The following is a 288,358-nucleotide window of genomic DNA, read 5'->3' as shown; positions in this document are numbered from 1 at the left end:
GAGACATCGGCGATGTCCCCGGTTGCACCCTGGAAGGATGCGGAGGAGAAGTTGTTGAGGGCAGTGGTGACTTTGACAGCGACAGGTAAGAAGATGGTGCTCGGGCCAGCCAGGAGCAGCTCGGCATGAAAGAGGCTGCAGATGTCCACGACTACATGTCGAGTGACTCTGAGCCTCCGTGTGCACTGCTGCTCAGAGAGGTCCAGGAAGCTGAGCCTCGGTCTGTGGACCCTGTGGCGAGGGTAGTGCCCTCTGCGATGCATCTCTCTCTGCGGTAGCTCTCCCTCCTGCTGTACAGGTGGATGTGTCACAGCACTGTGTTGTGGAGCTCCACGTGTCAGAGGTGGACGGCGTGGATGGCGAGGCTGGTGAGGCTGGTGAGGCTGGTGATGCTGTTCGCCCTCCGAGGAGGTCATGACTGCAGCTACGGCGGCCCCCATCCGCAAGATGTACATCTGAGGGGGTCCGCAAGGTAGGTACATGTCTCTGGACCCCGGGGTAAGTGTGCAGGTTGGTGACTTTGACTGTCAGGAGGAGGGTGGTGGAGGCCAAACTTTGTCCCAAGTGACAGAGTGGCCTCCTGCAATGAGTGAGGGTCTCCCCCCCCCACCTGTCAAATGGACCTTTGCAGCTGCCACAAGCTGACAGCTGCAACACGTCCATTTGACCTGGGAGTGTTTCCCCCAGTGTGGGAAACAGTCCCAGTTTGCTCTAAAATCCCACATAATCCTTTAATCAGGTCAGTTAATGACCTGAAATACCTAAATAAATACCTTCAAGTGGAACCCCGCTGGCTTTAATTGCCTGCGGGATTCCCACCAGCGGGGGCTGCGCGCGCACGCCGGCGCGTCAGCGGGGAACCCGGAAGTGCGCGGGTTCGGGGCGGGCTCCGGTACCGCGCCGGGATTCTCCGATTTTCGGAGCCCCCCCGCCAGGAACGCACCCGATAGCGGGTGCTAAAATGACGCCCATGATGTCTGTGCAATTATCCACATTAAGGTCATGCTAGCTGTGGGGTGGAGAGGGGTAAAGGGGAGGAGAGAGAGAGAGAGATACAGAGAATAAGCTTCAAAGACTAAGGGAGCCCCTAAGGCCTTTGGAGTTAGGAAAGAGAGAAACTTACGAATCCTCTAATAGTTAGGATGCGGAGAGTACTCTAAGCTCTTTGGAGATAGGGTACAGAGCCTCGAAGGTCTGGAGTTGGAGTGATGGGTGGGGGAGAGCAGTGAGTCCCTGGCATTAGAGGGAGAGTTCTGTGGGGTTGGGGAATAGAGAACTCTGAGACCTGTTTGGTTGGAAAGGCACTCCAAAGCTTCCAGACTGTGGGGGAGACCACAGCCAAGCCTAATCCTGTCCTCTGCCAGCACTTTGCAGTAAGGAGGTTAGTGATCGGTGATCAGGACCTGAATTTTCCTTTCCCTAACCCAGAGATAGAGGATAATTACAGCCCCCCAGTGGTTTATCAGTTCCAGTTACTAATTCAGTTTCAAGTCAAACTCACCAACAGCAATAGTCACTGTCCCTTTAAAAATAACACAGATTTGTAAACAAGGGGCGATGCAGCCCCTCACATAGTACTCATTGTTGGCTGCAGCACAATGTGTGTACACACAAGATCCTGCTTTCTGCTGAACAGTTCCCCTATCAGAAGCCAATTGCAATGGGTTTATTATGCACCCTTGGCCAGCTGCATTCCTTGGAGGCTCCTGCAAATGCAGGAGGCTTGTCAGCAAACTGAACAATAAGCTGCTGCTCTCATTGTTTTATACCCAGAAAATGTTCATGTTTTGAGAACTGATCTGTCCTTTCAAGCCTGGGCTGAATCATTGCAACCTTTGTCTGTTCGTCCCAGTTTACCAACACAATACACTCTGAGTAAATGCTGCCAATTCACTCCTGCCTGGTGCTTGCTATGAGGTTAATCCATGTCTCAGCATCAGCTCCTGTACACGTACACAATACTCCAGGTAAAAAGCAATGATTCATTCCCATCCAGTACTATACGGCTCGTGTATGTCTGAAGTTCTGTGAATAGTGCTACAAGGCTAATATAAAGTGAACAGGGTGTTAGCATGTATTGCCAGGACAATTAAACAGAAAACAACACTCTCCTTTCTCTGTATACAGCCTTGATCTGACTACATCCAGAATACTGATTTTCACATGCCCGCAGTAATTGGGCAGGCGGTGGCTGGGGCATGTGCGGTGGGTGGGGCATGTGCGGTGGGTGGGGCATTTGCGGTGGGTGGGGCATTTGCGGTGGGTGGGGCATGTGCGGTGGGCTGTCGGAGGAGTCAGCGTGGGACCTTTGCAATTTTGATGGCTGGACCTCAATATAATGGAGTCAGCAAGCGACCAGGACAGGCGAAGAGATCTGGGGCTTTTCACTTTGAAAAAGAGTAGACTTCAAGGAAATATGATTGAGGTCTTTAAAATAATCAAAGGTCTAGACTTGGTCCAAGTGGATAGGCTATTTGTGCTAGGTAAATTAGGATGGAGCAGAGAACATACATATAAGTTTAAAAAGAACAGAACTCAGTTAGCTGCTACTTCTTTTCGCAGAGAGTCGTTGACCTCTGGAATATGTTGCCAGCACATTCAAGAAGTCCAGATTCGCTGAAAGCATTCAAATGGGAGCTGATAATGGCAAACGTATCTACATGTAGAAGGCAGGTATTCATTGGGGGATGTAGCACTCAGTCACCGTCCATTGGAGGATTTAGCACTCAGTCATCGTCCACTGGGGGATGTAATACTCAGTCATCATCCATTGGGGGACGCAGTACTCAGTCACCATCCATTTGGGGATGTAATACTCAGTCACCGTCCATTGGGGGATGTAATACTCAGTCACCGTCCATTGTGAGATGTAGCACTCAGTCATCGTCCATTGGGGGATGTAATACTCAGTCACCGTCCATTGAGGAATGTAATACTCAGTCACCGTCCATTGGGGGACGTAATACTCAGTCACCGTCCATTGGGGGATGTAATACTCAGTCACCATCCATTGGGGGATGTAATACTCAGTCACCGTCCATTGGGGGATGTAATACTTAGTCACCGTCCATTGGGGAATGTAATACTCAGTCACCGTCCATTGGGGGACGTAGTACTCAGTCACCGTCCATTGGGGGATGTAATACTCAGTCACCGTCCATTGAGGAATGTAATACTCAGTCACCGTCCATTGGGGGACGTAATACTCAGTCACCGTCCATTGGGGGATGTAATACTCAGTCACCATCCATTGGGGGATGTAATACTCAGTCACCGTCCATTGGGGGATGTAATACTTAGTCACCGTCCATTGAGGAATGTAATACTCAGTCACCGTCCATTGGGGGACGTAGTACTCAGTCACCGTCCATTGGGGGATGTAATACTCAGTCACCGTCCATTGGGGGATGTAATACTCAGTCACCATCCATTGGGGGCTGTAATACTCAGTCACCATCCATTGGGGAATGTAATACACAGTCACCGTCCATTGGGGAATGTAATACTCAGTCACCGTCCATTGGGGGATGTAATACTCAGTCACTGTCCATTGGGGGATGTAATACTCAGTCACCGTCCATTGGGGGATGTAATACTCAGTCACTGTCCATTGGGGGATGTAATACTCAGTCACTGTCCATTGGGGGACGTAATACTCAGTCACCGTCCATTGGGGGATGTAATACTCAGTCACCATCCATTGGGGGATGTAATACTCAGTCACCATCCATTGGGGGATGTAATACTCAGTCACCGTGGTCTTCTGGAGCAGTAGCATAAAACGGGTGATAGCAAATGGCATGGTATGAAATGGGCAAGGTGTGAAACGGGCAGGGTGTGAAACGGGCAGGGTGTGAAATGGGCATGGTGTGAAACAGGCAGGGTGTGAAATGGGCATGGTGTGAAACGGGCAGGGTGTGAAATGGGCATGGTGTGAAACAGGCGGGGTGTGAAATGGGCATGGTGTGAAATGGGCAAGGTGTGAAACGGGCAGGTGTGAAACGGACAGGGTGTGAAATGGGAATGGTGTGAAACGAGCAGGGTGTGAAACGGGCAGGGTGTGAAACGGGCAGGGTGTGAAATGGGCATGGTGTGAAACGGGCAGGGTGTGAAATGGGCATGGTGTGAAACGGGCAGGGTGTGAAATGGGCATGGTGTGAAACAGGCAGGGTGTGAAACGGGCATGGTGTGAAACGGGCAGGGTGTGAAATGGGCAGGGTGTGAAACTGGCAGGGTGTGAAATGGGCATGGTGTGAAACGTGCAGGGTGTGAAATGGGCATGGTGTGAAATGGGCATGGTGTGAAACAGGCGGGGTGTGAAACGGGCAGGTGTGAAATGGGCAGGGTGTGAAACGGGCAGGGTGTGAAATGGGCATGATGTGAAACAGGCGGGGTGTGAAATGGGCATGGTGTGAAACGGACAGGGTGTGAAATGGGCAGGTGTGAAACGAGCAGGGTGTGAAACGGGCCGGGTGTGAAATGGGCATGATGTGAAACAGGCGGGGTGTGAAATGGGCATGGTGTGAAACGAGCAGGGTGTGAAACGGGCAGGTGTGAAACGGGCAGGGTGTGAAACGGGCCGGGTGTGAAATGGGCATGATGTGAAACAGGCGGGGTGTGAAATGGGCATGGTGTGAAATGGGCATGGTGTGAAATGGGCATGGTGTGAAACGAGCAGGGTGTGAAACGGGCAGGTGTGAAACAGGCATGGTGTGAAATGGGCATGGTGTGAAACAGGCATGGTGTGAAACGAGCAGGGTGTGAAACGGGCAGGTGTGAAACAGGCGGGGTGTGAAATGGGCATGGTGTGAAATGGGCATGGCGTGAAACGGGCAGGGTGTGAAACGGGCAGGTGTGAAATGGGCAGGGTGTGAAACGGGCTGGGTGTGAAACGGGCAGGGTGTGAAATGGGCCGGGTGTGAAATGGGCATGGTGTGAAACGTGCAGGGTGTGAAATGGGCATGGTGTGAAATGGGCATGGTGTGAAACGGGCGGCACTACCATCCAAGACAACTTTGTAACCCATTAAAACTAAAGTGAAACTTAAAGGGCAAACACATGATAAAAATCGGGCAAACAATTCCAAAAAAAGTCAAGAGGAATATAGGAAGTATAACGGGGAGGTTAATAGGGAGATCAGAATGGCTAAAAGGGAATATGAGAAAAGGCTGGTGAATGATATAAACGGAAATAGTAAGGCATTTTCTAAGCATATAAAAAGAAAAACGAGTATTTAGAGAGGCTAGGACCAATGAAGGATGAAGGGAAAATCCAGCTGTGGAGGATGAAGGCAAGGCAGAAATAGTAAAGAAATACTATGTGGCAATTTGTACAAATGACGGTGGAAATAGACCACAGGTGTACCAGAGGAGGATAAGGAACAATTGTTGAAGATAACTGTAGAAAAGGAATTGGTGTTGAAAACAAATGACGGGACTGAAGATGGATAGGTCATTAGGCCCTGACGGCACCCTAGGCTGTTGAAGGAAGTCAGAGAGGAAACAACAAAGGTTGTCATCATAATTTTTCAATCCTCCTTAGATGTGACAAATGTATCAGGAGACTGTAAGGTAGCCAGTGTAATACCGCTGTTCAAGAAGAGAAAGAAAAATAAACTGGATAACTACACACCATTTAGTTTAAGAACATAAGAACATAAGAAATAGGAGCAGGAGAAGGCCACACAGCCCCTCGAGCCTGCTCCGCCATTCAATCAGATCATGGCTGATCTTCTACCTCAACTCCACTTTCCCGCCCTATCTCCATAGCCCTTCATTCCCTTAGTGTCCAAAAATCTATCGATCTCAACCTTAAACATACTCAACAACTGAGCATCCACAGCCCTCTGGGGTAGAGAATTCCAAAGGTTCACAACCCTCTGCGCGAAGAAATTTTTCCTCATCTCGGTCCGAAATGGCCGACCCCTTATCTTGAGACTATGATGCCTGGTTCTAGACTCTCAGTGTCTACCCTGTAAAGCTCTCTAAGAATTTTATACATTTCAATAAGATCACCTCACATGTAAACTCCAGAGAATATAGGTCCATTCTAGTGAACATTCATTGCACCCCTTCAAAGGTAAGTATATCCTTCCTTAGGTAAGGAGACCAAAACTGTACACAGTGCTCCAGGTATGGTCTCACCAGAGCCCTATATAATTGCAGCAAGACTTCCTTACTCTTATACTCCAAACCCCTTGCAATAAAAGCTAACATACCATTTGTCTTCCTAATTGCTTGCTGTACCTGCATGTTAACTTTCTGTGATTCGTGTACAAGGACACCCAAATCCCTCTGACTACCAACATTTCTTAGTCTCCCACCTTTTAAAAAATATTCTGCTTTTCTATTCTTCCCACCAAAGTGGATAATTTCACATTTCCCCACATTGTACTCCATCTGTCAGCTTCTCGCCCACTCACTTAACCTGTATATATCCCTTTGCAGATTCTTTGGTCCTCCTCACAGCTTACTTTCTTACCTACCTTTGTATCTTCAGCAAACTTAGATACACTACACTTGGTCCCCACATCTAAGTCATTGATACAGATTGTAAACAGCTGAGGCCCAATCACTGATCCTTGCGGCACCCCACTAGTTACAACCTGCCAACCCGAAAATGACCCATTTATTCCTACTCTCTGTTTTCTGCCGTTAACCAATCCTCTATCCATGCTAATATATTACCTGCAATCCCGGGAGCCCTAATCTTGTGTAGCAACATCTTGTGTGGCGCCCTATCAAATGCCTTTTGAAAATCCAAATATGCTACATCCACTGGTTCCCCTTTATCTACCCTGCTGGTTACACCCTCAAAAAACTCTAATAGATTTGTCAATCACGATTTCCCTTTCATAAAACCGTGTTGACTCTGCTTAATCATATTATGATTTTCTAAGTGCCCTGTTACCATTTCCTTAATAATAGATTCTAGCATTTTCCCTACTACTGATGTCAGGCTAACTGGCCTTTAGTTCCCTGTTTTCTCTCTCCCTCCTTTCTTGAATAGCGGGGTTACATTTGCTACCTTCCAATCCACAGGGACCATTCTAGAATCTAGGGAATCCTGGAAGATCAAAACCAATGCATCCACTATCTCTGCAGCCACATCTTTTAAAACCCTTGCATTTGGGCCACTGGGTCCAGCCTATTAATTTCTCCAGTACTTTTTCTTTACTAATCTTAACTACCTTAAGTTCCTCACTCTCATTAGACCCTTGGTTCCCCAATATTTCCGATACATTTTTTGTGTCTTCTACTATGAAGACAGATACAAAATATCTGTTTAATGTATCTGCCATTTCCTTATTCCCCATTATAATTTCTCCTGTCTCTGCTTCTAAGGGACCCATGTTTACATTTGCTAATCTCTTTCTTTTTACATACTTGTAGAAGCTCTTACAATCTGTTTTTATATTTTTATATTTCTTGCTAGTTTACTCTCATATTCAATTTTCTGCCTCTTTATCAATTTCTTGGTCATCCTTTGCTGATTTCTAAAACCCTCTCAATCCTCAGGCTTACCACGCTTTGTGGCAACATTATAAGCCTCTTCTTTTAATCTATACTATTCTTAACTTCTCCAGTTAGCCATGGTTGGATTGCTTCTTTGACAGCACCTCCCAAACCCGCGACCTCTACCACCTAGAAGGACAAGGGCAGCAGGCACATGGGAACACCTGCACGTTCCCCTCCAAGTCACACACCATTCCAACTTGGAAATATATTGCCGTTCCTTCATCTTCGCTGGGTCAAAATCCTGGAACTTCCAACCTAACAGCACTGTTGGAGAACCTTCACCACATGGACTGCAGCGGTTCAAGAAGGCGGCTCACCACCACCTTCTCAAGGGCAATTAGGGATGGGCAATAAATGCTGGCCTCGCCAGTGATGCCCACATCCCATGAATGAATTTTTAAAAAACTTTTTGCATGGAGTTTTTATTCCTCAAGGGAATGTATATTCATTGAGAATTATGAATTATTTCTTGCAATGTTTGCCATTGCTTATCTACTGTCATGTCTTTTAATCTAATTTCCCAATCTACCTGAGCCAACTCACCCCTCATACCTATGTAATTGGCTTTGTTTAAATTTAAGATCCTAGTTTCCGACTTAACTACATCACTCTCAAACTCAATATGAAATTCTATCATATTATGATCACTCTGCCCCAGAGGATCCTTAACTATAAGATTGCTAATTACTCCCACCAGTGTTTTCTGCCCCTTGTTATTTCTTAGCTCCACCCACACTGATTCTACATCCTGATTTTCTGAACTAAGATCCTTTCTCACTATTGTCTTCATCTCATCATTTATTCTCAGGGCTACGCGCCCCCCACCCCCCCTTCCTTTTCCATTTTGTCTGTCTTTTCTAAAAGTCCAGTGACCTGGAATATTTAGTTCCCAATCTTGGTCAACCTGCAACCAGGTCTCAGTAATTGCTACCAGATCAAACCCATTTATCTTTATTTGTGCCATTAACTGATCTATCTTGATACAAATGCTTCATGCATTTAGATATAGCACCTTTAATTTTAACTTTTTACTACTTTTCCCTGATGTGACCTCAGTCACTAATACCCTATTACCTTTGACAAATTCTCTGACCCTTCCTGACACACTCCTCTTGTTTTTATCCAAATCGCTACTCTACTCTACAGCCTTGACTTTTCTCTTTAGACTTATAAATTTATAGAATCATATAATGCTCACAGCACGGAAGGAGGCCATTCAGCCCATCAAGTCCGTGCCTTACCTGAACTCACCTCCCCTCTTATTAGTTTAAAGTCTTATCTACTGCCCTAGTTATTCGATTCGCCAGGACACTGGCCCCAGCCCGGTTTAAGTGGAGCCCGTCCCAATGGAACAGCTCCCTCTTTCCCCAGTACTGGTGCCAGTGCCCATGAATTAAAACCCCTGCTTCTCACACCACTCTTTCAGCCAAGCATTTAACCATCTAATCTGTTTGTCCCTATGCCAATTTGCGCATGGCTCAGGCAGTAATTCAGAGATTATTACCTTTTGAGGTTCTGCTTTTTAATTTGGACCCTAGCTCCTCAAACTCCCTCAGCAGAACCTCATTCTTAGTTCTACCTATGTCATTGGTTTCTATGTGGAGCACGACAACTGGATCCTCCCCTTCCTGCTTCAAGTTCTTCTCCAGCCGTGAGAAGATGTCTTTAACCCTGTCACCGGGCAGGTAACACAGCCTTTGGGACTCCCGGTTGTGGCTGCAGAGAGCAGAATCTATCCCCCTGTCTATACTATCCCCTAACACTACCACATTCCTTTTTGCTCCCCCCACTTGAATGGCCTTCTGTACCACGGTGCCGTGATCAGTTTGGCCATCCTCCCTGCAGTCTTTGTTCTCATCCACACAGATTTCAAGTACCTCGTACCTGTTGGACAAGGGCAAAGGCTGAGGCTCCTCCATCACTGCATCTGTGGTCCCCACACCTGCCTGACTCTCAGTCACATCCTCCTGTCCCTGACCACTGACCAAATCTAAACCACTACCTAATCTAAGGGGTGTGACTGCCTCCTGGCTCAAAGTGTCCAGGTAACTCTCCACCTCACTCATGCATCGCAATGCCTGCACCTCGTACTCCAGCTCAACAACTCTGAGCTGAAGTTCCTCGAGTTGCAGACACTGACTGCAGATGTGGTTGCCTGGGATCACGCTGCTTTCCACAAACTCCCACATGCTGCAATTACGGCACATAACCTGCCCTGCCATCTCTATCTAACCTTGTTTTATTCATTTACTTAATTAAAATTTTTATGTAATTAATTCACTTGGTTTATTTTTAGTTTTTTTTAAAACTAATTAATTTATCTAGTTTAAGTTATGAATTTAATAAAGTATTAGCAAGTTATAGGTTCCCAGTTTAAACCATTCCCCTAGCTCAGAGAGCAAAAAAATGTATTACTCACCAACCAGTCACCAACCTGCTGCCCTCAAATTGGCAAAAATAGCCCTGAGGAGGAGTTCATAGAGTGTATTGGGAACTGTTTCTTAGACCAATACATCGTGGAACCAAACAGGGAACAGGCCATTTTGGATCTATTATTTGGTAACGAAACAGGATTAATTAATGATCTCAAAGTAAAGGATCCCTTGGGAAGCAGTGATCATAACATGATAGAATTTCACATCCAGTTTGAGAGCAAGGATCTTGGGTCTGAAATGACTGTATTAATCTTAAATAAGGGCAATTATAACGGAATGAGGGCGGAATTTGCTAAAGTGGACTGAGTAAACAGATTAGATGGTATGATGGTGGATAAGCAGTGGCAAACAGTTAAAAAGATATTTTATGACTCGCAACAAAAATATAACCTGTGAGGAGGAAGGACTGCACAAAAAGGGTGAACCAACCATGGCTAACTAAGGAAGTCAAGGATGATATCAGGTTAAAAGAAAAAGCATACAACATGGCAAAGATTACTGGTAAGCCCGAAGATTGGTAAAAATTTAAAAACCAGCAAAGGATGACTAAAAGAATAATAAAGAGGGAGAAAATAAATTATGAGAGTAAACTAGCAAGAAATATAAAAACTGACAGTAAAAGTTTCTACAAGTATATAAAAAGGAAGAGGGTAGCTAAAGTAAACATTGGTCCCTTAGAGGATGAGACTGGGGAAATAATAATGGAAAACAAGGAAATGGCAGAGGAATTGAACAGATATTTTGTATTTGTCTTCACAGTAGAAGACACTAATAACATACCAATAATAGTAGATAATCAAGGGGCAAAGGGGAGGAAGGAACTAAAAACAATCACTATCACTAGAGAAAAAGTACTAGGTAAACTAATGGGTCTAAAGGCTGACAAGTCCCTGGACCTGATGGCTTGCATCCGAGGGTCTTAAAGGAAGTTGCTACAGAGATAGTGGATGCATTGGTTGTAATCTTCCAGAATTCACTAGATTCTGGAAAGGTCCCAGCGGATTGGAAAACCGCAAACGTAACACCCCTATTCAAAAAGGGAGTGAGACAGAAAGCAGGTAACTATAGACCAGTTAGCCTAACATCTGTCATTGGGAAAATGCTAGAATCCATTATTAAGGAAGTAATAGCAGGACATTTGGAAACTCATAATACAATCTAGGAGAGTCAACTTGGTTTTATGAAGGGGAAATCATATCTGACAAATTTATTAGAGTTCTTTGAGGAAGTAACGGGCAGGGTGGATAAAGGCGAACCAATGAATGCAGTATATTTGGATTTCCAAAAGGCATTCGATAAGGTGCCACATAAAAGATTACTGCACAAGTTAAGAGCTCATGGTGTTGGGGGTAATATACTGGCATGGATAGAGGATTGGCTAACTAACAGAAAACAAAGAGTCAGGATAAAAGGGTCATTTTTAAAATGGCAATCTGTAACTAGTGGGGTGCCGCAGGGATCAGTGCTGGGGCCTCAACTATTTACAATATATATCAATGACTTGGATGTAGGAACAGAGTGTCTTGTGGCCAAATTTGCTGATAATACAAAGATAGATGGAAAAGCAAGTTGCGATGAGGACACAAAATGTCTTCAAAGGTATATTGACAGGTTAAGCGAATGGGCAAAAATTTGACAGATGGAATATAATGTGGGAAAATGTGAAGTCATCCACTTTGGGAGGAAAAATGAAAAAGCAAAATATTATTTGAATGGAGAAATACTACAAAATGCTGTGAGACAGAGAGATCTGGGTGTCGTCCTACATGAAGCACAAAAATTCAACATACAGGTGCAGCAGGCAATCTGGAACGCAAACGGAATATTGGCCTTTATTTCTACGGGGATGGAGTGTAAAAGCAGGGAAGTCATGCTACAACTGTACAGGGTGCTGGGTGAGACCACACTTGGATTACTGCGTACAGTTCTGGTGCCCTAATTTAAGGAAGGACATACTTGCATTGGAGGCAGTTCAGAGAAGGTTCACTAGGTTGATTCCGGTTATGGAAGGGTTGTCTTATGAGGAAAGATTGAACAGGTTGGGTCTATACTCATTGGAGTTTAGAAGAATGAGAGGAGATCTTATTGAAACATACACGATTCTGAGGGGACTTGACAGGGTAGATGCTGAGAGGATGTTACCCCTCATGGGGGAATCTAAAGCTAGGGGGCATAGTCTCAGAATAAGGGGTCGCCCGTTTAAGATGGAAAAGAGGAGGAATTTCTTCTCCCAGTGGGTCGTGAATCTTTGGAATTCTTTACCCCAAAAAGCTGTGGAAGCTGAGTCATTGAATATATTCAAGGCTGAGTTAGACAAATTTTTGATCAGCAAGGGAGTCAAAGGATATGGGGAAAGGGCGGGAAAGTGGAATTGAGGTAAAAATCAGATCAGCCATGATCTCATTAAGTGGCGGAGCAGGCTCGAGGGGCCGAATGGCCTATTCCTGCTCCTATCTCTTATGGTCTTATGGTCTCTGATGTCACTCTTTCAAATTTCTGCTTGTGTTCAAGTTGGTCTCAGCTTTATAACCCCCCTCTGCTCTCGGTCGCTGCTCCCGCCCTGCTCTCGGTCACTGTTCCCGGTCCTTTTATCCCCCCTCTGCTCTCGGTCGCTGCTCCCGCCCTGCTCTTGGTCACTGTTCCCGGTCCTTTTATCCCCGCTCTGCTCTCGGTCGTTGCTCCCGCCCTGCTCTTGGTCACTACTCCCGGTCCTTTTATCCCCCCTCTGCTCTCGGTCGCTGCTCCCGCCCTGCTCTCGGTCACTACTCCCGGTCCTTTTATCCCCCCTCTGCTCTCGGTCACTGTTCCTGCTCCTTTTATCCCCGCTCTGCTCTCGGTCGTTGCTCCCGCCCTGCTCGTGGTCACTGTTCCCGCTCCTTTTATCCCCGCTCTGCTCTCGGTCGTTGCTCCCGCCCTGCTCTCGGTCACTGTTCCCGCTCCTTTTATCCCCGCTCTGCTCTCGGTCGTTGCTCCCGCCCTGCTCTCGGTCACTGCTCCCGGTCCTTTTATCCCCGCACTGATCTCAGTCATTGCTCCCGCCCTGCTCTCGGTCACTGCTCCCGCCCTGCTCTTGGTCACTGCTCCCGGTCCTTTTATCCCCGCCCTGCTCTCGGTCACTGCTCCCGGTCCTTTTATCCCCGCACTGCTCTCGGTCATTGCTCCCGCCCTGCTCTCGGTCGCTGCTCCCGCCCTGCTCTCGGTCACTGCTCCCGGTCCTTTTATCCCCGCACTGCTCTCGGTCATTGCTCCCGCCCTGCTCTCGGTCGCTGCTCCCGCCCTGCTCTCGGTCACCGTTCCCGGTCCTTTTATCCCCGCTCTGCTCTCTTTCTCTATTGTGGGCAAGTTCTTAATATCCATAACTTGAGATAAAGTTAGTGAGCATTTAAAAATGTATGGGTTAATAGATGGGTTAATAGTGCACGGATTTGTTAAAGGCAATCAATAAGGTGTCTCACAGGAGACTTGTTACAAAAATTCAGGCATATGGCAAAAGGAAATGCAGCAGTTTGGATAGAAAGTTAGTCAATGGACAGGAAACAAAGATTTAGGGTTAATGGGTGTTGAATTGGAAAAGGGTTTGATGTGGTATACCCCATGGGTCCATTTCTTTCTCTTTCTCTCAGAGCACAATATTGAAATTTGTTAATGACATTAAGGTAAGGACTTGGCAAACAGCGAGAAAGACTATAAAAAGACTTTAGGAGCATACAGGCAGTTTAGCAGAATGGACAGATAGGTGGCAGGTGCACTTTAATGTGGAGAAGAGTCAAGGTAATACGTTTTGGAAGAAAAACAAAGAATTGGAGTATACACTTAATGAAAAGCTGCTGACTGGTGTTGGTGAATAGAGGGACCCAGGTGTTCAAACACATAACTCCTTCATAGAATCATAGAAATTTACAGCACAGAAGGAGGCCATTCGGCCCATTGTGTCTGTGCCGGTCAAAAAAGAGCTATCCAGCCTAATCCCACTTTCCAGCTTTTGGTCCATAGCTCTGTAGATTACGGCACTTCAAGTGCACATCCAAGTACTTTTTAAATGTGGTGAGGGTTTCAGCCTCTACCACCCTTTCAGGCAGTGAGTTCCAGATCCCCATCACCCTCTGGGTGAAAAAAATTCTCCTCAGGTCCCCTCTAAACCTTCTACCAATCACTTTAAATCTATGCCCCCTGGTTATTGACCTCTCTACTAAGGGAAATAGGTCCTCCCTATCCACTCTATCTAGGCCCCTCATAATTTTATACACCTCAATTAAATCTCCCCTCAGCCCCCTCTGTTCCAAAGAAAACAACCCCAGCCAATCCAATCTTTCCTTATAGCTAAAATTCTCCAGTCCTGGCAACATCCTTGTAAATCTCCGCTGTATCCTCTCTCGTGCAATCACATTTTTCCTGTAATGTGGTGACCAGAACTGTACGCAGTACTCCAGCTGTAGCTTAACTAGTGTTTTATACAGTTCTAGCATAACCTCCCTGCTCTTATATCCTATGCTTTGGGGAATAAAGGAAAGTATCCCATATGCCTTTTTAACCACCTTATCTACCTGTCCTGCTACCTTCAGGGATCTGTGGACATGCACTCCAAGGTCCCTTTGTTCCTCTACACCTCTCAGTATCCTCCCATTCCCTTGCCTTGTTTGACCTCCGCAGATGTAATACCTCACACTTCTCCGGATTGAATTCCATTTGCCACTTTTCTGCCCACCTGACCAGTCCATTGATATCTTCCTGCAGTCTACAGCTTTCCTCCTCACTATCAATCACATGACCAACTTTTGTATCATCTGCAAACTTCTTAACCATGCCCCTTAAACGTGCATATGCTGGTGGATAAAGCTGGAAAAAAAGGTCAATAGCATTTTGGGTTTTATAAGTAGGGACATGGAGTACAAAGATAAAGAAGTATTGATACATTTGTACAAGCTAATGGTTAGGCTACAGTTAGTGCAGTTTTAGCATCCCATTATTAAAGCATTCCAACTGCCTGCAGTTCAACCCTGCAGTTCAGCACAGATTCACCAGAATGATGCCAGCGAGATACTGGGACTATTTCCACTGGAGCAGAAAAAGCTAAGAGAAGACTTAATAGAGATATTTTAAATTATGAAAGATTTTGATACGGCGAATAGTGCAAGATAATTTCATCTGGGTGGGGAATCAGTGACGAAGGGTCATAAATTCAGATTGTCACAAGGGAGTGAGGAGAGACATGAAATTTCTTTATGCAGAGAGTTGTTTGAGCATGGAATGCTTTACCAAAGGCAGCAGTTGAAGCAGAGACTAATGTGCCTTTTAGGGGGAAAGTGGATAAACATTTGAAGCAGATGAAGTTACAGGGCAATGGGGAAGAGAGCAAGTCAATGGAATTAGTTTTGGATTGCTCTAGCAAAGAGCTGGCACAGACACAATGGGCCAAGCGGGCTCCCTCTGTGTGTTGTAAACCTCGATGGCTCTATTCCTGAACTGGTAATAGCAGTAACCATATCCTGTGCTCAGTTCAGAAAGTGTCCTTTTGAGAAATTACGACTACATCTGTTGCTCAGGCATCCATTTTAGGCTCCCAATTCGAATCCTTGTATTGTGTGGAAAAGTACCAATTAAATCATGCAGGTTGAACATCAGCAGGTGGAGTAAATTTCAGTAGCTCGGTAAGTTACATGCTGAATCTACACGCATAATGATTCATAAGGCAAAGTTCACATTTTAACAGAATTTTTTGCCACTAATCTTCAGCTCTTCCGTCTCATATACAGATATGCTGTATCACAGCAACACACCTAATGATCTTGACACACTCCATTATGGGGGTGAGTGCACCATTTGGAGCACTTTCCCATCAGGACTTACGCTGCAACTCCATATGATTACCTCAGCTTCCCCACCGCCTATATGCGGGTTTCGCCAGTTTCAAGGCACTTTCTGTTGTAATATCAGCTCCGAACCAACATCGATAACATAATTTCCGTTAGAAGTCAAGCCTTATGAATTCAGGAAGAAACCCTTCAGTTGCTCCTTAACAAACCTGTGTTACAAATTCAGGTCTGTCATCGCTACCTTCTTGGGTTCAGTGGTGTCAGTCGCTCCCATAAGCAGTCCGAGCATCTGACTCACACTGTCCTATATCTACTTGTAAGATAGCGTCATTTGGGAGTTTGTAACTATAGTATCCCCTTGTGACCTGAACTGGATATTCGTGTCTGTCACACATATACTTGCACACCTCTCCAATCTTTCTGAAGACACACTGAGAAAACATTAGATGAAATAAGGCTCTATACGAATCAATAAGCTTTATTTCACAATAAGGTGGACATTCAAAACAGAAGTTATGGTTGGACTCAATCCGTACAACTTATCTTCGTATAATATTACAAAATAAAGAACACGGCACACTTCCCCGCATCAGTGGATCGTCTTACTTGACTTAAACAATATGATTTCTAACTGGCCTCCAGAATTTCTAAGCACTCAATCTCCGCGATTGAACTCACAACTTTCCTTTTAAAAACTGACTGACCACATGTGGGTCTTTCCTGTCCTGAGGAAGTTGGGGCTTGGTCCTTGACCCCTCCCTCTATCCAGAGGGATGGTCAGAAGAGCTGATAATCAAACCTGGTACCACACCGTCTCCCTTTGAAACGAGCTTCATGCAAAGCTCAACAGAGTGGGACATTCCAATCCCCCTACAATGTAAATGTTTTCTGGAAATCCTCTGAGGTGAGATAATGACCCCTTATTGTTACTAATCGTCATGGGTAACAGTATCAATTTCTGGCTTTAACACACAATTTCCAAATGGCCTTTCTTTTTAACCTGTGCGAATTGTTAAAAAACTTAAATGTAACAATAGGGTTATAAAAGTTCAGGGTAGTGATGGCCTTCTCCTTAAACAGTAGAGCTATCCATCCCTGTGGTGAGGGTTGTCTGCAGCTCAGATTGCAATTGAAGGTACAACTTTATCACTGCCTCCCTGGCCAACCTCAGCCTGTGAAGACAGTTCCCTTCAGACATTCCCAGGTAGGTATGCCTGGGTCTGTAAACACAGCTGTATGAACTATGGAGGTTGCAGGCAGTCCATCCTTGGGGAAAGCATACCTCCTCTGCATCCTTCCTTTCAGCCTCATCATCCAACTCAAAAGACTCAATCTGTAATTGTACTACCGTTTAAGCAAGTTTCCTTACAGTAACCTAAAATATCTCAGTTCCCGTTTAAGAAGTCACTTCCTGGACCAGGCCTGAATGTTTCTCTAACCTCTGTGCCACGATTTATGGCTGGGCTATGTGCACAGCAAGATCCCACCACAAAGAACAAGGTTTCCCGCCTGACTTCGTTTTACTTGATGAACGTCAAACTGAATATTAAAATGAATATCACTACTCTCACATTCAGTAGGAGAGCAGCTTATGTTGCCCCAAAGGGCTGGCCAGCAACTGTTGTACATTGTGAGTCAAGTGACCATCTGGTGAAAATTTCCCAGCCTGATTTCCTGGCACATTTACACCAACTAAAATTGCTACCCCATATCCAGGCTCACTACAGATGATTGGCAATCACATTCAGCTCAAATTGCAGTAGATCGGTTAGTGTACATCAAGCATCCTCAAACCTCTAGTTTTGGTAAGATGGTCACGTTTTATGGCAATCATGTTGGAGCTGAATTTCCTCTGTTATTTGCCCAGGGGCCGCTCAGTTCCCCAGGCACAGTGAGCAGAGGAAAAATGGGTGGAGACCCACGATGACGGGTCTCTGTCCTCTTTGCGTTGCCCTGGGATTCTTGGAATGTCCTCCGATGGGAAACAGAGAACAGGCACAGACATTCTAATCTGATGCAAATAAGGCGGGAGTGACATAATGGCGCCTCCCACCTCATTTTCCTCTCCCAACACCAGACAGCAGCCAGAAGGCCTCACCGATCGCGGCTGCAAGCCTAAGAGACCTACACTAGTGGGTAGACTTCCACCCCATTTCCAAGCCCAAGACTCTGCCAGGAGGTGCTCAAGGCCTACACTGATGGCCTGAACCCACAAATACGAGCGGGTTCAAATCAGGTCAGGTGGAGCATATTTCAGAGAAAGATTGGACAATGCAGTAAACACCTACTCCTCTCACATACTCACAGACACTGCAAATAATGGGGGCAAAACTCGACTTTGGTAGTCGTGCAAAATGGGCCATCATGAATCAATGGAAAAGAAAATCGGGCAGGGTGTAAAGGGGAGGGGTGTAAATCGGGCGGGGTGTAAAGGGGAGGGGTGTAAATTGGTCAGGGTGTAAATGGGAGGGGTGTAAATCGGGCGGGATGTAAAGTGGGCGGGGTGTAAAGGAGAGGGGTGTAAATTGGGCGGGGTGTAAATCGGGCGGGGTGTAAATTGGGCAGGGTGTAAAGGGGAGGGGTGTAAATCGGGCGGGGTGTAAAGTGGGCAGGGTGTAAAGGGGAGGGGTGTAAAGTGGGCGGGGTGTAAAGTGGGTGGGGTGTAAATCGGGCGGGGTGTAAAGTGGGCGGGGTGTAAATTGGGCAGGGTGTAAATCGGGCGGGGTGTAAATTGGGCAGGGTGTAAATCGGGCGGGGTGTAAATTGGGCAGGGTGTAAAGGGGAGGGGTGTAAATCGGGCGGGGTGTAAAGTGGGCAGGGTGTAAAGGGGAGGGGTGTAAATCGGGCGGGGTGTAAAGTGGGCGGGGTGTAAATCGGGTGGGGTGTAAAGGGGAGGGGTGTAAATCGGGCGGGGTGTAAAGTGGGCGGGGTGTAAAGTGGGCGGGGTGTAAATCGGGTGGGGTGTAAATTGGGCAGGGTGTAAAGGGGAGGGGTGTAAATCGGGCAGGGTGTAAAGTGGGCGGGGTGTAAATCGGGCGGGGTGTAAAGTGGGCGGGGTGTAAATCGGGCGGGGTGTAAAGTGGGCGGGCTGTAAAGTGGGTGGGGTGTAAAGTGGGTGGGGTGTAAATCGGGTGGGGTGTAAAGTGGGCGGGGTGTAAATCGGGTGGGGTGTAAAGTGGGCGGGGTGTAAATCGGGTGGGGTGTAAAGTGGGCGGGGTGTAAATCGGTCGGGGTGTAAAGTGGGCGGGCTGTAAAGTGGGTGGGGTGTAAATCGGGCAGGGTGTAAAGTGGGTGGGGTGTAAATCACGCGGGGTGTAAATCGGGCGGGGTGTAAAGTGGGCGGGGTGTAAATCGGGTGGGGTGTAAAGTGGGCGGGCTGTAAAGTGGGTGGGGTGTAAATCGGGTGGGGTGTAAAGTGGGCGGGGTGTAAATCGGTCGGGGTGTAAAGTGGGCGGGCTGTAAAGTGGGTGGGGTGTAAATCGGGCAGGGTGTAAAGTGGGCGGGCTGTAAATCGGGCAGGGTGTAAAGTGGGCGGGCTGTAAAGTGGGTGGGATGTAAATCGGGCAGGGTGTAAAGTGGGTGGGGTGTAAATCGGGCGGGGTGTAAAGTGGGCGGGCTGTAAATCGGGCAGGGTGTAAAGTGGGCGGGCTGTAAAGTGGGTGGGGTGTAAATCGGGCGGGGTGTAAAGTGGGCGGGGTGTAAATCGGGCAGGGTGTAAAGTGGGCGGGGTGTAAAGTGGGTGGGGTGTAAATCGGGTGGGGTGTAAAGTGGGCGGGGTGTAAAGTGGGCGGGGTGTAAATCGGGCGGGGTGTAAAGTGGGCGGGGTGTAAATCGGGCAGGGTGTAAAGTGGGCGGGGTGTAAATCGGGTGGGGTGTAAATCGGGCGGGGTGTAAAGTGGGCGGGGTGTAAAGTGGGCGGGGTGTAAAGTGGGCGGCCGATTCGCTCCTGCTCGTTTTGTTCTACCGCCAAAGTCAAATTTCACCTCCACCATAAGTAATATTCAAAACAAAAACTAAGATAGGTCATGTACTGTCAAGGATTTTATTTATATATAATGCTGTATGTTGGATGGTATGATTTGCCCAGAATAATAATTAAACATAAAATAAAAACAGAAAGCACAGGAAACAGAAAGAAGGTCAGTCCAGGTCTGAAAAAGAAATCTTAGCTAATGTTTCAGATTTGTAAGAACAATTACCACTTGAAATGTTAACCTGTCTTTCACTTTTCTAATATTGCTCTGTGTTTCCAGTGTCTCTTGTTTTTATTTGATTTCTAGCATTCCCAGATTTTCTTTTGATCTCAGATTGTCTCCAGTTCTGCTTGTTGTGGTGTCGGTGGGAAGCTCTTTGTCTACATAACACAACCACATTCTTTGCTTTTCATTTTTTATCTGTCCTCCCTTCGACAGGGTGAAGAGAATCTATTGACCAGCGAGCTTCCACTCAGATAATAACATATCTTTGAATTTTCAATTACTCCCAATTACTTCATAAGCCAAATAAAGCCTTTTTTGACAACAGTGTGTTATTCCTTGTGCTGAATGTATGAATCCCAGGGTTGTCTGTGTTGTTCAATGATTGATTGGGGTTGGTAATGTGTGGCAGCCAACATGAATACATTAAGGCCTATTTAGACTCTGTCATACACACAAGACAGCTCAGATGACTCTGTTGGGTCCTCAGCTGCCAAAAACAATTATTTATTGATTAAGGTTTGCAAATAAGCTCCCTTATGAGAACTTACACTAAGCAAACGAATGTAGGCCTTTCCCTTTAGTTCTGGAAACATTGCATTAAAATGTACGATGTGGGTTCTTGTGGCCTTAAAGGGACAGGCCACTTAAACAAAGCTCCACCTTAGCAGCAGACAGCTTTCTTCAGGGTGGTCTCTTCTATGGCTGTTAGGAAAGCACCATCGACACTCCCTTCATTATTTTATAATGATACATTGTGCATTACATTACATTAAAAGCAGAATATCCTTTGAGTTACCTGAGCAACAGCAAGGGAGTTCTCTGTTAATTTCATCAAATGTGTGCTGCTATTTTTATTTTGCTCATCATGGAACTGTATTTAATGACATCCCATCTGATGTGAGAACAATAATTGTCAGATAACAGTTTGTAAACAAGCTGCTTCACTCAGTCTATGCTTTCCTCTGTGCAGACGTGAGTAAATGATGTAAGGAAGAGCAGCAGTTAGCACCAATGGATTTTCTCCTGCTATTTTCTCTACTCCCAGTCTTGCTCCCATGTCCGTGAAAGGTAACCCATGAAATTGTTAAGGGACTGTTAAGTCTTTGTTAAAGGATTTTCAATAAAATCCTGTGCAGTTTTGCTTAGGATGAGATAAATATGAATCAACTATAGATGTGAGTTTGTTTTTTGGATGAAGAAAACGATTTTAAAAGTTCACAGTGAATAATTCTACCCAGTTTCCATCTTCACAGCACAGACGCAGCCATTGCTAATTTATTACACAGTGCAGAAGAAGCTAGAGGAGAGAATAGCCCAGGAATGGAGAGACTATAGAGAGCATGCCAGTCACAGAACAAATTACCGCAGGGAGCAGATCTGTCACAACAGATGCAGCAACCTGGATTTCATGAAGATGCCAGATACCGAACAGCAAAGATGCTGTGACTCGCATGCACCTGTACTGTGAGCAGTTCTGGGCACCGCACCTTCGGAAGGACATATTGGCCTTGGAGGGAGTGCAGCGTAGGTTTACTAGAATGATACCCGGACTTCAAGGGTTAAGTTACGAGGAGAGATTACACAAATTGGGGTTGTATTCTCTGGAGTTTCGAAGGTTAAGGGGTGATCTGATCGAAGTTTATAAGATATTAAGGGGAATGGGTAGGGTGGATAGAGAGAAACTATTTCCGCTGGTTGGGGATTCTAGGAGTAGGGGGCACAGTCTAAAAATTAGAGCCAGACCTTTCAGGAGCGAGATTAGAAAACATTTCTACACACAAAAGGTGGTAGAAGTTTGGAACTCTCTTCTGATACTAGCTCAATTGCTAAATTTAAATCTGAGATAGATAGCTTTTTGGCAATCAAAGGTATTAAGGGATATGGGCCAAAGGTAGGTATATGGAGTTAGATCACAGATCAGCCATGATCTTATCAAATGGCGGAGCAAGCACGAGAGGCTGAATGGCCTACTCCTGTTCCTATGTTCCCATGTTTCTATGTACCAGCTGGTCCACAATGACCTGCAGGAACAGTCAACTATCCACACAGCACTAATAATCGCAAGTCAAAGGTCAAAGGTCCAATCGAAGGTCATCACTGCCCTTAACTTTTATCCACAGGGCCCATCCAAGTGCCCACAGGGAACATCACAGGAGTCCGTTGGTATGTCATCCACTGATACATTAAGGTAATCAAAGCCCTGTTACATGCAGTTCAGCAAGGACCACCAGTGACACAGGCCAAACTTTTACCACCTTGCTCATTTTGCCACGGTACAGGACATTATTTACTGTGCAAATGTTGCCATTTCAACAATCATTTGGCATTCTTAAATAGGAAAGGATATTATTCCATCAGCCTGTAAATAGTGTGCCATTTATCTGTTTAATTTTGTCTCAGAACTGCAGGGGTAGAAATTCCAATTGGCGAAGTTTACACACGAACACTTAATGCGCTCACACTACGTGCCCATGTGCATTATTTTTACACACTGGGGGCTCATTGATTTGTAAGGCAGGGCCTCCAGCCATGTATGCAGGGCTATGTGGTGGTACAGAGCTGCCACTGATATTATTGTCACTCAACTGCTGCTATGCAAATGCCTTTGATGCATTGAAGGAGAAGCTCGATAAGTACATGAGGGAGAAAGGAATGGAAGGATATGTTGATAGGGTTAGATGAAGTCAGGTGGCAGGAGGCTCGTGTGGAGCGTGAACACCAGCAGAGAGCAGTTGGGCCGAATGGTTTCTGAGCTGTTAAATTCTATATAATTCCATGCTTCGGCACACATGACTGGCCATCTCCTCATGGAGGCCCAATGGCCTGTCTGAGGACAAAGCAATGCTGACAACAAGAACTTGCTCTTATAGAGCACCTTTTACATAATAAAATGTCCCAAAGCACTTTGTGAAAATAATCAGACACTCAGCAGTGGTAGAAAGGCAAGATCAGAGGTAGGTTCCGAGGAGGTTTTTGAAGGAGGAGAGACAGGCAGCAAGGTGAAGGTGTTTAGGGAGAGTGTTCCAGAGCGTGGGCTGAGGTGGCTGAAGCCACTGTGGGTGAAGGTGGCGGGGAGGGAAGTTGCAAAGAAGAGCAGAGTCAGATGAGCAGAGACCACAAACTCAAACATAGGGCCTAAATAGGTTGCAGAGGTAGGGATGGGTGAGGCCGTGGAGGGACTAGTAAATAAACACACAGATCTTGAAATCGATGTGTTGAACTGCAAGCTCATGAAGGTTGGTGAGGACAGGGGTGATAGAGAAGTGTGACCTAGTGCAGGATTGATTTCGGCCAGCAATTTGTGAAGTTGAAACTCAGGAGGAGGTGTTAGAGCCTCACAGTCACAAAGGCATGAATAAGGGTTTCAGCACCAATTATTGGGGGGGGAGGAAGGGGGAATGAGCTTTGATAGGGCAGGCGATGCTGTGAAGGTGGAAATAGCTCAGCTCAGGATCAAACAGGATATCAAGGTTGCAAATAGACAGGGAGTCGGGCTTTAATCTGCAGAGCCCTAGAAGCCCAGGCAACTCAGTCCTATTTGTATTTATGTTTCTTATTGCTGAGTAGACCTGTTTGAATTTGCTGGTCTGGAGGTTTGGATAAGGCCTGGTTGAATGTTGTTACCCCAATGGTGGATATGCCCTACATTAGAACACCATGATCTGGTAGCATCAACAACTTGACATATATGCAAATTATTGGGAACAGATTTAAACTTCATATGAGGCCCTGAGGCTTCAGGATAAACAGCTGTGTGACCAACGAGGGAAAACAAAGCTTGGGACACCTGGTTTATACCAGTTGACTGGCAAATAAAGTGCTGGAAAACTGTGAAGCAAACATTATTTCAAGTACCACCTAAATAGCTAACCTATATCCATTCATGCTAACCAATTTAGAGTGCGCAATGAAAATAGAAATAAAATGGATTGCTACTGCCCTGTTTCCATTCATTCATTATTTTCTACAAAGTAACCCTTTATTCTTCAAAAGAGCAAAATACACACCTTAGAAACTCAAAATGCCTGGTAGAAAATTAGTTTTTTTTTGCACTGGGTTTTTTTCTTTACCGATTTTCTTCCCTCTTCTTCTGACTGACTTCTGGCTGAGTTGTGTCTCCACAGACAACAGGCACCCTCCTAGCCATTATTGATAATAGATGAGCCTAGACAGCGAGTGTTGACGTGCTATTCACCCACAGTGGGTGCATCAAAGCCAGGCCAAATCCTGTCCTTATCCAACACCATACTTCAGGTGTCACTGGATAGCAATCAGGAACAGGATTTCTGGCTGATTTTTCTCCAACTAGTCCAGGGGCCAATTGCAGTGCCTCAGCTACGACGCTGTTTGAGATCAGCCAAAGTTGCACAGCCTGGGAACTGAAGCGAGACTTACTATACACATGGAGGGGTCGAGTTTCCGCTTGTTCATGCTCATAATATCAGCGCAATCCAGGCAGAATCAGCCGAACCAGCGCAAAAGCTCGGGTAATTTTAAACATAAGTGAGTTACGCCCAAAACCACTTACGTTTGTGTTTTCCGCCAATTTTTACGCTGGTTCATGGTTCAATTCGCCCGGATCAGGACCCACACACAAACCTGGCCACGCCCCCAGGTCGAAATTGTGAGATTCCACCGATTGCGCTGGCTCGGGAAGTCCCTTCAAATTGCACTCGTTTCTTTAGGTGCACAGGCACTAGTCAGCTCATTTTAAAAGATCTTCATTATCAAAAAATTTTAATTTACTACGAAACTGACAAGTGTACACCAATGAAACTATTAAATGGTTCAGTGTAGTACTTTAAAGTCATTTTCAATGATTTTAAATCAGGTTACTCGCAGGCAGAGGACTGGGCACTCTTCTTAAAATTGCTTATTTTTGGTAATAAACCCATTTTCAGCTGTATTAATAAAAGTGCACCAGGTTACCACTCTTAAATACATCAAGGAATACTTTTTAATGGTAAGAAGAAAAAGAAACGATTACGTTCTATTACGCTGACCGATTGCGCTGGTTCATTGAAGATTTTAACTTTGTGATTATGCAAATAAATTTTGGCGGAAGCTTGAACTGTAACCTAACCAATGCAAGTTTGAGCGCATTTAGGGCACAATTTCCCGATTGCGCCTAAAGTGGAAACTCTACCCCGTTGTATTTTGTTTCATAGGCCACAGACAGCTAGGTTTGACTGAAATATTTATCAAAGTGCATCATTACAGGTCACTTAGAAAGCAGTGGAAGAGCTCCCCCTATGGCTTAATTAGTAAATGCGCCACAAAGACCAATATAGTCCCAGGTTTGATCCCTGCTGGTCTGTGCTTGCGTTGGCTGATCTCAACACCCCTCGGCAAGGGAGGGGAAAATCAGCCAGGGTTCCCACTCTTGATCCCCATCTAAAAAGTCCTGCTAGAAAGTGCACTTGTGCGGATTTCATGGGACATATTGGTGTCAACTGTCCAAAACTAGTCAGGTGGTTAGTGTGTATACAGTCTACCCCATTATTGTACTGTACCCCACCCATTTAATCCCCCACAGGAAAGTCTTCATAAATACTCCCTGATCCCCCTCCTGTTATCGATCCTTGGACAATGACAGTCCCCCGCTGCACTGCTACCCATCTTATTCCATGGTCTTCTATCCTTAATACCACACGACAGTTGGATAAAGGCCATCATCAGCCGTACTTTTACCACTAGCCCTCCACGTACTGCTGCTTACTCAGCTAGCAAAGCGTTTACTAGGGTTGGGCTGCTCCAGGTCTGCTCCTGAGCTATTTCAAAATGCTTACGAGTCCTAAGACCTCTATTTAGAGCTGTTTTGGGTCTCTCGGCTTTTTAGGGGCTGTTTTTGCCAGTATTCTAGGTTGGCCTGTCTGAGTGAGATTGCCAATTATTGCCAAATTAGTTTCATGCTGTAGGCCAATTCCCATTAGGAACTGGATTATAAAGGCCAGCCGTATTTTACAAAGGACTCTCACAGCCAGAGGACACTCTGGGGGCAATTTTAACCTAATCCGCCTGTCGGGAAAGTGCCGGGATTGGGTGGAATGTCGGTTTTACACCCCGCCCAATTTTATTCTCCATAGAAGTCAATGGAGAGCAATATTACTCCCTTTCATTCCATCAGACTGAGTCAAATTGAACCCCGACCCCAGAGGTGAAAGGCCCAAAGTCTAACCCAACAGTTCCCTACCGACGGGAACTTGTGAACCAGTGCACCAAAAATAGCACGCTGAGGAACTCCCCCCACCCCACAGGCGGGACAACTTTGAATAACAACTACTCCCCCTGAAACAAAAACAGAAAATCTTGGATATACTCAGTTGGTTCACCAGCAGCTGTGGAGAGAGGACACAATTAGCATATCAGAACTGGAAAAAATTACAGATGAACAACATTTTAAAAAAGGAATGGAACAAAAAGAAGGGGGAGGTGAAAAAAGCACGCGCAGATATGAGAGAAGAAATATGCAGAGAATGACCTGTCAAGTACTTAAAAGGAAAACAGGAGATGGTTAAATGGCCTCACTGTGATTTCAGTGTAACTTCATGTCATTCAGGGCTGATCTTGAGTTGTTAGCATCTTTGTTTTGAAGCTGCTGGTTAGCTGTTGCTAGTTTTCCAGGTTGGCCTATATATTAGTGTAGTATGGTTGTTATGAAGTTACAATTTGAAGTCTATTTTCCGGTATGCAGAGGGAGCTCTGAGTCACATAATGCTTGTGCCAGACTAGACCTTACAGCGCCCGACATGGCCTGAAAGTGGAAAAATATTTCCCTCCTTGGCACATCCATATCTTCCCTTAATGAGCGTGCAGAATTGAAGCAAAGTTCCAGATTAGTGAAACCATTCAGAGGCCCATCGTTAGCAGGTTCTGCTGAAGTCAGTAAGATTTCTGTAGGTGTGAACATTCTGCGGAAAAGAGAGAGTGATTTGAGAAGGTCAAAATTTGGAAACGTGTCCTCATACTTTTGCCCAAGTAGAATATTGCACATCATCCCACTGCTTTGGCAAAAGAGACCTAGTTGGAAAAACAACAGCTGCAGTATGCCATTCATGTCAGCATACAAGACAAAAAAGACCCCGTACAGAGCCTCCTTGTGTCAGAGCAGTATTTGAGCAATCAGCGATTTGACTACATTTCTTAACAGCAAAGCATTCACCTCCAATCCACTGTTACTATTTATTGCCACTGACAGCTAAAACCTCTGATGTTCAACTGCAAGATCTCTAGGGTCAATTAAACCAGGGTCATAACTTCTCGCATTTTTATTTTGTTTCCCCACTTCTCCTTCTGTGAGGCATGTGATGTGATGTGATCTTCTACAGAAGATCAAATTCTATTTGGAACATGATGGTTCCCGAGCTTCTGGGACCATAGAAATGTCATTCCAGAAAGGCAACTGGTCAAGTATGTATGCTGTAAATATAGATTATAGGTGACACAGTTCAGGACTTTTCCCCAACACCTTTCTCATGCTCATGGCTAAACTTGTTTTTATGGGCAGACCAATGAACCAAAAGCTGCATCTTTACTCCTCATCCATGTAAGGGTTAGAAAGTTCAGATCTAACCTTGAAATGCATTAATTCGCTTACTGTATAATATGTAGAATGCCGTCACATTTTCCCATCAATTTAGAAAGCGGAAGAATAAACCACCACAAGACTACTGCATACAGATTAAAATTATTGTCCAGATTTAGTTACAGATAAAAATAATACACCAAAGCAAAAAGATCAGCAATGTACTGACAGTGCGATAATCAAACTTGCACTTTACACAAACTGGCCAGTCTGTTTTAAAAACAAAAACAGCATTTATAATTCTTCTCAGCCAGTGCAGTATTCAGGGAGTTAAGGACTCCATGGCACTATTTGAAGAAGAGCAGGGAATTCCCAACCTAAAACACCAAAAAATATTAACTGGTCATTCATCTTATTGTTTGTGGGATGGTCTGACACAGAATGGCTGCCACACTTGCCTACGTAACAATAGGCACTATACTCCAAAAGTAATTGTATGAACTGCTGTGAGGCAATTTGATGTGACAAGGTGCTATATGAAAGCAAGTATTATTATTTTACTTATTAAAAGCCCCTAATAAAATACCTTGGCTGATACAAAATCATTACAGACCAGGATTTCTGCTGCCACCTTTAATTCTAGCACACTGACTCCCATCGCTATGGTAACAGCTTTGGTATTTTAATCTGTTATCATAATGGTAGTGCCCCCACCCTAACAAGAATGACAAGAGAATAGATTCTCCAATCGGTTACTTCTGATTTACAAACAAAATTAGCTGCCTACATAACAACAGTGACTGCGCTTCAGAGGTAATTTATTGGTTGTGAAGTCCTTTGTGACAGTGTGATCAGGCGCTATATCAATGCAAGTACTTTTTCTTTCTTATCTGAGACAACCGACTCATTTCCAACTCTCCAGAATCTTAGCTCTGTGCTTTCTCGGTCAACACCGTGTCTATCACACTCCCGTGCTCTGTGCTACATGAACAGTCATGACATCCCCTTTAAGAATTTTCTATTCCTACTCATACGAACAAGGCATGTAAGGCCCATCAAAGGCCTTTGTTCTGTTATCTCTCTTTCCTAGGGAAGGGCTTAAGCAAATGTTTAGCAAGTTAGTCATTACCCAAAGTTAATTTTGCTTCGTTGTGTCGTAAACCTATTAACTATCCCAGAATTCTGTACTTTGTATACACAGAGCATTGAAACACCTCATGATGCAACCTATAGGTCGTGGGATAAATGTCAATGAACTTCCAAGCATCAGGCTTCTCACCCCACACACTGCAGCCTAGATTAATGGAGTATTTGCACACAATCACGCAGGACGTCCCCTTCACACGCAAGACATGCAACCATCCCATCAACAACAAATACTATTTCTCTCTCTGGATTGGTTTTCTCAGAGATGATTGGGACAAGTACAATTTAATGAATTAAGAGCAGTGATCTCTCATACCCTCTTAGGAAGCACTGCTTCACTCATTACTTAATGTTTGCTGGACTGAGTCATGTAGCGATGATACACAAAGAGCAGTTGGTACTGAGACTGCAGCTCAGGGCCATGTCCAGCCCACCTCCCCTTCACCTGTGACACTCACATGACATTGCTCCATGTGCTTCTGCTCACACCCTGCCTAGCTGGGATGGGATGCCCCATCCTTACTATTCAGCTAAAAAAAAAGCAAGGGGATGTTATTAGAAGGAAGGATTATTACAGCTTCCACACAGCAAGTTAAAGGGACCTATTAAAGTAAAACTCTTTAATAGAGCTATTTATCCTAGATACAACTTTGGGTTTTCAAAGAACCATTTTCTCTTTCTACAATGTAACAGTAGGTCCCATAAATAGACCCTAACCCCATGATTCAGAAGCTGTACTATTTCCACCCTAGAGAACCGTGGATGCTCAGTCGTTGAGTATGTTCAAGGTTGCGATAGATAGATTTTTGGACTCCAGGGGAAACAAGGGATATGGGCATTGGGCTGGAAGGCAGAGTTGAGGTCGAAGATCAGCCATGATCTTATTGAATGGCTGAGCAGGCTCGAGGGGCCGAATGGCCCACTCCTGCTCCTATTTCTTATGTTCTTATACTCTCTCTTTACAATAATGCATACCTGAGGGATCAACAATTATCCCACCTCCAGTAATCAGGATTCAATGTAGTGTTGTGCAAAGCTACCAAACTCTGATAGGGCAGATATTACCACACAGAGAGAGGTTTACAAATTGAATCGTAGAATCACACTAATATAAAACACAAAATCTGCAATTACTAAAAGCACAATGGGAAGAATTTAATGCCTCCCACCCCCGACGATGGGCGGCAGTGGGTCGGGGGGAGAGTTAAATTGTTAAAAATGTGAAATCCGACCCCAAGCCGCCGTGAACGCACCTATTTCCGGTTTCACCACGGCAGGTTTGGGGATGTCCGAGTAATTCGCTCTGGAGAGGCGGGTCAGTGATTTTAATATTTAAATAAGGTTCCGTACCTCACATTTTGGCAGCCATTTGAATTTACCGGCAGCAGGCCGGGTTTCCCAGGGCTCGGGAAACCTGGCGGTTGAAGGGAGGCAGATCCAGCAGGTAAATGCTTTTCCAGCACTGCTTGTGGGCCAGGAGGAGCAGGAGTGCTTCCCCCCCCAGCCCTTCAAGCAAACCTTCTGCCCCAATGTCGCCACCCCCCCCCACCGCGATCTGCCGACAACCGCCGCGATCTCCCGCCCACACAGCGATCTCTATCCCTCCCCTACTGTGATCTGTATCTCTCACCACCCCCACCCCCGTGATCTCTATCTCTCACCCCCTCCGTGATATGTCCCCCCCCAACCCCGCACCTCCCTCCATGCTGCCGAGGCCCCTCCCCCCACCAACCCCCGATCTTCTCTGGGTGCCTGGTACCGTCCCCAGCGGTCCCCGGCTGCTGCCTTGTACCGCAGGCTTTCCCGCCCTGCAGCCAGTCGGCCTCTCAATCTGGCCGGCTGCCGGGTGGAAAATGGAGTAAAAAGATTCTAACGTAGCCCTGCTGTTAAATTCGGCAGGATCTTCACCTTCCCGGTATTTCCGGGTTTCCTGACTGCTGACACACGCCCCCGCTCCCTCCCCACCTCACCGTAAATATCGGGGCCAATGTATCTAAACGTACATATGATGAGAAACGGGCTGACCACCCTCCATGAGAACACCTTTAGATTGAAAATAAGTTTCTCTGTAGATTTCAGAATCTAAATGCTGTTTTTTTGGCTTTCAGTTTCAACTTCTCATGAAACTTTCTGGCCTAGAAATTGGTTCGCGCAGGCAGGCCAGCACGAATTGGACACAGGACACGATCCCTGCTCCAGAACAGGTAAGCCTGAGGCACACCCAATATTGGGCCTCGGGCCTCATTTACAGGAGGCTGTCACGTTGCAGAAACCTGCTGGGCGTCCCCAAGGAGCTCACCAGCGAAGAGAATTTCAATTTCTGGGCCATTGCTTCGTCAGCAATTAGAAGGAATATTTTTCTCACCAAGTTGTGCTTATGTAAAACATTCTTCCAGTGAAAGCAGTTCCCACTGCATCAATCAAATCCTTTACAATAGATATAGAAACAGCTGTGAAGGTTATGGGGAGGGAGGGGACAGAGAGTGTGATCACTCTAGAGTGCAATATTAAACAGTGCTCAGCTGTTAACTCCATAGAAACGCCATGTTAAGGAAGACAAACAATCAACAATGAATTTTGTGGGACATAAGGTTAAATGGATACTCTGGAATCTTGATCAATTTATCCCTGAGGGCAAGGACAAAACTTTGCAGAGCCTTCTCTCAAGAGAGTATCCAACCCATTATAGAAGAGATTGTACACAATCTCCAGCAGAGGTGCCACCACATACACAACTTTGGGAGAAATATCGGGGCAATTCCAGGAATTGCAGCATGGGGAAGAGAGGGATACAACCATGCCAAAAAAAAAGTTGAGAACGCACATCTTCCCATTTCCCCCTCCCCACTAGTAGTTGCACCTTGGCCTGTGGAAAAAATGTGCTTAATGGGCTGAATGGCATTTGCTCGTTTCATATTCTGTAGTCCTGGAGCAAGAGCACTGGGATGCTCAATTTTTTTTGATGTTACCCTTATGACAAGAGGTACCAGATGTCAAATGGTTGCTGTGTTATTCACATATAGGCCTGGCACCTAGGCACCTCCACAGATCAGTTCAAATTAATTATCATGTCTGGTAAAACAGAAGGCAACCTCAATGCATAATATTATCTCCAGCTATCTGATGAGTGATATCCACAAGCAAATCAACACATTAGATAATGATTTGGATAAATAATATCTCTCCCCCATGCTGGTCAACAGATCAAATGCAAATATAACAGATTGTTATTAAAAATGCACGATGTTAAACACGTAACATACTTTGACGCAAAAAAATTCAAAGCTACAGCTCCCTGCAGAAGATAACGATAACATGAATAAGAATTTATAGGAACAGAAAAAAAATCCTAATGTCGACCGTAAAAACATGAACAAATTTAATGAGAAAAGCCAATTAAAGCTTATCCTGTTTTGACAGATAAATCCTGCCATATCCCTGAGCCCCTTCTCTCTCCAGAAACACTTTCAAATTTTCTTGATCCCATCGGTGCTGCCCACTTCAATGTTCTTATCTGGTAACATATTCCACAGCACTATTAGCCTTTGCCTGACATCCTGATTTTTAATTTGTGTTCTTTGGTGTTTGAAACTGCAGTAAACAATTTGCCTGGATATCACTAAGAGTCTCTGAGGCAGGTAACTCAGCAGGAACAGCACACATTGGGGTTTAAGGGGCTGACCTTGTACCATAATGTGAGGTCAGCTAAGTTAAATATTTTTGTGGTGTTCCTGGTGCTTGATGCATGATTGAGAATTGGGTCATTGGGCACCAGCAGCTATTAAAGGGCTGCTGGCTGCTCTTAAAGTTATGACAGTTTTTGGAGACATAATTACTTGGGGCAGAATGGCTCCATTCATGGATCAGCCTCTGGAGAATATGCAACACGGGGTGCAACAAAAGAATACTAAAGCCATTGCAGAGTAAGAGTGAAAATGACAACGAGGCATGAACTGCCTAGCCCCCAGTGCAGCAAGGAAGGCTAGTGTGTCAGACATAAATCCAAAATATCTTCCAATAAGTGCCAGAGTTGCCCCATTAAACTTAAGCTTGCAATTCACATATGCAAAGTAACCTTCTCCAATTGGACAACTGAAAGTGTTCTATTCACCAGCACTTTTACCTAGATCAGCTCAAAAGTCACAAAAAAAAGAGTTAGCAAAAATGTAACTCTCTTCTGCTACTCTTGTGAGCCCAGCTTTCCTTATTTCCCCATCATTGGACTTGGGAGTCTGCTGCAGCATGAACATTCATAAGAGATGCTCCCACATGCCATTGAGGGTTCTGCTGCAGCTGCCAAAGGAATTGCCATATGGCCCACGGCAGACTGGAGTGTCAACATGTGTTCGTTCATTAGTGCGCAAATCCAGGTAATGGGCTCTTCCATACTCATCCCAAGACCTTAGAGTGTGTTTTGCATGCTGACAAGTGACAAATGTAGATGATCTTACTAAGACAGCAATGTTTGTTTGCTAGCAGCCCGCAGTAACCGAATCCTTAGGTCTGCAGCAGAGCTAATAACTATGCTGGACCTCCTGACAGCAGGTGCCTGGCCCTGAATACCCAACACTATATGCTCCTCCTCACCAGTGGACTATGACTCACTCTGCACTTCATCCTCAGACTCATCCATTTTGGAAGTGAGAGCAATTTATTTTAAAAAGGGGATTTATTAGCTGAAAACCTATTTTTAATGTTGGTTTTCAGTCAACCAAAAGCCAAGGGTTGGTGCCTTTAATTGGTCAAGACTCCTGAAGTGCTGCTTCAAGATTCAAATGGTATATTCCATAATCATGCTGATTGAAGCACGTGCTCTGCTTCTATCCGTGGTTGCCACAAGAACGTCATGAACTATGGCTACAGAAGGTAGCCTTGGTCTCCTAGGAAACATCCTTCCACTCGTCCTTCCCTTTTTAAATAAGAGTATCTGTCACATTTCATGATTTCTGACCATTTGGCCCAGAAGAGGTTTTCGACTAAAGGTATAACATACTTTTGATATAAAGTCAGGTTCACCATTCTAAGGGTTAATTTCCCAAAGGTCCAACATATTTCTTTAACACTTGAGGGAAAAAAAGGCTGGAACACTGGAACAAAGAGTTACTGGGAATATTGATGAGCTTTCCAAAAGGAGATGGGGTTAACCATTAAAACTGCTACCTACATCGGTTTGAGACAATGCACTTCATTACCACATCCCAGAGTGGAAATTCGATGTAATATGTTGGAATGGCTTCATTCATGTGAGGTCAGCAAGGGGTCGCTGTCAGGGAAGCCTTCACCTAAGAGGGCAGTAGCCAATTTGATTGGCAGCTTAACAGGCCATTCGCCAGACAAGAAGAGCTGGGGGAGCATCTAAGGTCAATTCTCTGGTTACCTGTTTAACTGTGACATGCTGAGACAGTCAGGAGCAATCTGGTGTGGAAGTAACAGTGGTTGAGGATCCTTTCTTTACGTTTAGCGCCAACTAGTTTCAGACAGTTGCCAGTCAGAAAACTGAATTTAGCCTAACTAACAAAGATAGGGCGTGCTTTATTATTTTACGAGGAACGTTATGTTATAGAATAAAATTTGATGTAATCGTTATTCTGTTTATTCACATATTACATATAAAATAGCTCAACCTGTTAGTTTATAATTGGCCGCATCTCACTAGAGTGTGTATCTGTCCGCCTTCTGGAAGATAAGAGAAATGTACTTAGGGATATGTGCAAGATTACAGTATCAAGCTCACATAACAAGTGGTTTCGTTGTTACAACCCCCGGGTCACGCTATCATATAACTAGATACTTGACAGTAAAGGTAAACTCCTCATCATAAGGGACATGGGGTTCACTTATGGGAGAGACTGTTGATGCTGATCCCAAGGGAATATCTAGTGTAGATTGAAATTTAATACAGCGGCACAGTGATTGCCTTAAAATGAAAGCATCATATGAGGGAGCACAGAGTAGCAGCTATCGACGGAGTCTGGTTTCGACACAGTCTATAATTGGGAATTTGGTGAGTGAGGGGATTCGGTGCAGTAAGGGGTGAGGTGCATTTGTTTAGACAGCAGAGAGGAGCGTACCGAGAGCGGAGAGGAGCATACCGAGGGCAGAGAGGAGCATACCGAGGGCGGAGAGGAGCGTACCGAGAGCGGAGAGGAGCGTACCGAGAGCGGAGAGGAGCGTACCGAGAGTGGAGACGAGGGCGGAGAGGAGCGTACCGAGAGCGGAGAGGAGCGTACCGAGGGCAGAGAGGAGCATACCGAGGGCGGAGAGGAGCGTACCGAGAGCGGAGAGGAGCGTACCGAGAGCGGAGAGGAGCGTACCGAGGGCGGAGAGGAGCGTACCGAGAGCGGAGAGGAGCGTACCGAGAGCGGAGAGGAGCGTACCGAGAGCGGAGAGGAGCGTACCGAGAGAGGAGAGGAGCGTACCGAGAGCGGAGAGGAGCGTACCGAGAGCGGGTCACAGCAACAACAAAACCAAACTGCAGTGTGACGTTACAGTTAAGGCAGGTAGGTGTTTGGTGGTGAGTATCTCTTCTGTTTTCTTCTTTCTTAAGACTGTGGGCTGAGTAACTTATAGCATAAAACTAAATTTTTTTTTTTTAAAACTAAACTTAATTTAATAAAATAAATAAGGCCAGTACTTGGTTCAACCTAAAAATAATTTGATTGGCATTGTAGTAATCAATTAAATAAATAAAATAGTTATGACAGAGCAGGAGATGTGTTGCAGCTGCAATATGTGGGAGCTACTGGACAGTTTTGTCCAGGGCGACTACATCTGCAGTAAGTGTCTGCAGCTCGAGGAACTCCGGCTCCGAGTTGCAGACATTGCGAGGCATCAGGGAGGGAGAAAGTTACCTGGACACTTTGATCCAGGAGGCAGTCACATCCCTTAGACTAAATACTGTAGAATTGGCACGTGGTCAGGGACAGGAGGGTGAGACTGCGAGTGAGGCAGGTACGGGGATCCAGGAGGTAGCATTGCAGGAGCCTCAGCCTCTGCACTTGTCCAATAGATACGAGGTTCTTGCAGCCCTTGTGGACGAGTGCAGGGACTGCAGGGAGGATGAGCAAACTGGCCACGGCACATGGTTCAGGGGGCCATTCAAGTGGGGGGAGTAAAAAGGAATGTGGTTGTCGTAGGCGACAGTACAGTTAGAGGGATAGATTCTGTTCTCTGCAGCCAAGAGCGAGAGTCCCGAAGGCTGTGTTGCCTACCTGGTGCCAGGGTTAAGGACATCTCCTCAGGGCTAGAGAGGAACTTGGAGTGGGAGGGGGAGGATCCAGTTGTCATGGTCCCCGTAGGTACCAACGACATAGATAGGACTAAGAAAGAGGTTCTGTTGAGGGAGTTTGAGCAGCTAGGGATTAAATTAAAAAGCAGAACCACAAAGGTGATAATCTCCGGATTATTACCTGAGCTACGAGCAAATTGGCATAGGGTAAATCAGATCAGAGAGATGAATGGGTGGCTCAAAGATTGGTGTGGGAGAAGTGGGTTTCGATTCATGGGGCACTGGCACCAGTACTGGGGAAAGAGGGAGCTGTTCCGTTGGGACAGGCTTCACCTGACCCATGCTGGGACCAGTGTTCTGGCAAACCAAATAACTAGGGCGGTAGAGAAGGCTTTAAACTAAACAGAGGGGGGGGAGGGCTCAGGTGGGGCCAAGTTTAGATTGATAAAGAGAAAAGACAAGGAAGTAGTACAGGAAAGTGATGGGGGTAATGAGAAACAGGGTGTGTCAGGAAGGAACGGAGAGTACAAACATAAGAGTGCACTAGCAAATGGGGCCGGGGTAGGAAAGAATGGTAAAAAGACAAAATTAAAGGTTCTTTATCTGAATGCGCGCAGCATTCATAATAAGATAGATGAATTAACGGCACAAATAGGAACAAATGGGTATGATCTCGTGGCCAGTACAGAGACGTGGTTGCAAGGTGACCAAGGTTGGGAGCTAAATATTCAGGGTTATTCAACATTTCAGAAGGATAGCAAAAAATGTAAAGGTGGTGGGGTAGCTCTGTTAATAAAGGATGAAATTGGTATAATCGTGAGAAATGATCTTGGCTCAGAAGATCAAGATGTCGAATCAATTTGGGTGGAGGTAAGAAATAGCAAGGGAAAGAAATCACTGGTGGGAGTAGTGTATAGGCCCCCTAACAGTAGCTACACTGTAGGGCAAAATATAAATCAGGAAATAAGGGGGGCTTGTAAAAAAGGTAATGCAATAATCATGGGCGATTTTAACGTTCACATAGATTGGACAAATCAAATTGGCAAAAATAGCCCTGAGGAGGAGTTCATAGAGTGTATTAGGGACTGTTTCTTAGACCAATACGTCGGGGAACCAAGCAGGGAACAGACCATTTTGGATCTGGTAATGGGTAACGAAACAGGATTAATTAATGATCTCAAAGTAAAGGATCCCTTGGGAAGCAGTGATCGTAACATGATAGAATTTCACATCCAGTTTGAGAGCAAGGATCTTGGGTCTGAAACTACTGTATTAATCTTAAATAAGGGCAATTATAAAGGAATGAGGGCGGAATTTGCTAAAGTGGACTGGGTAAACAGATTAGATGGTATGATGGTGGATAAGCAGTGGCAAACAGTTAAAAAAACAAAAATATATCCCTGTGAGGAGGAAAGACTCCATTAAAAGGGTGAACCAACCATGGCTAACTAAGGAAGTCAAGGATGGTATCAGGTTAAAAGAAAAAGCATACAACATGGCAAAGATTACTGGTAAGCCCGAAGATTGGGAAAACTTTAAAAACCAGCAAAGGATGACTAAAAGAATAATAAAGAGAGAGAAATAAATTATGAGAGTAAACTAGCAAGAAATATAAAAAACCGACAGTAAAAGCTTCTACAAGTATATAAAAAGGAAGAGGGTAGCTAAAGTAAACATTGGTCCCTTAGAGGATGAGACTGGGGAAATAATAATGGAAAACAAGGAAATGGCAGAGGAATTGAACAGATATTTTATATTTGTCTTCACAGTAGAAGACACTAATAACATACCAATAATAGTAGATAATCAAGGGGCAAAGGGGACGGAGGAACTAAAAACAATCACTATCACTAGAGAAAAAGTACTAGGTAAACTAATGGGTCTAAAGGCTGACAAGTCCCTGGACCTGATGGCTTGCATCAGAGGGTCTTAAAGGAAGTGGCTTCAGAGATAGTGGATGCATTGGTTGTAATCTTCCAGAATTCACTAGATTCTGGAAAGGTCCCAGCGGATTGGAAAACTGCAAACGTAACACACCTATTCAAGAAGGGAGTGAGACAGAAATCAGGTGACTATAGACCAGTTAGCCTAACATCTGTCATTGGGAAAATGCTAGAATCCATTATTAAGGAAGTAGTAGCAGGACATTTGAAAACTCATAACACAATCTAGGAGAGTCAACATGGTTTTATGAAGGGGAAATCGTGTCTGACAAATTTATGAGAGTTTTTGAGGAAGTAATGGGCAGGGTGGTTAAATGGGAACCAATGTATGCAGTATATTTGGATTTCCAAAAGGCATTCAATAAGGTGCCACATAAAAGATTACTGCACAAGATAAGAGCTCATGGTGTTGGGGGTAATATACTGGCATGGATAGAGGATTGGCTAACAGAAAACAAAGAGTCGGGATAAAAGGGTCATTTTCAAAATGGCAATCAGTAACTAGTGGGGTGCCACAGGGATCAGTGCTGGGGCCTCAACTATTTACAATATATATCAACGACTTGGATGTAGGAACAGAGCGTCTTGTGGCCAAATTTGCTGATGATACAAAGATAGGTGGAAAAGCAAGTTGCGATGAGGACACAAAGGGCTCGATTTTACCGTCGGGTTTCCTGTGGGTTTCCTGCGGGCGGGCCCCGAAAATCCCGATATCCAGTCACATGACGGGATCCCGCCACGATTCCGCCCACTTCCGGGTTCCCCGATGACATGCGGGGGTGCGTGCGTGGCCCCCGCTGGTGGGAATCCCGCAGGCAATTAAAGCCAGCGGGATGCCACTTGAGGTTATTTATTTCGCTTGTTCAGATCATTAACTGACCTGATTAAGGGACCGTGTGTGATTTTGGGGAAACATGGGACTGTTTCACACACTGGGGGAAACAGTCCTAGTTGAACTGGACGTGTTGCAGCCGTCAGCCTTTGGCAGCTGCAAAGGTCCATTTGACAGGTGGGGGGGGCGGGAAACCCTCACCCATTGCAGGAGGCCGCTCTGTCACTTGGGACAAAGTTTGGCCTCCACCACCCCCCTCCGGAAGGTCAAAGTGACCAACTTGCACACTTACCCCGGGGTCCAGAGACATGTACCTACCTTGCGGACCCCCTCAGATGTACATCTTGAGGATGGGGGCCGCCGTAGCTGCAGCCATGACCCCCTCGGAGGGCGAACAACATCACCAGCCTCGCCATCCACGCCGTCCACCTCTGACACGTGGAGCTCCACAACAGAGTGCTGTGACACATCCACCTGTACAGCAGGAGGGAGGGCAACCGCAGAGAGAGACGCGTCGCAGAGGGCACTACCCTCGCCACAGGGTCCACAGACCGAGGCGCAGCTCCCCGGACCTCTCCGAGCAGCAGTGCACACGGAGGCGCAGATTCACTCGACATGTAGTCGTGGAGATCTGCAGGCTCTTTCATGCCGAGCTGCTCCTGGCTGGCCCGAGCACCATCTGCTTACCTGTCGCTGCCAAAGTCACCACTGCCCTCCACAACTTCTCCTCCGCATCCTTCCAGGGTGCAGCCGGGTACACCGCCGATGTCTCTCAGTCGTCTGCGCGGAAGAGCCCTGCAAATACACCTGCACCTACTCTGCAGTAACACAATGGGTGGCATCAGTGGTGGGTCCTCATAGTGATACCCAGGAGCGGGCATTATTGGACACAACAGACAAGATTCGCGGAGACATGGCAGTGGTGGTGCCAATATAATGTGTGCTGTTTGTTGCTCTGAAATTCAATATAGGTAACACCCATGGCAAACCCTCAGACACCCTTGTGCATCCCCTTCATGCTCACGACACGTTTGCCTTACGCTGCCTACTGCACATATGCGATGCATGCCCTGTGGCTGCAGCACAGGTGGTGGCAGGTTGAGTGAGGCTGGCCGTGAGGGAGATGCACGAGAGGGTGAGTATGGGATAGAGCCATGAGATTGTATGAGGATTGGGTTGCGTGTTAGTGGCAGGGTGAGTACTGGCGAGGTGAGTAGGTGCAGGTCAGATGAGGATGGGGTTTGAGTGGGTATGAGGGGTGATGTGACAGAGTAGTGTTGGCGGTGCCGAAGGAGATGTGGGGTGGGGGCAGTGTTGTGGCAGACGGAGTGTAGGGGAAAGACTACGTGTTCTCACTGTGGCTGACCTACTGCGGTCATTGGAGCGCCTCCTGCACTGTATGCAGGTGGGCGATATGTTGGTGGTGCAGGTGATCCCCTCTGCCACCTCGAGCCAGGCCTTCTTGGTGGCAGAGGCAGGCCGCTTCCTCCCGCCCGCCGGGTGGAAGATCTCTGTCCTCCCCCTCCTCCTCACCCCATCTGATGATACCTGGGGTGAGGCATCATTAAACTGGGAGCAGCCTTCCCCCTGGGCTGCTTCATGCTGTAATTTGTTCCATTGGTTGCAGCATCTGTCAGTGGAGGACTGCCCCTTTAACTAGAGAGCATGACAGATCGTACTGTGCATGCGCAGCCCGCCCGACGCGCAGACCAGCAGCGCGGACCCCGGAGGAGCAGGTACGTGATTCCAATTAGTGGATTGCCTGCTACGATCGCGCGGGCAACCCACTAATTTCACCGGGCGCGGAGGCCACGCACCCGAAACCCAACCCGCCGGAAACCCGCAGGCCTGCTAAAATCAGGCCCAAAGTGCCTGCAAAGGGATATTGACAGGTTAAGCAAATGGGCAAAAATTTGGCAGATGGAATATAATGTGGGAAAATGTGAAGTCATCCACTTTGGGAGGAAAAATAAAAAAGCAAAATATTATTTGAATGGAGAAATACTACAAAATGCTGCGGTACAGAGGGATCTGGGTGTCCTTGTACATGAAACACAAAAAGTCAACATACAGGTGCAGCAGATAATCCAGAAGGCAAACGGAATATTGGCCTTTATTTCTAGGGGGATGGAGTATAAAAGCAGGGAAGTCATGCTACAACTGTACAGGGTGCTGGTGAGACCACACCTGGAGAACTGCGTACAGTTCTGGTGCCCTTATTTAAGGAAGGACATACTTGCATTGGAGGCAGTTCAGAGAAGGTTCACTAGGTTGATTCCGGGTATGGAAGGGTTGTCTTATGAGGAAAGGTTGAACAGGTTGGGTCTATATTCATTGGAGTTTAGAAGAATGAGAGGAGACCTTATTGAAACATACAAGATTCTGAGGGGACTTGACAGGGTAGATGCTGAGAGGATGTTACCCCTCATGGGGAAATCTAAAACTAGGGGGCATAGTCTCAGAATAAGGGGTCGCCCATTTAAGATGGAAATGAGGAGGAATTTCTTCTCCCAGAGGGTCATGAATCTTTGGAATTCTTTACCCCAAAAAGCTGTGGAGGCTGAGTCATTGAATACATTCAAGGCTGAGTTAGACACATTTTTGATCAGCGAGGGAATCAAAGGATATGGGGAAAGGGCAGGAAAGTGGAATTGAGGTAAAAATCAGATCAGCCATGATCTCATTGAATGGTGGAGCAGGCTCGAGGGGCCGAATGGCCTACTCCTGCTCCTATCTCTGATGGTCTTATAGCTCCAGGAAACAGATCTCTATCTGCATTTTTCTGTGTTGATGGTCATGTACTAGCTGCACTTTAATAGAATAAAATACCTTATGGGTTCATATATGTCAGGGGTTTTCGAACCGCAATCCATGGGCAGAATTTTGACTTTGAACCAAGAAGGGAGCAGGGTGGACGATTATCAGCCTGATTGACAGGTTGGCTGACTGTTGGGCAGGAAAGCCTGCTGCAGCAGGGCACAGCCGGGGATCAGAGGGAGGGAGGGAGGGAGGGAGGAATATGGGAAGAGATCAGATGGGCTGGGGAGATCGGAGGAGCGGGGAAAAGATCGGATGGGCCAGGGAGAAGATCGGATGGGCCAGGGAGGAGATCGGATGGGCCGGGGAGGAGATCGGATGGGCCGGGGAGGAGATCGGATGGGCTGGGGAGAAGATCGGATGGGCCAGGGAGAAGATCGGATGGGCCGGGGAGAAGATCGGATGGGCTGGGGAGGAGATCGGATGGGCTGGGGAGGAGATCGGATGGGCCGGGGAGGAGATCGGATGGGCTGGGGAGAAGATCGGATGGGCCGGGGAGGAGATCGGATGGGCCGGGGAGAAGATCGGATGGGCCGGGGAGGAGATCGGATGGGCTGGGGAGAAGATCGGATGGGCTGGGGAGAAGATCGGATGGGCCGGGGAGGAGATCGGATGGGCCGGGGAGGAGATCGGATGGGCTGGGGAGGAGATCCGATGGGCAGGGGAGGAGATCGGATGGGCAGGGGAGGAGATCGGATGGGCCGGGGAGGAGATCGGATGGGCCGGGGAGGAGATCGGATGGGCCGGGGAGGAGATCGGATGGGCCGGGGAGGAGATCGGATGGGCCGGGGAGGAGATCGGATGGGCTGGGGAGGAGATCGGATGGGCCGGGGAGGAGATCGGATGGGCTGGGGAGGAGATCGGATGGGCCGGGGAGAAGATCGGATGGGCCAGGACTTGGAGATCAGAGGCCATTGGAGGTCGGGTGAAGTTTCGGAGGTAGGTGGTAGTCCACCATCAGGAGGGGGTGGGGGTGTCAGCCGCTCGCAGGGATCCTGTCGGCTAGGTGAGCTTGTTGGGCCTGGATGAAGCACTCCTGGTCCTCCGGGCGCACAAACGGTGCAATAAAGACACTAACCTCATGGGTCCGGACCTTCCCGCCTGCTTCCACCTGATGTGAATCAGAAGCGATGGGAAACCCAAACAGGTAAGGTTAAATTCATTTTAATTTTCTAATGCACAAAATATTAAGCACCTCAAGTATTTCAATGAGGTACATTGCCCGTTTGAATATCAGCTCATCTGCATTAAGTGGGGGCAAGACTTTCTGGTGTCTGCTGTGCGCACGCATACAAACCTGCCTGGGTTAAACCCTGTTGTGGGTGAGTTGGAGCCAACTCACCCATTCTTGGGGGTTAAAATTACCTGAGTCACATTCTGACAATCTGCTCAAGCAACTCAGTCCTACTTGTGTTTATATTTTTATTTGCTGGTTTGAATCTTGTGGGATTGGAGGTTTAGAAAGGATTGTTTTTAATCCATTTTGTGCTTGATTGGTGGATAAATCCTAAATCAGAACAGCAAGATCTGTTATTATCAGCAACTTGAGATACGTGCAAATTAAGGGGAACATGAATTTAGACTTTATACTTGGCCCCCAAAGCTCCATGATAAGCACTATGCAGCCCACAAAGACAAAAAGCTTGGACACCCCTGATATGGGGCATTACATTCTACATGGGGGCCCAAATGGCAACATGGGAGCAATTAATTACTCTCAGAAATCTTGAGAAGTCAAATGACCTGCAGAGATATCCTGCCCCATCATGTTGGTGTTGCTGGTCATTATGGAGAAAGTAATGAGGCTGTTCGTCCTGTTGAATATTTCATCTATTACCTTCTTGATACATTTATGGACAACAAACTGGCTAGTAGTGCATGTATCACCAGTGCTAGCCTTTGAGGCACCCAGCACACCAAAATTAAGGGCTGTAATGGCATACGGATATTTGGTCATGTCTGGAGGTCATCACTGAGGAACTGGCACAGTTCCATTACAGTCTCCTTATTTAGCCACCGCTTCCTAAAGCTTTGCTCTTCAGTCATTTGCAGGAAGCCTTTTGTGCCATCTTACATGATGGGCAGCTCTTTCCTGTTCTTGCTCCTTCCCCTCAGCCAATTGCATTGCAAGTGGAGCACGTAATCCACACCTATTGCTGTCAAAATACTCTACACCGTAGCTCTGTTCCTTAGCTCATCCATCAGTACATCCAGCCAGGCTGCAGCTGATTGGAAATGAATTAGGAACGCAGCACACATGCAAAGTTAGAACCTTAAAAATAGTTTGCTCTTGATTTAATCTCCAATTATGTTGGCATTAATTAATTCAACAAGCCCATCACATCTTCAGTGTTACAGCGCTGACAAGCCACTTTCACCCACCAGTAATTCAGCAATGTGCGAGTACAAAGGTTTAAATGAGTGATGTTCCGCATTCCAAAATTACTGGTGCCTAACGTATAAATAATGCAGCCATTAATTTTAATGGCATAACAGCACTTCCAGGCTACATTTTACAGGTATATGGTTTTCATGTGATATTTATCTAGAAATCTGGGAAAATCTAACCAAGGCTTGGGCAGTCTGTGGTGCCATACACTTTGAAACCAACAGCATTGTAACAGCAGAAAGAAAAAGAATCATTGCAGGAAAATCAACCAGCAAATGAGCAATGGACTTGTGATGCAGTGACGATCAATGTCATGCATTGAGCTAAAGAGTCACCCCTACCAGCCCTGCTGACTATAACTCGTTCCTATTTTTGTGTTCAAAGATGTGGCCCATGAGCCAGAAAGAGAAGTAGCGAGACAGAGGGGTGTCTCTGAGGGAATTCCAGAGAAGGCTAAGATGCTGAAGGCTCTGACACCAATGGTAGAGTAGAGGGAGGGGGAATGCACAGAAGGCCAGAGTCAGTTGGAACATAAGGCTGGAGAAGGCTGCAGAGGTAGAGTGGGGAACGGCCGTGGAGTGATTTGTAAGCAAGGACGAGGATTTTGAATTGGGGGACTGGAAGCCAATGGAGGTCAGTGAGGACAGGGTGATGGGCAAGCAGGACTTAAGTTGCAGGATAGGATACAGGGGTTAGAGTTTCGGAAGAGTGCGAGTTGGTGTAGGGAGGAGCTCAGGAAGCTGGTGATGAGGGCATTGCAAAAATCAAGTTTGGAGGTAACGAAGAACAAGGGGACATAGATATAAAATTAAATGTAAGAGATTTAGGACAGAGAGCAGGAGAAACTTTTTCACGTATAGGGTTGAGAGGCTGTGGAATGCATTAGTTATTGGAGCAGAGAAATTAAAAATGGGTTAGATAGGTGATTGAAGGATAGGGGATAAAGGGATATGGGAACAGGGCAGGCACATGAGATTAGGACTACTGCTCATGTGGATGATAAATACCAACAGGGACTGGCTGAGCCAAATGGCCTATCCTCATGTTGTAATTTCAATGTAAAAGCGTGAATGATGGTTTCAGCAGCATTGGGGATCAGGCAAGGGCAGAGGTTGGTGATGTTGCAGAGATGGAAATAATTGGTCCTGGTAATGGATATGGTATAGGCTTTAAACTCAGCTTAGGATCGAACAAAACACAGAGGTTGCACACTGTGTGGTTAAGCCTGGGTGAGCAGTGGGAGGGGATGGAGTCAGGGGCAGGGATACAGGGTTTTTTTGATGGAGGCAAATAAATGGCTTTAGTTTTTCCAATGTCCAATTGGAGAATGTTCTGGCTCATCTATAGCTCAATGTCATGGAAGTAATCTGATAGCTTAGGGTAATCATGGAGTCGAGGAGAGGCAGAGCTGGGTCATGTCAGCATACACGTGGGAAATGGTCCTATGTCCACAAATGATGCTGCCAAGGGGCAACATTTAAATGAGGAAAAGGAGGGGAAGGGGCAAAGATGAAACTTTTAAGGTACACCAGAGGTGACTCTGTGAGAACGAGAGGAGAAGCAATTGCTGGAGATTTCATGCAGCTACACAGCTTCAGTCACAAACTGCATGTTTCAGTTGAATAGGCATAATCCTGCTAGATTCACTTGCAAGCATTCATTATGTATACCCCTTTTGGAATTGTGCACACATGTGGGCAAATGCACTTTCTTTCCCCCACATGTAAATATTCCCGTTCATGCTAAGCATTCATGGCCCCAGTTCTCTACTGTCGGTACTGCATGAGTTAACAACAACAACAACAACAACTTGCATTTATATAGCACCTTTCATGTAGCAAAACGTCCCATGGCGCTTCACAGGAGCGTTATCAACAAAATTTGACACCGAGACACATAAGAAGATGTTAGGACAAGTGACCAAAAGTTTGATCAAAGAGGTAGGTTTTAAAGAACATTGTAAAGGAGGAGAGGTGGAGAGAGGCAGAGAGGTTTAGGAAGGGAATTCCAAAGCTTAGGGCCTAGGCAGCTGAAGGCACGGCCGCCAATGATGGAACAATTAAAAGTGGGGATGAGCAAGGGACAAAAATTGGAGAAGCGCAGAGATCTCAGAGGGTTGTAGGGCTGGAGGAGGTTACAGAGATAGGGAGGAGTGATGCCATGGAGTGATTTGAAAACAAGGATGAGAATTTTAAAATTGAGGCGTTCCCAGACCGGGAGCCAGTGTAGGTCAGCGAGCACAAGGGTGATGGGTGAACGGGACTTTGTGCGAGTTAGGATATGGGCAACAGAGTTTTGGATGAGCTCAAGTTTATGGAGGGTGGAAGATGGGAGGCCAGCCAGGAGAGCATTGGCATAATCAAGTCTAGAGGTAACAAAGGCATGGATGTGGGTTTCGGCAGCAGATGAGCTGAGGCAGGGGCGGAGACAGAGATGTTAATGAGGTGGAGGTGCACAGCCTCGTATTGGTTTGCACGTAGAAGAAGGAGAGAGGTTTCACAGGGCTAACTTCCTTGCATGTCCACCTATGGCAGGTGCTTTTCATGCAGAGTAATAGTGTTGATTTACCACAGAAAATTTCTTGAGGTCTTCCATTTTCTTTCTGACATCCTGTCGGATCCTGCAGGTTCGGGAGACCACATTGACCCGCTCTGAGACGTCCCCCCGTGATCGCTGCACCAGGCTCTTCTGCCTTTGGTGAGGTGGTGGCCATCCATTCCATGTATTCTCTCCTTCCATTGCCGGACTCCTTAAAGCAGGACGTCCAGCACTAGTCATTGACACAGCACATTCTGTATCTCCCAGGCTCTACTGCAAAGGAAAAAAATCACTGAGTAAACAGCTGGCCTGGGTTCCTATGTGCTATTAACAACAGTTTAGTGCTGGTAAAATGTGTTGGGCATGATTACTGATCCTCATATTTAGATAACACCTTATGTAACTGTTGTAACACATGCTGTAACACAAGGAGGTGAAACAAAAAAAATTACAGATTCATGAGCATGCTTAATTATGCTGGAAAAGCTGAAGCAATGCTCAGGTATCATTTAGGACTGCAGAAACAGTAAGTTCTAACCTATTATTAGATCAAAAAAGAGTTTAAGAAAACTAAATGAGAATAGGGAAGAGAAAAAAGGAGTAAATAAGGAAACTGAACACCTGCTTATGTTTTTTTCAAATTTGTATGTAGATTTATGTTTATTTTAGTAGTGTACGATTAATATTACAGTCATAAAGTTATTCCTGATGTTTGGGTAGTTTTATTACTGTCATACGGTCACAGCATGTGAGCTAAAAACAAACAGGATCAGTCTGTCCAGGGAGACAGGAGTTTTGCTGGCAGTTTATGGGTTAAGAAATAATTGTTTAGACTTAGGTTTAAACGGGGTTGTGCAGTGAAGTGCACGAATACAAGTTGCTTTCTCTCAGCCTAAATCAAAAGCCAGCCAGTGGCCCAGTCAAAAAAAGAATGACTAATCTCCCTTCCAACAGAGCTTAAGGCTTCAAGTGGCAGGCAGACCTTGACTCAAACCCACGACCATTGTTGGGAGGGTAGGCAATGTGCTGTTTGTGCAAACGGAGGAAGCTGGCAAGTCCTGCAGTTTCTGTCCGTCGCACAGTATCTTTAGCTGATGTTAGATTAGGGCGAGGCAGAGGAATTCCACTCCAATTAAGTACTCCAGATTTGGCCCATTCCTTCTTCAGCTGAAACTGCCTCCCCTCTCCTGAATGATAAACATAAATAGCAGAGTCCTTCAGATAAAGCTTGGCTCCAGCACCCAGGAAGTGGAGACAAGAATGCTGGCTTCCTGCCAAAAGGTGAAGAGGTCAACAGGAAACAAAATTCAGGGTCTCAAAGATGACTTCACTGTAAATTAGTCAAGTTAAACCAACAAAGCAGGAAAGGAAACAGAACTCCACGATGAACTGAGCCATCCTTCAAAAGTGGAGTTAGCTACACCCTCAGAATATTAAAAGGGCTGAGTCATCAGAATGATCTGACTATTATAGGGGAGATTGTCCTTGGAAGGTTTGGTGATGAATGTGTTCCTTTAATAAACAGTTTGGTAAATCATTTTTTTTTTGAGGAGGGAGGATAGATGTGCATGATGACAACACAGATAAGTGACTCAGTGAGGTGTTTGACACGATTTACATTGTCGTGTCATGCAAAGGGGGTTTACTTATCTCTGTGAGAGATGTCGTGATGGGATGGCAACACTTTTTCCACTTTTGTCACTGAGTTTCAGTGGTGAGCTGAGACAGCTGCAGAGACAAGTTCCTTTCACCCTGCCCTAACAACATGCCTCAAACTCCAGCCTCACACTACTCTACTAGTGTGAATTTTTCCTCTGGCTCTCTAGATGAGATTGTCAATATGCTGCTGAATTAAATGCTGTGGGATGACAACTAATAGGCACCGAGTTGAGAGTGCTCAAACTAATTTTACCTAAGACCTGGACAGCAAGCAGACAGGTGACTTTCACACACATGCCAACCCAGAAAACTAAAGGCTGTTTCACTTCAGACCATCTCCCAAGAATCTTTACTCACTCTTACCACAAAAGGCAATTTCCATAAGCAGGACAGATATATCTCTTATAAACTGAAACACAGCATTACATGTGTAGTGAATGGGATGTAATGTGCCTTGGGGCTAACAAGCGACACTTTTACTACAGGTTATATTGTATAGCATATGAGATACCCGTGTACTCCTCGTCTCTCCAATTGATGCCATACATTTCAGGTAAAGAAAGAAGCACAATTCTTTTTTTTTATTCGTTCACGGGATGTGGGCGTCGCTGGCGAGGCCGGCATTTATTGCCCATCCCTAATTGCCCTTGAGAAGGTGGTGGTGAGCTGCCTTCTTGAACCGCTGCAGTCCGTGTGGTGACGGTTCTTCCACAGTGCTGTTAGGAAGGGAGTTCCAGGATTTTGACCCAGCGACAATGAAGGAACGGCGATATATTTCCAAGTCGGGATGGTGTGTGACTTGGAGGGGAACGTGCAGGTGGTGTTGTTCCCATGTACCTGCTGCTCTTGTCCTTCTAGGTGGTAGAGGTCGCGGGTTTGGGAGGTGCTGTCGAAGAAGCCTTGGCGAGTTGCTGCAGTGCATCCTGTGGATAGTGCACACATGCAGCCACAGTGCGCCGGTGGTGAAGGGAGTGAATGTTTAGGGTGGCGGATGGGGTGCCAATCAAGCGGGCTGCTTTATCTTGGATGGTGTCAAGCTTCTTGAGTGTTGTTGGAGCTGCACTCATCCAGGCAAGTGGAGAGTATTCCATCACACTCCTGACTTGTGCCTTGTAGATGGTGGAAAGGCTTTGGGGAGTCAGGAGGTGAGTCACCCACTGCAGAATACCTTGCCACAGTACCTTGCCACCTGTTCTTGTAGCCACAGTATTTATATGGCTGGTCCAGTTAAGTTTCTGGTCAATGGTGACCCCCAGGATGTTGATGGTGGGGGATTCGGCGATGGTAATGCCGTTGAATGTCAAGGGGAGGTGGTTAGGCTCTCTCTTGTTGGAGATGGTCATTGCCTGGCACTTGTCTGGTGCAAATGTTACTTGCCACTTATGAACCCAAGCCTGGATGTTGTCCAGGTCTTGCTGCATGTGGGCTCGGACTGCTTCATTATTTGAAGGGTTGCGAATGGAACTGAACACTGTGCAATCATCAGCGAACATACCCATTTCTGACCTTATGATGGAGGGAAGGTCATTGATGAAGCAGCTGAAGATGGTAGGGCCTAGGACACTGCCCTGAGGAACTCCTGCAGCAATGCCCTGGGGCTGAGATTATCGGCCTCCAACAACCACTACCATCTTCCTTTGTGCTAGGTATGACTCCAGCCACTGGAGAGTTTTCCCCCTGATTCCCATTGACTTCAATTTTACTAGGGCTCCTCGGTCAAATGCTGCCTTGATGTCAAGGGCAGTCACTCTCACCTCACCTCTGGAATTCAGCTCTTTTGTCCATGTTTGGAGCAAGGCTGTCATGAGGTCTGGAGCCGAGTGGTCCTGGCGGAACTCAAACTGAGCATCGGTGAGCAGGTTATTGGTGAGTAAGTGCTGCTTGATAGCACTGTCGACGACACCTTCCATCACTTTGCTGATGATTGAGAGTAGACTGATGGGGCGGTAATTGGCCGTATTGGATTTGTCCTGCTTTTTGTGGACAGGACATACCTGGGCAATTTTCCACATTGTCGGGTAGATGCCAGTGTTGTAGCTGTACTGGAACAGCTTGGCTAGAGGCGCAGCTAGTTCTGGAGCTAGTTTATCAGATAAAAACATCAATATCATATTTAACTTTCACTAGTACATTAGACTATGTTTTGAGTTCAATATAACAAATCATGTAAGATGTTTTGAGACCTTTCCATCCCTCCCTCTCCCCCCCCCCAACTTCTACCATCCCCCACCCCCCCACGCCCAAGAGTCTCAGGTGAAACAAAAACTCGGGCTCCAAGCACCACAGAATTTCATTTCCCCACAGTGACTTGGGGCTTGTGAACCTAGACTTTCCAGCCCCCTTTGATTGGGGTACATCTCCAGCGGGGAGGGACTTCCAGCCGCCACAGAGATAAGCCATCTCAAACCCCCCACCCCGGACAGGCCTCTGGCATCAGGGTCATTTTAATACAGGGAAGGAAGCTCCGAACTCTGCCGGGTAGTCCCTCCGTAAAGCGGCAGAGACATGGTAAAGCACATTCTTGAGCACCTTGCCCACCTCCGATCCACGGAAAACCCAGGCCTTGATTATCAAGTGAGCTACAGAACTGGATGAAAGTTTTCATATTTATCTCAGCATGAGAGACCCTGGATTCAGAACTGGCGCTCAAGATAAACCAAAGACACAAGGAAACATCTGGAGGCACTTGACAAGTAAATGTTCACACCTCATCCTGGGCTCGCATGCCCAAGAATGCTAAATACTGGAGATGTTGCATCACCTGTCTTATATAATTAATTACCGGATCAACAATCTCCTCTCTCCTCTCTCACAGGCAGTTTGACCCCGTTCTCAGCTGGTGGTCTCATGAGGAAACACACAATTTCCATTTTAACTCTGGTTAGTTGAAATCATTCACATTTCCGTACATATAATTACATTTGTACAAGAACACGTGATCCCACAATTTTATAATTTGTAGCAGGACTGAGCTTAGCTTCTGTAACACTGTCCAATGGAACAAAACTGACAGCTCAAAAACAGCCCACATGACACATGCAGGTGAAGAATTAGACTGAGCTTATCATACTTAAGTTGGTGGAAACTCCCCTGCAATAAAAGTGATCGAATGTTGGGATACACTTGCAGCTTAAGTAATGACAAGCTGCTGCCCCACTGTAGTTTCAGTCTAAAGTACTACAAAGGAGTACACAAACATGCAGTTTGTAGCAGTGTTTTCTTTTAGAAATTACCAAAGGGTAATTGCTGCAAGCATTAGATTTATTTTCGACGCAGGGTGAATGGGGACCTGCACCCAGGGAATCATAACCCAGAATCGATGAGTGGGACCACACATTTTGCACGGTCATCTCCATTTTTGATTGAAAGCATGAGATTGAGGGTGTTTTGTCATGGCATTGTGTCTATGTCAGATTGGCAGTGTCGGAGGTGAGACAGTCACTTTATTTGCTAATATTCTTTCTTTTGTCTTTACTCTCCTCCTTTTCTAAAGGCACCGACACTGGGCACAGTTTCCTCGGGTACCTCCTCCAAGTGGCCATTCTTCATCTGAGTGTAGACCGTGCTGGCCGGCCATTTGGCCGTTGCAGGGGGGCGGGGGGGGCATCGGCACTAAGCCTGATCCTGATCTTGTCCTCAACCAATATCTTAAACACGCCCTCTCCAACCTGGGTCACTGGATACCACCAGGAGCAGCATCTCAATCTACCTCTTCCCCCTCCCTAGACCAGGGCGCTGAGGGCAACTACAGCACCCCACCTGCAATCAGCTAATTCAGCACAGACTAGGTACCAAACCTTGGGCTTTCCTGGTCTATATGGCTCAGTACCTGACCAGTTATTGCATTTACCAAATTTAATAGAGGTTTTTAAAATCACAAAAGGATTTTGATGGAGTGAATAGGGGAAGATTACTTCCTCTGGCTGGGGGAAGTCAGTGATGAGAAGGCAGCAATTTAAAATTGTCCCCGTGAGTTAGGAGAGAGACTGGGAGAAATGTCTTTGGGCATGGAATGCTTTGCCTCATGGTATGGTTGAGGCAGAGACCATTGTGTCTTTTAAGGGAAAAGGGGATAAACAATTGAAGCAGAGGAAGAAACGGGGAGAGCGCGGGCAACGTTTTGGACTGTTCTAGTAAACAGCTGCACGGGTGTAATGTACTGTAAATGTTAATGGTCCTATGGTCAGGGACCTACATCCAACTCCTCTGTAAGGGAGTTAATCGTCTCAGCCTCAGCTGCTTTTGCTGGAAGTCTGTTCCACAAATCCACTGCTGTATAAGGGAGGAAGAAAATTTCTTCTACTCTTGTCGTCTCACTTGAGACTTATTAATTTTAAACCTGTGCCCTCTAGTTCTGCATTCACAGTCGGAGTCAAACAGCCTCTCAGCATTTTAAACCCCTGGAGCATTGTAACAAAAATGAAGTATTTTTTGTCCAGTTTTGGTTTACTGACTGTCTCTTTAAATCTAGTCATAATTGATAAGGCATTTAATTGCCAGTTAAGCCCAATAGACCTGTCCCAATACAATGAAGCATGTGTAATTGGTTAGAGGTTGAACATAAGAATAATTCAAATTTAAACAATGATTAGTTCTCTTTATATACGATTGGTGGATCTGAGTGGCCAGATATTTAAAATCCAAAATGTTCTGATAAGTCTCTTCCAGGATATAAGAGCCCTGTCCAGTTCAAATCATAGAGCTTGTATGAAAATCTGAAAAAAGGAACTGAACAATTTAAATCTCCTGAAAAAGAGAAAAATCAGTTTGAATTAAAGTTCAGATTAATTGGTCTCCCACAGTGGTAAGAAGGTCTAAGAAAAGAAACACTTTCATTCAAAACTTATTCACAAAGAGTTAGCATTCTTCGAACTGTAATTTCTTTTTATTATTTTGTGCATTTGAGAAGTTGAGTGAAAGGATGTTTAATATTTAAAATTATATTCTATGAATTATTAGCTTGTTCATCTTTTGTGAAATAAATTCACTTAATATTTTTAATTTAAAATGAGGTCTGCTGTGATGCTCTATCACTTTGAAAGACTGAAGTGAGATCTTACAGAGGCATTGGATAAGTCCAGTGGCTAACAACAGTTATCAAACAGGGTTTGCTGTTTGTTTCCCAGGCGTGAAACTGAAAGCTTATCTGGATAGCAAGGCAAAGAGAGACATTCTCAAAGGTATAGACAACCGTTTAGAGCCTTCCCGCCATTGTAAACAGAGGGGATGCAATCAGGGGAAAACCCGCCTCGGGCAGAATGTAAAATTCAAATTGCTGTAATGAATCTGTAATGTACCTGTAATGAATCTGTAAGCAATAATCTGTGTTGAGTGTGATGAACTGTAATTATGTACAATGTGTTCACTGAACTGTACTTGATGTAACCTGCAAACTGTATAATCTGTATTGTGTACATTTGGAATGTGATATGACAACTGTATTGTAAACAATTTTACAACACCAAGTTATAGTCCAGCAATTTTATTTTAAATTCACAAGCTTTCGGAGATTTTCTCCTTCCTCAGGCAAATGTTTCAAGATCCTGTATTGTATGTATTGCTGCAAATTTTATGAATAAAGTATATTTTTGGGGAAAAAAATAAAGAGTTTGGACTCGCCCATGAGTCTAATCTATGACACAAGAGCCAAAGTAACCTAGAGTAAGGTTAGGAAAGACCCAGAAATGTAACTGTCACGTCCTCCCACAATCTTCTTTTCTCCGGTTAAACAAGTTGCATTCTGTAGCTTATAGCCCTAAGTTCCAGAATGATCCTTACTGTCCAATACCTCTGAAATGTCATCCTAGTAGGTTGTTGGCTTTGTTGATTAGTCTCACACTGACTGGATCCTTTCAGTCACTGATAAATAATCACCTCGACATCCTTTCCTTTTCCACCTTTATTAACAAACATTGCTTCATCGTGTACAAGTGTTGCTGTGTCCTTTTTCTGTATGTGTTACCTCACATTCATCTACATTTAAATTTATCTGCCTTTCCTTAATCTATATGAATCTCTCAGAATGTTATCTATCTTCATTATATTTGTTACCTGTCCCCATAGCTTGGGGTCATCAGCAAATATTATAATATTACATGAAGTGCTCTCCTCCCTATCATTAATGAATAGTGTGACCAGTGGGGAATCCAGAAAGGACTTCTATATCACTCCAATGGTCACCACAGGTATCCTGAGTCTTTATCTCCCACAAAGGTCTTAATTGGAACTTTATTAAATGCTTTCTGAAAATCCAAGCAAATTACTCTCATCCACTATTATCAGTTACCTGCTCAAAAGAATTCCAGGATTCTACATCCATGTTGACTGTTTATTACAGCCTCAGTGTTCTTTACACAAACACAGATAATATTCATGTAGAGCATTTCTGCTGGGTATACAATGCACAAGCTACAAAGATGTCTGCTACAGAATAAATGCAACCCAGTCACTGCAAAACGGAATTTATATTCTTGTACAACTAAAAAACAACACAATGGAAAGTGTATTCGTGTGCACTTTCCATGAAAGAGCTGGATGCAAAACACTGCAATTAATTATGATGCTCTCAAGAATTTTACCTGTTACAGATGTTGTGTTAACTGGTCTATAAGTTCCGTATCTCATTCCTTATTTTTTTGAATATAAGAATTACGCAGCATCCTCACAATTCAACCCGTAACACCTCACAAGAAATAACTGCTATTCAGTGCACCCAGATTCCAGAACTAAGCAACAACACTCTATTATAGAGACTGTGGGATTAGAAGTGCTCCCAACAACCACTATTCTCTCAGAGAGTCCCAGCGCAGAGTCTCGAGGTAGCTCAAAGCAGAGACGAAGGATTGGCACCTCCAGCTTCACTTCGCGCTGCCTCTAGACCAAGTGCTTCCAAACTGGGGCCCGTGGGCCACACACAACCCTTAAGCCCTTGCAATCGGGACTTCAAAGCTTTGCCCTATTTGCAATTATTTTCTGGTTTGTTGTTTGAATTTTGTGGGCCCGGAGGTACGGGAAGGGCTGATTTTAGCGCTGCTGCCTCATTGTAACCATTTTGTAACCCGTGTGCCCAGGCCGTAAGAAGCTCTCAATGTGGTCATGCCTCACTGTCACCGACTTGAGATACGTGCAAATTAATGGGAATGTGGATTTAAACTTTAGATGTGGCTCCATGGTCCATAATTATACTGCCCACAAAGCGAAATGCTTTGGACTCCCACTTGAATGCAGTGTACTAGATACTGTCTTGTGTGAGGTGGGGGGGGGCGGGGGGGGGAGGGTAGAGGGGCAGGCAGAGGCTTCCCAAGAGCACATAGACTACTTGTTTCTCTCATCTCACCAGCAGTAGAGTGACAGTGGCAGAAAGTGGAAATAGGTCCACCACTCGTCCCAGAGATTTGGAGCAAGTGATGGGGGAGGGGGGAAAAAGCAGGGAAAAAAAACAGAACGCAATGTTAGATAAATTATTTTAAAACATAAAATGAGTAATACATAGCAGGTCAGTCAGTCTCTGAAAAAGAAAGAGCAGGTTAATGCCTCACATGAGACTCTTCATCAGAACATTAAATAAGGTCTGGTTTTGCTTAACAGCTTTTTAAATGTGTTTAATGCTAAGAAAAAGTTGTGGAGAATACAGCTCTAAATTAATGGAGAGAAATAACAGTTTGTATAAGGGTAAACGGATTATGATTACTACCAATAATGCTGCGTTAGTGAGGACTGTCCATATCCTGTGTTGTTATAAAGGTTGGTGGTGCCACCTACTGGTCATGAGGAAACATATCAAGTCATAAAGACCACAGTTGGAATCACGTATTGGGTTTGTCTAAAGTCACAAGGTTTTCAGTATAATTTCCAATATTTTTCCATATAGGAAATCCTAATTTTACCACCAAAGCTATTCAATATTATCCTTATTATTTCCAAAACTCAAAGCAAGGTCTATCTCTAATGAAACAATATTGCCGCAGTTATGAGAGTCTGGGCCATGAAAGCGTCATGTTAAAAGGCACACATAGCATCATAGAATCATACAGCACAGAAGGAGACCATTCAGCCCATTGTGCCTGTGCTGGTTCTTTGAAAGAGCTATCCAATTAGTCCCACTCCCCTGCCCTTTCCCCATGCATTTTTTTCCCCTTCAAGTATTTATCCAATTCCCTTTTGAAAGTTACTATTGAATCTGCTTCCACCACCCTTTCAGGCAGTGCATTCCAGATCATAACAGCTTGCTGCATAAAAAAAATTCTTTTCATCTCACCTCTGGTTCTTTTGCCAATCACTTTAAATCTGTGTCCTCTGGTTACCGACCCTTCTGCCACTGGAAACAGTTTCTCTTTATTTATTCTATCAAAACCCTTCATGATTTTGAACACCTCTATCAAATCTCCTCTGAACCTTCTCTGCTCTAAGAACAACCCCAGCTTCTCTAGTCTCTCCATATAACTGAAGTCCCGCATCCCTGGTACCATTCTAGTAAATCTCCTCTGCACCCTCTCTAAGGCCACAAAGTGTGGTGCCCAGAATTGAACACAATACTCCAGCTGGAGCCTGACCAGTATTTTATGAAGGTTTAGCACAACTTCCTTGCTTTAGTACTCGATGGCTCTATTTATAAAGCCCAAGATCCCATTTGATTTTTTAACAGCCTTCTCAACTTGTCCTGCCACCTTCAAAGATTTGTGTATGTGCACCTCCGGGTATCTCTGTTCCTGCGTGATGAGACAGATGGTTAGAATCTTCCTTGAGCCAGCAATAACGATATTGATTAGGGAAGGGAAATTTCAGCCAAGTTTCTCGTATCTGACTTCTAATCCAGTTACTCATGTTGGAAAGTGCATGCGTATGGACTTTGGGTGAAGACAGGATTGGGCTTGGCTGTGATGCCCTGCGCGGTTTAATAGCCCATCAATACTCACTTTCTGGGCTCATGCATGCAGAATGGCTGCTTGGCTTTGCTAATGAAGGGCATCAGGTAACCTTGGAAATGTACCCCACTGGGAGTCAATGCCTTGAGGAGAAAACTGGAACGAAATGAATCCCGGAGCAGAACTGAATAGATTCCCTCAGCATTATAGATAATAATACGCTCAGCCCAAAGAGAGAGAATTGGGTCCTGCATTCCAATAGCCTACAACAGGATCCGACACACCATTGCCAACATTCTGTTTTAAATCGGATGGTCCAGTTTTTCAGGAGACTGCCCAGAACGCTTAATATGAAAACCAGACGCCAAAAGCCTGATTTTTAAAATATAAATCATTTTTGTTTCCATTTACTTTATGATGTGGAGACATTAAGGTTTCAAAGATTTTCAATGATTTTTCACTATTAGCAAAGGAAAATCAGAATAACAAATGTGATCCCATACCCACCCCACACCTCTCCTGCCCCAGTACCCCTCTCCCCTGCCCTCACAAATCAGGAAAGGATGATAGTCCTAGAGTGGATTAATAGAACTGTATATATATTCCAGGGCTGTAATGTTGAGGGACACTGGTTTACTATGACTGAATAAATCAATTATCCCTTTTTATTATACGGGGCTCTGGGATTTTTATTGGTGCCTTGGGGATCTCATTCCACTAGTTCATCCATTTTCCCATGAAAACCGTAAACCTGTAGCCTTGGCTGTACATGGTCTGTAACCTGCAGTAACACACAAACATGGCCATAAGGTGTCAGCACTATAGATAATAATACACAGAAGTCCCCATTGTTACAGATATTCCCGAGAGTTCCACAAGGAACCGGGAGTAAATGTTTTATGATATTCTCCAGTTACCATCTAGTTCTGCTTATTATTTTAATGAAAAATATATTAAATATTACTACCCCCCCCCCTCCGCCCCATTTCAGGAATAAATGAATGAGCCTGCCAGTGTTGAGATTTTCTTCTGGTCCACGTAGAATCAAGGAGTGTAGTGACAGCAATAATGGAATGGAACATGGTTTTACTGCTTTTGTCACCCAGTGTCAGCCTTAATCGCTCCCAGATCAGGCGCGGCATGGGTAAAGCTGTCTTTACACTTTCGCCTCTAGCAGGCCCAGGTCAGGTCCAGGAAGGGATGGATACAGAGTAAAGATCCCCTACACACAGCCTCAACCCCAAATCGCATTAATTATTCGGCTTGGCTCATTTCACCCTCTTCTTCGGTCATGTGCCCCTAGCTCACACCCTCTGTGTTCATTCCTGTTCTAGTTATACCCAGAGCTGTATATATATATATATATATATATAAGCTCTGTACATGATATAACCATGCATGTTCCACATTTTCCTTTTGTATTTTTCAACACATTGATTTAGGCTTTTCCAGCTTTTCTGCAAATCTTGGGAAACATGGCAAATATGTTAGTCTTAAAATCTTTAGCATGTGTGGATGTCAAGTGAGGAGAGCATCAGGTCAAATAGCCTGCTGACACTCACCCATGAGTAATGGCCACCCGAGCAACGAATTGACTGGTGCCGGTGAACCATATTCCAATGAGCAAGAAAAGGAGGGGAGAGAATAAAAATCAAGGCCCAGAACTGGAGATATTATCCCAATGCTCAACCCAGCAACACAGCACTAGGCTAACACTTTAATGCAATGTTCATTAGAATATTATATCTGGACCTCGTCCAGAATCTGATCGCTGCAGTAGATCTGCCGGACCTTTTCAGAGGACGTAAGCATGTCCTTGAAAATAGAAATGCTTTCTCATCATGGCAACTAGAGAGGGGCTACTTGGGAATGCCGCTCGGGCCCCACCTTCGTTGGATGTCATCAAAAGTGATATTATTTTCTTTGCTGAATTCTCCACCCTGGGGTTCCCTGCACTTCTGTTGCTGTGTACTGAGAAAAAAATTGTGTTCTGTAGTAATGGCACTGTTTCCTTTTGAGTAGCTGACATTGTCCTTGAGTTTCAAGGGCCAATTACGTCAGGCTTGTGCCCTGAACTGAGACTAACTAGGCAGCAATCTTCTGCAGCACTGACCCTGCCATAATCTGAGGAGTGAGCTCATTTAAATATCCATCATTGCTCTGTATCTGCAAACCCTGTATAAAATGGGTGTACTGTGCTGGGGGTGCTTGGGATTTAGAGGGCAGCCTTTAAAAAGCCAAGTCTGGCTGAAGATTGCACCAGCCGGCTGGGGAGGTGTAAGCAAGTAGAGATTTGCTTGGCTCAGTGAGTTGGCTGTCAAGTAACTGCAATTAGATGGCTCATGTGTGATTTTGTGCCACTTTTAAAGAATGTCTAACGTTGGAGGATCTGGCAGAAGCAGCTGAAGGATGGAGAAGGAGGCAGAAAAAAAGAGCAGACAATTTCAATTAGACAGATCTCCAAACCCTCCTTGATAAGATGCAGCAAAGGAGAGATGGGAGACAGCTGCAAAAATGTGTCTTGTGCCATGTGGAGGGAGGTGACACTGGCACTCTCCCACCCCAGAACTACAGCCCCGTGCTGCAAGAAGTTCAGGGCAGGCGGGGTAACGTGCTGTCATTCTCCCTTGTCTTCCTTGCCACCAGCACACTTTTCACTCCCTAAAATTAAGAGCTGCACAACTGCGCACTGGTTGAGAGGAGCACGAACTAAGATTCTTACCGTATGTGTCAGCATCTCTCCTAACAACAAGAGGCCGGGCACCAGAAGGGGCATTCCCAACATCAGGGAGCTCACCTCCAATGGGAAGCAGGCCCTGCGGAGACTGGGAAGGCACTCGGCACTAGCCATGGGAGATGGCAAGGTCGGAGGCACAGTGCCGGAGACAGGCTAGCGGCTGCAAACATACACAGTCACCACAAGCTTCCACGCCCTTCTCTGTCCTTAATCCGAAGGCCGTTATTTTTTTTTATTTGTTCATGGGATGTGGGCGTCGCTGGCGAGGCCAGCATTTATTGCCCATCCCTAATTGCCCTCGAGAAGGTGGTGGTGAGCCGCCTTCTTGAACCGCTGCAGTCCGTGTGGTGACGGTTCTCCCACAGTGCTGTTAGGTAGGGAGTTCCAGGATTTTGACCCAGCGACAATGAAGGAACGGCGATATATTTCCAAGTCGGGATGGTGTGTGACTTGGAGGGGAACGTGCAGGTGGTGTTGTTCCCATGTGCCTGCTGCCCTTGTCCTTCTAGGTGGTAGAGGTCGCGGGTTTGGGAGGTGCTGTCGAAGAAGCCTTGGCAAGTTGCTGCAGTGCATCCTGTGGATGGTACACACTGCAGCCACTGTGCGCCGGTGGTGAAGGGAATGAATGTTTAGGGTGGTGGATGGGGTGCCAATCAAGCGGGCTGATTTGTTCTGGATGGTGTGGAGCTTCTTGAGTGTCGTTGGAGCTGCACTCATCCAGGCAAGTGGAGAGTATTCCATCACACTCCTGACTTTTGCCTTGTAGATGGTGGAAAGGCTTTGGGGAGTCAGGAGGTGAGTCACTCACCACAGAATACCCAGCCTCTGACCTGCTCTTGTAGCCACAGTATTTATATGGCTGGTCCAGTTAAGTTTCTGGTCAATGGTGACCCCCAGGATGTTGATGGTGGAGGATTCGGTGATGGTAATGCCATTGAATGTCAAGGGGAGGTGGTTAGACTCTCTCTTGTTGGAGATGGTCATTGCCTGGCATTTGTCTGGCACGAATGTTACTTGCCACTTATCAGCCCAAGCCTGGATGTTGTCCAGGTCTTGCTGTATACGGGCTCAGACTGCTTCATTATCTGAGGGGTTGCGAATGGAACCGAACACTGTGCAATCATCAGCGAACATCCCCATTTCTGACCTTATGATGGAGGGAAGGTCATTGATGAAGCAGCTGAAGATGGTTGGGCCTAGGACACTGCCCTGTGGAACTCCTGCAGCAATGCCCTGGGGCTGAGATGATTGGCCTCCAACAACCACTACCATCTTCTTTTGTGCTAGGTATGACTCCAGCCACTGGAGAGTTTTCCCCCTGATTCCCATTGACTTCAATTTTACTAGGGCTCCTTGGTGCCACACTCAGTCAAATGCTGCCTTGATGTCAAGGGCAGTCACTCTCACCTCCTGGAATTCAGCTCTTTTGTCCATGTTTGGACCAAGGCTGTAATGAGGTCTGGAGCCGAGTGGTCCTGGCAGAACCCAAACTGAACATCGGTGAGCAGGTTATTGGTGAGTAAGTGCCGCTTGATAGCACTGTCGACGACACCTTCCATCACTTTGCTGATGATTGAGAGTGGACTGGTGGGGCGGTAATTGGCCAGATTGGATCTGTCCTGCTTTTGTTTGTGGACAGGACATACCTGGGCAATTTTCCACTTTGTCGGTAGATGTAGCTGTACCGGAACAGCTTGGCTAGAGGCACAGCTAGTTCTGGAGCACAAGTCTTCAGCACTACAGCCAGGATGTTGTCGGGGCCCATAGCCTTTGCTGTATCCAGTGCACTCAGCCGTTTCTTGATATCACGTGGAGTGAATCGAATTGGCTGAAGGCTGGCTTCTGTGATGGTGGGGATATCGGGAGGAGGCTGAGATGGATTATCCACTCGGCACTTCTGGCTGAAGATGGTTGCAAACACTTCATCCTTGTCTTTTGCACTCACGTGCTGGACTCCGCCATCATTGAGAATGGGGATGTTTGCAGAGCCTCCTCCTCCCGTTAGTTGTTTAATTGTCCACCACCATTCATGACTGGATGTGGCAGGACTGCAGAGCTCTTTGATCTGATCTGTTGGTTGTGGAATCGCTTAGCTCTGTCTATAGCATGTTGCTTCCGCTGTTTAGCATGCATGTAGTCCTGACTTGTAGCTTCACCAGGTTGGCACCTCATTTTTAGTTACACCTGGTGCTGCTCCTGGCCTGCTCTTCTACACTCATTGAACCAGGATTGATCCCCTGGCTCATTGGTAATGGTAGAGTGAGGAATATGCCGGGCCATGAGGTTACAGATTGTGCTGGAATGCAATTGTGCTGGAATGCAATTGTGCAGCTGCTGATGGCCCACAGCGTCTCATGGATGCCCAGTTTTAAGCTGCTAGGTCTGTTCTGAATCTATCGCATTTAGCACGGTGATAGTGCCACACAACACGTTGGATGGTGTCCTCAGTGCGAAGTCGGGACTTCATCTCCACAAGGACTGTGCGGTGGTCACTCCTACCAATACTGTCATGGACAGATGCATTTGCGACAGGTAGATTGGTGAGGACGAGGTCAAGTAAGTTTTTCCCTCGTGTTGGTTCGCTCACCACCTGCCGCAGGCTCAGTCTGGCAGCTGTGTCCTTCTGGACTCGGCCAGCTTGGTCAGTAATTGTGCTACCGAGCCACTCTTGGTGATGGACATTGATGTCCCCCACCCAGAGTACATTCTGTGCCCTTGCTACCCTCAGTGCTTCCTTCAAGTGGTGTTCAACATGGAGGAGGACTGATTCATCAGCTGAGGGAGGACGGTAGGTGGTAATCAGCAGGAGGTTTCTTTGCCCATGTTCGACCTGATGCCATGAGATTTCATGGGTTCCAGAGTCAATGTTGAGGACTCCCAGGGCCACTCCCTCCTGACTGTATATCACTGTACTACCACCTCTGGTGGGTCTGTCCTGCCGGTGGGACAGGACATACCCAGGGATGGTGATGGAAGAGTCTGAGACATTGGCTGAAAGGTATTCTGTGAGTATGGCTATGTCAGGCTGTTACTTGACTCGTCTGTGGGACAGCTCTCCCAATTTTAGCACAAGTCCCCAGATGTTCGCGAGGAGGACTTTGCAGGGTCGACTGGGCTTGGTGTTTTTTTGCCATTGTCGTGTCCGGTGCCTAGTGGTCCGATGCCAGGTGGTCCGTCCGGTTTTATTCTTATTATGACTTTTTTTAAGCGAGATTGTACAACTGAGTGGCTTGCTAGGCCATTTCAGAGGGCAATTAAGAATCAACCATTCTTAGCTTCCTTTCCTGCAGACCCACCCCACAGCAACAGGGGACAGATGAAAAGGAAAAGGGGGAAGATGATGAGGAGGAAGAGCAGGAAAGATAGAAATTCATTCTTGTCAACTATGATGATGGTGATGAGGGAAGGGATGTGATGGCAAAGCCCACCCATGTGTCCCTGGACCATGATCCTGTCTCATGTGCCTCTGCCACAACCTTCTGCAACACCTGCATTTTTACTTGCAAATACAGTCACCCGGGGGAAATTAGATAGTGTAAGTGAGGATGTGGCATCGGATGATTCACAGAGCATGATGGAGCCGGAGGAATGGGAATGGGTGAGGATTTTCCACCTTCCCAGTGGGGGCCAAGGGGAAGGCTGCCCATTGCTTTAGAATCAAGGGACTCAGATCTCATGGGGACTCGCCTGAAAAGAAGGCTCAAAGATCAGTCTCTGAGGCTGTGTAGCAAGTGAAAGCTGTGACTCTGGAGTCTACAGACATCATTTGTGGCAGTACTAGGGAAGCTATTTTTTTGTTGCAAGAATTAATACAGCATGTTACGACTATATTGCAATTACTGTAGCCTTTGACCTCAGAAGTGGCGAGGGACCAGTCGGTATCTCTTCCTTCTCCACGGAATCACAAACTGTAGCTCTGCTGTCAGCCATGGCTCAGGGGTAGCGCTCCTGCCTCTGAGTCAGAAGCAGACTTGAGTATATAATCTAGGCTGACACCCCAGTGCAGTACTGAGGGATTCTAATCTCATCAATAACAACGCAAGTGCACATTCTCCTTTAATATAGCAAACTCTGTTCACTTTAGAATTTGCTATATCAAAGGAGAATGTGCATTTGTGTTCTTATTGATGAGATTAGGATCATACTGACTTAATGATGATCATGTCGGGCCAAAGAGGTCTGATGTGCTGTGATGTTCTACGATGGGCACTAGATTGAAGGATTTGCTATTTATTTGAAGGTGGGGAGCGGAGTTATGGCAGTGATGATAAAAGTAGACTCTTTTAAACAGACTGGGAACTGAATATACCAGGTTATAAGGTCTATAGGAAGGATAGGGAAACTGGTAGAGGGGGAGAATAACCTTAGTGATTAAGGATGAAATTACTTCAATGATAAGAGAGGATATAATGAGAGGTAAGCAGACAATGGAGACTTTTCTATTTCTTAATTCTACCCGTACAGGATTTAAGACTGCAGTGGGAGTTGTGTATGGGCCCCCCGTTAGCAGCTGTGAAGTAGCAAAATGTATAAATGCAGAGATTAGACAAGTATTTTGCAACGGCAGAGTGGTTTTAATGGGAGATTTTAACTTTCATATTGATTGGGATAAGCAGACGAGCTCATGTCAGAAAGGTAGCGAATTTCTTGAGTGTGTTCAGGACGGCTTTCTGTCATGGCTGTGGGATACCACTAGTCACATCCTGCCAATTTGAGTACCTGCCCATTATCCCTACTCTCTGTCTCCTGCCGCTCAGCCAATTTTTGAACCAGATCAATAATTTGCCCTCAATTCCGTGAGCTTCAACTTTAGCCAACAGTCTCTTATGAGGGACCTTACCGAATGCCTTCTGGAAGTCCATGTAAACAACATCCATAGACATTCTCTTGTCCACTACTTTCGTCACTTCTTCCACAGGGATCTGTGTTGGGGCCTCAACTATTCACTGTATTTATTAATGACTTAGATGACAGGATAGAGAGCCACATATCCAGATTTGCTGATGACACAAAGATAGGCAACATTGTAAGCTGTGTAGATGGAAGCATAAAATTACAGAGAGGTATTAACAGATTATGTGAATGGGCAAAATTGTGGCAAATGGATTTCAATGTAGGCAAGTGTGAGGTCATCCATTTTGGACCTAAAAAGGATAGATCAGAGTACTTTCTAAATGGTGAAAAGATCAAAACAGTGGAGAGCCAAAGATACTCAGGGGTCCATGTACATAAATCATTAAAATGTCATGGACAGGTAGAGAAAATAATCAAAAAGGCTAATGGAATGCTGGCCTTTATATTTATATCTAGAGGACTAGAATACAAGGCGGTAGAAGTTATGTTACAGCTATACAAAGCCCTGGTTAGACCACACCTGGAGTATTGTGTTCAGTTCTGGGCACCAGGATATATTGGCCTGGATGGGAGTGCAGTGTAGATTTACTAGAATGATACCTGGACTTCAAGGGTTAAATTACGAGGAGAGATTACACAAACTAGGGTTGTATTCCCTGGAATTTAAAAGATTAAGGGGTGATTTGATCAAAGTTTTCAAGGTATTAAGGGGAACTGATAGGGTAGATAGAGAGAAACTATTTCCGCTGGTTGGGGAGTCTAGGACTAGGGGACATGGCCTAAAAATTAGAGCCTGGACTTTCAGGAGTGAAGTTAGGAAGCACTTCTACACGCAAAGGGTGGTAGAAGATTGGAACTTTCTTTCACTAACAGCAGTTGATGCTAGCTCACTTATTAATTTTAAATCTGAGATTGATAGGTTTTTGTTAACCAAAGGTATTAAGGGATATGGGGCTAAGGCAGGTATATGGAGTTAGGTCACAGATCAGCCACGATCTCATTGAATGGCGGAACAGGCTCGAGGGGCTAAATGGCCTACTCCTGTTCCTACGTCCCTATGAGAACACTTCAATGATCGGGTCTGGTCTAATGCCTCTTGCAGCAGTCACTCAGTTCTCTTGTCAGCTTTTTGGCACCTGTGGCAGTTTTTTTTAAACTGCTGGTCAGCCTTTTCTACTTTTCTAGCTTGGCATGTTTCCGTAATCACCCTGGAGCTTTCACCAGGAGCTTTAATGAATCCGGTTTCCGTGGAGTTTAAAATATTTTTCTGAATTGAAGTATTAGTGATGTGCAGTACCCAAATGAGCCTAACCATGGTATATAATTATTGTCATTTATTCAAAGCTTCAAAGAGGCCTGCTTGATGTTGAATTGCTGATTAGTGGCAGTGTTTGTACAATGCCTTCCATTCTTGCAGACTGGGAATGTGTTGTAACTCTCGTGGTTTGTTGGAAAAGATTTTCTTTGATGTTAGGTGTAGGGCCTAGCCAGTGAGAAACACAGTGCTTTCAATTAGCTCTTGTGCACCATAATTTGGAGCTGTTTTGAGGCTGGTGACTCGCTCGACCTGTCCTCACCTCTTATTAGGCCTCATGTCACTGGCATTCGGCCTGTGGTCCCTGTTGACAGGATCCTGGACATTGGCCACAAGCTCCAGGCCAAGGAACAGGCAGAGTTGAAGGACATCTTAAACAAACAAATTAGCTCAACAAATACCTAGCTTGAAGAAGAAGTTATTACTTTAGAGTTTTCCCTCTTGCCCGTTATACGGGCACGGTAGTGTAGTGGTTACGGTACTGGACACGCAATGCAGAAGTTGTGAGTTCAAATCCCTCCAATGAAGGTTATAAAATTCAATTCAATAAATCTAGTACTGTATGGGCTAGCACCAGGAAAACTGACGCCATCAAAGCCATCAGTTTGTTGTAAAAACTGGTTTACTTCAGGAAAGGGAACCTGCCATCCCTACCCAGTTTGGCCTACACATGACTCCAGTCCTACAATATGTGATTCTCCCAATGGCCTAGCAAGCCACTCAGTTACAAAATAATTGCTACAGAACAGAATCACAAGAGAAATAACACACGGGCCTATCAGCAACAACCCAGGCATCAGATCAGACAATCCCAGCCCAGTTGACCCTGCAAAATCCTCCTCACTAATATCTGGGGACTGGTGAGAGTTGTCCCACAGACTATTCGAGCAATAGTCATCTTCACACAGTCGTATCTTTCAGCCAACATCCCAGACTCCTTCACCATTCCTGTCCCACAGTAGGATAGGCCCACCCAAGGAGAGTGCATAATGATGTACAGTTGGGTGGGCATGGGCCTAGGAATCCTCAACATTGACTACAGACCCCACGAAGTCTCGTGGCTTCAGGACAAACAAAAGAAAAGAAAACCCCTGCCGATTACCATCTACCGGCCCCCTCGCCCAAAATATCAGTACTCTTCCATGTTGAACATTTGGAGGAAGCACTGAGGGAAGTAAAGGCACAGAATATACTCTGGGTGGGGGAATTCAATGGCAGATAATTTGCACACAGCAAGGAAACATAAAATAATCAATAGCTAGCCACTGAAGTATCATCATTTTCAATGCATCAACAACAACATTTGGAAAAGTTGACAACTAAAAAATACCAACATACAACTGAAAAACCGCCCTAAAGAGTTGTGACCAAAGTCATGGTTTCAAGGCACCTAAGTCAAAATCCTTTTTATTACACTGGATTGCAGGAATTTTATTAGTGTGTTTGGTTTTCTGTGAAAACTGAAACCCAAAAATCTCATGTATAACGTATGAAAAGAATTAGTTACAATGGGATTGCAGCAGGACATTAATTTGCCGTAACTTAAGCTGCAGCTATACTCAATATTCCATAAATTGTATTACAGAGAAAAAAAAACAAATCTACACAAAAGTGCAATTTTTGCATTATTGAAGAGGAAATTGAATTCTGATGGTGTAAAATTTATTTCTGGGTCTAGGGATATGCTCTCCCAGGAAATTTTGATTTCTGACACTTTTTTGGTGCCTTTTTCATCAATGCGATTCAGTACTTAGAGCCAAGAAAAAATAATGCTGCGTTGGTTTTATAGATGTGATTAGGGGTGAACATTCAAATCTGTTCAGAATTTAGATTCATGAGAAAATTCAGAACCCAGATCCCAAGTCAAGGAAATGAAGGTGGCCTGTTTATGGTGAGACAGTTTTTACCAGGCTGCAGAGGACACATATTGGCTCAAGACTGCTACTCAATACAGTGGTTGATCCATTACTGCTTCCAATACATTGCCCAGTATCAAGGATCTAGCAATTTGATGTTACCTCCCTTTGAGAAACAGCTCTAAGAGAAGCTCTTCAAGCACTTTAAATGTATAATGAATGCTGATGTATAATTAAAGTGCATTTTTGGATTAAATGGCTTTTAGCACTAACAGCCTTTTTATTTTGTTATACACGCATAGAAAATGCCAAGCAGTTACACAGGAAATCAAATATTCTATTTTTACTCTAAACCATATTCTATATCTTGATTCATCCCCTTTTTGTGTCTGAAAAGGACCATTTGATTTCTGTTTCCAGTTCTGTCTAATGTCTGGACTGGATCACCACAGATTTTAATTTATATTCATACATAGCTGCCAACCCCTCTGCAATGTCAAATCTGGCTGACTCTCTCTCACTCGCCACTCACCTCCTCTGCTAACCTCTGGCTCACCCTCAGTGGTGAATCACTATACTTTACAGTGTGAGAGTCAGCCAGAGCCAGAAATAACTATTTTAGTAGAGGCCACATGAGCAGCACCAATTGGAGGTGCAACAAAGCTGGCCGTCTGCTAAAAAAGCAGACGGTCGACAGATATGATTTTCAAATTTAGAAACACGTCCTCGTCTCCCTCACCGCTCTCATTCCCCTACCCCCTTCCAACTCCGCTTCCTTCTGTGTCCGTACCTGGAAAAAACTCTCCCTAAATCACTTGCAACTGCACTTTCTAAAACATTAGCCCTTGAATTTTCCACAATACTTTTGCAGCTGTCGATTTGCTCAGCACTCCCCCCTCCTCCATCTCTGATGTCCTTGTCCTCAGTAAATCCTTTCAGCTCCCCAATTCTGGCCATTCCCCCTGGCATGGCCCCCATCTTCCCTCCCTCAAGTCCAAGGGGTGCAAACTTGAGCATATCTGCCGCACAACTGGTTTAGCCATCCAGCACCAGATCTCGCTGGACCACATCAAGCACCATCAGGCTGCACTCTCCTCGGCTATAACCACACACTAATTCAGGATCATCCTGAACGGCAAGGATAACCCGACTTCTTTTCTCCACAACCAAACATCTCCTTAAATCCCTCTACCCTGTCCCCTCCATCCTCATCTCCAACAAGTGCAAGGAGCTCATGGACTTCTTTATCACAAAGATCAAGACCACCCACACTGGGTAGGTAGTGTAGTGGTAATGTTGCTGTACTAGTAATCCAGAGGCCTGGACTAATAATCCAGCAGAAATTGAGTTCAAATCCCACCGTAGCAATTTGAGAATTTGACCTCAGTTTAAAAATTCTAGAAATAAAAAGTTGCTATCAGTAAAAGGGACCATGAAGCTGTCCGATTGTCGTAAAAATCCAACTTTAAGGAAGGGAACCTGCCGTCCTTACCCGGTCTGGTCTATATATGATTCCAGACCCAAACCAACATGGTTGACTCTGAAGTGGCCTAGCAAGGCACTCAATTGTCTCAAACTTTCCCAAGGTAACTAGGGATAGGCAATAAATGTTGGCCTTGCCAGCAACACCCACATCCCAAGAATGAATTTTTAAAAATTCATCTGCTTCTGCTGCTTAAACCCCATTCTTCACCAACCCAAAACTCCCGCCTGTCCCCGTTCTGACCCCATCTTCAGTTTCTCTCGTATCTCCTCTCATGCCCTCTCTGAGCTCATGTTTTCCACGAGACCCACCCCCTGCTCCCTTGATCCTATTCCTACTCGCCCAACATCCCTTCCTGGTCATAATGCTAGCTGACACTGTATATGGATCCCTCTCCTCAGGTACTGTCCCCATCCCTTTCATATATGCTGTCATCACCCCCCTCCTAAAAAAAAGCCACCCTCAACCCTTTGTCTTTGCAAACTACTATCCCATTTCCAACCTCTCTTTCCTTTCCAAAGTTGATGAATGAGTTTATCGCACCCCAAATCTATGCCCGTCTTTCCTGCAACTCCATGTTTAAATCTCTCCAATCAAGTTTCCATCCCTGCAACACCACTGAGATGGCCTTAATCAAAGCCACAAATGACGTCCTGTGTGATTGTGGTGCATTATCTCTCCTAGCCCCTCTGCAGCCTTTGACATGGTTGACCACATCATTCTCCTCCAGTATCTCTCCTCCATTGTCCAGCTCAGTGTGTTTGCCCTTGCTTGGTTCCACTCTTACCTATCCAATCGTAGCCAGAGCATCTCCAGCTTCTCTTCCCGCCCTTCACCATTACAGCTGGAATTCCCCAAAAATTTGTTCTTGGTCATCTCTATCTACGTGCTGCTCCTTTGACGACATCATCCACAGGCAGGGGGTCAGCTTCCACATGTGCTCATAAGACACCCAGTTCTACCTCTCCACCAGCTTTCTCGGCCCCTCCACTGCCTCTGTGCTGTCAGACGGCTTGTCCGATATCTAATCTTGGATGAGCCACAATTCCTTCCAGTTAAACACTGAAAAAACCGAAGCCATCATATTTGGCCCCAGCCACAAACTCCATACGCTCGCCACTGATTCCATCCCCTCCCTGGGTCATTGTCTCAAGGTGAAGCAGAACATAAGAACATAAGAAATAGGAGCAGGAGTAGGCCATATGGCCCCTCGAGCCTGCTCCACCATTCAATAAGATCATGGCTGATCTTCTACTTCAACTCTGTACAGGGTGCTGGTGAGACCACACCTGGAGAACTGCGTACAGTTCTGGTGCCCTTATTTAAGGAAGGACATACTTGCATTGGAGGCAGTTCAGAGAAGGTTCACTATGTTGATTCCGGGTATGGAAGGGTTGTCTTATGAGGAAAGATTGAACAGGTTGGGTCTATACTCATTGGAGTTTAGAAGAATGAGAAGAGATCTTATTGAAACATACAAGATTCTGAGTGGACTCGATAGGGTAGATGCTGAGAGGATGTTACCCCTCATGGGGGAATCTAAAACTAGGGGGCATAGTCTCAGAATAAGAGGTCGCCTGTTTAAGACGGAAATTGTAAACAATTTTACAACACCAAGTTATAGTCCAGCAATTTTATTTTAAATTCACAAGCTTTCGGAGGCTTCCCCCTTCGTCAGGTGAACGATGTGAAATGAAATCTTCGAAATGAAATCGCATTTATAAATCACAGAACAATGCTTGGTGAGTACAGCCAGTTTTTTCAACTGCCCGTTGCCAAGGCAATCAGTGTGCAGACAGACAGGTGTTACCTGCCAGGTCTCACAGAATATACAAATCACCAAAAAAAAAACAACAAACAAAAAAAAAACAGAGATAGAGAGGTAGAAACATAGAAAAGACAGCAACTGACCCGTTATATTAAAAACAGATAACATTTGTTCGCTGGTGGGGTAACGTGTAGCGTGACATGAACCCAAGATCCCGGTTGCACACACGACAACGCAAAATCGTCGAGCAGAAATTGATAGCCAAGTTCCGCACCCATGAGGACGGCCTCAACCGGGATCTTGGGTTCATGTCACGCTACACGTTACCCCACCAGCGAACAAATGTTATCTGTTTTTAATATAACGGGTCAGTTGCTGTCTTTTCTATGTTTCTACCTCTCTATCTCTGTTTTTTTTTTGTTTGTTGTTTTTTTTTTTGGTGATTTGTATATTCTGTGAGACCTGGCAGGTAACACCTGTCTGTCTGCACACTGATTGCCTTGGCAACGGGCAGTTGAAAAAACTGTCTGTACTCACCAAGCATTGTTCTGTGAATTATAAATGCGATTTCATTTCGAGGATTTCATTTCACATCGTTCACCTGACGAAGGGGGAAGCCTCCGAAAGCTTGTGAATTTAAAATAAAATTGCTGGACTATAACTTGGTGTTGTAAAATTGTTTACAATTGTCAACCCCAGTCCATCACCGGCATCTCCACATTAAGACGGAAATGAGGAGGAATTTCTTCTCCCAGAGGGTCGTGAATCTTGGAATTCTTTACCCCAAAAAGCTGTGGAGGCTGAGTCATTGAATACATTCAAGGCTGAGTTAGACAAATTTTTGATCAGCAAGGGAGTCAAAGGATATGGGGAAAGGGCGGGAAAGTGGAGTTGAGGTAAAAATCAGATCAGCCATGATCTAATTGAATGGCGGAGCAGGCTCGAGGGGCAGAATGGCCTACTCCTGCTCCTATCTCTTATGGTCTTATGGTCTAACTCCACTTTCCATTCCAATCCAATCCCTATCTCCCTTGATTCCCAAAAATCTATCGCTCTCACTCTTGAATATACTCAACGACTGAGCATCCACAGCCCTTTTGGGGTAGAGAATTTCAAAGATTCACAACCCTCTGAGTGAAGAAATTTTTCTGCATCTCGGTCCTAAATGGCCGACCCCTTATCCTGAGATTATGACCATTAGTTCTAGACTCTCCAGCCAGGGGAAATAACCTCTCAGCATCTACCCTGTCAAGCCCTCTAAGAATGTCATGCGTTTCAATGAAATCACCTCTCCTAAACTCCGGAGAATGTAGGCCCATTTTTCGCAATCTCTCCTCATAAGACAATCCTCTCAGCCCAGGAATCAATCTAGTGAACCTTCAATGCACCCCTTCCAAGGCAAGTTTATCCTTCCTTAGGTAAGGAGACCAAAACTGTACACAGTACTCCAGGTGTGGTCTCACCAGAGTCCTAAATAATTGCAGCAAGACTTCCTTACTCTCATACGCCAACCCACTTGTAAAAAAAGGCTAACATACTATTTGCCTTCCTAATTGCTTGCTGTACCTGCATGTTAACTTTGTGATTCGTGTACAAGGGAACCTCTGACTACCAACATTTCTTAGTCTCTCACCTTTTAAAAATATTCTGCTTTTCTATTCTTCCTACCAAAGTGGATAATTTCATATTTCCCCACATTATAATCCATCTGTCAGCTTCTCACACACTCACTTAACTTGTTTATATCCCTTTGCAGCCTCTTTGCATCCTCCTCACAGCTTACTTTCCCACCTAGCTTTGTATCATCAGTAAACTTGGATATATTACACTCGGTCCCCTCATCTAAGTCATTGATATAGATTGTAAACAGCTGAGGCCCAATCACTGATCCTTGCGATACTCCACTAGTTACAACCTGCCAACTCGAAAATGAACAGTTTATTCCTACTCTCTGTTTACTGTCCGTTAACCAATCCTCAATTCATGCTAATATATTACCCCCAATCTCAGACTGTTTACAATACTATTTGACCCCGAACTGATCTTCCGATGCCAAATATTCTCCAACATAAAGACATCCTACTTCCACCTCCATAAATCCCCCGCCTCCGTCCCTGCCTCAGCCCATCTGCTACTGAATCCCTCTTCCATACCTTTTGTCATCTCCAAACTTGACTATTCTAAAGCTGTCCTGGACAGCCTCCCATTCTCCATCCTCCATAAACTTCAGCCCATCCAAAACTCTGCTGCCTATATCGTATCCCACACCAATTCCCTTTCACCAATCATCACTGTCCTTGCTGACCTACATCGGTACCCAGTCCCCCAACACCTCCTATTTAAAATTCTCATCCTTGTGTTTAAATCACTTTATAGCCTTGCCCCTCCAAAACTCTAACATCTTCCAGCCCTACAACCCCTACCTAAAATCCCTGTTCCTCTAATTCTGGCCTCTTCTCACCTCCCCTCCCTTTGCCCTACTATTGGCAGCCTTACCTTCAGCTATCAACTCTGGAGTTCCCTCCCTAAAACCCTACGTCTTGCCACCTCTCTCTCCTCCTTTAAGGCCCTCTTTAAAACACACCTCTTTGACCAAGCTTTTGGTCACCCCTCTTAATATCTCCTTCTTTGACAGGCTGTGTAATATATACACTACATATCTATCTATATATCTATCTATATAACAATAATTGAGGAGTCAATACGAGGCAGAAGAACAAATGAAATATTCAATATCTTACACACTCACTACCTGTCCACAAAGCTTGCTTCCTATTATCATGATTTTTCATGACACTTTTTTGTCAATAGTTACCATTCTAAATTGCTGTGTCAAAATTTCCCATTCAATTTTGCTATGTCAACTGTCACAATGTAGTTGCAGTCTGTGGCCAATATGTGGCTCTGTGGAGTGAGTTTCTGAAGTCTCTCTCCCATCTTGTATGTAATAAAAATTTATGTTCATCAAGTGACCATTGACAACACCACAGGCGAGTTACTAGTAATGATATATAAGTACCAGTACACAAGCATTTGCAATACTGGGGAAAAACTTGCATTGCAAAACAAGAATAAATTTTGCTCTGACTGTTGTTTTGTGAAAGGGAATTGAATGATTTCACAGTACTCAAAAATATCCTGCCGTCATTTTCAAATGCATGGAATCCCCAGCAATATCCCTTATCAGAAGGAGAAAAGGCATCTTCTTGACCTTCAATCTCTGATGAATTCTGACAGAAGTTATGTTCTCTATTTTGATAGAGGCACTGTCTATCAATGCCCAAACCACAAATTTAAATATTTAGAACTAGAAATCTTTTTGAAGTTTGTATGAAAGAGACTATTATTTAGGAGCAGTTGAAGCTTTGTTCTGCAGTAATGAGTTCTGCCAAAACAACAGCCAAATCCAACAGATAAAAAGAGGGGAACTGAACCTCGCTGAACAAACACGCAGGGATAACTCAGAGACATACATACAGGTCTAGAATTCAACTATAGCAGTGGGAATTCAAGCTTCAGAACTGGAAATCCAAACACGACTGAAAATTCAACTTCAATACGGGAAATCCAAACATAGGACTGGAAACACCAGATTCAACAGTGAGAATTCAGACCCAAAAATTCAAGCTTCAGCATTGGGAATCCTGCTAAATAATTGAGAACTGCAGCATTCTGCATGGGGAAAAAATGGTAAGGAGGGAATCCTTTAACCTGATTATGATAAAGAAAGCTTCAAACAAACTATAGAAAAAAATGAGAAGAGTCAATTTGCATTTAACATTGGGATGGCTAAGAATAGGGGTTTGGGATTCTATGTGTCACCTCTCACAGGCAAGCAGTTTTCCAGTATCCTGGTCTTTCAGAGTTCCTTTCTCTTGCTGTCCCTCTCTCTCCTTCTCTCTCTCTCTCTATTTCTCTCGCTTTCCCCACCCTCCTCTAGTTTCTGCACAGACCTGGCAACTACAGGCCAGTCAGTGGTGGGGAATCTTTTAGAAATGATAATCTGGGACAAAATTAATAGTCACTTGGACAAGTGTGGATTAATATAGGAAAGCCAGCACGGATTTGTTAAAGGCAAATCGTGTTTAACTAACTTGATTGAGTTTTTTGATGAGATAACAGAGCGGGTTGATGAGGGCAAAGCAGTTGATGTTGTGTACATGGACTTTCAAAAGGTGTTTGATAAAGTGCCACATAATAGGCTTGTCAGCAAAATTGACGCCCATGGAATAAAAGGAACAGTGGCAGCCTGGATACGAAATTGGCTAAGTGACAGGAAACAGAGAGTAGTGGTGAACGGTTGTTTTTTGGACTGAAGGGTTGTGTACAGTGGTGTTCCCCAGGGGTCCACTAAGACCACTGCTTTTTTTGATATATATTAATGACTTGGATGCACAGGGCACAATTTCAAAATTTGCAGATGACAGAAAACTTGGAAGTGTAGTAAACAGTGAAGAGGATAGTGATAGACTTCAAGAGGACATCGGCAGGCTAGTGGAATGGGCGGACACATGGCAGATGAAATTTAACGCAGAGAAGTGCGAAGTGGTATATTTTGGCAGGAAAGTTGAGGAGAGGCAATATAAACTAAATGGTACAATTCTAAAGGGGGTGCAGGAACAGAGCTGCCTGGCGATATGTGTGCACAAATCTTTGAAGGTGGTAGGACAGGTTGATAAGTGGTTAAAAAAGCAAAGGGGTTCCTGGGATTTATAAATAGAGGCATAGAGTACAAAAGCAAGGACGTTATGTTGAACCTTTATAAAACACTGGTTCGGCCGTAGCTGGAGTTTTGTGTCCAATTCTGGGCACCGTACTTTAGGAAAGATGTGAAGGCCTTAGAGAGGGTGCAGAAAAGATTTACTAGAATGACTCCAGGGATGAGGGATTTCAGTTACGTGAATAAACTGGAGAAGCTGGGGTTGTTCTCCTTCGAGCAGAAAAGGTTAAGAGGAGATTTGATAGAAATGTTCAAAATCATAAAGGGTTTAGATAAAGTAAATAAAGAAAAACTGTTCCCATTGGTGGAAGGGTCGAGAACCAGAGGACACAGATTTTTAAGGTGATTGGCAAAAGAACCAAAGGCGACATGAGGAAAAACTTTTTTAGCAGCAAGTAGTTATGATCTGGAATGCGCTGCCTGATAGGGTGGTGGAAGCAGATTTAATCGTGGCTTTCAAAAAGGAATTGGATAAATACTTGAAGGGAAAAAATTTGCAGGGCTACAGGGAAAGAGCAGGGGAATGGGACTAACTGGATTGCTGTTACAAAGAGCCGGCATGGGCTCGATGGGCTGAATGGCCTCCTTCTGTGCTGTAACCATTCTATGATTCTAGGCTAATCTTCTCATTTGTTGAGAGTTTATCAGTTTGTCTCAGACCCCTTGGGGTGGGCTGACCCTCTCAGGATCTGCTCTAGCTCAGTCTGTCTTTTCAGATACATAGAGTTGCTGGGACTTGTTGGATCTTCTGATCAGAATTCATGGGTGGCTGTGGGGGTCCCCCTCCCATTCCCCATGCTGAGTGATGGGTGACTTTCATCCCAGTAATTTCATTGTTTGAAGAGTTTGTAGCATCACTGTAAAAATGGTTGACATTCTAATGGGTACATGCTTAGAATTTTTATATCTTATTTTGTCATTCTGTCTGTTATTTGGATCGTGACTTGTTAATTCCATTTTATATCTGTAAAATTTTCACAAATAAATGTTTGTTTTTGAAATGAATGAATAATCCAGGTCAGTGCAATGTAAAAATAAAGAATAAAGTAGTTAGAAATTAACATTTGGGAAATGCTGCAAAATTGCAAGGATTATGGATCAGGGTTTATATTCTTATTTAGGGTTTTTGTGCACAGTATCTAATTTGGCATTTTCAGTTGTCCTACAAAAAAAAACTCAACTAAAAAGTTGCAGCCACAGTTCAGTCACCAGCAGGAACTAAGTAGAGCGCTGGTTAAACATTACCTAACTCTTAGCTCATCGAAAAGCGAGTCTCAATTTGATGCATTAACAACTAATTTTGACACCACACTACATAGTAAAAGAGAATCCAATTGTTCACATAATCATCACAAGCAAAGCAATAACGGTTTTAGAATTATAATAATCCAGCAATAGCTGGGCCCAATCTAACATAGCGTAGCTCAGTATAGAATTACAGTATCACAGCTTCAACTCAGTTAAACTTAATATAGGATAACTGTAACACACACTGCAATCTTTCATGTTATCGGCTCGGCAAAGTATTCCTTTGCAGTTTATATGGCGAAGGAACAGGTAGCCTTCATCCAGTTTCTGTTTAACTCCATATGACGGACAAGAAAAAAACGTACCCTATACTGTACTTTTTGTAAAATTCCCAAGTACATTTTTGCCTCTTGAATTGTAAATGTAAATCGACTCATTGAAAAAGATCCAGCCACAGCTTGGTCTTCGGCAGAAACTAAGTACAGCGCTGGTTAAACACTATTTAACTCTTAGCTCTCAACTAGATATCAAGAACTGAACAGGACTTCATTTGATGTTCCTTGTGCAAACTGCCAGTAACCTCATTGACTTCATTAGCTAGTTTTTGAGTAGTCTTTTTATTAGGGATCATAGCTATTAATAAAAGCAATGCTTTCTTAAAATAGTTAATTCATTGGGCTAATCTGATAAGGTGCACTATGAGCTGTACTATGGAATAGTAAATTATCACTGATCTATCAGTACTTTAACTGTGTGCACATTAGATTTCCACAGTCATTCACCCCCTTTCCTGGGTGAAGCATCATCAATTGAATTATTTATCAGTCTTACAACATCCCTCTCCTGAATTTTCTAACTCTGGCCTCTGCTCACCACTCATAAGAACATAAGAACATAAGAAATAGGGGCAGGAGTAGACCAATCGGCCCCTCGAGCCTGCTCCGCCATTCAATAAGATCATGGCTGATCTGATCCTAACCTCAAATCTAAATTCATGTGCAATTTCCTGCCCGCTCCCCATAACCCCTAATTCCCTTTACTTCTAGGAAACTGTCTATTTCTGTTTTAAATTTATTTCATGATGTAGCTTCCACAGCTTCCTGGGGCAGCAAATTCCACAGACCTACTACCCTCTGAGTGAAGAAGTTTCTCCTCATCTCAGTTTTGAAAGAGCAGCCCCTTATTCTAAGATTATGCCCCCTAGTTCTAGTTTCACCCATCCTTGGGAACATCCTTACCGCATCCACCCGATCAAGCCCCTTCACAATCTTATATGTTTCAATAAGATCGCCTCTCATTCTTCTGAACTCCAACGAGTAGAGTCCCAATCTACTCAACCTCTCTTCATATGTCTGCCCCCTCATCCCCGGGATTAACCGAGTGAACCTTCTTTGTACTGCCTGGAGAGCAAGTATGTCTTTTCTTAAGTATGGACACCAAAACTGTATGCAGTAGTCCAGGTGCGGTCTCACCAATACCTTATATAACTGCAGCAATACCTCCCTGTTTTTATATTCTATCCCCCTAGCAATAAACGCCAACATTTCGTTGGCTTTCTTGATCACCTGCTGCACCTGCATACTAACTTTTTGATTTTCTTGCACTAGGACCCCCAGATCCCTTTGTACTGCAGTACTTTCCAATTTCTCGCCATTAAGATAATAACTTGCTCTCTGATTTTTCCTGCCAAAGTGCATAACCTCACATTTTCCAATATTGTATTGCATCTGCCAAATCTCCGCCCACTCACCCAGCCTGTCTATATCCCCTTGTAGGTTTTTTATGTCCTCCTCACTCTCTACTTTCCCTCCCATCTTTGTATCATCTGCAAACTTTGATATGTTACACTCGGTCCCCTCCTCCAAATCGTTAATATAGATTGTAAAGAGTTGGGGACCCAGCACCGACCCCTGCGGAACACCACTGGCTACTGGTTGCCAGTCCGAGAATGAACCATTTATCCCAATTCTCTGCTTCCTGTTAGATAACCAATCCTCCACCCATGCCAGAATATTACCCCCAATCCAGTGATTCTTTATCTTGAGCAATAATCTTTTATGTGGCACCTTGTTGAATGCCTTCTGGAAGTCTAAATACACTACGTCCACTGGTTCCCCTTTATCCACCCTGTACATTATGTCCTCAAAGAACTCAAGCAAATTTGTCAGACATGACTTCCCCTTCGTAAAGCCATGCTGACTTTGTCCTATTAAATTATGTTTATCCAAATGTTCCGCTACTGTCTCCTTAATAATAGACTCCAAAATTTTACCCACCACAGATGCTAGGCTAACTGGTCTATAATTTCCAGCCTTCTGCCTACTACCCTTTTTAAATAAGGGTGTTACATTAGCAGTTTTCCAATCTGCCGGGACCTTTGCCGAGTCCAGAGAATTTTGGAAAACTATCACCAAAGCATCCACAATCCCTACTGCCACTTCCCTCAAGACCCTAGGATGTAAGCCATCAGGTCCAGGGGATTTATCCGCCTTGAGTCCCATTAATTTACTGAGTACCAATTCCTTAGTGATTTTAATCGTATTTAGCTCCTCCCCTACTAGAGCCCCCTGTTTGTCCAGTGTTGGGATATTCTTAGTGTCCTCTACCGTAAAGACTGAAACAAAATATTTGTTCAGCATTTTTGCCACCTCCATGTTTCCCACCATTAATTTCCCGGTCTCATCCTCTAAGGGACCTACGTTTGCCTTAGCCACCCTTTTTCTTTTTATATAACTATAGAAACTCTTGCTATCTGTTTTTATATTTTGTGCTAATTTATTTTCATAATCTATCTTCCCTTTCTTAATCAATCCTTTAGTTACTTTTTGCTGTCTTTTGAAGACTTCCCAATCTTCCATCCTCCCACTAAGTTTGGCTACTTATATGTCCTTGTTTTTAGTCGGATACTATCCTTAATTTCTTTACTTAGCCACGGATGGCTGTAATTTCTTTTACACCCTTTTTTCCTCAGTGGAATATTTTTTTTTTGAAAGTTGTAAAATAACTCCTTAAATGAACACCACTGCTCATGTACCGTCTCACCCTTTAAACTATTTTCCCAGTCCACTTTAATCAATTCCGCTCTCATACCATCATAGTCTCCTTTATTCAAGCTCAGTACGCTTGTTTGAGAACCAACCTTCTTGGCCTCTAATTGGATATGGAATGTAACCATGTTATGGTCACTCATTCCAAGGGGATCCTTAACTAGGACATTATTAATTAATCCTGGCTTATTACACAGGACCAGGTCCAAGGTTGCTTGCCCCCTTGTAGGATCAGTTACATACTGCTCAAGAAATCCATCCCTAATACACTCAATAAACTCTTCCTCAAGGCTGCCCTGCCCAATTTGATTTGTCCAGTTGATATGATAGTTAAAATCCCCCATAATTATAGCTGTTCCCTTATTACATGCTCTGACTATTTCCTGATTAATACTTCTTCCAGCAGAGTTGCAACTATTAGGAGGCCTATATACTATGCCCACTAGTGTTTTTTCCCCTTATTATTCCTTATCTCTACCCAAACTGTTTCATTATCCTGATCCTTTGTCCCAATATCATTTCTCTGTATTACAGTGATTCCTTCCTTTATTAACATAGCCACCCCACCTCCCCTTCCTTCCTGCCTGTCCTTCCTGATTGTTAAATACCCTGGCATATTTAATTCCCAGTCGTGGTCACCCTGCAGCCATGTTTCTGTAATGGCCACAAGATCATACCCATACGTAGTTATTTGTGCCGTTAACTCGTCCATTTTGTTACGAATGCTACGTGCATTCAGATAAAGAACTTTCAAATATGTTTTGTGACACTTAGTTCCTGCTTTTTTCCTTTTTTAACACTTTACCTTTTACTCCATACCTTCTGTCCCTTCCTGACACGCTTTCCTCTGTCTCCCTGCTCAGGTTCCCAACCCCCTGCCACAGCTTTGATGCTGGGTTAATCGCCTTACGCCTTCTAGTTTTTATTTTATCCGTCGTGCCTAAAGTACACTTTCTTTCCGCTGCTCTACACTTTTCCCTTTCACTTGTTCTTGAACAACTGTTTGTACTATTTCTATTGTAGATTTCCCCTGGGTCTTCCCCTCTCTTGCTGCTCTCAACTTTATTCCCTTCTGACTCCCTGCTCAGGTTCCCATCCCCCTGCCACTCTAGTTTAAACCTTCCCCAACAGCACTAGCAAACACCCCCGCGAGGACATTGGTCCTGGTCCTGCTCGGGTGTAACCCATCACGCTTGTACAGGTCCCACCTTCCCCAGAACTGGTCCCAATGTCCCAGGAATCTAAATCCCTCCCTCCTACACCATCCCTGCTGCCACACATTCATCCTGTCTATTCTCCTGTTCCTATACTCACTAGCATGTGGCACTGGTAGTAATCCTGAGATCACTACATTTGAAGTCCTGCTTTTTAATTTATCTCCTAACTCCTTAAATTCACCTTGCAGGACCCCATCCCTTTTTTTAACCTATGTCGTTGGTACCAATATGGACCATGACTACTGGCTGTTCACCCTCCCCCTCCAGAATGCCCTGCAGCCGCTCCGTGACATCCTTGATCCTAGCACCAGGGAGGCAACATACCATCCTGGAGTCACGTTTGCGGCCGCAGAAACGCCTATCTGTTCCCCTTACAATTGAATCCCTTATCACTATAGCCCTGCCACTCTTCTTCCTCCCCTCCTGTGCAGCAGAGCCACCCGTTGTGCCCCGAACCTGGCTCTTGCTGCTTTCCCCTGATAAGCCATCTCCCCCAACAGTATCTAAAGCAGAATATCTGTTTGAGAGGGAGATGGCCCCAGGGGACTCCTGCTCTACCTGCCTAGTCCTTTTACTCTGCCTGGCGGTCACCCATTTCCTTTCTGCCTGCATAATCTTTACCTGCGGTGTGACCACCTCACTGAACGTGCTATCCACGATAGTCTCAGCATCGCAGATGTTCCACAGTGAATCCACCTGCAGCTCCAGCTCCGAAAGACGGTTAGCCAGTAGCTGCAGCTGGACACACTTCCTGCACACATGGTCGCCAGGGATACTGGTAGTGTCCATGACTCCTCCCTTTGCCCCATCATTGGCAGCCATGCCTTCAGCTGTCTCGGCCCCACATTTCTGGAATTCCCTCCCTAAACACTTCCACCTCTCCACCTCCACTCTCCTCTTTTAAGACCCTCCTTAAAACCCTCCTCTGACCAAGCTTTAGGTCACCGCTCCGAATATCTCCTTTGCCTCGCCATTCATTTTTTTGATTATTGAGATTCTTGGGATGTTTTTCCTAAGTTAAAGGCGCTTTCTAAATGAAAGTTGTTGTTGTGCTTTGTTTCAGATGTGTGGCATCTAACATACCACTCCTTCTAAATGTGTTGGCCGACTGCAGGGTTTCACTGCTGGGATTCTGGTGCTCCTAGATCTCCTGAGCCTATGCATTGTGACGGCCCTGCGTGTGACTCAGTCACATCTAAGACTGCGCTGGCTGCCCAGAGATGCCTGCTTTAGGCCAGGCATTTCTGGGGAGGTGGCCAGCAGTCCCTTAAATTGTATAGTTCCTCTCCCTGAATTCTTACAGAACAGCTTGCAGCTCCTCATCTGTAAAACTGGATTTCTCGCTTTCTACAGCCATTTTGCAGACTAAACAATGGCTTTGCCTTCCTAGTGCTACACCACTGCCTCCAACAGCAGCTCACAGCTGTTTTACAAGGTTGTGCTGTTCCCTTTTTCATTGGCTGACTCAACGTCCACAGTGAAAGCCCACATTTTAGCCCAGACTGAAAGCAACAACCGTACATATAAACCAGAACCACTAAATTCTCCCAGAAACTTTTAGTAGTTCACAGTCAACCCTCAAATAGTGCCCTTACTGTGATTTCTGGGCTCAAATCTCTCACTGAAGTACTTTGTCACCATTACAGCTATTAGCACAACCTTAAAACATTGACAGGGAATTATATTCAAACTTATGGACAAATTTCTTTGGTTAGATTAATGAACTGCCCCCTTAATTTCTCCGTGAACAGTTTGTTGACAATCACAGTTAGTGGAAAATGCCTAGTTAACACAAAAGGAGTAGCAGTTCAATTCTATCTAATACAGTACAAACATCTTGCAGGTTTCCCTGTCCCTGATCTGGGCATATTGGATCACCTGGGCACAGTGAATAGAAGAAAATCGGGTGGGATGGATTGCATGCCGGTGCTGGGGGAATCTCGTTTTGATTCCTTTGCATTGGAATTCCCACATCACCTCCATTGCTAAAGCTGTCTCTAAGAAGCTCAGTTTTCTCTTTTGTGCCAAACATATTTTGTTCCCTCAATAACTCGAAAATCTCCGCTCGAAGATCTCCCATGGTGTTACTACCAGTTGGTCCACTACCCAGAGCATGGTATCTGATGTTTACCAGTCTCGCTGCAGCTTAAATGTGATTGTGGTTTGCCAGTTGTCACAATACAGCAAATTCACCAAAACAAAATGTTGAGGGTGAGAATGTTCCATGATTTACTGATAGATGGCATCATAGATATCTCTGTCACTTAACAAAACTTACTTAAGTTGTAAGTAACTTGATTATTCTTCCCTCCCCACAGCTTCCTATTCCAAGTTATTTACATTATAAGATATTTTGTGCTTTAACCCCCACAGTGAATTTGCAGTATTTACTTATGATGCAAGTACTTTAATGATTTATTATTCCCTGCTTCTCCACAACATAAGAACATAAGAAATAGGAGCAGGAGTAGGCCATACAGCCCCTCAAGCCTGCTCCGCCATTCAATAAGATCATGGATGATCTTCGACCTCAACTCCACTTTCCTGCCCGATCCCCATATCCCTTAATTCCCTTAGAGTCCAAAAATCTATCGATCTGAGTCTTGAATATACTCAACGACTCAGCATCTGGGGTGGAGAATTCCAAAGGTTCACAACCCTCTGAGTGAAGAAATTTCTCCTCATCTCAGTCCTAAATGTCTGACCCCTTATCCTGAGACTATGTCCCCTAGTTCTAGACTCTCCAGCCAGGGGAAACATCCTCTCAGCATCTACCCTGTCAAGCCCTCTTCCTTCTTTTTCTCAGTTATTTACATGATTGTAAAAGAAACCTTTTTCTTACTTTCCATGAATTTGTAGTTCTTACTGAAGCTGTAATTGAGGTAGCTCTGACCATGGAGTTATTTTCCCACTGTTAAGTCTCCAAGGACCAACAACTTGAATAAGATGGTCATTGTCTGATCCACATTCCTTTTCTTTCTCTCTCCCCTTTTTGGTTCACAGTCCCTTTCCTTTTCAGGTGTTCTCTCCTTTTTTTTGGTTTTCTCCTCCCTCTTTTTCAGGGTCACATCCTCCCTTTTTCTGGTTCTTTCTACACTTTTTGTGGGGGATTTTCCCACTCTCTCTCTCCCACCTCCCTTTTTGGATTTCTCTGTCCCCTCCCTCATGGTCCTCTCTTTCTCTTCCCCTCACCTTTACTGGCTGCCGCCTTTTCTGGTTCACGCTCTCCCTCCTTTTCTGGTTCACGCTCTCCCTCCTTTTCTGGTTCACGCTCTCCCTCCTTTTCTATTGGAATTCTATAGAATTCTTGTGGGAGGAGCTAGTTCTGGTGCAGAGGTCTTCAGCACTGTAGCCAGAATGTTATCAGGGCCCAAAGTCTTCACTGTGCCGAGTGCACTCCGCCTCTTCTTAATGTTACACGGAACAAACCGAATTGGCTGGACAATGACATCAGCGATGGTGGGGACCTCAGCAGAAGGCCAAGTAGGGTCATCTTCTCGGAACTTTTAGCTGAAGATGCTGGCAAACACTTCATCCTTGACTTTTGCACTCACATGCTGGCTTCATCATGGTTGAGAACAGGGATGATCCTTGAACCTCCCATTCCTATTAGTTGCCTGGTTGTTCACTATCAAGTTCAACTGGATGTGGTAGAGTTAGAGAGCTTTGCTCTGATCCATTGGCTATGGAATTGTCTAGCTCTGTCTGAAGCATACTGCTTTTGGGTACTTAGCATGCAGGTAGCACAGAGGTAACCCTGCGTTATGGCTTAACTCGATCGGTGCCTCATTATACGTTATGCTTGGTGCTGCTCCTGGCACACCCCTCAATAGCCCCCCCATTGAACCAGGGTTGATCTCCTTGCTTAATGGCGATGGAGGAGTGAAAGATGGGCTGGGCACTGAGGTTACTGATTGTGGTGGTATAAAATTCTGCTGATGCGTGATGGATGCCCAGTTTTGAGCAGCATGATTTGTCTTAGCACGGTGGTAGTGCCACACTATATGATGGAGAATGCTCTCACTGAGGACAAAAGACTTAGGGGTCGATTTTTTAAACTGTTGCCACCAGGCGGTGCCTGTAGTCAGTGGAAAGGAAAATCGGGTGAGGTGTAAATGGACGGCCGACCCGCTGCCGACTGTTTCCCGCCCAGTGGGAACTGTTACAATCAACCCCTCAGTCTCCACAAGAATTGTGAGGTGGTCACTCCTACCAATGCTATCGTGGACAGACTTGTCTGCAAGGTTAGTGGGGGCGAGGTCCAATATGTTACTCTCGCGTCTTGGTCCCCTCACCACCTGACCCAGGCCCAGTCTGGCAGTCATGTCCTTCAGAGCGCGACCAGCTCATTCTGTGGTGGTACTACTGAGCCATTCTTGGTGGTGGATACTGAAGTCCCTCACCCAGAGTACAATCTGTCCCCTTGCTTCCCTCGATGCTTCCTTCATGAGGCTCAACACGGAGGGGTTACAGATTCATCAGTTGATTACGGACGGTAGCTGGTGATCAGCAGGAGGTTTCCTGAAGTATTAGGTCCGTCTGATTCTTTCTTCTTACTGAACTTTGTAGTGATTGTTTACAACTGGGATGCTTTCAAGGCCACTTCAGAGGACATTAAAAGTTAACCATGTAATGTGGGAGTTGAGATACATGTAGGCCAGACTAGGTAGGGGTGGCAGGTTCCCTTCCCTGAAGGCTTTTTTTTAAAATCCAGTAGCTTTCATGATTATTTTTCTGGTAGTAGCCCACAAATTACCAGATTTATTAAATTCTGTTTCACATCTTGCCATATTGGGTGTGACTTTTTGGGATTTTTTTTTGGCCACTAACCAGTGGCAAATTCACATTTCAGAGTCACAAAAAAATGTGAATTTGCTGCAAGCTGGATTTGTCATGGTGCACTCTGGGAACTGTGGTTCCACAGGAGTAGGGTGAAAACTACAACTCCCAAGACACACACACACAAAGTTTGTCAATGGTTGCTGGAACACCCATGGCCCAGGAGAAATTTTGAACCTCTGGGACTAAAGCAGAACTCTGATTCCAGAAAGAAAGACGGCCCTATGCAGAGAATTTCTAATTTAAATGACTAGTTTTAAGAGTAGGTTTTGCGGGGTTTTTTCAGTATTGTGTAATGTTATTATGTGTTTGTTACGTTGTATATATACTGACCTGGGTGAAGAAGAAACAGCACCTGAAAGCACTTGAAAAAATTGTTTGGGTGTTTTGACTGATTCACGTTGTGGTAGTTTCTGGTTCTACATTGCTGGGTTTCAAAAGATTGATTGGTTTGGTTGGGTCATTTTGTGGTGCATGTTCATTGCTGGCTGGTAGCTTTTCCTACCTGTCATTGAATGGAAGGGTTTTTTTGTTTGCTTCCACACTTGGACAATGGCATACCTCAGCCAATCATAATCATCAAGTTAAAAGTCTGTGGTCAGTTCATCCCAAGAATCAAGTGCTATTCCCATATTTATGGAAAAACAGACAACCCCTTTGATCAGCTAACAGTTCAACTGCTATGTTAGAATAGTTGTATCTCCATTTGCAGTAGGCTGTTTCCAGCCACTGAGTACATGTGGCTGGAAATAAGCCCAACAATAGCTTTCTTTCCTCTGATTTTTCCAGTTTTCTTTTCCTAATTTCTAGCTAACACTTTGCACATACTTACACTGTTATACTGCACTTCGAACATATTACTGAGCTAATTGTTGGATTGCATTGTTCCATGTAGCACTATAAACCCTCACAACCTCTGCCCTACTCTCTGAACTATACCTGGTCACACTCCAAACATTCTCACAACACTAATTCAATCTACATACCTTTTCCACCGTTAAAACTTCTGTAATTTAAACAAAACGCCTCTTTTAGTAGTTTAATTTATCAAGGTTAAGGAATTAGCTCAGGCAATCTGGCCTGTCCTCAACAAAGTTAGAGTTCCAACTAAAATTATATAAACACATCTTTCAAATAGTTTCACTGGTGCCTCAGCTGATTGCCCTTAAGTCCCAGACTGCCTTCACCCAATTGAGCCTTCACCCATCCCATTCTCTGCAGTTTTTCTCTAACTCACCTTAGCCATTAGCTCAGTATCTCATCCAGGAAGCATCCCACCTGCTTCCTCAATCACCCTCCACCCCAGCTGCTGCTCACCCATTCTCTGCAGATTCTCCTCATCTCACCTTCAGACCTGGGCGCACTCTCTCATCCATGAAGCCTACCGCCTGCTTCCGCAATCACCTCTGAGACCTCTGCCCAACCAACTTTGCCTTGTCAACCCCATTCTTGCCGATGATATCAACTTTTCTTTATTCTCTGGCATTGTCCCTACTCCTTCAAGACTCCATTATCATCCCAACTTCAAAAGGCCCTCTCTAAATCCCTCCGTTCTCTCTGACTACCAACCTAACTCCAACTTTCCTTTTTTCTCCAAAGTCCTGGAACACACTCTTGCCTTGCAACTGCACTCCCAACTTTCCCACCACTTACTTGTTCAAGCCTCCCCAATCTAGCTTCCGCCTTGCCTAAAGCATTGAGATTGCAGTGGTCAAACCCACAACATCCTGTGCAACTTGTCCTCATTTCAAATCCCTCCATGACCTCACTGCATCCTATTTTGGCAATATCCTCCAGCCTTGTGTTCATGCATGTATCTTCCACTCCTCTAACATTAGGCTGTCCCTTCTCCCTCATCCCTCCACTACACCAAGGGTGGCTGCTCATTCAGTCACTACTTTCATGTACTCTGGACTCCCTACCTAGATCCCTCCATCTTGTCACCTTTTTTTCAAAAACCTCCTCAAAGTCTTTCTCTCTGACTGTGACTTCAGCCTCTGGCCCTAATTCGCTCTGTTCTGCTCAACTTCTAATGTTTTTCCACCTCCATGTAAAGTGCTCTGCAAGGTCTTCCTGTAAATAAGGAGTGCTATAACTCTACAAGCTGGTGTATCTTGGTGAGATTGTTCTGGATCAAATTTAAAGTTATCACTTTACAAATTACTATTAATAAATCAGTCTCTAAGATTGCTGTGAAAGCTGACAAATATATGGTTGGATATATTATTTAATTCTACAGGGGTATTTTAAACTCTCAGCTCTGAGCAGCTCCCAAAACTTTTCTGTCCTTAGCTTGCTGATATATTAACCCTACAGTGTCAAGTTTGCTGCTGCTTTTCCTATTAAATCATTGCAAAGATTACATAAGTTAAGATCACATGGGTTTATATAGGAACATAGGAACAGGAGTAGGCCATTCAGCCCCTCGTGCCTGCTCTGCCATTTGATAAGATCATGGCTGATCTGTGATCTAACTCCATATACCTGCCTTTGGCCCATATCCCTTGATACCATTGGTTGCCAAAAAGCTATCTATCTCAGATTTAAATTTAGCAATTGAGCTAGTATCAATTGCCGTTTGCGGAAGAGTTCCAAACTTTTACAACCCTTTGTGTGTAGAAATGTTTTCTAATCTCGCTCCTGAAAGGGCTGGCTCTAATTTTTAGACTGTGCCCCCTACTCCTAAAATCCCCAACCAGCAGAAATAGTTTCTCTCTATCCACCCTATCTGTTCCCCTTAATATCTTATAAACTTCGATCAGATCACCCCTTAACCTTCTAAACTCTAGAGAATACAACCCCAACACAATAACAGAGAGAAGTGATCAAGTCTCCAAATCCATTGATGATAATGTGAAAAGTGTTCTATTTTATTTAAACATTTAATCTTGTTAAAGGAGAACTGAATTGGAGTAAGGGTAACCTGTGAGGGGCAACTGTAGGTAGCTAATTGTTGGATTGCATTGTTCCATGTAGCACTATAAACCCTCACAACCTCTGCCCTACTCTCTGAACTATACCTGGTCACACTCCAAACATTCTCACAACACTAATTCAATCTACATACCTTTTCCACCGTTAAAACTTCTGTAATTTAAACAAAACGCCCCTTTTAGTAGTTTAATTTATCAAGGTTAAGGAATTAGTACAGGCAATCTGGCCTGTCTATCATTCCTCAACAACGTCAGAGTTCCAACTAAAATTACATAAACACATCTGTTCAAATAGTTTCACTGGGTGCCTCAGCTGATTGCCCTCAAGTCCCAGACTGCCTTCACCCAACTGAGCCTTCACCCATCCCATTCTCTGCAGTTTTTCTCTAACTCACCTGAGCCATTGGCTCAGCATCTCATCCATGAAAGCATCCCACCTGCTCCCTCGATCACCCCGGCAGTAGGTGGGTTGGAATGGGAAGTACAGCTGTCAGAGGGCAAGCGTCGAAAACTTGCTGATCGGAGACAGGGGAGCTGATGTTTTGCTCAGTGGGGAGGAAGGTTTGAGGGCTAATATCCTTCTCAGTGTGGTCTGACCTGAGAGCTGAAATTCTGCTCACTGGGAGGGAATGGATGATGGACAATTTCCTGCTTAATAGGGGCGTCTGAATGTGGAACTGATGCTCAGTTGGGAGAGAGAGTTGGGGGCAGAAATCGCTTTCAGATTGAAGGTTGCTCGTCCTTTGCGCAAGCTTGGGAGCTGTCATGTAATGGTAGGTCTGACTACAATGAAATCAATTGGTTGAATGACATTATGCTTACGGCGTCACTTACATGTGCAGTTCCATTCTAATTTTGAGATCACTTATAACAGACTATCTGAGGGGCTCGACAACATGTCTTCTAGATCCTAGATATTACTGTTTGGAATATTACTGTACAAACTGTTCACATGTTCATAAGGCTGATCTCTGTCCACTCTTTTAACTATTGTAACCCATCTATTTTAAAAATGTCTCTGATAATTTATTCATTGTGGACTTCTATTCTGCAAATTGACAGTGCCACCATGGTGCTAACTGTTTCTTTTTTGACATGTAGGTATTGAACACTGGTATCCCCTGGCTGTTGGTCCTGCTTAATTGCCTGAGCTTTACTTTTACATCAGCAGAAATGCATCCCACAGTACCAGGTAAATGTTTCTGTAATCCATGCATTTACATGGATTCCCAATCACAGCTTCCCAATGAGCTATAAAAATGGAACCTCACTCCAAGGTGGCCAAGAGGCCCACCAGAATGGTGAAGAACCCGCCTTCTTTCACTGGGAATCCTGTAATGGTTTGTAGCCTAGTTTAACAACAGCACTCAGAAGACTGTCTCCGAGCCTGTCTCAAGCCTTATACCAAAATGTCAGACGTCCCTCTTGGAACACACAGGCCTGAAATTCCGAGGGCTGATCATCTGTATAGGGGTGGAACCTGGATCCACCAGAATTCAGAACTGCTTTATAACCGATGGAAATCCCAATCGGTGGGGGGAGGTGTGTGTTGAACTACGTCAATACACAGCTTTAGGAATATGTCAGGAGCATTCCCGGGCTACCCTGGGAGTTCCACCCATTACACCTGTAGGCCCAGTGGGACTTGCACCAGCTGAGAGCTGACATACCTGACAGAGGTCCCAACACTGCCAAAACAAAGGTGACCGATCCAGAGGAGATCCATTTATGAAGTTTTGCTCTCTTTGGGGCGGTGTAAAAAAGTTTTTAAAAATATCTTTGATCACTCCCAGGCCTCAGGATCCTTCTATCAGGATGACTAAGTACTGCTCTCACTACCATTGACACAATGGAGCAGGCGCTTCTGTTGCACCCATACATGTGCGCCCTGACTATGGAAATTACACTGTGTTGGCCATTTGGGATGTGGTCAGTGTCTTTGGCTTCAGGCGGATGAAGGTTCCGTTCTGTCGCACTTACAGAGCAGGATTCCCATAATTTCAGGCCCCACATTTCCTACAATGCGACAGTGACTACATTGCAAAAGTACTTAATTAGCTGTAAAGCGCTTTGGGACGTCCTGAGGTTGTGAAAGGCGCTATATAAATGTAAGTTCTTTCTTTATATTACTGACTACTAATGCCTTTATTCAACTTTATATATACACATCACTACATCTTCCTTTCTGTTCAGTAAACTGTGTGCTTTTTAACTCAAAATTCAAATAAACTGTAAACTCTACCTGAGGCTTATTATTATGGGCTGGAAATTGCTTTTAAAATAATGGTGAGCCTAACAGCGCTCACCGTTACTAATGGCAAAATCGAAGAGCAAGTTCCAGATTTCTGCGTGTGACTCGCAGCTGCAATCAATGAACCAGCACCAACTTGCTGCATTTCCCAGCTAGAAACGAATTAATCGTGCCACAACAGGTACGCTGAGTTTTTTAGGTCTGAACTAAGTTTTAACAGTGTGGTAAGTATTAATGACTGCTAAACAATCTCTCTGGCACTGAAAATTAACTTTTCAAAATGTGGAATCTCATTACTCCTGATTTTAATATTTTTGGACTTTTTTTTCAAAAATGTTATTTTTTTTAAACTTCATTTTTCTCTTCTTTGAGTCTTTTGATCTTACGCTCTCTTTATTTAGCTTTCTCTATCTCATTTTATTGTACATTTACTAACCCCTTGTTTGGCACTTCCTGGTTGTTAGTTTGCGCAGTTTGTGAATGAACTGCACACCCTGGTTCTCACAACGTGACTTACTTCAAGCTGATTGGTTGAGGGGCCTTCACGATCCTTTCATCACTCACACAGCCCGGGAATGAACGCTGAAGTATTTTGAACTCGCAGTTCAAGGAAGTTGCCGCCAAAAAGAACAGGGTAATTTAGTGGGCGACTTTAAATCTAATGAGCGGTGAGCACTGCTGGTTCACCGCTCTGGGTAATTTCCATCCCATTATTTATATTTTATCACACCACGAAAGCCTAGATTTTATCACACCACTATAGCCTAGATTTGATCACACCACTATAGCCTAGATTTGATCACACCACTATAGCCTAGATTTGATCACACCACTATAGCCTAGATTTGATCACACCACTATAGCCTAGATTTGATCACACCACTATAGCCTAGATTTGATCACACCACTATAGCCTAGATTTTATCACACCACTATAGCCTAGATTTGATCACACCACTATAGCCTAGATTTTATCACACCACTATAGCCTAGATTTGATCACACCACTATAGCCTAGATTTGATCACACCACTATAGCCTAGATTTGATCACACCACTATAGCCTAGATTTGATCACACCACTATAGCCTAGATTTGATCACACCACTATAGCCTAGATTTTATCACACCACTATAGCCTAGATTTGATCACACCACTATAGCCTAGATTTGATCACACCACTATAGCCTAGATTTTATCACACCACTATAGCCTAGATTTGATCACACCACTATAGCCTAGATTTGATCACACCACTATAGCCTAGATTTTATCACACCACTATAGCCTAGATTTTATCACACCACTATAGCCTAGATTTGATCACACCACTATAGCCTAGATTTTATCACACCACTATAGCCTAGATTTGATCACACCACTATAGCCTAGATTTGATCACACCACTATAGCCTAGATTTTATCACACCACTATAGCCTAGATTTGATCACACCACTATAGCCTAGATTTTACCACTACACTATAGTCTAGATTTTCTGATATGGGCGCAGTTTAGACCCAATGGCTAGTGATAGGTTTTAGACAGACTGAAATTGAAGTGTGCTATTTGCACCCAATGTTATGAGGTTAGTTGACTTGCAGCTTCAAGTATAGATTTGGGTGGGTGCAGAGAGCATAGCAGTGGTGGGACTGGAAACCAGTGTATCAGTGAAAGTTAATGTCAAAGGGACAATTATAGTCGTACCTCAGCAACTGTTTCCAGCTCCGACTTATTCCACGTGGATTCCAACTTAAATTCCGCCCTTCACGTTTCGGATCCACCCGTGATTACAGATATCTCCATGATACTCAGTGTTCCTCGAACCACTGCTCTCGTCGTTTCCTCAGATCCACGCTCAATGCCATGCACGCTCTCAACCTCTCTCTCCAGCAGCACCAACTCACTATTTCAAAGCTGTCCTGGTCCGCAGTTCCATTTCATCCTTCGCCTCATCCAGCGCTTTAACAAAAAACTTTTTGTCTTCCTTTCAGGTGTCAAGGACCGCAAGTTTCAACAACTCTTAGATACCAACACCCTCCTGATACTCTTCCCCTTCACTTTCTTCAGACCCCATCCCTCCCTCTAATCTCACCCTTTGCCGTGTTTTCACTATCCTCTCTAACCTTCCCCTCTCTGACCTCGAATGATCAGTCCTCAGCAAAGGCCTTAGCTTCATCATCTTACGCTCCCACCTCAATGAATTTTGAGCTTGACATGATGCTGAGCTCTTCTTCTGTCACCTTTGCCTCCGTGCCCACTTCTTTGGCCAGGAGTCTTCCCCCCCACCGCACAGCAGAACTTTTCTCCCATCTTCAGAATTCTCGTTCCACCTGGACCCCTCCCCATGGCCTCTTACCCTCTCTTGATCTTTTCATTGCAAACTGCCAGCGTGACATCGGCCGTCTCAATTTCTCCGCTCCCCTCACTCACTCTAACCTACCTCCCTCTGAACTTGCAGCACTCCATTCTCTCAGGTCCAACCCTGACATTGTCATTAAACCTGCTGACAAGGGCGGCACTGTTGTTGTTTGGTGAACAGACCTCTACCTTGCGGAGGCTGAACGCCAACTCTCCGACACCTTCACCTACCTTCCCCTGGACCACGACCCAACTGCCAAACATCAAGCCATAGTTTCCCAGACAGTCACTGAACTCATCTCCTCTGGAGAGCTTTCCTCCACGGCCTCCAATCTCAGTCCCCCAACCCCGCACAGCCCGCTTCTACCTCCTTTCCAAGATCCACAAGCAGGACTGCTCTGGTAGACCCATCGTTTCAGCCTGTTCTTGCTCCACTGAACTTATTTCTTCCTATCTTGACTTTTTTTTCTCCCCTTGTCCAGTCTCTTCCGACCTACATCTGTGACTCTTGCGACGCCCTCCGCCACTTTAACAGTTTCAAGTTCCCTGGCCCTGACCGTGTCCTTTTCACCTTGGATGCCCAGTCCCTCTACAACTCCATCCCCCACCAGGATGGCCTGCAGGCCCTCCGTTTCTTCCTTGAACGGAGGCCCAACTGGTCCCTATCCACCACCACCCTCCTCCGCCTGGCTGAACTTGTTCTTACGTTGAACAACTTCTCCTTTGACTCCACTCACTTCCTCCAAATAAAAGGTGTCGCTATGGGAACCCGTACGGGTCCCAGCTATGCCTACCTTTTTGTGATGTGGAGACACGTGGAACATTCCTTGTTCCAGTCCTACTCAGGTCCCCTCCCTCACCTCTTTTTCCAGTACATTGATGACTGTATCAGTGCCATTTCCTGCTCCCGCCCCGCACTGGAAAATTTCATCAACTTTGCTTCCAATTTCCATCCTACCCTCGCCTTCACATGGTCCACCTCCGACTCTTCCCTTCCTTGATTCCTCTATCTTCATTTCTGGAGCTAGGCTGTCAACCAATATCTATTATAAGCCCACTGACTCCCACAGCTGCCTGATTACACTTCCTCCCACCTCTTTTCCTGTGAGGACACTATTTCCTTCTCCCAGTTTCTCCATCTCCGTCGCATCTGTTCTGAAATTTGCCACCTTCCACACCAGTGCTTCTGAAATGTCTTCCTTTTTCCTCATCTGAGGACTCCCAACAGGGACCTCGACCGTGTCCGTCCCATTTCCCGCACCTTCCCCTCCCTCCCAGAACCACGATAGGGTCCCCCTTGTCCTCACCCTCCACCCCACCAGCCTCCACATTCAATGCATCATCCTCTGCCATTTCCGCCACCTCCAGCACGATGCCACCACCAAAAACACTTTCCCCTCCCCTTCCAAAGGAACCACTCCCTCCGTGACACCCTAATCCACTCTTCCATCACCTCCAACACCTGCCCTCCTCCCTAAGGCACCTTCCCATGCGAACGCAGGAGATGCAACATCTGCTCTTTCACCTCCTCCTTTCCCACCGTTCAGGACCCCAAACATTCCTTCCAGGTGAAACAGCGATTTACTTGTACTTCTTTCAATTTAGTATACTGTATTCGCGGCTCACGATGTGGTCTCCTCTACACTGGGGAGACCAAACGCAGGTTGGGTGATCGCTTTGCTGAACACCTCTGCTCAGTCCACAAGCGTGACCCTGACCTGCTGGTCGCTTGCCATTTTAATTCTCCGTCCCACTCCTACTCTGATCTCTCTGTCTTCGACCTCTTACACTGTTCCAATGAAGCTCAACAGAAGCTCGAGGAACAGCACCTCATCTTTCGATTAGGCACTTTACAACCTTCCGGACTCAACACTGATTTCAATAACTTCAGATCATAATCACTGCTCCCATTGTTTCCGACAGCAGGTGCTGGTAATGGTTCTGATGTTGCCATTTACAGCTCCTCTAGACCCATCTTTTGTTTCTTTACTTGTCCTATTACCATCCTCCTTGCCTTACACCATCATCCCTTTTGTCATTTAATCACTCCTGTCCTCCACCCTATCAGAGACCTCTCATTTGTTCCTTCCTCCCCTCGCTCCCCCCTTCCCCAGCTCTGCACTTGCTTAAAAACTGTTAAATCTTTAACTTCTTCCAATTCTGATGAAAGGTCGTTGATCTGAAATGTTAACTCTTTTACTTTCTCCACAAATTCTGCCTGACTTGCTGAGTATTTGCAGCATTTTCTGTTTTTATTTCAGCTTTCCAGCATCCACAGTATTTTGCTTTTGAATTAAAGTGGTACGTCAGAATAGGCTGAAGGGGAAGGGGAATGATGGGCAAAAAATAAAGGGAAAGCAAACCTCAGGTGCAGGAACAAGTCTGCAGCCTAGTGACAGAGCAGCTTTCTTCTCTTTAACTCTGAGCACAGAGTTACACCCTCAGTTACACCCTTAACTATTGCCCTGGTTGAGATCAGCTAAGTCAGTGCAGACTGTAAAATCAAACCTGGGGTCTTCCGGTTTCTAGACCTCAGCTATCACTGGCTTTACTAACTGAGCCATAAGAAATGCCTGTGATTTTTAAACAGTTTTAATTCAGTATTAGAGATGGGAATGAAGCACTAGATTTCTGTTGAGGCCAAAGCAGACGGGATGACAGCACAACAGTTGCCAGATGAAAATTTCTCTGAAAATCACATATCGATATGAGGATGAGCTAAAAGTGTTGTATGGAAAGGTTTCCAATCTTGGCCCATATGGGACTAAATAGGATATTAAAAACTTGCTCTCTTTCTCTGGCCATATTTACACTATTAAATCTATTGCTTCAATCCTTAAACCAAGTGACTTTTCTTCTGGTCATGCAGGATCCGTGACTCAGCGAGGGAGTGCGTTTGTCAATGAGGCATTCCAGCAGGCACTTGATCTCGTCAATGCTGCCTACAAAAGATCCAGAGACAGGTAAGATTAAAAGACATTAAGAGGGACAAACTGAAACATTCTTTAAGTTGGGAAACCAGGTGAAGAGCCAAGGCCCATTGTACAGAACACCACCAAGGTGGAGCAAAGTAGGCAAGAAGCTGAGATAAATCTGGATGCACTGATTGGGTGACACTGAGCTTGATTTTAATTGTAGGAGAAAGAGAAGACTGAGGAAGGTGAGGAGGTTTGGTTCGAGGTCCTGAGAAAGAGTCAGTTGGAGTAGTCTTGATTTCAACACAGTGAAGATGCAGGGAGGAGGAACAAGGTGTTTGGAGCTTATGAGGAACCAGGCTGAAAATTCAAGAATGACTGACAGCACTAGTATCAATAAAATTAAGAAAGACAACAGAGATTAAAGGCTGGTAGTAATAACATTCTTTGTTGAACTTGTTTTAGCGATCTTTGTAAATCCAAGATTGAATGAAAATGAATCACTATTATTATTTAAAATATTATAAACAGCAGCATTCAGCAGGTCAGTCTTAGCTTGCAAACTCCATCTTTGCAGTCTTCCTAGCTAGGGCTTGGTGCAGGGTTGGGTGGGGTATCTAGTGAAAGATTTACACTGTCAACGGTAAACCATTGCTACTCTAAGATGTGCTCTTTGTTTCCCAGGAGTAAAGCAGCGCTGGCCGAAGGCTCCATTAGTGCCAATGACCTGCTCGGCTTCTTCAAACACCCTGTAGCCGAGACTCGGACCGCAGTGAGAGCGGCTGAGCTGATGGAAACAACCATAGAACTCATTCGGCAGATGGTTTACACGGAGGAGAAAATATTCAGGAATGTAACGGGTAAACAACAACTTATATTTAGATAACACCTTTATTGTAAAAATGTCCCAAGGCACTATACAGAATAATAATAAATCCCGAGTGGGAGGCAAGGGCAGGGGAGGGGAGAATTGAATCAGTGCCAAGAGAACGGACTTTGTGCAGATTCTGATAACGATGTTCTGGGCCTCAAAGGCTTATGCTAATGTTAAACCTCGGATGCAGAAAAGACTGCAATCAGATATAGATGCGATGGGGGCAATGGGCCCACATCTGGCAGATGACATTTGTTGTAGATAAATGTAGTGTTATGTACATGGGTAAGGCTAACGCCAAGCAGGTGTAAACCATGCCTGGTTCCAAACTAAAGTCTTTTGAGTGGGAAAGAGACCTAGGTGTTGTAGTGCATGAGTCTCTAAAGGTTCACGATCAATGCCACAAGGCTATAGTAAAAGCAAATAGAGTATTAGAATGCATTGCTAGGACAATCCAACATAAAGCAAAAAAACAGTATAGTGTCCTTATATAAGACATTGGTTAGGCTTCATTTAGAATACTGTGTCCAGTTTGGATTGACAAAGAAGCCCTGGGAAAGGTTCAGAGGAGGGCCACTAGATTCATATTTAGTTTAAATGACCTTAGTTATCATGATAGACATAGAGAGCTGGTTATTTTTACTCTAGAAAAGCATAGACCGGGAAAATTTGATTGAGGTCTTTGACATGATGAAGGAGCTAGACCTTGTCCATGTGACTAGACTATTTGAGTTAGATAGGTCAGGATAGCAGGGGACATCCATATAAGTTACATAAACATAGAACCAGGCTAGATGTCGGGAGGTTTTTCTTTTCGCGGAGAGCCATCAGCCTTTTGGAACAAGTTTCCAGCTCGTGCAGTGAATGCGGATTTACTGCAGATGTTCAAAAGGGAGCTGGACGGGATCCTGCGTGCGCCTGATATCAGAGTGTATAAAAGGTAGGTGGTTTGGGGGATGTGCCTCACGGTCATGGTGGTCTTCCGTAACCTGTTTTGATCACCTTCGGGGGTCAGAGAGGAATCTCCCAGAATTTGTTTCTTCCTGAATTAGATTAGAACTTTTATTTGATTTTGCTTTTTTGCCCTTCGAGGGGATTCCATGGCTGATGGTGGGATGTGAGCATTGGGTGGGGTCATGATGCTGAGTTGCAACATGAAACAAGCTCAAAGGACCACTAGCTGTCCATCATTATTGTATGTTTGTAAAACAGCAGCCAGGATTCCAATTCCTGATCCCTCTCGAGTGACCTCTGCTGGAAAATCCACATCCGGATATCAAATGAGGGCGGGAATGATCGGTGATGCCCTCAGTGGCAGAAAAACCACCTTTAGGTCCACACGTGAAGAATGCTCATTCGGGTGAGGGACCGGGGGTGGGTGGGTGGGTGGGTGGGCGGTGCTGACGGAATTGATTTGCAATATGAATCAGCACCTTCAGGGGAAACGAGGTGGGATAGGTGGGGGCGGGGCGGGGAGGGGAACTGAAAACACAAAGAAACTTGAAATGTCCTGCTGTTTCCCTGACTGAGATCAGACCTCACCGCCTCTGATTGAGATTGTTTTTGTTCCTCAAAGATCTGCTCAGCACACTCGACCTTCAGACGCTGGCTGAGGCGACAGGTTGCACCACTCAGCTGCGGTCGGTAACTTGCTCCAATTCCTGTCTACTGAACAAATACCGAACCGTGACTGGCATCTGCAACAACAGGTACTGCACCAGCAGAAGTAACAATTGTCAGTGGTATCATCAGATCTGTTTGCTGCCAGGACAGTCTGTCAGCTGTGTGGTACTTGATAGCTTCTTTTTAAATTGATGAACTGGGGGCGAAGGCCAAGGCCGTGGTGCAGGACACCACCCGGGCTGAAAAGAGTAAGAGAGATGAAGAAGTAGTGATTCGGTGACACCAGGCTTAGATTTTAAAAGCCTGTAAGGAGATGACGAATTTTAAGGGGGAAAGCTGATTGTCAGGGTCTAGCAGCAGCATACAGTTCCCCTCATGGACTCTCTGCCTGGTTTACTTTAAAAATCACAAGCTTTCGGAGGCTTCCTCCTTCCTCACCTGAGGAAGGAGGAAGCCTCCGAAAGCTTGTGATTTTCAAATAAATTTGTTGGACTATAACTTGGTGTTGTAAAATTGTTTACAATTGTCAACCCCAGTCCATCACCGGCATCTCCACATCATGGTTTACTTTAAGCAGGAAAACCATCAATAATCTTGATTCCAAAGCAGGACTTCAGGTAATTGATGCCTGCTGACATCAGCACGGTACTGAGGGAGCCCTGTATAGTCGGAGCTTTGCCTTTCGGGTGAGACGTTAAAATCCTATTCAGGTGGACATTAAAAAAAATCCCACGGACCCTTTTCAAAGAAGAGCAAGGAGTTCTCCCAGTGTCCAGGACAACATTTGGCCCTTAACCAGTACCACCAAAGCAGATTAATTGTTCCTTCATCTCGCTGCTGTTTATGGGACCTCTCCGTGTACAAACTGGCTGTCATGTTCACCAACAAAACAACTTCAGAAGTCATTCACTAGCAGTGAAGCACTTTGAGACACCCTGAAAACATGAAAGGCGCTATAAAAATGTAAGTGGTTTTCTTTCTTCACAGCAATCAAGCGATAAAAGGAATTGGTGGGGCCACTGAAAGATCCCAAAGGATATTAACTGGCCAAGGGGTAGAAAACGTGCTGAGTGAATTATTCTTTGCGGTGTTCTTGAAGGAGACCATGGGTGGCCTCCCCTGGAGGTTGAATTTCCAGGGAGGGAGGAATGAAGCACAATGCCTGTATTTTTTGAACAAGAAACAATACTCAGGTAGCTCTTAGCAGACATGAGATAGCCTCTGCGTCCATGACTGCTGATCCCACTGAGAAACCCTCGAATAGCACAGCCTCTTGAAAGATGACCATTTTCTTCACCGCAGAACGTAGCGCACGGTGCAATGGGCATGCAGGCCTGTCCGCTGATTTTCCGACACATGCTCACTGCCAGTGGAGCCTTGCAGAGTCTGGGCTGTGGTGTGGAAGTCCCACATGTTACTTACAGACCTAGAGTATGACGTACTAGCTGCTTGGATGCCATAAATGTCACAGCATAACTCCACCAAAGCTCAAATTTCACAATCTCTTGTAGTGTCCTGGTTAACAAGTACTTAAGAAGTATGTCCCCATTAGTAGATGTGTTACCATTTATAAACCGCACGCATTCCTTGCAGATGTAGTTTGTTCCCAGGGACTGTATGGAGACACGATTACCATTCGCTCTAACGCTTGTTACAGTTCTCCAAACACCCGCTCACCACAATAAATGACAAATCAATCTGTTTTCTTGACTCCAGACAGCACTCCTGGTGGGGAGCAGCTAACGTGCCATATGTTCGATGGCTACCTCCGGAGTACTACGATGGCTTCTCACTTCCAAAAGGATGGGTCGAAACCAAGGAATATAATGGGTTCCCCTTACCGTTGGTATGTAGCGGGGCAAGTTGAGGTGGGTGTATAGAAGTGATAGTGCTCTAACAGAAGCGAGAAAGCTTCTTGAGTTTTACAATTCTACTCGTTATTTCCAGGCCAGGACGGTATCGACTGCAATCCTGCACACCTGCAACGAGAACATTTCTCTGGACAGCAGCTATGCCCACATTTTGGTGGAATGGGGGCAGTGGATTGACCATGACATGGACCTGACGCCACAAAGTGCCAGCACCTCTTCCTTTATCGACAACAGTGACTGCTCATCATCGTGTCACAACAGAAGCCCGTGCTTCCCAATACAGGCAAGTACCTGCCCTGCATCTCACCCATTGTTTTTGTTTGCTTCCCAGGTGCCCCCGAATCACTTTTGATCACTGGTGTACATTTGATGTGATATTTTGATTTCTTGTCCATTGTTTGATTAGACCCGGATGTTTTTGCAGATCCCAGATGATGACCTGCGAGCCTGCGAAGGCGAGAAGTGCATGCCGTTCTTCCGCTCGGCTCCAGCATGCGGGAGCGGCGAGTCTGGAATCTTTACAGGAGAGCTCCGTCCCAGGGAGCAACTAAACAGCATCACTTCCTTCGTGGATGCCAGCATGGTTTACGGGAGCACAGACTCCCTCGCACGGAAACTGAGAAACCTTACCAATGATCTCGGGTACCTGGCCATTAACCAGGAGCACTCTGACAATGGCCTGGTCTACCTACCCTTCATGAGCAAGAAGCTTCAAAACCCATGTGCACTGACCAGGGACCAATTCCTCAGCGCAAACAAGTCAGACATCGCATGTTTTCTGGCAGGTAAATCTACGACAAGTTTGAAGTTTGTGGCACTTATGCCCTATCATTGTAACATGAAAGGCAGAGGGGCTAAAAGTGGAGATGGGCTATTGTATTTGAAACCATCTCTTTGTAAATTTGATAACTTCAACTAACATCCCACTGTCAGAAAATAGATTCTCTGCTTGAAGATAATAGTACAGAGTTACTAAAGTACCTTTATGCCCATAGGTCTGAAAATAAGGCCCACAGAATTTATAATGATAAATATTGCAAATTGTTTTACACTTTTTTGAAAATTGTGTGAATATTAGTGTTGGGGACTCGAATACTTTCCATTTGAGGCACTGACTGCCAGCACCAAGCACACCCAGGTCTGGAATAACCAGGGCTCCTAGAATATTTCAGCAACCTTTAAGGCCATTTTCTCCAGCAGTCCCATCCAGGTGAACCAATCATCCGATAAAACCAGGTATCCTTTGTTCCCACTTTCCACTCCCCAGGAATTTTCCACTCTCCACTTTTCATCCTTTTCATAGAAGCCGGTCAGAACATAGCATGTGTCATCAGTGATTCGCCATACATCAGCCTTTCTGCCTTGTCTAATTACTCAGAGAAACTCCAAACAGCAGCTCTCGGTTAAGTATTTTGGGATCATTGATCCCCAGCTTGCTGCAATTGAATAGACAATCTGCAGCAAGACTGCCTAGTTTCCGCAATACTTGTCCACGCATATTTATACCTTAAGAAAAATGTAGGAGCACCAATTTTCAGATAAAAACAGCACAGGTTTAGAAGAGCTATAAACTTACAACAGATGACGAGAAGGTGAAGAGACTGGGAGGCAGAAGCAGCAAAGCAGGAGATGCAACAGAGACCTGGAGCAGTCAGCCAGCTCCAGCTATTCTGGAAGCTAGCCACAGCTCCAGACAGCCATGATCTACTAGAAGCCAGCTAGCCACTATAAACTCCTATTATATTGGAACTTCACAACCTACAGACAAAAGAGGCCTTCATCCCATTAGCCTGGGCTGATTCGAAACCAGGTCGAAAGGCCAATATCTAACCCAAGGCCCTGGGGACCACAGAATCTGAACTCCATGTCATTTTTTCTTTTCTTTTACTATGCAGGAGATTCCCGAGCAAACGAACATTTAGGGATGCAGGCACTACACACTATCTTCTTACGAGAACACAACCGGATAGTATCAGAACTGCACCAGCTGAACCCGCACTGGAGTGGAGAGACCCGATACCAGGAGGCACGGAAAATTATTGGAGCCTACCACCAGGTAAGGGGGAGGAAGAGGATTGGGATTGGCGAAATAGGTGCCTCTTTACATTTCAAGAGATTTCTTTAATCCCTTTACTCAGATCTGCATAGTCCATGCACCAATTCCGTCCAAGATTGTGGCTAGGTGGCCGCCTTCATTGCTTTTGTCTAAGCTGCTCTTCAGCCAGGCATTAAGTGCCTGAGAGCTGCCCCCCATGAAGACTCTTCCTCTATTGACAAATACAACATATTTGTAGGTAATGATCATTACAAGATTGCATTGCCAATGTGTTTTCCAACTAACTAGCCACAGTTTTTGTGCCAATGAATGGGGTTACGTGATTCATCATTTTCTAAAAATTGTGTAAATCTAATTGAAACAAAACACTTAGCTTTACGTAATATCTGTCATGACATTCTACACCTGAGGCATAATTGCCAACCGTCTGTGGTTTCGGGGTGGAGAGACACATGTGCACCACAAGAGACAGCAGCTCCGTTCAGTGAGCCTGATCGGGGTTTCTGCCACATTTCCAATGAAATTATGGCAGTGGAGCGGAAGCAGCTCCCAGGAAATTCTCAGCCATTGTTTCTTAAACTAGGATGGTTACAGAGAATTTTTACCTGAAAATTTCATCACAGTTAACCAAGAAATCTTCAAAACTAAGAAGGCAATAATTATGACATATCATAAGAAACCAAAGAGATTCCAGAAACATTTTGGGTTTTTTTTTATGTGTAGCTTTATAAGGGGCTAGGAACTGTTCTTTACACATTTGCACAAACTTGTTCTCCTATGACATGTTGTAAAGTGCTTCACTCAAAACCAGCCAACATTTTAAAAATATATTTTTGATTATTCAGTAAGAGTGAACACTATCCTAACTACAGTATATGTGCTACATAATAAATTAATCTACCTGTCAACCAGATTCAAGAGCTTCCCTGTCTTGATTTGCAAAGCCTGCCATGGTAAACATGATGCCCTTACCCTTAACTTTTTAAAATTATCAATATCCTCTGAAGTTTCCTTTTTAATCATACTAGGCTCTTGGCACGAATATAAAAGTTGAGCTTGTATGGAAGTTGCAGTCGAGGTACTGCAGGTAAAAGGTAATTGTATCAGTGCCTTTTCCCTGCACCATAGGAAGGGCTTGAGAAAACACTACATCTAGTCTAGAATTTTTTTCACTCAACTGTGACCACATTTAGCTTGTAAAACAAGCACAGTAATAGGAACTGGAACGTAAATGCAATTGGTTTTCTTATAGAGCACTAAAGTGGAGCCATTAATTGCTATTGATAATGTCTCGTCAAAGCCTGTCATTGGTAAATTAAGAAAACCTCCCTGTAAACAGTTAGAACCATCGACAACCTCATGATATGTATTCATCCTTCGAAGAAATCCAGACTAATAACAGGCAGCACTGGAGAGGAGTATTTTCCGAGCCTTCAAGAATCTCTGATCTTAACTGTAAATACACTGTAACATGCCACACTCAAGTGTAGTCTACTTTCAAATCCACACTGCACCAAGGGATCTCATTGATTTGTCCATTTTGGAATGTACACCACTAATTGTTTTACATATAATTTATAGCTGTTGGAATGAATCCAATCTCCTAGGGATGTCTTTTAAAATCTGCTCAGCACAGTTACTAATCCAAAATATGTGGTAAAAGTACAATAAATGCATCAAACATGTTATTTTTCAGATCCCTTATTTGGATAATTTCTGCCTTTATTTTTTTTCTCCCAGCTTTCTTTGCTCCTCACCAGAGGCACTGACTTGTGCTGTAGCATGGTACCATCGCTGTCGGCTACCTTCTGGTAACTTGTGTAATTGCCCATTCCCCCTCAAGCTGAGTTTTCTAAGGGAGATTAATTGAGTTTGAGATTAATTGAGTTTTCTCACTTAACTAGCTCAAGGGTTAAAAGAATGGAACTACACAAGCACATGGTGGTAAAGATGCACAATTGGGCTAAATTTCAAGAGGAGGACAAAAAAAAAATCGGAAATATTATATGGGAAAGAGGAAGCACAGCAAAAGAATAGAAAAAGGAGGCAAGGAAAAATATCACAGTTAAGGGTAATCGCACTTCTTTAGAATAATTTGACTTTCAAATGGGTTCTTACAATGAGCTTCCCCCTTTACGCAAATCTTCTTCAAATTTGCCAATGTTGTGAGAAAACTGTTATTCCATATTTTGAAACTATACAACCTGCAACACTAAGACAAAAGATGTGCTTTAGGAATCCTCAGGGTAAACTTGGATAAGAAATTGGCTCAAGGATAGAAAACGACAGGTACTGGTCAGAGGAGTCATGTTGGGAGGCAGAGTAGTATTGATGGGGTGCCCCAGGGCTCAGTGCAGGGACAACCACTGATTCTAATATACATCAATTACTTGAATCAGAAACTTAATGCAAAGTAGTCAAATGTGCAAACAATATCAAATTAGGTAGGGCCGTGGAATCAGAGGACACAACCCAAAAATGACAGAATGACATAAATAAAATGAGTGGGCCAAACAATGGCAGATGAAATTTAATGCAAAAAAATGTAAAATACTGCACATAGGGAGGAGAAATAAGTGACATGCATACTCAGTAAATTATTTAAATAGTGAAGGATGAAGTTACATAGAATTACATAGAATATATAGCACAAAAACAGGCCATTTGGCCCAATAGGCCCATGCCGGTGTTTATGCTGCACACAAGCCTCCTCCCTCCCTACTTCATCTAACCCTATCAGCATATCCTTCTATTCCTTTCTCCCTCATGTGTTTATCCAGCTTCCCCTTAAATGCATCTATGCTAGTCACTCAACTACTCCTTGTGGTAGAGAGTTCCACATTCTAACCACTCTCTGGGTAAAGACTTTTCTCCTGAATTCCCTATTGGATTTATTAGTGACTATCTTATATTTATGGCTCCTAGTTCTGGTCTCCCCCACAAGTGGAAACATCTTCTCTACATCTACCCTATCAAACCCTTTCATAATCTTAAAGACCTCTATCAGGTCACCCCTCAGTCTTCTCTTTTCTAGAGAAAAGAGCCTCAGCCTGCTCAATCTTTCCTGGTAGGTATAACCACTCAGTTCTGGTATCATCCTAGTAAATCCTTTTTGCACCTTCTCCAGTGCCTCTATATCTTTTTTATAATATGGAGACCAGAACGGTTCACAGTACTCCAAGTGTGGTCTAAGTTGAAAGAGACCTAAGAGTCTTAATTGACCTGACATTCAACATTAACCAACCAATGCAAAGCAGCAATCAACAAAGCCAATAGAATGTTGAGAATTGATCTTACAGAGTTCGATAAGACAGTCAATGATATGGAAAAGGTTAAATTAAAGTGCGGGAGTTGGACAAGGAGGCAAAGGTTCAAATTAGTAAACAGTAACTTCAGGACTGATATCAGGAACTTCTTCACTCAGAGAGTGATCAGCACTTGGAATAGACTTCCAGACAGAGTGGTGGAGGTGAAAATGCTGGAATCATTAAAGAAACAATTAGATGCAGCAGTGTGGGGAGTGCAGGGTCTTTCTGAATGGATTAATTATGTTGGGCTGAATGGCCTCCCTCATCCGCAAGTATCTGTGATCTTGTAAAGGACCAAGGTCTATAGTGCAGGACAACACCACGGTTGAAAAGCATAGGAGAGAATATAAGATTATAAAAATTAGGAGCAGGAGAAGGCCACACGGCCCCTCGAGCCTGCTCCGCCATTCAATAAGATCATGGCTGATCTTCAACCTCAACTCCACTTTCCCGCCCGATCCCCATATCCCTCGATCCCCTTAGATTCCAAAAATCTATCTTTCTCAGCCTTGAATATATTCAATGAGTCTGCATCCACAGCCCGCTGGGATAGAGAATTCCAAAGATTCACAACCTCCTGAGTGAAGAAATTCCTCCTCATCTCAGTCCTAAACGGCTGGCCCCTTATCCTGAGACTATGCCCCCTAGTTCTAGACTCTCCAGCCAGGGGAAACAGCCTCTCAGCATCTACCCTGTCAAGCCCCCTCAGAATCTTATATGTTTCAATGCAATCAAGATAAACGAGGAAGGAGCTGTAAAGTGAAGCCAAACTCGAGTTTTAAAAGCCTGTAGATTGTCGGATGAAGGGAAGCCTGGAGGAGGTGAGGTGTTCTACAGTTTTGAGGTCCTGGAAAAGAATGAGTTAGAGTTGAAAGCAGTTTGATGAATCTTGATTTGAACAAAGTGAGGATGTAGGGAGTGTGGACAGGTGTGTAGAATGTCATATTTGGATAAAACAAAAGCAGTTTATTTAGACAAATAAAAAACAAGTTAACACAGAGTCCAGCCTGCAGACCAGGCTAATTCACAATGCTGGAACCAATCTCAACAAATGTAACTCATACCTGTTCAACAGGCAACACATTGCACATAATTGAGCAATTTAAATCAAATAAGTACTGTGCTACAGAAACCAAACACGAGGTCAGGATCATACTCCGTTATCCCGCCAGCCCGTACTCCGAGGACCATATCCATCGCACTTCAATTTATCAAAAGCAGGAGCATCATTCCCTGACTGAAGCAGAAAAGACCTTGTTTGAAACTAAACCTGGAATTATGCTTAGTTTCTCCCAGAACTCTATCATGTAGTTCGTCAATCCAACTATAAAGGTGGTTTTCACCCCTTCGCCCTGTAGCATCTTTTCAAGAAGTCCAAAGCTATAGTGGAAGAAAAAGAAGGGACTGAGAAGTAAGCTCTTTGAGCCATCTGAGTGTCACGACTGATGGAATTCATTGGCTTCCCGTATTAACTAATGGCTAAAAATATCCTCCAACTTTATCTTTAGATTGGCCGCACAGAGTTTACTCAACCTCCCCAACGAGATACCCATAGATGTAAAATACATGATTTAATCTTCATTCATCCCTAGCCTCTTGGAGTTCAGGTAAAAATATACACACGTACATTCCTCATTTTTCAAAAATACAACATTTTAATACCTAGTTTGTAGATCCATAACAGCTGCAAATAGAATTCCAAGCCTAGATCAGTGCCACGCAAACCTTTGATAAAGCCAATGGAGATTAAGGTCAGTGCCAAGGGAGAGCTGGGACAGTACCAACAAGAGTCTATGTCTGTGCCAACAGAGATCTACACCAATGCAAACTGAGATCTAGGCCACTGAAAATTGAACAGCAAATCAATGTAAACACGAATTTAAATTAATACAAGCAGTGATGGAAATTTGTACCAACGGTCTCTAGGTTAGAACCAATGTAGACCTAAATCAATGGCAAAATATCAAGATCAGCGATAACAGGGATCTACAGCAGTGCAAATGAAGATGGAGAAATAGAGAACTAAGGGTACAAGCAAAGATCCAGATCATTATAAATGGGGATATAGATTACTGCCAGCAGAGACTGACATCAGCTCAAATTCAGGTCAAGGCGAATGCTATCGAGAAGCCATTTTTGTTTTAAGCATACATATAGTTTTGTGCTGGTAAATGGCTTGAGGAAAAAGAGATGTGACCAGAACTTCCCTTCCTCTCCACACAGATTATAAACTGGAAGGATTATGTACCTAAAATCCTTGGGCCAGATGCCACAAAGCTGCACCTGCCTCCCTACAAGGGCTTTGATGAAACAGTTGACCCCCGGATTTCCAATGTATTCGCCACAGCAGCGTTTCGCTTTGCACACGTTACCATCCACCCGATACTGTTCCGGCTGGATGAGAATTACAGAGAGAATCCTGCCTACCCCAGCATCTCTCTGCACAAGTCGTTCTTCTCTCCTTGGAGAATTATAGAAGAAGGTAAGAGCAGTGCTGCCCATTTCAAGATATGCAACATAACTATAATAATGAGTTCATCTATCATTGGGCCAATACACTTAGAGGAAAACATAGAAACATAGAAACTAGGAGCAAGAGTAGGCCATTCGGCCCTTCGGGCTTGCTCCGCCATTCAAAATTATCATGGCTGATCGTCTGACTCAGTATCCTGTTCCCGCTTTTTCCCCATATCCCTTGATCCCTTTAGCATTCAGAAATATATCTATCTCCTTCTTGAATACATCTAATGACTTGGCCTCCACTGCCTTCTGTGGTAGAGAATTCCACAGGTTCACCACCCTCTGAGTGAAGAAATTTCTCCTCATCTCGGTTCTAAATGGCCTACCCCATATCCTGAGACTGTGACCCCTGGTTCTGGACTCCCCAGCCATCAGGAACATCCTCCCAGCATCTAGTCTATCTAATCCTGTTAGAATTTTATATGTTTCAATGAGATCACCTCTCATTCTTCTAAACTCTAGTGAATATAGGCCTAGTCAACCCAATCTCTCCTCATACGTCAGTCCTGCCATCCCAGGAATCAGTCTGGTAAACCTTCATTGCACTCCCTCCATGGCAAGGACATCCTTCCTCAGATAAGGAGACCAAAACTGCACACAATACTCCAGGTGTGGTCTCACCAAGGCCCTGTATAACTGCAGTAAGACATCCCTGCTCCTGTACTCAAATCCTCTTGCAATGAAGGCCAACATTGTTAAAGTCCGTTTTTACACTTACCCCTCCTCTTCCTGGTACTTAGTTCGACACGTGTTGCCAGCCTTGTGGCTCATTACTTATACTACCATGCTTCATCTGTAAGGCCGAACAGTGAGCGTCAGTCGGCCAGGTGCAATCCTCTCCCCATCCAGCGTTTAAACTTACACTTTCCAACAGGGTTCATTAGATTGCAATCAGCAGCAGGAAGCTTGGCTGATGTTTTTTTCCCCCTCCTTGGGCCTGAGACATTGAAGCAAATTATTACACCTATTTCAGCTGAGATGAGCCTATTCAGAATAGAACAGGGATTGAACCGGTGACTTTCCTGATCTGTATCGGGCGTTGTGTGAAATGCTACCGCCTGTTTTCCGGCCAGCAGTAAAAAAAGTGAAAATTCGCCCCTATGTTTCATCATCACTCACATTCTCCCCTACTCTAACCCAGGTTATTGTGTTGTTTTGCAGGAGGAATTGACCCCATCGTCCGAGGAGTTATACTAAACTCTGCCAAACTTCAAACACAAACACAGATGATGCCAGAAGAGCTGACGGAAAAGTTGTTTCAGCCTAAGGAATCCTTAGCATTGGACCTGGCGGCACTGAACCTCCAGCGAGGGAGGGATCACGGGCTACCGAGTGAGTATCGGCACACGAACAGGGTACACGAGGGCAGGAACAGGTTCATTACTCTTCAGTGACATTGCAAAGCAACGTCAATATTTATCCAGCATTCCAGTCCATTTTGGTATATTGTTTAGGTGTTGGGCTGTGTGATCCTACATGTCCAAACTTGATATCATCATAGGCTATTGTAAATGTGGGAGATAAAGGCATGAGTTGGAAGTTCAAGCTGATCTGTATCTATAGCTGGGATCTATGTGCAGTTAATGCGAGTATATGTGTTTCCCCATCCCTCCAATTCTTCCCCCTTTCCTCCCCTCCTAAAAAAAAAGTGACATGTGCTGGGATACAGTTCCATGGGAACCAGAAGCCTTCTAGTACTTTGCTAAAGTGACCATTCTTCATACATGGACCATAGGAAGGTGTAGAGGGAGGAATCATGGTGAAGCCTGATCCTGTTCTAACCCAGCATCCACATAAATGTATTTTCCAGCAGTTGCTGGATACCAATCGCAGGTGGAGACTCTGGCTGATATTCTTCCCCCTTGTTTAGCTCAGGGACATGGCCAGCTGTAGCATCTCACTTACAGCTCCAGTCGAGATGAGCTGATTTAATACGGACCAGAGATCAAACCTGGAATCTGAATACCAAGCATCTTGGTACAAACTGTTGCGGCAATGGACCAACTATTTCTAAGGTCTCTGTTATTTGAAAAATATATGGCAAGCATTCGCCTTTTACAGAGACAGTCAGGGGGTGAAATCGGGTAGCACCCATTTTATAGGTGCTATGCAGACACCTAAGCCCTGAAAATGGCGTCAGAGATGCACGCGCACACTTCCAACATGAAGTGCGCAGGACACCATCTTGGTAAAGGTGTTTGCGTGTGCACGCCTAACAAATGCCAGCAGCATGTTGAGTGGGGAGATTATGACGCGAATCAGTGTGCAACACCTATTTAAAGGGACCGCTGCTATTTTGGAACTCCACACTCCAGCCAACGCACTGTCTTAACCTCACACAGCTGAACATGACTTAAAAGGGCATGAAGGAGCCCTCACCAGCGATATTTAAAGGGATCATGCAGGAGTTACAGGTTGGTTGCTGGTGCATTTGTATGTGTTTTTGGAGGTTTCCTATACTTGGATCAAGTTTCAATACTCTAGAAGGAGTGGGCTGGCTGGCTGACAGGCAACAAGGGCACTGGCGGAGTGGGAGCAGGAATGCTGTCATCCTGAAAGAGGTCAGCAGGTTCATGTTCCATGGAGCCACTGCCTCCTGTTATGCGCCACCTTCTCCTGCAAGAAAGAGGGACATGTGTCAGTGAGTGTCCTGCAAATTGTTTGGGTGATGTGGCTGTCATGGTTGAATGGATGCCAGTGTGTGTAACCTGTGAGTTGTGGGTGTGCAACTTGCAACAGTGATGATGTGTGACGGTGAGACGAAGCATCTGATTTGAAGTGCTGAGTACAGATTGAAAGAGTTTGTTGTTAGGTGAGTGATGGGGGTGGGGGCGGGATGGTGTACAGCATGATACTAGTGGTGCAGTTGGTAGGATATGCCATTTGAAAGTTGACCTCACGTGTCAAATCATTGAACTTCTTCCTGCACTGCATCCATGTTCTTGGCACTATGCTCCTGGCATTGATCTCGTCTGCTAACTTCCTCCCACTGCCTCTTGAGCATATGTCTGGAGGGCCTCCTGTCCCCTGCGGATATAGGGTGCCCTGCCTTCTGTCCACCTCTTGCACAAGGCCTCCAGTGCGTCATCAGAGAACCTTGGTGCACGCTCGCTCGCAGGCCCAGCCATTCTTCCAACTATCACAGCCCAGGAATCACTTCTCACACCACTTCCTGCCACAGAGCACCTCCCCTTTAAGAGATGCAGGCTGCCTTTAAGTAGTGCTAGCCATTCCAGATATCAGGACCCCCTGTTGTTGCGTGCAGCCAATCAACAGCGCAGGTAGCGCTGACTGCACGCAGCAATCATAGAAATAGTCAGGCAGCACAAATGTTCCGTGATGCCTGCATCGCAACCAATGGGCGTGGGTTAATCGCACACCACGATCACAGCGCCCGTTTTCAGGGGTTATCCAATATAACCCCCTCGATGTTTTAGATCCAGTGTCTGCTTATCCATATTTGCAGATTAAAATCAGCAGAGATTCTAACTTCTCGTGCTCCACTGGGACTCCCCAGTGAGTGACCACTGCTCAGTTGTAAAGTAATGTGACTCCCATGCTTCAAGTGAAGGCTTGAGATTTGGTATGGTACTGAGGTTTTATGCTACGGCTATAAAAACTGATCCGAGAAAAGTAGGGACATTTCCATAACATGCAGGGGCGAGTAGAGCTCCGTTTACAACAAAACATTGTATATATAGCACCTTTAACGTAGAAAAAACATCTCAAGGTGCTTCACAGTGGTGTAAGAAATAAATGAACACTGAGCTAAAGATGAAGATATTCGGACGGGTGACCAAACGTTTGGTCAATTAGTTGAGTTTTAAAGAGGGCCATAAAAGACGAGAAGGAGGTGGAGAGGCAGAAGGGTTTAGAAAGAGAATTCCAGAGTAAGGGGCCTAGGTGGCTTGATTAGGGTCCTCAGGTGTTAAATGGATAGGACTCCAACTGGCACTAAACTCCGCTCATTGCACAACGCAATGCATTATGGGTCCGGGCCACTGGAAAATTACAATCACATTCTTATTACAGAACCTGCAAAAATCGCACCATTCCTTAAGAATCACCCTGCTGAGTGATTCACCCCTTACTGTCACAACTGGTTCCTACTTTGCTCCGTGCATCATATTCTACTGCATACTGTGAGCAGAACTTCTTGATCTTGATAAATTATTCTCCTCTTCCTATGGGGAAGCGCCTAGTCTCCACTTGACAACAGCCCACATTGGAGTGATTTAAGTTAGGGGCTCACTGTACGAGAGTCACAGGTGCAGGCCTACATCCCATCACTCAGTGGTTTCAGTTTGTTGTAATAGTTCGGAGAGTGATCCTCAAGTAACACATTGGTTGGGATTGCAACACTCAATAGAAAGTGTAACAATGATTTAATGTGTGATTGTTTTTTCTCTCAACACCCAAAGCTCCTGGTTTGTTTTACACTCAGCTCTATGGTCAATAACTACCTTTCCATCGTTTCTAAATACAACATGGCTGCCAGAACAGAAGCCAAAAATCACTACTTTTACCACTTTCCCTTTTTGTGGTTTTGGCCATTTACCATGGGGTGGCAGGTTGTGTTGGGGGGGGGGGGGGGGTGGAAAGAGGGGATGATCTCGTGCACTTAGCAGGAAGAAGCTGTTCCACAACAGGGAGGGAAGAAATCAAAAAGAGAGTCAGTCTCAGCCACTATTATTCCTTGAGGCCTTAATAGCAGCACCTCAAGTGAATAAGGCTATTAAAAAAGCCAATGGAATAATGAGTTTTATAGCAAGAAGGATAGAATATAGACATAGAGATGTAATGGTGAATCTACATAAAACCTGAGCAAGACCACAGTTGAAGTACTACGTGAAGTTTTGGGCTACACATTTAGGAAGGATGTTGAGGCAATAGGGAGAATACAGCACAGATTTATTAGGGTGCTGTCTGGTATGAGGAAATACAATATGAAGAAATATAATTGACCATAAGACCATAAGAGATAGGAGCAGCAGTAGGCCATTCGGCCCCTCGAGCCTGCTTTGCCATTTAATGAGATCATGGTTGATCTGATTGGGGTTGTTTTTGTTGGAACAGTGGAGATTATGGGGCGATTTGATAGATGTGTTTAAAATCATAAAGGGATGGGACAGTAGATATCAACAGAATGTTTCAAAATATTGAGGGGTCTAGAACGAGGGGACATAGATTTAAGATTAAATGTACGAAATCAAGGACAGACAGCAGGAGAAACCTTTTTTTTTATACAAAGGGTTGAGAGGTTGTGGAATGCAACACTGGAGTTAGTGATTGAGGCAGAGGCCATTTTAACCCCCAAGAACAGGTGGGTTGGGTGCGGGTGGGAAGTTAAAAAGTTGTTTTTTGGGTCACGACCGAAAATTTTTCTGACTTTGCATTCCCACTGGGGAGCCTGTACTTTTATGAGCCCTCGTTAAACCTGCAAGTGGAAGCGGGTTGCGGTCCCAACCCAAAAAACAACTATTTCCAACTCTCACCCACCTGTTCTTGGGCGTTAAAATTACCTCCCATGTCAACATTTAAGAATAGGTTAGATAAGTGGTTGAAGAGAAAGTGAATAAAGGGATATGGGAACAGAACAGGCACATGGGATTCAGACTACTGCTCGTGTGGAGGATAAACATTAACACAATCTGGTTGGGTCAAACAGTCTGTTTCTGTTTTGTAACTTCTATGTAATTTTCCAGCAACCAGTTACAATAATAAATAGCTAGGGTGTGTTACATATAGGATAATGCATAATCTGAATTGCGAACAAGGTAGTAACTCAGAGTGATTGAGATTTATTAAATAGTTCTATTTTAATAAGGTTCTTTCTCTTGCTGTTTGGAAGCTGGAAAAGCCCTGCCTCCCAATACCATTCCTTGCTGCCTTTTGCTGGAGAGCAAGGGAAGAACAGTACCGGCTCACTCAACATTCCCAACCGGAGAAACCATGAATGAAGACTTGAAGGTTGTTTACCCTTCCTTCAAGCAAGAAGTGCAAAGGACTTACATGGGGTAGAAAATTATCTTACAACGGGTGAAACAATGATAATGCCAAAGCCAAATAATATGTTGTTTTGTGCCTTGCAGTCCCTGTAGACCCAGCCTCAAGCCTGGGGGATCAATTTATAGGACAGCAGGTCAACCATCTCCCACCATACTTCACAGGCTAATGTAACTCCGACTGCTAGCTGCATGAAGATGTATCCTCACATTGTGACAGGACATCTCCCCACTCCCCTCCTTCCTCTTCCTCTTCTCCCCCCACAACCAAATGTGGATGAAATAGCGATGGAGCAGGCAATATAGAGACTCCGATTGCAGCTAGGAAGAATACAGGCAGTCTGGGATGCCTTCCTGGAGCCTACAATACATAAACCCCACCTTCCAACGCTCAAACGGTCAGCCAGGAGAAGAATACCAAGTAGCACTTTAATAGACATAAGTCCCATCAGAAGCCTACCCGTCGCCCAGTGCACGATAATGCTTTAACCCAGTCGAACCACCCTATACCCCTCAGTGCAACAAACAACCAAACAGCCCTTACCCTCAAGCCTGCAGCATCTCAACGCGTACAGCTGGGTAGAAATGTATTCTTCCATTAGCACCATGCAAATTGTATACTGATCTCACAAATTATAGATATCTACAATGATTTCCAAAGCTATGCATATGACTGTAATTTCTTTTCAAAGAATAGTTTGAACATTCTTTTTTTCCCTATGTAGGTTACAGTGCCTGGAGACGGTTCTGCGGACTGCAGGAAGCCAGGAATTTATCTGAATTAATAAAAATACTTAACAGCACATACTTGGCCAAAAAGCTACTGTCAGTGTACAAGACACCCGACAACATAGATGTGTGGATTGGCGCAATAGCAGAGCCATTACTGCCCAAAGCTCGAGTCGGGGAACTCCTGGCTTGCCTTCTCGGAAAACAATTCTGGGTCCTGAGGGATGGAGACAGGTACGTGAGGAAATTCCCTGCCTTTGGCCATGACGGTCTGCATCTGTATCCAGATGGTTTAGTTTTAATGGGTCAGAGACTCCCTGCACGGAAGTTTTTGTGAATTTTACATAGAATTTACAGCACAGAAACAGGCCATCCGGCCCAACTGGTCCATGCCAGTGTTTATGCTCCACATGAGCCTACTTCATCTAACCCCAACAGCATTTTGTGCTCATCAATGTTTTTTGGCCTCACACACACAGTAGTCCATCACCATACTGAACAGTCTCCAAACTCTATAAATGTAGAGTTTAAGGTGCTTAATCCAGACTACACATACTCTCCCAATAGGGGCATACCCCACTTCCCTAAATCCAGAAATCTTAAGGTATAGGTTGGCAAGACCCATGTTTTAGGGACCTCCAGGTGTGTGCAGGAGTTTAACCAGCTAAAACTCTGCACAGCGCATCTGCTATTTCTGACAAGGACCACCCTACCCATTAGGGCATTGATTTCCATGATTACTGGAAGTTTACGGGAAGAATCCCAACTCTCAGTGACAGACACACCTGAGGGTGCCCAAGCTCCCTGGATTTGGGTCATCGGGGTGTGTCCCTACAGGAAGAGAGTGCGCATTCCCTATTCATTAAACGTGTGAGCCACATCTACCCCTCTAGGTCCGATTATTAAAGAGGCAGGCTCACTGATCAGTCATCAATAGTCCCTCGGAATACTGCAGATCTGCCTGGCTCAGCTCATTAGATTATTGAGTCTATTACAATCGATTGATTGGTGATGGGAGACTGGAACCTGTGTGTTATCTAGGAACCACTTCTGTCCCAAAGAGACCCGGATTACGGTCCTCATCCCCAGAAGGATATTCACTGGTTGACTATTAGGTAACTGGCAAGTGCAGGTTTGAGCCCTCACTAGGCAGAAAGCAGGTACCAGGAGCTCGTCAAAAGATGCATAAGTGAGCAGCACAACTAACTATAACATGTATGAGTTCATTGCCAATACTTTCCTGACCACAACACGGACACACACCATACCCTATTGAAGGCTCCACCAGATAGAAGTGTGAAGCTAGTTACCTCTTTACAACCCAGTCATGGTAAGCATTGAATGCTGGCTTCACAAATGTGTGTTTTCATACTCAAACTTCTGGAAAGTGTTACCTGGAGCCTATCAAGATGCAGGATGTTAGTGTTAAAGAATGGAGCACTTTCCATTTCTGGCACCCAGTGTCAGCATCAAGCATTCCCAGATCATGTACAGCACAAGCAGATGCAGAGTAAAGGTTCCAACAAAGAATCTCAATCCCAATCGGAGAAGAGTGTGCCAATACTGCACTTATGTGACATTTTTCGACTTCCCACATCAGCCATATTCTGGCCTCTCTGAGTGAGATGACCAATTTAGTGTATTAGGGGTTTAATGGGGAGGGGATGCAACTCTTTTAGGTTGGGCTTAAAGTGTCAGTGTCATCCCAATGGGGCACTTGTGAGACAAGTTAAGCTCCAGGAACAGCTGGCTACAGCCACCTGGAAAACTCTATTCAAATGAAGCCACGTTCAGGCAACTTCATGCTGCTGCATAAATTTTTCCAAAACATTTCATGTTTTCTTTTCCAATTTCCTCTCCACCTTTCTTAAAACAACTGTCCGTGTACATTCCATACGGACTGAGCACCCTCTGGTACCTTGCACAAGTGGCCATTCTTCACCACTGAGCATAAACAGTGAACGCTAGCAAGCTATTTCGGCACGGGCAACATCACATCTGAGCCCGATCTTGTCCTCACCTAAAATCCACGCCCCTTCCAGCGGGACTACGGCCAAGTTTTTTCTCCCCGCCTTAGGGATATTGAAGCTGATTGTAGCACCCCACTACCATCCAGGCTGAGATCAGCTAACTCAGCACAAAAAGGGAATCAAACCTATGACCTAGGTCTGTATGACTCACTACAACACTAGGGAAGAGAGGACTCCTTTTCTTCCACCATCGTACACAATCATCAACACGGAGACATCAACGAACACTACTTACAACACCCAAAAAAGTACCTTATCTGAGGCCTGGACCTGACTGTGCTGCATTTTTCTCATTAGGTTTTGGTGGGAAAATGAAGGAGTGTTTACCAGCCAGCAGAGAGAAGAGCTGAGCAAAGTCACATTGTCCAGAATCCTATGTGACAACACTAGGATTCAGAGAATCCCAGTAGACGTGTTCACACGGAACCAATATCCCAGCGACTTTCTACTCTGTAACAGCTCTGCAATCCCCTCACTCAATCTGTCTCCCTGGAAAGAGGTCACAGGTAGGTAGCCACCATTTGCCAATTCTAAACCAGACAGGGAGCAGGACTTAGGTGAGGCACAGAGATGGAATGGGGGAGGGGAAGGGTGGGATCAGGGCAGAGCAAGGGTTGGATAGAAGAAAGCAGAGGATGGGATTGGGGCAGGATAGGAGGAGAGGCCAGGGTAGTGCAGGGGGTAAGATAGAGGGAGGGCAGGGAGTAAGATCCGGACAAGGTAGGGGATGGGATAGAGGCAGAGTAGGGAGTGAGATCAGAACAAGGCAGGGGGTGGGATAGAGGCAGAGTAGGGAGTGAGATCAGGACAAGGCAGGGGATGGGATAGAGGCAGAGTAGGGAGTGATATAAGAAGGCAGAGGGTGGGATAGAGGCAGAGTAGGGAGTGAGATCAGGAGAAGGTAGGGGGAGGGATAGAGGCAGAGTAGGGAGTGAGATCAGGATAAGGTAGGGGGAGGGATAGAGGCAGAGTAGGGAGTGAGATCAGGACAAGGCAGGGGATGGGATAGAGGCAGAGTAGGGAGTGATATAAGAAGGCAGAGGGTGGGATAGAGGCAGAGTAGGGAGTGAGATCAGGAGAAGGTAGGGGGAGGGATAGAGGCAGAGTAGGGAGTGAGATCAGGACAAGGCAGGGGATGGGATAGAGGCAGAGTAGGGAGTGATATAAGAAGGCAGAGGGTGGGATAGAGGCAGAGTAGGGAGTGAGATCAGGAGAAGGTAGGGGGAGGGATAGAGGCAGAGTAGGGAGTGAGATCAGGACAAGGCAGGAGGTGGGATGATGGCTTGAGTTCTTATGTTTGCTTTCCTGATGATGAAAATGCATTGAATACTCTATTCTAACCTCAGTATTTGATGCGTCCACATCAGGAGGCACTGAATTAAGTAGAAAATTGTCTTTTATTTTAAAAATCTTTTCATGTCTGGTTTACATTTTTTAAATTTCTGGACAGCCTACTCAAAAAACATTCCTGGTGACAGTTAGGGAGAGCAGTAACTATATAGACATTAGATTTGCAGATCCCATCAGTATTTCTGAATATACAGCAAAGTGACCAAAGCAATGAGATTGTTCCATCCTCCCATAGTAAGAGAAATAGTTGGCCAAACTGGTGGTTTATAAAAAAGATTATTAGTGAGAAACGATCCTCTTGGAGTTCTCCCTATCCCATCGCCTGGTATTTAAATTCATTAGCAATGCACATTTATACCAGAATCACATCTCAGCAGTGGATGGGCTTACCTCACAAACACTTTCATCACCAGGATCCTTAAAAATAAACAAAGGAAAGGCCCCACTGTGTAACTCGCACATTGTACACAGTGGGGGTCGATTTCCACATTCGCGCTGCCGGGAGGGAGCCTCACCTGCCGGTAACACACATCAGAAATTCAGGCACTGCGGCTAATGATTTTCCCAATTTACTCCGATCCTCTCCCTTAAGACGTTGGGGTAGAAATTGGTCTTGGGCGGCAATGCAAAACGGGCGGTATTGTATCAGTCGCTCGTTAGACGTCCCCCCCACCCCCATATTCCGTTCCACTGACTTCAATATCTGGCAGTACGTATAACAGGGGGCCAATGTGTTACCCCCCATTTCCCCGTTGACTCTGGGTGGAGGACAGTTCCATGGATTCCTGGTGCTTATACCAGTACTTCACCCATGTGTGAGCTGTACAGTGGCTAGCAATAAGATATTCCACCTTGAATGGCATCACTGCTAAGTCCAATTATCTCCTCACCAAACATCTACACATGCACATTTTCCAGGAGAAAAAACACAGACTGATTTTTTCCCCCCTCTATAGGGTGCTGAGACCAGTTATAGCGTCCCTCCTGGCTGAAATCTGGACCTGGCCTGCACGTTCCACACCAGCTGACTCATTTACCGCCTGAGCTGGGATTGTTTTGTCGCAGTTATTGAAACAAAACAAGAGTGAGCTAGAGGAGGGGCTCTAATTCTTAGAGTTGACCGCTGTCACCTTGACGTCACCAGATTTACAGATATCACGACATTTGTATAGGTTTACCATCATGAAGCATTTAAATAATTGATCCCCTGGAGGAACTGAATTACCAGCGCAGCCACATGACAAAGAAATGGTTGATACAAATCACAATAACTTAAGCCCTCTGGTGCTCTGTTCTGATTCTGTTTACCCCAGCATCCAAAGGATGCCGAGTAGTTTGTTAAAGTTGTACCTTGCTGTTTTCCACAGAAACTCCTTGCGGAGAAGTGCCCAAGGTGGAAAGAGCACACTTCTTCTTTTGTAAAACATCTGTCCATTTTGAATGTCATGCCAGACTTAAGCTTGTTGGACCCTCATCTCTAACCTGCGATGCTTTGACTGGAGCGTGGAGTTCCGCAGCACCTACATGCCAAGGTACCCAGAGGTTCGCTGTCCTGCCCTTTTAGATCTGAACACTCACACACCACAACTACAGAACATACTTACACGATGATTTGTTGGAATGCCAGATAGACTGACTGCCCACCTTATGATTTCTGGAATTGCACTCCTCCCACTCAGAACTCATTCCTGAATGACCATCAGCGTTTCACAATCATAGGGACTGTGTCAGGCTCCAGACAATGGACAGTGTTTATCCAACATTAGAGAACTTTAAAATGAAATATTCAGACACCCAGAAGAATAACCAGGGCCTGTTGTACAGGAAGGTTGAAAAGACTAGGAGGCAAATCAGGAAATAGAGGCTGGGTAATACCAAGCTTGGTTTTTAAAAGCTTGTAGATTTTAGGAGGAAGGGAAGACAGAGATGGTAAGGAATTCCACACTTCTAATGTCCTGAGTAAGAATGAGTTTCAAGTACAAAATGGTGCAATTAGTATTGATTTCAATATTGAGGATGGTGGTAGGAGGAAGTGAGTGTAGAATGGAATACAGATTAGAAGGAGCAAGAGAGGAAAGTTCACAGGAGCTAACAGTAGTAGAAGTTAAATTGAGATAAGAATTATTGTGATGAGGATAGAGTTTGCAGACTAGAGGTGAGAGAAGGATCAATGACGAGGCTTTTTCTCACATCCTATCCTACAGTGTAAGAGACGTTGGAAGAGGCACCCAGATAAGGGAGAAGCATCCAAGTATAGAACAAACTTGGGCTTTATATAGAGTTAAGAGATGATGAGGGGAAAGGGAATGTTTGGCACAAAAGAGAAAACAGAGCTTCTGAGACAGCTATACCAATGGAGGAGATTTGGGAACACACAAGCTAAATGGTACTTAGCCCGTTTACAGCACAGTCCTGCCAGGGTAAAGTGAAAACTTAAACAATAAAATGGTTTTAATCGCCAATGCAATGTGAAAGTGAATATATATGGATTAACAGTCATCCTATAACATCAATGCTTACAGTGAATTTTTCTGCCAACCAAGATGAGAAATGTCAGTATTCAGCAATGGGACACGAGTGTCAGTGTCAAACACTCCCAGGCTAAATATAATATGGGTTAGGCGTAGAGTATAGCTCCCTCTAAACTGCCCCATCAATAGTTTTTAAACAGCATTAATTGCTGATTATATAATTGAGGAAATGGACTGGGAGAAGTTACTTAAAGCAACAAAAATTAGCTGAACCAGGATGGAAGCTTAATCATCAAAGGCATACATGCACTGATAGGTACCCACTCATAGCATCCCTTCTGTACCATCATTGAGAGCCACCGACCTGTAGAATACCTGCTTATACCATCACTGATAGGTACTGAGTTCCTCCTGTACTCTGTTACTGATCCACAACATTCACCTGAGGAAGGAGGAAGCCTCCGAAAGCTTGTGAATTTCAAATAAAATTGTTGGACTATAACTTGGTGTTGTAAAATTGTTTACAACTGATCCACAGGTGTTTCATCGTAACGGATTTGTTTTTAAAATCTTTCACATAGATAGCATCTCAAAGAATCCAAGCCTTCTCATCACAACGGTTGTTGTTGTCTGCGGCTGTATTTTCATCATCGTGCTTGCAGTCACCGGTTTCCAAAGGTAGGACTCTATTAGCTAGCATCTGTTTGTCAGTCAGTCAGTCAGCATTTAATACTGTCAGGTGGACAGCAGGCACACACAGAACGGTGACCTGGATGAAAGTGTTCGATTGGTGTTAATTCTGTGGGGACTTCTGTCCACCCCCAGTTTCCACATCTTAACCCTCCTCTCCTAAAAGTGATGACTCATGATGGGATCTGGATTCATTGTTACTGTCACCCTCTGGTATCTTTCCCAAGCCTCCGTTCTTCATAATTGGGAGTACACAATGTGTCCACAGGCTGTTCACTGTGGAGGGCATCAAAGCCGAGCATGATCCTCTCCTCTTGTGACAGACACTCACATGAGTTTCTATTGTTAAATAGTTATCAGAAGTGGAAACCTTGGGTGATTTTTTTTTTTAATTGCTAGCCTAGAGATGCTGAGGCCAATTCTTGAACCATTGCTAAACATCCTGGCTGAAGTGAGCCAACTCAGCGCAGACCAGGGTTTCTTAAAAACTAAATATTTTTTCCCGTAGTTTATAGCTCCTCGCTTTGTACCACATCAATCAACTTAAAAAGCAGGTTATTTTAAGAAAGATACCGCCCACAAAATCACCATCTGCTGGGAAAATGGCTTATATTCTTCTAGCTCTGACCAAAGCATATCAGAAAGAAACCGGTCAAGATAATTCTGGCACAGGCACGATGAGCCGAATGGCCTCCTTCTGTGCTGTATGATTCTATGATTATACTATTGATTACTAATAGACATAGTGCCTGAGGAATCTCCAAGTGCTACTAAACAGTTAACATGTATCACCATCTATCAAACAGCATTACAATCCATTTAGATCACTATGCCTTGCACATGTGTGTCATGGAAGTGGCTGTTCATCATTCAAGAAACATGCATTGGTCTCGCAGATTGTCTTCTACATTACAAAGGGTTTTAGGAGTATAAAGATCAGAGACTTTAGATACATTGATTAGTTATAGTTTCAACCTAATTGTAGATACAGAGCCAAGACCTATAGGTAGGAACACTGCTATAATTCCAAGAAAGATGTGACAGGTGGGGATCAGATGGCTACTAACCTATCATGCAGTGTCTGTCTCACTTTTGTCTGCAAATGCCCTGTGGCTATGGTGGAGCAACAGAGGTTCCCAGGATTTTGGACAGGGGTCAATGGTAAGTCAAAGGGGTGGGCAGACAACCCGCCCCGCCACACTTCCACCCCTTGAAAGGGTCTTCTGAATTTTTTAATTCCTTTATAGAAATCCGGAGATGATGAACAGGTCTATTGATCACCCAGGGCATTCTATAGGAGGTTACTTTACACAAGATCAAGCTCTGGTTCAAAGGGAACAAGTGTGTTTGCCTACAGGAGATGGCTTTTGTGGTGCGTGTAAGAGAAGTATCTGGTAATAGCCGAACTGCAATGATTCAGGGACGGAACTGGAGACCTTAATCCTCATGGCTCAGTACCAGGCTTTCATCCATTTACCAACTGAGTCATTTGTAAGGTTTGTATGTAGCAACAAACTTCAAAAATAACCTGTTTCTCTCTGTCTAGACATCAGGAGAGGCACCAGGACAAGAGTGAGACTGTGATCAGATGTGAATTGTGCATCAAACTCTTCTCATCTAAAAATGGCACCAGGCGAGGAGACAGCATTGGACACAATACAAATACTAATTCGCCATCCACATGACTCAACAGCTCCATTTTCTAGAGTTTATCACTTTTTATAAAAGCCTCAGCCTTTCCTGCAGAGGATGTCTATTCATTCAAGGTGTACAGCTTTTTTTTTATCTCCATGGTGTTCCACCTTTCTGGAACCAGCCATGCAGACAAGCATTCCATGGACCCATTTTGTCCACTACCCATCGCTCTTACTGTAAGCTACTGACCTCCAAATCAGAGTCCATGATCCTGATCTAACTGTCCCCTCACACTCCCTCTCTTCTCTTCCCACTACCTCTCAATCTAGGATATCTTTATAAGATGAAACCACGTGTTTGTGCAACTACCACAGTGCTAAATGGGATAGATTCAAAACAGAACTAGCAGCTCAAAACTGGGCATCCATGAGGCGCTGTGGACCATTAGCAGCAGCAGAATTCTTTTCCAGCACAATCTGTAACCTCATGGCCCGGCATATTCCTCACTCTACCATGACTAACAAGCCAGGGGATCAACTATGGTTCAATGCCAGAAGCAGCACCAAAGGTGCCAACCTGGTGAAGCGACAACTCAGGACTACATGCATGCTAGACAGAGGAGCAACGTGCTATAGACAGAGCTAAGCGATCCCACAACCAACGGATCAGATCAAAGCTCTGCAGTCCTGCCACACCCAGTCGTGAATGGTGGTGGACAATTAAACAACTAACGGGAGGAGGAGGCTCTGTGAACATCCCCATCCTCAGTGATGGCAGAGCCCAGCATGTGGGTGCAAAACACAAGGCTGAAGTGTTTGCAACCATCTTCAGCTAGAAGAGCCAGTGGATGATCCATCTCGGCCTCCTCCTGATATCCCCACCATCACAGAAGCAGTCTTCAGCCAATTCGATTCACTCCACATGATATCAAGAAAAGGCTGAGTGCACTGGATACGAGCAAAGGCTATGGGCCCTGACAACATCCCGGCTGTAGTGCTGAAGACTTGTGCTCCAGAACTAGCTGCGCCTCCAGCCAAGCTGTTCCAGTACAGCTACAACAATGGCATCCACCCGACAATGTGGAAAATTGCCCAGGTATGTCCTGTCCACAAAAAGCAGGACAAATCCAATCCGGCCAACTACCGCCCCATCAGTCTACGCCCAATCATGAGCAAAGTGATGGAAGGTGTCGTCGACAGTGCTATCAAGCGGCACTTACTCACCAATAACCTGCTCACCGATGCTCAGTTTGGGTTCCGCCAGGACCACTCGGCTCCAGACCTCATTACAGCCTTGATCCAAACATGGACAAAAGAGCTGAATTCCAGAGGTGAGTTGAGAGAGACTACCCTTGACATCAAGGCAGTATTTGACTGAGTGTGGCACCAAGGAGCCCTAGTAAAATTGAAGTCAATGGGAATCAGGGGGAAAGCTCTCCTGTGGCTGGAGTCATACCTAGCACAAAGCAAGATGATAGTGGTTATTGGTGGCCAATCATCTCAGCCCCAGGACATTGCTGCAGGAGTTCCTCAAGGCAGTGTCCTAAGCCCAACCATCTTCAGCTGCTTCATCAATGACCTTCCTTCCATCATAAGGTCAGAAATGGGGATGTTCGCTAATGATTGCACAGTGTTCAGTTCCATTCGCAACCCCTCAGATAATGAAGCAGTCTGTGCCCGCATGCAGTAAGACCTGGACAACATCCAGGCTTGGGCTGATAAGTGGCAAGTAACATTCACGCCAGACAAGTGTCAGGCAATGACCATCTCCAACAAGAGAGAGTCTAACCACCTCCCCTTGACATTCAACGGCGTTGCCATCGCCGAATCCCCCACCATCAACATCCTGGGGGTCACCATTGACCAGAAACTTAATTGGACCAGCCACATAAATACTGTGGCTACAAGAGCGGGTCAGAAGCTGGGTATTCTGTGGTGAGTGACTCACCTCCTGACTCCCCAAAGCCTTTCCACCATCTACAAAGGCACAAGTCAGGAGTGTGATGGAATACTCTCCACTTGCCTGGATGAGTGCAGCTCCAACAACACTCAAGAAGCTCAGCACCATCCAGGACAAAACAGCCTGCTTGATTGGCACCCCATCCACCACCCTAAACATTCACTCCCTTCACCACCGGCACACCGTGGCTGCAGTGTGTACCATCCACAGGATGCACTGCAGCAACTCGCCAAGGCTTCTTCAACAGCACCTCCCAGACCCGCAACCTCTACTATCTAGAAGGACAAAGGCAGCAGGCACATGGGAACACCACCACCTGCACGATCCCCTCCAACTCACACAACATCCCGACTTGGAAATATATCGCCGTTCCTTCATCGTCGCTGGGTCAAAATCCTGGAACTCCCTTTCTAACAGCACTGTGGGAGAACCTTCACCATACGGACTGCAGCGGTTCAAGAAGGCGGCTCATCACCACCTTCTCAAGGGCAATTAGGGATGGGCAATAAATGCTGGCCTTGCCAGCAACGCCCACATCGAATGAACGAATAAAAAAAAAACTGCTGACCAACAACTCAAGTTGTTGGAAATGCATGGATTGTGGCTTTGCCTCTGCTGCTGTAGTGTGCTGGGACTATAGGGAGTTCCTCTTTCTCTTTTTGTAAAGTGTGTTGGAATTACTCTAGCCCTTCCTTTCTATCTGATGTACACTGGGACTGGGGAGAAAACCTTGCTGCACATAATTAGCCACTTTGCTTTCCTCTAAAACTTGAACAAAACTATACATACCCTTACACTCTGCATCATACGTTGTGTATGTGCCAATACGTATCCAATGGTGTTCTGAGTTTCAGAAGGAACTGAGGAGCCCAGTGTGTGTTGGCCGGTAGTGTAATTATATGTTACTTTTATGTATTGACATATCAGCTACCAACCAGAGGAGTTGTATCTACGTGATAGGTAGCTATGAGTGGTAGCTTTAATGTGCATCATGATGTCCTTTCATTAGATTTTGGGGTATTCCATTGGCTTTTCATGTTAAACCTCATCTGACCTGTTACTCCACTGTCACAGGCAGGACTAGGACCAGTACCAGTACCACTGGGGTTGAACAAGTGCCGCACTTATACTGTGGCAAGTAATTCATTACATTGTGAAAAATCCAGGGCATGAGAGATCTCTGTTATCCAGTGTGGTGTTCAACTATGGCTTTGCACTCAAACTGCACCAGCACATAACCATTTCAGCCACTTTCCCACCTTGTAAGCATGGCTGGAAGCATTAGGACTTCATTTCAAACTTTTTAAACAATTGCACCTAAAATATATACTTTATTAAAAAGGAGCACTCATCTTCTAGTGATAAGTTACAAAGAACTAAATCACTCTTCTCAGCTGCTGTAACTCACAAATGCCACTCAGTTTATTTTTGCACAAACTCCTCCTGAGGTGTAGCTTCCTCGTCACGTCAGCTCATTCATCCCTGTGCACTCACTCTCATTGCTTTACACCAATGTTACTAATTTTTCTGTAGCACACAATCTCAACCAACATCTGGCATGATGGGCCACTCTCAGGAAAGCTGCGTGATGGAGTGATGGGACAGTGGTCCCTGCCTGTGATTCTCCTCACAGTGAATCATTTCAGTCACACTACTCTGGGCAATTTCTAAGTGGAGTTCAGGCATTTTCCCCACAGGAAGAGGGATAAAGAACTAAATGGAGCAATAGTTTTGCTAAATATTTACATTTGAATAAAGCCCTTTCATGATGTACAGAAGCTTGTATAGCCATCCCTCCTAATACAATTTCATTGTCACCCTTTGCTGAAGAACAAGAAAATAGCTCTGAATTGAAGCTCAGTCAATACCCTGTAGTCCAGCAGACTGCATGAAGACACTAAATAGTTACAAACAGGAAAATCAGAATTACCAGAGGTGAGAGAGGTTCAACATCATCCCAACTACCTCATCATGTTAAAATACAATTTACATTTGGGATACTATTTCTTTAAACTCTTCGATATGTTGTTTGATTGACACATTGTTGTACTGCTTCCAATTTGATGATTCATTCATCATTTGATGAATTATGAACAAAAAACACTGAACTGAGCAATTTTACTCAAACCTCATTAGGTTTCCAACAGAACTGCCATCTGTAGCTTAAACAGTGACACTTGATTATATCCAGTGCTGAGCATTAAAAACTGAATAATCAGAAATTCTGTACAGGAGTGAATGTGAGGATGAGGTCCAATGGAATCCTACATAATAGAACTGAACGGGAAGGAGTTAGGTCTATGGAATTCCCAAGAATGAGAATGAATAAGGAGAGGTTTGGTCTATTAGTGGGACTGAATGGGAAGGGGATTGTATCCTGGTTTAGCATTCTGCATGAATGAGGGTTGAGATTTTCTGAAGTTGGTTGTCCTACTCTATAGAGAAGGGGAATAAGGGGTGGAGACTTAATAAATACTTCCTGTCACTTCACAGTGTAATTTTAGCACCTGTATAATATAAGAGCTGCTGCTGTATAACCAGTGTAGAATCTGCATCTCCATCCTAACTGGATGTTAGCTGTCTTTATACAACAAGCTACCTGAAATAAAACTGTTGCATGAATTTCAAAATATTTAGAGTCCTATTCATCAATACATGTTCATCCTATCACAGTTCATCTTGTGTGTGCATGTATATATTCAAATAAAACTTTCAAAAGCACATTTTGCAGCAAGGTTTGTTGTGTATAAATTCACTCATGTTAGGGATAAAACAAAGTCACCATTAAGAAAGTTTCAACACTCCAACACTGTCTATATATTTAACAATAGCTGGTCCCCCATGGTGTGGTCCACCGTGAGTTGGAAGATGCAATCTGTCACTCACATATAGCTTCTGTCTTGGTGGAGCTGTTGCCAACCTGCATTGTGCCCTACCCAATAGTATAATGGTGTTATTAGCCCATGAGTGTTCGGAATCTCGAATACACTAACCTACCGTTAATTAGCAAGATTCAAAAATGATATAAATATTGAAAGATGTCATTTAGATAAAATAACAAACAAAAAGATGATTTAACTGGTCTCACTGATGAAATAAGATAGTAAAATATTAAACTGATGAGTAATCTACCTAATAGCACTGAGCAAAATGTAAAAATCTGCTTTAAAAGAAATTGGAAGTCAGCAGTATTTAATTTGTATTGAAATTTAAATGAATATGCATATTTATTCAAACTGAGAAAAATGTAAAGAATTATCTATGGAAAAGGCTGGACTATGCTCTCAGTGGCCTCCTTGCCAAGAAGGCTGCTCTAAAATTTATTTTAAAATTGTTGCCTTACCTCCTCTTCGACCCCCCAGGCCACAACCTAGCCCTGGAACCCAAATGTGGACTCCATTTCCAACAACCTTTTTTTTCCTCTCAGAGCCTCTGAAGATCCACCAAACCTTTACGAGGCCGAGGACGCATCGGGAGTCCTTGAGCTTCGGGCCCTCCACAACAGTGGCCTTGTTTGGGGCTCCGCCTCAAACAAAGGCTACCAGAGTCCTGCCAGTGTTGCAACGGGAGTGTGTTGGAAGGGCTGCGGAATCTCAGCACGTAGTTTTTAATAAAAATCTCCACCTACCTCTCATATCCAGACGGTGAGATTGTAAGGTCGGTTGAATCCTGCAGCTGTGATGGCTCGGAATCTGTATAACAGCGAGTTACCTAAGGCGAAGTAGAGCTTCCAAAGTTCCATCTACGGTTAGAAGTGGAGCTACTGGTGTGAGTGGGAAACTGTGACGGCCGCTGCTCACTTAATAATAGACAATCCTATTAAGGCTAATTGAATGTTGGCCTTTATCTCAAGGGGGCTGGAGTACAAGGGAAGGAAGTTATACTTCAGTTGTACAGAGCCTTGGTCAGACCCCATCTGGAGTACTACATTCAGTTTTGGGCACCACACCTCTGGAAGGATATAGTGGCCTTGGAGGGGGTACAGCACAGATTTACCAAAATAATACCAGGGCTTAAAGGGTTAAATTATGAGGACATAAACTTGGCTTGTATTGCCTTGAGTTGAGAAGGTTGAGGGGTGATCTAATTGAGGTGTTTAAAATGATAAAAGAAATCGACAAGAGTAGATATAGAGAAATATTTTCTCTGGTGGGGGAATGCAGAACAAGGGGTCCTAACCTTTAAAATTAGAGCTCAGCCGTTCAGGAGTGAAATCAGGAAGCACTTTTTCACACAAAGGGTAGTGAAAATGTGGAATTCTCTCCCCCAAAAGGCTGTGGATGCTGGATCAAAGACAGGTAAATGGAGTTGAGGTACAGATCAGCCATGATTGAATTGAATGGTGGAACAGGCTCGAGGGGCTGAATGGCCTACTCCTGTTCCGATGTCGGTACCACTGAAAGGCAGGATGGAATGATGATACCCAAAAAGAGTGTGCAACGTATGTACGGAATGAAACAAATTACAGATTTTGCTCCCTTTATAGTTTCAAACATTACATTGTGGCTTCAAGTCCCACTCCAGAGACTTGAGCACATAATTTAAGCTGACACTTCAGTGCTGTACTGATCGAACGCTGCACTGTTGGAGGTGCTGTCGTTCGGATGAGCCGTTAAATCGAGGCCCCGTCTGTCCTCTCAGGTGGACATAAAAGATCCCATGGCACTATTTCAAAGAGCAGGGATCCCGGTGTCCTGGACAACATTTATCCCTCAACCAACACCACTAAAACAGTTCTGACGAAAGGTCATTGACCTGAAACGTTAACTCTGTTTCTCTCTCCACAGATGGTGCCTGACCTGCTGAGTATTTCCAGCATTTTCTGTTTTTATTACCATTAAAACAAATTATGCAGTCATTATTTCATTGCCGTTTGTGGGACCTTGCTGTGTGCAAATTGGCTGCCGTGTTTCCTACAGTGACTATACTTCAAAAGTATTTCATTGGCTGTAAAGTGCTTTGGGACATCCTGAGGTGAAAGGCGTTGTATAAATTCAAGTTTTTCTTTTTGGATACGGAAATGTACACAGTTGAGTTTTTTTGGACTCCAGAGGTCTTAAGATTTCAGGAATTGGTGAAACCAAAGATCCAATCACTGAATTAAATCCTCCCACAGAGTGAGGTTGCCTCTTTCCCTTAATCCTCCAAACCGCTTGGGAAAACAGGCACAAACTTACCTGGATAACAGCAGGTGTAACAATTGGGTTGCCAATTTGCAAAATGGACACAACCCAGTTATATCTGACCAACAGGTATTGGATTATTACTCATTATAGAACCAGAGGTATTGAGTGTAACCAGACTAGAATGACAACAGAACAAGGCCATCGGGCAACAAATTACTTTGACAAATGAATTAAGACAAGACAGCTACACTAGTTCAACAAATGGCTGCAGCTCAATTGCCTATACAATCATTCAACATCTGCACCTAGATTTTAACTCAAGGCATGGAATGGGTGGACAGCCGGGGGGGGCGACCTGGTCGCAGGATGCCTGGTTCATTTTGAAGTCTGGGCCTCATTACCATGCCACCAGCGAGCTGCCTGCCTTGAAAATGCCCTTCCCGCTATAACTCACTAGCTCTGGGCTAGCACACTATCAGGTGGCCCAGAGGCTGATCCGGCCAGTAGGCAGGTTGGTAGGTCCGGAGGGTGGGGAAAAGTGGTCACAGTGGCAACGACTCACATTATTCTTGTGGAGTCCACAGAAGTACTCCTGCTCCTCCTTGCCCCACAAAAATATTTATTTACTTAAGGGCTTATTCCTCTTCACACACACTCTGCCTGCTTGTCCCTCTAAATTGCATCGAGATTCTATATACGTCACAGGACCTCGATTTGCATACAATAATGAGGCTCCCGCCCGATTCAGGCAGGTGCCTGGGCCCCATTAAACATGACAGCGGAGTGGTAAGTGATGCACACCAACTTTAACTCCACTACTGCCCTGCTTCCACTACCCCCCCACCCCTCACACGCCTTTACTGTATCAGAAGAACAGCAGACGGAAGAGAGCGGAGGCTGTAAATTGTGCACATGGATTATGACATAGTGCCAGGCTATTATTAGGAATGTTCAAAATGCTATAATAGGAAAGTTAGGATACTAGAGGGATGAGCTGCGATGGGAGGAATGGCATTTTCGTGTCCTTGACTTTTCTTGTGTTCCTATTTCATTTCCAGGTATCCATTATTCTAAACATAAATCACCCAAACCCCTTAATTAGATTCCAGTCTATAATTTATTAACATGCTAAAAAATATTTTCTTTTTACTATGCCCATCATCGACATCACTTTGTTCATTCAAAAGGAGCAAGTTGTCAGTTTTTATTAGTATTTATTTTATACACTGTAGAAATGTATTAGATATTTGTATAACTGTGCAGTCAGTCCAACCCATAGAAGGAAAGCTCCATCTGATTTTCAGGGAAACCCCTGCATCCAATAGCCATTACATTTGGCAAGTGGAGGAAACTCTATTCTCCACAATAATAAAAACACTGGAATTAATTAACGATACCTGAAAAAACAGTTAATTAAAAAAAGTTAAGCATGCACCATGCAGCTTAAAGGAGCACTGCCTTCAGGAGAAGTGTTTGGCAAACATTTTTTGCAGGCGGTGGAGGAGGAAAAGGGATCAAGAAGAGCCAGAAGAATGATATGCAATTTTTGGCATGTTGATATCAAACACAAGCAACATGTTAATACATTTCGATGTGATTTATGTCATTATTTTTCTAAACAAAGAAAACATTGCCCCGATAACTCAGTGGGTAAATGCACCACCCAGTGTGGCACTGAGCCATACAGACCAGAGATTGCAGATTTGTTTCCTGGTCTGTGTCCACATTAGCTAATCTCAGCTGGGTGATATTAAAGGTTGTAATTCACCCCTGTATCCCGCAGCCAGGAGTGGGGGGGGGGGGGGGGGAAACAAAATCAGCCAGGGGTCCTGCTCCTGATCACTACCCAGTGACCCCTGCCAGAAAGTGCATATGTGGGTATCAACTAAAGAGAGGATCGGACTCTGCTGTGATATCTCCCATGTTTGAATAGCCTGCCAGTGCTTACTGACTAGGCTGAAGACTAGCCACTTGGGACAAATACTGGAGGGCAACCAGTGCCTGTGGATCCCAGCAAGAGGCAACACCTTTAAGATAGGAGAGGGGTAGAAAATTGGCATGAATTAGTGTTAGATAAGGTTTGCCAAACATTTGACAGTGCTCCTTTAATAGTAATGTATGGATTATAAGGAATTCCTTAGTGATTATAATACTTTAATACAAGTTAAACATGAAAAGGAATGGTACATGACTCAAGCCATTTTGTAATGAAAATTTAGGAGCTGAAACTCCCAGTAAAATATTGGTTCCCATTTTCAGGATACTGTGTAGAGACATTTGGAGATATTATATAGGTTAGGTCATTTATTGCTCAGGAGGCTGGTTACCGAGGAGGTGGTGCATCCCGCAAAGGGGGATGCAAGAACAAATGAAGAAACGTGATGTTCTCCTGCTTGACAGATTATGAAAACCATTCTGGAAGAGGAGAGGTGTATTGTAAAATGTGAAAAGAAGAGCGTATAAGGCTAGTGTCCAGCCCACACTTATATAGTGCAGAGACCTGGACCTTGACAAAAGCACAGAAGCAGAGGCTAGATGCTTCTGGAACACTAGGAAGATGTTGAGTATCAGCTGGTAGGGCAGAGTGACTAACATGGCAATGTTGAGATGGAGTGGCCTGTGTACAGTAAGAGCATGTTGCAGAGTGAACATCCCAACAGGTAGTGTCTTTGGTGCCCCAGAATCTCAGCTGGGAGATGACAGCATGGCTAGCTGAAGGTGAGATAGTGGGACCATGTAAAGAAACAGTGACAAATATAGAAAGTTGCAGGAGCTGGCAGACAGCAATAGCAACGATTCATAGCATCAACAGGCAGCTGGGTTCTGTTGACTGACTGGGGGAACCTCATCTGGGGAGTGGAGTCACTGCAATTTTTGAGAATCTCCTTCCTGTAATCAAGCATCCCCCTCACTAGTGCATGGTCCATAGAGAACTTCTTTTTACTTCCCTCCCCCCGCTCCCTACCCCTGAAACTGCTAATTTTTGTTAAGGCTCAATTTCAGGTGCAGGTGGCCTTCCAATATCTAGCCCAGGTGGTGATTCTTTATGCGTGAGCCTAAGAAGTGAGTATACACAGACTATTAGACTGTGGATGGCATCACAGGCAAGCCTGATCCTGTCCTCACTCGACAACCACACACATTCACTTCACCAAGGGTCACATGTCCACTTTCAGCAGCGATGGGCAGAAACCCTGGCTGATATTGTCCAAAAACCTCCCTCCCTCCCTCCCTAGCCCGGGAGTGCTGAGCACTCCTAATGTTGTCCAGGCTGCAATCAGCTAAATAAATTCATTTTTAATTATTCAATATACAGCTGCTCAGGAATTTAACCTGGGGGAGGAGGCGGCGTAGTTTTGCTTCTTACCCAGTGACAGAATCAATCCCCAAGTAAGGCGCAACATAGATAGAAAGTGCTGGTCCTATTTGTACTGCCTTAACAAACTATTGAACCTGATGTTAAATCCAGAATGATTGTGATCTGCTTTGTACAGAATTCCAGGCAGGTGGGCATTGTCCTGGGATAATAAAACAATATGGCTAATTCATCACAATCCCTCATTTCCCCCCTCCCCCCGTCCAATGTTCTCCTTTCCTCTCCAAAAGACTCTTGCTGGGTTATGATTCCACTGGTTGGCAGCCCTCCGACACTCGCACAAGTGGCCATTAGTCACATGTGTGCCATAGATCTAGGGACTGTACACAGTTGTGTACAAATCCATTGCAGGATTGTCTCAGCCATGAAAGGGAAGGATTCAGATTGCTGCTCGTTCACAGCCAACTTTCCCCCCCCCCCCCCCCAAAAGGAGAGGAAATGGCATATCAGATAATGTCTGCAAAGTTTATATTTGTGCCTTAGAAATCCATGGTTGGAGTGGTCAGGGGCTGGAGGAGTTACAAACTTCAAACTGTTAGTTACACCCCTGGTGTGAATATAGTGAATATCCTCCAGGCTATTTGAGTGTGACGGGCATCACAGCCAACCCTTGTCTTTGCCTGACATCCACACAAGCACTTTCCAGCAAGAGTCGCTGGATAGCGATCAGGAACAGGAATATTGGCTGATTTTTCCCCTCCCTTGCCCAGGTGGCTGAGGCCAATTGGAGCGCCTCAGCTTCTTTGCTGGCTGAGATCATCTAACTCAGCACAGATTGGGGATCAATCCTGGGACCTTCCTGTTCTGTACAGCTGAGTACCACACTGGGTGATACATTAATTAATGGTATCATCGGGAGAGTCCCCATTCCCCTTTTAAAGGAAATATTGATTCCCAGTCATTCACTGAAATAACTAGACATTTTGCTTTCTGCTGGCACTTATCACTGACTGGGAGAAGTTAAACATTAATACAGAAGCGATTTGGCAAAAACAAGTTTGAATTTTGGATCCAATTTGGCCTGATGCTGACGCATCCATACGAACAAGGGTTAAGTTCAAAACAATGGAGAAAGTTTCAAAATAGCTCCATGAGCATTTGCCTGCATAACAGTCACTGGTCTTCAAAATAATTCATTGTATTATGCATATCTGAGAAACAGGTTAAGTTATAGAGATGCAAGTCTTTCTTAAGAGAACACTATAGAGCTGCAGCTATCTCTGCATTCATAACAGTAGTGAAAGCCCTCTATTGAAACTATCAGGCCTGATGTTTTAAGAGGAGTTCATCTACCACTCTCCATTCAGGGCTGATCTGAACACGTGATCAAACACCAGCAGTTTCTCAAATGACTAGAAGTTTGACGATGCTTGCTTTCCATGAGGACCTGCATCCGTCTTTACCCCTGCCTGTGTGAGGAAACACAAGCGGAAACGGATTAGTCTGTCTGGGCCTCTCTGTGAAGAAGGGAGGTGCCGTCTGGGTCAAAGTGACAAGAGGAAGTAAAGTTCATCTGGATTACTGCAGCTGGGGAGGGGGAAGAGCATTCACTTGAGAAAGTGTGTAATTGGGTCAATGTGATGGGAGTGGAGGGGTTAGTGTGATGGGCAGAGAGATTCATCTGGGTCAGTGTTATGGGGGACGTGGGTCTCTGCTGCACTAAGCTTAATTTTGTATCTTGGACCCAACATGACATCCATTCTTATGGAACTTAATTTACATATATTATCCCCTTCCCTGCTCCCAACTTCCACCTTTTAATGCACATTTATCTGCCGTTATCTGCTGACATGAAGCAGTAGAATTGGTTCAGCCAGTTGTTCTTAACACTGCCTCTCCCCAGGCTTTCCATGAGCTGGTGAATAGCACCCCATTGAGGGCAACACCAAGTGACCATCAATCGTGGCTGGGCCCAGCGCCCTAGGGAGTCCAAAGGTCCACTGCTATTGCTACATTAAAGGGAATAAACTTATTTTTCATTCAAATGATCCCCTTTCAATCACTTTTCTCCATCTTATGCGAGTTAAACAAAGAATTAAGCCACTGAGGTCTATTAGGGACCAAGGTCGAGTTGCGGAGGTCTTACAATCCTTGGCTGCTGTAATAATAGAGATCAAAGTTACAGAATATGTGATGAAAGGCTAATGTTATAGGTGATAAAATTACCCTGTATATCATCCACAGTCTCTCCTCGGTATTGAATTTTTTTTTTAATACAGCCCAGGCTGTGGTGGCAGTCAATCGCTCATCCTGGGCACGTTATCACACTTCCTGTTTGTTTCCTGCTCTTCATGGGAGCAAGACTCTGATGTTTGATTTTAGATGGTTTTCTTTCTTTCTTCATATTATTTAAATCCATTGTGTAAATTAATGATCCCTCGAATTGGAGCTGTGCAGCCTAGTCCTGAATACGGAGCATTAACGTGGAGACTAAGACTCCTCTGTGTAGTACCCCAGTTTAGCAACAGACATCTCCTTCCTCAGCTTCATCACTTCCCAGTACATCTGTTCCACTGTAAAGAGAGGAAAACAAATTAGCCTGCAGCACCAGCATTATGGTAACATTGGTTACTTTAAATTCACTTAAACCCAATCCTGCTCTCACCAGTGTCCAACGTGCACTTTCCATAAAGATCACTCAATAGCAATGGTCATCTCACTCAAGAGAGACCACAGGATGGCTGATGTGGAAATTGGAAAAAGTTCACCCACACTGGTGCAGGAAGGAGCAGTATTCTGTGATTGAGGTTGAGGCTAAAGAATGCTTTTTGGACAGGGATATCCAAACTACGGTGTGTGGGCGACTTGCAGCCCCCCTCCAGCTCTGGCTATCTAGCCCTCAAAACCCAGGCAACTCGATCCTCGTAACTCTCATTCACTGGCTTGTGCGAGGTTCCATGATACAAATCAATGCAGTCCACGAGTACAAAAAGTTTGAATACCCCGGAACAGAATTTTTAGTCCTATCTAACCCATGCTATACCTAACCTGGGAGTGCTTGAAGCTGATACTTGGGGAGTGAATTTCTCTCGTCCCTCATAACAGCATTTACACCGTTTTCTGGAATTTCCACGGCTCTTCCACCAAAGTTATAGTGGACGAGCGTGAGAATCCAGGTGGAAATTTAGCCCTTGGGTGTCTGAAGTTGAAAGTGTTCCATTCCTCAGCACTAACATTCCTCAACTTGACAAGTAAAGTTAAACAACAGAAATTAAAAATCACAGGAAGGGATTAAGTAGCTTAAATAATTAACAAATACTAATTTCCTTTTTTAAGGAAAAATAAAAAGGTTCCCTGTCTATTAGGAAGCCCTATACCAGGTGTATGCCTCCACCTGAGGTTGACAAACAAACAATCAGCTCACAGGTGGCAAAAGGTGAATTAAAGGCAGCAGAATCATTTTCCATTAACTCAGAGATTCCTTGGGCTCGGTATGGTAGTGTAGTGGTTACTGTTACTGGTCTAGTAATCCAGAGCCGTGGACTAATAATCCAGAGAAAGTGAGTTCAAATCCCTTCATGGTCGTCTGAGAATTTTAATTCTGTTTTTAAAAATCTGGAAAAGTGACCATGAAGCTGTTGGATTGTCGTAAAAACCCAACTGATTCACCAATGTCCTTAACCGGTCTGGCCTATATGTCACTCCAGTCCTACACTAACGTGGTTGACTCTTAACTGCCCTCTGAAGTGGCCATGCAAGCCACTCAGTTATATCAGTTACATAGAAAGGAAAAGAATAATAAAACTGGATGGACAACTTGGCTGCAACCTAGTTATCGAATCAGGACACAACAAAAGCACATCCAGCCCGATTGACCCTGCAAAGTCTTCCTCACTAACATCTGGAGACTAGTGCCAAAGCTGGGAGAGCTGTCCCACAGGCCAGTCAAGCAACTGCCTGATATACTCACAGAATCATACCTATCAACCAACTCCTCCATCCCCATCCCTGGGTATGTACTGAGCACAAGTAAGTATACAGTCAGGTTTGGGGGGGGGGGGGGGCGGGGGGGGGGGGGGGGAAGAGGTGGGGTGGGGTGGAAAGAGTGGCCCTGGGAGTTCTCATCATTGACTCAGGACCCCCAAACATGGGCAAGGAATCCTGCTGTTGATTATCACCTACCGCCCTCCCTCATCTGATGAATCAGAATTCCTCCATGTTGAACACCACTAGGAGGAAGTATTACAGGATGCAAGGGATGGTAGGATTTAAACTCACATTCCCAGGATTATTAGTCCAGGCCTCTGCTTTAACATAACCACTACACTACTGTTCCCGTTGTGATTTTCATACACCTACGGCACAGAAAGTCTCCTCTGACCTTAAATGGAACTTTTAAAGTTCTCTCGGAGTAGATATGTTTCTTCCTTCATGGCAAACATTCCTATTCCTCTCAACTCATAACTCTCTATGAAGCCCAAGGCTGTCTCAGACTTGTATTTCGCCCCTATATCTGGTGGTGGGGGGGGGGGGGGGGGCGGCAGAGGGGGGGCTGGGAAAAAGGGGTTCTCTGCTATTATCTCTTTCACATTCCTGAACAGGTACGAGAAAAAGCTTGTTGCTTTATATATGATTCTTCTCACATCGACCCTCCGACGTCTCGATTCTCTCTATTAAATCTTTCTCATCTCTCTCTTTAATCGATACCACTGTGTTCATTCCTTCTCTGAACTTCTCCTCTCTTGTCCCTCCCAAATTGCAAATTACCCATTCTGCACTTTCTTCCTTCTTTCTGCAGCCTCACTGTGTTGAACTCAAGATGCATTGCATTTTGATTCCGGGTATGGAAGGGTTGTCTTATGAGGAAAGATTGAACAGGTTGGGTCTATACTCATTGGAGTTTAGAAGAATGAGAGGAGATTTTATTGAAACATACACGATTCTGAGGGGACTCGATGGGGTAGATGCTGAGAGGATGTTACCCCTCATGGGGGAATCTAAAACTAGGGGGCATAGTCTCAGAATAAGGGGTCGCCCGTTTAAGACAGAAATTAGGAGGAATTTCTTCTCCCATAGGGTCGTGAATCTTTGGAATTCTTTACCCCAAAAATCTGTGGAGGCTGAGTCATTGAATACATTCAAGGCTGAGTTAGACAAATTTTTGATCAGCAAGGGAGTCAAAGGATATGGGGAAAGGGCGGGAAAGTGGAGCTGAGGTTAAAAAACCAGATCAGCCATGATCTCATTAAATGGCAGAGCAGGCTCGAGGGGCTGAATGGCCTACTCCTGCTCCTATCTCTTATGGTGTTATGGTACCCTGCTCTAGGGAATGCAAAATTGGGACCCCATATCTCCCTCAAACTTGGTGTCACTTTATTACTACTTGCCAATTTACCCTGTCTTTTATTTTATTCTTTACAACCCCTGAGGTGTTGAAAAGGCCACTATGTTGACCCTTCATCTTTGGTTCTCAATTTAAAAAAAAGACTCCTTTTAATCTTACCATCTTGTCGGACCAGACCCTGCTGGATATAACGAATATATGTGAAGAAGTTGCAAACAGCGGTAATCTGAGAAAGAGATGATAACACCGTTACAAGCAGGCCAAAAAGAAATCTGTAGCAAAGCCCATCCATAGACAAAGATTCTTTAGCTGTTCAAACGTTAAACGTCCTGCCCTGAAATTCCATGGGGATTCTGCCGACTTTCCTGCTGGAGTTACAGCAGGAGACCAGTAGAAACCGTGTGGAATTTCAGGACCCGTACAAATTTATTGTTTTCATTGCTGTGATACTCATCAATCTCAATGATACATTTGGGCTTAAGTCATATCACACAGCAGTAGCAGGATCCTACGCAGCCATCGTGAGATATTCTTGTCACCATTGGCTGCCACACAGAATAAAGATAAGGCACTACAAGAAAAAAAACGTCACAGTACACAATACAGGATCACCAACACGGCTACGCATGTCATAATGAACTGTGCACTGTTTGTATCTAAGAGAAATGCACAATGTGCAGAGGAGAGACATGTACATGTACATTGTATGCACAGAAGAAAAACAGTCGCAACAGTGTGCATTTTTATAGTGCCGCTCAAATAGGTGAATATCTCAGAGGGAAGAGATGGGTACTGAGCTTGAAGTAAAGGAATTTAGAAAGGAAATTAAAGGCATAGTTGAAGAGATTAGTTTTTAGGGAGCATTTAGAGGAAAGGCAAAAAAGGGTATGGGGAGAGAATTCCAGAGAGCAGAGGCATAACAATTGAAAGATCAACCTCAAAGAGAGTGCAAGGGATAAGCAACAATCTGGAGACAGAGGAACGGAGAATGCGGAATGTGATGTACAGCTGGAGAAGATTATCCAAAAAAAGAATGGGTAAGGTCACAAAGGGATTTGAACATGAGGAAGCGGGCACTGAAATTGATCTTCTGGGGCACAGGGAGCCAGTGGTGCTTGGTGAACAAAGGGGTCAGGGAGTGATAGGTCTGTGGAAGAGGACTTGTGCTTCAGCAGAGTTCTGGATTAGCTAAAATTTGTGAAGGTAGACACAAGAAAAGCTCTTGAGAAATCAATCCTTGAAGCAATGATGGTCTGGATATGGATTTTGACAGTGGCAGGAAGAGATGTGGTGTAAGTGAGCAATGTTCTGGAGGTACAAGGTGGTAGGATTGGTAAAGGACTAGATATGGGGCTTAAAGCTCAGCTTAGCATTGAGCAGAACACCAAGGTTGCACATCCACTGTGTTCACCGAGTGCACAACCAGGAGGATTCATGAAATTGGATGAAGAACACATGGGAGTTGGTGACAGCCAGACAAGATGGCCTCAGTGTTGTATGTGCTCAACTGTAGGAAATTTTGTCTGAACCAGAAACCTGATGTCAGACTGTCAAATGGTACAGTAGCAGCCCTGAAGTCAATGGCAATGGCAGATGGGCGTAATCATGTGACAGCATAGAAACTGCTCGATGAAAAAAGACCAAGGTCCATCTAGTTCGTCTTCTACCATCCTGGTAGTCGTATGATACAGCCAGCACTACATTTCTAGATGAGGTTACCAAGAGGTAGAAATGAGGAATAGGAAGGAACCAAGGATAGAGCACTAAGACACTGTTTGGGTGCAGAAGGAGAAAACACTTGGGGAGATGGAAGGGCAGGAAGGTGTGGAACCATGAGAGTGTGATGTCACAGATGTGAATCACAGCAGAACAGCAGTGAAGTATATAGTGGTCAACAGTTGAGAATTGTAAACAATTTTACAACACCAAGTTATAGTCCAGCAATTTTATTTTAAATTCACAAGCTTTCGGAGATTTTCTCCTTCCTCAGGCAAATGTTTCAAGATCCATCACCGGCATCTCCACATCATAACAGTTGAGAAGACAGCAGAGAGGCTGAAGAGAATGAGAAGGGATAGAACGCTGTGGTTACAGTCACACCGGATGCTATTTCTGACTTTGACCAGGGCAGTCGCATTCCTGTAAGTGGAGCAGAAACTGCAGTGGAGGGTTTCAGAGAAAGGGCAGAGTAGAGATACAATGTTAGTTTGAGAAGAGAGACAGGTGAGAGTGAGCTTTTTACAAAGGCGGTGATAACAGTGGTTTTGAAAGGAACAGGAACAATGCCTGAAATTTAGGAAAGATTTACAATGTCAGTAAACATGAGGCTGACAGGAAGTTGGATGATTAGCGAGGGGCTTGGAAGGAGGTTAAAGCAGCAGGTGGTGAACTTCATGAAGGAAATTATTCTGATGAGAGTTCGGAAGAGATGGAAGAGAAATTAGAGTGTAGCAGTGGGGCAGGGGTGTGATGTATACATAGGAAGAGACACACATTGTATGCAAACTCACATTCACACACTGATATATGCACACACTCGTGCTCATGCACTCACACATACATACATCCATTCACACACCCACATATACACTCAAACTCATACACTGCGGAGATCAGAATGGCAGACACCCTCTTTGAAATGTTGTTTATCTTGTACATACCCTGGACCTGCAGGATGGTGAAATGTAGAAATAGTTTCCTGAGTCTCCCAGCTTGATGCGATGTTTACAGGTTCTGGACAGGCCACTTAGCGCACATTTCCTGTGAGGAGGGAACAACACTTGAGAGTCACACAGGACTGGTCCCAGTTAACTTCCTGTCAGGGTAATATATTTGCCAGCAGTAATGTGTGCATCGTTTAAGCAGGTGAGGGTCCACCCCAGAGTCTAACCTAGGCCTGTTCAAGGTTGGATAGGATTTGAGTACAGGAATAATAGTTAATGATATTACCATCTATCTCAACACGCCCTCCCTGGGATGATGATCTGGCACCTCCAAGAAAGGCAACCTATGTTTCCTATAGCATAGCTCACCTCATGACCTCAAACCTGGCCCCAAAATGGCTGCACTCCTTTCCGTTCCCCTCATGACTAGCAAGAAACACTTCTTAAATTAAAGTTACTCCACTATTTTCTCCCCCTACCATGTACTTTCACCAGCCTGCAGGGCAGGAAGTCACTTGGATCCCTGCTCACTGTCAATATTTCTCTGATGCTGGCCTTTTAGGAACACAGGCCATTAAGCTCCTCGAGCCTGTTCCGCCATTCAATTAGATCATGGCTGATCTGTATCTTAACTCCATTTACCCACCTTGGTTCCGTAACCCTGAATACTTTTGCCTAACAAAATTCTATCAATCTCAGTTTTGAAATTTTCAATTGACCTGGCCTCAACAGCTTTTTGGAGGAGAGTGTTCCAGATTTCCACTACCATTTGTGTGAATAGGTGTTTTCTGACATCACCCCTGAACAGCCGAACTCTAATTTTATGGTAGTGCCCCATTGTTTTGGACTCTCCCACCAGAGGAAATAGTTTCTCTTTATCTACCTTATCAAATCCTTTAATCATCTTAAACTCCTCAATTAGATCACCCTTTAGTCTTCTATATTCAAGGGAATACAAGCAGAGTCTATGCAACCTGTCCTTATATTTTAACCCTTTTAGCCCCGGTATCATTCTGGTGAAGCTGTGCTGCACCCCTTCCAAGGCTAATATAGCCTTCCTGAGGTGTGGTGCCCAGAACTGAATTCAGTACTCCAGATGGGGTCTAACCAGAGCTCTGTACAGCTGTAATATAACTTCCATCCCCTTGTATTCCAGCTCTCGAGATAAAAGCCAACATTCCATTAGCCTTTTAAATTATTTTTTGTAACTGTCCACTAACTTATAGTGATTTCTGTACTTGGACCCCTAAACCTCTGCTCATCCACAGTTCCTAGCTTCTCACCATGAGGTGACTAAGAGTTGCCCAGCTACTTATTTCTCCAATGATTTGCCTTTTCCACATTTGAGGAAACCAATTAGCTCAGTACCTCCCCGTAGCCAAGAGCATAGGAAGACATTATGAGCTTACGTAATTGTGTGCAAATTTATTTCAGCAGTCACGGATAGCGAGATAGATTCAAAACACTTGTTCAACACTATTTTGTTGTGAAGATGGTTTAACTTATTGGAGCTGAAATCATGCCCAACTTTCTTTTCCATTGAAGTCAAACGGGCACGGTGTAAAACGGGCTGTAAAAAGTATAAGTAATCCTTTGCCTCCATTCCCTGGCCAACAGGCCTCCACAAATCCTGCTGTGTCTTGACTGAAAAATTTGGGAGAGGTGACATATATTCCTCCACGATAGGAGCAGAGTCTGACATTTGGTTATCCTATCAACCCTGGACAAATTCCAGCTGTGAGATTCTTAGTTGTGGATCATACCTTGGTTATTGCTTCAACCCCAAACAAAAATAAACATGGTTAAAAATGACTGACTGTGTCCGTCACATGGGTCATGGGGTTGACCAAATGATATTAACACATTTTTCTTGCCTCCATCTTTCTCTCCCTCTCTGCCTCCTTTCCTGGTTTTTCTGTTCCTTTTTCCTTCTTTTCTTTTATTTCTCTTTTATTTTTCACAGCCTGCCTGGTTGTGCGATTTGTGAGAGTTTTCTCTGGTTGGAGAGCAAGACAAAGTAACAGACTGCAGGAAGCAGGGCAATCTCAGCATTCAGAGGAGTAGTGAAAGCCCTCTTAAATCTACGGGGGGCTATCGATCGGAATTCTCAGATGGCACATTGTGATCACTCACGCAAGTTGGTAGGCCTGCCAGTCCCTGTGATGGTAACTGGCCAACTATCAGGAATGGGTTGTGAGGAGAGGACTGGGCTCCGGGAATTTTGATTTATATCCCTAAAGGGATGGTAGTGTAGTTGTTATCGTAGTAAACTTGTCAGCCCTGGGGTCACGAGTTCAAATTCCACCTTTGAATTTGAATCCAAAAAATCTCGTAACTTGTGGGCTGGCCCCAGAAAAAAATATGACCATGATTGTAGTTAAAACCCAACTGGTTCCCTAACATCCTTCAGATAAAAGAAAGGAACCTGGCACCCCTATATGTGTGACTTCAGTCCCACATTATGTGGTTAACTCTTATTGTCCTCTGCCACTCAATTTAAAAAAAAACACCTCCTCAGGTCAACTGGGGACGGGCAACAAAAGCGGTCCTGCCAGCATGATCCACATCCAGAGAATAATTTTTTTTAAACTTGCTGCTTTGTGCATGTTTGGGGATTGGGAAAGTCATGTTGCAAAGAAAGAAGTGGAGGAGAAGACATTTCTAAAGGAAAGTTATCTTTTTGGAAAAAAGTGTTTGGCAAATCTTTGTCTTTAACCTGTTTGAAAACACAATGCAATGATATAAATTACTTTATTGCATCACTTGCATGCAACATCACCCTAACAGAATCAATGCACAGCTCTCCTGGTTCTTCTTTCTCCCCGAACAATAAAAAAAAAAGGAATTTGGAAACACTTTTTATCCCCCAGATAATGATGGAATGAGAGGGGTAAATTTACATAAGGCCTCTATTCCTGCAGTATCCGTCTTTTATCTTCCTACCCGTCCCTGGGGTACAGCACTTCCTACTTGATCTGCAGGAATTATAAGAATTTATACAATCACGGAAAATATTCCAGCAATCTCCAGCCCTGTCAGATATGTAGAGGCCCGGCAGCTAATCCCCCCAGCACTACAGAGATTTTTGCCAATGTTATTCTCTTCTGAAGGTGCTGACTCGTGCTGGTATAAAGTTCCACTTGGCCCCAGCTGTCCTCTGTTATCTCCCTCGAGTGGTTACACGCCTAAACGGTGGGGCAGCAGATTTTCCTCTCGCATTCTGCCCAATTTTGAGCGGATCTGGGGAGGGCTGGAGGAAAATTAGTTGAGGAGCCAGTCCCACAATTACAACAGAGCCCTGGTTCACTGCTCCCTCACAGAGCCAACGTTTGGAACCAAAGGTGGGATTGATCATTTTCTTTCAGAAAATAACATTTTGGGATACAGTATGCAAGTAATTTGAAACTGGACATGTGGTAAGTGTAACACATGTGGGAGGAAAAAGGTGACTTTGGACCTTAGGTTCCCAAAGCTCTCCACCCCGGGTGTCATTTTTGGGTCTGTTGTAGACTAATTGTTAGAGATTGATTGCTATGATTAGTGAACAACTCCATTATCATTGTATAATGCGATTATCAGGATGGTAAGAAGGTAAACTAGACGGACCTTGGTCTTTTCTCATCTAGCAATTCTAATGTTCTTATGATAAAATATCACAAAGCCAATTTCCTTCCCCCACCTCGCCCCAGCATAAGTCAGATGTCCACATTTTGCGAGCATCTGACTTGACTTTACTGATCCTGATGTTTTTCCAAGTTCAGCTAGTTTAAATGACCTGTCTGGCTTAGATTCAATGCTCGTTCCAAATAGGGGGTGGGATGCTGTGCACTGCTGTAGGTCTTAACAGCCTGCAACGGCGTAAAGCGGGAACCCAATTTTGTGCCTGTAACAGCAGTCAGAAAGAGCAACAGAATCCCTCCCCACACACAGTACAGCTCTGCTGCACTGAAGATTTGGAAAGGTGGATCCCCCCCCCACCCCACCTGATAGTTTATTGCTGTCCTTTTGAACATCTGATCTGAAGACGCAGCTCGGCAATGTCCGGCATCTAGTTTACATGGGCAGAATCCCCAGAAAATGACGATAGGCATAATTACTTCACTCCCAAGTCATTTGGATGGGATTTCAATGCTCCCGCCTGCTTTTGACAGGAGCTTCACACCCCCGTTTGTTTGGTCCCAAGAAATGCACATCACGCACAAAAGAGATGGAGATCTGCTGCTAATTCCCATCCCCAACACCCCAGAAACTGGCACACATATGGCATTAGGAACAAGAACATTGTCCCATGTGCTCAGAGAAGGAGGCTGACATTTTGAATAAAGCCCAAGACCGGCTGCAGACAGTCTCTCAAGAGTTGTTTACATAGACGCCAAATCTTTAGAGCTACTCCCCCCCCCCCATTCCCATCACCAGCAGATGCAGCTCCCCCACCCCAGTCCCAGTAGCGGTGGAGGCTCCTCCACTCTCCTCCGCCACATCCCTATAACCACAAGGAAGTAATCTCTCGGAGGAATACGGATGATCAATATCCTGAGAGCAAACCTTCTGCTGATTGTTACCATCTGATGCCCAAGTTGGGATTCCTCTCCTGTAATCTCTCCCACATCCATTAGTCTCTGTGATACATACTGTGGGTTTAATGAGTGCCATACCCCTCAATCTGCAATATGATGAAAGGGTAGAATTCAGGCCGGGCTTTGGGGTGACAGTTGCTGTTGGAGTGACCGTGGAACCAGTAAACGGTCTGGTCTTGCCACCAAGCGAGTTTAGTGCACTGCTACTGCTTTTCTAAGCGGTGTGATTTTACTATCATGGACCTATTGGTTTAAATGGGACAGTTGGGGGGTATGAAGCAGTGTGTTCTGTTTTTCCAGGCAGATATTAACCACAAAAAGACAGTCTGTGGGATATCTTTGCTGAAAGAGAAAACCTGTGATAATATACTGAAAGTTACTAGAATTTAGCTTGCAGTGTGTTATCACAAAATAGCAGTTTTTAAAATTGAGGCAAAGGGCCATAATACAGGATGCCACCAAGGTTGAAGAGAGTAGGAGGAAAGACAGGTTGAAGGGAATTGGAGGGTAAATCAGGAAATGTGGTTAAGAGTAGGCCATTCAGTATCTCGAGCCTGATGATGATGCTAAGCTTAGGTTTTAAAAGCTTATAGGTCGTGGGAGGAAGGGAGACAAGGCATTCCACAGTTTTTAGGTCCCGTGAAAGGATGAGTTAGAACAGGAGACAGCAAAGGAGTCTTGGTTTCAACAAAATGAGGGAGCAGGCAGGAGGAAGCATATTACAACACTCGGGTATATTATACTGAAGACTGACCTGAAGGTTGGTGACAACTTTCCCCCAGCCATAGAGCAGTTTGGATTACTGCTGGCGAGCGCATTCAGAGATAGCATTCCTCACAGCGTCACGTACTCTATTCAGTGCACACCTGTTGCTGCGGGCTTTGCCAGCTACACTTGTCTGTCTGTACACCAGCGGGGACAGGAAGGTGCAGGCCCCAATCTGAGACCTGCTTTCCTGCTCATGAGTGGTTTCACCATAACCACAGCATCAATATTAAGCAGCAACAATGATTTTAAAAACTAAGAATTCAACACAGGCTCCTGGAGGTTCTTTGGAAAAGTAGAAACATCAAGGTGATGTAATTGAAGGTTTCACATTTATGAAGAAAGAAAGAACTTGCATTTATATAAATGCCTTTTGTAACCTCAGAATATCCCAAAGCACTTCAGAGCCAATGAAGTGCTTTTGAATTGTAGTCGCTGTTGTAACGTAGGGGAATGCTGCAGCCAATTTGCGCACAGCAAGGTCTCACAAACAGCAATGAGATAAATGAGCAGTTAATCTGATTTTGGTGGTGTTGGTTGAGGAATAAATGTTGGCCAAAGTACTATGAGAACACCCCTGCTCTTTTTCAAATAGTGTCATGGGATTTTTTACATCCACCTGAGAGGACAAATGGGGCCTTGCTTTAACGTCTCATCCAAAAGATGGCACCTCCCTCCATACTGCACTGAAGTGTCAGCCTAGATTATGTACTTAAATCTCTGGGGTGTGGCTTGAACCCACAACCTTCTGACTCAGTGCTACCACCGAGCCAAGCCTGACACAACTCAAGGCCACAAAGGATTGTTCACTCTTGTGAAAGGTTCAAATACGAGGAAGGAGGTTTCTTCTGGGCTATTTCTAGCAAAATCATTAAGCAGTTTTAAAGGAATGGGATTGCAAATTTACTGAAAATCACGATCACAGGAAGTCTTGATTCCAGGGGAAATTAGTTTAAAATTAAGAAGTGAGCAGTAAGGAGGGAAGTTGTATGGAACCAATCAACCCAAAAGGTGAACAGAGTTGTCCAATATGTTACTAGGGAAGGACACTAACATGAACAGTAAAAATGTGCTTACGGCAATTAGATGTGATTCTGGAAAGAGAAGGAATTGAGACATATAATGAGGTGGTGTGTAGGTGGGGTTAATTTAATAATAAGGGGCACTGGTTGATGCTTATAACCCTTCTTTAATTCAGTAAAAATGTGTATATAACATGCATTCAGCAAGTGACAATAGACAGTGAGCTCACTGATCCTGCACAACAACACATTTACTCCTCACTATCTCCCTATATGCTATCCAATGGGAACAGCTTATTAAACCTGTTTCAATCCAGATTGAGGTCAGGATTTCTGCTTTTCCGAATTCTGAATGTAAGAGCTTAGGAATGAGGAAAGGACACACCCCATTCCATCATTTAGCTGTGTACAGAACCCACCCAGGCCATTGGCATTTCCCTCCTGCCAGAGCACCAAACCCTTGTTCCCTTATTTACAGCAGAATCAAGAGTTCATCAATTTTATTCATTGCTTTACCTGAGTCCACATTCATTTTTTTGGGGTAGTGTATTACAACCAAGTCTACATTCATTGTATTGGAGGTAACGTATACCAAACAAGTCTACATTCATTGTACTTGAGATAATGTATTATCAACAAAGCCTATGTTCATTGTACTGGGTAGAGTATACCAATCAAGTAGACATTCACTGTGCTACTTGCATACCATCCAAATCTATTTTCACAGTGCAAGGGCTCTGTATACCAACTGCACTAGGGGACAGTCTATACAAACAGAGCCTCCATTCACTGCACCAGGAGGCAGTCTATAGCAACTTGATTCCCTTTCCTCTAAACTTTAATCTTCCCTGTTTGTGGATACGTTGGTTGGTGTCTTGCTTGATAGGAAATAATGTTCGGATTTCCATAAATTCTACAACTGTTAGGGATAGAAGTAGTAATATTAAATATTATCCCAGATTAGGTAAAATATAAGGTCACTGGTTGTTTTTGTCCCCTCTATTTAGAAAATGTACATTTAACCACTTTTGTGAACACACTACACACCAATCAGCTAGTGTCTATCACCCTCTACAGGACGTCTGCAGAACCGAATTAAGATATAGGAAAGCATGAACTAAGAAAAGGCCACTCGACCCACTGAACACAACGTCTACAGACTCTACCCCACCCATTTCATTTCCTGAAGGGACATGCTGTGTAAACATTCCCTGATCCCTTAAGGTAATCAAGCAAATAATGAGGGGCATAGATAAGGTCAATAGTCAAAATCTTTTCCCAAAGGTAGGGGAGTCTATAACGAGGGGGCATAGATTTAAGGTGAGAGGGGAGAGATACAAAAGAGTCCAGAGGGGCAATTTTTTCATTCAAAGGGTGGTGAGGGCCTGTTTCCATGTTGTAACTTCTATGATTCTATGATTCTATGATTCTATAAAACTCCATCAGTCAAACACTGGCTGGCTAACTTCCATAGACTACCTCCCCGTCCACATCAACATACCCTCCCCCCTTGTCCCAGTAACCTGTAGAGTATTCGATCATCATCTCTATACGTTTACAGGGATCCTTTATAAATACTGACACTCTCACAAGGGACCCTCTGCAAATATTGACACAATTATAGGGATCCTCTGCAAATACTGATGTACTTCCATGGACTCCTGTCCAAACTTCTGAATTTCAGTATTACTTACCCAAAAGAGAACAGTGCTATCCGTGCAGAAAATATTTTTTTATTAGTATACAGCATCAGAGGTTTCATGCTAGCAAGTCAACAAATACCGACAAATACAGAAATCTTATGACAGACGGACAAAAACTGGATGTCCTCACGGATCTCTGTGATTCTCGGTCCGGGGAACAAGTTTGAATACTTATGCGCTACTCTGCTCCAACGATATGCCTCAGCCCCAACCAGAGAAGAGCACCACCCTCTGCAGTGTCAATGTGACATTTTCCACATCAACCATCCTGCAGCTCTGAGTCGAGATCACCAATTTAGTGCCAGTTTAGTGCTGGAGGCCAAAGGCCACTAGGAGTTGAATTGAGAGTGTCCCACTAATTTCACCTTGGACCTTTACAGCCAGCAGGCAAAGAAGGTGTTTATCTCACCAATGTGGCCTAGATTCAAACCCAGATCCCAGAGGCAAAAGAGCAGCGAGTGACACACTGCAGCACCTAGGTTCTTATAATTATATGACTTGCGAGGCACCGTGAGACTGCAGAAGCAATGTTAATACTGTGAGTAAAGGCTGGTTGCAAACAGGAGTTAGAGTGCATTAGAGTCAGGATTAGACAGGTTGATTTGTCTATGTAAACACTTACGTCACTACTTCAGCCCGCCACCCACTAGAAGAGAGAAAGAACATTAAATCAAGGGGAGAATCAGACCAATTAACAGCTAACAGATCAAAGGCTATAAAGAGCATACTCTTACTTTGGTCCTCCACACTCTATGGCTGAGGCCTTGACTGCTGGTAACGCTTGGGCAGCTGCTGGCTCAATACTCAAGGTGTTGCTCTCTACGGCAGCCTGGACTGCTTCTGTCAGCTGGGAGAGGGGAGTGAGAGAGAGAGAGGGAGACAGAGAGAGAAGGTCGAGAGAGAGAGGGAGAGAGAGAGAGAGATGAGAAGGTCGAGAGAGAGAGGGAGAGAGAAGGTCGAGAGAGAGAGGGAGAGAGAAGGTCGAGAGAGAGAGGGAGAGAGAAGGTCGAGAGAGAGAGGGAGAGAGAAGGTCGAGAGAGAGAGGGAGAGAGAAGGTCGAGAGAGAGAGGGAGAGAGAAGGTCGAGAGAGAGAGGGAGAGAGAAGGTCGAGAGAGAGAGGGAGGGAGAAGGTCGAGAGAGAGAGGGAGGGAGAAGGTCGAGAGAGAGAGGGAGGGAGAAGGTCGAGAGAGAGAGGGAGGGAGAAGGTCGAGAGAGAGGGAGGGAGAAGGTCGAGAGAGAGGGAGGGAGAAGGTCGAGAGAGAGGGAGGGAGAAGGTCGAGAGAGAGGGAGGGAGAAGGTCGAGAGAGAGGGAGGGAGAAGGTCGAGAGAGAGGGAGGGAGAAGGTCGAGAGAGAGGGAGGGAGAAGGTCGAGAGAGAGAGAGGGAGAAGGTCGAGAGAGAGGGAGGGAGAAGGTCGAGAGAGAGGGAGGGAGAAGGTCGAGAGAGAGGGAGGGAGAAGGTCGAGAGAGAGGGAGGGAGAAGGTCGAGAGAGAGGGAGGGAGAAGGTCGAGAGAGAGGGAGGGAGAAGGTCGAGAGAGAGAGAGGGAGAAGGTCGAGAGAGAGAGAGGGAGAAGGTCGAGAGAGAGAGAGGGAGAAGGTCGAGAGAGAGAGAGGGAGAAGGTCGAGAGAGAGAGAGGGAGAAGGTCGAGAGAGAGAGAGGGAGAAGGTCGAGAGAGAGAGAGGGAGAAGGTCGAGAGAGAGAGAGGGAGAAGGTCGAGAGAGAGAGAGAGGGAGAAGGTCGAGAGAGAGGGAGGGAGAAGGTCGAGAGAGAGAGAGAGGGAGAAGGTCGAGAGAGAGAGAGAGGGAGAAGGTCGAGAGAGAGAGAGAGGGAGAAGGTCGAGAGAGAGAGAGAGGGAGAAGGTCGAGAGAGAGAGAGGGAGAAGGTCGAGAGAGAGAGAGGGAGAAGGTCGAGAGAGCGAGAGGGAGAAGGTCGAGAGAGAGAGAGGGAGAAGGTCGAGAGAGCGAGAGGGAGAAGGTCGAGAGAGCGAGAGGGAGAGAGAAGGTCGAGAGAGAGAGGGAGGGAGAAGGTCGAGAGAGAGAGAGGGAGAAGGTCGAGAGAGCGAGAGGGAGAAGGTCGAGAGAGAGAGAGGGAGAAGGTCGAGAGAGAGAGAGGGAGAAGGTCGAGAGAGAGGGAGGGAGAAGGTCGAGAGAGAGGGAGGGAGAAGGTCGAGAGAGAGGGAGGGAGAAGGTCGAGAGAGCGAGAGGGAGAAGGTCGAGAGAGAGAGAGGGAGAAGGTCGAGAGAGCGAGAGGGAGAAGGTCGAGAGAGCGAGAGGGAGAAGGTCGAGAGAGCGAGAGGGAGAAGGTCGAGAGAGCGAGAGGGAGAAGGTCGAGAGAGAGGGAGGGAGAAGGTCGAGAGAGCGAGAGGGAGAAGGTCGAGAGAGAGAGAGAGAGAGAAGGTCGAGAGAGCGAGAGGGAGAAGGTCGAGAGAGCGAGAGGGAGAAGGTCGAGAGAGAGAGAGAGAGAGAGAGAGAAGGTCGAGAGAGAGAGAGGGAGAAGGTCGAGAGAGCGAGAGGGAGAAGGTCGAGAGAGAGAGAGAGGGAGAAGGTCGAGAGAGCGAGAGGGAGAAGGTCGAGAGAGCGAGAGGGAGAAGGTCGAGAGAGAGAGAGAGGGAGAAGGTCGAGAGAGCGAGAGGGAGAAGGTCGAGAGAGAGGGAGAGAGAAGGTCGAGAGAGAGAGGGAGGGAGAAGGTCGAGAGAGCGAGAGGGAGAAGGTCGAGAGAGAGGGAGAGAGAAGGTCGAGAGAGAGAGGGAGGGAGAAGGTCGAGAGAGAGAGAGGGAGAAGGTCGAGAGAGCGAGAGGGAGAAGGTCGAGAGAGAGGGAGAGGGAGAAGGTCGAGAGAGAGAGAGAGGGAGAAGGTCGAGAGAGAGAGAGGGAGAAGGTCGAGAGAGCGAGAGGGAGAAGGTCGAGAGAGCGAGAGGGAGAAGGTCGAGAGAGAGGGAGAGAGAAGGTCGAGAGAGAGAGAGAGGGAGAAGGTCGAGAGAGAGAGAGGGAGAAGGTCGAGAGAGCGAGAGGGAGAAGGTCGAGAGAGAGGGAGAGAGAAGGTCGAGAGAGAGAGGGAGGGAGAAGGTCGAGAGAGCGAGAGGGAGAAGGTCGAGAGAGCGAGAGGGAGAAGGTCGAGAGAGAGAGAGAGGGAGAAGGTCGAGAGAGAGAGAGAGGGAGAAGGTCGAGAGAGAGAGAGAGGGAGAAGGTCGAGAGAGAGAGAGAGGGAGAAGGTCGAGAGAGAGAGAGGGAGAAGGTCGAGAGAGCGAGAGGGAGAAGGTCGAGAGAGCGAGAGGGAGAAGGTCGAGAGAGAGAGAGAGGGAGAAGGTCGAGAGAGAGAGAGAGGGAGAAGGTCGAGAGAGCGAGAGGGAGAAGGTCGAGAGAGCGAGAGGGAGAAGGTCGAGAGAGAGAGAGGGAGAAGGTCGAGAGAGCGAGAGGGAGAAGGTCGAGAGAGAGAGAGGGAGAAGGTCGAGAGAGAGAGAGGGAGAAGGTCGAGAGAGAGAGAGAGAGAGAAGGTCGAGAGAGAGAGAGAGAGAGAGAGAGAGAGAGAGAAGGTCCAGAGAGAGAGAGAAGGTCCAGAGAGAGGGAGAAGGTCCAGAGAGAGGGAGAAGGTCCAGAGAGAGGGAGAAGGTCCAGAGAGAGGGAGAAGGTCCAGAGAGAGGGAGAAGGTCCAGAGAGAGGGAGAAGGTCCAGAGAGAGGGAGAAGGTCCAGAGAGAGGGAGAAGGTCGAGAGAGAGGGAGAAGGTCGAGAGAGAGGGAGAAGGTCGAGAGAGAGGGAGAAGGTCCAGAGAGAGGGAGAAGGTCCAGAGAGAGGGAGAAGGTCCAGAGAGAGGGAGAAGGTCCAGAGAGAGGGAGAAGGTCCAGAGAGAGGGAGAAGGTCCAGAGAGAGGGAGAAGGTCCAGAGAGAGGGAGAAGGTCCAGAGAGAGGGAGAAGGTCCAGAGAGAGGGAGAAGGTCCAGAGAGAGGGAGAAGGTCCAGAGAGAGGGAGAAGGTCCAGAGAGAGGGAGAAGGTCCAGAGAGAGGGAGAAGGTCCAGAGAGAGGGAGAAGGTCCAGAGAGAGGGAGAAGGTCCAGAGAGAGGGAGAAGGTCCAGAGAGAGGGAGAAGGTCCAGAGAGAGGGAGAAGGTCCAGAGAGAGGGAGAAGGTCCAGAGAGAGGGAGAAGGTCCAGAGAGAGGGAGAAGGTCCAGAGAGAGGGAGAAGGTCCAGAGAGAGGGAGAAGGTCGAGAGAGAGGGAGAAGGTCGAGAGAGAGGGAGAAGGTCGAGAGAGAGGGAGAAGGTCGAGAGAGAGGGAGAAGGTCGAGAGAGAGGGAGAAGGTCGAGAGAGAGGGAGAAGGTCGAGAGAGAGGGAGAGAGAGAGAGGTGGAGAGAGAGGGAGAGAGAGAGAGAGGTGGAGAGAGAGAGAGGTGGAGAGAGAGAGAGGTGGAGAGAGAGAGAGGTGGAGAGAGAGAGAGGTGGAGAGAGAGAGAGGTGGAGAGAGAGGTGGAGAGAGAGAGAGGTGGAGAGAGAGAGAGGTGGAGAGAGAGAGAGAGAGAAGGTCGAGAGAGAGGGAGAGAGAGAGAGAGGTGGAGAGAGAGGGAGAGAGAGAGAGATGGAGAGAGAGAGGGAGAGAGAGGTGGAGAGAGAGAGGGAGGGAGAGAGAGAGGTCGAGAGAGAGGGAGAGAGAGAGCAAAAGAGAGAGAGACAGGGACAATGAGAGAGTGAGAGGCAAGTACAGAAATAAACAGCAAGAAAGAGACAGTGAGGCAGACAATCACAGAGCACGTAAAATAGTCAGTAAAAGAGAAGGTAGAGGGAAAGACAGTATGGGAGAGAAACAGACAAAATATATTAATCTTAACAAATATGGAATATCCTTAAATTTCACAACAAAAGGGATTCATTTTACCTGAACACTGATTGAGTTTTATGAACTTTTTCAATTAACTATTAAAATGTTTTACCAAAACACACACACACACACACACACACACACACACATCTTCTCATGTTAGAGTTCCTCATACTCTGGGGCTGCATCTCCTGATGCTGACAGCCCCTCTAGAACCAGACACCAGGCAGCAAATGGAAGCAGCCCTGGGCCCATCCCCTCTCCCCAGGGGTTTGAGTTCTCAGCCCCACTCCTCGCTGTCCAATAACTGCTTGCCTGGTATAAAAACCTGACATATGGGGGTTGGCAGGTACAGATCCCGGTCCCAACCCTTTGACAAGCGTTACATTAGAAGGTACCCTCCATAAACTCGTGCATTTCAAATGCCAGGTTGTAAGGTTTTTCTCAATTTTCTTCCCGCCTCTTCTGAAGGTTCCAGCTCTTGCTGGGCTACAGTATCACGGACACCATCAGCCCTTCTGTAACTCACACAAGGGGCCATTCCTCATGTGTGAGCCTCGGCAATGAGTGCTCACGGGGGCACCACAGCTGAGCCTGATCCTATCTTCACCCGATGACCGCACGTCCCACCAGGGCTCAGTGGACAGCGATCAGGAGCAGGAATCTCGATTGATTTTCCCTTTCCCTAACCAAGAGACGTTGAGGCCAATTGCAGCGCATCAGCTGCCGCCCTGACTGTAAGATCGGCTAATGGAGCAGAGAATGGGAAACGTACATAGGACCTTCAGGTCTGTGTGCTTCAACATCTCTGTGTGGAGTGCATTCACCCAGTGAATCACCAGGACTCTCAACGATCATTGCCCATTCAATTTATAATTGTTCAGATAATTCGTTTAATTTTCATGTAATTGTTTTTGATTCTTATTTTTTGTTTTGAAAAAGGTATTTAATAACTGGGGAGAAGCCAATGTAACGTCATGTGGATAGGGTGTGGGACGCTTTTTGCCTAGGATCTTCTTGTCTAGAGGACAGCGCCAAACCACCATGTGGGGTCTGGTTCTAACGCTGTATGATTTAGCGGCTGGATTTTCTGATGCAGTTTTAAACCCGCCCGTCTCATTCCGCCCTCACCCTGAGTGATCTTTGGGCTCCAGTTAATGATACTAATTCTGGTGGGCTCCCAGCAGTTATTTCCATCCCTGCTGGTTGTCCACTTCAGGAGGGTGGGGAAGAGGGGGGGTGCAGGGGAACGAGGAAAGGAAATCAATGCAGCATTTGCCAGAGTGTAGCATGGCCAGCTCAGGGCAAAATCATTTTTTTTCCCTCTTTCTTTTAAAAATTTAAATAATGCAAGTGATAATGCAATTTAAAGCGGTCTTTGCTGCACTTTAAATTCCCCCTCTGCTGCAACATTGACCCATCAACAGGAATTGTATTTACATTGCACTTTTAATGTAAAATAACAACATCCCAAGGTGCTTTCAAGGCATAAGGAAAAAAAATAACTGGACATTAATATCACTTAATTTGAATATTTCCCCCAGCAGTTATTCCCAGAAGGGCCGACTCCCCACCTCCCCACGCACTCGCCCAGCAAGAAGTTCAGAAAATCCAGGTCTGTATGTTCATACACCAACAAATTCGAGTACCTCCGAGAGGTACCAGCCTAGACATGAGGTGAGATCTATGAGCTACTTGAAGGATGAATATTCACCTTCCGGAGCGTTATCACCACCAGGGAATCACCACCCTCCGTGTGATGACAGCTCATTCCACAGGCTATCCATTAGCACACACAAACTCACCTCATGCTTGGCAAAGGAGAGGCATGGGCTGATGTCCTCCTGGTAAATCCTCTCTAAGAACGGGCAAGCCTTATCCAGGGTTGGTGCCTCCTTCCACGCCTGGAACTCATCAAATAAAATTGGATCGATCTGTAAATGACAAGGTAGCGGTGTCAGGTCCAGCAGTGTGATAGCCTTTAAATCAGAGCGTACGGGCGAAAAGAAACTCCATCTGGCGCCCAATTTGCTGTCAATGTAACTCGTATTCTTCCCTCCTCTCCTGAAGACACTGACCCTCACTGGGGTAAGATTCCACAGGCACCAAGTGGCCATATGTAAGCATAGCCAATGTCAATAGGCTATTCAACCACTATGTCAGCGGTGGCTCAGTGGTAGCACACTCAGGTCCGAGTCAGAAGTTTGTGGGTTCAACTACCCACTCCAGAGACTTGAGTACAAAAATCTAGGCTGACACTTCAGTGCAGTATTAAGGAAGTGCTGCACTGTCAGAGGTGCCGTCTTTAGGATGAGATAAATCGAGGCCCTGTTTGCCCTCTCAAATGGATGTAAAAGATCCCACCGCACTATTCAAAAGGAGAACAGAGGAGTTATCCCGGTGCCTTGGCCAACATTTATCCCTCGACCAACACCTAAAACAGATGATCTGGTCATTATCACATTGCAGTTTATGGGACCTTGCTGCGTGCAAATTGGCTGCCGCGTTTCCTACATTACAACAGAGACTACACTTCTAAAGTACTTCAATGGCTGTAAAGCGCTTTTGGATGCAGAGGTCGTGAAAGGCACTATATAAATGCAAGTTCTTCCTTTCTTCTATGGTGTAAGAGTACAGCCAGGCACAATGCTGTCCGTGTCAAATGACATGCATACTCTCCCATATGGGAGGAAAGAGGCTCACTGGATAGTAACCAGGAGCAGGAACCCTCATTGATTTTTCCCCTTCCTAACCAGGGATACTGAGGTCAATCGTAGAGCTCTGACCACCACTGTGGCTGAGATCAGCTAACTCAGTACACATCACTGCTGATACCTATGGCCTTCCTGGTCTGTATGGTATCTGTAACCCCCACCCTCCAAAACCCATTGAGAAACATTTACAGGGATTTCAATTTTACAAAAAGAACTGATCAAAATGGTTAGTGATTCACTGTCTCCTCATCCGACAACATGTAAGAAGTTTAAGTATTTGGTCTCAGTTTGATTCTATTTCTTTATTTTATTCAAGTTTCACAAAAGTATTATCTTATATTTATCGGTGAGGTTGGATGCCTCACAATAATTAACAGGTTAATGGGGGAAAAGGTGTATCCTTCATGTGTTGGTGAGGGAGGAGCTCACCCAATTCATTTATTGGTTAGTGGGTGAGCGGTGCGTCCTAATCATTCGTGTGTTAGTAGAGGAGAGGGAAGTTATGCTAAACCTTCACAAATCACCGGTTAGGCCTCAGCTGGAGTATAGTGTACAATCCTGGGCACCACACTGTGGGAAGGATGTCAAGGCCTTGCAGAGGGTACAGAGGAGATTTACCAGGATGATACCAGGGATGAGGGACTTCAGTTAAGTGGAGAGATTGGAGAAGCTGGGATTGTTCTCCTTAGAGCAGAGAAGGTTACGGGCAGACCTAATAGAGGTATTCAAAATTATGAGGAATTTTGATAGAGCAAATAGGGAGAAACTGTTTCCATTGGCAAGTGGGTCGGTAACCAGAAGTCATAGATTTAAAATAATTGGCTAAAGAACTAGAGGGAAAACGAGGAGAAATGCATTCACACAGGGGGTTGTTAAGATCTGGAACACACTACCTGAAAGGGTGATGGAAGCAGATTCCATAGGAACTTTCGAAAGACAATTGGATATGTGCTTGAAGAGGACTAATTTGCAGCATTATGAGGAAAAAGCTGGGCTGTGGGACTAAATGGGACAGCTCTTTCAAAGAGGCTGCACAGGCTTTACGGGCCAAATGGCCTCCTTCTGTGCTGTAAGATTCTATGATTCTAGGGGTTCCCCCAACTCATTCATTGGTTAGTGGGGGAGGGGTGCACCCCAGTCATTCATGGGTCAGTAGAAAAGAGGCGATGTGATCAAGTCACTAATGGGCTGATGTAAGTAATATTGCTGCTCACAGACGCACTCTTAATTTCTAGACTCATATTTGCATCCTCCTCGTTCTCCCAACTTCCCATTTCTTTCTTCTAATGATAATTCTAAGTGTCTGCCGTTGGTCATCGAGTGAGAATGCCAACCTAGTGTCAAATTAGCAATCTGTGCAGTAAATCGCGCCTACTGAGGAACAGATTGAGCAAGCCCAAACTCATTTTATATACGCCCCTTGTAAACGGAGAGAAGATTTCTATTATATTAGTTTGAGCTGGAGGTGAATGGCCAGGGTCTAATCCACTGCACCAGCCAAACCCTCCTGTAAATTCTATTTATCCAAGTTTAATATTAAGAGGAATAAACACACACACACACAAATATAATTATTTTAGACACATATACATGACAGGGCAATCGGAGCACAAGGTGGCAACAGTACCTGATGCTCCTGCCTCGATGATGGCTTAGCAAGATGCTCATACGGTTCAGGTGTGACATAAATCGCCCTCCCGGGTACGATGCAGAGGAGCAGAGAGAGGAGAGTGGGCACTCCTGCCTTCAGGAGCACCATGAAAAGTCAGTGTTAGTAGAGTTAGAGTATTAGACCAGAGAGACAGGGAGTTAACCAATACACAGAGACACGTACTATCAACAGACACAGACTCATAGTAGCACCAGCACCACTTCAATGTGAATTCAACTCAGCATGCTGTGAAAAGAAAGTAGCAGAGAGCAGCGGCGATGGAGAGGGGGAGAGGCAAGATGGAGGGGGAGTAGTGAAGGAGGTAATAGTGAGAGAGCAGCAAGAACTCTGACCAGAAAATACCTGGGATAAAGACACTCCACTGAATCCAGTGAACTGACAGAGAAATCAAAGACCCCCAGACCTAGGTCGATGCAATAATTCAGCTTTTAAATTGACTTTTCACCCATTTCCAAGTCAACCAAACACTATTCCCTCACAGCGAAAGCGCCAAGTGTCTTTTCACAGATTGCTGCCAAAACAACACCCCTTTGTGACTGTCCGCAAAGAGGTGCGGATGTGAATCTTGCTTTACTCACTCTTTGACTCTTGCCTGTGAATATTGCGGAGGGGCTGCCTGGCATTTGCCCGTGGGTGAGATCAGAAATTTACTGTTTTAGAATCAGGTTGTGATGACAGCACATAAGTAAATTACAGAAAAGTTTGTTTCAAAAGTTCCCATTACATAAACAGCATATTTATCGAACAGGTACTGATCACAACCACACTCTTAGGGACATGTAGCTTTACTGGTCAGACAGGCAGACAGAGAGGCAGACAGTTAGGTAGGCAGAGACAGGTGAGGAGCAGGCAAGCAGACAGTAAGGCAGGTAGGCCAATTGACAGACAGTATCAGGCAGGCAGACAGTAAGAGAAACAGATGGGAAGCGGGAGAGACAGACAGACAGACAGACTGAGGAAGCGTCAGAATCTATTTTCACACTCACCTCCCTGCCGTCCTTGCCGATTGGCTGTAATTGAGTATTGTGTGTAGTTGCCGTGACGATGGCACTGCTCATGCTCTTGTTGCGACCGTGACCCTTCTTAAAGACAGCTTTCGAGGGGCTCTGGAGCTGAGGGTGGAGCTCCCTATTGGGAGAGGATGGTGTAGATGTAATCACAAGTGTCTTCAGTGCAGTTACCTCAGCCAGTAGCACATCAATCTAAGATGGGGGGGTGAAAGAGAGAGGAGGCACAGTAATCAACACAACATCCAGTCACCATCAACATTCCCAAACATTGGCTAAAATATCCGATTTTTTTGGTGTGAATTTTGTGCTCAAACAAGGTACGGGATGTTAATGCTGGGGAATGGAAGATTTTCTATTTCAAACACCATGGGGCGATTTTAACCCTGCCCACCTTGTGGAAACTGTGGGGGGGGGTTGGTGAGGGGGCAGTTAAAATAGCCCTGGAGATGTATCCACGATCTCCTGCTCCCGTCCACCATTTTAATTTGCCCTTACAAACAGGTGTGAAAGACACCAGCTGTAAACTGGAGATTGGGTTCTGATGACATCATCAAGCCACAACTGCTATTTTAACCAGTGGCCTGAGCGGAGAAGCTGTTGTGGCTTTCCCATCAGGTGAACCGAGCAGGAAGAGGAGTCAGGGATGGCTCTTCCTGGAGAAGTGAAGGTTATCACTGCATGAAGCTTGACGCCCCAAAGCCTTTCCACCATCTACAAGGCACAAGTCAGGAGTGTGATGGAATACTCTCCACTTGCCTGGATGAGTACAGCTCCAACAACACTCAAGAAGCTCGACACCATCCAGGACAAAACAGCCCGCTTGATTGGCACCCCATCCACCACCCTAAACATTTACTCCCTTCACCACCGGCGCACAGTGGCTGCAGTGCATACCATCCACAGGATGCACTGCAGCAACTCGCCAAGGCTTCTTCGACAGCACCTCCCAAACCCGCGACCTCTACCACCTAGAAGGACAAGAGCAGCAGGTACATGGGAATAACACCACCTGCACGTTCCCCTCCAAGTCACACACCATCCCAACTTGGAAATATATCGCCGTTCCTTCATCGTCGGTGGGTCAAAATCCTGGAACTCCCTTCCTAACAGCACTGTGGGAGAACCTTCACCACACGGACTGCAGCGGTTCAAGGCGGCGGCTCACCACCACCTTCTCAAGGGCAATTAGAGATGGGCAATAAATGCCAGCCTCACCAGCGATGCCAACATCCCATGAACAAATTTTTTAAAAATGCTACTGGATCCTCCCCATGAGACATCTGCCACATCAGGCAATCTACAGGACACACAAGTTTGACTACATAGTGTTGGGGGTAGGTAGCCTACCTTCCCTTGTGCTTCCTTGAGCTGCTTCTCAGCTGTGGCCTGTTTAGTGTTTGCTTCCCGCACCATCTTATGTGCTTCCTGTTCATAAGGAAAAGAACGATTACAGCGAGTGGGCATTAGTTCAGGAGTGGATCAGTGGAGAGGGAGTTAGTTCAGGAGTGGGTCAGGGGTCAGTGGAGGGGGAGTTAGTTCAGGAGTGGGTCAGGGGTCAGTGGAGAGGGAGTTAGTTCAGAAGTGGGTCAGGGATCAGTGGAGAGGGAGTTAGTTCAGGAGTGGGTCAGGGATCAGTGGAGAGGGAGTTAGTTCAGGAGTGGGTCAGGGATCAGTGGAGAGGGAGTTAGTTCAGGAGTGGGTCAGGGATCAGTGTAGAGGGAGTTAGTTTTAAGAACATATTTGTCTCAAACATCCAAGCTTTGAGCGCCAGAAATCATGACACCTCTAACAGATGCAAGTCCTAATAGTTGCAGTCATCCACACCCCCAGTAGGTACAGAAAAAGTCAAAGGAAAACGATAACTCCTTTGTCATTACCATAGCCAGGGTCCACCCCTGATGGGCATGGTCCTGTAGTGGACACAATCCCTCAACTCCCCTGAATAGCTGAGAGTTGGGAAGAAGTATTTGACAAATTAAAAGTTTTATAGAGAACGTACGGTGGAGTCTGGGGGCCAACAGAAAGTAAATCACTGAACACATAACTCACAAGGACTACCAATATTGACTACAGTACGAATGGCTTCATTTCTGTAACCCCGATGTGTATTATCTTCGTACAGTTCCATTTAAACAATTTACAGTTTTTGTAGGGAGGCTATACTCCATAGTCAACCTCATTTTCATTAGTGGCAGCCACCCTGAACCGGACGCCACCCGACCGGGGCGGGGCACTCGGAAGCCACCCGAACTTTATACCCTTGTTTGAAAAATTCACACGTTGAAAATAATCTGAAGATCTGTCAAATTAACAATTCTATCCTCAAGGTTTGTGACCCTTCAATAAACAATTGTTGCCTGTCTACTCAATCCAATAAAATATTGTGTGAAGAGACATCATTGCTAGTTGTGTATTTCAGAATCATTGTTTTGTGAGTTTTATGCTCAGGTGAGAGATGTGATGGAAGATTTTGGGCACCAGCACATCAGGTACAGCCCCTAGTAAACCAGTGTGATATGTTTCCATTTCCCACATCAGCCATCTCAGACTGAGGTTATCAATTCATTGCCAAGCCTACTGGGAATTAGATTAAGACTGTTCAAACTAATTTCAGCCATCAAGAATTGGCTGTACCTCAAAGAGACAGGCCGTCAACTCCTCCAGTTCCTGCTCCAACTGGTCCCGCACCTTAGACAGTTTCTCACATTCTTCGTCCTTCAGCTTCAGCTCCTGACCAGGGAACAAAAAAATGTCACACGGTCATATCACTTGCCTCTATCATTGGAATGCTAGCCCTGATGGCTCAGGAGGTAAATGCACTGTCCAGTATGGTCTTGAGCCATACAGACCAGGAATGACCCCAGGCTCTAACCCACTCTGTGCTGAGTTAGCTTATCACACCCAGGGTGACAGTAGATATGCTATAATTGTTCTCCACACCACTGGCATGGGGCAGGGGGAGGTGGTGAAAATCAGCCATGGTTCATGCTCCAAATCCTATCCAGAGACACTTGCTGGTTAAGTACCCGTGCATGTGGACATCAGATGAGGGCAGAATCGGGTTCAGCTGTGATGTCAAAAACCCTGCCAGCAGTCAGTGTCTAGACTCACTCTGGAAAATGGGCACTTGTGACAGCATCTGTGAACTGTGCCCCAACATGACTCGGCATCTGAAGAGGGCAGGAGGCAACTGAAGGGAGGAAAATAAAAAATTATAAATAAAAAGGAACAATTAAAGCATTCTTATATTACAAAGGAGGATCACCTGTGTTGATGCTCATTTTAAGTTAGATGATACACTGTTTGATAAGGACAGGAATGTTATCTGCATAACACACAACATATTATTCTGCTGTTAAGGTGGAGCTGTGTTTAACCTGGAATTTCACATTTCAGCCACTAGGTCTAATCGCTGTAAATGGCACTTCCTAAGATCAATTAAAGGTTAATTCCTGTTGCTTAGTGACATTTGTCTATAGATTGGCAACTTCTTATAAACCCTCAGTTCTTCCCCTGGTTTTGGGGGGGGGGGGGGGGGGGGAGGCCAGGTTATCAAGTCTAGAAAAAAAAGCAGGGTAGATTTTCTTTCTTATGGTTACCCTTTTAAAAACGATCATTGATAGATTCCTAGTTGCGAACTGTGTGTTGTTATGAAACCAATATTTGTGTGATATTTTCAAATCAGATGGACACGTCTCAAGCTTTTAGTAATGTGGTTATGCAGACATAAAAGTACAGGATTTCTTCACCGCTTTAAGTTATAAATATTATATGCTCTCAGGACTGATGTTACAACATTTTCTTCCTCACAATCAATAACTATAATAGACATTAAACCCCTAACACCATCGCTCCTGCGTTATTCGACCAGTGTTGCTCTGCTCCCGAGAGAGCATCCTCTTTATCTTAGATCGCAATAAAACTATACGAGACAGATAGTCCCATAAGCCAAACGCTTGAAGTTCTGCCTTCACCACACACGGGGCTGTGCCCTCTTACCCTCTGCGCCTTCGCCAACTCTTCCTTCAGACGTTCCGATCCTTTTTCCCGTATTTCCACGGAGGAGCTCCGTAGCCGGGACAGGTGGTAGGCATTACGAAGCATCTCCTCACTCATGGGCTCAGAGTTTTCCTGCTGAGCATTTGCTGTCCGCTGCTCAGACCCAACTTCATCATCCACGGGCATAGCCTCCTTCCAGGTATTGAGTGCTCTTTTACTGGCAAAACACTGACTCCCAGATGCTTGCTTCTGCTCCCTGATAGAAAGACAAAGAAGTATTTAGGTGATGTATCCAGCCCATTGCAGCAGCCCAAACAACACAACTGATTCAATCCTTACCCAGGTACAGAAACAGGAAGAGACAGAGGGGCGGCGAGGCAAAGAGAGACATCCTGGCTCGGACACAGAGCAAGGGAGAAATAGAGTGAGGGAGCGGGATAAAATGAGAGACCAAGAGACTGAAAGGAAGATACAGAGAAATTGAGATCTGCACAGCGAAAGAGAACAAGGCAGAAAGAGAGGAGAGAAAGAGTGAGGGGAGAGAGAGAGGCAGAGGGAAATGGGAAAGGAAAAGAAAGAAGGAGCTAGAGAATGATAGAAAGAAACTGAAACGGAAAGAATGAACAAAATATATATAAAGAGAAAGAACTAGGCAGGATTGTGGGTCCTCACATCATTTACAAAACACTGCAAATCCAAAAGCGACACATAACTGCAGAACAGTGAAGGGAAAATTGGCTGCAGCCTGTAGCATGTTACTGGAACTCAGAGTGAACTCTCCTCCACAAAAGGATCAGTACAGTTACAAAGACTTAACACTAGATGGCGAGCACACACCACAGGTATAATGGATACCTGGGAGTTTTCCCCCAATTTTCTTCCCTCCTCTCACAAAGACGCTGACCCCTGCTGAGGTATAGCTCTCGGGCATCATCACCCCTACGGTACCTCACCCAAGCAGCCATTGTTCACATGTTAGCATTAACAGTGAGACTGTGCAAGCTATTCTACCGTAAGGACATCACGGCCTTATGACTCAAATAATTGTTCTCTTCCCCCACACTTCCCACTGTCATTCCTTTGAGCATCATACTTTTTATATCACCATGGTGACTGCACTAAATATTCCTATTTTCAGTACTTCTTATACAATCATATCCAAAATAATGGGATAGCCTCAGAAATTTAGAAACATGGGAACTATAATGCAAATACTCACTGCCAATTTACATGAATGAAGAGATACAGGTCAGTGTGTTACTATCAAAATTTATCAACTTTTCCTCCTCCCTGCATCTGCACTGTGTTGAAACCTAGGTTCACTGCACTATGTCCTACTCTAACTCATTCCTCCCCAGGATCTCAAAGTTGGGGAATTCCTTACCTCCTTCACTCTTTCCATCATCGCACAACCTTCAGGCTTTTTAAACCCAAGCTTGGTGTCACCTAAGCACTATTTCCTGATTTATCTCATCTCCTCTCCTACTCTTTTCAATCTGTGAGCATTAGGCTTTTCGCTTCAGTTTCTCAATCAAAAAAAATGAATAATAAAGATTACAGGAGAGGGAAAAACATATTGGCAAAGACATTGGGAATGGGAACAAGAATGGGAAAGGATTACAGCGATGGAGTTTGTTCAGTGTGTAGCTGAGCCATACAGGCCACAACAGCCTATGGACGAGGAAGGCCATTCAGCCCATCTTAGTTCATCCACCCAAAAAGACCCAACAGTCCCTCCCATTACTGCACCTATTTGTCTCTTAAATGATTCCAGGGATTTGACCGCAGCAGTCTCGGATAAATACCACCTAACTCCGGGGATTTCTTTGTTTTAAGCCCTTTTAGCTTGTCCAGGACGTCCATCTCATTTATACCAGTATTCGGGGAAGGAATGTTGTTCCCAACTTTGTTATTTTTTTTAAATCTTCAGATTTTAGGAGGAAGGGAAAAGGTCCAGGACAGGACAGACTTCACTGTGATGCCCCTACTGCATATCACCTATTGGCCCCCGTTGTTCTATTTCTAATCTGATACAAATGATGAATGGGCAAGGTACAGAAGGCAAACAGTGTCCACGGAACTATACAACAGAGTCAGTGCCTTCACGAGAGGAGGGCAGAAAGCTGGCAAAGTAACAATCCACACACTACCAAACAGTCTTTCCAGCAATCCCTGAGCTACGACCCACAGGAATGTAATGATGTGAGTCACGGTGAAGAATTAACAGCATAGAGATCACTCCACTCCCTAGCCATCTGAGCTGGGAGGGCTGCCAGTGTCAATATCAATAGCTCCTATTCTACTGGAACTACAACAGTGCAGGAGGCTCAGGCCTGTTAGAGTTGCTCTATACTCAGGCTAATAGTGTCTTATTCAGTTCTCTCTGTGACACACTGTTACCCAGGCTGCACAAGAGCACATTATACAGTTCATCTTCCAGATATATATATATATATATATATATATATATATATATATATACACTATATATATATATACACACAGATATAGATATATACAGATATAGATATATTATATTATATTCCAGGACTGTCCTGAGTTAGTTGGTCCCAGTCGGGGAAGTATTGGGACGCTACATTTGGTCTCAGCGCACCCGAGTCATTCCTGTTCCTGATGACGCAGTGACTTCTGACGCAGAGTGCACATTTCAACATCAGGTGAGGATGGAATCGGGATCAGAATCAGCTGTGATGCCTTCCCAGCTGGAATATCTTGTTGGTATTCATTGCCCCGGTTCATGCATGAATAATGCCCGTTTAGGAAAAGTACTGGAAGACTGCTGGTGCATTTAGAACTATACCTCAGCAAGAGGTAGCACCTGCTGGAGGAGGGGAGAAAATGGAGAAAAAAAAATGGAACCACGCCAAATTTGGGAGATTTTTCTGCATTAGTAAGTCAAATGGCTATTTATGTTGGCCACATTTTAAGTGATGTAAGCAATAGAAGGACCATCAGTGCAGTCAGCTACATCCGAACACTGACCTTGTCCTTTTTGTCTCATGCATCAGTTAGCCAAAAGGACAAACAGGTCAAAACACGAAGCAGTCAACGGTGCGTACCACCGCCATACAGGCCCTGCCTGGAGAATTGGCAAAAGCAATAGGATCAATACTTATCAAAAAAGCTAACAACTCAAAAATAGCCCAATGACTTCTGAAAACAAGTAGTTACACTGAAAGTACAAAGCAACAGGTATATCCAACAGTCCATCACCTTTACTGCAAGAAAACAAAATACACAAAAAGCATGGTTCAGAAATTAATGAAGGAGGGACGGAACACAGTGAGCGAGATTTGCATTCTGGGAAGGTCTGGAGCTATGGTTTCCTCCTCTGGAACTTTTGGCACTTATTTGGTGAATTCTGCAGCATTTTGAACCCTACTGTAATTCTGTCTTACAGAAAGAAATATTTTTTCCTGAAAAGGTTATAGTTACTTTAAATATGAAAACAAAATAGCTGTACAGATTTCAATACTACTTTACAGGGACGGGTTCTTCCTTTAGCATTCTGACCCCCAGACACATCATGTTAATATGTGAGCTGAACTCTTTTGCAGCACAAATCTACAATCATCCCAGTGACCGTGCAGTCACAAAACAAAATCACTATTCCATCTGTTCCAAGACAGCCCACAGACAAAGAAAGAAAGAGACTTGCATTTATATAGTGCCTTCCACGACCTCAGACTCCCAAAGCACTTTTCAACCAACCCCGTAGAAGTCCAGAAGCAGGTGGCTGATTAGCTGGACTGAGGGTATGCTGATTTAATCATTTAATTTGTATTTTAATTTTTAAATATCTTCAGCAGGGGTAAGGGCAAGTCCATATGAAAAACTAAATTCTGATAAAAGGTCACAACAAACGTCAACCTGTCTTTTTCTCTTTTAGATGATTACTCTGTTGTGCATTTCAAATATTTTCTGATTTTACCAGCTTGAAACACACATTGCTCTTTTCATCCTCTCAAAACATTTAGGGCTGGATTTTTCTTAATCCGCCCCAACTGGGTTGGGTCAGGATGTCTGCCCACCACTCCGACCCTGGCCCAGTTTCCTGGGTCAGGTGTTGTTATCTAAGTAAGGTAGACTCCCTGCAGGTCCCGGCCAGCAAGCAGCTGCCTGCCACTGACCCCCAGCAAAATCCAGGTGTTCCTGCAATGGAGACTGTTGCTGCAGCACCAGAAGAGGCAGGAAGCCAGCTTAAAAGGGGCCATAGGGCACCAAAGACTGAGGCAAATAATTTACTGACGGCCTTCAATCAGGGCAAAAAGCAGCATAGTGCCCACACTTCCTGTCTCATGGCTGGCAACGAATGGAGTGCTGCTACATGGAAGAAGGGTTTACATCCCTCAGCACTGTTCTGAGAGGACAACACAAGATCAAACCTGACACAGCGGTGTACAGTACCCGAAAGGCCCAAGAACAGATGCAGAAGTATTTTTGTTTCGTTCTGGCTTGGTGGCTGTCCCTTTAAAATCCAGTCACACTACACAAAGAGGGTGAATTTCCACTGGGGTTCTCATCTCACTCATCTGCCCTAACTTCGAGGAACGAGCCACAGAAGCCCCAGAAAAAAGGTGCAAACTATGTTTATGCCATTTTTCTTGGGTTTGCTCAGCTCTCCCGCCAAAGTTATGGCACATGAGCGGGAATGCCCCCACAGAAATTCACCCCCCCCCCACCCCACCCAACGAGAGTTTAAAAGCCAGCTGCAGTTAATTTCAATGACTCCAGCCTAAATTGAGTGGCAAGGTTTGGTTCGTTGGCTTCAAGGTTACCGGCTAGAGAGAGGAAACAAGCTACATAATTCAAAACATAAACAATGTTGTGCAATTAGAACCAGACAGCTCCTTTTTGAATTCAGTTGTCAGTTATTTAAATCCAAGGAGCTCCAGTAGCTGTTTCAGAGTATTTAAATAAACTGAATTGTTCAAATCAGAGAGCAACAGTTTGGAAACTTCAAGAGTTACATGAGGCCATTGTAGCTCCCACAGTAGTAAGAAATACAAGAAAAGAATTGCTCTGTATGTTGATTCAAAACACTAGTAATTTAGTTAAGAGATTACAAAAAATATTTTTCCTTTAATTTCAAAATGCTAGATCGTATTTTTTTTCTGTAAATATATATGTTATATTATTTATTTGTTTACCTTTGTTAAATAAATGATTTTATAGTCTGAAACAAGGTCTGATGTGATCCTCTGCTGTTTTTTCATAGATGGGAGATAGATTCTGTGGGGGCATAGGATAATCACTGCTAACACAATCTACCTGAGACTTGGTGATTCACTGACACATGGGTGAGACACAGAATGGTGGCAGAGCTGTCATCAATGTCCTTTTAATTTGAGAAATTCAGCAGTGTGGTGCCTTTGGGCAGCTGCATCATGTTTCCGTTGTTATTCAGAGGGAAAGAAGATGAAAGAGTTGGTCATACTGACCTGTGCATCAGTCAATTGTTTGATACACCCGAGGACGGTACAAAGGCTGATACTGCAGATTATTCCTTTGCTAGCCTGGAATGAGACTGAGGCCAAAAGTTGAGGGAGGAGGTGACATTGACTGCACGATGGTGCCGCCAGTTGGCTGCAAACATCCTTGCAGTTGATGGCACCAATCTTCAACTGGTTCTGATGACCCGGAATCTGCAGAGTCAATTTCTAAAGGTCATTAGCAGATAGGCACGCCAGGGCTTGCTGATATGGTTGGCTGCTTACTGGCAGCCTGGCTCAAGTGCCTACTGATCTCTTTGGCATGCCTTCTTTTATCTTGCATCACTTCAACCATTGGATACTGTATTTGCGACACTTTAAAAACAAACCCCTTGATTAACTTTAACTGACACATGACTTTCACTTAGCAACCTGGTCTCTCCCAAGAAACTTTTCCGTGTCTCCTTTTTTCTAAGCTTTTCTGTTCTGCTGAAGTCTTGTAAATGCTTCAATTCCAGTTAGAATTATCAATCGTTTATTACAGATTCCAGATAAACATACAAGGCCAAATTTTATTATGAATGCATGCTTTCGACAAGAGCCTCATATACCAAGAATGCATATAGACCAAAAATCACGGGGCAATTGCCCAACATTCAGGTAAGTGGGGCTCCCTGACAGAATTGCGTATGCACAAAATCAGCCTTGTACGGTTAGGAAAGGAAACAAATTCTCAAAAAATGATAACATTTATAAAAATGCCAAAAAAATTAGTAACAAAAATCAGTGCTAAAAATGTACTGTAAAACTGGAACATTTTCTAAAAAAAAGGCCAGATAAACTCTGGCCCTTCAAGCATCCCATTGCCCATGTAGCCTCCCTCAGGCCCATTCCATGTGGCCAAATGCGATCCAATCCTAAGCGGATGGAAAATTGTGTTAGGCTTCATTTAAATACACTAATATTTAAAGTAACTCCAAATCATTTTCAGAGAGACTACTTTAAGCTATTCTAAAAGGCCTGCCAATCGATCACACTCGGCACTGAAGTGGTGCAGATCTTGTTAGACAGAGCGGAGCTAGATTTTTATGTCCGCCAGTGCCCGATTCACTCCTGCACCAAAGCGACTGGAAAATATACCCTGTGGTAGGACAACTCTTAAACCAACATCTGAAGGGGGTTATGTGCTTCTTACAGTGATCTCTCATCATCTCCTTACCAAATGCAATTCTTTTGTTAAAAACTCATTTGATTTTTGCAGCATCAAAATTGCCATTCTGAAATAGTGTCCCCACAGTAGCATTGCCAGCCCTCCCGGATTGCCTGCGAATCTTGCGGATTTGAGGGTTGCTCTCCTGGGGACTGCTTCTAACAATCCAGGAGAAAATTGGAACTTCGCACCTTTTCCTCGAAGGCAGACTCAAGAAGGGAGAAAACCAGAGAAATATCACCACAATGACAGTAAAATCAAGCCGATAACCAAGAGGGCAAGAAAGGACCTGCACAGGGGGATGTGAATTTAAAGTTGAAAAATTAACCTTCAGCTCTGCAGCATTCCAATTCTCCCCTCAATTTAAATTACCTGCGCAGAGTCTTGAAAAGGAGATTGGGCCAGATTGGTCACGTGATGGCATTTAATTGACAGGACAGGAGAGGGGCGGGGCCAGGATAACAGACAACAGCAAAGGGCAGCAGTAGTGATGGAAAATACAGGTAATGAGAGAAACACACAGGGAATGAGAAGGTTAAATGATTTGTAACTGTGGAAGGTTCCCTCATGGTGGAGAAAAAAAGTTCAGCAGTGACCTAAAAACAGCTCTGGAAATGGGTTACCCGGACTTACTTTGGTTTATAAATTATGTTGTAATTCATCTCAATGAAATCTTTGTATTCTACAAAACAAACAGACTGAAATATTTTATTTGGCCCTTGGTGATATTGAGACACTCAATTAAGGTAAATGCAATAACACATAACCAAACCTTCAGGAATAGGTCCAGACAGGGTTGCCAACTCTAACCCATGGTCAGAGCTTGTGGCGACTAAAAGACTGGATTGATGATTTACTTGGAATTTGTTTACCTCATGTACTGAAACATACCAAAAGGGAATGAGTCCTGTTTATTAATATACGTTTTGGTTCAGTTATTGAAACATACTATGTATTACATATAGATATAGATCAGTTCTGTAAAACTCATGAGAAAAATTGAAATTTGCAAAACATATTACGCAATTTCAGAATTATTAAATGCAAATGTGTCACATTTTGACACTTAACTACTTGTCCTAGGGTGATTTTGGATTAACTTATAATAAAATGTTCAGCCTACAAGAGATTAAATTCACACAAGTGTCTAGGAATGTAGATTAGATTCAGACAAAGCTCTGTCCAGAATGTTTTTTCCTGCATACCGTATCAGTTCAAGACAATGGAGTTCATTAAGAACATAAGAAATATGAGTAGGAGTAGGCGATACAGCCCCTCATGCCTGGTTCGCCATTCAGTAAGATCATGGCTGATCTTCTACCTCAACTCCACTTTCCCACCCGATCCCCATATCCCTTGATTCCCTTAGTGTCCAAAAATCTATCAATCTCAGTCTTGAATATCCTCAGCGACTGAGCATCCAGAGGCCTCTGGAGTAGAGAATTCCAAAGATTCACAACCCTCTGAGAAGAAATGTTTCTTCATCTCGGTCCTAAATAGCTGACGCCTTGCCTTACCTTACCCCTAGTTCATACACTCTACAGCCAGGGGAAACAGCCTCTCAGCATCTACCCTGTCAAGCCCTCTAAGAATTTTATACGTTTCAATGAGATCACCTCGCATTCTTCTAAACTCCAGAGTGTAAGCCCATTCTACTCAATCTCTCCTCAGAGAACAACCCTCTCATCCCAGGAATCAATTTAGTGAACCTTCGTTGCACCCCCTCTAAGGCAAGTATATCCTTCCTTAGGTAAGGAGACCGAAACTGTACACAGTACTCCAGGTGTGGTCTCACTAGAGCCCTATTAAGACATTTACACCTAATATCTTGGTATAGCTTCATTCATTTGAACCCAGTAGGAGACAGCTGCCAAGGAAGCCCACACCTAGGGTGGTTGCCAGCTTGATTGGCCAATCCCCAACATGAAGAGGTCATATCTTTGGCTTTCTGTCTAGCTGGGACATAAGAACAGTCTGCAGAAATTTGGAGTGGAAAGCAGACACAGAGGGAGAGAACTGGAAAGTTAGAGCTGGCTAGTATTAAGGATTTTGCTAATCTGTAAAGTGAATTTAGCCCACTAATGGGAGTAGAGTGATGTGCTTTGTTATTTTCTATGTTATCAGAAGCATTATCAAATAGATTGAAATTCACTGTAAACTTTCTTCTGTTTGTTCACACATTACACGCAAAGTAAACCAGTTATTGGTTTACAGTTGGCCTTGTCTCACTAGAATGTTTAGCAGCCTTTTGGAAGATAAGAGAAACACAGGGGCATGTGTGAGTTTACAGTCTCCTGCACACGAGGGGTGTCGTTATGACCAGTGTCATGCTATCTGTATGTCTGGATATTAGGCAGTAAAGGGACGCTGGATCTGCTTATGGGAGACACCAGTGACGCTGAACCTGACAGCATATCTAAAGCAGACTCGAAATTTACAGGATTGTTCATGGCCTATTAGTTTAATACTCAGACCCAGGTATTAACACTGAGCTCACCTTGATGTCGCGACTTTAGGACTTGACTCCATTTTTCTACAGGAAGTTTAATTAAATGTTACAAAATATTCAATTATTGAGAAAAATGAAGATTAATGTCACTAAATAGAGAGACAGAAAGACAAACACAGCGACACTTCTGTTGACTCACCTGTCAGTTCGCTCCCACTGTTTCAGTCAGTAATATTGCTCCTGATTTTCCAACCTCTTTTTTGGTTTGTCCACCACGTGTGGGTGTCATGTTTCCAGGCAGCGCACACATGCATGGAGAGTCACGGTGACCAAGGGGCAGCTCTGCAGAGTTGCAGCAGCAGAGTGGATCACAAACACGGACGAGTAGACACTGCTGATGGAAGTAGACACACGGGCCTGAATGCTGATTATCTGCATAAAATACAGACAAGTGCCATGTATGCCTCGCTGAGGCAACTCAGCAGATTGCTGGGCTCAAGATATCTCTCTCTCCAATTTTATTTTGTCATCTCTAGAAGGTGTTGACTCTCGCTGGGGTATGATTCTTCGAGTGTCACCACTCTCTGGTCATTTTAATGACTGTTGTTCATTTGTGAGCCCAGATAGTGTCAGCAGGATATTCAACCAAGAAAGAGCATCACAACTTCATCAAGCGCATGCAATTTCCAGCAGCATTAGGAGACGGAAGTCGGACTGATTTTTCCCTTCCCTAGCCCAGCAGCGCTGAAGCCAATTTTAACACCCCCTACTGCTAACCCAGTTGAGACTGGATAACACAGCACAGCCCAGAATACAATCCTTTTTTAACGTCAATGCATGAGGCACACCCTAAGACACTAAAGCAGTAAGGTCTCAGCATCTATTTTCCAGCTCCTGGCAGCTCTCTCTCTTGCTCTTAACATGTCTTAACTGGTCTCAACCGTTCGCGCCTCAGGTTTGTTGGCAAGTTGCCAGTTTTCAACAATTTCCCTCTTTACTATCCTCCCACGCAGCGCCATCTCACTCAATCCAATGCTGAATCTCTCCATGGTTGAGATAGTTCCCACTCCCTATTCGTACTTCCACTGGGTCCTACCGCGTGTCGATTTCACAGCTATTTATTATTGTACCTACAGGTGAGCAACTGGCCAGGAACACACGCTGAGTGCTGCAGTCACCTCTAACTGTATGCGTGACTTTCAAATGATTGACAAAGAGCTGCAGAGGCTTGTGTTGAATCACTGCCTGAAACAGGTTGCCAGCTACTTCAAGCAGAAAGGGTTGGTATTTCTACTCACCAGCAGAGATCTTCTGAAAAGGAAGATCCATTATGGAATCACAGGGAAGGCCACTGTTTTATGGTGACTGCATAAATTGAAGTCCTTTCTTATTACATGCAATTTCAGGATTTTTTTTAACTGGCGTTTGAGATTACATTTCACTATTGCATTTATTTTTCAAGGAAAACAGCAAACTGTTAGCCTTGGTTATAAGAAGCAGTGCTTGTCTTTTTTTTTGATTTTCCACCTCACACCCACGAGTACCTCTCTCAATTCAGCATTCTTCATGTAGAAGTCTAGACAGGTGAAAGGAGATAGGCTAATTCATTATGGGGGTCAGGGCAAGGGAGAGTCACAGACAAGTCTGGTCCTGTCTTGACCTAGTATCACATACATGCACTTTCCAGCCAACAATTCAGAGTGGGAATGGCTGATTTTTTTTCCCCCCTTGCTAGACCAGAGATACGAGGCCAGTTGTAGCTCCTACTGCTGCCCCAGGTGAGACTCACAATCTGTGCTGAGTTAGCTGATCTCAGCTAAAACAGTAGTAGGGACGCTACAATTGGCTTCTGCACCCCTCGGCTAGTGTGGGTGAAATCATCTAGTTAGATGCTGAATAAAGCTCCCTCTGCACTGTTCTGTCAAATACTCCTAGGTCAGGTACAGTCTTGAGTGTCAACTTGCCTCAGTTGGTAGCATCCAAGCTTCTGAGTCAGATGGTTGCGGGTTCAAATCCCACTGAAGGACTCAAGCGTGTAATTCAGGACTGAGGGACTGCTTCAGCTTGGAAAATGCTATCCTTTGGATATTAAAATAAATCCTGTGTGTATAATGATCTTATGTCACTATTTGAAGAAGAGCAGGAAGTTCTCCTGTACCCTGGCCAACATTTCTCTCCCTCAACCACCACCTCTCAAAATAGATTAACTGGCCAGTCAATTCATCTCAGTGCTGTTTGTAACCTACTCAACTTATTGGAAGGGAAATCGGGCAGATTCCTTTACAGATGCGCACTCCAACCCACCCAATTTTCTGATATTTGCTGCACCCAGTCAATCCAGTGCAGACCCAGGAAAATCTCACCTAGTGTGTATGAGGTACTGGCAGAGTTAGTAAGGTGCTTCATAAATCCAAGTTTTTGTTTTCTTTTAAAACTCCTCCAGCAGTGTCCCAACAATATGCCTCAACTCCCAATCTCAGAAGAATGCTCCCTTCTGCACCAGTGTGACATTTTTACATTTCCACTCCAGCTGTCCATTTGCACTACATTATCCACCAGGAACGTGAGTGCAATTGCACAGCAGAAGTGATGTGATATCACTGAAAGGGGGACTGACCTGAATGTATACACAGAGCTGACAACATTGGACAAATCCCAGGTGTGAGATTTTCAGCTGTGAGCTGTAAACATGGTTAAAAAAGGCAAGCTGTGACCATCACTTGGACCCCAGGGGATATCCAAGTGACATTAATACAATTGTCTTCTCTTTCTTATCCTCTGTTCCCTGTCTTTCTCTCTCTTCCTTTCCCTGTTTTCCTTTGTCCCTGTCTCTTTTTTTCTGTATTTCTCTTTCTTCTTTTATAGCCCACCTGGTTATGAAATTTGCAAGTTTTTTTTCCTATGCAGTTATGGCGGCAAGGCTATCCCAGTGTTCACAGTAATACTAAAAGCCCTCTGTAGAGTAATGGAGGTCTTTTCCTATTACTTTGAATGCTGGTGTGGCCTATATCCACAAGAAGAAGCAAAAGTAATGCTGGGAATTACCGACACAGCCCATTCACACATGAAATTGCAATCCTGAAGCAGGAGAGTTGGTAGATCTGAATCATATTAAATAACTGCCACTGAAGTTGGCAAAGGAACCATGGAGAGACGAGGACAATTTTTTTTTACGCAGCGAGTTATGATGATCTGGAAAGCACTGCCTGAAAGGGTGGTGGAAGCAGATGCAGTGGCAATTGGATAAATACTTGAAAAGGAAACATTTGCAGGGCTATGGGGGAAAAAAAAGGGGAGTGGGACTAATTGGATAGCTCTTTCAAACAGCCAGCACAGGCAAGATGGGCTAAATGGCCTCATTCTGCGCTGTAAGAGTTTTTAAAAATCTTGCAGCGGCATATAAACTAAGCTAATGGTTATAAATAAAATACAGCTTAGAGCAAGAGAGAAAAGTAATACTGAGAAGCATGGGGCTTAGTAGCTAATGAGCATCACAAAAACTCACAGGACCAGCACTGCAGGTCCAGCCCTGAATGGAGCTACTGTTTAGGCCTAGATCAGGCCAATCACTGTGTGTGGCAGAGACCCGGAGAATTAAATGAATGTAGACAGGTGCTTCAAGGGGAGGAGGGGTGGGGGGGAATTTGGTACATGTGAGGTCCAGGGTTTGTGAATTGAGGTCACATGGAAGTTTCCTCAACCTCTGGGATTTCCTGACTGGAAGCTGCCCATTTTCCACAAGCTGAGAGAAACAGTCAGTCAGTCAGTCAGTATCTCCATATACGTCTTATACAAACAACAGCTGGTTAGGAATGAAACAAAAACTGTGTGAAGTACAGGCTCAGCATGAATTGAAGGTGCACAAGAAGCCACCCAGAAAGAGACAGGACGATTCGCAACGCAAAACGTTGAATAACAAAGTCTCCTTCTCTCTGTTAGAATTTTTCTTGTCTCTCTTATGTTGATAATGCTGTTGTCACTGCTGCTCTGATCTTTTCCTCCAAATACTCTAACTACACATTCTTCGTCTTCCTTTCACTGTGTTGACACCAAGGGCATGATTTTTACCTGGAGCCGGGAACTCAGCGGGTGGGTAGATAATCAACATGGGAAACGCGGAAGTAAATCTGTGCTCGCAACTAAATTGAAGGCACTTAATTTTACTTCCGGGTTTCGCGTCTCCAGGCTGCGCAGCAGGTGTATTGTGGACCCGCATGTTGCGATCTGAAGTCCACTATTTAAAGGGTCAACGCAAAAATGGATTTTGGAGGAGAACGGAGGAAGTGAAGCTATGGATTCAAAGAGAGCAAGGGCAGTACCCAGGTTCATAAATGCTTCACTTGAAATACTGCTGGGTGCAGTGAGAACCAGGAGGGAGGTCATCTACCCAAGTGATCGGAGGAAGAAACCTGGTTCTGCCACCAAGGCGGCGTGGCTGAAGGTGGCAGAAGAGGTGAGCAGCGGGAGCACGGTTCCCAGGTCCCGGGTGCAGTGCAGGAAGCATTTTAATGACCTAACCACGTCATGAAGAGTGAGTAAATTTGCTGATTCACCCACATCCTGTGTTGAGCAAGACCCCCCCCTCCCCCCTCACTCTGTGTTGGCATGGCTACTCCATCACATCGCTCCTCACACACAGAGCGAGAGATTCCCGACTCCATCAACCATCCTTCACTTTCTGTGCACTTCCTCACCTCCCCATATATGCACCCACCCCTGCCACTCACCCCAATCCTGATGCAATGTGATGCATCTGTCTGATAGTCATCCTCTGATGCATCGGTTTCATTGTCAGCCTCACCCAAAACAACGCATCCATCGGGTGAAAACGTCACCTTCAGTCTGTTCTTTCTCCCCTTGTAGAAGAGAGCAGGAAATGCAAGGGAGAGGAGTAGAACTGGAGGTGGACCAACACAAGTATTCCAGAGCATGGACTGGTAACCCGCAGATGGCTGGTGACAGAACTTTAACATCTTTCACACACACGATGAATTGATTTTATCAAAGATTGAACTGTTCCAGACCTCAGTATGGTCAGTGGAAAGATTGTTAATTTTCCGATGAATAATTAATGTCAGCTTCCACTGTCTTCCAGAGCCTTCAAGAGGAAAATGCCGAAATGGAAGAAAGCGAGTCTTCAGAGGATCTAATTCCTTCTGAGGGTGCAGCGTCACGTCACACAGCCAAACACAACAAAGACTGTTTTGTGGAAAGTGGGCGGGGGGGGGGGGGGGGGGGGGGGGTGCGGGGGGATTGTTCCAGGCGGCCCGAGTAGCTCAGTCTTCAATGTGCACATCTCATTATGAAAACCTGTTAGAGATGAATGAATCCCTAGCATCAAGGGCAGCAATGTGCGCCGCTGCTCTGGCGATGGGTTCCCCATCTTCATTTTCCTCCTCCTCCTCTTTAATGTTGCAATCAAACAAGGATGCATTCGACCTCCTCCAACCGTAACCATCTTTGCTGCACTATGTAGTGCAGGACGCAGCACACAACGATTATTCTGCACACCCTCTTTGAATAGTACTGAAGGGCTCCCCCAGATCGATCCAGATACCTGAAGCGCATCTTCAACATTCCCATGGCTTGCTCAATGACACATCTGGTGGTGACGTAGCTCTGGTTCTACCACTGCTGTGCCTCGTTGATGGGGTTTCTCACAGGTGTCATGAGCACGTCTGCAGAAGGTATCTCTAGTCTCCAAGGAGCCAACCCTCGAGTTTGTCTTCTGTGGGAGCGGTCAGGGATGTTGGACTCGCGCAAAATGAATGAATCACGACAGCTGCCAGGGAATCTGGCACACACCTGCAGAAATCTCTTCTGGTGATATCCCTTTCGGTTTATGAACAGTCCTGGCTCATGTGGAGATCGTCAAATTGCTACGTGTGTGTAATCAATAGCACCCTGCACCCGTGGGAAGCCAGCCAGAGAGTTGAAACCCACTGCCCATTCAGTCTGACTAATGTTGTCGCGGGAGAAGTTGACGTAGTCAGATGCCCTGGCAAACAAGCCATCCGTCACCTGTCGCATACACTTACGTGCAGACGACAGACACCCTGGAGATGTCACCAGTGGTGCCCTGGAAAGTTCCGGTGGCAAAGAAATTGAGGGCAGTAGTGACTTTAACTGCAACGGGCAATGCATGAGCACCAGGTCCAGCTCTTCCTGAAGGAGCATGCAGATATCTGTGACCACCTGCTGACTCAATCTCAGCCTACGTAGGCACTACTCCTCAGAGAGGTCCAGGAAGCTCAGCCTCTGCCTGTAGACCCTCTCACGTGGGTAGTGCCGCCTGCGACCTCGGCCCCTCCATTGGTCCAAAATGTGGGTAAATTTGTCTGAACAAAAGGATTCTCAGTCTCAAAGAAATCTCAGTCTAAACACAAAGAACTCCCACTTAAATGTTTGTCTGAGAGAACTGAATACCCAGCTGCAATACCTAAACTTTTATTGAATTGTGTCAATGACTGGTTTAAAGGGTCAAATGAGCTTCGGCTGTAACTCATCTCCGTTTCAACAGCGTGGTTTCAGAAGCCACGGGAGACACGTTCAGGAGTGGTTAAATCTGTTTCTGTTGCAGAATCCACAAAAAGTTAAGTACCTAAAGTGTTTCAACTTCCTGAATTGGCCCTTAAATGTCGGCCCGTGGCTTTAAGTGGGGACGGGACTTCCGGGTTTCTGTTGTGCCTGCGCATCCTAACGCGCCTGGATTAAACACGGAAGCAGCAGCCGGGATGCGGTCTCACTCCAAAAAAGCTGCAACTTTAACCTCCCACCCGCCCTCAACCGTTCTTGGGAGTTAAAATTACACGCCCCCCCCCCCCCCCCCACCAGACTCAGCACACAGTCTCCTACTCTAACCCATTCTATCCAGGACCTCAAAGCCATGGAACTCAACTCCCTCAATCTTTCCTTTTTCTACAATCTAAGGCTTTTAAATTCAAGCATGGCATCACCTAATCACTACTTTCCTACTCTTTTCAACCCTGGTTCTTCACCTGTGTTTCTTAATAAAATAAAGCCAAACTCTAAACCATGAGCATAAATTCATCTCAAGACCTATATTTTTAAACTGGCCAAGTCATGGCTCCCTTCATAGATAACCTGGTTCAGTGAATAGCTGAACTATAATGACTAGAAGATCATTGGTTTAATTCCCAATCTGTGCGGAGTTAGCTTATTCCAGTCCGGGAGGTGGGAAAGTCTCTACAATTGATTTTAGTGCCCTGAGCTTGGATGTTGGGGGCAGGGGTGGTTGGGGGGGGGGGGGGTGGTAGAGAAGAAAAGAGAAGAGGTCAGGCAGAGTTCAAGCTCCACAATGACATCCAGTGCCTCCTACTAGAAAATATGCACGTGTAGCTGTGGGCCAGGAAAGGATTGTGTTTTTCAGCGAAGCCACTCACAGTTGAGTAGCCAAGCTCACTGTCCAGATTCACAAATTAAAAATGACCATTTGGGCAAGGTACTGGAGGGTAACAAGCACCCATGGAACCACACCCAATCAAGGAGTCAATGCCAAGAAGGGGAAATAATTGGCAAAAAAAAAATGAAATAAATAAAGTTTCTTAACATAATCTGGCAGTTTTTCTATCAACAGGAAATCAGCAAGAGTTCCTTAGTTATGTCATATCAGCAAAAATAAACTTTTGGTTTTCACTGTACATCCCACATACATGAGTTGAGTATTTAGTACTCTTTAGATTACACAGAGAACAACAAATACTTGGGAGTGAGCTACAGGCTGGAATCTAATTGAGGAATTCAGATGGCTTATGTATAGAATAATAGATACCTGGGAATGGATTACAAGCAAAACCAAGGTCAATGGGAATCAAAGAGAAAACCCTCTCATGTCTGACACAAAGAAAGATGATTTTGGTTGACAAGAGGATAATCGTCAGCCCCCGTAGATCGCTGCAGGATATTCCTCAGGGCAGCATCCTCGGCCCAATCATCTTCAGCTGCCTCATTAATGATCTCCCTTCTGTCATAAGGGCTGTTCACTAACAATCCCACAGCAGTCAGCTCCATACACAACCCCTCCAATAACAAAAGAACCCATGCCGGCCTACAGCAGGACTTGGATGACATTCACACTTAGGCTGAGAAGTTGCAGATAACATTCACACCACAGCAATGCAAGGCAAAACCCCAACAACCTCACCCTGACCTTCAGAGTCTCTCACCACCAACGTCTAGGGGATCACATTGACCTGACGCTTAACTGGAGCATTCATATCAACACCATGGCTACAATAGCAGGGCAGAGGCTGTGACAAGTGGCTCATCTCCTGACTCCTCAAAACCTTTCCACCATCTAAAAGGCTCGTCAGGAATGTAATAAAATACTCAGCACTCATCTAGATAGTAGCAGCTGTTAAACACTCAAAAAGCTCGACGCTACCAAGATAAAAGTCCACTTTTTCGACCCCTGCCACTGGACTCAATATCCAACCCTTCCACCAACAGCACACTTTAGCTGCAGAATGTACTATCTATAGGATGCACTGCAGGAACTCAGTTTACTTCAATAACTTCCTATGCCCAAGCCCAAATCCAAATTGTATATATCAAGAACCAAAGTGGACCCAGCAGTGACCCCTGGATATACTTCCAAACCTTCTACAATCCAAGCAACACCCATTAATCCTAACTTCTGTTTCCTGCCCATCAATCAACTTTCCTTCCATGATAATTTCCCTTTATACCATATGTCTGAATTTTTGTAACAAGCCTTCTGAGAATTCATACACTCTACATCTACTGCATTACATTCATCTAAATAATTGGTCACTTCTTCAGAAAACTCTGAAATTTGTCAAACAAGACTACCTATTACAAGAAGGGAAATACACAAAGAGGGTGAAGATAGAAAGAGAGAGAAAAGGAGAGTGAAATGAAGATAATAAAAAAAGAGCAGAATACATTAATGCCATATGGTCATCGCTGACGACCCAGGTGAGAGATGCAACTTAACTACTTTTATGCTTTTCACACAAGGCAACACCTCATTACTGAAAATCCTGCATCGGGGAATTGTGCAGTATTAACATCACTAACCATACCTTGTCCAGTGTTATCACTAACCATACTATGTCCAGTGTTACCATCTCTAACCATACATGCTTAACCTATCCAAACATATCTACTTCACAGAAATGGAGGTGTATCCTTTTCATCAAAGCTAAGCATCAAAGCTGAATACTGTGGAAACTAAAATGAGCATACAGACAGAAAAATAAATACAGGAAAGAATGCTCGTGTTTTTGTGCAGTCCCAGGGGCTTGGCGAGAGCAGGTCATACTTGAGAAAAAAGCAGGATCACATTCCAAACGGTTCCTCTGAAAAAAACATTTTGTGCCCAGAAAAGCAGAGATTTCCTGTGAGCAGAGAGAAAGCAAGGAATTCCAAGCTGAGAGTCAGGCTGCACTAACACAGTGAGGCCTACCAACTGTGTCTGGGAAACAGCTGTGGCCTAGTCCTGCTGGATCCAGTGAGGTTTTCCAATCCTGCCTCTCTAACATTCAAAACTAGTCTCACTTAACTGATCAGTTCTCGCAGAGGTTGCTTGTTCTGTTCTGTTAAATCTGCCTACCTGTAGCCAGACATGATACTGCTTTACTGATAGTTATTGTACTCCTTTGAACCGGAGGGTAACACGCGATCAGTGAGGGAATTACAGCCGCTATTTTACAACTGGGAAGTGTGAAAAGCCTGTGGTGCTCGTGAACTACCCTGGTCTCCAGTTAGAACTAAAGGAACAAACAAATTAAATCCAGCCTTTGCTCTCTGCCTGCATTGCATTTTTACTACAAATAGATCTCCCAAGGCAATGCTCATGGTGAGTCGGAGAATTCACTATTTTATAACAAAAGGGGTGTTTGGGTAAGGAATATCGGGAATTTGATATAGTGACTGAATATGGCAATTCCATTTGTATTAAGTAGTATTATGAGATTTTTACTGTTACATTGGGGATTGAATGCCATGTCTGTTCATTATTCTGTGAAAACCGTAAATGAATATCCTTTATTTTATATGCATTCCTTCACCTACATATTTAATTTTTTAACCCTTACCAGTCTTAAAGCTAAGAATACACAGTAAGATGATATACAAGATGCATCAGTTGAGATTAGATATCCAGGCCCTGAAAATCTGCAATCTTTGTGGTGAATTTGGGGCAGAACCCATTTGCCTTTTCTAACTAACGACAAAACACAGGTGATAATCAGATGGCAATTAGAGGTTTTGTTTCCTTTCAAAATTCAACTCATTTAATTTTTTAAAAAAGAACTTAAATTAAGATGAGAAAAGACACTGCCTGTCTCTATATCTTTTTCAGCTTAATGTGTTTTATGAAGTTTATAGTGTTTATAATTGGAAATCGACAAAAGCTTCAACAAGAGTATAATTAGTAGTCTATTATTCGCACGCGCACACAGTTTTAAAAAAAATACTCAAAATAAATTTTACCTGAATAAAGATTTTAGAAATAGATTTTGTCACAGACTGAGAGAAAAGCAATGGGGAGTGGATTTCCGAGGTGTTTCTCCTGCCATCTGCCACAACATAGGTAGAAGAGCCACAGAAAAACAGCGTAAGCAATGATGAGTAGGAGAATCTCCATCAAAATTTACCCCCATTCTGTCCCTTGGCTAGCTTAAATGTCACTGCTGCATTCTGGAAAACTGTGCACAATGCACATGCTCAACTGCAAGATCTGCTTACAACTAACAATGTCACTGCTCTGAGCGAAAATATCAAGTCCAAGCCCAGGCTTTTGAAAGAGTCTGAGGCCTTCAAGTAAAAACTTTAATGAAGGCATAAAAGACACAAAAAATTCAATGGATAAATTTAAATCACCTTATTGTGAAGTATGTCATTTTTTTATTTCTTTGACATTGATATTTTGGACAATAGAAATTATTGAGCTATTCAATTGGTTCATCAACAAACAACGACAGTGAAATATTGACATGTTTCTACGGGGTTGTTCCATTATAAATGCTTTTCATAAGCAATTTCAATGCTAACTGATATAAAAAGCATGGCTCAAAAATCATGACACAGGAAGTACGGTATGTGAAAAGGAAACTGCACGCCTTATGCAAGATCTATATATAAAAATTAAATAAATATAGATAGGTTATACTTTATCTCCAATTTCTCCCCTCGAGTCCCCTGTACCTCACCCAGACTACAGAAGTGAAAATTATCAGGTGTCAGCCCTTAAAACCTGACTGGTCCAAAACTAAGTAAACCAAACCAGAACAGAGCGTGAAATTGGGCAGCTACAAGAAGCAAGAGTTATAGATTGGTGATGTTTCAGATCCAGTGATCCAGCACCTGCCTCCCTTTCATCCACAACCGATCACATTCAAGCCGTGTGCCGTGCTGCATGCTCTTCCAGTCTCTGTGGCTACACGACAAGGCGTGAGATTGTGCTAAGTTGCACAAATTCTGTTTTTCCATCTACACTCTGCAAAATGCAGAAAAAAAGATTTGCATTCATATAGCACCTTTTCCAACCTCCCAAAGCACTTTACAGCCAATTAAGTACTTTTGAAGTGTAGTCATTGTTGCAATGTAGGAAATGGGGCAGCCAATTTGCACACAGCAAGGTCCCACAAACAACAATGAGATAAAGACCAGAGGGGAACGATGCAGAGATTGTAGTTAAGGAGGAGGAGTGTGAAATATTGGATGGGATAAACATGGTGAGAGAGATAATATTAAGGGGTTTAGCATATTTGAAAGTAGATAAATCGCCACACCCGGATGAAATGTATCTCAGGCTGCTAACAGAAGCAAGGGAGGAAATTGCGGAGGCTCTGACCATCATTTTCCAATCCTCCCTGGCTACAGGCATGGTGCTGGAGAATTGGAGGACTGCTAATGTTGTACCGTTGTTCAAAAAGGGAGAAAGAGACAGACCGAGTAATTATAGGCCAGTCAGTCTAACCTCGGTGGTGGACAAATTATTGAAAATGATTGAGGGACAGCATAAATCATCATTTAGAAAGGCACGGGTTAATCAAGGACAGTCAGCATGGATTTGTTAAGGGAAGGTTGTGTCTGACTAACTTGATTGAATTTTTTCAGCAGGTAACATTTGATGTACATGGATTTTAGCAAGGCTTTTGACAAGGTCCCACATGGCAGACTGGTCAGGAAAGTAAAGTAAGGAATCTTACAACACCAGGTTATAGTCCAACAGTTTTATTTGAAAATCACAAGCTTTCGGAGGCTTTCTCCTTCATCAGGTGAGTCACCTGACGAAAGAGAAAGCCTCCGAAAGTTTGTGATTTTCAAATAAAACTGTTGGACTATAACCTGGTGTTGTAAGATTCCTTACATTTGTCCACCCCAGTTCATCACCGGCATCTCCACATCAGGAAAGTAAAGGCCATGGAATCCAAGGGAAAGTGGCAAGTTGGATCCAAAATTGGCTCAGTGGCAGGAAGCAAAGGTTAATGGTTGACGGGTGTTTTTGTGACTGGAAGGCTGTTCCCAGTGGGGTCCCACAAGCCTCAGTACTAGGTCCCTTGCTTTTTGTGGTATATATTAATGATTTGGACTTGAATGTGGGGGGCTTGATCAAGAAGTTTGCAGATGATACAAAAATTGGCTGTGTGGTTGATAGTGAGGGGGAAAGCTGTAGACTGCAGGAAGATATCAACGGACTGGTCAGGTGGGCAGAAAAGTGGCAAATGGAATTCAATCCAGAGAAGTGTGAGGTAATGCATTTAGGGAGAGCAAACAAGGCAAGGGAGTACACAATAAATGGGAGGATACTGAGAGGTGTAGAGGAACAAAGGGATCTTGGAGTGCATGTCCACAGATCCCTGAAGTTAGCAGGACAAGTAGATAAGGTGGTTAAAAAGGCATACGGGATACTTTCCTTTATTAGGCGAGGCATAGAATATAAGAGCAGGGAGGTTATGCTAGAACTGTATAAAACATTGGTTAGGCCTCAGCTTGAGTACTGCGTACAGTTCTGGCCACCACATTACAGGAAAGATGTGATTGCACTGGAGAGGTTACAGAGGAGATTTAAGAGGATGTTGCCAGGACTGGGGAATTTTAGCTATGAGGAAAGATTGGATTGGCTGGGGTTGTTTTCTTTGGAACAAAGGAGGCTGAGCTGAGATTTAATTGAGGTATATAAAATTATGACAGGACTAGATAGAGTGGATCTATTTCCCTTAGCAGAGGGGTCAGTGAACAGGGGGCTTAGATTTAAAGTAATTGGTAGAATGATTAGATGAGAGCCGAGGAGAAATGTTTTCACCCAGAGGCTAGTGGGGGTCTGGAACTCACTGCCTGAAAGGGTGGTAGAGGCAGAAACCCTCAACTCATTTAAAAGATGCTTGGATGTGCACTTGAAGTGCCGTAACCTACAGGGCTACAGACCAAGTGCTGGAAAGTGGGATTAAGCCAGATAGCTCTTTTTTGGCTGGCACGGACACAATGGGCCAAATGGCCTCCTTCTGTACTGTAATTTTCTATGATTCTATGATAATCTGTAGAAGATATTCAGCACAAGCTTCCACTGAAATTATTGATGTTGGTATCAAAAATGAAAGATCAATTTAATTAACTGCATACTTCAAAGTGCTTTTACACATAGTATGAGCCACTGGCAGCAAACACGGTCTTCCTGCACCATCCAAAAACATAAAGATGCTGAACTCTACATCAACAACAGCATTTCTCAGCTGACTTTCCATGGGTCCTGAGAGTGTTCATCGGAGGCATGGAATACAAGCACCTTTTTCCCTCACTGACCTTCTCACAGGCCCTGCAATTGCCAGAGGCACGCTGATAAAATGGGGAAGGGATGTGCTGCTCAGAGATCATGGGCCCGATTTTAGCACCCGGTTCCGGGTGCGTTCTCGGCGGGGGGGCCTCTAAAATCCCGGTTTCGAGGAGCGGGACCGGATCGCGCCTCGATCCCGCCCACTTCCGGGTTGCGCGCTGACGTGCGGGGGTGCGTGCGTTGGCCCCGCTGGTGGGAATCCCGCAGGCAATTAAAGCCAGCGGGGTTCCACTTGAGTGTATTTATCTTGGTATTTCAGGTCATTAAATGACCTGATTGAGCTGTTTATTTAACAGGTGTCGGATTTTACAGTGAAATGAGACTGTTTCCCATACTGGGGGAAACACTCACACTCTCAACGGACGTGTTGCAGCCAGCAGCCTGTGGCAGCTGCCAAGGTGCATTCCACAGGTGGGGGGGGGGGGGGGGGAGAGCCTTCACCAACGCAGGAGGACACTCCGTAACATTGGGCAACGCCTGCCCTCCACCACCCTCCTCCAAGCAAGAAGATTCACCGGCGTGGAAGTCCAACCCCTGTGCGAGGACACACTTTTCTAGCGTGCACAACCCCGCAAACCTAAACCTGCCAGATGGGTGCTGCGTTGACATCCTCGGAGGACGAACAGCATGACCAGCCTCAGCAGCCTCGCAGTCCACGCCGTCCGCCTCAGAGACATGCATCCCCACAACACGGTGCTGCGGCACATCCACCTGCACAGCAGGATGGAGGGCATCCGCAGAGAGAGATGCGTCGCAGGAGGCACTACCCTCCGCACAGGGTCTACAGACCGAGGCTCAGCTTCATGGACCTCTCTGAGCAGCAGTGCATACGGAGGCTCAGAGTCACTCGCCAGGTAGTCGCCGACATCTGCAGCCTCCTTAATGACAAGCTGCTCCCGGATGGACCAAGCAGCATCTTCTTACCCGTCGCCGTCAAAGTCACCACTGCCCTCAACTTCTTCGCCTCCGGATCCTTCCAGGGTGCCACGGGGGACATCACCGGGGTCTGTCAGTCGTCTGCACACAAGTGCATAAGGCAAGTCACCGATGGGTTGTTCCGCAGGGCCTCGACCTACATCAACTTCGCCATGGATGAGCGCAGCCAGACGGAGAGGGCGGTTGGATTCCATGCTGTGGCTGGCTTCCCACGGGTGCAGGGTGTAATCGATTGCACCCACATAGCAATACGGGCACCTCCACATGAGCCAGGGCTGTTTATCAACAGGAAAGGGTATCACTCCATGAACGCCCAGCTCATTTGTGACCACCGCCAGAGATTCCTACACGTGTGCGCCAGATACCCTGGCAGCTGCCACGATGCCTTCGTCCTCAGGGAGTCCACCGTCCCGCCCCTCTTCCACGCACCCAACGCCGGCAACGGCTGGCTCCTCGGCGACAAGGGATATCCCCTGCACACGTGGCTTATGACACCTCTGAGGAACCCCATTACCGAGCCACAGCGTCGGTATAATGACAGCCACATTGCTACCAGGTCTACAATTGAGCAGGCTATAGGGCTGCTCAAGATGCGCTTCAGGTGCCTTGATCGTTCCGGGGGAGCGCTCCAATACACGCCACTCCGAGTGGGACGAATTATAGTTGTCTGCTGTGCCCTGCATAACATGGCACTACAGAGAGGGGTGCCGCTGGAGGAGGCCCCATGCACACCCGCCACCCACATTGAGGACGACAATGAGGAGGAGGTGGAGGAGGAAGAGGAGGAGGAGGAAGAGGGAGAGGAGGAGGAACGACCCATGCGCCGAACACCGGCTCACCTGCGTGCTCGTCAGGCCAGGGAGGCACTCATATGCCAACGGTTCTCCTAACATCACACTGTGTGAGGCGTTCACATGTCATAACGTGCACAGACGAGGGTCCATACAGGCTCCCTCCACAGAAGAGTGGTGCCTGTACACCTGCACCCACTGGATTATGCTCAATGGGTGGGACGGGGTGGTCGTCGTCATGATGAGGCGCACGGAAGGGACATATTGCACAAGCCGCAGAATTATGGACAAGAGGTGGCAGCATTGGTGAGAAAAAGTGAGTTTATTTTGTGGTGACATTCAAAGAGTAGAAAATTTTAAAAAAACGACAAACACCCTGGTGCAATCCCTGTGTGCTCACGGAACTTTAGGCGTTCGTTTTCGGGACCCCCTACGTGGTGCTACCCCTGTGGCTCCAGCAGAGGTGGTGGCAGGTTGCTCCTGTTCGTGCCCTGACCGGGTAGATGCTTTGGGCCGACGCCCCCTGGGTTTCGGTGCCCGTGAGGGCACCTCCACAGACTGCTCCTCCTGCACCTGTGCAGGGGCAGACTCGGCCACCTGGAGAGGATGGACTATTGCGGGCACTGGTTGAGAGGGGGGCAACGGGTGAGACTTGGGGGCGCCTTGAGTAGCGTCCACACTTCCATTTCCCCGTTCACCATCTTCCCTCTCATGGCCAAGGCCCACATCACCCCTTCCACCCTGCTGGACGGCAGTTTGGATGACGTGGGTGAGACCTTGCAAGGCCACCTCCAATGTATCTGTCAACCTGTTGATGGCGGCAGAATGTTGTTCACCCTGAATCCGAACAGCCGTTGTGAGGGCCTGGATGGACTCATTGGTGAGCTGTGCGTGACGCTCGAGGGAGGCTAGCCTGTCCTCCACCGCAGACGTTCCCACACCTACCCGCGACACTATCTCAGAGATGCCTTCACGTCCCTGCGACACTATCTCGGCGATACCCTCCTGCACCTGTGCCACCATTCCCCTCATGCAGGAGTTGGACTCCTCCATCCTCCGTGCGATTGTGGAGAGTGCGCGTGGCACCTCTCCCAGTACCTCAGCAATGTTCTGGTGCCCCTCGACGACTCTCCTTTTGACAGGTGGCCCCCTGGGTTCAGCATCTGGGTCCGGCTGAGCAAAGCCTGGAGAAGAGTGCTCCCACCGACGCGGACCCTCCGCGGCTGACCCTGCCACCAGGGTCTGCTCATGCTCATGTGTGCGCGGTGACTCACCATGTGCAATCCCAACTAGCTGAGGGGGGGGACCCACCGAGGTGTGTATATCTGCGCTGGTGGATGCAAGGCTCATGTGTGACGATGCACCCTCAGAGACGGGCATGTCCTCTGAGGAATCGCCCTCAACCGAGACGTCGATCGCAGACGGTCCTGGAAGAGAACAGAGGGAAATATCAGGCATGTGACCAAATGTGGCGGTGCGGCATATGCCATGTGATGCTACGATCATTCACGATCATGAGTGATGAGTGCCAGCTTTCCCTTACCGGCCGTTTCGCCAGAACCAGACTCGCCATCCGCCATCGACAGGCAATGCAGCGTGCGGCTGATCTCCAGTGCCTCGACCTCGGCGTCTGTCAGGGCCATCTCGTGTGGCGGGCCCCCTCCGGTGCATGCCCTATCGCGTGCGTTCCTGGCCCTCTTCTCCTGTGAGGGCAAAACACAAAAACGTTATTGAGTGATGATTACAATGTGAGACGCTTCAAGCATTGGTGTGATTGGGTTGAACGTGTGCCAGATGGATGGGAGGATGCGTGTGCCACATGGCCATCCCATTGTATGGGCATTGGGGTGTGTGGTAGTGGTCGAGTGGGGACAGGGACGGTGGGTACGTGCAGGCACTGTGAGGATGATAGTTGGGTGGCTGTGAGGATTGGTGCGGGAGCGCAGTACTGTCAGTGGAGATGGGGTTGTGAGGTGTTTGAGGTGATGTGGAAGACGGAGTGATGCAGAATGCGTTAGTGTACTCACTTTTCCGGACCTGGTGAGGTCATTGAATCTCTTGCGGCACTGAATCCAAGTGCGGGTGGTGTTTCCCCTGCTTGTGACCTCCGCGGCCACCTCCTCCCATGCCCTCTTGGTGGCGCTGGCAGGGCACCTCCTTCCATCCGTGGGGAACAGCGTCTCCCTCCTCATGCGGACCCCGTCCAGCAGCACCTGGAGGGCGTGGTCCGTGAAACGGGGAGCAGCCTTACCCCTGTGCTCCTCCATCCTTGATGGAGTGTAGTTTGTGGCTGGAGGGGCTTTGGTGGACTGCCCCTTTAAATAGAGCGCAACCATCGCTCAGACGTCAATGCGCATGCGCAGGCCGCCGGCACGCAGCTGAGAAGCGCGGAACCCGTAACTGCCGGCTAATCACATCAATCATCCCGCGATCGCGTGCGCAACGCACTCAATTTGGCCGGCGCGTTTTCCTCGAGCCCGCCCGACCACCCGCTGCCAACCCGCACCCCTGGTAAAATCGGGCCCCATGACTCTACTCGGTGTGCCCCTCCCCTGGTTCTCCCCCCCCACCCCATTCCCCAGAGCTTCAGCTGCAAGGAAGATATAACAGCCTGGCCACAGTAGCAGATATTCACAGCAGGTCAGTCAGCAGGTTAACTGAATCCTGACTGAGGGTCCCCATCCAATGCATATTCTGTTTTTCTCTTTCAGATGTTGATGTAACTTCTGTGCATTGGCAGAATTTTGTTTTCATTTTGGATTTCCAGCATTTGTAATTTTTTCTTTCTACCTCTGTGCTCTGCAATGCGGGTGTCAAATGAAAGAGTTTAACAGTAATTTCAAAATTTAGGGTGGTTGAGACATGAGCTACAGATGTTCGTAGACGATGAACCAGCTGCTGTATTGTAACTGGGAGGCACATTGATTATCTCAGAATAAATCACCCAGCTTGAGAATCAGCATTGAAGTAACTAGCTGAGTCAGGCATTGGCATGACTAATCCCCAGAGCAGAAACCACTGACACAGACACACACTCCCAAACACCCCCCACAAATAGAAGCCATCCACAAATACCCCCCACACACCAGCCACAAATACCCTCCCCACACACCATCCATCCACCCACAAATACCCCCAAACCCAGCCATCCACCAATAGCCCCCCCCCCACACCCAGCCATCCACCAATGCCCCCCCCCACACCCAGCCATCCACCAATGCCCCCCCCCACACCCAACCATCCACCAATGCCCCCCCCCACACCCAACCATCCACCAATACCCCCCCCCACACCCAGCCATCCACCAATACCCCCCCCCACACCCAGCCATCCACCAATACCCCCCCCCACACCCAGCCATCCACCAATACCCCCCCCCACACCCAGCCATCCACCAATACCCCCCCCCCACACCCAGCCATCCACCAATACCCCCCCCCCCACACCCAGCCATCCACCAATACCCCCCCCCCACCCAGCCATCCACCAATACCCCCCCCCACACCCAGCCATCCACCAATACCCCCCCCCCACACCCAGCCATCCACCAATAACCCCCCCACACCCAGCCATCCACCAATACCCCCCCCCCACACCCAGCCATCCACCAATACCCCCCCCCCACACCCAGCCATCCACCAATACCCCCCCCCACACCCAGCCATCCACCAATACCCCCCCCCCACACCCAGCCATCCACCAATACCCCCCCCACACCCAGCCATCCACCAATACCGCCCCACACCCAGCCATCCACCAATAGCCCCCCCACACCCAGCCATCCACCAATAGCACCCCCCCACACCCAGCCATCCACCAATACCCCCCCCCACACCCAGCCATCCACCAATACCCCCCCCCACACCCAGCCATCCACCAATAGCCCCCCCCACACCCAGCCATCCACCAATAGCACCCCCCCACACCCAGCCATCCACCAATAGCACCCCCCCACACCCAGCCATCCACCAATACCCCCCCCACACCCAGCCATCCACCAATACCCCCCCCCACACCCAGCCATCCACCAATAGCCCCCCCACACACCCAGCCATCCACCAATACCCCCCCCACACCCAGCCATCCACCAATAGCCCCCCCACACACCCAGCCATCCACCAATACCCCCCCCCACACCCAGCCATCCACCAATAGCCCCCCCACACACCCAGCCATCCACCAATACCGCCCCACACCCAGCCATCCACCAATACCGCCCCACATACCATCCAGCCACCCACAAATACCCCCCACACCCAGCCACCCACAAATACCCCCCACACACCATCCATCCACCCACAAATACCCTCCCACACACCATCTATCCACAAATACCCCCCACACCCAGCCACCCACAAATATCCCCACACCCAGCCAACCAGCCACAAATATCCCCCACACCGAGCCAACCAACAAATACCCCCCCACACCGAGCCATCAACCAACAAGTACCCTCCACACCGAGCCATCAACCAACAAGTACCCTCCACATCGAGCCATCAACCAACAAGTACCCTCCACACCGAGCCATCAGCCAACAAATACCCCCCACACCCAGCCATCCACTCACAAATAACCCCCACACCCAGCCATCAACCAACAAATACCCCCCCACACCCAGCCATCAACCAACAAATACCCCCCACACCCAGCCATCAACCAACAAATAACCCCCACACCCAGCCATCAACCAACAAATACCCCCCCACACCCAGCCATCAACCAACAAATACCCCCCACACCCAGCCATCAACCAACAAATACCCCCCACAACCAGCCATCAACCAACAAATACCCCCCCACACCCAGCCATCAACCAACAAATACCCCCCCACACCCAGCCATCAACCAACAAATACCCCCCACACCCAGCCATCCACTCACAAATAACCCCAGAACCAGCCAACCACTCACAAATAACCCCAGAACCAGCCAACCACTCACAAATAACCCCAGAACCAGCCAACCACTCACAAATAACCCCAGAACCAGCCAACCACTCACAAATAACCCCACACATGGCACTAAACTCAGAAATATCCTCACATTCAGCACATTTCTCAAAATACCCCAATATACTACTGCACTTTAAAACACCTCCAAGTGCTCACTCGGCTACAGTTTTGCGGGTGCCAGCAGCTATTCCGTACTTTACCCAGGTGTGAGTGTATACAGTGAGCTCCAGCAGGCAAATTGATGGTGGGACGTTCAACTCATCCAAGCCCATCCTGCCCTCAGCTGATGTCCACACACTCAATTTTCCAGTAGGTGTCATCAGATTACGATCAGCTGAATTGCCCCTCCCTAGCTATGGGGCACAGGCGCTGCCTTATTTGAGATCAGCTAACAGTACAGACTGGGGATCAAACTGAAGACCTTTATAGTCTATATAGCTCAGCACCACACCAGGTAATGCATTTATCCACAGAGTCACAAGGATAGCACTGAAAAAGAACTCAATTTGTTGACAGGTGTAATCTGCTGTGTGTGAAGTGTGTAACTATTCTCAGTTGTGTAAACAGACCAAAGACCATTTTTTTAAAAATCTGCTGGTGAACAGCCAGAGTACGAAAGCAAAATCAGAAACTCGGATCCGCACAATACTCACCGACCTCTCGAGTGTTTTGTGTCAATGTCAGTCTGCAGACCGTCATCTCACCGGGTAACAGAAGAGTCATCACTATTCAGAGAGATATTTGATCCTCTGGAATCAGTGGTGTGACGTGTGTGTTGGACTTGGCTCTCATTTAAGAGAGTTAACCCAAGCAAAGCCTGCTATTCATTTAAATGTTGTTGAGGGATCTGTGATTTTGAACTCCGTGCAGATGAATCCATTCAGCATAGCAGAGTGGAACCGCACTTCCTCTTCCAAATCCCTAACCACATTCAGAAATAATGCTAGGCGCAGCATGAATAAGTGTGGTTGCCTTTGAAATCTCAACTCCTGTCCCTCTCTCGAGAAGAAAAATAGAAAAACTTACATTTCTATATCATGTTATCGCATCTCTCAAAGATCTCCCAGCATTTCACATATAATAAATTACTTTCAAGTGCAGTCACTGTTGTTACGTCGTCAAATATGCTCAGAATTCAGAATTAGCAGCCTTGAGCTTTTTTAATTACAATTTTCTCTACTCTTCTGAATGCGCCACTTCTCATTAAAGTACAGTTCTACAGGCACTGATCGATTACCAGTACCTTGGCAAGCTGCCATTCGTCATGTGTTAGCTGAAACAGTGAGTGTGCTGGGAGGCTATTCAACTGCGGGGACTATCACAGAAGAAAGTGATCTTATCCTGACCCAACATCAGCACACGCAGGAGTCACTATATACATTAATGTGGTGGTTATGATACTGGACTAGTAACCCAGAGGTCTCATCGAGTTACATAAAAACTATAGCACAGAAACAGGCCATTTGGCCCAACTGGTCTATGCCGCCATTTTGCTCCACATGAGCCTCCTTCCTCCTTCCCTACTTCATCGAACTCTATCAGCATATCCTTATATTCCTTTCTCCTTCATGCGCTTACCTAGCTTCCCCTTAAATGTATCTATGCTATTTGCCTCAACTACTCCTTGTGGTGGCGCATTCCACAGTCTTACCACTCTTTGGGTAAAGAAGTTTCTCCTGAATTCCCTACTGGATTTATTAGCGACTATTTTATTTTTATGACCTCTAGTTTTGGACTCCCACAAGTGGAAACATCATCTTCTCCACATCTACCCTTTCATTATCTTAAAGACCTCTATCAGGTCATCCCTCAGACGTCTCTTTTCTAGAGAAAAGAGCCCCAACCTGTTCAGCCTTTCCTGATAAGGATATCTCTCAGTTCTGGTTTTCATCCTTGTGAATCTTTTTTGAACCCTCTCCAATGCCTCTACATCCTTTCTACAATATGGAGACCAGAACTGTGCACAGTACTCCAAGTGTGGTCTAACCAAGGTTCTACACAAGTTTAACATAACTTCTTTCCTTTTCAATTCTATCCCTCTATAAATGAACCTCAGTGTTTGATTTGCCTTTATGGCCTTATTAACCTGCATCGCTACTTTTAGTGATTTGTGTACCTAGATCCCTTTGCTCCTCTATCCCATTTACACTCTTATTATCCAAGCAGTATGTGGCCACCTTATTCTTCATACCAAAATGCACCACCTCACACTTACCTATATTGACATTCATTTGCCAATTACACACCCATTCTGCAAGTTTATTAACATCTTGCATTTTGAAGCATTCTTCCTTAATATTAACTACACCCCCCCAATTTGGTGTCATCCACATATTTTGAAATTGTACTTCTGATTCCAAATTGTTAATGTAAATTGTGAACAACAGTGCGCCCAGCACCAATCCCTATGGAACATAACTTCCCACCCTTTGCCGGTCTGAATAGATACCCTTAACCCCAACTCTGTTTTCTGTTTGGTAGCCAACTTGCTACCCATTCTGTTACCTGTCCCCTGACGCCACATGCTCTGATCATAGTCATGAGTCTACAATGCGGTACCTTATCGAAGGTCCTTTGAAAATCCAAATATATTACATCTACTACATTACTCTTGTCTACTCTTTCTGTTACTTCTTCAAAGAATTCAATGAGGTTGGTCAAGCATGACTTTCTCTTCTGAAATCCGTGCTGACTATTCTTTATTATATTTTCGTTCTCCAGATGTCTTTCTATTACATCTTTGAGTAAAGATTCCATTATCTTACCTACCGCTGGCGTTAAGCTAACTGGTCTTTGGTTCCCTGGACTTGTTCTAGTTCCCTTTTTAAATATAGGAATAACATTAGCTGTCCGCCAGTCTTCTGGCACTATTCCCTTTTCTAATGAAATGTGTGTATATATATATATATATATATATATATATACATACACACATACATATATATATATTTTTTTTATTTGTATTATAATATATATGTAATAGTGCCTCTGCTATCTCCTCCCTAACTTCTTTTAATATTCGCAGAAGCAAACCTTTATCCTCTCTAGGTTTGATTAGTTTATCAATTATCTACCCCCTTTCTATCTTAAATGTTTTTATATCTTTTTTGATCTCTTCTTCTAATGTCATGCCCACCTTGTTAGTCTCCCTGGTAAATACGGAGGCAAACTATTCAATATTTCTGCCATTTCGCTGTGTCTACCTGTGAGTTTATCGTGTGCATCCCTTAGTGGCCCTATCCCTATTCTGATTTTTCTTTTCTTATTTATGTGTCTGTAGAATATTTTACTATTTCTTTTTACATTCCTTATTAATTTAATTTCATAGTTCCTCCTTGCTTTCCTAATTTTTTTTTACTTCTTTCCTAACCTCTTCATATTCCCTTTTCTCATCCATTTAGTGTCAATTCTACCCTTATCTCTTTGTTCATCCATGGTGTTTCATTATTGGCTAGTTTGTTCTTGCTTTTTAGAGGAATATATTTCTTCTGAACGCTATTGATCACTGTTTTAAATAATATTTCCTATTGCTGTTCTATCTGTCAAATTTTTTTTCCAGTTCACCTGCCCTAGTTCCATTCTCATCCCCTCAAAATTAGCTTTTTTCCAAACTATTACCTTGGTCTTTGTCTTACTTATGTCTTTCTCAATCAATATTTTAAACCTTATGTTATGATCGCTATTGCCTAGATGTTCCCCTATGCTTACTTCTCTTATCTGCTCTGGTTCATTTCCCATCACTAGATCCACCAGTGATTCCTCGCTTGTTGGGCTTCTCACATACTGGATAAGAAAGGAGTCTTGTACACACTGTAAAAACTCCATTCCCTTTTCCCTCCCTCTTCTTGCCAGTTTATTTGGGGTAGTTGAAAACCCCCATGATTATTATTCAATGTGTTTTTTACTCACTTGATAGATTTTGTCTTCGTTTTTCATCTTCCACTATTTGGTGGTCTGTAGAATATACCTATTAATGATTGTCTCAATCCATATGGATTCTATGTCACTTTTTTCTATTGCCATTATATTGTCTCTAATTAGTACAGATACCCCACCACGCCCACCACCCCCCCCCAACCTTCTTCCTTCCTTTTCCTTTCCAACTATATTACATTCTGCAATATTTACCTGCCAGTCCTGTTCCTTATGGAGCCATGTTTCAGTTATCCCTACCACACCTGGCTCCTCGCTATGAATTATTGCCTCCAGTTCCCCATTTTGTTTCAGATGCTGTGCACATTGCTGTACAGGCAATTTAATTTGTTTTTAGTAATTGCTCCCCTCACTTTATTTTTAACAATCGTTTTGTACTTATGTTCTATAACTTATTTGTTCCCTGACCATTTATATTACCCTTATTCCTTACCTTGGTCTGACCTTTACTCTCATTTCCTATTTCTTTTTTCTTCAGACTTTTATTATTTTCACCAGATCCCTCACCCCGTCTTACTAGTTTAAAGTCCTATCCACAGCCTTATTCATCCTTTCGCTGGGACACTGGTCTTAGTCCGGTTTAGGTAGAGCTCGTCGCAACAGTAGAGCTCCTTCCTGTCCCAGTACTGGTGGCAGTGTCCCATGAAATGGAACCCCTCCTTCCCACACCAGTCTTTCAGCCAAGCTGTCACCTTCCTGATCCGCCTATCCCTATGCCAATTAGCACATGGCTCAGGTAGTAATACTGAGATTATCACACTAGGTCCTGTTTTTTTAAAATTTAGTTCCTAACTTCTGATATTCCCATAGCAGGATCTCCTCCCTTTTCTTCCCTATGTCATTGGTCCCAACATGGACTACAACAACTGGATCCTTCCCTTCCCAAGTTCTTCTCCAGTTGCTCCGAGATATCCTTTACCTTTGCACCAGGTAGGCAACACACCTTTCTGGACTCTTGGTCGTGACTGCAGCGGACGCTATCTATCCCACTAATTATCGAATCCCCTATGACTATAACTTTTCTACTCTGCTCCTCCCCCTTGGACTGCCTCATGCTCCATGGTGCCATGGTTAGCATTTTGGCTGTCCACCCCGCAGCCTGCATCCTTACCCTTTCAAGTTCAAATCCCACCACAGAAAGTTAGGAAACTGAATTCAATAAATCTGGTCATTTGTGCATTATTACCAAGGGACAGGAAAGCTGCTGGACTACAGTGAAAACCAAACTGGTCCGTAATCATCTTCTGGGAAGGCAACCTTACCTGGTCTGGCCTACATAGGACTCTGGTGGTTGACTCATAATGTCCTCTTCAGTGGTCTAGCAAGCCACTCAGTTGTAAAAACAATCACTCAAGGCAGCAAACAAATGCAACCTTCTCAGGGTAACTGGGAATGGACAATTAATGCAGCCTGGCCAGCGGTGCCCACAGCCCAAGAATTAAAAAAAATTAGGAGCAGGACCTGGATGATTTTCTTCCCTCTCCCTAGCCCCAAGACACTGTCACTAACCATGACATTTATTTCTATTGTATATAAAAAAAAATCCCACCAGTATTTTCAAAGTAAGGGTCTCCATGGTTTCTGATGCTCCTCCCCACCCCCCTCCACACCAACCCCCCAGCCCAGCTCTTGGTGTCACTCCCTCAATTCCAACCATACCCAGGCTTTAGGATGTTCTGAATTGCCGGATACTAAATATGTAGAAAGATTTGAAGCTCTGTAATAAATCCCTGGTCTCCTTGTCACTGTATGCTAAATTGAGTCATTATTTGTTTCCTGGCTCAGCACGGTGGCTACATGTACTTGCAGTCAGCACCTCTCTGAGATGTTCGACATCGTAAACATAACAAATTCCAGAGACTGTCTTTTGTTTTTGTTGTACTCTACTCTAAATGGAATAGATGCTGTGATATCGTTTCACATGGGCTATAATCAGGGCGTGAGGCAGAGGAAATGTCCATTCAATGTCATGCCAGCTGGAGTGTTTGTCCTTGAGATTGAGTCAGAGAGTCACAGGAGAGGAGAATGAATCACCTCATCTCCCACACTATATTGCAACTGTGCAACCCATGGCCTAGTGTGACAAGGACCATTGCAGTATTACTGTACAAAAATAATTACAATCTGGAATATTCAGAAAATTAAGGCTTTGGGAAGTAAGAGGTCCTCTCCGCCTTCAGAACAGACAACTGCAGAAAACGGCTCGTGTTTTTTTTTTCTCCCCTCGCTTCCTCTTCTAAAAGTGTTGACATGCTAGTGTACATTTTCATAGGCCATTCTTCATGACAGCGGAGGTCAACGGAGAGTAATCAGGAGGTGTCGAAATTATAGCTAATTGTTTCCCTCTCAGGTGGTTCCTTTACTCACTGACCCATCTGGGGAGTTTTTTCTGTGCATTTTTAAGCCATTTATTTATTCTTGGTGACTTTTTTTATGCTGTTCAAAGTGAAACACGTTAGTGTTGAAAATGAAATATTGTTCTCTCTATTTCCCCCAGTGTGCCTCAAGCATTCCTATGGCAGGCACATGGGTTACATTCAGAGTAAAGCTCCCTCCACACTGTCCCATAAAGTGCTCCCACGTCAGGTACAGGTACAGCCTTGGTTCAGTTGTAGCACTCGTCTATGAGTCAGAAGGTAATGGAGTCAAGGCCCACCCCAGAGACTTGAACACATAATCTAGGCTGACACTTCAGTGCAATACTGCACTGTCAGAGATGCTGTCGTTTGGATGACACGTTAAACCGAGGCCCCGTCTGCCCTCTGAGATGGACATAAAAGATCCCATGGCACTATTTGAACAAGAGCAGGGAAGTTAGCTTGCTTAGGTGGATTGCCAACAATATGAATTGATGCTATCCCAACACCCGACAGAACTAGCTCACAAATACAACCTACATTGGGTGATCATTCCACAGATACCAGTAAAGCATTTCTTATCAATAGTATTCCCACTGCCTCAATGGTTCAGTTGGTAAATGTTCTGCTCATTGTGGTACTGAGCCACAGAGGCCAGAAGGTCCCTGGTCTGTGCTGAATTAGCTGATCTCAGCCTGGCAACAGTAGGAATGTTAACATCACCCCTGGGCTAGAAGATGGGCAAAATCAGCCAAGGTTCTGGTCCCAATCTCTATCCAGCTTCTCCTGCATTTAACTTTGTGGCCATTTTAAAAACACTTACACAGGTATGTAAGCAAGCTTTAGAATTAACAACCACAGAAACCACACAAATGCCAGCAAGCCCTGCCTAACCCCAGCTCCGTCACACACATGGCAACTGCAAACCTCTTTCTCCTCTCGTCTCCTGACTTTTGTCAGGTACATTTCCACACAAGCCAGCAGCCCTCCGGGATCTTCACACATGAGCCTAAATTGTGAGCTTGGAAGACTATTCAACTATGGGGGCATCATAGTCAAGTCTAATCCTGCATTCACCTGATGCCCACACACATATGCACTTTCAGCAAAAGTCACTGGATAGCAATCAGGAGCAGGAACCAGTTGATTTTTCCCTCCCTAATGCACGGGCAGAGGCCAGTTGCAGCAGTCCTACTGGCACCCTTGGTTGAGAACAGCTGACTCCACAGGCCAAGAATCAAACCTAGGACCTTCTGTTCTTTATGTATATCTCAGTTAGTCACTGCCTTTACTAACTGAGCCATCAGGGGAGCCCCAACTGTGCACTTACTAAAAGATGTGCTTATAGGCCTGTCATTACTGGATTCATGTGCCCATCTGGACATTTTTCTGGGCATACAGGCTGGCAGATTTTAAATGGCCAGAATCCTCGCCAATAAAAACAAGGATTTGGCATGAGTTTGTTTGGAACGAGAGAAGAACCAGAAGTGTCACCTGGCATGTGAGGCCCAAAGACACATTTTGACATAATCTACTTCACTGCATCATGTGCTTGTAAATAAAAGTTGAGTTTTGGTAAACAACTTTTTCATGAAGATGGTGCCCCTTTAAGAATTGTTTTTTAATATACAAGGTTAAGAAAATATTTGCTGAGTTTCTCAATATTAAATCAAACCACAGTTATGTTAACCTCAGAGGGTAAGAAACAATCTGAATAATGGCACTCCGGCAAGAGGAAGATCCAGACACGCAATGAGTAAGTCAGAACAGCAGCTCTCTGGTGGCTCAGTTGGTGAATGCACTATCTGATGCCAGTAGGTCCCAGGTTTGATCCCTAGTCTGTGGTGAACTAGCTGATCTCAGCCAGGGCAGCATAGGAGTACTACAATAGGCCTCAGTAACCCTGGGCTAGAATGGAGAAAATCGTTTAGCCTTCCTGCTCCTAATCACGATCTAGTGACACATTGAGGAAAGTATATACATGTGATCGGATGAAGACGGAATTGGGCTCAGCTGTGATGCCTTCACAGTGGAATAGCCTGTGGATCCTCACTGTCCAGGCTCACACATTAAGAATGGCCCCTTGCCCATGATATTCAATGCAATACAGTGTTTGTGAACGTGAAACTGTACCCCAACAACAATCAGTGCCTTCAGGAAAAGAGGAGAAAACTGGGGGAAAGATAAAGAAAAAAGTACAACACCAATGTCACTGTTAACATGCAAAGTAAATGCAGAGGTTGATAAATAGTACACTGTTCATCCTCTGAAAGAAGCAAAGATTGCTCCTTCTGATTTAAACAAGGGACAGAGAGAAGGGACCACAATTAGACAGTGCTAGGAACAGACCACAATAAAATTAGTCTGTCGATGTACGTGTCTCCCTCTGTGCCTCCCTTTCTCTGGCCCTTTATTTGCCTCTCCAGCTCCAAATCTCTATCAATGTGTCTCTGTCTAGAGGGATAAGCTTCAACGGCTGAATGTCCCTTTCTCATTCCTGACTTTTTTAATGCTCTTGTGTTTTCTCTTTCCTATTTCTATCTCTGTGTGAGGCTCTGTGTATCACAAGCCAAGAGATGGATGAAGAGCTTATTAGGCGTCACACACCAACATCTAATTTATACTTTCACTGTATTACACTGAGTCTGAAGCACATCATTAAACAGCAGTTTGCAATCACTGCCAGTTACAACCAGACAGAAGAAGCAGGATTTACTGCTGAGCTGCTTTTAATAATACATAAACACTGCTATAGCAATGCAGTCTGGTTTCTCATCCCACTCATTTCAAGCTCCCCGACTACTGTAGCCATCTGCGCCTCCCCTCCCCAGTACATTTCCTGTCAGAGACACCACTCAGTCTGCATTAGAACTGGTGACGGCAGAAGCTTCGCTGTCACTAACACAGGAAAGAAGCTGTAACTCAGCTGGGCTCAGACTTACCGTTTCCACATACTGGCGGGGGCTCCCCTCACTCCTAACTATCCAGTGCAATGGGTTGCAGCTGTGGCTCCATTACACACAGACGGCCGAGATGCCAGTTTCTGGCACTAAAACACTGGAGGAGCTCTGCTCTGCTCTTAGGATTCTCTCGCTCTACTTCACTGCATTCTACAGCACAAACAGGAACAGCTCAGCAGCCTAGACGAATCACGTGACCACATGCAGCTAGCTAGCTCTCTCTTTTTTGAATAAGGGAAACATGTGACCCTCCCTCCAGCACAAACAGGCAGAGAAGCAGCATCACACTAACTGACAGAGAGCAAGGAAAGAAAACATCTAACTGAAAACTGCTTACTTGCAGTCAGAATGTCTGGGAGAAAGGCTTCCCTTTCCAAGTAAAACTGACACCCACATCCGGCTGCCTGAATAACAAGAGGGAGCTGCCCAGTCAAAAGGCTCAGGAGCTCCAGACTTTGCTGAATTCTCAGCTCTCAACCCATCAAGGTTTTTCCAACTCGTGAAAAAGTTTGTCTGCATGCTTTTGTCAGCAGCTCAACTCACAGCCAGACAGAGGAAATAACAGAAATGCAAACAATACAACTTTTCATTTCAATTAAAGGGCCAGGAGCTTCTTGTTCTAATATTGAGCCATTTTTCCCGACTATCTCTCTCCTGAAGGCACTGACTCTTGCTGGTGTATACAATTCCACAGGAGATGGGCACCCCACCCAAGTAGCCCATTCTTCATATGGTCAGAGAATTTTGGTACATCATTCAACGGTAGCTGGATCCTGTCCTCTCCCAACGTCCACATACTTTCAGCAGAACTAGTGAGCAGTAACGAAATACCTTGGCTGATTTTCCTAATGTGGGAGCTCTGAGACCCTGCAGCATCCATACCACCACGCCAGCTGACTCAGCGCAGACAGGGAATCGAACCTGCGATCTCCTGGTCTGTGTGACTCAGTATACACCAAGACATCAGGGTAGCTGGTGAGAGTGAGCTGTTTGCTGCGTTCTACTGCGTACGGTGTAGCAAGCTCCAGCACATAGCTTATTAGAAATGGTGCGGGGCGTCACAAAGTAAAAGCATAAAGTGCAGAATTCCTGTCAGCACCAAGGCACCGTCTCCACGAGAGAACCCGCTGCTCTGTGCATGATGGCGAACATCCTGTCAGAGGCATGCAGGGAGCGTGCACTCCGCATTGATACTCTGGGCCTCAGCGACAACTCCAGGACAGTTGAAGCATCTATGAAGGCTGGTTCACCGTGACACCATATGCAGATAGCATATGTGCGTGGCACTACTGCCTCTGCCAGCATGTAGCAATATAACCAAACCAAATTCCAGTTCAAAGCACGGTCCTTCAACAGGTTCAATAAGAACCAGCAGCGCACACGAAAAATCTCTTGCAGCGCGCCTGCTGGGTGCCAATCTGGCCAATCTCCTTCCAGTTCCATTCACCCTTCCCAGCCCCAACCCAGTGAACTCTCCAGCGGATCAGCTATCACCGCCCCTCTCCGCATCTCCCTCCAGAATCTCCGTTCACTTGTGAACAAGGTCCTTGTCATTCATGAGATTATTGTGGATGATTGCATCGGCATCATGACCTTGACGGAAACGTAGTGACGGGTGATGACACCTTCCCCCTTAACGAAGCCTCCTCGCCTGGTTATACCTTCCACCACTTTCCCTGGCCAGACCAGCACGGTGGCAGTGTGGCCCTTATCACCAAATCACACCTTGGTCTGTCCCCCTACTCCTCTGGCACTTTCTCCTCCTTTGAGCATACCACCTTGTTCCACACCCCTCTGACTTCTCCTTTAAAATCCTCATTCTTTACCGTACCACACCAAGTTTCTCACCGAGATACCTTTACTGCTTTCCTTCCTCAGCCTCTGCACCGAGCGACTTATCCTCAGTGATTTCAATCTCCATCTCAACTCATCATGCTCTCTCTCCTCTGAGTTCACTGCCCTCCTATCCTCCCTTAAACTCTCCCTCCATATAAACTCCCTTGTTCATATTGATGGCCGCCCCCTTGAACATCCATCGTGTCAATCACAGATAAGGCCATCTCTGAACACTTCCTTTTATCCCTCTCCACCCATATCCTCCTTCCCAACCCCACTTCCTTCTTTGTTCGCCCCTGGAAAAAACTCTCCCTCAAGTCACTTACAAATTCCCAACTGTCTACCCTTTGGCCCCCCATTCACCACGACACTTCTGCAGGTACCAATCTGCTCAATCACATCCTCACCTCCAACTTTGATGCCCTTATTCCCATTAAAACCATTACTCTCTCATATCGTGGTCGCTCCCCCTGGTACGGCCCTCATCTCCGCTCAAATCCAAGAGACACAGACTTGAACATTTATAGCGGACAACTGGTTTAGCCATTCATCGCCAGATCTGGCTGGACCACATAAAGCACTATCGGGTCCTGCTCTGCTCTGCCAAAGCTGCTCACTATTCCAGGATCATCCTGGAATGCAAAGATAACCCCCGGCTTCTCCTCTCCACTACAAATCGTCGTCTTAAACTCCTCACCCGTCTCCTCCACCCTCACCTCCAACAACAAATGCGAGGAGCTCATGGACCACTTTGTCTCTAAGATTAAGACCATCCATTCAGCTGCCTCTCCCACTTCCCTCCTTTCCCTTAGACCACCAAGCCAAATTTCCCCTACAGTTCCCCCCTGCCCTCGCATCTTTCTCTGATATCTCTTCTATCTCACCTCATGCCCTCTCCAAGCTCATCTTGACCATGAGACCCACCTCCTGCTCCCTTGTCCCTATTCCTACCAAACTACTGACCACCCAATTTCCCTTCCTGGCCCCCATGTTAGCTGATATTGTTAACAGTTCCCTCTTCTCAGGTACTGTCCCCCTCTCCTTCAAATCTGCTGTCATCACCCCCCACCCCAAAAAACTCACCCTTGACCCCACTGTCTTTGCAAACTACCACCCCATCTCCAACCTTCCTTTCCTCTCCAAAGTCCTTGAACATACAGGGTCGCCTCCCAAATGCATGCCCATCTTTTCCGCAACTCCATGTTTGAATCCCTCCAATCAGGTTTCCATCCCTGCCACTGTACTGAAACGACCCTTATCAAAGTCACAAATAACATCCTACATGACTGTGTCCATGGTAAACTATCCCTCCTCGACTTGTCTGATTCCTTTGACGCGGTTGACCATATCATCCTTCTCCAATGCCTCTCCTCTGTCGTCCAGCTGGGTAGGATTGCAATCGCCTGGTTCCATTCTTATCTATCCAGTCATAGCCGGAGAATCACCTGCAATGGCTTCTCTTCCCGCTCCGTTACCTCTGGAGTTCCCCAAGGAGCTATCCTTGGCCCCCACCTATTTCTCACCTCCATGCTGCCCCTCGGCGACATCATCCGAAAACACATCGGGTTCCACATGTACGCTGATGACACCCAGCTCTACCTCACCACCACCTCCCTTGACCCCTCCACTGTCTCTGATTTGTCACACTGCTTGTCTGACATCCAGTACTAGATGAGCAAAACTTTCCTCCAACTAAACATTGGGAAGACCGAAGCCATTGTGTTCGGTCCCTGCCACAAACTCTGTTCCCTCGCCACCGACTCCATCCGACTTCCTGGCTGAACCAGGTCGTTCGCAACCTTGGCATCCTATTTGACCCTGAGATGAGCTTCCGACCACATATCCATTCCAAAACCACGATCGCCTACTTCCACCTCCAGAACATCGCCCATCTCCGCCCCTGCCTCAGCTCATCTGCTGCTGAAACTCTCATCCATGCCTTTGTTACCTCTAGACTTGACTATTCCAATGCCCTCCCGATCGGTCTCCCATCTTCCACCTTCATCCAAAACTCTGCTGCCCATATCCTAACTCACACCAAGTCCCGTTTACCCATCACCCCTGTGCTCGCTGACCTACACTGGCTCCTGGACTGGCAACGCCTCAATTTTAAAATTCTCATCCTTGTTTTCAAATCACTCCATGGCCTCACCCCTCCCTAGCTCTGTAGCCTCCTCCAGCCCTACAACCCTCCGCGATCTCTGCGCTCCTCCAATTCTTGCCTCTTGCGCATCCCCGATTTTAAATCGCTCCACCATTGGCAACCGTGCCTTCAGCTGCCTAGGCCCTAAGCTCTGGAACGCCCTCCCTAAACCTCTCTGCCTCTATCGCTCTTCTTTTAAGACGCTCCTTAAAACCTATCTCTTTGACCAAGCAATTGGTCACCTGTCCTAATATCTCCCTATGTGGCTCAGTGTCAAATTTTGTTTCAAAATCACTCCTGTGAAGCGCCTTGGGACATTTTACTACGTTAAAGGCGCTATATAAATGCAAGTAGTAGTTGTTGTTGTTGTCATGGATCTCCACTCAAGAGCCAATCTCCCACCATGCAAGGGACCATTTAACCCGACATAGAGTAAAAAAAAACTTACAATCCTCTTCCTCCTCATCTAACTGTACCTTGAGAGAATCTAAGATTTTCAGCTGCAGTATCCTACTCAGAAAGTTAATTCTAAATGTTAATCACTGCATGAAGTTCTTCGTAGCATTAGACCTAAATTGTCCTTTGACCAGTTTTTGCTCACGTTCCCTTGTTCTAGTGAATTAGTTTACCTCATCTATACCGATCAATAGCTTTTATACTGCTTGGAAAATCCCCATAGTCACAGAATCAAAATGGCATCCAGCACACTATTCAATTTAATGGTATAAATTAGAATGCGCCACTAAACCTAGAACAGATTGTCTGAACTTTCCCTGGAAACTGGTAAACAAGACAAGTTTGCCAGGGTTTTGTGGCAAAGTAGTAGTCTGATCGCTACAATATCTTTTGCACCCTAACTGTCTCACATTGTGACAGTACATAACTCTCGTGTACATTCTACACAATGGGTCCTGGAAACACTACCAGCTCACTCACCGGCCCTCTCCATGGTTTGTAAATCACCAATCTTATTCCTTAAGAGTTCAAATTGGTTAAAGTCACAGTCTTAGGACAGGATGAGGCATGCCCGAAAAAGCTGAGTCTCTGGCACGCTCAGTTTCCAGAAATTATAACTGAGGGTTAAAGTGGATGTGGATGTATGGGAAAAAAAGGTTCACGTAGCCCTGAGCCTTGACAGCAAGGCCGCACTTAATTTGAACAAACATTAGTATGAAACAAGTTGAATCCCTCCTAAGGGAACAGCTCAGTGACTCCTCCCAGCCAGCACTGTGTTATTTACCGCACCTCCAGAGACTCTAATCCAGTTCCCTCAGAGTCAGGCTCAATAACTGCTCCCAGCCAACAACGTATTACTGACTGTATCACTTCTGATATTAATTGTTTCCTCACAGTGTGCCGTACTAGTTAGTCATAATTTTGTAATAAAGGCTTTGAGAGTTCAGTTGGTAATTGAATCACCTGGTGTAATGCTGAGCCATACGGACCAAGTTAATCCCAGGTTCATTCCCCAGTTGGTGTTCAGTTCGCTGCTGTCAGCAGTTTGGGCACTACAATTAGCTTCTGCACCCTAGGCCAAGATCGACAAAAATCAGCCAAGGTGCCTGTAAACGCTATCCAATTACTTCTGTTGGGAATTGAACCTCTGGGGACACTGGGCTCGGATCCCCAAGGATTGAATAGATGTTGACACGCCGTACTCAGGTTCACACAATGCACCCTTGGAACCAAACCACAAGAAGAAATCAAAGCCTTCTGAAGAGGAGGGGAGAAAATTAGTCAGGGAGCGGTGTGCTCAGTGGGGTTGTTGGGGGTGGGACTGGAAGCAGGAGTGAGAAATAAACATGGACAACCAAATAACAGCAGGAGCCTTGTGACTGTGATGTATCCATTTGATACAAAGGTCAGTTCATGGCCAATCGTAAAGTGCTAAGTCCCACTCTTTAGGAATCAGAGTATAAACAGCATTCCAAGGTTACCTGTAAACTTGCCTTCAAGGGGACTGTAAATACATCAGTGTTGGAGAAGGGAATAGCCTTACCAAACTCTTGTACTAGGGAGAGGGAGGGAGGGAGGGAGGGAGGGGTTACCTTATGGGACTAGCAGGGATCCTGAAAACAATACGAATCCAGCAGTCTCCACGTATTTGAAGGAAGAAGCCCTCAGATAAAAGCTCAGGATACTTCTGCTCTCTGCGGTGCCCACTTTGCCCGTAAACATGAAGTGCTCGGAGGGGGATGGGGAAAAAAAGAGTAGGACTTTCAGCTACTGAGCATTAACCCCGGGAATGCTGGGGAAAATCCAGAGTCCATTCCTTCTTGTGGGAAAATGGGATTCCTGATGTTTATTTTTTTTTAAAGTGTAACATCTGCGGTTTACTTTTCTCCCCTTCTCTCCTGCAGGCACAGACTCTCCCTGGAATTCCACAGGTGTCAGCTACCCTCTGATATCTCAGACGTTCTTTATATGTGAAGGTAGACAGTGAGTGTCAGCAGATATTCTGCTGTGCAGGCATCACAGTCAAATTCAATCCTGTCCTCAAAGTTCAGGCACACTCACAGGGGCCTCTGAATAATAATCAGCAACAGGATCCCAGGCTAATTGCTTTCCGACCGAGCCCAGGCCACTAAGCTCAACTCTAGTGCCTCTACTACTGAAATTAGCTAACTCAGCACAGACTAGGACTCTAACCAGAGACTTTTATTCTGTGTGGCTCAGTTACGTACAGTGCATTTACCCACTAAGCCATCAGGAGAGCTCTTCTTTCAATCACTAACAACAAAGCCCCATCTATCCGAGCAGAGGTGTTAAGAGAGCCTGGCACAAACGTGATAAAGGCTTTCGTTGAAAAAGACTTTGAACAAACTTAGTCAGCGCACATAAACTTGCAACACCGCCCAGGCTTCGGCTGGAGTCACTGAGTGCAGTGTTAGAACATTCTAGACCTGACGAACACAGTAATTATTACAAGTTACAAAGCTGGCGCTGTAGAGTGTAATCACATCCAATAATGCACCAGCACCAAAAACTGACACAAGATTAATCCCTCTCCTTCTGTAACAAGGGTGAAGCATAGTGAGCGGCTTACCACCAGTTCAAAGCTTTATTCATACAGAGCTATGATGCCTCAGAACGGGGACCGAAGGGGTATTGTGAGAACAAAGAACAACAAACACAAAATCCCAAACACAAAAGGGATGAGCTGTGGGGAAAGATTAGCAAAGCTTAAAACTCTACAGTACAGTGAGAAGGTAGTTTAAGGAAAGGGGACTCACAGAGGTAGATAAAATATTGTGATAGAGACAAATTGATGAGGCAGAATATCACTTCAAAGTAAATCAGATTAGAACCAGAGTTCGTACATTTCAATTAATTAAGGGCAACTTAAAACAGACATTACTACTCAGAGTGAGGAATGTTTAGAACAATCTGCCAGCAGAGAAGGAGAGTTAGAAACTTGGGGTTGTTCCGATACCGCTGAATGCTATAAAGTGGAGAGCTAACGTAACAGTGGGATGAGCTTTGATGGGCCAAATGCCCTTTTATAATAAAAACAAAAAAATACTTTCTGTTCTCCTAATATCCATATTTTCTATTTTTTTCAGATTTCCATCATCCACAGTATTTTGCCCTTTAATAATTTTGTAAGAACAAAAGAACATAAGAAATAGGAGCAGGAATAGGCCATACGGCCCCTCGAGCTTGCTCCATAATTCAATCAGATCATGGCTGATCTTCAACCTCAACTCCACTTTCCTGCCTGATCCCCATATCCCTTGATTCCCCTAGAGTCCAAAAATCTATCTATCTCAGCCTTGATTATACTCAACGACTGTGCATCCACAGCCCTCTGGGATAGAGAATTCCAAAGATTCGCAACCCTCAGTGAAGAAATTCCTCCTCATCTCAGTCTTAAATGGCCGACCCCTTATCCTGCAACTATACCCCCTAGTTCTAGACTCTCCAGCCAGGGCAAACAACCTCTCAGCATCTACCCTGTCAAGCCCCCTCAGAATCTTATATACTTCAATGAGATCATCTCTTATTCTTCTAAACTCCAGACAGTATAAGCCCATTCTACTCAATCTCTCCTCATGGGACAACCCTCTCACCCCAGGAATCAATCTAATGAACCTTCGTTGCACCCCCTCTAAGGCAAATATATCCTTCCTTAGGTAAGGAGACCAAAATTGTACACGTGCTCCAGGTGTGGTCTCACCAAATACCTGTACAATTGTAGTAAGACTTCCTTACTCTTGTACTCCAACCCCCTTGCAATAAAGGCCAACATGCTATTTGCCTTCCTAATTGTTTGCTGTACCTGCATGTTAACTTTGTGGGGTTTTTTGTACCAGGACACACAAGTCTCTCTGGACACTAACATTTAATAGTTTCTCACCATTTAAAAAAATATTTTGTTTTTCTATTCTTCCTACCAAAGTGAATAACCTCACATTTCCCCACATTATACTCCATCTGCCACCCTCTTGCCCACTCACTTAACCTATCTATATCCCTTTGCACAGCTTACTTTCCCACCTAGCTTTGTATCGTCAGCAAACTTGGATACACTACACTCGGTCCCTTCATCTAAGTCATTAATATAGATTGTAAATAGCTGAGGCCCAAGCACCGATCCTAGCAGCACCCCACTAGTTACAGCTTGCCAACCTGAAAATGACATGTTGACTCCTACTCTCTCTATTCTGTCCGTTTACCAATCCTCTATCCAAGCCAATATGTTACCCCCAACCCCATGAGCTCTTATCTTGCGTAACAACCTTTTATGTGGCACTTTATCGAATGCCTTTTGAAAATCCAAATACACTACATTCACTGGTTCCCCTTTATCTACCCTGCTGGTTACATCCTCAAAAAAAACTCTAATAAATTTGTCAAACACGATTTCCCTTTCATAAAACCATTTTGACTTTGCCTGATCATATTATGATGTTCCAAGTGCCCTGTTACCACTTCCTGAATAATGGATTCCAGCATTTTCTCGACGACTGATGTCAGGCTAACTGGCCTATAGTTCCCTTTTTTTTCTCTCTCCCTCCTTTCTTGAATAGCGGGGTTACATTTGCTACCTTCCAATCCGCTGGCACCGTTCGAGAATGTCATATGCATCAAATTTTAGGTGGTTTAAAATGTTTTGGGCACTTGCATGCCAAGGTAAACCAACTGGTAGGGCACGGGTTTCCGTTGCAATCGTTGCACTTGATGAGTTCCCTGACCCAGCAACAATGTTGGGAGGGAGAGCGGGAGGTAAAACCGATTGAGGTCTGCCACTAAAGAGAAATCAAAGAGGAGGTAACCGGCACATTTACAGCTCTCCACATCCACCCAGAGTCCCAGTTTGGAGATCATGATCACCCACACCCCCTCTGAGGATAGCAAACTGCTGTGTGCATAACTTGTGCCAGTGAATCTGGGCACTTCTTGCTAAGAGTGAAGGAAAACAAGATAATGCAATGGAGATGGAAGCTACCTTAGTGTTCATAGTGGCAGTGAAAGTGCTCAATCAAACCCACAGGGCATAAAGCTTTAATAGAAGATTTTCTCTCTCGCTATGGATGCTGTGATGGGGGACTGAAGGTTGTTCTGGATGGATGAGCTAACATCAGCTGAATGGTCTTCCTCATCCATATCCATCTTGATGTGGAGATGCCGGTGATGGACTGGGGTTGACAATTGTAAACAATTTTACAACACCAAGTTATAGTCCAGCAATTTTATTTTAAATTCACAAGCTTTCGGAGGCTTCCTCCTTCGTCACATCGTTCACCTGACGAAGGAGGAAGCCTCCGAAAGCTTGTGAATTTAAAATAAAATTGCTGGACTATAACTTGGTGTTGTAAAATTGTTTACAAATATCCATCTTGGATCATGGAAGGTTTTTAAGAGGAAAGCTCAATCTTGCCCTTATCTGACAACCATATGCACATTTTCCAGTAGGGGTTACTGGATGATGAACAGTAGCAGGAAATCTGGCTGATTTTTCCCCTTCCTCACCCAGGGGTGCTGATGACAGTTGTCATGCCACTAGCATTGCTCCAGGTGAGTTCAGCTAACTCCACACAGACCAGGAATCAAAACTGGGACCTTCTGATCTGTATGGCTCAATATCACATCAGTCAGTCCTTGTAACCATTGGCCATTAGGAAAACTGAACCAGCATTGAAAGCACAGGGACTGAGAACAACTCAAAAGCTGATAAATGGAGTTATCTTACAGCATACCATTTAGAATGTAGCAATTATCAGATTACATTTCTCCTTTAAAGTTTATCTTTCACGATCTTATATGTTTACTGAGACTTTACACTTCACAGCAATGCTCAGGACACAAAGGACTCCGAACAAGTTTTGTATTTGCAAGGGAGATTAGGATATCTGAAAAGAACTTGGCGTCCACTGTATATGATATTTACATTGGCTGGAGGCCAAAGCTCAGTGAATGATGGCGAGTTAACGTGACCCACTTGCTTGAAAAAGGAACAAATCAACATTGGTCAAGGTGAAATTGGGGCCATTCATCTATTGTGAAGTGCAACTGTATGACTTCAGTGGAAATGATAATTATACACTTTAAAATTTACATTTAATCTTACACTTTACAAAACTATGACTTTTTTTTAAATCTTCTCTCCTCATCCTGTGGTAGGTCTCAGAGGCAGGGGACAGATTCCACTCCTCCTCCCTTGTTTGGCTGGCATGATGCTGCATCCCTGTTATCTTACAGCTCAGGATACACCACACGTTACATGCTCCCTAATCTGCAACTCAGGGTGTATTCCACACTGGATTTCCCCCAGCAACCAGCTAAGCGAACGTCACACAACACTTTCCTCCAATCCTACAGCTCAAGGTTCATTCTCCTTAATGTATAACTCAGGAAGCAACCTACAGTTGCTTTCCCCCAACCTACAGTTTATTGTGCGTGTTACAAGTTTTGCGTCTGCCTTAGATATTCTTTTGCAAACCGCGATGAATGTGGAACTCGCTGCCACGTGGAGTGGTTGAGGCAATTAGCATAGATGCATTTAAGGGGAAGCTAGATAAGTACACAAGGTAGAAAGAGGCTCGTGTAGAGCATAAACACCGGCATAGACTTGTTGGACAGAATGGCCCGTTTTTGTGCTGCAAAATTCTATGTAATAAGTAGTCCAGGCATATTACACTCAGGACTGTGCCCATTCTGCCCAATATCTAATTATACAACAGCATAACTCAGCGGTGTAACAATTGTACTTCTTTGTGATCTGAATCAGATATCGTGTCTTTCACACGGGCCATTCTCCAATCTTTAGTCTGAAACACTTGGTGAGACATAGCCAGATATAAATCATTAAGCTGATTTATTTCAGACAGCAAGTGATCACAGAGTAATAGTCAAACCAAATTCCACTTACTTAACTTAATCTCACCTCTCTCCTTGAAAAATGGGGAAAAAATAATAAACCTCACACCCTGTCCCTATTGTGAGTTGACTAACTTGTTTGTGGCATTACCATTCTTTTTACATTGCTCTAACTGCAAAAACTGATCTCCATTTTTGCTTCCAGCTCTGGGCCCTAGACCTACACCACACAGTCTCTTGTTTAAAAGTGTCTCTTTTATCTGTGTTCCCAGCTGGGGGAGGTCTGTGACACAGACTTCCTCCCTGGTCAGTGATTTGTCAGTAGGCTTGTCAATCAACCCAGCTACCTCTCCTTCCCCCTTGGGATTTGGATTTAAAAAGAACATCTCCTGCTGTTCTCAAAATGAATGATGTGGAGATGCCGGTGATGGACTGGGGTTGACAATTGTAAACAATTTTACAACACCAAGTTATAGTCCAGCAATTTTATTTTAAATTCACAAGCTTTCGGAGGCTTCCCCCTTCCTCAGATTCACATCGTTCACCTGAGGAAGGGGGAAGCCTCCGAAAGCTTGTGAACTCAAAATGAATGGGGGCCATCCTGACTAATAGGCCTGGTATGAAACGACTGAATCAATTTGGAATAAACTGTGAGCTGTGATAGCCCACAAACTGGCCTATCTGGATTTAATACACATATTCAATGTCTGAAGCCATTTTTAAACCTGTGCAAATTTACTTTGTTTTAAAATACAACACTTAAAACAGTCCCGAAACCCGTTCCATGCACAAATAATTATCAAAAATTTCAAAACGTTACAAGTGTATTCCCCAAAACCTACAGCTCAGTGTGCATTACCTGCTACACCACCCCTAAACAGTTGCATAGGGTCGTCATCTACTGTATTCCCCCAAATCACATCTCAGGGTGCACTGCATTCCCCAAAACCTACAGCTCAAGCTGCATCATATACCTCATTCTTCCTCGTGGTGTGTTATGCACTGTGATTCTTCGCTCATCAACTCGATTTTTTCCCCTAATTGTGGAAATTTGTACTTACAACTGACGAATGATACACAATTATGTTAAAAAGTGGTGTAGTGAGTTAGACACTGGCCTTTCACCTCTGGGATCTGGGATCAAGTCTAGCCCACACTGATGGGCTGCAAGCCTCTTCTGTCTGCTGACTCCAAGATTCATACAAGGACGAGCTGGGACATTCTCAAATCAGTTCCTAGTGGGAATGAGTTTACAGCATAAAAGTGGCAATCTCACTCATACGGGCTAATAATACGATGCCTGATGTACTTCAGCACATTGCTGCCTACTTTCTGGAAAATTGAACATGTAGGCTGGAGACCTACACCACACCCAAAGTGCCTAGCGCATCCCAATGGACAAAGGAAACGGGGGAGCCTACTGCCAAGCTGCGTACTAGATTCATTAGGCCCCCAACATTTATGGTAATTATGCAGGCATCCCATAATGAGGCTGAAGCACCTGAGCAGTTCTGCAGTCACACAGCTCCCCTTTGGGATGCGCACTGAATGGGAGGCTGCCATTCAAATTTCAGGCACCCCTATCCTTTGTCCCTCCGGGCACACCTGCCCTGCTTGCTTGGTACCCCCTCATGCTCCTTGTCCACCGTAACTATTTCCCCCTTCACTGGCTGCAGGTGCCCAACAATTCATCCCTGGTGCTCCTAGCGCATTGAGGGAGCTGGACCCTAAGTACAAGAAAATTATGCAAGTAGGCTGACCTCACTTTATCTGGTGAATTCTTCTAAGGTAGCAACTGAGTGCCTTATATTGAGAGGAGGTGGGAAAAAAAGAGGAAGCTTTGCTCTGTATCTAACTGTACTATGCCTGACCTCGGATAGCTTGATGCTGATACTGAGTTCCTGAAATGAAAAGTGCTCAATTCTCCAGCACTAAGATCACACACCTTGATGAGCACAAAATTCACAAATAAAAGATCAAATCCCGTTTCCTCTCGACTTTAACACGTGCAATGAAATAATGAAACTGGAGTTTATTTCCATGTCTTTGTCACTGCCTCAACTCAAAAGCATGTATCAGGCAGCCCACGGTTCCTCTTCTGAACTTTGGTTGGGTGTGGGGAGGGCAGGATATTAATATCAACAGTGTAAGCCATCAGATTATAATTGTACATCACATCTGTTTTTCTCAGATGAGTAATTTGTGGTGGGATATAAATACACATAGCTTGCGGCCCCGGCCATCAGTACAGCAGGTGGGCATCTGGCCACTTTACTGGGTAGGAGGCCAACTTTTGCCCAGTCCAAAAACCCATCACCCTTGTAAAGGGAGTGCAGAGCAACTGAGCCGCTCTCATTACAAAACTCACTGCAGTTGGGGTTACTGGCCGATACCTTATACCAAATTCAAAAGCTGTCAGAAGCACAGCAGGGGTGAAAAAGGGTCGAACTGTAGCTAGGGTTAGGGTTGGAGCAGGATCAGGATAGCAGTAGAATACAATAGGGCTTAGATCAGAGGGCTGAAATCATGGCTTAAGCATAGATGTTTGCTTTGTTGCGATGAAAATTCACCTAAAATCTTAAATTAACGTCTCCACATCATGAGGCATAACTCCTGTATTAACAGTGATAAAAATGGGCTTTGAACAGACTTACTATCCAGCTTGAATTTTGGAAGTCACTCCAGGCAAAAGCTATGTTACACTGTTTGGTGTTTTGGGACTTCCTTTGGATAATGGAAAGTTCTTGCTGTAGCATCGATAGGACTTTGGTCCAAAACACTACACCATGTAAGAATTAATTATACTCTTTCCCCCACCTCAGTTTGTTCCACAATCTCTCCTACCTGTCAATGTTAAGACTGCTCACCACTGTGTAGCATGCGCAAGATTCCAGACACACAGTACCTTCTGGGCAGGGATCTGTACACCTGCTGAGACACTCCGGCTGACTGTGAGAGGCAGGGGAGGTATAATCCACTATCCCAGCATTCCCTGTGATGACCAAGTCCAGACTCATTCTCTGGGAGGCAGATGCAGTTGCATTTGCGTCATGTCCACATTTAAGAGACCTCCCGGAGTGTGAACTCCTCATGATCCAGGCTCCATCTTACAGTCCCTAACTATCTCTTTGTCTTCTTCCCCCACATAACATGGCAATCGAAGAAAGTAAGACATGGAAGATTCTTTGGAAGTTAGTTGGTAACATGAGGGTGAATAACAGACACAAGCTACTCATATTCTTAGCGAACTCAACCGTAGGCTTTTACTGATGCAAGGCCACACTGCCAGACACTCCGACCCTTGGTCAGTCGTCATACGCACAGACTGTAATAAGAAATCAATTTCATTAAAAGTTATTGCTCTGTAATAATTAACTCCAGGCCTTAATAGCTGATCAGTGAAGCACTAGCAGAGGTTGGGGGGGGAGGGGGGGGGGGGGGAAGAGAAGAGCAGAAAGAAAATAAAAGGAAAAAAACTTCAAGACTACGGCCAAGTTTAAATCTAGAGACAGGATGCAGGTTTATTTGAAGTTAGAAGTTTTTACCCAGCTCACAATCAATCAGAGATTGCAAGGTTACAAAGTAGGGCACCTCATTGACCGGCGGGCGAGGGCGGCCCCTGCCGGAAGCCCCAGAGAAACAGTCCTCGGCAAAGTAAGTGGGAAGAGTGGGGGTCCGACACCATCACGGTTGGGGGAGGGAGAAGCCCGGGGCAAAGGAGGCCCAAGATTTCCACACCTGCTCCTCCTGGCTCACAAGGAAATAAAACTTACCTGGGCCTCTTCTGGCCCCAATCCTGCTTGCCGCCAGGACTGTGCGTGATTCACATCTCAGCATTAATTTGGCGTCGAGGTCTGCATGACGTCATTGGATCCAAACATTTAAATATTTATGAGGCACCCGCCTGCCTGCAGTGGATGGCCTTGACACCCGGGAGTTAAAACGGCGGTGGCCCGAACACTGTGGGAATGCAGTGGGTAGCACCCCGGCCACTATTTTAACCGCCCGCACGCAGTGTGTCTGCCATGTGGGCAGGGTTAAAATAGGGGCTAGTGTTTTTGAGGCGTACAAAGTCTGTGCTGAGTTAACTGATCGCAGTTGGGACGGCTACAATTAGTATCAGAACCCTTGGGTTACAGGGGACGTGGAATCAACCAGGGTTCCTGTCCCTGATCAGCATCCGGTGACTCCTACTGAAAACAAATTATGTGTGGACATTGGGCAAGATCATGATAGGGCTTTGTTCCTCTGCAGTTGAATAGCCTGACATGACAAACTGTCTGGACTCACATATGAATAATGGCCATTTCAGCAAGGAACAGGAGAGTGACAATAGCCCAGGACGGGAATCAGCACCTTCAGGAGAGGAGGAAATTGGAAGGGAGCAAAAGGAATTCCTAGTTATCCAGTTGATGTCAGGAAGGCTCCCTGGTTGACTGCAGGGATTAGTTAGGCCTGTAATTCATGGGCGGGGCTTTTATGGGTTTAGCGCTTCTACAACTTGCTGTTCATAAACCAGTGGTGGACACCCCAATCAATGCACAGAGCTATAAAAATCAGACAAACCCCAGCTGTGAGTCACATGCCCGAGCAGTCATAAAACAAAACACAATTAAAAAGGGACAAACTGTATCTATCATATCAGCTGCAGGAGATGGCCAGGTAACTTTAGAGTATTTTTTTTTCTCTCCTACACCATTTTGTCTCCCTCTCCTACTCTTGTCCCTTTTTCATATTTCTCTTCACATGTCTGTGGGATTTCTAACTGTTTTCTGGTGCTAGGCTATGCTAGCTGGAGTGAAAGGCCCCTATTCAAACTACAGAAGCTTGCAGTTTTAACAGTAGATTTTCACTAGCACTTGAATGTTGGGAGCATCTGTAGGGACAGACTAATTCCACTTCGTGCAGTACTTAACCACAAAATTTGAAGGTTCAACCCAGGTTTGTGCGCAGTTAGCTTAGCTCAGGGCAGTGCTTTAGGTGCTGCAATTGGCCTCGGCATCCCTGAGCTATGGAGAATATCATCTGATCCATAGCCAGTGATTACTGCCAGAAAGTACACATGTGAACACTGCTTAAGGACAGGAGCAGATTCAAGTGTGATGCCCTCCACAGTCAAATAGGTTAGTGCTATTCACTGTCTAAGTTCACGCATGAAGAATGGTGGTGTATTGGAGGAAACCCACCAACTGTGGAACTATATTCCAACAACAGTCAGCACCTTCATGCGATAAGGATAGGAAAAACATTTGTTTAAAGATTGTTCATTGAGATTAAAATTAGCAATGCCCCTGCCCACTCTAATTGAAAAATATAAACAGAAAGGCTGCTGCAAATGTTCAAACAGCCATGGGGGTAGTACATGCCGACATGGAAGGATATACTTGCCTTAGAGGCGGTGCAACAAAGGTTCACTAAATCGATTCCAGGGATGAGGAGGTTGTCCTGTGAGAGGTTGAGTAGAATGGGCCTATACTCTCTGGAATTTAGAAGAATGAGAGCTGATCTCATTGAAATATAAAAGATTCTGAGGGGGCTTGACAGGGTAGATATTGAGAGTTTGTTTCCTCTGGCTGGAGAGTCTAGAACTAGGGGGCACAGTCTCAGGATAAGGGGTCAGACATTTAAGACTGAGATGAGGAGGAATTTCTTCACGCAGAGGATTGTGAATCTTTGGAATTCTCTACCTCAGAGGGCTGTGGATGCTCAGTCGTTGAGTATATTCAAGGCTGAGAAAGATAGATCTTTGGACTGTAGGGGAATCAAGGGATATGGGGATCAGGCGGGAAAGTGAAGCTGAGGTCGAAGTTCAGCCACGATCTGATTGAATGGCAGAGCAGGCTCGAGGGGCCGAATGGCCTACTCCTGCTCCTATTTCTTATGTTCAACTTTCAGATAATTCCTGACTGTTGCGTGAATTCTTGGTTACCCCAAATAAACTGCACTACTTACCCTTGAATGCCCACTCTGTGGTTACAGGTCAGGCACATTTCCATACAACAACCTATTAAAATCTTTCTGATTATAGAGCACATTTGCCATACATTTATAACCTTCAGACAACCACCAGCTGCCCATAACACTTAATGGAAGTAAAACATGCTAGTTGCACTGCGTGTGTCACACTGTCCTCCGGTGGCCTCATCTGGTAGAGGAATGTGTTTAATATTTTAGGACTCTGGAAACTGTCACTTAGGACAATTTTCTTGCATTGATAAACCTTGATGAAGGGTCAAGGCCCATAATACAGGACTGCAACAAAGTTAAGGGATGTGAGAGAGAAAGGAGAGAGAGAGAGAGAGAGATGAGGTAAATCAGGAAGCAGTGATTAGGTAATGCCAAACCTGGGTGTTAAAATATGTAAATTGAGGGAGGGAAGAAGACCGAGGTGGATAAGGACTAATTTTCTCGAGTCCCCATTGCCCATTCCCAACTCAAAAGTAGAAAGGACTGCATTTCCTCTTCTCCCTCATTAGTGTGGGGGAGGGGGCATTCTGCGAGCATGCACAGGGGCAGATGATTGGGCGCAAGGTCCTGACATGCAGGAAATAGCTGGGCAATGCCAGGTCTTAAAGGCCTGCGGGCAATGAAAGAGCAATAGAGACTTGTTTGTGTGCCAGTAGGCATTGGATAAAGTTAACTGAACTGGTGATATTTTTATTTATACAGAACTAGTTATGATGTGAACCCTTTTGAGGAGCAAGCTCACTAAATTCAGTGGGGGGGGGGGGGGGGGCGTTATTTGGAAGAGGAGGCCAGAGATGGCTAAGCAGGAAACATGCCCTTGGCAAAGGGCTGGTCAAACACGGCACAAACACTGACTGTTCAGAATCAATGTTAAAAGCAGCAGCAATCCAAGAGAGGAAGTTCAGCAGTTGTTCTATTATTAACCAATTGTGCAACCATAGGGTCTCAGAAGTCATCAACACAAAGCCTTCTAATTTCATTTCTCTTTTATATCTTTTCAGGTATGAAGAAGCGAGATCCAGCTCTTCACAACTCTATCTCCAAGTATCTCACCACCCACCCGATCTACCAAGCATCAGCACAGGGCCATCCCATCTGAGGGATGTAGTGAGTTCCCTCGGGGTGGAAATTTTGGTGACACACCAAGCACGGGGAGGAAAAGGAGCAGAAGAGTGCCTCCGCCCACAGCTGCTGGTTACAGAATTGTTGCGGACTTTGGAGGATGTGCCATGAAGCTTCGGACACATGGCAGCAGGTGTAGAGGAGTCCACCACCCTCGTGTGTGGGATCCTTATGCAAGGCATTGAGAGCATGCAGTCAGCTATGGAGCTAGCAACAGATCCTGGCCCATCTGCAGCCCAGCCCCTTATGACTGATGCCAGTCTTTCATGAATACCCATAGTTTTGAGGTTCTGAGAATGAGTTCGAGCAGGGCATGAAATGCATCGGTAGATTTTCCATGTCCTCACCCAGGATGAGGTACCTGGCCCATTACAAAACTGAATCGGAAAATTTTCTATTCACGGCTTTCAATGGACGGAAAATTGTGAGCAGTGGGTCTGAAATTTTCTGATTCGTGCTCGTGGCAAGCCAGGCACCTTGCCAGGAATCAGGAAAAACCACCTTCTATTCTAAATAGCTCCACAGGATGCTTGTATTTGAATTGACTGGCTTGAGCCATTAATCTGTTCCAATCACCTTAAACGACCTGTCAAATTGATCACCATCCAAGGACAATGGCAACAATCAACCAACCTATATTAAGGGCTTCCTGAACAAGTTTTTATGCCTTGACCTGAAGTGTTTCTAACAACCAGTCTGGAATATGTATTCTCTGAAGCTTGCAGAAATAGCTGGCAGTAACCCATTTTAACCCCAGGTGTGACCAGCAAGAAAGAATCCAATAAATAATCCTTCATGGTCAAAAATGATTCATTTTTGTTATACATCCCATAGGGGTACGGAAATGCTCCTGTCTTCACCCTAGAGACAGTGGGAGGCATTATCCTCTGTTTACCCCAAAGAGAGGAACTGCGGATACTACGCACTGGCACCTCACCGTTTGCACCTCCTTTTGGTCAATGAAAATATGGTTTGACAGTGATGGTGTACATGGCTCATCCCACCCCAAGTGAAGGTGGTGGCTACCCCCAAGAGAGACTCTTAAAAGGGATAACTTTGGAAAAATTAGAAGATTTTTAAAAAATACATGATTAATCTTTTGAACAAACAAAACCATTTTAGTTTTGTTGTGACAAAGAATCATTCTTTCGAGGATCTAGACATTAATGGTCAGAAATTGCTATGGTACTCTACCAGTTTGTCTATCCAACCCCTTTATGTTGTGAAAGAGCAATGAAAATTTAAGAGAATGTCAGGAAAAAGGATTAACAGGAACAAAGCAGTGTTGTAAATTCGCGGATTAGCTGATCAAGTGACCACCTCTACTTGAAAGGGTTAGGAAATTCCATTCGCTTTTCTTTTGCCATATTATCACACACAAACAAAAAATGAGCCTTCAGGAACCTTCTGGAAATCGTAACTCGGACAGAAAGAAAAAGGAGAGCCTGCAGCCCTAAACTACAGTCACAGTGAGTACCATTTGTAAACTGACATTTGATTGTGTAAAGTAACCAATACGATCAGCGCTCCTCGTCCGTGCTCTGTCCTACTAGCAAAGCTAAGTGACTGGGAAGGCTTTGAAGCACATCTGAAGTAAGATATTTCACATCTGTTTAGATTTCCCTAAAATTGCTCTGCTTTATATCCCTTTTGGACTTTCAATGGCATGTGTCAGCTGGTCCAGGTAAATCTGCTTTCAGAAGGCCAAGCCAGAAAAACCACAAAGAATCTTACAATTAGCAATTTTCCCAAAAGTAAAGAAATTCATGTTCAGATGTTTTTTTTCTTTTATTCGTTCATGGGATGTGGACGTCACTGGCAAGGCCAGCGTTTATTGCCCATCTCTAATTGCCCTCGAGAAGGTGGTGGTGAGCCGCCGCAGTCCGTGTGGTGAAGGTTCGCCCACAGTGCTGTTAGGTAGGGAGTTCCAGGATTTTGACCCAGCAACGATGAAGGAATGGCAATATATTTCCAAGTCGGGATGGTATGAGACTTGGAGAGAATGTGCAGGTGGTGTTGTTCCCATGTGCCTGTTGCCCTTGTAATTCTAGGTGGTAGAGGTCGCGGGTTTGGGAGGTGCTGTCGAAGAAGCCTTGGCGAGTTGCTGCAAAGCATCCTGTAGATGGTACACAATGCAGCCACGGTGCATCAGTGCTGAAGGGAGTGAATGTTTAGGGGATGGGGTATCAAATCAAGTGGACTGCTTTGTCCTGGATGGTGTCGAGCTTCTCGAGTGTTGTTGGAGCTGCACTCATCCAGGCAAGTGGAGAGTATTCCATCACACTCCTGACTGGTGCCTTGTAGATGGTGGAAAGGCTTTGGAGAGTCAGGAGGTGAGTCACTCGCTGCAGAATACCCAGCCTCTGACCTGCTCTTGTAGCCACAGTATTTATATGGCTGGTCCAGTTAAGTTTCTGGTCAATGGTGACCCCCAAGATGTTGATGGTGGGGGATTCAGCGATGGTAATGCCATTAAATTTCAAGGGGAGGTGGTTAGACTCTGTCTTGTTGGAGATGGTCATTGCCTGGCACTTGTCTGGCGTGAATGTTACTTGCCACTTATCAACTCTAGCCTGGATGTTGTCCAGGTCTTGCTGCATGCGGGCACGGACTGCTTCATTATCTGAGGGGTTGCAGATGGAACTGAACACTATGCAATCATCAGCGAACATTCCCATTTCTGACCTTATGTTGGAGGGAAGGTCACTGATGAAGCAGCTGAAGATAGTTGGGCCTAGGACACGGTCCTGAGGAACTCCTGCAGTAATACTGTGGCTACAAGAGCAGGTCAGAGGCTGGGTATTCTGCGGCGAGTGACTCACCTCCTGACTCCCCAAAGCCTTTCCACCATCTACAAGTCACAAGTCAGGCTGAGATGATTGGCCTCCAACAACCACTACCATCTTTCTTTGTGCTAGGTACGACTCCAGCCACTGGAGAGTTTTCCCCTTGATTCCCATTGAATTCAATTTTACTAGAGCTCCTTGGTGCAACACTCGGTCAAATGCTGCCTTGATGTCAAGGGCAGTCACTCTAACCTCACCTCTAGAATTCAGCTCTTTTGTCCATGTTTGGACCAAGGCTGTAATGAGGTCAGGAGCCGAGTGGTCCTGGCGGAACCCAAACTGAGCATCGGTGAGCAGGTTATTGGTGAGAAAGTGCTGCTTGATAGCACTTGATTCCCAAACTGAACACTACATTAAACAATTGGATTAAAATCTGTCTCAGACTTGTCCAAATGTACTGTGTACCTATTTAACAGCGTTACAGTCTGATATTCTGGGCATGTTACAATCTTACTTCATTCTACAGTCTAACATTGTTACTACAAGTCTGATATTCTTGGTGTGTTAGTTAGATACACTCACTGTATTACAGTCTGATTTTGTTACATTTTTGATGTGTTACAGTTTGACATTTGCCATGCTACACTCAGCGTTGCAAATTGATAATCTCTGCGTTGCAACCTCATACTTTGTGTTGCCTCCAACACTGCGTTGGCATTCAATTCTCTTGCCATGCTAGTCTGTTATAATTACTTAGGCAATATTACAATCTGATATTCTCCCAGTGATGCAATCTGATACTGTCTCAGTTACTCTCACTGTAATGCAGTCTGATATCCTCAATGTGTTACAGTCTACAGTCTCTGAGCAGCAGTCTGACACTCTCCGAGCTAATCTACAACATTCTCACTTTCTACAGTCTAATTCCAACTGTCCAAAGAAACATGCATCAGTTTAAAAAGACAGACTTGCATTTATATAGCTCCTTTCACAACCTCAGCCAATGAAGTACGGTTTGAAGTGTAGTCACTGTTGTAATGTAGGAAAGGCAGCAGCCAACTTATGCACAGCAAGGTCCCACAAACAACATGATAATGACCAGATAATCTGTTTTTTGAGGTGTTGGTTGAGGGATAAATATTGGCCAGGACACCGGGGAGAACTCCCCTGCTCTTCTTCGAAGTAGTACCATGGGATCTTTTATGTCCACCTGAGAGGGCAGATGTTTAACGTCTCAAGGTGGCTTTTTCCGAGCTGGCCACTAACTCAGATGGTAAATGTACCAGCTGTTGTGGTAGTCAGTCAAGCTCAATCCCCAGTCAGTACTGAGTTAGCTGATCTCAGCCTGGGTAGCAGCATATGCACTGCAATTGGTCTCACTAACGATGTGCTGGGATGGGGTTTTAAAAAAAATCAGCCAGGATTCCCACTCCCAATCACTATCAATTGACTCCTACTAGAAGTGCACGTGCGAATTTCAACTGAGGGCAAGATCAGACTCAGCTCGTGAACCCACTCCCCCATGGTTGAATAGTCCACTGATACTCATAAAATGGTGATTCGTTCAACGTACTTAATGATGGCCAGTACCCATGGAACCGCATCCCAACATGAGTCAGCGCCTTCAGGACAGGGGGAGGGGGAAAAAAGTGGAGGGAAAGAAAATAAAGTCTGTTGCACCTTCTCAGATAATCATCCACTGGCAACAGTTCATGTTGTGTTCTCTCTCCAGGCCGCAGTATGACAGTGACATACACGAGCCGCGTGGCTAATGCCCGCCTGTGTGGATTTTCCAAGCTGCTGCTACAGTGGAAGGCCAGCATATACAAACTGCTGTACAAGGAGTTCCTCATCTTTATGCTGCTTTACCTCACTCTCAGCTGCATTTACAGGTAAGAGCAGTCTACACCAGGAGGGGCTAGGCTTAGGAGACAGAAGATCACCTCACCATGTTGAAGCTTCTCTTTGTACTTTATGTGGAATATTTTTCCTCATTTTCCTCCTCCCTCCCATTTACTCTTCTCGTTGCTTTGCTCCCTCACCAGCACTTTTTTTTTCTTATCTTCCTCTACTTTAAATACTTCTTTTTATTTGTTCATGGGATGTGGGTGCCGCTGGCAAGGCCAGCATTTATTGCCCATCCCTAATTGCCCTTGAGAAGGTGGTGGTGAGCCGCCTTCTTGAACCGCCGCAGTCCGTGTGGTGAAGGTTCTCCCACAGTGCTGTTAGGTAGGGAATTCCAGGATTTTGATCCAGCAACGATGAAGGAATGGCAATATATTTCCAAGTCGGGATGGTGTGTGACTTGGAGGGGAACATGCAGGTGGTGGTGTTCCCATGTGCCCACTGCCCTTGTCCTTCTAGGTGGCAGAGGTTGCGAGTTTGGGAGGTGCTGTCGAAGAAACCTTGGCGAGTTGCTGCAGTGCACCCTGTGGATGGTACACACTGCAGCCATGGTGCGCCAGTGGTGAAGGGAGTGAATGTTTAGGGTGGTGGATGGGGTGGCAATCAAGCGGGCTGGTTGAATACTGGTACAGGCTGCAAGGCACAAACTGGAAGAAAGACTTGCATTTATGTGTCACCATACCACATCTCTCAGTGTTTCATGTACAATGAGGTTTTTTTTAAAGTACAGTTACTGTTCTTCTTTAGGCAAGCAAAGCACCCATTTTGCACACAAGACCCCACACACACCGGCCAAAGGAATGGCCAGTTTGAAGTGTTTTTGTGGTATTGGTTGAGGGAGAAATATTGGCCAGGTCACCTCTGCTCTTCCACAAGCTGTGTCACAGGATCTTTAACATCCACCTGAACAGGCAGTTGGATCCACTGTTAACCACGTCACATGAAGGATGGTACCTCGAACAATACAACATTCCCTCAGTACAGCAATGAAGTGCCCCCCTAAATTATATGCCCACGGTCTGACGTGGGGCTTGAACTCATGATCTTCTGAATTAGAGGTGTCAGTGTTACCAACTGAGCCAAGTTGAGATTAAGTCCTGGTGGAAACTGAGACAACAACTGCACATGTACACAATTCTACATATACTGTAGCTTCTAAGTTATGGGTGCAACTTTAAGTTTCCTGCCACAGACCATCTCTAAAGGTGGGTTGGTCTGTACAAGCCAATAATTCAAAAACCAAATATATGGCCTGTGGGGACAGGCTGAGCTCTTGGCCCACCCACAGCAAGAATACATAATGGCACATCATGACTGATTAAATTTATTGCTGTCTGCAGTGAAACTTCAAAAAGCTTTCTGGGGGTTAGATTTCCGTTGGTCTTTACCATGTTGCTAACATACATCAACCAAAGGAAAGCTTATCCACTGAAATTGTGCTTGGCTCCTCTGATAGCAGTGGTACCATTGTGTTTGTATCACAGTACTGCCATCCTCAAATTCTTCCTTCTTGCTGACAGTGTGGAAATCAAGACTCAATGCACCATCTCCTACTGTTAACAAAGTGCAGAAAAGATTTACAAGGATGTTACCAGAATTGAGACGGTGCAACTATCAGGAAACATTGAACAGGTTGAAGTTCTATTCTCTGGAAAAGATAAGACTAAGAGGAGACCAAATAAAGTTCTTTAAAATCATGACAGGGTTCAATAGGGTGAATGTGGAGAAACTGTTTCTACTTGTGGGTGAGTCCAGAAGAATGGGGCATAGATATAAGATATCTACTAACAAATTAAATAATGTAGAAAGAATTTCTTTAGTGGAGGTGAGAATATGGAACTCGTTGTCCCCCATCGAGTGGTTGAAGCAGATAGCATTGATGCACTTAGGGGAAGCTTAATGCATACATGAGGGAGAAGGGAAGAGAGGAAGAGACTCGTATGGAGTATATACACCGGCATAGACCAGTTGGGCCAAATGGCCCTTTTCCTGCTGTAGATTCTATGTAATTGTATATGATTCTCTCTCAGGTCCTCAAAATTGGAATCCCTTACCTCCTGTCATTCCACTCTCCAACAATCTAGGCACTTTTAAAATCAAAGCTTGGCAGCAACTAGCCAGTGCTTACTGATTTATCTTCTCTTCTGCTCTTTCCAACTTTGCCTGTCCTGGACTATGGGTCTTGGCCTATCACAGAGGTTTCTGAATTAAAACAATATACCTAGTACAATGCCTTCCGAGTTCGCTGTGAGTTCTGCTTAACAGTCATGGTGCTTTGTACTTTATTCTTCCGATATCTGTAGGTTTATGCTGAATGAGAGCCAAAAGCGCTTCTTTGAGAAAATGGCCATCAACTGTAACAATTATGCTGACCTGATCCCAATGTCATTTGTGCTCGGTAAGAATTCTATTGGATTTCAGCAGGTTTTCTTGATCTTCCCTCTACTTGTAGATGAAGGTTGAGATTTTGTGGCTGAGTTTGCTTTGAAATCTTTTTCTCTCTTGTTAAGTCCTCCTCAGTACAATCTAGAATGAGGGGCCTAAATTCAATATTGTTGCGCCCGTTTTAGGGGCCCATAACAAGTGCAACAATAACCAATTTGGCAGTGTCGAGACTCGCGCCTGATCTGCATGGCCGTTCGAGGCACTGCTAAATTGGTCGGGGACTGTTTTAGGCCTGGAGGACGCCTGAAATGAGCGCAGGCCTCTTTTCAATATTGAAATGAGACTCCTGCGCCAATCTCAGGCCAGGATGGCTAAACTTGTTTGCCTTAGTTTGGAGCCTGCACTTCCAGGTCTTGAGCAGCCTAACGGGGCTGCTCAAAGAAAGGCCCCAATACTTACCAGAGTGTAGTTTCTTGCGGAGTGGGAAGGAGCAGGAATGCTCCTCCTAAGGGCTCCACAAAACAATTGGGGGGGGGGGGGCTGTCCAATTGGGTATTAAGGCAGGCCTAAGGACCTCTCCCCAATAACAGGTGAGAGCTTCATTTTAGTATGTAAATATATTTTAATTGTTTCCCCCCCCCCAATCAGGAGTGTTCTGTACAATCCAGATGGCAGCTGACAAGTTAACAGGGAGTCAGCATTTAAACGGCCCCCTGGGGTTTGAGAACACCTGAAAGTAGAATTTATCTTTAATTTTGTGCTCGGTGTTATTTTATTCAATTTCTGTCGCGTTATTCTTTGAAGCTCTCTTCCCCTCGAGGTTTTCCACTGCAACAAATTATAATTTGAAATGAAGCAATTGCTCTATTTTTGCCTTAATCTGGTGTATGAAGACGCGGATGACAGGACGGACATGAGGTGATTCGGACTCTTCCCCCCCGCCGACGGAGATGCCCACAAAAGATAAGTTTTAAAACTTACCTTGTCGAGCCTCCGCTTCTTTCCCCCCGCCCCTCTCTGACCAGTTTGACCGAGTGGAGCCGCCGCTCAGTCGGCGGTTAAAATGCAATCGGGGTCCTAATGCCCTGGTTTGGACCCCGCCTCGCAGGTATTAATAGTCAGGCAGGTGACTCGGCCGACTAAAAAAAAAACGAACAAACACCTGCAGTGCAGGTTAGTTGTGTAATGACACTGCCTTGTGGGCTCACCTAGTTTCTACACGGTCATTATGTCTTCTCACTCTTCCAAAAACCACTTGTCACCTGTCTCCCTCCATTTTAAAAGCTGACCTCTTTTGACCATGTAACCAACACCGCCTGCTCAGGGACCTTCCTCTTCCCCACTAAAGTATGAGACCAAGTTTACATTAGGAGTGCGATACGATAATGTCGACTAAAAGCGCTACGGTGGGCCCTGTTCCCTGCTGTTTTACTACTCACTGGTGACGGCCTCTGCCTAGGTTTCTACGTGAGTCTGGTCGTCTCTCGCTGGTGGAGTCAGTACCAGAGCATGCCATGGCTGGACCGCCTCATGTGCACCGTATCCTGTCACGTCCAAGGCACGGATGAGTACGGCAGGATGCTGCGGAGGACGCTGATGCGCTACGCGAACCTCGCCTCCATCCTCACCTTCCGCTCGGTCAGCACCGCCGTCTACAAACGCTTTCCCACCATGAGGCACATGATGGAGGCAGGTGAGGAGGCTTACAGGAAAAGGGCCCAGGGTCGGAGCCTCGCCCTAGGCAGGGCTGCATCCGTATCTAGGAGATGTTGCGCGCGGGGGTGGGGGGGGGAAGAAAAATAAGGGAGAGGGAAAATCAGAGGTGGGTGGGGAGATGTAATGGGGGAATGGAAGTTTGGGAGAGATGGGGAAAAGGAAAGTCAAGAGAGGGAAAGGGAAATCAGGGCAGGGAGCTGAAATCGGTGGGGATGGGGAAATTTAGATAGGAGAAAGGGAAAAATCACAGCTGAGAATCAGTCCTTGGTGCCTCTTATGGGGCTGATTACAGGAAGCCAACCGGCCAGCCAAGCTCCTGACAGATAAATAAAGTGGATAACACTACAAAAAAAAGGATACCCAAAAAATACTACCCTAAAAAAAAAATGGAAAAAATATCCACCCAGTATAGTACTGAGCCATACAGATCACAAGGTATCATATTCAGTCCCTGGACTGTTCTTGTTATGTTGCTGATCTGAGCTGGGGCAACAGTTGTGGAGATAGTTGGCCTCAGCACCCCTTGGATAGGCAGGAGAAAATCAGCCAGTTTCCACTCCTGGTTATTATTCAATGACCCGTGCTGAAAATGTGTTTGTGGATGTTGACTGAGGACACTTACCTGAGGAAGGAGGAAGCCTCCGAAAGCTTGTGAATTTAAAATAAAATTGCTGGACTATAACTTGGTGTTGTAAAGTTGTTTACAAGAGGACAGGATTGGGTTTGTTGTGATGCCCCTGCAGTGAAATATCCTGCTGACATTCACCATCTCAGCTCACAAATCAATAATGAGCACTTGAAAGGGGTGCTAGGAAGCAGCCAGCCTTCAGCTTCAGTTAGTGCCTCCAGGGAATGAGGAAAGAATTATTTGCCAGATTTCAACAAGGCGACATATGGGCCAGGGTTTCCGCTTCTGCACTTGCCAGCACGTAATTTTCCGCCCATTAAAATGAGAAATCGCGGGCTGTTGGGAGCAATAGCAGAAAATATCAGCAGAAAAATAGCAGATGTACATCGGCTATTCAACCGGAAATATATCACAGAGTGACTTCCTCATCCTTTCCTGTGCCTCTTGTCTTTGTGCTTCCAGGTTTCATGACTCCAGATGAGCACAAGAAGTTTGAAAGCTTGAATTCGCCTCACAATAAGTTCTGGGTTCCCTGTGTGTGGTTCGTCAACCTAGCGGTGAAAGCGAGGAAGGAAGATCGAATCAGTGACTATGTGTCTTTGGCGCACATCTTCAGAGTGAGTGTCTGCACCTGATTGGGCAGCGTTGGAATCTGGGCCCTTCCTTCGGACTCACAGGCTCAGTCTTAGCGGTCCCTTGACTGCACAAAAATTAAGTGCTCGCTCCGCCCAGTTCAGACCAAAAATAGCACTCAGGGTTCTATATATGTCATAAGACCCTGATTAACATTTCAAGTCTACTGCCTGACTCGGGGGCCACTTCAGCCATTCAGCGGTAGGCCTGGGGGAGCATTACTGTAGACACAGCGATGGCGGCAACATGGTGGTAGGTCATTGTCCACCATTTCGGGGCACCATCACCCCGTTTCCACCGAGCAGGAGGACTGAAAATTCACCCCTATGAGTCGTAGGTGATTTCAAATAACCTGCTCTTAGGTCCCTACCATTGCTCCTCTAAGGTACATAGTGTGTCCCAGAGTGACACTCTCTCTAGTTTCCTTTCCTTCCTCCATGGGGAAGCAGTTGCTGAATGACGAGGGTCACCAACTTTCTACTTTTAGGCCTTTCGGTCCGTTCTTGAGTGGGCTGTCCAGAAATTTCTAAAGTGTAAACCACATACCAAAAATCCGATTTGTAAAGCAGAGGTCCATTTTTACCCAACTCTGTCTTACGGTTACTTATGATCCTTATTCCTTATCCTGCTGGTCTGTGCTGTGGCAAAAAAGTGGAAACCCTATCATTGCCTAGTCCTTACAGTCTGGTTAAGATCTTTACGTTTGAATAAGCCACAAGAAGAAATGGCACATGGGTTGGTAAACACTATCACTGCACCATTCTATCTATCTACCAATCTTTCTATAGACCATCTATATTTAGGCACCTTTAAAATCAGCTTCTACCAGTTTCCACCGATTAAAATCACTTTTTTTTGGCTGGTGAATCGGTTTTGAGCAAAACAACTCCTGAAATTTCCTACTGCTTTTCTTACCAAAAATCAGGCCCAGAGATACACACACACTGCATCTATGATGTCAGGACACACGTTGAAGAGCCTCGATAATGACTACAGCGACGTTAATAACAAAATGGATACACGGCATACAGCGATCACAGTATACAGCTCATAGCACATATTGCAAAATTACTTTAGCATCAACTCTTTCAGGCTTTGAAAACATTTGTTCCATGATGGCAGTGATGTGCTACTTTAAACAAACATTTTTTGGCACACACCTTTTACTGCTAAAATAGCTTGGTAGTATTTTGTGATATGGAAACTTACGTTACATTACTTTTAGAACGATCATTGAGGCCCATAAAAGTGGTGTCTATGAATTGTAAATAATTGTCAGTTGTCATTTAAGCTTAACTGTATTGCATTAGTCCCTCGCTTGTTTTCTTGAAGTTAAGCGATGTTCATAATAACTTTTTTTCTGAATTTACCCTTTCTTTTTGAGCTCTATTTCCCCCCCTCATTTTGTCCCACTTTAAATCAGCTATAAAAACTGACTTTAATAGGTCCTCACCTATAATATGTTAAAAATCTTGTGAATGTGTGCACTTCCTGTAAGTGTCATACTTCTTGTAACACTTTCCTGTCATGCCTATTTCTATTGCGTTATTCCGTTTCGATTAAACGTAGCTATGTATTTTATTTACCTCTGATGGAAATTACAGGGCAATTTTAACCTAACACGCCCCCCCCGGTGGGAAACTGATGGGATTGGGTCGGCCACCCGTTTTACACCCCGCCCGATTTTACTTTCCAATGATTTCAGGTGGGGTATAAAACGGGCGGCCAACCCGATCCAGTCAGTTTCCTGCCGAGCGGGTTAGGTTAAAATTACCCTCCCCTTCCCGGTGTGGAGGACTCTAAAGGTGGAGAAGCTCTTACATACTTCCCTCGGAGACCTCTCAACTTGTTTTCCAAGATAGGTGGCACTATTACCACTTGCCTTGGGGTTCTTAAATTGGGACAGTGGCCACGACCAGACCTTGGGCCCAATGCTGCTTGCTATTCCAACCCTGAACAGAACATCAAGCCCCAATCTCCAGCTTCAAGGTCCGAGGCCCAACGTGCAATCCTAAAAACTGCATCCCTGGCCATTGCCAGGAAACAGATTAAAGTCCCTAAGCACATCTTAGCGGGACTAGGGGGCAGTTTGCAGTGAGGGTGTCGTGGTGGGTCATGATTACCCCAGCACTGAACCAGCAAATCCTATAAAATAAGGAGCAGCATCTAATTGAAATACTGTCTGACCTCGATGTCAGTTCACAGCAAGGAGGAAGATTGAGATGTGGTGGGGTGAGCAGCATTGGTAGAGGGGGAAATGGCGTGATCAGAGTTCTTGAAGACCACTTAGTGACTAGTAGTTCGGCTGGAGGCAGAGTGGAACAAAACCGTAGATGTTGCAGATATCCCCGATTTAGAAATTGAGCATAATCGTTTGCCATTGAGAAATGGGGAACGGTCCCGACTATATTTAACCGTGTTGTTTCTACAGGAGGTGAATAACTTGCGCAGTCAGTGTGAGAAGCTGTACAGTTACGACTGGATCAGTGTCCCACTCGTTTACACACAGGTAAGAAACACTATTTCAGGTGTATGGCTTAGAGCTACACTGGGCAGATACATCCAAACCACACCCAGAGAATGATAACTGAGGCTGACAGATCGGGCAGTGCCACTACATGGCGTTGGGGACAAAAATGACTCCCACCATCTCACAGGAGAGCAAAATGACTTCTGTTGTTGCTTCAAGGGATTTGTAATCAACACATGCACAATGCCAGCCAGAGAGCCCTCATTCCCCCTAGAGACACAAACAACTGTATTGCAAAACTTGAAGTGATTCTGATTTTAGGAAACCTGCATTTGTTTTTTTCAATAGCTTATCATAAAGTTAGATGCCCACACAGGCTTAACCGGAGGTTGATTGGCCCAAATCAAACTGAGAAGGGTTTTACATAGCATACAGGTGGTCATTAACATGGTTGAGACCAACATGATTAAAAACCTGAATGTTTATTAATTCTTTGCACAGTGCAGACTGCACAAGTCGTCCCAAATATCAGTTATGCCAACAGCAAAACTGACTCTATCATAGCCCACGTGTCAGTAAAACTGAGATGTAGGGCAAATTGTATGTCAGTTCTTGGCCAGGAAAATATTTGCCAAACTTTTTTTTTTAGTTTGTGAAAGAGCTGTGTGTCATTCTCATGCCAGCGTCACAAACAGTTGTTCGATATGTAATTCATTTTAGTAACTTCATGCTTGGTTTGTAAATAAAAGGAAGACAGTGCTCCTTGAGATTCTGTTGGGGTCTAATTCTAACTGAAATGATGTGTGGTCTGACTCACATCGGTCTCACCCTCTGTGTTTGTCGTATCCCAGGTCGTCACCATTGCCGTTTACAGTTTCTTTCTTGCCTGTCTGATTGGTCGGCAGTTTCTCGATCCCAGCCAGAGTTACCCAGGTCACGAGCTCGACCTCTACATCCCCGCCTTCACCCTGTTGCAGTTTTTCTTTTATGCTGGCTGGCTTAAGGTAATGACTCAAACTAGATGTGTTCTGAAAAAAATTCAGAAGTGTTTAATCTTGGGTGGATATACAGGGGCTATCAAAGAATGATAGAAATCTTGTTTTGAGCCCCTTGCTGGCTGAGTTGATAAATGCACTGTAAAACTGAGACATACAGGCAGGTCTCAGGTTCAATATCTGGCCTGTGCTAAATTAGATAATCTCATCCAGAGCAGCAGTTAGAGTGCGGCAATTGACCTCTACACTTGGGCTAGGGAGAGAGAAAAAAAAAAGACCAGGGTTCCCATCATTCAGTGACTCCTGCTGGAAAATACGGGCATGTGAACAACGGACCAGGACAGCATCAGACTTGGTTGTGGTGCCCCTACTATTGAATTGCCTGCCACTGGTCTTTCTTCAGCCTCACAAATGAAGAATGACCACATGGGTGAGGAACCAGAGACCTGTGGAGCAGTGCCTTTAGTAGAAGAGGCATGAAATAAATAGAGGAGAAAGTTGGGTGATGGGGGGGGGGTGGGGTGGGGAGATGAATTCCATTAAATCAAATCCTTTTTTTATTTTTGTGTAAAATGTCCCCCTGTGATCTGCTCCATCAGCCTTGAGTTGTGAATATTGATCAGCTATAGAAAGACATCTATAAGATTGAAGAAGAGTTGCAAGTAATTACATAGGGGTTAATGAGCAGGTAGGAGTGATTATTAAAAAATGTTCTCATTGAAAGCAATTAAGAGTAAAACACTAGGATTTACTTTATAATATATAAAGCCTTGTTATTTATGTTTATTTAGTTTGAAGTCCTTTGATAGCAATTCGGACACTGGTGGTCCATGTAGTTGACCTGTGATAACATCCACACTGAGGGGTTAACAATGGTGACAAAATTATTGGGTTTATGAAGATAAATATAGAACTGTCTGCAATTATTGCATAGAAATAATCTGACCAGCTCCCAGACAGCTGAATGTGTTAATGCACCATATGGCGTGGTACTGAGCCCTACAGACCACTAAGTCCCAGGATCCCTGCTCTGTACTGAGTTAGTTGCTCTCTGCTGGAGTGACAGTACAGATATTACAATTGTGAGAATTAAAATCAGTCAAGGTTCCTGCTCCTGATCTCTATCTCGTGATACCTCTTAGAAAGTGCATGTGTGTGTGGATGTCAGATGACACAGGATCAGATGTGCTATCATGCATGAATGGCCTGTTGAAACACAGTTTAGGCTCATGCATAAAGATTGGCCATTATATGCGGTGCTGTGGAACTCAACCCCATCATAAATCCGCATCATCATCGGGAGGGGAGGGGAGGGGAGAAATTGAAAATATGGCCAGTCTTTTATACATATATTAACTTAACAAGGGGAAGTAAGGAAAAAGATCAACATTAAAGGCCATGCTCACTATTAATATGGTTGTAACTGCACAGGTAGCTGAGCAGCTCATTAACCCTTTTGGTGAGGACGATGATGACTTTGAGGCGAACTGGCTCATCGACAGAAATTTCCAGGTAACCAACAAACTGTCCTACAATCTGTTCTAGAGACCCCAGTGTTCAGAAACTGGAGGATTACACAACTGCCACAGTTATGTCAGAACAACAGGGGGATTTTCAGGAAAATTAGTCAATTGTTACAGTGACAGTCTCCTGCTTGAGTAGTTGACTGTACAATAATAATTGTTCACCTATTCTAATAGATAATACAGTCTTTACAGAAATTAAAACCCTGCATACAATTGGAATGGCATAAACAGCCACAAGGGAATGGTTCCAAACTTGTGATTTAATTGCAGGGTGAGACAAGTTATAAGCTGCTGAGCCTGGCTCTTATGATTTAGTGAGCCAGTCCGGCTAATTGGACCTTAACCTCTACTGAGTGGGGCTGATGGGACCTTAGTCTGTATACATGGACCTGATGGGATTCTAGCATTCGTCTAACGGGGCTGATGGGACTTTAGCTTCTGGCATGTTGGGTTAATGGGTCCTTGGCTGCCGATGATTGGACCTGAGGGGCTTCAGACTCCAGCATGGAGGTTGGTGGGATTTTTAGCTTTTATCAAGATTGTTGGGATTTTAGCCTCCAGGTATTAAGGCTGATGGGAGCTTAGTCTCATTATATTACCATATTAGATCAAGTTAATATGACTTTACTCTCTGGTGAGTTGGACTGTTGGGATGTTAGGCTCCAAAAGTGGTATGATGTTAACTTCACCCCTAGAGAGTAGGGGGAGCTCTGTCTCCAGATGATGGGACTGGAGTCTTGGCCTCCAGAGGGAGGTTGAGATGACTTTAGATCAAAAACCGAGCTCGGTATTAAATGCACTAGTGAGTATTGCATTAAATTATGGGTAATGTATTTTCCACAGCTATCTGGAGTCTCTTGATTTCATGACAGTCACCAATGCAAGAGAGAGCGAGGCTCGGGCTGAATAATGAGGACTTCTGAACATTTACACGGTGCTTAACCTTTACGCTGCTGAATAAACAGGAACTCTGTACATTACATGGCATGTAACCTGTACCCTTGCTAAAACTGTATACAGTTCATGCTTAGTCAGCAGGTTAAAGATTACTTTAACATGTAACTGTGGATTTTGTGTTTATTCAGCAGTATAAGGGTAGCTTGCTGTGTAATTGTACAGAGTTTGTTTATTCAGCAGTGTGAGAGTTCTCACTGTAATCGTACAGCTTATTTAGTGTGAGGGTTACTCATTATGTAATTAGGAATATAGAAACAGGAGTAGGCCATCGAGCCTGTTCCGCCATTCAATTAGACCGCGACTGATCTGTATCTTAACTCCATCTACCTGCTGTATGGAGATTTAGTTTTTCAGTGGGGTTGAGAATTCATATTCTCTGATTTTTTTTTTTAGGTTTCTCTCTTGGCAGTAGATGAGATGCATCAGAACTTACCAGCTCTTGAAAAGGATAAATATTGGAATGACAATGACCCTAAACCTCCATACACCACTGTGACCTCTGAACACCGGAAACCTTCCTTCCTTGGCTCCACTTTTGATATCAGGTTAATTGGACTTAAGTTTTTACAATGAAATTCTTTAGAGAGCTGGAAAAAGCAAATTTTACCAATAATCCCAATGGCGGTTGGCGACCTTTAGGACGGGTGAGGCACAGCTATTACTTGCCTAACCAAGCCAAAGTGTTACCATGATAATCGGCCCTTTGTGCATGAGCAATGTGTTTTATTTTCTTGTCCGAAGCTATCTTTCATTATAAGAAATAAAGGTCAAAGAAAAGAAGGGAACCAGTAAACAAATGGGAGGAGAGGGAATAAAATTCACTTTGGCAAAGCCAGCTGCTTTCCTTGAACTCGTTCTTCCCAATATGCACATCGTGAACCTCCGTCTAATCTTACAGCCCAGTCCTCTCTCAGCCCACACCTCCGAGCTGGCCTGCTGCTCACCTGGCAGCCCCTCTTGTGGAATCCAACCACCACTAAGCGGAGCAGGGTCCCACCTCTCGTCTCCATGCTGCTCATCCAGGGCTCAAGCTGCTGCTCACAGCGACACCAACTCCCCATTCCCATGCACACGCAAAATTCTAGTGCCTCACCTGATAAGCTGCCTCTAAATAATCGTGGTTCATGCATTTAGGTAGGGCATAAGCAGATGACCACATGAAAACATTGTTACGAATTCAGGTCTACTGTAAATACCTTCATGGGATTAGTGGCGTCAGTTAGAAATTTCCAATATTAGTCCATTTATTTTAAATAGGTTAATGCCGCCATTAAAATAGCAGATACAATAATGGATTACTAATGCGTTCAGAGTACACTAATATTGCTATAGTTTTAATATAACTATCAGTCCTAAGGTCTTCCTTTTCCCTTTCCTGTGGGGAAGTGCCTGGCTGCCATTTGGCAACTGTCTGAGGTGGCACACTTGAAATCAGGAGCTCACTGTGTGGAGAATTTCCGGCACAGAACTGCATTGTAGCGTGGTGCAGCATTCCCAAGAGTGGCCTTCAAGCAAGATAGTGTTCAGGATTGTGGCCGTTGAGTAAAACTTAGCAAATACCCCTTCTGTGTGGCGAGTTCCTGTCCTCGTCTTTGCATTCAGGGATAGGTGCTGAACAAAGTCCAGGGACTTTCCCCATGGAGAACAGATATACGCAGAGGAGCACTCACATTCACGCTCCAACACGTTGCATCCCTGGGCTGTTTGTATTTTACTTACATCCTTAATGTTATCACAACCCAAGTCTTTTTCCCCTCCCCCATTTTTTCTGCCAATTTTCTCCCCTCTCTTCTGCCTCTTCTAAATGTGTTAACTCATGTTTGATTAATGTTCCACGGTCACGTGCCACCCTTTGGTACCCACCCAAGTAGCAAATTTTCACGTGAGCCTAGACAGTAAATGTTAGCAGACTATTCTACCATGGGGACATCACACATGAACATCCACCAAGGACATTTTCCATCAGAGGTCAGTGAATAGTGGTCATTAGGAAAACCTTCTCCCAGGCCTTGGGCCTTACTGGTCCCAACACTGATCATAGAATTTCACAGCACATTTAGCCCATAGTCGCTGCACTGGCTTTCTGAAAGAGCTGAGTCCCAATTGCCTGCCCTTTCCCCATACCCTTTTAATTTTTTCTTTTTCAGAGTTTTATCCTCTTCCCTTTTAAAAGCTTGTATAGATTTTGTTTCCACCATTGTTTCTGGTAGGGCAGATCATGTCCTAACAGCACTCGGCATGAAAAGATATTTCTCCTAACCTTTCCCTTTGTTCAGGCTTGGCCGTGATGCCCTCCATTGCCACCTAAAACATGAAGAAATGCTCAGGTACCACAGGAAAGTTGCCCCAGGTAAAGTCAAAACCTTTAAGATAGTAGGTGGGAAAACTGGAAATTCTTTTTTAAAGTATGTTTGCTCTGAGCCAATCAGTTTGTGATACTTTCTAACTCACTGTCCTCCACTTTAATAAATGAAAGGAAGTTATGGTAAACCTTTATAAATCACTGGTTAGACCTCAGCTGGTGTATTGTGTCCAATTCTGGCCACCACACCTTAGGAAGGATGTCATGGCATTAGAGGGGGTGTAGGGGAGATTTACACTAGAATGGTGCTGGGGATGAGGGACTTCAATTATGTGGAGAGACTGGCGAATCTGGAATTGTTCTCCTTAGAACAGAGAAGGTTAAGGGGAGATTTAATGGAGGTGTTCAAAATTATGATGGGTTTTGATAGAGTAAATAAGGACAAGGAGGGTCAGTAACCAGAGGACACAGATTTAAAGATAATTGGCAAAAGAACCAGAGAGGAAATGAGAATTTCTTTTGCACAGCGAGTTGTTATGAACTGGAATGCACTGCCTGAAAGGGTGGTGGAAGCAGATACAATAGTAACTCTCAAAAGGGAATTGGATAAATACTTGAAGGGAAAAATTGCAGGGCTATGGGGAAAGAGAAGGGGAGTGGGAATAAATGGATAGCTGTACCAAAGAGCCAGCACAGGCACGATGGGCCGAATGGCCTCCTGTGTGCTGTATCATTCTGTGTTTCCCATGCTGATGGTATAAATTTAAGACTATCTTGTTACTGACTCACTAACCAGTGGAAATAGTTTTTCCTGATTGCTTTTTAAATACCCCTCTAATAGATCTTCTCTTAACGTTCTTTCTTCTCATACAACGAGCACCAGTTTCTCTAGTCTTTCCTCATAACTAAAGCCCCTCATCCCTTAGAGAATCGCTTTTGCATACTTTCCATGGCGGCGATATAATTCCTAAAGTAAAGTGCTCAAAATTGTACATAATATTCCAACTGCAGCCTAACCAATGATATATATAAATTTAGCATTACCTCTTTGCTTTTGCACTCCATACCCCTATTTATAAAACCTGGGATCCCAGATACATTTTGGCCACAAGAAGGTGAATTAGATTGACCTGAAGCAATCCCACCTCTTATTTCCATTTTTTAAAAAACTTTCCTGCCAACTTTCTTGCCCTCTACCCGCTAGTACCTCTCCCAACTGTGCATTCTTCCTGTGTCAGCCTAGACATTGAGTGGTAGTGGGGTATTCAACTGTAGGGGCATCACAACCAAGCCAAATCCTGTCCACACACACACACACACACACACACACACTCCAGCAGGAGGGTCACTGGGATGAGGGTAGGAGCAAAAACAGTGACTGAACTTCATCTCCCTATCCCGGGACATTGAAGCCAATTGCAGCAGCCCACCTGCTTTCCTGGGGATTAAAGCTAGGTCCCAAGGAACATTAACACTTTCCAGCAGGGAGTTATGGCTCCAGCTTCCTCCCAGCACTTTTCTCTGTCTGTTTATGAAAACTGTGGACCCCAGTGAACTGAAATCAGCACGGTGTCTGTGACAGTATGCAGAGGATTAACAGTTACCCCTTTTTGTGATATTAGCCACTGGAAATCATGCAAGATACATGATCCTCATTCATTTCAAAAGGCAGAAAATGCCACTCTGTAGATCAAAGCTATAGGCTAAAACTAATAGTTAGATTTATATACGATAGAATACTACTCTGAAACAGCAAGAACAGCAAATTACTGAAAGTACAATACTTAAAATAATAAAGGTAGATTCAGTCCACAAGGGCCATTCGTCCCAACATGCCTGTGCTGGCTCTTTGAAAGAGCTATCCAATTTGTCCCATTCCCCTGCCCTTTTCCTACAGCCCTGCAAATTTTCCCCCTTCAACTTTTATACAATTCTTTTTTGAAAGTTATTATTGAATCTAATTCCACCACCCTTTCAGGCAGTGCATTCCAGATCATAACAACTTGCTGCGTAAAAATAATTCCCATCTCGCCTCTGGTTCTTTTGCCAATTAACTTTTTTTTAAAAAAAGGTTAAATAATCTTTTAGAATATATTTCTTAAACTACTTTAAGTTACAGGACATTTGATAAAACTGTCTTTCGTAGACCTTCATGATGAAAATTGTACAATCTATGGAGATCAGATCTCCAGATGGAACTAAAGCCAAGTAATCAGAGCCATGGGGACACCTTTCAAGCTCTAACCATGCCTTGGAAGTCTATCGGCAGCCTCAGCATAGCTTAACTTATATTTTACCCAGAGGGCGCTAGTGATGGCAAACATCTCCCTTTAATGGTTCACCCATCAGTATCATTGAATCCAGCTATCCCCTGTCCATTAACATGCAAACATTAACATTTCAAAATAGCCAGTAATCACCTTGCAGCCTTTGACTTAATTAGCTTCTGGACAAACATGTTGACACAGACAAATAAAATTAATGGAAGACAGACATCTCCCATTGCCATGGCCTGATTGTGCTGCAGCATAGTCTGTTCCCAATTTTTTAAATTTAAAAATCACATTTACCCTGTCCACCTAAAATCATGTAAAATTTAATTTTAACCCACATTTCCATATAGGAATTGTTGAATAGTGATCAGGACTTGGAATTCTGGCTAATTTTCTTCCTCCCTAACCAAGGAGTATTGAGGTTAATGCCACCACAGCTGAGATCTGCATAGACAGGGAGCTAATTTGGGACCTTCTTGTCTGTCATGCTCAGTTGTACAGTGACTTTCCAATTGAAGCATTGGGAAAACCTTCAGAATGCAAGTTTTTATGTCTTGTGAGACACAGCGTACTTTGTTTACATGGACGTTATGTTTGCTTACTGAAGACTTGCGTTTGTATCCCTTTCAGCATGCTTAAAGAGGAGATGGAGTTCCAGCCCCTGGAGCAGATCAACGAGAATGAAGAAGTAAACCATGCCACTCCACTTCTGAGTAACTTGGGCCGACTCCTGGGAGTTCCATCATCGAACTTGCAGAACATTTCCAGATCTACTCCTCGAATTAACCTAATGAGGAAGAGGAACAGCACATTATCGCAGCCTGCTATGTACAGCTTCCTCTGCTCGGAATCAACATCTAACGGGTTTCATAAGCCAGGATCTCTCCCTCCCAATAGGCCCTTTGCACGACTTCACCAAGCCTCCTCCTCCTCCTCCTCTCATTCGCCCTTAGGATCCACCCAAGGCTGTGTGGCCTTGGATAGCGAAGCAGGAGATTATGACAGCTTCATCTCCTCCTCACTTTATGACAGGCCTGGCTACTATAGTGCACCTCAAACGCCCATCCAATCCATTCCCATGACATTTCCACCCAAACGGATTCCTTTAAAGAAGCCCTCCATGCTGGCCGACATCTCTGTCTCCTCTGCTGGAAACCAAGGGCTTAACATCAGTGCGTTGGCCTCAAAAGCGGACGAGCTGGACAAGGGCAACAGCGTAAATGCCAATAAAGGTACCTCCCTGAATAAACCTTCTGAGAAGATAAGAGTAGTAGAAAGCAGTCAGGCTGCAACTGAAGTAGAAGGTGCTGCAAGTAACCAATTCCTAAGCAGCAAGGAAACTCTTGTACGTTCATCCGGCAGCTTGAATCCTGGTAGCAGCAACAGCCTACTACTGGTTCCTGAAAGTCCACACTTCCTCTTCACAGACAGCTCTTCCGACACAGATAAACTAAATAATATGAAGCAAAAACTCACCGCAAGCATTGGTTTCCAAGCACTCAAGCATCCTAGACTGACCCTCGAGTCCCTTGGACATGCCAACAGCCCAGATCTTCCAAATCCTTCACTCAACACTCGAGGCTGCAGCACCACCTTTTCCATCACACCAGTGACTTCCTCAATGCTGGGAAGATCAGGGATACCAAGTCACAGTGGAACCATCTCTGGCATTGATTACAAGGCAGGAAGCACGCTCTCCCCAGGGTTTTCTGAAATGGGGACCTCCTCCAAGAACACTCAATCCATGACCATTGCTGAATGCACCAGTGATGCCAACATGAAGCCACATCTGAAAAATGAGACTGCGCCTCCAAATGATTCAAGGTTCTCCCTCAATGATGGGGACCTAGTCAACTTCATGGGTATCATAATTGAAACTGCAGAAAACATCCCTGATGGTGGAAAGATGGATAAGCACTCAGAATCAAATGATATTGAGATAAAACACTGAAGACTGCATGTATCATTTCCTTTGGTTGGCCTTCCATACCTTTACACTGAAGCTGTATTTTGAACATCACAAATTTTCAATGAACTTCCAAAGTAGCACATCATGAAGCAAGCTTGCACGGTGCACCCATATTTAATGCAGGCTTGCTGCACAATGATTTCCCTTTGTAGAAGTTTCAAGAACTAATCATCATCACTAAATAGGGCATGGGGTTTTAGGCTGGCATTTCACCTTTGACTATTCCAGCCTACTGGCAGTATGGGTCCTATGTGAAATTAGTCTGGGCAGTCTCAAACCAGTCCCTAATGAACAAGGGCACACAGCACAAAACTACCCCTAAATTGGCAGCCTCACTTAATCAGGCCACAGGATGACTGGTGTGGGAAATGGAAAATTGTCACATTGGTGCAGTAAGGGTGTTCTGGGTTGGGGCTGCGGATTATTATGGGGCGAATTAGAGAGGGCTTTACTCTGCATTTAACCTGTGTTATGCCTGCCCTGGGAAGTGTTTGATCCTGACAGTGGGTGCCTTAAATAGAAGGTGTTCAATTCCCCAACATGAACATTCCTCACAATGATGGGCCAAATACACCAAACATGTCTCATTTTTCTTTAAAAATGTCACTTCCAAAGTTAGGCTTTAGACAGTTACCGGATCAACAGTTAAAGTCCAGGGTTCAAAAATTTAATATGCTGAGCCTTTATTTAAACTTTTATAGCCAAAGAAATTTTAGTCCCTTTTTTCATATGAATGGCATATGGATGATGTCATGAGTTGAACCAGGCAATATCAGTGAGATCATTGACATTATAAGCGAGACAGGTACATTTGAGAACCAGGAGGGGAAATAATGAAGAGTTATATTCAGGAAGTTAGAACTATAAATATAGTTTTAATATGGAATCTATTACTTATCAGAGTTTTGTAGTCTGCCATATGTAATTTACGTTGAGGATATGAACTCCAATCTTTCCAAAATGTTCTCATCTAGAAGATTAATTGCCAAGTATGTTACAGTGAGATCTGTTCAGTATCTGAGATTCACACTGCGTAGGAAACAAGAGGACAGACTTGAAACAAACAAAGTGAAGGGAGAAATCTACACAAAACGCAGGGGATAGTGAACAGTAAAGGGAGTGGAATCTTAGTGGACCTCAAATGTATAATGTACTTTTCCAAAAAAAAGAGCTCCATCACAGTGTTACTTTTGCTATAATTTCTCACTGATGGCTGGGGAGACACAATGAAGGGCTAAAGATACAGGGAGAGACACACTTAAGAATTGGAGATGGAGGTGGAGACATTGAAGGGTTGGAAATTCAGAAGGAAACATACTGAACAGTTGGAGACAGAGACACAATGGAGGATTGGAAGTGGAGTTGAGACACACTAAATGATTGGCGATGGAGGCAGAGACACACTGAATGGTTGGAGACGGGGTAGAAGACTATTGGTGCACTTAGCCTCTGCTTGCAAACCTCCCATCAAATTCCTTAATGGGTTCTCTAGAACTAATAGCCCTGTATCCCATCCAGATGTCTTAAACCTGCTGTGGTTTTCTGTTCATCCACCCCCACTAGTAATCTATAACATCATTCTGTCACCCTCTCACAAAAAAAAGTTGTCTAAATTTCTTATTTTCTTTGACAGCCTTAATTGTAAACATCATTGAACCCTACACCAAAGAATTTTCCTACTGTCAAAATTCTCCATATCACTGAAAATCCTATAGGCCTCTATCAAGTCCCCTTCACCCTCCTCTTCCTAAAGAGTAAAATCCCAGGATCGATAATATTGCCTCATAACTCAGCCCTCTTTGCACAGGAATCAGCCTTGCAGCCCTCCTCTGGACTTCCTCCAATAATTCTGCATCTTTCCTGTAATGTGGAGACCAAAACTGAATACAGTACTCCAGATGTGGCCTCACCAAGGCCAGATACAACGTCAGCAACACCTCCTTTGACTTGTATGTCACATCCCTGGCTATGTATCCTAACATCTTATTTGTTTTCTTGACCATCTGTAAACACTATTTTTTTCCCCTTTCTATCTTCCAGATCAACCTACCAAAGACTGTGCCAATTCCCAGTTCCTTTCTCTCAGCAACATATAAACCTTCCCTGATAAACAGTGACACCCACTTAATTTCTATCCTTCTCTACGCAAGCACACGTAGCCCTGCAGATCCTCTTTTAGCCAGGTATCAGTAATTTCTATTAGGTCCCTATTTACCATCATTGCAATTCCACAATTTTATATTTGTAAAAGTTCATTCCTTGTCTTCCTTGCTGTATTCACATTACATCTTCCTAAAAATGGATCCTTTATACACCTGTTCCTCATCAGCCAAAACTCCCTCAATTCCAATTCCCTTAAATAAGAAAAATATTCTTCACTCTGCCATAAATCTCTGCACCATAAAATATTGGAGATGAAGGGAAAGGCATACCAAAAAATTGGAGATGGAGAGAGAGACACCAAAGGTTTGGAGATGGGAGACACAGTGAAAGGACAGAGATGCAGGGAGAGACACATTAGAGAATTGGAGTTGGAAGCAGAGACAGACTTGAGAATTGGGGATTTAGGTGAATGCACTGTTAAAGGATTGAGATACAGTGAAGAGCTAGGGCTGGAAAGGGAGACATACTGAACGATTAGAGACGCAGCAAGACATACTAAAAGTTCAGAAATAGAGGCACGAAGGACACAGAAGTACTAGAAATGGAGCAAGAGAGACACAAAGATTGGAAATGAAAGGATAGATGCACTAAATGGAGTGGAGAGATATAGTAGGATTAGTGATGGAGGAAGCAACACACTAGAGTTGGAGATGGATGGATACACACTGAAGGATTGGAGATGAAGGGAAAGGCACTGATGTGTTAGAAACAGAGTGAGAGACACACTGAAGGGTTAGAAATGGAGTTAGAGACACTAATGGGTTGAATATAGAGACACACTGAAAGGTTAGAGATGGAATGAGTCACACAATGAAGGGTTAGGGATGTAGGAGACAACTGAAGAGTTAGAGGTGGAGGGAAAAATATACTGAAGGGCCAGAGATGGGAAGAGAGACAAGGTGGAAGAGACAAACTAATAGGTTAGAAATGGATGGAAACACACTGAAAGGTTGTAGATAGAGAGCCAGACTGAAGGGTTTGAGATGAAGGGAAACAGACTAAAGGGCTGGAGATGGAGGAGTGAAACACTGGAAGGTTAGAGATTGAGAAACAGACTGAAGGCCTGGAGATACAGGTAGAGACATAGTGAAGGACAGGAAATGGATGGAGAAATATACTAATATTACTCACAAGTTAGCAAGTTACTTTGAACTTCAGACTCTATAAATGGAATGTAGTTCACTGAGTTAGTTGGTGTCTGGAATTTTTCACTCCTGTCTGTAAGATGTAGGTAAAGTGAGAGCAGTTCCAACCAAGGAAAGATGTGTTTTATTCAAAATGACAATTTCTGCAGATTCCACAGAGTTCTTTTGTGGACAGATTTAAAATCTTGTTAGTCGATTATTACTAAACTTCAGCTAAAAGTAGCATTCAACAAAATTAAATAATTTTTGTCATATGTTTAATGCTAGATTCTGAAGCTTCTGGTTTACTGTAATTCTGCTTGATCATATTTAGCATTACAAATTTTTTTAAACATTTTTGCGAATGAAACAATAGAAAACTGCATATGCAATGAATAGTCGTTCTGTTGAGGGTTAAAGTAACTTGATTTACTGGGATCAATAATGTTGCCTTATCTAATTGTTACTCGCTGTGTGCAAATAATTTAAAATACAATGACAATGAAAGTGCAACACTGTTGTTTTTGTTGTTCCTTACCATGATCTGTTTACCATTGTCATATCAATAATGGGAAGGAGTGCAGTATTCATGCATGCTTAACTGATGGGAGTGTGTATGTGACTGCATGTGTGTATCTGAGAGGATTTGTGACTGAGTGTGTGATTCTGAATATATATGAGGAGGTACGTAAATAAGTGTGTGGATGTATATGAGAGGGTGTGTGTGTATATATATGAGGATGTGTTTATATGAGTGTGTATGTATACAAGAGGGCATGTGTGCATGTATATGGGGCTGGAGCAGATTATTTCTTCAAACCCAAAGGCTGATATTTGCTAAATAAGACACACATAATGATCAGCCTGTGAATTGGTTACTGACAGTACTCAGAACTTACATTGGAACATTATTATTGCTAGTATAATACTTTCATTTTGAACATTTATAGTGCCTGTAGGACTGAGCCAAATGTGCTATAGGCAGAAACTTAACTGTTAGTAAAGTATCCCATGGCTCCCACTATTTTTTCCCCTCTTCTGACTCTTGATGGGGTCTGATTCCATGGACACCAGCAACACTCCACTACCTCACGCCAGTGGCCATTCTTCATGTGTGAGGCTATGTGTATTTTGATCTAGTGTGGGCGTGTGATGCATGGAGTCTGTAAATTGTGTATTTACAGGGTAATCGAACATGCGAGCGGAGGAGCTAAAATGGTTAACACCTCACCTATGGCTCAATTGGTAAATTCACCACCCAGTGTGTAACTGAGCCACATGTGCAAGAAAGTCCCAATAATTTAGTCCTGGTTTGTGCTGAGTTAGTTGCCCTCAGCTGGTGTGGCAGTGGCGATGGCACAAATAGCTTCAGCACACTTGAACTAGGGAGGGGAAAAAAAAAAATCAGGCAGAATTCCAGCTCTGATCACTATCAAGTGACCCTTGCTGTATTGTACCATGTTTGGGCTTGGCTGTGATACTTCCGTAGTCAAACAGCCTATTGACAAAATACTGCAGATGTTGGAAATCTGAAAATAAAAACAGAAAAAGCTGCAAGTACTCAGCAGGTCAGGCAGCATCCATGGAAAAACAGAGGTTGAAGTTTCAAGTCTTAGAGTCTCTCTCAGGACTGGAAGATATTACAGGTGAACAGCACTTTAAAAAGGAACAGAACAAGGGAAAGGGGAAAGGGGGAAGGAAAAAGACACATACAAGACATGAAACTTGTGAAGTGCTTGGATGGAGAACAGGAGATGGTTAAATGACAGAAGTGATATTAGCAGGAGACAAAAGGAGACATAATGAGAAATAAAAGACATATATGGGACACAGAATGTGTGCCTATAGCTAAAGGGGGAATAAGTAGAAAGGGAAAGGTGAAAAACCAGCAAGGCAGAGCATGCTCCAGGATCTGGTGAAAAAAAAACAGGTTGACACTTACTGACACTGTCTAGACTCACATATGAAGAATGGCCACCTGGGAAAGGTACTGGAGGGCTGGTAGCATGTGTGGAACCCTAACCCAGCAAAGAATCAGCACTTTCAGGAAAGGAGGGGAGAAAATGGGACAAAAAAAGTAAAATAAAAATGTATTATTTCTGCTGGTTGAAATGCACTATAACTGCAATTATCATGTTTATTCAGCACTGCCGTCAGTCCATGATATTAGGAGTTGCCTGAGATACAGCCAGAGAAACATTCTCAGAAAGCAAACGGATAATGGGAGGGGTGTTCAGTTCTCCAAGATTGGATCAGAGGTTTGTATCACCCATTCCTACGCTGCATTCTTTGGCCTCAAAAGATAAATCTACAGGGTGCTGCTAATCAACGCCTGCACACCAATCCTGCAAGCTGGAGTTAACGTTAACAAGGCAAGAGCCAACTTCTGCACATCATGAATGTTCTCACTAAGTTATTGAAGGTAACGTCACCCTGATGTCTTAAAAGGTATATGCATATGCCAAGGCCGGGATTTCAAGCACCAGCAGAAGGGCTGCTGGTTGGCTGTCAGCTCAGTGGCGAGAGGAAAGAGGTGCTAGGCACAGGACAGTGGTGACACACGATCAAGGGAAACTGGGCAGGGGGAGCATCGGACAGGTTTATTCCAATTGAGCTTCCCCTTCAGCCTCTGTTCCAAACTAGCGCTGTGCGACTGGAGTGCTGCTCAGGCACTCTCGTTGTATTACAGGGTACTCACCTAATTGTAATATTTTTCAAGACCCAATGAGTCTTGCACACATTTTGGTGCACATGATAATGGATTTTTTTTTTTTAATTATTCGTTCACGGGATGTGGGCGTCGCTGGCAAGGCCGGCATTTATTGCCCATCCCTAATTGCCCTCAAGACCACTGCAAACAAAAAAAAAAATCACCTCAACTTTCATCCCTTATTCTACATATAAATCATCCAAAGCCTTCAATTAGCATCCAATCTGGTGCTCAGTCCTCGGTATCCATTATTCTATATTAAACCATGTGAACCCTTCAATTAGATTCTAACCTTCAGTGCATTACTGAGGGAGTGCTGCATTGTCGAGGTGCTGTCTTTTGGATAAGGTTAAACAGAATAGTTCTGCTGGTAGCTACAAGAAGGAGCATCCCCCAACTCCTGCCTCGTAGTGAACTTGAACACTCCCCATAAGAAAATGTATCTAAGGACCTGCGGAATATATGCTGATCCTAATGAGTGACTTTCTACTTCTGCCGGGAACTGGAAAATTAACCTTCTTGAGACTTCCACGAAGCACCCTTCCCCAGTACATACACACACACACACACACACACACACACATACAAACCAATCCAAAACCCAAACCACATCCTCGGGGAAGATAGTGGACTACCACCAGAGGGGAAATAAGCCAGAAATAGCGACTGACCCATAGAGAGACCAGTGACCACAACCAACAGGATGGTCTTGCTCCCCAACCCAACGAAACCTCGGACTAAGAATGAAGAAACTGCTTCAGATCTTAAACCTGCATTTCTCCCGCTGAACACACAAAAAACTTAAAAGTATCAAAGCATTCTCTCACAATGTACAATGGTTATATAATGTAAATCTAGAAAATTTAGTTTAAAAACTGGCAACACTTCTGAACCACAACTAACATTTCTGAACAAAATCCACAGTCACAATGACTTAGTGTTTGGAGCCTATTTCCTGTTATGATTTTTAGACTACACCAGATATTGTTCTCATGCTGAGCACCAAGGACCACACCCATAAACAAGCCCTCACTCCCTATGAAGTGAAATGTGACTTTACATGCATAATGTCTCGTAATGAAGTGCTGCTTGTGATCGAACAGAACAGCCTTGTTGCAGTGGTCACTGGAAGTGACTTGAGTTTCCTCAAATGCTCCTGACTCTTCAGAAAATGCAACAATATTCACTCTCTCAGACCATGGGACTTAAGCTATAATCTATCAATTGGGCTTGTTAAAAGTAAACTTTAAACAGTAGCAACAAAATCAACACAGCAGATTCCACTAGAGTACAACTTACGACTCCTTGGTTCACAAAATAATAAGATATGATGCTTCACTAACTGTCCTAATAACACTGAACTTGTACAGCACCTGTACCATGAAACCTATGTGAGTCTGAGTCCCCCTCTCAGACCCTTCCTGTGCTCACTTCTAAACAGCTTGCAATGCAGTAGAACAGGAAGAACGAGCAAGTAGAGATTGCTTTCGGGGTTATAACCCCGCTGCCTCTGTGATCTCATATAACCAAAAGGTAATTCTGGAGAGAGAACAGACAAGTTAACATTTCAGGTGTACACCCTTCATCAGAACTGGAAAATATTTCAGATGAACAATAATTTAAAAAGGAATAGGAGAAAGGGAAGGGAAGCACGCACACACGAGAAGAATTTTCTATCCCCCCACCCCCAAAAAAGCAGCGAAAGTCTGCTGATACTTTCTAGATGTAGGGATGAGAAATGGCCGCTTGGGTGAAGTGCTGAAGGGTGGCCAATGAGGATGAGCACCTCCAAGAGAAGTTGGAAAATTGGGGAAGGGAAGAAAACAATGAAAAAAAAGATATAAAACATTCTATTTACCTCTGCTTTGAAGCCATCAGCATTTTAGACACTTTCCTATTTCTCAGCTCCAGTAAGAAGCTGCCAGTTTGTTGTAGAATGATTAACCTTGGACATCCTTTGTATTATAGAATGGTTTTGTTTTCATCATATTTGCCAGCTATAAGAGTCTGTATATTTCTGTCTATATATTCATGGCTGCACATGAAGTTAATGCTCTCTTCCTGATTTGCTCTTGTAACTGAGAACGAAGCATTTTGTATTTATGACAGAATTTCTCCCCAGAGTCGCTTTTTGCAATGAAGCCAATTTGCAATTTATTATTTCAGAGAGACAATTAGCACATATTGTTATGTCCAACGAATACTCAAGATGGTGTGGTAATGTAATGGCTGCTTTTATTTCAGTGCCTCTAGAACATTCAAAGATATAACAAACAATATAAGAGGAGACCCTGGAGTTTAATGGCTGCAGTATGCTTGCTCCCATCAGTGGGGCCCTCTAGTGTTCAATTAACAATATATAAGTATAATACATATGATGTGTAAATCTCCGCGACAAATAGAGACTGAACAGAGACTCAAAAGGGGAATCGATGAATATTAGAACTGAGAAAAAAAAGACATTGGAACCAATGAGGAGCAGAGGTGGAATAAAGTTGAGAAAACAAATAGGTGAAAGCTGACGAAGAATACTAACAGAATGAAAATAGAGGCCAAGGATGAAAGAGTCAAAGAAATGAAGGAAGAGCAGCAAGTGATTGAGCAGAGAGGACTTCCTTCAGTGTTCACCCCTGGAAAAAACTCTTCCCCAAGTCACTTACAACAGCACTTTCAAATTCCCAACTGTCTACCCTTTGGCCCTCCATTCACCACGACACTTCTGCAGGTACCGATCTGCTCAATCACACCCTCACCTCCACCTTTGATGCCCTTGTCCCCATTAAGATCATTATTTTCTCTCACCCTGGTCGTTCCCACTCCGGCCCTCATCTCCGCTCCCTTAAGTCCAAGGAATGCAGACTTGAACGTTTATGGCACGCAACTGACTTAACCATCGCCAGATCTGGCTGGACCACATAAAGCACTATCAGGACCTGCTCTCCTCTGCCAAAACTGCTCACTATTCCAGGATCATCCTGGAATGCAAAGATAACCCCTGGCTTCTCTTCTCCACTGCAAACCATCATCTTAAACCCCTCTCCCCTGCCCCCTCCACCCTCACCTCCAACAAGTGCGAGGAGCTTATGGACTTCTTTGTCACTAAGATTGAGACCATCCGTTCAGCTGCCTCTGCCGCTTCCTTCTCTTCCCCTAGCCCACCAAGCCAAACTTTCCCTACAGTTCCCCCCTGCCCTAGCCCTGAACTTGCATCTTTCTCAAGTTTCTCTCTTATCTCACCTCATGCCCTTTCTGAACTCATCTTGTCCATGTGACCCACCTCCTGCTCCCTTGACCCTATTGCTGATCACCCAACTTCCCATCCTGGCCCCATGTTAGCTGATATTGTCAATTCCCTCTCAGGTACTGTCCCCCTCCCCTTCAAATCCGCTGATCACCCCCCTCCTCAAAAACCCATCCTTGACCCCTCTGTCCTTGCAAACTATCACCCCATCTCAAACCTCCCTTTCCTCTCCAAAGTCCTTGAATATGTTGTCGCCTCCCAAATCCGTGCCCATCTTTCCAGCAAGATTTGGAGGGGCGCAGAGATCTCAGAGGGTTGTAGGGCTAGAGGAGGTTACAGAGATAGGGAGGGGCCAGGCCATGGAGGGATTTGAAAACAAGGATGAGAATTTTAAAATTGAGGCGTTGCCGGACTGGGAGCCAATGTAGGTCAGCGTACACCAGGGTGATGGGTGAACGGGACTTGGTGTGAGTTAGGATACGGGCAACAGAGTTTTGGATGAGTTCAAGTTTATGGAGGGTGGAAGATGGGAGGCTGGACAGGAGGGCAGTGGAACTGTTAAGTCTAGGGATAAAAAAGGCATGGATGAGGGTTTCAGCAGCAGATGAGCTGAGGCGGGGTGGAGACGGGCGACCTTACGGAGGTGGAAGTCGGCGGACTTGGTGTTGGAGTGGATATGTGGTCAGAAGTTCATCTCAGAGTCAAATAGGACGCCAAGGTTGTGAACAGCCTCAGACAGTGGCCAGGGAAAGGGATGGAGTCGGTTGGTGGCTAGGGAACGGAGTTTGTGGCAGGTAACGAACACAATGGCTTTAGTCCTCCCAATATTTAGTTGAAGGAAATTTTTGTTCATCCAGTGCTGGATGTCGGACAAGCAGTGTAACAAATTAGAGACAATGGAGGGGTCGAGTGAGATACTGGTGAGGTAGAGCTGGGTGTCATCAGTGTATACGTGGAACCTGACGTCGTATTTTCGGATAACTTCACTGAGGGGCAGCATGTAGATGTGAAATAGGAGAGGGCTAAGGATAGATGGGTGCAGGAGGTGCTCCAGAAGTTACCAGGAGGAAGAAAAGCCCTTGCAGGTGATTCTCTGGCTACAACTGGATAGATAAGAATGGAACCAGACGAGCGCAGTCCCACCTAGCTGGACAATGGAGGAGAGGTGATGGAGGAGGATGGTATGGTCAACTGTGTCAAAGTCTGCAGACAGGTCGAGAAGGATGAAGAGGGATAGTTTACCACCGTCACAGGATGTCATTTGTGACTTTGATAAGCCCAGTTTCAGTACTGTGGCAGGGGCGGACACCTGACTGGAGGGATTCAAAATGGAGTTGCGGGAAAGACGGGCATGGATTTGGGAGGCGACAACACATTCAAGGACTTTGGAGAGGAAAGGGAGGTTTGAGATGGGGCGGTAGTTTACAAAGACAGAGGATTCAAGGGAGGGTTTTTTTGAGGAGGGGAGTGATGACATCAGATTTGATGGGGAGGGGGGACAGTACCGGAGGAGAGGGAACCGTTGACAACATTAGCTAACATGGGGGCCAAGAAGGGAAGTTGAGTGATCAGTAGTTTGGTTGGAATAGGGTCAAGGGGACAGGAGATGGGTCTCATAGTCAAGCTGAATTAGGAGAGGGCATGAGGGGAGATAGGAGAGAAATTAGAGAACGATGTGAGTCCAGGACTAGGGCATGGGGGAACTATAGGGGAAGGGAGGGAAGCAGCAGAGGCAACTGAATGGTTGGTCTCAATCTTAGTGACAAAGAAATCCGTGAGCTCCTCGCACTTGTTGTTGATGAGGGTGGAGGAGGCAGGGGAGAAGGATTTTAAGAGATGGTTCGTAGCGAAAAGAAATCAAGGGTAGGTAGTGGACGCTACCATTGGCCATGGAATCCTATCTCAGCATGTCAACAATTTCAGAAGAGGAAGGGGAGTAAATTGGTGAGGAAAAAATAAAACTGTATTTCCACTCCCTTTCCATTATTTGTTTTTAATTTTAATATTGCAGATTTCTAAGCAATATGCAAGAACTCAATTTTGATTTTAGTTCATTTAAAAAGCAAACGGTATTTCTCCGTTCTGGAACTGGAACCCTCACCGTCAGAAATTGTGTCTCCAATTGGCTGAAAGCCATCTCCAAAACATACAATCTTTTTTGAAATTACCTTTTGCGTCAGAACAGTGAATTTTTACCTAGTTGCTCCTAGGATTTCAGCAATTATCTTGGTGGCACTATTAAGTGTTAACATACATGCTCACATTCCAAAAGTACTTTTTAAGCCAGACTCATTACCATAGTAACTAATTTACAGTTAAACCTCTGTGCAATGCTGTTTACCATTTTTGTATTTTTCCTTGTCCCGCTGTCTTGATCCACATTGACCTTTAGTGCAATCAGCTCTACATCAGTAATTTAAGCAATTTACAAAAGGAACTGATCAGGAGGAGTGAGCATTTGCCTAGAGGTGAGAATTTTACCTTGATAAAAGGCACTTTACTAGATTTAAACATTTCCATTTATTCCTCCCCTCCCCACCCACAAAAAAGCAAGCCTACAGTCCAAAATGCATTTATAAAACTAGAATAAAAAGGAAAAACTACAAATTCTGGAAATAAACAGGTAAGTCAGCATTTGTAAAGAGAAAAGATAGGGTATGATGTTTCAGGCGTACACCCTTCATCAGAACCTTTGTAAAACCGATAGCCTAGTCAGGTAAAGCACCACCATATGTAGCACTAAGCCATACAGAACAGGAAGGTCCAGATAGATTCCTCCTCTGTTCTGAGTCAGCAGTTGTGTTGCTATAATTTGCCTCAATACCCCAGGCAAAGGAACTGGTAAATCAGGGATGAGGGAGATGGGTGTGTAGGAATCAGAGAGGGGGGACTTGGGCCACAGAATTATGAATTACTTTAAGATTCCATTTCAAACACTGAATGCCTTGTTTCAGATTGTTCTCAATAACCAGATTAAAAACTGGCAATCATGAATGCAAATACAGTCTAATAAACCCAGGATTAAGATTAGTTTAATGCATCTGTTCTCAAAGCAAGAGAACATACCAACAGACTTAAGGAATAGAAATGTTTCCACCTAGTGACAAGGACCAAGCATTGCTCTAATTAAGTTACAGCAATGGCTCCAATGTAATGTTGAGCCCTCACAGCATTAAAAGGGCACCAATGAAAAGGCAGGGGAGGAAAGTGGTAAAATTCAGTAATGCATTTCAATTGTTTACATCACATTGTTTAGCATACTTTTTTATTTACAAACACTTTCATTACAGGAATTTCTAATACTTAAAACTACTCCCAATTTATTTAAAAAGGTATGGTCACAGAAAGATGGTTTGCTTAATAGTCAAATCTTTCCCTCCAGAGATCAGTCAAACCAGGTCTCTGTTAGGCCACTCTCCATCGATAGGGAGCCCTCAAAATGGTTTTGCTGAAATCAGCAAGGGCAACAGCTTTGTACTGGCCCAAGAGCTGACCTGGTAAAACACACAGCCAGCCTCAGTAGTTAGCAGTCCTAGACATCAGTATAGTTTCTTGTTGCTGGCACATCAACATAAAACTAACTATGCAAGCAAAGCTCAGTCTTGTTTCAAGCTTTAAAATTTCAGTTATATCTTTGTATATGAATTTCCCAAGGTCAAGTATTATACATTTAAAATGGAACTCTATAGCTGCACTTCCAAGATTGTAAGTTCTGCATCATATAGGATGAAGCTGTTTATGGAACAGCAATGAGAAAGTATAAAATATAGCCAGGCCAAAGTCTCCTCACCTCAAGCCATAACTGTTGAATTTTACTACCTTGGCACATTATTCCAAATGCATGAATACAGAATAATGTAATTTGCAATATAAGTACTCTACTTTCTTTCCCTTCAAATTAACTCCCCGTTAAATTTTTAAAGCATCTCAAAACCACAGCCTTTACTGCAACATTTGCCACATAACCCTTGTGGCGAATGGAAGAAGTTAAATGAAATGAGTTTGATAAAATTTGAAACAGGGTTAGGTCTTGGGAGACTTGGACAGAAGGTGAAGGCTTTCACCTTTGGGCTGCATTCAAATCCATTTCCCAAATTAATGGAATGGAAGTCCCTTTTGTTTGCTGGTTAGAAGTACCTAAATTAAATGGGCAGTCCTAATCCAGTTCCTAATTAGCATGGTCCACAGTACAAGGCAATCTTTAGCCTATAATCTCAGAGGGACTAGTTCAAATGGAAAATGATTGCAGTTCAGGAGACATTTGTTGCAGTCTGCACCTAATTGCAGGTCAGCAAGCATCTATGGAGAGAATAGACAAGTTAACATTTCAGGTTTAGACCCTTCAGAACTGACTGCTGATCTGATGAAGGGTCTAAACCTGAAACATTAACTTGTCCATTCTCTCCACAGATGCTGACTGACTTGGAGTGTTTCCAGCAATGTTTCAGATTTCCAATATTTGCAGTTTTTTGCTTATTTGAAATTCCTGTTAAGTTCTTCAAATTGCATAGAAGTAGCAAGCTTTGGTAGTATTGCATTAAAAACTAGCTAACTCAGTAAATTGAAAGCCAAATAATATATCCCAACTAAACTATCCAAAAGGCAGCTTTGTTGAGTAGTAAATAATGCACTGCATCATGCAGTAGCATACCAGGGGTGGTGAAAAATGTTGGACAGTCACTTCAGCCATTCTTTCACACCTGCTGGATGATATAGGTTTTGGCAAAGGAAGATGCAGCACAATCTATTGCTTCATTCTCTTTCCTTCAAAAGAGACCCCCCCCCAAAACAGCTTACTGGAATAAACACCTCAACATAGTACTATACCATAAAGATCAGCTGCTCCCCATTTGATTTCCAGTCTGTGTCAAGTTACCCAATCTCAGCATCAGTGGTACAAACATCCTCAGTGCTCAGACAGCTTCCCACTTCCAAATATCAGTTCTGCTGGAAAGGCTATGTGCATGAGGATGTGAGGCAAGTACAAGATTAGGCTCAGCTGTGATACTCTGCATACAATAGTCTGCACTCAATGCAGTACAGTTCATGCTAGACAGTAAGTCAGTGTTATTGAGGGGAAGGAAGAAAACAGGCCCAAAAACTAGAAACAGTACTTTCAAGTTGCTTTATTTAGAGATAAGCCAAAGAACATTTTTTACAAGTACACTTCAATAAATCCACCAATATACAGCTTAATAGAACCCATTCAAGTTTATGGTGGTACAATCAATTACATAATTGGGTAGTGTGAAAACTGGACAGACTACAAACATAAGTTAAACATGCACTGAACTTTACAAACAGTGCTGTAAACAGCAGGGGATGTTCAGGTGTTCAGCTGCTGTCTTTACCCAAGGTGTGCTTGTCAAATAAGTATTCAGCCATGCCATTTTCAGGAGCACCCAATCTCCGCAAGTTGGTTACATAGTCTCCAAGTAGCTTGATAGACTTGACCTGCTCATCCAGATAGTGAGTCTCCAGAAAGTCACAGAGCTGTGGAGAAAATGGAACATTGAGGCTACTCAATAGCATTCAGCATTTAAAGTGCCAATATAACCACCTCAAGGACAGCAAGGTTCCCACTCTTGCTATCCAGTAACCCACACATGACAAGGCAAGACCAGAAACACTCAATTGTGATTTATCTCCAGTCAAACAGCCTACTGACTGATACCTACCTTCAAGACTCATGAACAATTATCAGTTGGGGCAGCATTGAAAGGGCCACTGAACAGCAACCCAGCATGAGTCACCATTAGGAAAAAGATACAAGGAGGAAATAAACAGTGTTCTTAAAGTTACTTGCAGCTACCTGACTAGGAGTAGAACAAGGCCAAATGGAGTACCTACAAAGTGCAACAATGTAAATGCACATCTAAATAATAGAAGACAAACAGCAATTCACATCTAGCTACAGCCATCCTCAAGCCAATTCCTCAATTATCAGAAGGGACCATTTTAGTTATTCCAGGTTTGGAAACAAGAAAAATAAAAGTAATCCTTTCAACAAGCTAACTGCTCCTTCCCCCAAGTACCCTTATTCTGCTTCTGCAGCAATTAATTGGACTGAAATGTGGATACTGGTTAGTGTTGAGACTATCCTGGCCTGGCTCTGCAATCTTTGCAACTGCATTTGAAGCCAATAAACATCTTTTGCTGTTTAAAGCAAACAGGCTGAGCTGTTCAGCAATACAGGCAAGCTTCTTCTACATTCTGCATACAGAAATGTTCTTCATATCTGGCAGCAAAGTATAGGCATGCAGTGTTGCTTTAAATCTAGAGAATTTGGTGGGGGGGGGGGAAACGCAAATAAAAAGGTTGATGCAGTTAAGTCGGAATACATTAAGAATATATGCCTCGTCATTCAGCGCACAAAAAACACTGCTCGCACACCATTAAGAATTGCCTGTGGTATATCAACCCACTTTTATGAAGAAGTTTGCATCTGGCTCATTGGGGTAAATGTGTAGCTCTGTGCTCATTCATGAATACAAGGAGAAAGTATGTTCTGAAGTGAGTCAATAAAAAAAGCTTGTTAATGACACTTATTTTGGGGAAGAGGGAAGAAAAAAGATTAACTATCTTGGAGTTACTGAACTGAATGAGCAAACAACTTGCATTTATGTAGCACCTTTAACATAGCACACATGTCCCAAGGCACTTTGCAGGAGTGTTGTCAAACAAAATTTGACATGAGCCACATAAGGAGATGTTAGGACAGGTGACCAAAAGCTTCAAAGAGGTAGGTTTTAAGGAGCATCTCAAAAAGGAGGAGAGGCAGAGAGGTTTAGGAGTGAATTCCAGAACTTAGGGCCTAGGCAGCTGAAGGCACAGCTGTCAATGGTGGAGTGATTAAAATCAGAGATGTGCAAGTGTCAAGAATGAGAGGAGCACAGATCTAGAGGGCTGTAAGGCTGGAGGAGGTGTCAGAGATAGGGAGGAGCGAGGCCATGGAGGGATTTGAAAACAAGGATGAAAATTTTAAAAATCAAGACATTCCCAGACTGGGAGCTAATGTGGGTAAGTGACCACAGGGGTGATGGATGAACAGGACTTGGAGAGAGTTAGGAAACAGACAGCAGAGTTTTGGATGCACTCAAGCATATGGAGGGTGGAAGATGGGAGGCCAGCCAGGAGAGCACTGGAAGAGTCAAGTCTAGAGGTAACAAAGGCATGGATGAGGGTTTCAGCAGATGAGCTGAGGCAGGGGCAGAGATGGAGTTGATGTGGCCCAAAGCTCATCTCAGGGTCAAATAGGACACCAAGGTTGCGAATGGTCTGGTTCAGTCTCAGACAATGACCAGGGAGAGGGATGGAGTTGGTGGCTAGGGAACGGAATTTGTGGCGGGATTGAAGACAATGGCTTCAATCTTCCCAATATTTAGTAAATATTTTTAACGAAGTTAAATCAAAATATTCCAACTTTAACTGAGTTAATCAGGTAATCATCTCCTCCAAAGCAAAGCAGATGCAGACCTAAGCCAGGCTCCAGTTCAAAAAGGGAGCAACAGATCCAGTCCATGGTTTCAATATAGCAAAAGCTGAATTCTAGCATATAGCATGGGATTGAGAGACATTCTAGTTTTATAACATGCTATCATTTTTGTATAGCTGGTGTCATTACTGAAGTAACCCATTACAGTAGTTATGAACAGTGTTGCATTGGCAGGATAATAGGCCCCAAGAGATCTGGTACAGTTTCCATGGGGATAAAGTGCCATCACTAGGCTTCACATATTGGTGGCCAAAAAAAATGCCAATATGCCTTTTGTTTGATACTTTTCAGTCACCTAGAGGGGAAAAAAAAAATCACTCCTACCACCACCAGACCCACAATCACCAGTATGTCACACTAGTGTTAGACAGCTTAAAATGTTCTCCAGACATAACCCAAATTTGAAATGACAGAATCCAATTGTAACAAAATTCAGTTTCAAGTAGATACAACACAAAAGTTCACAGCCACAATTACAGTTTTGGTCTCCTTACCTAAGGAAGGATATAATTGTCTTGGAGGGGGTTCCACGAAGATTCATTAGATCAATTCCTGGGATGAGGGGGTTGTCCTATGAGAGATTGAGTAGAATGGGCCTATACTCCCTGGAGTTCAGATGAGAGGCGATCTCATTGAAGAGTATAAAATTCTGAGAGGGCTTGACAGGGTAGATGCTGGGAGGCTGTTTCCCCTGGCTAGAGTTTAGAACTAGGGAACATAGTCTCAAGATAAGGGAGTGGCCATTTAGGACTGAGATGAGGAAAAATTTCTTCACTCAGGAGGATCGTAAATCTTTGGAATTCTCTAACCCAGAGGGCAGTGGATGCTCAGTTGTTGAGTATGTTCAAGACTGAGATCGATAAATTTTTGGACACTTAAGGGGATCAGGGATTTAGGGATAGAGCAAGAAAATGGAATTGGGGTAGATCAGCCATGATTTTATTGAATGGCAGAGCAGGCTCAAGGGGCCATATGGCCTACTCCTATTTCTTATGTTCTTAATTACACTTAACAAAATCCAACTGAAAACATGATTGCATTAATTCCAAGAACTCCTTCACTATCCTTCCACGTCGCAATTTACTAGTATCAGTAGCCACACCTAGTTTTCCAGTTAAGACCACAGCCTACAGTACACACTAGCTATGAGCTGATAAATCTATCAAGTGTCCCACACCAGCAGACCTGCTGCTTGAGAAATACGTACATGTGGGTCATTCCGGTCTGTAGCCAGTTTATGCAACTCTAAAAGCGACTGGTTCACACTCTTCTCCAGCTCCAGAGAGCACACCATTGCATCCAAGCCACTTCCCCATTCATCACGATCTGGTTTCTAACAGAGAAAAATGCATCAGTTACTTCACATACAAGTATCATACCAGACATAAAAAATGAAACTATAGGACAAACAGCTCTACAGCAACAGAACTCTTTACATGTAATGCAGAAGCTGGAGTAACACTATATTAAATAGCATTCCTTGTCACCTTTTGCTGGATTGTAAGAAAATGAGAAAGCAGCATTAAATCCCAGCTGTAAAAGTTCTGTAACAGGACAGCTCAAAGCCTACAGCATGTGGAGAAGCAAGTATGCAGAAGGCCACAGATGAAGGGGATTTGGGCCACAAGTGGCCTTTGTACTGTGTTAAGAGTACCACTGACAAAGGATGACGCCAACAGGAGAGTGGAATTTATAGTGGGGGCCAAGAGCAATGGCTTCAGTCTTCCCAATGGAGGAAGTTGAGGTCCATCCAGAATTTGCTGTCAGACAAGTATTCTGACAGCAGTCAAGAGTGCTTGAGTTGTGCAGTGGTTGGGGAGGGTGGGGGGAGTGGATAAAAAAAGAGGACTGATGTGTCCAAGTGGAAACTGTAAAAGGGACAAGCTGGGGTGAGGGGATGGAAGGAACAAAGGTGTATAGCAGTCAACGAATCTACGTTCCATCTCCCCAGTGTCAAGGACATTGCAAAATAAGCAGTCAATATTGAATACTAGATTGAAGTACATGTAAATTGCTGTCTCAGTAGTAGTATTTGGGGCCCTTTAACAGTGCAAGAGGACAATCCCACCTCCCAGTCCCCTAAGGGATACTCCTTCACAACCCCAACTTACAGCTGCCCTTCCTCCCCTACTATCCCATGCAGCTGCAACAGCTGCCCATTTACCTCCTCCCACACAATTCCCAAGACTGCAATCTGGTTCAAGACCTTACTTGTCTGCAGTATTAGGAGTCACTACAGGCAATCCAAGATCCTCTTTGTAGCGTATATGCCAAGGATTGTGAAACCCAAAACCCTGCAGGTCACCTCACCACAAATAACCTTAGGCAACATCCTGGGGGAGGGAGGGGCAATGAAGAGTGACCTTGGTGGTGAATAGGAACAGTCCACCCATCCTTTACCCTCAGCCACAGCACGTGGCATCACCCAGGAGCAACTAGCAAAGGGATTTAAGTTTGCATAATGGCAACTTTCTCTCCTCAACCCACAAACATGTATGTGTGTGCATATAAAGACGTGTACAATCCTGATTCAAGATAGATAACCAGCCATCACTTCATTTTAAAAAGGGAGATGCAGTGCAACATTAAGATAGAGGACTGATTTAATTCCTCCTTTCTTCTCCCTCACCCCAAGCTAAGCAAGGGCTGTGGCAACAATCAATTGGAAAGCAGGTAACTGAATGATACTCCTTCAATACTAGAGTTGTAGTTTTACTATGTATATTCACGATGCACTATTACCTTTTTAGAGATGATGCACAGAATGTAACACTCATGTTTCTTTATTCACAGAGGGTTTGGAAATTCCCTAACTATCTGAAAAGTCCCCTGCCCCCAGAATGTAACTACAATGCAATAACATAACCAGGGATCATTGTTTGCATTGTTTTGGACCTGGAGCCTCCTGGCAGTTCTACTGAATAATGTCCCATTAGTAGCACAAATGTAAAACTTTAACCTTTAAATGGCACACCAATCTAAAGAAACTTTGTGATCCCAAGAGCTACCAGGGATATGATGATACAAAGGCCTTTTTAAAAATTGGTCATTCAATGGGCCCAGATATGAATTAATTAGTGAAGGAAAAAAAGACATACTCTCAAATAATGTGTCTCTGAATGCAGCTTGACACCCATCAACAAAAGCACCTTCTCTTTAACAGTGCATTATTAAACTTTTGTTTGCCAATTTTCTCCAACTGGGAAAGGATTCCCTGCACAACAATCTACCCACATGGTTATTCTTCAGATGCAAGACAGATAACTAAATCGTAGCAAAGCCTGAACTTGTTCTCACCTAAATCAACAGCAGGAGTCAGCCTATAGTAATTAAGACCAGAACCCCTGACTGATTTTCCTTTTCCTAAATCAGGGATGCAGATGCCAGTTGTGGTACCTTCTGCCACCTTAGCAGAGGTCAGCTAATTCAGCATAGACACAGGATATTTGTTTTGAACTCAGCTACTCAATACCTTAACTAGCTGAGCCATCAACAAGCTCTCAGTGCAAATTCTTGATTGCAGCTGATTATTCATTGAACAGAAATGAGTTGCTTTAACCAGTATGCAAAAGTTTAATAGGGTACTACTAGTGAGCTTTTTAACCTTGATATCCTGAAGTAAGATGCGCCCTCCTCGCTGGTTCTGTAGTTTCATTAGTTTCTCAGCATGTTCACGCTCTTCATAAGACTGCTCCAGAAAGAATTTGGCAAAATTCTTCAATGCAATGTCATCTCGGTCAAAGTAGTAGGACTGAAAAAGGAAAGTGTACAACAAATATTTTGAGACCACTACAAAGTATTTTGAGTATTTGCTCCTAAAGTAACACTATCATAGCAAACAGATCAAACATTAATCATGTAACAACATTATGGCATAATTTGCCTCTGGATCCAGAATCTAAATTCAACCCAGACCAAGTGGACAACTGCACACTTTTCTTGAAAAAGTGGAATGCACGACCAAACCAATATCCAGAGAGCTCCATTACACAGTACAAAACAGCCGTCGTCTTCCCCAAGTGGTCATCATTCATATGTGGACCTTGACAGCAAGTTCTTAACAGCAAGGGACGACGTTATCAACTTGCACTCACAGCACCTTTAATATAATGAATATCCAAAAGCACTTCAAAAAAGCCAAAAATAAATGGGCACCAAGGATTGGTGAGAGTGGGTAAGGTGGCAACCAAACCTATGGTCAAAGACAAGTTTTGAAGAGGCTTTTTAATGATTGGAGTTTTCCAGAGCATGGAGTCAAGACAGTTGAAGGCTTTGCTGCCAAAGGATGAATGCACAGGAAGATGCAGAGGAGGCCAAAGCCAGAATAGAATGCACATATTGGAATATAGGGCTAAAGTACATTGAAGAGCATTGCAGAGAAGGGGGTGGGGGGGGGGGGGGGGAGGAGAACAACAAAGAGAAAAGGGTTGGGCAGGGGGCATCTGGAGGGACTTGTTTACAAGCATGAGGATTTTGAAAGGAATACTTACTCAGCAGTAAGGGTATTAAAGGGATACCAAAAAAATGGGATTGGCATTAATAACATTGCCGTAGCTTACCAAAAAAAAGGCTTGATGGTTCCAAATCCCTACTCTTGTTCCTATGTAGCATCTTCAGCAGAATGCATACTCAACTCCAACTCAAAGTGCACTCTGGGAAATTAATCAAGCACGTAGATAAGGTTGCAGCCAAACTTGCACTCTGACTACAGAGAGTCAGGCGATTTTGGACAGTGACTGGACTTTTCAACCCAGCCAACTCCACCCACTAACCGAGCTATCCATGCTATTAAGACTAAAGTCAAATTAGAAAAAACCCAGGGTATTAAGGAAATGTGCCCAACCAATATCAGCTCAACTTACACAGTCACATGAACAGATCAGAGGCTTGCTCCTCCAAATATTTTACCTTCACACACCGTTTTGACTTTTAAACCAATTTTATCCCTCTTTCTCCACCACCTCCCCTCCCACACACACAAGAGGATTGGCTCCTTGCACATGCACCAAGCGCAGACAATGAGTATCAGTAGGTGCCATCAATAATTCATTTACTTAGCACTCATTTTCACTCAAATGAAAGCAACTCAGCACATTATAAAGGGGGTGAAGTATACACAGTAGAAAGTACAATCAGATGGGAGGAATACCAAAAGGCACAAACAAACAGATACTAAAAAAAAATTAAAGTAAGACCAACTGCAAGACAAAGTGGTTGGAGGAGGCAGAAGAATTATTTACAAGGGTAGGAACACAGCTGAAGGAACAGCCTTTACTAGTGAAGCAAAGGACAAGCAGTAACCTGGCAGAGCAAGAGTGTTAACTGTTATTTATCTCTGCTGTTTGTGGGGCCTTACCACACTTGCCTGCAAGTTAACAATCACTACACTTCAAAAATAATCCACGAGCTGTGAAGCGTTTTGGGACAGAGGATGTGAAAGGCACTATATAAAAACACAAGCTCTTTCAATCCATTAAGGCAAGTAATCTAGCAATTTTATTATATTTTTATAACAAAAACAAAGGTTATGCCAGGCTGCTGAAGAGCAAGTGGAGAAGCCCTTCTGCCAGTCCATCCTCAGTCCTTTGCTACATCATAAATATTAATCTCTTCAAAGCATTGAGAAAATGAGCAGATTCACAAACAGCACAAAGCATATGTCTTACACAGACAGCCTCAATGTCAGAACAGCTCAAGACCAACAACTGTAAAGGGAAGGCAGGGAATGCACAAAATTCAGAACAAACAGCAAGTTTCAGCAGTCTATCCAGGTCATTCCTACAGACAGTCACCCCAGAAGCAACAAAGGCCTGGCCACATACCATAGCCAACTTTTTCAGCCAACCAAAATCTTGCATTTATATAGCACCTTTAACATAGCAAAACATCCCAAGGGGCTTCACAGGAGTGTTAAACAAAATTTGACAAAGCCACATAAGGAAATATTAGGACAGGTGACCAAAAGCCTGGTCAAAGAGCTAGGTTTAAGGAGCATCTTAAAGACAAGAGGGGCTTAGGGAGGGAATTCTAGAACTTAGGGCCTAGGCAGCTGAAGGCACAGCCACCAATGGGGAAGTGATTTAAAAATCAGGAATGTGCAAAAGGCAAGAACTGGAGGAATGCAGAGATCTCAGAAGGTTTAGGGCTGGAGGAGGTTACAGAGGTGGGGCAGGGTGAGGCCATGGAGGGATTTGAAAACAAGGATGAGAATTTTAAAATTGAGGCATTCCTGGACTGGGAGCCAACACAGGTCAGCGAGCACAGGGTAAACAGGACTTGGAGAGAGTTAGGATACAGGCAGCAGTGTTTTGAATGAGCTCAAACTTATGGAGGGTGGAAGATGAGAGGCCAGTCAGGAGTGTATTGGAATAGTCAAGTCTAGGAGGTAACAAAGGTATGGATGAGGGTTTCAGCAGCAGATGAGCGGAGGCAGGAGCGGAGACACACTATGTTAGAGGTGGAAGTAGGCGGTCTTGGTGATGCGGTCGGTAGCTCATCTCAGGGTCAAATAGAACACCAAGGTTGTGAACGGTCTGGATCAGCCTCAGACAGTGGCCAGGGAGAGGAATGGAGTCAGTGGCTAGGGAACAGAGTTTGTAGCACAGACCAAACATAATGGCATCGGTCTTCCCAATATTTAGTTGGAGGAAATTTTTGGTCATCCAGTACTGGATGTCAGACAAATCAGACAGTGGTGGAGTTGAGGGAATTGGTAGTGCAGTAAATCAACAACCGGACATGTTTTCAGATGATGTCACTAGAGGGCAGTTATATACAGCTACTAATCCTAAATTAAAACAAGTTCATAACCCTCAACTATTCCAGTTTAATCAGGAAATCCAGACATTGAAATCTCAAGCTGCAAGAAATGTAACAGCAGCACACAACTTCAAGCCTGCAAAACCTGCCAATGCTATAGGTAACTGCACACTCACCAAGTGCTGCGGTAATTTTAACTTCTTGATGTATTGTACATTCAAGGAGGTACAAGAATCAATCACATGCTCAATCAGCTCCACATTGGACACCTCCCATGCAGAACATCAGCATTGAAGGAGTGCACCATTGTGAAGTACCATCTAGCCAATAAAACATTAAAGTACTCTACATGTTCCAGTGGTTCAGGTGAATGTTAAAGAAAAGCAGAGAGCTGTCGAGTGCACTGGACAACATCCTTCCTTAGCCACCAGCAAAGCAAATTAACAGGCCTTTCATCTCACTGTTGGTAATTGCAGAATGCAAAATGGCTGCTACATTTACATTAAAAGTCACTGCACCTCAAAATAATTCATTGCATACATGAACAGGACACATTTCTGATAGATGAAATAAAGCGCTGTATAAATACAAGTCTGTCATGATAGCTCCCCCACCCACCCCAACAACCACTTTCTTTCTTACCGTGGAAACACATCATCGCGAGTCTCCACCCACAGGGCCCCAATGACAAACCTCACTAGAGATGCCTTTATCTCTCCCTTCCCCTTCAGTCCCCTCCCCTCCCCCATACTGCGTATGTGTCCTATTTTAGGCACCGTGCCATCTCCCCCTGGCCCTTCACCACACGCAACCCTCTTCCCCCAGTGAATTATAAGTAGCGATCGCCCTCTTTTTTTCGCGCACTGATTCCCCCCTCCTCACTCACCATGGAGAGGTAGACATAGGACGCGTACAGCTCCAGATTGATCTGGCGGCTGATGGCGGCCTCGCAGTCAGGGTGGTAATTCTGTCGCACCTGGGAGCTCATGGTGAACGGCGGAGAAAGAACTAAGATCTCGAGATTAAAATAGGATTGTCGGTGGAGTCAGCTGCAAATTGCGGACGGATAAACTAACTGGGAATGAAGGTTCCGTTCAATCACTGTTGAAGCAGGAACACTCTCACCCTCAGACTCTCCTTTCACTCTAATTCAACCCCCACCTCTGCCGACAACGTCTTATATAAAGCCTTGGCGCGCATGCGTAATGTTGGGGCCGCACGCAGTCGGTAGAAACTTCCGGATTTTTTAAAAGAAAATTAAACCCCCTGCGGCCGCGCGACTCTATTACCAGCAACCCAGAGGCGTCGCAGCAAGACCCAGACAGCCTGCGCTCGACTGATGAATTATGAGACTCAATTTTGACCTGTTCGGTCCCGATTTTCCTTCATTTCAGTTTTCAAAATGTAAGTTAATGTTTAGATAAAAGTCGCGTGCGGTGGCGCCTGTTTTTTTTCCCGTTAGTCTCCCCCCTCCCCCTTTCCCGAACCCGAGCTTAACGGTTTTCTTTAACCGTTTTACCGCGCGGTCGCTGCCGCTCCGGCGCGAGTCATCATCTCCTAACTGGAGAAAGAAACGGTGCCAGGCTGCAGAGAGTGACACCGCCATTCCCGGCCAGAGTGGAGCGGATTGAGTGATTCTCACCTCAATCGTAGGCTGACACAGTCAGTTAGACACTGGAGATGTTCATCATGAGGGGAATAACACAGGATGCTAAAGGTTCTTCACCCGCCCGCCCCGCTAAGAAAATATATTTGTCAAGACCTTTTTATGATGACGACGCTTTTAAAAGGATACAACCAATCTTTGCCGAAGCAATGTGGGGAATGTTTTTCCCTTCATTTGTCAATGTGTGACCTAACCTTATCATAGAAACATAGAAAATAGGAGCAGGAGTTGGCCGTTCGGCCCTTGGAGCCTGCTCCGCCCTTCAATATGATCATGGCTGATCCTCTATCTCAATACTTGGATGTGACCAATTAACTCACTCTTCCTCAAGGACAACAACTTGCACTTATATGGTGCCTTTAATATAGAAATCATCATAAGGATTTTTATAGGGGGGCAGAAAAAAAAGCAAAAAATAATAAGGAACAGAGAGCCATAATGCACAAGTTAGGACAGGTGACTGAAAGTTTGGTCAAAAAGATGAGAGATGGAGGGGTTGAGGGAGGGTATTCCAGAAGACTTACAAATGGTGGGGCAAAAGGCCAGAGTCGGAACCTAAGGAATCTCAAAACTATGAAAGTGCATACCCACTTCAGTCTTCCTTTCTCCCTACAACCTCAAGACTTTTAAAATCCTAGCTTAATGTCACTGAATTATTACTTCTTGATTTATTTAATCTCATCTACTCTTTTCGACTTTGGTAGTGCCCTCCACTACCAACCATATCCTTTCATCTATGTTTCTCAATAAAAAGAAGTACATACAATAAAGCCTTTTGTGTTCGCCTTTTAATTCAAATTATGGGAGTTGGCTCCTGACATCCATGAGGTGCTGTGGGCCATCAGCAGCAGCAGATTTATTCCAGCACAATCTGTAACCTCATGGCCCGGCATATTCCTCACTCTACCATTACCAACAAGCCAGGGGACCAACCCTGGTTCAATGAGGAGTGTAGACGAGCATGCCAGGAGCAGCACCATGCGTACCTAAAAATGAGGTGCCAACCCAGTGATGCTACAACTCAGGACTACATGTGTGCTAAACAGCGGAAGCAACATGCTATAGACAGAGCTAAGCGATTCCACAACCAACGGATCAGATCAAAGCTCTGCAGTCCTGCCACATCCAGTCATGAATGGTGGTGGACAGTTAAACAACTAACGGGAGGAGGAGGCTCTGTAAACATCCCCATCCTCAATGATGGCAGAGTCCAGCACATGAGTGCAAAAGACAAGACTGAAGCGTTTGCAACCATCTTCAGCCAGAAGTGCCGAATAGATGATCCATCTCGGCCTCCTCCCAATATCCCCACCATCACAGAAGCTAGTCTTCAGCCAATTCGATTCACTCCACGTGATATCAAGAAACGGTTGAGTGCACTGGATACAGCAAAGGCTATGGGCCCCGACAACATCCCGGCTGTAGTGCTGAAGACTTGTGCTCAGAACTAGCCGCACCTCTTGCCAAACTGTTCCAGTACAGCTACAACACTGGCATCTATCCGACAATATGGAAAATTGCCCAGGTATGTCCTATCCACAAAAGCAGAACAGATCTAATCCGGTCAATTACCGCCCCATCAGTCTACTCTAAATCATCAGCAAAGTGATGGAAGGTGTCGTCACCAATAACCTGCTCAGTTTGGGTTCCGCCAGGACCACTCTGCTCCAGACCTCATTACAGCCTTGGTCCAAACATGGACAAAAAACCTGAATACCAGAGGTGAGGTGAGAGTAATTGCCCTTGACATCAAGGCAGCATTTGACCGAGTGTGGCACCAAGGAACCCTAGTAAAATTGAAGTCAATGGGAATCAGAGGGAAAACTCTCCAGTGGCTGGAGTTATACCTAGCACAAAGGAAGATGATAGAGGTTGTTGGAGGCCAATCATCTCAGCCCCAGGACATTGCTGCAGGAGTTCCTCAAGGCAGTGTCTTAGGCCCAACCATCTTCAGCTACTTCATCAATGAACTTCCCTCCATCATAAGGTCAGAAATGGGGATGTTCGCTGATGATTGCACAGTGTACAGTTCCATTCACAACCCCTCAGATAATGAAGCAGTCTGTGCCCGCATGCAGCAAGACCTGGACAACATCCAGGCATGGGCTGATAAGTGGCAAATAACATTCGCGCTGGACAAGTGCCAGGCAATGACCATCTCCAACAAGAGAGAGTCTAACCACCTCCCCTTGACGTTCAACGGCATTATCATTGCCGAATCCCCCACCATCAACATCCTGGGGATCACCATTGACCAGAAACTTAACTGGACCAGGCACATAAATACTGTGGCTACAAGAGCAGTTCAGAGGCTGGGTATTCTGTGGCGAGTGACTCACCTCCTGACTCCCCAAAGCCTTTCCACCATCTACAAGGCACAAGTCAGGAGTGTGATGGAATACTCTCCACTTGCCTGGATGAGTGCAGCTCCAATAACACTCAAGAAGCTCGACACCATCCAGGACAAATCAGCCCGCTTGATTGGCACCCCATCCACCACCCTAAACGTTCACTCCCTCCACCACCAGTGCACAGTGGCTGCAGTGTGTACCATCCACAGGATGCACTGCAGCAACTCGCCAAGGCTTCTTCGACAGCACCTTCCAAACCCACAACCTCTACCACCTAGAAGGACAAGGGCAGCAGGCACATGCGAACAACACCACTTGCACGTTCCCCTCCAAGTCACACACCATCCTGACTTGGAAATATATCGCTGTTCCTTCATCGTCGCTGGGTCAAAATCCTGGAACTCCCTACCTAACAGCACTGTGGGAGAACCTTCACCACATGAACTGCAGCGGTTCAAAAGGCGGCTCACCACCACCTTCTCAAGGGCAATTAGGGATGGGCAATAAATGCTGGCCTTTTTTATTTGTTCATGCGATGCCCACATCACATGGACAAATAAAAAAAATTTACACTGTCACGTTTGGTTTCAATAGACCTGTAGCAGACTTGTACACTCAGGTAAACTGCATCTACAAGACTGTCACCAGCTTATGGAAAATTGATTTAACAGCATAGATGCTTGATACCGGCTCAGGGATGCTTGCTCCCAGATTCCAAATTAAAGCAAGACCAATATAAAGGCAACTAATGTTATGTTTGGTTGCCCAACTGAAGATCTTCCTTTTATGGGGAGGAATGAAAGGGGAACTTTGAGCCAGTAACTCGATCTCTAGGAAGACATGGAAAGTAGAACAATGTATACTGCAAAGACAATCAATGCAACTGATATAGTTTGACACATTTGAGAGCCCCATATTCCTGAAAAAATTCAATTTTTTGCTTGTTGAATGCAAAAATGTTAAAGGCCACAGTGGAACAGATAACAGACTTACTGTAAAAACACAGACTGTTTGTTTTTGTCCTATTGTACTCTACCGCTTTATTTTGTTCACGTATTCTTTTTTTTTCTCCTGCCACTCTGTGCTGTGATCCATGTACCAGCTGCTACTCCATTAAAGGCTTTAAAGTGTTTCAGTGTTTGAAGACTAAAGACATTTTTATATTCAAGGTCATTACTGTAACCCTAGGGGACAGTATTTTACTTTTAGCCTCCAAACCAGGCATGTTATTTTTACTAACTCTTACCTTAAATCAGGTCAGGATTTCATCAAATAAACAAAGAATGTGCTGGAAATGGACAGCCATTTCCAATGTGCCCCAGAAGTCCATCCTTGGTCCCCTCTCCTTCACCATTTACAGGCTACCCTTTAGCAATATTATCTGGAAGCTTCCTCAAATTGCCAAAGAGTGCTCACTGTCCAGTTTCATGCATGAAAAATGGCTGCTTGGGTGAAGTACTGGAAGGTTTCAGTGGAGGAAGAGTAGAGGCAGAAAGTTGGAGGGAAAATTAATTGTATTAATTGGAATCACCAATCAAAAACTTCATTCTAATAGAGAGTGAATCCTCACAGTTAATAACAAAAGAAGAAACAGGAACAGAACTGTCCGTCTTAGTCAGCATCTTCCAGTGAAGGGGTCAGGACTACATAAAGGTATCACCTTCACTGAACCACTCCTAAGCAGTTTGAAGCTCAGGTTCCAGCTGCATACAACTGGAGTCAGGAGGTGCAGCAAAATTACATAGGGGACACTTAACTACTGAAGAGTTAATAAAAATTCATCTGATACTGCTGCATCATTGGGGAGATTAGGCTAGGGTGATGTAAATGCCTGAGACACCCATATTCAGTAACAACTCCCCTGATGGCATAGGAAGTAAAGAGACCACCTGGTATTCTAGCAAGCCAGAGTTATCAGTATATCCCAATTTTGATCCTCAATCTATTCTGAGTTAGCTGACCTTAGCTAGGGCAACAATATGGCTGTTAGACTTTGTCTCAGTGCTCCCAGCTTAAGGGGGGGAAAATAGCCACAGGTCTCATTCCTAATCGCTATCTAGTGACACCTGATGGAAAGTACATGTGTGGACACTGTGAGAACGGATGGCATGCAATTGTGATTCCCTGCTGTTGAGTGGCCTGCTGATATTGACCATCAAAACTCACTTATGAAGAATAGCCAGTCAGCTGAGGTGTCAGAGGACTATCAACACCTATGGAACTGTACCTTAACATGTGTCATTGCATTGAAGAGGAGAGAAAATTTGGGGAAATGTTTTTTTTAAAACTATTTTTCTTAAAACTGTTCCCCAGAGGTCTGTACTGGGACCACTTCTTTTTTTGATATGTATTAATGACTTGGACTTGGGTGTACAGGGCACAATTTCAAAAGTTGCAGATGACACAAAACTTGGAAGTGTAGTAAACAGTGAGGAGGATAGTAATAGACTTCAAGAGGATATAGACAGGCTGGTGGAATGGGTGGACACATGGCAGATGAAATTTAATGCAAAGATGTGCAAAGTGATACATTTTGGCAGGAAGAATGAGAGGCTATATAAACTAAATAGTACAATTGTGAAGGGGGTGCAGAAACAGAGAGACCTGTGGGTATATGGTGGCAGGACAGGTTGAGAAAGCGGTTAAAAAAGCATATGGGATCCTGGGCTTTACAAATAGAGGCATAGAGTACAAAAGCAAGGAAGTTATGATGAACCTTTATAAAACACTGGTTCAGCCACAACTGGAGTAATGTGTCCAATTCTGGGCACCGCACTTTAGGAAGGATGTGAAGGCCTAGAGAGGGTGCAGAAAAGATTTACTAGAATGGTTCCAAAGTTGAGCGAGTTCAGTTATGTGGATAGACTGGAGAAGCTGGGGTTGTTCTCCTTAGAACAGAGAAGATTGAGAGGAGATTTGATAGAAGTGTTCAAAATTATGAAAGGTTTAGATAAAATAAATAGAGAAACTGTTCCCATTGGCGGAAGGGTCGAGAGCCAGAGGTCACAGATTTAAGACGATTGGCAAAAGAACCTAAGGCGACATGAGGAGAAACTTTTTTACGCAGTGAATAGTTATTATCTGGAATGCGCTGCCTGAAAGGATGGTGGAAGCAGATTCAGTCGTGGCTTTCAAAAAGGAATTGGATAAATACTTGAAGGAAAAAAATTTGCAGGATTACAGAGACAGAGCAGGGGAATGGGACTAACTGGATTGCTCTTACAAAGACCCAGCACGGGCTCGATGGGCCGAATGGCGTCCTTCTGTGCTGTAACCATTCTATGATTCCATGATTTTCTTAAAACTCATTCAGTACTAGTTGCACCTGGTATGTCCTCCACTGCATTCTCTCTTGCCAGCACCAAGTGACAGAATTAGTCCATTATGGATGCCATCTGTCAGTCATGAGGCAACATCTAAGGAAAGCAGCAGGGATAAATGACACGCAAGCTTGTGCACACAGTGAGCAGGATGAGAGACTTGGGATGCTTGCCAATCGCTTAATCACAAGATAATTTCATAAGTATCCACAGCAACAAAATAAGCAGTAATTTTCCGAGTATTTCCACAGGTCAATATTACATAATTCCTAGTGACCTTGAGCCAAAAGGCAAGCAGAATAAAAAGTATAGATAAAAAGGAAAAAAAATGAAAACCAAAAGTAAAGAAGTCTTACTTTTATACAGTGCTTTATCATGCCTCTCAGAAAGGTCTCACATTCAATAAATTACTTTGAAATTCAATGACTCTTGTTATGCAAGCTGGTATGTACGACACCCAGCTCTACCTCTCCACCACCTTTCACGACCCCTCCACCACAAACTCTGCCATTGATTCCATTCCCCTTCCCTGGCCATTATCTCAGGTTGAATCAGACTGTTCACAACCTCTGTGCTATTTGACCGCAAGCTGAGCTTCTGACTCCATATCCTCTCCACCACAGACGACTTCCACCTCCATAACATCGCCCGCCTCCACCCTGCCTCAGCCCATTGCTGCTGAAATCCTCATCCATGCCTTTGTCACCTCTAAACTTGATTATTCCAATGCTCTCTTGGCTGACCTCCCATTCTCCACCCTCCATAAACTTCAGCTCATTCAAAACTCTGCTGCCCGTACCCTATCCCGCAGCAAGTCGCACTTCCACGTCACACTGTGCTCACTGATCTACATCGGCTTCTAGTCCCCCAACATCTAAAATTTAAAATTCACATCCTTGTGTTCAGATCCCTTCATTGCCTCATCCCATCCCCTATCTTTGTAAATTCTTTGAGCCCTGCAACCCTCCAAGAACTCTGCATTCCTCTCTCTCTGGCCTCTTGTGCATCCCCACCACCTTCGCCCACCATTGGCGTTGGGTTGAGCTAAGAAATAAAAAAGGGGCAGTCACACTACTAGGAGTGTACTATAGACCCCCGAATAGTGAAAGGGAGGTAGAAGAACAAATATGTAGGCAAATTTCTGAGTGCAAAAATAAGAGGGCAATAATAGTAGGGGACTTCAACTACCCTAACATCAACTGGGATTCAAACAGTGTGAGGGACACAGAGGGTGCAAAATTCTTGCTCGGTGTCCAGGAGAACTTTTGTAGCCAATACGTGACAAGCCCAACAAGAGGGGATGCAATTCTAGATTTAGTCCTGGAAAATGAAGATGGGCAAATGGGTAAAGTGACAGTGGGTGATCATATTGGGGATAGTGACCACAATTCAGTTAGTTTTAGCATTATTATGGAAAAGGACAGAGTTAAATCAGGAATAAATGTTTTAAATTGGGGGAAGGCAAATTTTACAGAACTAAGAGATGATTTGGCAGAAGTGGACTGGACACAACTACTTGAGGAGAAATCAGTGGCAAGCCAATGGGAGGCACTAAAAAGTGAAATTCTACAGGTACAATGCAGAAACGTCCCCTCAAAGAAAAAGGGTGGCACTGCCAAATTTAGAGCCCCTTGGTTGTCCAGAAATATACAGGGCAAGATAAAGCAGAAAATGAAAGCTTATGACTGTCACAGAAAACTAAATACCGCAGAAAGCCTACAGGAGTATAGAAAGTACAGGGATGATGTAAAAAAGGATATAAGGAAAGCAAAGAGAGGGCCTGAAAAAATATTAGCTAGTAAGAACATAAGAACATAAGAAATAGGAGCAGGAGTAGGCCAATCGGCCCCTCGAGCCTGCTCCGCCATTCAATAAGATCATGGCTGATCTGATCCTAACCTCAAATCTAAATTCATGTCCAATTTCCTGCCCGCTCCCTGTAACCCCTAATTCCCTTTACTTCTAGGAAACTGTCTATTTCTGTTTTAAATTTATTTAATGATGTAGCTTCCACAGCTTCCTGGGGCAGCAAATTCCACAGACCTACTACCCTCTGAGTGAAGAAGTTTCTCCTCATCTCAGTTTTGAAAGAGCAGCCCCTTATTCTAAGATTATGCCCCCTAGTTCTAGTTTCACCCATCCTTGGGAACATCCTTACCGCATCCACCCGATCAAGCCCCTTCACAATCTTATATGTTTCAGTAAGATCGCCTCTCATTCTTCTGAACTCCAACGAGTAGAGTCCCAATCTACTCAACCTCTCCTCATACGTCCGCCCCCTCATCCCTGGGATTAACCGAGTGAACCTTTGTACTGCCTCGAGAGCAAGTATGTCTTTTCTTAAGTATGGGCACCAAAACTGTATGCAGTATTCCAGGTGTGGTCTCACCAATACCTTATATAACTGCAGCAATACCTCCCTGTTTTTATATTCTATCCCCCTAGCAATAAACGCCAACATTCCATTGGCCTTCTTGATCACCTGCTGCACCTGCATACTAACTTTTTGATTTTCTTGCACGAGGACCCCCAGATCCCTTTGTACTGCAGTACTTTCCAGTTTCTCGCCATTAAGATAATAACTTGCTCTCCGATTTTTCCTGCCAAAGTGCATAACCTCACATTTTCCAATATTGTATTGCATCTGCCAAATCTCCGCCACTCACCCAGCCTGTCTATATCCTCTTGTAGGTTTTTTATGTCCTCCTCACTCTCTACTTTCCCTCCCATCTTTGTATCATCTGCAAACTTTGATATGTTACACTTGGTCCCCTCCTCCAAATCGTTAATATAGATTGTAAAGAGTTGGGGACCCAGCACCGACCCCTGTGGAACACCACTGGCTACTGGTTGCCAGTCCGAGAATGAACCATTTATCCCAACTCTCTGCTTCCTGTTAGATAACCAATCCTCCACCCATGCCAGAATATTACCCCCAATCCAGTGATTCTTTATCTTGAGCAATAATATTTTATGTGGCACCTTGTCGAATGCCTTCTGGAAGTCTAAATACACTACGTCCACTGGTTCCCCTTTATCCACCCTGTACGTTATGTCCTCAAAGAACTCAAGCAAATTTGTCAGACATGACTTCCCCTTCGTAAAGCCATGCTGACTTTGTCCTATTAAATTATGTTTATCCAAATGTTCTGCTACTGTCTCCTTAATAATAGACTCCAAAATTTTACCCACCACAGATGTTAGGCTAACTGGTCTATAATTTCCAGCCTTCTGCCTACTACCCTTTTTAAATAAGGGTGTTACATTAGCAGTTTTCCAATCTGCCGGGACCTTTGCCGAGTCCAGAGAATTTTGGAAAATTACTACCAAAGCATCCACAATCCCAACTGCCACTTCCCTCAAGACCCTAGTAAAGTTAAAGAAAACCCAAAGATGTTTTATCAGTACATTAAGAACAAGAGGATAGCTAAGGAAAAGGTGGGACCTATCAGGGATGGTAAAGGTAACTTGTGTGTAGAAGCAGAGGATGTGGGTAGGGTTTTAAATTAATATTTTGTCTCTGAATTCACAAGGGAAAGGGATGATCCGAACATAGGGAACAAGAGGAGAGGTGTGAAATATTGGATAAGGTAAACATAACGAGAGGGGAAGTACTAGAGGGACTGGAATCCTTGAAAGTTGATAAGTCACCAGGGCCAGATGGATTGTTTCCTAGGCTATTGAAGGAAGCCAGGGAGGAAATAACGGATGCTCTGAGGATCATTTTTCAATCCTCTCTAGATACAGGGGGGGGGGGGGTACCGGAGGACTGGAAGACTGCAAACATAGTACCATTGTTTAAAAAGGGTATGAGGGAAAGGCCGAACAATTATAGGCCGGTCAGTCTTACCTCGGTGGTGGGCAAATTATTAGAATTAATGCTGAGAGATAGGATAAACTATCACTTGGAAAGGCATGGTTTAATCAGGGATAGTCAGCATGGATTTGTTCAGGGAAGGTCATGCTTACAAATCTGATTGAATTCTTTGATGAAGTGACAAGGAGGATTGATGAGGGTAGTGCAATGGATGTTGTCTACATGGATTTTAGTAAGGCATTTGACAAGGTCCCACATGGCAGACTGGTCAGAAAGGTAAAAGCCCATGGGATACATGGAAATGTGGTGAATTAGATCCAAAGTTGGCTCAGAAACAGGAAACAAAGGGTAAAAGTCGATGGATGTCTTTGCAAATGGAAATTCGTTCCCATTGGTGTGCCACAGAGCTCAGTGTTGGGTCCCTTGCTGTTTGTGGTATATATTAATGATTTGGACTTGAATATAGGGGGCATGATTGGCAAATTTGCAGATGACACAAAAATTGGCCGTGTAGTTGAGTGAAGAGGATAGCTGTAGACTCCAAGAAGATATCAATGGATTGGTGGAGTGGGCGGAAAAGTGACAAATGGAGTTCAACTCGGAGGAGTGTGAGGTAATGCACTTAGGGAGGGCAAACAGTAAAAGGGAATACGCAGTAAACGGGAATATATTGAGAGGGGTAGAGGAAGTGAGAGACCTTGGAGTGCATGTGCACCGGTCCCTGAAGGTGGCAGTACAGGTAGATAAGGTTGTGAAGAAGGCATACGGAATGCTCTCCGTTATTAGCCGAGGTATAGAATACAAAAGCAGGGATGTAATGATGGAACTGTATAAAACGCTGGTAAGGCTACAGCTGGAGTATTGTGCACAGTTCTGGTCACCACATTACAGGAAGGACGTAATTGCTCTGGAGAGAGTGCAGAGAAGATTTACAAGAATGTTGCCAGGACTTGAAAATTGCAGCTACGAGGAGAGATTGGATAGGCTAGGGTTGTTGGAGCAGAGGAGGCTGAGGGGAGACTTGATTGAGGTGTACACAATTATGAGGGGCCCAGATAGAGTAGACAGGGAGTACCTGTTTCCCCTAGCGGAGAGTTCAAGAACTAGAGGACACAGATTTAAGCTGATTGGTGGAAGGATTAGAGGGGACATGAGGAAAAACTTTTTTACCCAGAGGATGGTGGGTGTATGGAATTCGCTGCCCGAATTGGTGGTAGAGGCAGGGACCATCAACTCTTTTAAGAAGTACCTGGACCTGTACCTAAAGTGCTGTAAGCTGCAGGGCTACGGACCGGGTGCTGGAAGGTGGGATTAGAATGGGCACCCGGTTGTTCTTCGAGCCGGCGCGGACATGATGGGCCAAATGGCCCCCTTCTGTGCTGTATCTTTTCTATGGTTCTATGTCCTCAGCCGTGTAGTCCCTACGCTCTGGAACTCCCTCACTAAACCACTCTTTCTCCCCGCTCCTTTAAGACCCTCCTGACAACCCCCATCTCATCTTTCCTGATAGCTCCTTTTTTTGGCTTATATCAATTTTTACTTTTTACGCTTTTGTGACGTGCCTTGGGATGTTTTTTACTTTAAAGACATAATAAAAATGTGAGTTGTTGTTGACCCTTTTTGCAAACAGCATGATCTCACTATCAATAAAGAGATGTTACTAAATGACTACTTAATCTGTTTGTTGAGGGAGAAATGTTGGCCAGGACACCTGGAGAGCTTTCTGTTGTAACTCAAATAGTGCCAAATGAGCCACCAGAACAGGCAGATGGGGCTTTGGTTGGACACCATCACCTCCAAGTTCTCCTCCAAGTCACACACCATCCTGACTTGGACGGATATCATCGATCAATGAATATCCTGGAATTCCGTACCTAACACCATTGTGGGAACACCATCAACACAAGGACTGCAACAGTTCAAGGAGAAAATCCATGACGACCTTCTTAGGGCAATTTGGGATGGGTATTAAATGCAGCCTTGTCACTATCACTCTCATTCCAAGAACAAGTCTAAAACATAATTAATTAATAATGGTAATCACCTATGTAAACTTGTCATCCTGCAATTGCATCATTTAACCACTGCAAGGATTTCTCCCACAAATCACTCAAAATGCTTTCTCAACATTTTTCATGAGGATTTTCAAGTGCCATTTTCTTCTTAGTAACTAAAATTTCTAATGTCCAAAATAAAGATTTAACAAAAATTTTAAAACTACATATGTCACAATATGATTAAATTGATCAATTAAACCATCATTTGTCTTTAAAGTTTTAACTCAAACTGCTCATCATCTCCCAGAGGGCTTGACCTGATACTTCTGCCCAGAGCTGTGCCATTGCGGGCTGAATTTTGGATTACTCAATCTGAGCGTGTTCAGGGTACTTGATCTCACAAGATGCATTAGTACCACAGTCATTTGTATGGATGGAATATTTTTCATTAGCTTCGATCAGTTTCTACCCAATAATTTTGAAAAATAAGAGAAGAAATTTCAAAAGCTACATTGAAGTAAAATTTATATTTTGTTTTTTTTAAACAGAGGCTGTGTGTGTTTGTCTGTGTTGGTGTTTGTGTGTGAGAAATTGAGAAACAAATCACAGTCTACTAATTACACCCATTGTAGCTTGTGTTCTATAAACTTAGAGAGATAGGAGTAAATTTCACCCTCACTGCTTGGGGTGTAAACTATCACAGCTAATTGTCCATCTGTTATAGAACAGCCCATTTCATTGAAATCAATGGAAATGAAAATCAGGCAACTTCTATATTGAGTGAGTGATCCACTCCACCAGTTTACCACCCAAGTTGTGAAGGTGAAAAATACTCCCAGGATTTTTCTTTAAGAATGTGTTCAATTTTCAAAAAAACCTACCCTTGTGAGAAATACCTTTATAAAAACTTCTACATTTTCATGCCATTACTTATTGTGCTTGTAGGTGGCATTGTAATATAATGCCCCCTGTCACATAATGTGTTTTAACTGTATTATAGTGAGTAATTAAAAAAAAACTGCTTTAAGTCTTGAGACAGTTGGAGGCTTTGGCCACAAGGTGACAACTGTGCACAATCTTGAAACATTTTCAGAGACTCTTTCCCCCAATTTGCACATAGGAACATAGGAACAGGAGTAAGCCATTCAGCCCCTCGTGCCTGCTCCGCCATTTGATAAGATCATGGCTGATCTGTGATCTAACTCCATATACCTGCCTTTGGCCCATATCCCTTAATACCTTTGATTGCCAAAAAGCTATCTATCTCAGATTTAAATTTAGCAATTGAGCTAGTATCAATTGCCATTTGCGGAAGAGAGTTCCAAACTTCTACCACCCTTTGTGTGTAGAAATGTTTTCTAATCTCGCTCCTAAAAGGTCTGGCTCTAATTTTTAGACTGTGCCCCCTACTCCTAGACTCCCCAACCAGCGGAAATAGTTTCTCTCTATCCACCCTATCTGTTCCCCTTAATATCTTATAAACTTTGATCAGATCACCCCTTAACCTTCTAAACTTCAGAGAATACAACCCCAATTTGTGTAATCTCTCCACGTAACTTAACCCTTGAAGTCCGGGTATCATTCTAGTAAACCTACGCTGCACTCCCTCCAGGCCAATATGTCCTTCCGAAGGTGCGGTGCCCAGAACTGCTCACAGTACTCCAGGTACGGTCTAACCAGGGTTTTGTATAGCATGGTTTTGTAAGCATGGTGAGCTGCACCATTTTTATGCCAGTGGAAAAAGAGTTGCACCGCCAATAGTCAGGAGAGGTATTCGCACCAGTTGTGATTGGTTTAAAACCCGTGTAAAATGGACTTAATGTGTTGGGGTGCATGGAAATTAGAGTGCAGCGTTTAAAATATCAGTTTGGCTGAAGATTACAGCAGCAGGTAAGTAAGAAACAAAGTTTGACACAGTCACTTGACTGTCAGCTAACTTCATTATATGTCTCATTGCTGTTTTTGTGCCACTTTTTAAGACTGTCTAACACAGGAGCAGCTGGCACAGGCAGCAAAACAGGATCTTACAGTAATGCTACCCATCTCCCTTAACAGCACTTTAACAGGGTAATGCCTCTATATCTTTCACTTGGCACACATTCTTCTATGGCACAAAATGTCCACAAGAGGCAGGTCAGCGGAACTCCCTAACCTGAAGCACTTCATGGCCTATGGAGCTTATACTCTGCTCTAGCCATGGGAGATGGTAAATTTGGGGGCATACAGCCGGTGCCAGGTTAGTGACTGAACACCTACACTGTGGCTGTGGCATCCCTGTGAAGAACCACACAGCCACAAGCTTCCATCGCTTTAATTCCAAGGAGTTAATTACATCGAATTATATCGCAACTATTCAGCCCAACTGGTCTATGTCAGCGTTTATGCTCCATATGAGCCTCCTCTCTTCCTACTTCATCTAGCCCTATCAGGATACCTTTCTATTCCTTTCTCCCTCATGTGCTTATCTTGCTTCCCCTTAATGCATCTATGCTATTTGCCTCAACTACTCATTGTGGTAGTGCATTCTACACTCTTACCAATCTTTGGGTAAAGATGTTTCTCCTGAATTCCCTATTGGATTTATTAGCAACTATTTCATAGTTTTGGTTTCCCCCACAAGTAGAAACATTTTCTCCACATCTACCCTATCATTATCTTAAAGACCTCTATCAGGTCATCCCTCTTCAAGAGAAAAGAGTCCCAGCCTGTTCAGCCTTTCCTGATAAGGATATCCTCTCAGTTCTGGTATCATCCTTGTGAATCCTTTTTGCACCCTCTCCAATGCCTCTATATCCTTTTTATAATATAATATAATATAATACTTTTATAGTTACATTAGGAAAAAGAGGGTGGTCAGGACCAGTGTTGGCCCTTTAAAAACTGAAAGTGGAGATATTGTCATTGACAATGGGGAAATGGCGGACATGTTGAACAATTGCTTTGCGTCAGTATTTACAGTAGAAAAAGAGGATAGCATGCCGGAAATCCCAAGAATACTAATATTGAATCGGGGACAGGGACTCAATAAAATTAACATAAGTAAAGCAACAGTAATGAAGAAAATAATAGCATTAAAGAGTGACAAATCCCCAGGACCAGATGGTTTCCATCCCAGGGTTTTAAAGGAAGTAGGTGAGCACACTGCAGATGCCCTAACTATAATCTTTCAAAGTTCTCTTGATTCAGGAACTGTCCCTCTAGATTGGAAAATTGCACATGTCACTCCGCTTTTTAAGAAAGGAGAGAGAGGGAATCCGGGGAATTATAGACCAGTTAGCCTAACATCTGTTGTGGGGAAAATGCTGGAGTCTATAATTAAAGATAGGGTGACTGAACACCTCGAGAATTTTCAGTTAATCAGAGAGAGCCAGCATGGATTTGTGAAAAGTAGGTCGTGCCTGACAAACCTGATTGAATTTTTTGAAGAGGTGACTAAAGTAGTGGACAGGAGAATGTCAATGGATGTTATTTATATGGACTTCCAGAAGGCATTTGATAAGGTCCCACATAAGAGACTGTTAGCTAAGATAGAAGCCCATGGAGTTGAGGAAAAAGTACAGACTTGGTTAGGGAATTGGCTGAGCAAAAGGCAACAGAGAGTAGGGATAATGGGTAGGTAATCACATTGGCAGGATGTGACTAGTGGAGTCCAGCAGGGATCTGTCTTGGGGCCTCAATTATTCACAATATTTATTAACGACTTAGATGAAGGCATAGAAAGTCTCATATCTAAGTTTGCCCATGACACAAAGATTGGTGGCATTGTAAGCAGTGTAGATGAAAACATAAAATTACAAAGGGATATTGATAGATTAGGTGAATTGGCAAAACTGTGGCAAATGGAATTCAATGTAGACAAATATGAGGTCATCCACTTTGGATCAAAAAAGGATAGAGAAGGGTATTTTCTAAATCGTAAAAAGTTAAAAACAGTGGATGTCCAAAGGGACTTAGGGGTTCAGGTACATCGATCATTGAAGTGTCATGAACAGGTGCAGAAAATAATCAATAAGGCTAATGGAATGCTGGCCTTTATATCTAGAGGACTGGAGTACAAGGGGGCAGAAGTTATGCTGCAGCTATACAAAACCCTGGTTAGACCGCACCTGGAGTACTGTGAGCAGTTCTGGGCACCGCACCTTCGGAAGGACATATTGGCCTTGGAGGGAGTGCAGCGTAGGTTTACTAGAATGATACCCGGACTTCAAGGGTTAAGTCACGAGGAGAGATTACACAAATTGGGGTTGTATTCTCTGAAGTTTAGAAGGTTAAGGGGTGATCTGATCGAAGTTTATAAGATATTAAGGGGAACAGATAGGGTGGATAGAGAGAAACTATTTCCGCTGGTTGGGGATTCTAGGAGTAGGGGACACAGTCTAAAAATTAGAGCCAAACCTTTCAGGAGTGAGATTAGAAAACATTTCTACACACAAAGAATGGTAGAAGTTTGGAACTCTCTTCCGCAAACGGCAATTGATACTAGCTCAATTGCTAAATTTAAATCTGAGATAGATAGCTTTTTGGCAACCAAAGGTATTAAGGGATATGGGCCAAAGGTAGGTATATGGAGTTAGATCACAGATCAGCCATGATCTTATCAAATGGCGGAGCAGGCACGAGGGGCTGAATGGCCTACTCCTGTTCCTATGTTCCGATAATATGGAGACCAGAACTGTGCTGAATACTCCAAGTGTGGTCTAACTAAGGTTCTATACAAGTTTAACATAACTTCTTTGCTTTTCAATTCTATCTCCCTAGGAACGAACCCTAGTGCTTGGTTTGCCTTTTTTATGGCCTTATTAACCTGCGTCGCTACTTTTAGTGATTTGCATATCTGTATCCCTAGATCCCTTTGCTTCTCTATCCCATTTAAACTCTGATTATCCAAGCAGTATGTGGCCTCCTTATTTTTCCTACCAAAATGCACCACCTCACACTTATCTATATTGAAATTAATTTGCCAATTACACACCCATTCTGCAAGTTTATTAATGTTTTCTTGTATCTTGATGCATTCTTCCTTTGCATTAACTACATCCCCCAATTTGGTTTCTTCTGCATATTTTGAAATTGTACTTCCGATTCCCGAATCCAAATCGTTAATGTAAATTGTGAACAACGGTGGTCCCGGCATGCTGGGACCACCTTTTGCCAGTCTGAGTAGCTACCCTTAACCCCTACTCTCTTTTCTGTTTTGTAACCAACTTGCTATCCATTTTGCTACCTGTCTCCTGACTCCACAGGCTCTGACTTTAGCCATAAGTTTACAATGCAGTACCTTATCGAAGGCCTTTTGCAAATCCAAATATATTACATTTACTACATTATCCTTGTCTACACTTCCTGTTACTTCTTCAAAGAATTCAATAAGGTTGGTCAAGCATGACTTTCCCTTCTGAAATCCATGCTGACTATTCTTTATTATATTTCGTTCTCTAGATGTTTTTCTATTACCTCTTTGAGTAAAGATTCCATTTTCTTTCCTACTACCGACATTAAGCTAACTGGTCTATAGTTCCTTGGACTTTTTCTATCTCCCTTTTTAAATATAGGAATAACATTAGCTGTCCGCCAGTCCTCTGGCACTATTCCCTTTTAGTGTTTTTTATTTTTGTAATAGTGCCTCTGCTATCTCCACCCTAACTTCTTTTAATATTCGTGGATAGCGATACTCACCCATTCTTTGTTTGCACCCTCCTTTCCTACAGATTCACCATAACAATTGCGGGGGGGAGGGGGGCACAAGAGGAAGATGATGAGAAGCAACAAGGCATAAATTACTTCCTTGTTGGCTAAAACAATGATGGTTAGCAGCAGAATGATACGGTCCAGGCCACACAAGTCGCTGGAGCATGACCGAGCCACATGGTCCTCTGACCCAATCCCCTCATGTTGCCCGTTGCATCACTTGCTTTCTCACTCTCATGCACAAGCTCAGAAACCTTCACCCAGGGACAATTATGTAGTGTTAGTGAGGATGTGGCACCAGATGATTCAGAGCATGAAGAAGCAAAAGGAGGGGGCAGTGGGTGAGGATGTGCCACCTTCCCAGCAGAGACTGTGGAGAAGACTCCTAGCCTTTCTCCCAGAGCATTATGCCAGTGAAACATAGGAAACATCAGCCTGCCCAGGAACAAGTTTCAGAAATGCAGCCAGCAGTGGCTCTCTGCCAATAGCTAGCTGCTGTGAGAGGAGAGCCATCACTGTACCATGATCCTTTTGGAAACCATAAGCAGCCAACAGATACTGGCTTCAGGCTAAACCTAGGAGAAGCACTAGAATAGGTGAAAGAAAGGCATGTGTAGCTACCTGGGGGCATAGGGGGTGGGGAGCAGTGTTAGGTTGGCTTGCGTTCACTTTGAAATACAAAGAAGTTACAACACAGAAGCAGGCCATTTGACACAATAGTCCATGCTGGTGTTTATCCTCCACACAAGCAAATAATTCTAAGCATATTTACCCATCTTGTTCACATATCCCTTCAACTCCTTTTCCTGCAGCTACCTATCCAACTTTGTTGTAATCAAATAGTGTGTGCACTTAATTTATGCTTTGTTAGTCGTACGCAAAAAGATGTATCATGTTGTAAAATGGGTAGTGGATTATTTAAAAGTAGGGAAAAAATATTACAGGTCTGGTGTCAAAGGTACACTATTACATGGAAGAGAGGATTTGAGTGGTGAGATGTGCTTTGATGCTGCTTACAGCAGCTACTGAGGAGTCCGGTGTGTAGGTCATGGTGATGCTCTCCTCCCTGTAGTTCTGCTTCCAAAGCAGTTAGGGCACCTCTCCAGCAATGTCCATATCCAGCTTTTTTCGTATAGTGATGGCATGCAGGGCTCAGTAGGCTACAACTATGGATGATACATAATCTGGACCATACTGCAGAGCCTGTATGGGCAGTGAAAGCATCCCTTTAAGACCATGATGGTCGTCTTGACAAGCACTCTCGTGGAGGCCTATGCCTCATTGTAGCAATGCTCTGTTGTTCAGGCTATTCTTAATGGATTCATTATCTATGGGAGCAGGAGATAGGCTTTGTTACCCAGATATGATTATTTTTCCCACAAAGAGGTCAGAGTGCTGAATTTTGAAGGATGAATGCATCATGACATCATTCTGCACATCTCACATTGACTTGTAGGATCTATTGAACATTGTCAGACACAATCTATACATTCATGGAGTGGAAACCTTTCCTGTTGAGGTACTTTAAGGGGTTTGCTGTAGGAGCTTACAAAGCAACATCGGTGCCGCTGACTGCACCCTGGACCTTGGGAAAGTCAGAAACCTGTAAAACTGGTTGGCTCCATCTCACCGTTGCCTTGGTGTGACACCAAAGCTGATCAATTCCTTAGCTCTCCTGTAAAGTGAGTCAGTCACCGACACATGCATTCCCGCACCACACCCTGGCTGATATTAGACAGCCCCCATGGTGGCCTGATAGGAGTCTGCTATAAAAGTTGAGTCCGCCGGTCACTTACATAGCTAGAGAGCACAATGCTGGCAGTGGCCTGAGGCTGCAGGTCCTCATGCAATAGATGGCAGAGTTTTCCTCTTGGCTCTTTGACGAGGTGCACTCTTAAAATACATCTCAATAAGGCCCTTATGAGCTCTATATTCTATGGTG

At 44.8% G+C, this 288,358-nt stretch overlaps 4 protein-coding genes across 8 annotated transcripts; 2 read left to right on the top strand and 2 right to left on the bottom strand.

Annotated features, from left to right (window-relative positions):
• The first annotated feature begins 85,265 nt into the window (after positions 1 to 85,265).
• On the top strand, positions 85,266 to 123,661 carry LOC137327776 (eosinophil peroxidase-like). The gene is made up of 16 exons (XM_067993583.1): positions 85,266 to 85,394; positions 90,024 to 90,114; positions 96,404 to 96,497; positions 97,134 to 97,309; positions 98,900 to 99,032; positions 100,663 to 100,792; positions 100,894 to 101,100; positions 101,242 to 101,602; positions 102,713 to 102,873; positions 108,405 to 108,663; positions 109,863 to 110,033; positions 115,432 to 115,669; positions 117,763 to 117,971; positions 120,183 to 120,347; positions 121,868 to 121,964; positions 123,523 to 123,661. Exons 1-16 carry the CDS (start codon positions 85,266 to 85,268, stop codon positions 123,659 to 123,661), a joined length of 2,760 nt encoding a protein of 919 aa, XP_067849684.1.
• Positions 123,662 to 131,794: 8,133 nt separating this feature from the next.
• Positions 131,795 to 242,773, bottom strand: LOC137327893 (guanine nucleotide exchange factor for Rab-3A-like). 4 transcript variants are annotated; one of them, XM_067993797.1, is made up of 12 exons: positions 242,719 to 242,773; positions 234,881 to 235,091; positions 164,287 to 164,542; positions 162,922 to 163,017; positions 161,635 to 161,712; positions 160,264 to 160,479; positions 156,697 to 156,825; positions 150,821 to 150,933; positions 150,709 to 150,732; positions 142,017 to 142,116; positions 139,516 to 139,582; positions 131,887 to 136,585 (listed from the first exon to the last, which is right to left on the bottom strand). In XM_067993797.1, coding segments are annotated over exons 2-12 (1,164 nt in total). In that variant the 5' UTR covers positions 234,883 to 235,091; positions 242,719 to 242,773; the 3' UTR covers positions 131,887 to 136,502. The 4 variants fall into 4 exon arrangements, with proteins under 4 accessions (XP_067849894.1, XP_067849895.1, XP_067849898.1 ...); XM_067993793.1 differs by lacking the exons at positions 234,881 to 235,091; positions 242,719 to 242,773 and adding an exon at positions 217,296 to 217,733 and having other exon boundaries at positions 131,795 to 136,585; XM_067993796.1 differs by lacking the exons at positions 234,881 to 235,091; positions 242,719 to 242,773 and adding an exon at positions 203,135 to 203,335.
• LOC137327892 (bestrophin-4-like) lies at positions 226,067 to 247,876 on the top strand. 2 transcript variants are annotated; one of them, XM_067993792.1, is made up of 10 exons: positions 226,067 to 226,218; positions 228,535 to 228,629; positions 230,076 to 230,309; positions 231,423 to 231,577; positions 234,025 to 234,102; positions 234,915 to 235,067; positions 236,490 to 236,570; positions 237,935 to 238,086; positions 242,747 to 242,944; positions 243,014 to 247,876. In XM_067993792.1, the coding sequence occupies exons 1-10, from the start codon at positions 226,067 to 226,069 to the stop codon at positions 244,065 to 244,067; spliced, it is 2,352 nt and encodes a 783-aa protein (XP_067849893.1). In that variant the 3' UTR covers positions 244,068 to 247,876. The 2 variants fall into 2 exon arrangements, with proteins under 2 accessions (XP_067849893.1, XP_067849892.1); XM_067993791.1 differs by having other exon boundaries at positions 242,747 to 247,876.
• A 10,558-nt stretch (positions 247,877 to 258,434) lies between these two features.
• On the bottom strand, positions 258,435 to 268,757 carry fth1a (ferritin, heavy polypeptide 1a). Its single transcript, XM_067993790.1, has 4 exons — positions 268,464 to 268,757; positions 264,423 to 264,569; positions 262,026 to 262,151; positions 258,435 to 258,816 (listed from the first exon to the last, which is right to left on the bottom strand). Exons 1-4 carry the CDS (start codon positions 268,563 to 268,565, stop codon positions 258,658 to 258,660), a joined length of 534 nt encoding a protein of 177 aa, XP_067849891.1. The 5' UTR covers positions 268,566 to 268,757; the 3' UTR covers positions 258,435 to 258,657.
• Positions 268,758 to 288,358: the final 19,601 nt, after the last annotated feature.

Source organism: Heptranchias perlo, chromosome 12 (genome assembly GCF_035084215.1).
Source record: "Heptranchias perlo isolate sHepPer1 chromosome 12, sHepPer1.hap1, whole genome shotgun sequence".
Classification (NCBI taxonomy): domain Eukaryota; kingdom Metazoa; phylum Chordata; class Chondrichthyes; order Hexanchiformes; family Hexanchidae; genus Heptranchias; species Heptranchias perlo.
The sequence above is the reverse complement of the archived record's forward strand: the minus strand, read 5'-3'. Positions and strand labels throughout refer to the sequence as shown.

Bases quoted from the DNA above. Each gene is read 5' to 3' on its own strand.
- LOC137327892 (XM_067993791.1), top strand. From the start codon at position 226,067: ATGACAGTGACATACACGAGCCGCGTGGCTAATGCCCGCCTGTGTGGA. The intron at 234,103-234,914 runs GTAAGAAACACT...GTCGTATCCCAG, and splicing joins TCCCACTCGTTTACACACAG to GTCGTCACCATTGCCGTTTA. The intron at 238,087-242,746 runs GTTAATTGGACT...TATCCCTTTCAG, and splicing joins GGCTCCACTTTTGATATCAG to CATGCTTAAAGAGGAGATGG.
- LOC137327776 (XM_067993583.1), top strand. From the start codon at position 85,266: ATGGACGGCCGACCCGCTGCCGACTGTTTCCCGCCCAGTGGGAACTGT. The intron at 85,395-90,023 runs GTTAGTGGGGGC...TTTGACATGTAG, and splicing joins TGGACAGACTTGTCTGCAAG to GTATTGAACACTGGTATCCC. The intron at 101,101-101,241 runs GCAAGTACCTGC...ATGTTTTTGCAG, and splicing joins GCCCGTGCTTCCCAATACAG to ATCCCAGATGATGACCTGCG.
- LOC137327893 (XM_067993793.1), bottom strand. From the start codon at position 217,543: ATGAGGAGTTCACACTCCGGGAGGTCTCTTAAATGTGGACATGACGCA. The intron at 160,480-161,634 runs GTAGGCTACCTA...CCCCCATCTTAG, and splicing joins TCAAGGAAGCACAAGGGAAG to ATTGATGTGCTACTGGCTGA. The intron at 156,826-160,263 runs GTGAGTGTGAAA...TGTCATTTACAG, and splicing joins TCGGCAAGGACGGCAGGGAG to ATCGATCCAATTTTATTTGA.
- fth1a (XM_067993790.1), bottom strand. From the start codon at position 268,565: ATGAGCTCCCAGGTGCGACAGAATTACCACCCTGACTGCGAGGCCGCC. The intron at 264,570-268,463 runs GTGAGTGAGGAG...TTCCTTTTTCAG, and splicing joins CCTATGTCTACCTCTCCATG to TCCTACTACTTTGACCGAGA. The intron at 258,817-262,025 runs GTACGTATTTCT...TTTTCTCCACAG, and splicing joins CAGACCGGAATGACCCACAT to CTCTGTGACTTTCTGGAGAC.